Genomic DNA, 288,358 nt, shown 5'->3' on the forward strand with positions numbered 1-288,358 from the left:
CTTATAATTTGTTTTGATTAGTTTAATTGATAATTCAACAATCGATGTTGTCTCAAATTCAGGAATTGTGAAATAGTTATTAAAAAATTAGGTAAATTTTAGAAATTTTTCAAAAGTACTGGAAAAATATTACATTTGTCTAAATGCTTCAAAACTAAACATTTTTTTAAAATTCTTTTTGTAATTTAATTGTTGTAGTCGCCTGTGGATTTCAAAACAAAATTTTTGAACTGTTTTGTAAACTAAAAATTTTTTTTTAACTAAAAAGTTAGGTTTTTTTTTAGAAAATGTTAATACTGTCTTTTAAGAAAACAGTTGAAGTTTGGAAATTTTTGATAAAGAAATTGTCGTTTAATTGATATTTAATAAAATTATTTAGATTCTTTTGACTTTTTTTCATAACTTCCCCTGTAGAACGAATTTCGCGATTTCACGCATATTGTTGGAAAGATCAACTCAAATGGAATGTTTTTGCTAAACATTGTAAAAAAATTTGACCAAAAGATCATGGTCGCTAGAGTTGGACCACTGTAGGAAATCAATGAAATATTTAGCTAAATGATTAAAAATGACCTTCAAATGATAGAATGACACTTGGGAATGAGGAAAGGAACCATGAAATTAAAATAAAATCCCATATTATGCATTTTCATATAACTTTAGATAATTTATTCCTCATGAACGAAATCCAAAATTTAAAAAATGAAAAAAGGTTATCAAAAAATTTTTTTTTCTCTCTTTCCAATGGAAATGAAGTTTTTAACACCTCTTTAAGTGAAAAAATGAATTTCTGTTGCAAGTACGCTTCGTAATTGCAAAATTTTCCTCATGGCCCAACTCTGACTCACGCGTCGTTTTGCGTCATAGGCACACAGAACACAAACGCGTGACACAAAACCAAAATACTTTACACATTTTCACATATCATCCTAATGAACAATTTCTGTTAACTTATTTTGTCTTTGGCACATTTCTTCTACATTTAGTTGGATCTGGTCAAGTATAGGTTCGTATACTTAACTGCGACTCATATGAAAAGATGGCTGACACTTAGTAGCAAGAATTTACGTAAAAAGATAGATGGCGTTAATGCAATAAAACGAAATAAACAAGGCGGCTCAACCCTAAACCCTGCCCAACTCTGACAACTCTCCCCTATTGTTTTATTTTTTTTATAACTGATGCCCAAATTAGTTTCGAAATTTATATGATTCTTAAAAATAGACCTATTTTCAGTAGCTTATAACTTTGAAATTATTGAAAAAAGTTGTCAAAGAAAGAAAATTTTGGTTTTTCTTTAACTTTTAAGTAATTTAAAAAAAATTTTTGTCTAGGTAATATTTAATTAAAAAAATTTTTTTTTATAAACAAATTAATTTTTTTTAAATTTGAACATGATTAATTTTAATTTTTTCTTTATTTATTTATACTTAAAAATATACAGAAAATTTTTCTAAAAGTCCCGAGATGGGCCGATTGAGTTTAAGGAGTTTAAAAAATATCACTTGTTAATTTTTTTAAGGCTTATTTAAATGCTTTCTTTTAGAAATATAAGCAAAAACGTCGCTGCTCCAACGTAAGGGGCAAAGGCATTATTTTGCATTGATTTTAAATTTCATTAAGTAACGTTTTTATAATTATAATATTTATTAAATAACAACTATTACAATTTTTTGCTAATTAGTTTTAGAATCATGGAAAACAAAGACCGCATAAATTAATTGCTTACTTTCAAAAATATACATCGATAAAATGTAAACCTAGCGCCTTTGCTCCACTCTCCCCTACTAATAAATACTCATTTTTAATAATTTTTTTAATAAAATTTACTAATTAATAAGCAAAAAGTCAGTCACTAATTCCAATAAGTAAACATTTTTATTAATTCAAATTTAGAGAGTACTTATAAACAATTTTATAATTTCTACATACAACATAGTAATTCATAAATAACTTTAAAATACAATTTATTGATAAAGTATTAGAAATATAAAAAACATCGATTTAAGAAACATCTTAATGTAGTTAAAATTAAATAAAATTCAACTTTAAACATCAATGAAATAAATCTCATTTTTAAGAATTTTAACTTTTCAAGGTTTTGTTATAAAATTCAAGGTATTTTTAAGGATAAAAAAAATCAAGTACAGTTCAAGGTTTTTAAGGTCTTAAATTTACCCTGATGAATGTAAAACTTGACAAATTTTTAGTGTCAACTATAAGACAACACTCTGTTGTTTGTAGATTACTATTTATATATAGTGTAAAGTAAACGTAATTAGTTTTACACTCCAGGAATGTGTAGTACTTTATTTTATCTCTTTTATTAGATTTTTAAAAATAATCTTTTATTTGTATATAATTTATTTAAACAAATAAAAATATTTAACTTAGTTAAAAACAATTTTAAATCGCACAACATTTTTTATTTTTTAATGTAGTTTTTAACTTTTCAGTGATTAAAAGAGTTTCAGAATTCATTAAATCTTTTTAGTAATAATTCTTGAAAAACAATTTTTTTTCTTGAAAAGAAAAATAATTAAAATATTGAATATATTATTTAATTTAAAATTTGATTCAATAGAGTTTATTATTTTTTAACATCCACAGACATAAATAATAAATAAACCATATTCGTGGTTTTAACTTTTTACTTGGCGACGATTCTCTACCGTGAATCTTGATATAATTTTCCGAATTAGTTTTTATTATTTTTATAATTTTTTTACGTATGGAAATGAAAAAAGATTCATTTCTTTAATACAAATTGAGATTTATTTGAATCCAAAACTGCTTTGTTTTGATGCAAATAAATTTGGTATTTGTACTGAATAATTAATTATCTAACGCAATTCAAAGTATATTATAGTCTCAATTAAAATAATTAATTATGAAGATAAATTAAACGAAAACATTCGGACAATGAATAAATTTAATTTTTTTATTTGTCATTTATTTTAAGTATATGTATATGTTTCTTTCTTATTAATATTCATATTTTACCTATTTGATTGAATTTTATTACAAAACAATATGTTGTCAATTCTTATACATGACATATCATTAGCCTGTAAAATAGAAGGCAGGAGATGCCGTTGGTGGTGCTATTGGTTCTGCCGTTGGTGGTGCTGTTTCAGGGTCTCCAGTGTATCTTGCTTCTGATGTTGTTGATGTTCTATTAGGCACATTTTAAATTTTTACGGTTTATTCAAATATAACAGCACTAGATTTATTAATTAATAAACATAAAAACTAGTATTTCTATTAATTGACAGTTTTTAATACCAATATTATTTATACTTACATCTGTCTTCTGAATATTAATTTTTTATTTTCTTTGGATTCACCTGCAATTAAGTTACAGGCTTTAAAATAATATTCCTTCAAATTTCAATTGATGTGGAAAAATTAAAAATAACTAAATATTTACTTAAAAAATTACTTAAAAGTATAAATAATTTTATTTAAAATTCTAAAGAAATTAGATCTCTGAGAAATTTTATTTTAATTCTTTTAGAAACTTGTATTAAAGAATTATCAAATTAATGGAACTTTTATGAAATTGAATTGAAAACAATTAAATATGTTAAAAAATTGCATTAGCTTTTCAAAGTATTTTTATAACATTGTAAATTATACATACTAGAAAATATTGGATCAGCAAATTCCAGTTCGGAAGCATGATCAATTCCCTGAGTTGTTTGCAGATAAATAGTCAGGATTACTGCTAAAGTCGGTAGAATCATAAAACTTCTAATCGCAATCATATTGTTTCAGTTTAGACCCTTTTTTCTTAAGTTCAAAAAATGTTCCTTTTTCCAATTTTAAAATTTTTTTGCTTGTACTTTTATCAACGTGGATAATATTTAATTAACTATTAGAAGTGACTGCAAATTATTTTATAGACTGCTGATAAATATACTTTATATGCGCATGTAGGAGGAAGGCACTTGTGCAATTTACGTGTGGAGAATTCTATCAAAAATTCATTTTCAAGTGTCAACCGCGAAATTAACTTAAACTGAATCTTTAACTCGGATATAGATTATAAATCGTTAACGTGTATTGAGAAACGAATTGTTTATAACTAATTCCAAATTGAGAAAACATTCATTAGAAATTATCTGTATATAAATCGATTTAAATGTTAAATTACTTAAAAAATTTTTATGCTTATAAATTTGTTTTGATTAATTTATTTGAATATTTAACAATCAATGTTGTCTCAAATTCAGGAATTGCGAAATAATTATTAGAAAATTGGGTAAAGTTTAGAAATTTTTCAAAAGTACTGGAAAAATATTACATTTGTCTAAATGCTCCAAAACTAAAAATGTTTTTTGATTTATTTTTTAAATTTAATTGATTGAAGTCGCTATGTTACTAGATTTAGAAATATTTGAAATTCTGTAAGTTTTAAACTATTTACATAATTTACAGCAAAAAATCTCAGCTTTCCAAAAAAATGATAACAAAAATTTTAAAAAAGAGTTACTTTCTGTAATAATTGAAAAATATGGTTTATTTTTAAAAAACGAGGGGTTAAATAATTTTTCTTTGAAAAAGAATTTTGGAATTGAAAAGTACACAAAAAATTCTTTAAAATTTACTACATTATATAAAAAAATTGAAATCATCTAATTTTTCTAGAAGTTATGCCAATTTGAATATAACAATGTTAAGTATTTCTTTATTTTTGAGTTTTGCAAAAAAAAGTCATGTAATCTTTACTGTTTTAAAAATATTTCTAGCAACTAAGAAGTGTTTTTTTTGCAATATTTGCAACAAATTATTCAAAAATGACCGTTTAAAATTCTTTTATTGTCATATTTAGAACTACATTATACAAGTCGTATTGAAATACCACCATAACGATTGCGTTAAAACAACAATATCTGAAAAAAGTACGCAGGAAATTTAACATTTCTTTTACCAATTGTGTAATTTTGATGATACACTGAAAAAAATTGATATTGTCTGTATTTTATCCACCAATGCAATATGTTAGAATTAACCAATAATTATGTCAGTAACAGAAACACATTTTTTCAGTGTGATATATGTATGATGTCCTCTAACTGTTTGTCTCTTTTTTCTTGCTCTTTTTGGTTAAGTTGTTGAAATTGTTGTTCTAGCTGATCTAGTTTTTATATTAGTTCTGGATCTTGTTGTTCTTGTTGTTCTTGTTGTTCCTGTCGTCGTTCTCTATCAATTTTTGCTGGAAGAGAGACGCTTGATTCACTAAGAACAGTATAAATTTTTATACCGTTTATTCAAATATGACAGCAGTAGATTTATTTTTAAAAATAGAAACTAGTATTTTTAGGGTAGATATACCACTTTTGGCCACTGCTCCAGTTTTGGTTATTTTTGTAAAATTTTTATTTAATTATTTATTATAATTAATATTTCTCATATTAAGGATTAATTATAGATTAATATACTTAAGGATACTTAAGAATTTTAAGTATTTCCTTAAGTAAAATACTTAATTAAACTTAAATATAAATAATTGCAATGAATATTAACTAGTTGTCAAAACTGGTGCTTCTATCCTATTTGCATTTTTTCTCTACAAATTTAAATACTTACAACTGCCTTTTGATGAGTTGTTTTCCATTTTCGTTAGATTCATCTGTAATTAAATTATTTTAATTTGACTCGTCTGTCTTTGAACTAGTATTATCTGAATCAACATGATGTCTCAAATAATTTAAAATACTTTTAAGATATTGATATTTTTAAAATATACTTTAAAATTGAATTTCAAATTTTTTAAATCCAAATATTTTATTATTTATTTTATTTGATAAATTTTCAGAAAATTGTCAGCGCTGTGGGGGAAGGTGCAATTTTTTTTATTTTGAGGAATACAATTTTTTAATTATTTCTATTTCAATGAGAATTATACGTACTAGAAATTACTGAATTATCAGATGATATTTCGGAAGAATGAGGAAATCCTTGCGCTGTTTGCAAATAAGTAGTCAGCATTACTGCTAAAATCGATAGGATCAGGAAATTTCTAATCGAAATCATATTGTTTGAGTTTTGATACTTTTTTCTTGTATGAAAAATTTTCCTGTTTTTCAATTTCAAATATTTTCTTAAAATTTTTTTATTTGTACAGCTTTTATCAACTCAGACAATAGTGACTGCAAAGGTTTTTATAGACTGTTGATAAGGATTGTTTATATGGGTGTAGGTAGGAGGCACTTGTGCAATTTACGTGTGGAGAATTCTATCAAAAATTAATTTTCCTTTGTTAATCGCGAAATTAATTTAAAGTGAATCTTTAACAACGGTATAGATTATAAATCGTTAAAGTGTATTGAGAAACGAATTGTTTATAAATAATTCCAAATTGAAAAAACATTCATCAGAAATTATCTGTACCTATTTGAATCGATTTTAATTTTTGATGGATTAAAAAATAGTATGCCTATAGTTTATATTTTAATTAAATGAATTGAATATTAAACAATCAGGTTTGTCACAGATGACAAATATTTAAAATTCAGAAAAATGATGTTTTCTTGAAACATTTTAATTCAGATTTTTTGTTTTTAAAGATATTTCAATTTTTGAAAATATTTAATTGAAAAATATAAAATAGTCTAATAAATAATTGAAATTAAACTCCAGACAGTACATCATTGCTCGCTCATATGTAGAAGTACACAAGAAATGTTATGTTATGTAACACAAGAAACTTGCAGAATAAAAAGGATTCTAAAGTCGGCGAGAAATTAAGTCAAAATTTTTTAATCACATCTCGGATAAAATAAAATAAAGAAACCGCTGCCAAGTTGTACATTTTTATAAATTTGGTGTTCATTTCATGAACACTTTGCTTCCTCATAGAAATAATAATAATTGAAATATAAGAATTAATTTTTATAAAAGAGTTAAAAATCATTAAATCTTGGTCCAAAAAATATTTTTTTTATATATTCTATAAGATGGTTATAATAGTTTAATAATTACACATAAGTTAATAAACAAGAATGTTGAAAAAATGATATTTTCCACAATTTTTGATTTTTCAAATACCAATAATTTGATAATTTCTGACCGAATGAGGTTCAAAAATATGTCAATCGAAGCGTTTTTTAATGCTCTACAAGTTAGTAATGATACTTTTAAAGTTACTTTTATATTTTTCAACAAAATTTTCAAAAAAGTGTTATTTTCGAAAAATTTAGATTTTTAAAATTTTAATATCTCCGGCTAATATAGACGAAAAATGTTCAATGAAGGCTCAAAAGATGCGTCTGAAAAAACTACAAAACTAAGGAAAAACATTTATAGGTGTCCTAACATTTTTTTAAGTTATGGCCAAAAAACGTCTTTTTACAAAATGAAAAATGCAAAAAAAATATAGTTAAACTTTATGAATCGGGTTGAAAATACTCTCATTTTATGTCGCCCGGGGAGACCTACAATTTAAAAAAAATTGAGGCCTTTAGCTCTTTCTCGTTCTGAGATATTGAGGCAAATGTAATGTTAGTACACACACACACACACACACACACACATCGGGACAATTTTTTAAAATCCGTTTTTTGGACTTCTGAGATAAAATTACATAAAAATTTTTTTTTATTTATTTATAACATTTATACGGGCAATGCCCATTCGTGCATAAAGTACTAAGAGATTAGGTATAATGAAAAAAAATCTATAAATATGTCAAAAAATCACAATCGAAAATTTTGCTAATACAATCTATCCTCCATGAGGAAGCAAAATAACGAAATTGGAAGCAAATTAGAAACTGTTCCAATATTAAAGTAGTCAGTTTTTAATTTAGTTTGTAGTTAGTCAATCGTTAAATAAAATATCTACAAAATTTATTTTTCGTATTTATGTGATAAATTTTATGTTTTCTTGTTACTTTGAAATAATGTTGTAAAATGAAATTATCTTGGAAATAATTAAAATTTACTAGGGTAAAAATAAAAAAGCGATTTTTGTCTAAACTTTTATTGATAATTAAACATAGAACACTTAACTTTAACGTAACGAAGAATAAAATAAAATATTTTCATAGAAACAATCTTAAAATTTACATTTTTTTAAAAGTGCATTTGGCCATCTCTCCCGGAATGTCCGAGAGAGATGGCTAATACTTATATAATTTTTTACTTTTAGCTTAAATTTAATTTTTAATAGCTCAAATTACTTTTCTCTTAATCTGGTCACATTTTGTACATTTATCATGGGATTCAGTGCAGTTTTCATGTAGCCAAAAATTTCAAATCCAATCTTCAATCAATGTCGTTTAAATGTAACTTTCGACACAACCTACAAATATAGATCTCCATCTCTGCGTCAATTAGATTAATTATATTTTTCTCAGACGCATTTTTAATTTGTTTTTCTTTAATATTTCTTAAGTAACTAGCATTAACATAAAAAAATTTAAATAAAAGTCATTAATGGCCATCTCACATAATAATACATGACAAAAGTAAACATAAAAATATTAAATAAATAAAATAATTTTTCCATTCATTTTTTGTTTATATCGAAGCGTGAATTATGCACTACTCAATAAAACTTGAAATTAAAAAATCCATTAAAAAATAACAATATAGCAATAAGAAATCTGAAATACTCAAATTATTTTGGACCCATGCAAAAAGAAATGTAGAAGGATTACGCTTACATTTTCATTATTTTCCAACAATTTGTTGTTTACATTTATTAGTAGTCACAAAAGGTCGAAGAATAACCCATAAAAAGTGATATTTATTTACAAATTTTGTAAAATATTTGAACTAACCATCTCTCTCATATGGCCATCTCCCCCGGACTTACCCTACTTAGTAAAATAACACATTACATTATTAAATAGCCTTATTTATTTTATTCAAATACTGGAATCAATCGAGATCAATTCGTTACAATTTGATAGTTTTATGTTAACATTGTCTTGAAACAAATAGTATTTTATTAATTTAATTAAAGCTCTTCTTCTTGTTCAGGTCTTAACTATACTGGGAGTAAGTTTGTCATAAGCTCTGTCAAGAACTATGAAAATAGTACTTAGTAATCAAACTGATAATTGTTTTTATCTGATTCAAATTTAACCAGTTGTGCATTGGCAGCATCATCAACTGCTTTTGCCTCTCGTACCTGCTTACGATTACCTTCTACTGATTGTCGACGAAATCCTTCAAAAAGAACCATAAATGAAAAAAGAATACAATTTGAAAAGATAAAGCAAATATATAAAGAAAACATTAAGTAATCTCTTACTTATTTAAATTTAACAAGCAAATACTTTCTATTGCTATTTGGAAAACATTTTAAAAATTAAATTTCTTTGCTGAGAAGATGCAGCAATACTTATGGTATCCAATCTCAAGAGACAGAAAAAAAAATTTTATTTTATTCATCTAATGTTTGAAATATGAAAAAAAATTTAATGGACCATATAAAACAAATTTAATTCTTTGAGAAATTGAATTTATTGAAAATTTATTTACCGAGAGTTGACAGTAATAAAAATCATACGTACTAGCAGAAGATGACGACTCAGTGGAGTCTACTTCGGAAGAATGGGGAATTCCTCGTGCTGTTTGCAAATAAATAATTAGCATTACTGCTAAAATCGGTAATATCATGGACTTTCTAATCGCAATCATTATTGATTCAGTTTTGATATTTTTTATCTATAAAAATTTCCCCTCTTTTCTTTAATTTCAAAATTTTCCTCTCAATTCTATTTTGCTTTATCAACAATATTTAATGAAATATTACAGTGACCGCAAAGGTTTTTATAGGCTACATATAGAGTAAGGTGCATGTGGAGGGGGGAGGCGTTTGTGCAATTCACGTGTGGAGAAATCCATGAAAAATTCATTTCCATGTGTTAACCGCGAAATTAACTTGTCGTAAATTTTTAACACTGGTTTACATTATAAAACTTTTAAATGCTTCGAGAAATAAAATGATTTTGAATAATTGCAAATTGAAAAAATATTGATTATAAATTGTCAGTAAATGAATTGAATTGAATTTTTGAAGGTTATAAAAAATATTACTTATCATTTTTATTATTTGTTTCGATTTATACCGCTTTATTAATTAAATCAGTAAATTTTACGCGTGCCTGTGCACGAAATGCTGAATTCAGTTTTTTATTATTATTATAAATTAATATGCAAATTTCAAAATTTTTTAAAAGTAATTCTCTTTTTTCCGGTATAAAATTTTTTGGTTTTAAATATTAACTACAATTTCTGCATAATTTCATATTTTAAATTAATTAAAACTAGAAAAATATACTGTGATGTTTAAAATATATTATGAAACTTGGAAAATGATATCTTGTTTTTAACGGAAATGTAATTTCAATTAAAGTTAAAGAAAATCCTCTCAGTATAATTTAGACAAACAATTATTGAAGTTAAATATTTTTTTACATTTTGAATTTGTTTAAATAATTATTGTTCTACACGAAATTAAAATATTACGTTCAATTATTAAGCAATTGAATCAAAAGAAGAAATAAATTATTAAAAATGAGGTCGAAGTGGGAAACACCAAACTCAAAACACAACCAAATTATTATCATTTAGTTTACTTGTATTAATTGAAAACATACATACATTTTATTTATTCATGAAATATGCTAATGTAATTAATTAAAGTTTTTATTTTTTTTATTTTTTCTTGATTTATAACAGAAAATTCAATTAAATTTCAATTTGGGAATACTTTGAGAAATCCAAGTTGGGTTGACCGGAACGTCGCCCAAGGATACTAAACAAAAAAAATTGTTTGTCGCTTTTTTGTTTATTTGTCCAGCATATTATTTTTAAATAATAATGAAATTAATTAAATTTCTTTATTTCTTTATTTTTCAAACTTTGGAAAGCTAAGTTGGACCTAGATTGGCGCTTATCTCAGTTTGGTCGACTTTGTGGAAATTTTTACACGGGCAACTTCAAAGGATTCTAAACTCGGCGGGAAAAAATGTCAAAATTTTGTAGTTACACCTCTGATTGAATAAAATATAATTAAATTGAAGGCAAAATTAGAAACCGTTGTAATATTGAATTAGGCAGTTTTTAATTTAGTTTCTAATTAGTCAATCGTTAAATTTTCTATTGAGTTTTAATTGAAACGATCAACACTGTCTTGTTCACATTATAGTCAGTATGGGACTCAGCACTAGACTTGTTTTAGACTCATTCCGGGAGCGCCTATACGTATGTATAGTCTGAAGAATACACTTGTCCTTCCTGAACCAATGCTAGAATATCAGATGGACTGGGGTTCATTGCTACATATCCTTCGATACCTCCTTCATTAAGTTCTAATTTCGGTGGATCGTATTGAAATTCTTCTAATTTCTCACTTGGATAAGGTTGTCGTCGAAATCGTTCTGGACTAGTTACAAAATGAGTTTTCATTATTTATTTAAATATATAAAAACACTTGTTTTTTTAAATTAAATAAAAATATAAATTATCAACTTTATTTTTCTGTATCACGAATACTATACTATATAATTTTGTTTACACTTACACAAATCTTTTGACGTTTTGTTTTTTATTTTCATTAGATTCTTCTGTAACTGAACTACTTTCAGATGATTCTTTTGTTTCTGAACTAGAACTGTCTGAATCACCTGTAATTTTTACATAAAATTAAATCCATTTTAATAAATTAATATTTTTTTTAGTTTATCTCATTTTAAGAATGTCCATTTAAATTAATGAAGTCGTTAAAGAAAATTCAATTAATTTTTACAAAATTAAAATTTTGTTATTTGTTTTTCTAGAAAATATAATATTAATAATATTTAAATTATTTAAATATTAATCATCATTTTTCTAGTGGTCTCCGCCTTATCTTGGATTAATCACCTTAAACTAAAAAAATAGTTGGAAAATATAATATTATTTCGGACCTTTTTCATTGTAAAGTAAAGAGAAAATGATTTACAAAAAAGGAAATATTAAAAAATAAGGTAAATTTTGTTGAAATTAAAATTGTGAATGTTTATAAATTTTGTAAACTAGAAAATGAAGTATTTATGCGACCCACGAGGGAATTTAACAGACAGTCAACTCAAGTTAGTTTTAAATATCAAAATTTTTTTAAGTGACCAGAAAGAGAAATTTAATTCTTTGGGAAATTAAATTTATCAAAAGTTTATTTATCGAGAGTTGACTGTAATAGAAATCATACATACTAGAAGATGATGATGATGATGATGCAGATGACGATTCAGAAGAGTCTTCTTCGGAGGAACGAGAAATTCCTTGTGCTGTTTGCAAATAAATAATTAGCATTACTGCTAAAATCGGTAATATCATGGACTTTCTAATTGCAATCATATTGTTTCAGTTTTAATATTTTTTTTCTACAAAAAATTATCTTTTTTTCAATTTCAAAATTTTCCTGTTAATTTTATTTGGCTTTATCAACAATAATTAATCAAATATTACAAATATATTGTGACCGCAAAAGTTTTTATAGGCTACATAGAGGTGCATGTAGAGGGCAATCATTTGTGCAATTTACGTGTGGATAAATCCATGACAAATTCATTTCCATGTGTTAATCGCAAATAATTGGAAAACTAAAAAAATATTGATTATGAATTGTCAGTAAATTAATCGAATTTAATTTTATTATTTAAACCAGTAAATGTTACGCACGCCTTTGCGCGAAATTTTGAATTTAGTTTATTATTATTATTATTATTATTATTATTATTATTACGCAAATTACAAAAATTTTTTTGAACAATTCTTTTTTTTATACACCAAATTTTTTATTTATAAATATTAACCATAATTTCTCCATAATTTCAAGTTCAAAATTAATTACAACTAGAAAAATATACTGCAGTGCACAAAATTATAAAAATTAGAAAAATGAAGCATTCTTTTAAACAAAAATATTATTTTCTAATTAAAATTAAAGAATAATATAAATATAAAAAATATAAAATAAATAAACAAATAACATAATTATAAAAGAGTAATAAATAAAATAATATAATTGAAAGTATAAATGAATTAAATTAACTAAATAAATTTATTTAAATTTGGGGAACTTTAGTAACTTTTGAAAATAATTTTCAATATATTTGTGTAAAATTAATTTTTTATTTTTTTTGGCTTAATTTTTTTTTGTTATTCTTTTCCTTTCATTTGGAGTTTTTTTTATTTGGATGTAAGTTAGTTTACATGCGTGTGTATAGAGGAAAAGGGTTGAATGATTTTTTATTACTCTCAAAATGAACAATGAGTGACGGAGTTTAGAAGGTTTTATTTTTGTTTACTACTAGAACTTTGTTTCCATTGTTTCTGTATTATCCGAATAGACGTTTGTTTTTGCCTCTAATTTTCCAACTTCATCGTCGATAAATGGATTAATTGTCTTCTTATAATTAAAATTCGTACTTTCAAATTTTGTTGGAAGTATTTCGATTTTATTGATTTCTTTTGTTGTTAGTTCATTTGTTGTTTTGTAATACAATTGATTTGTGTTTTTTGGGTTAAGAAAGTCTGTCCTTTCTTTTTGTTTAGTCGTTAATTTTCCATCTTTATTAATATGTGTTTTAAAATCTTTTTCAATGCTATTTTCGTTGGAGTTTTCTTTTTTATTTCTCTTGAGAATTTCTACTTTGTTTATGATTTTTTCTATTTTCGGTAAATTTGCCTTTTCTGTAACTAAAAAGCAGAATTTTTTAATGTAACTTTAAGTTTTAATTGAACCAAATTTTAATTGAACTGAAATTTAATTAAAACTAATTTTAATTAAACCAAATTATATTTGACCCAAATTTTAATTGTACCAAAGTTTGACTAAACCAAACTTTGATTGCTCCAAATTTTAAATGAACCAAATTTTAATTGACCTAAATTTTAATAAAAACCAAATTAAACTAAACTTTAATTACATGGAACTTTAATTGTACCAAATTTTAATTGAACTAAATTATTATTGAAAAAGAATTTTAATTAAATGAAATTTTAATTGACCCAAATTTTAAGTAATCGAAACTTTAATTACTCCAAATTTTAATTGGCTCAAATTTTAACTAAACCAAACTTTAAATGAACAAAATATTGAAAAAGAAGAACTTTAATTGTACCAAATTTTATTTGGACAAAATTTTTATTGAAAAAGAATTTTAATTAAATGAAATTTTAATTGAACCAAATTTAAACTAATCCAAAATTTAATTGCTCCAAATTTTAATTAACTCAAATTTTAACTAAACCAAACTTTAAATGAACAAAATTTTAATTGATTCAAATTTTAATTGCACCAAATGTTAAATGAATCAAATTTAAATGAAATGAAATTTTAATTGTACTAAACTTTTATTGTATCAAATTTTAACTGAATCTAATTGAATTTTTCTTAATTTTTAACAGAATTTGCATGAAAGTGAATTTAAATTAAATTAGAATTTTTTTTAACTTATTCAATTTCACGAATACGTCGAAGGCAAGTTTCTTTTTTTTAAATATTAAAATCAGTGTTTAACTTGAAAATAATATCACTTTAAAATGAAATTATACCATTTCTGTAAATTTTCATAAAATTTTCCCTCATTTTATTAGAACTTTGGTAGGAATTCGTATAATATTTTTGAGTAGTTGAATATCGATATTTTTTAACTTCCGACTCTGAAATATTCCCTCTGTACACATAAGAAGGAGAATTATATGAATGTAAATCTCGATCGTTTTTATTTCCTCGTTTCTTTCGAGATTGCTGCTTTTCGTGTTTCAAATTCCGATATTCTTGAGTGGTACTATCGGCTAAATTATTATGCCTATACTTTTCACAATTTTGATGCTTGCCCCCACTTTTTCTAAGTATTTTGCGTTTCCTATGATTTTCTTCTTTCTCGAGTATTTTCTGATAATAATTGTGCTTTCTCTCTCTATTTAAAATATCCCGTTTTCTGAGATGCATCATCACTTGTTTCAGTTCTAAAGAATTTTTTTTTTTCTTTTAATCGTTGCCATTCATTGTTTTTTTTGTTTTGTTTTTTATTTCAATCTTTTATTGTGTATGAATTTTAGATCTTTATATTTCTTGAAATCATGAACGTTTAAATAGACATATAACTCTTATTATTGAAATTAAAAGGAGCAATTAAAAAAATAATATGGCAATTAAATACACTAAGAAAAAAATTTGCTATCAAATATTCGTTTGGCTCAATTAAAAATTTGCTTGAGATGACCAAATTCTTTCTTTGAACGCAAAAATTAAAAAAAAGAACGAAAAATTGAAGTGAACCAAATTTTTATTTAAATCAAACAAATATTACTCAAGTTTAACAAATTTTATTTATATTAGAATAATCTGAAAATAAAGTTTAAAGAACAAAATAGAGAATTTGAGTCAAACATAATTTTTTTCTGACTAATTTACTAATTAATTATTTACTAATACAATAATAATTATTTATTGTTTGCAAAAATTTTAGTAAAATTCTTCGCAAGAATTCAATTATTTTGAAAAATTTTGATTAAATTCTTTATAAGAAAAAAAATATTTGTTCAATAATAGAACGTTCAGAATTTCAATATTATAATTTGTTTTTATTTTTTCAAAATGTAAATTAATTACTGAATTTTGTGATTTCTGGTGATTTTTTTAATTCCCTCCAATTATTTTTAAATTGTCGTTCAAGATTTTCAGTTTCATTTTCATAATATTTCATTTGATTTACAAGGAAGTTTAATTGTTGAGTCTTAAAATGTAAGAAAAAATATTTATAAATTATAATTTAATAATTAAAAAAATTAAAAATAAATAAAGTAAATAATTTTATTATTAAAAAATAAAATAAATAATTATAAATAAATTTTATAATTATATAAAGTTATAATCAATTAGTAAGTGAATTAATTATAATTAATTAGGTATCAAAAGTAAATTAAAAAACTGTTTGGTATAGTTACCAACATGATGTGTTTATTTTGAAATTCTGACTTCTCGACGTTTGTTAATGCTTTATAATCGTTTAAAATTTTGTTTAGTAAACAAAGTATTTTATATAATCTTCCCAAATAATTTATTTGTTTATTATAATCAATCAGAAGTTTGTCCAGGATTCTAATACTAAACTCTACATTAGAATTTCCCTTTAAAATTATTTTTAATTGAGAATTTTTAAAAATAGTATTTTTTCACTTTTATTTTAGTCCTCAAAATTATGTTGATTACATTTTATAGCAAAATGGGGAAAAGATAAATTTTCATCAAAATAAGAGAAAATTAATATAAATTTAAATTATTATCATTATTATATTAAAAACTAGCTGTCGTACCCGTCTTCGACGGGTTTTAGTTTCTACCAATACATTTAACAGTGTGTCTACCAATTTGGAAAATAAGGAAATAGCTCAGGAATTTAATTTGACCGGAAAAAAATAATAATTAGTTAGGTACCATTATAGCTATTTCAGTAGGAAAATATTACTATTTGAATCAGTGATTGACTTTTTATTATCAAATTAGTTATTTTAACCAATTCAAATGCAGAGAACAATATTTGTCAATTTGTAGTACTTTAATTAATGCATTAAAAATTTATCAAATTTCCCACCCAGTTTTTGGAGTTATAGTAGAGTCTAATTGGAACTAATTGTATCGCAAAGGTTACGACTGCTAAAACCTAACATAAGACCTATATTTTAGACCGAAAGTAGGGCTTAAATTTTGACCCGGGTCTGTTTTCATAAATATTATACATCAATAAAAATTAAAGTAAAAAGCAATTTTTTAAAAGCGAATTAATATAATGAAACTTTTTCTTAATTTGATTGGAAAATTCCCAGCTTTTTCCAGTTTTCCCCGTTTGGTAGTTACCCTGTTAAATGTATTAGTAGAAACAAAAAACTGTCGTAGACGGGTACGACAGCTAGTAATATAATCTATATTTTATATGAACTTAAGAAAGAGTATTTTCATAAAAATAAGTAAATTTTTATAGCCATTTGTAGATTTATTTATGGATAAAATCAAGTAAATTTAAATTTAACAAAAAAAAGATAAACCGTGAAAAAGGACAAAGCAGGAAATTTTGTTAAATAAAATAGACACCGTGTTAACTTTTGTCTTTACATTGCTCAAAACATCTCTAAAAGTTAAATCTAGAGTTAAAATAAAAAAAACGTTTTAACATATAAGTTTTTGCCTAGTGGCATATAAGTAATATGCTTGTATTGTATCAGAGGTGACTTACAATTTCTTGACATCCTGCAATATCATTTTAATCATAAAAAATTTGCATTTTCAATATTTCTGAAATTCTTGAAAATATTAGATTAATTTGATAAATAATTCTCAATTACACTATTTTTACGTCAAAATAATAATCAGAGACTCCAAAAATACTACTGAATTAAACTTCATAGTAATTAGTATCGATTTTTTGATATTGAAAATATTTTTATATTTACTTATAGGATAGTATTTTTTGCAAAATTATGCTAAAATCTGACTAAATAACATATAATATTGAATTTTAGAAAGTTTAAAAGCTATCCATTAAAAATGTGAAATTTGGAAATTTTCCATTTTTTGAAGTTTTGAAAATATTTTTATATTTACATCTTAGTTATAGGATAGTATTTTTTGCAAAATTATTCTAAAATGTGACTGAATAACATGTAATACTCAAATATAGAAAGATTAAAAGCAATCCATGAAAAATGTAAAATTTTGAAATTTTTGATTTTTTGAAAACATTTGTATACTTACATATTAGTTATAGGACTTTATTTTTTGCAAAATTATGCTAAAATGTGACTAAATAACATGTGATACTCAAGTATAGATACTTTAAAAGCAATCCATTCAAAAATTAAAAATTTTGAAATTTTCGATTTTTTGAATTTTTTGAAGAAATTGAATATCTCCCGTTCTAATTAATATTTTTTAAATCTGTAAATTTATAAACCTTCCTTGGGTCAATACCTAATAACCTACCAAGTTGGACTTAAATCGATTTACATGTTTTTGTGTGATTGGGGTACAAAGTTTTTGTGACAGACATACGTACATACATACGTACATACATACGTACATACATTAAATTTTTTAAGAATATTTTTGGAATCCCTGATGTCCATAATAACTAATCATGTTAACATTTTGAAGTTTTAAGCAATGTACAGACAGACATCTGATTTTATTAATAAGGATTTAAATTTAATAAATTTAAAAACTATTGACAAAATAAATTCTATTGAATGATATAAAAAATATTCAATTAAATAATAATAAATACCTATAATAATAAATAATAAATGAATAATAAGTAATAATAATAAATAGTAGTTATTTAATAACAATTTGTACCTTGCTGTTAGAAATTTCCGTTGCTTCATTATTTTTAATTTCACAATTATTACTATTATTAGTATTTTTTATACTGGAATAGTTGTCACTACCTCTTCTTATTTTACGACTAAACTGATAGGTTTTGTTTAATCCGTTATCGAAATTCTTTAAAACGTTTCTCTTTATTCTCTTCTTCTTCTTCAAATTGTCTTTAAATTAAAAATCAATTATATCGAAATTATTAGAATTATTTCTCATATTTATCGAATTAGTGTTATTTTTAATGAATTGCAAATTTTTTAAATTTTGAATCGAATCATAAATTTTACTTTTTTCAGTGAAAATATTTGTCGAATTTATTTCCAGAAGGGAAGTATTTTCTGCAACAGAGATCAAAGAATCTATCGGAATTAATTGTAAATTGTAGGAATTATTCAAATTTTGATACTGTTTTATACAACTTTTATTTTTTTTTATTTTTTTTATAGAATTGTCGTTAGTATTTTTTTTCTCGTAATTTTGATCAAAATTACAATTACATATTTAATTCTTTACTATGTAGGTATTATTTTTTTCAACCAACTTTTCAAAGTTCTTCCTAATCTTATTTTTCTGTCATTATCAAAATCATTCATCCAATCTAATGAATCCACGTATGATTCTTGAATTAAATTTTCAGAATTTATTATTGATCGTTTTTCTTTATTTTTTTTCGCCTTGTGTTTTTTCAGTGATTTCTTGTCCTTTTTGCGCTAAATTGGTAAAAGGGGTAAAAAAGGACATTTAGTTTTTATTTACTGCTTTTTCCTTACTATATTAAAATATATAAAGTTTCTAAGAGAAAAATAGAAAGTTTATAATTTTCTAAAGAAATAGTTTATGAAAAAAAAAAAAAATAATAATGCTTAGTCCCCCTTTCGTTGTCCAACTAACTTTTGTTATTTTTTTGAGAAATTTTGACCCAACTTTAAGAATTGTTCACGAATCTTTTAGTTTTCAAAGGTCTTATAAACTTTGATTTTAGTTTGAAGAAAATTAATGCGATTTTACGCTAATCAGTTAGAATTTCTAAGTATGAAGTCCTGCGTACTTTAATAACTTTCCACTCAGCAGTTTTCTGCGAAGGATCTATCTCGTTTAATGGTTTTTCCTCTGTCATGTTGCTTTGTTCGACGCCCCCTTTAAACATATCATCCGTAATTTTAAGAGCTGAATAATTACTTCCTGAAAATGCATTATTGTCTTCATTATTATTATTATTCCTATTATTAATTGTATTATTATTACTGTTAGTTTTACTTTTATATAAATAAAAATAAAAATAATAATAATAATAATAAAAATAATCGTTATTCATAACAATAATTATTAGGTATTATTACAGCAGGATTGTTACAGGTCAGGGAATTCAGAGAAATTTAATTAAAAATTTTAAAAAACTTAGATTTTTGAAAAATTTTAATAATTAAAATCTTTTGAAATTAGTTAAATTTTGTTACAAATGATTGCAGAAATTTAATTATTTTCAAAAGTAATAAAATTCTTTGCAGAGATTGAATTATGTTCAAAAATTAAAAAAAATTCTGGTCAAAATTTCAATTATCTTTATAAATAATAAAATTCATTGCAAAATTACAATTATTTTCAAAAATTTTCCTCAATTCAATGATTTTTAATATTTACTGTTTTAATAAAATTTTCCAAAAGAATTCAAATATTAAAAAAGAATTATAATAAAATTGTACGCAAACATTTAATTCTTTGCATAAATAATAAAAACTAGAAACAATTCGCGTGCTAAAGTGCGCGGCTAACTTCTTACTGCTTTTTCTAAATAAAATTAGCAATTTTAAAAATAATAGACTTTAAAAATTTTTGTTAAAAACACTAAAAAAATTCAATTTTGGAGAAATTTCAATTATTTTCAAAAATTTTTCTAATTTCAATGATTTTTAATATCTAAGATTATAATAAAATTTACCAAAACGAATTCAATTATTTAAAAAAATTTAATAAAATTGTATGTAAACATTTAATTATTTTCATAAATAATAAATTTTTTTTAAGGAATATACAATTATTATTTAAAAAAAAAATAATTTAAAATTGTAGAAAATAATAATTGAATTAAAATGATAAAAATAATTTTGATGAAGTTACAGTAACAATATTCTTATATAATATAAAATAATGATTTTATTACTTGGTCATCTTTAATTATTATAAAACATGAAGAAATCGATCACTTTGAATCTTCGACTCGGAGCAATCGATATCTTCATGTTTTATAACAAATACTTTTATAAGTTAAATTGTTTAATTTAAAAATGGTTTAAATTTGAAATTTTTGAATGTCTTAATTCCTGTGGAAAATCCTGTTCCAAAATAAGATTAAAAATAGGAATTGTGCAAATATTTTTCTTTTTTTTCTAAAACAAAATAATAATTTTGTTTTAGAAAAATTGTGATTCATAAACAAAAATAATGCAAAATAAATAAATTTTCTATTTCTTAATCCCAGGAAATTTAACAATTTTCTAATTTTGTTTAGAAGTAAAGAACAAAAATCTGCATAATTTCAATTTGACAAAAAATAATATTCAACAAAATTTTAGTCTTTTAATGAAAAGAAGTGGAAAAAATTCTGATGATTTCTATTTGTCATTACAATTTTGAATTAATTATAAAATACAAATAATTATAACATAATAATATAATATACAATGTATCTAAAGATAACAAAAAACTAAAGTATAAACAAAAGACAACTTCAGAGTGTGAGGGACAGAAAAAGTGAATGAATAAAAGAAAATTCAAATTATTATAGTTAATTTTACAGGAATTCAATTATTTACAAATTTTTTATTTTCTTCGCAATAATTCAATTATTTTTCGTAAATAACAATATTCTTTTTAGAAGTTCAATTATTTTTATAAATAATAAAACTTAGAATTTCAATTATTTTTAATACAATTTTAATTGCATTTCGCGAAAAATGTAATTATTCTTAAAAATTTTATTAAAATTCGTTAAAAGAATTCAATAATTTAAAAATGAATTTCAGTTAAAATTTTAGATAATAGTTGAATATTAAAAGCATTATAACGTGAATTTTTAGAAATAATTGAATTTTGAAAGGTTTCAAATTAAAATCTTAGAAAATTATTATTATAAAATATAAATAATAAATATGTTTTATTATTATTTTTATTTCAGGTGAGTGAAACTCAGATTTTTGGACTACTTGCTGCAAAGAATTTGGTGAGTCACTAATATTATTGCATGCTAAACATTTTTTATTTCTCATTTTGTATGAGCATATCATTTATTAATTGTTAATTAAATAATTACATTTTTTTATTATTTCAAAATTAATTAAATACTTCATTTTTCAATTATGTTTTTGGAATAATTAAAATTTTATTGGCAATTATTTATCTATTTATATATATATAAATAAATTAACTTTCTCGGTACCTTTTGTTTCCGGAATTTCATTATCAATATTATAATTATTTTCATCGGTAATTTTATTTCTTTGCTTTTCACTCTGATTTTCCATCTCTATTTCTACACTGATGGATATTCAAAAAGTTAAATAATTAATTAAATTTTTTATCGATTAATTTTAGGATAATTGATAATTTTTTTTCTTTCTTTGTTTAAACAATATTAAAATTTATTGTAACGGATTTCTGAAAAGTAGGAGAAAAACATACTGTACCTTGGTGTTGAAAATTTTGCATTCTTTCGTCGATTGTCTTTAATGGAATATTTTCTCCTCTCATCCTTTAAATTGCAATTATTTTTAAAACTTCCATAAATATATTCCTTTCCATTTTTGTAATTCATTGTTAATTTTTGTCTGAAAATTAAAAATTCATTCGATGTAATAATTCATAATTATTTATTATAATTTATTATAATTATAATAATAATTATTATTATTATTATTATTAATATTATTTTTATTTTATTTATTTTTAATCTAGATTTGCAATATTTAATATTAATAATATTAAATAATTATTTATATTTTTTGAGCCTGACGGAAAAAATGTTTCACCTGAAACAGCGATACGTTTCACTGGAATAAGAAAATTTTTCTCTATTTTAGAGAAACATATCGCTATTCCAGTGAAACTTATGGCTGTTTTAGATAAAACTTTTTTTCCGCGGCTGTGGAAAAAAATTTTGCTCTCAAAATTCGAAAATTCTATTGATGCAATACACTGAAAGAAATTTATTTAATTCAAAATAATGGATTACTTGTCTTATCAAATATATATTTGATTGAATCAAATAATTTTTATTTAAATAAAATAAATTCTATTTGAACCAATATTGAAAATTGTCATAAAAATATTAAAAATTGAAAATTAATATTTAAGATTTTAAAAATTATTCGATATCTAATAAATATTTATTTGATTTAATAATAGATAAGTAATCGTTTATTTAAATCAAATATAATTTTTATTGATAATTTATATGAGCAAAAATGTCTGCCACGATTATATATAATATAAAAGAATAAAGTTTTAATCAAAGAAGATTTTCACAGACAATTAATAAAATTTCAAGTGCGAATTCAGTAATGTGCCTACTTTTGCGGTTTATAATCTTTCTTATTGTTTCGCGGGCTCAGCGAATCCTTATTATTCCGATGAGCAAACAGGTTATTTTCTAATGGCAGATCGTTACTTAAAAAGTCACTTATATCTTTGGTTTTAAACTTTCCCTGAATTTTAAAATTATACTCAATTGGCTCGTAGGATATGATTTTTCTCGAGTCCTCATTATCTTCATTTAAAACATTATTTTCTCTTTCAGACAATTTATCTGACCTGTTCGATGTTCTGTACTATCAATAAATACATTTTTTCCCCGTAAATAATAATTGAAGAAAAAATTTTTTTTTTAACTTAATTTTAATATAATTACACTGAAGAAAAAATTTATTTGATTCAAATAACCGTAATTACTTGAATTATTATCAATTTAATATTTACTTGAATGAAATAATTTTTATTTGAGTCAATTAAATGATTCAATTCATATTTACTCTAAATACTGAAAATGTTAGTTTAAATACCATTTAATTTATTTAGATAAAAATTATTTGATTCGAGTAAATATTTTATTGATAAATAAAATATCACCGAGTGATAGAATCATTATTATTATTTTTATTGATAATAGTCCAGTAATCGGTTATTTGAATAAAATAAATTTTTTCTTCAGTGCATAGTTTTTATTTATTTTCTCTAAATAAATTTTATAATAGTTTTTTCGCCAAATAAATTTTTCGGAGAAATTAAAAACTTTTTTTTGTATTTATTTACTATTGAACTTAATTTTTAAATAATAACAATTTTTATCATTTTTTCATCCCCGTAAATTTTGATGAAATTTTTTTTCTTTTTTGAAATACAGATTTAGAATTATTTTTATTTCAATTCTTTTTTTTTACTTTTTCACCCAGAGATTTTTTTTGTCGAATATTTTAATTTCTCTTTTACCATGATCTGTCCACATTTGATTTTTCGTAATTGCGAATATTTGTATTGTCCTCGTCCTCGTATCTTTTGTCACGATCTATTGCACCATTAATTGGCAAATTATTGGTTTTTAGAGAATTTTCACTTAGTGTTTCATTTAATGTTTGATTGTCGGAAATGTCCGGAATATTTAAGTTGCCAATGAATTCCTCACTCGGAATTTTATTCCCTGTTTTCTTTGCTTCCTGATCTTGCTTTTCGTCTTCAATTTTTTGTTTATTTTTTTTAATCGGGTAATCGTCATTTTTCGATTTCTTTTTGGATGTTGTATCTGAAAATATTTGGCCTCTTTATTACGAACTTCAATTCAATAAATTCAAAATTGATTTTCAATTTGACAATTCATATATTTTCTATTATATTTTATTTATCACTTATTTTGTTACTATAATTTTACCATATTTTTACTATATTTATCTACTATTTATTATTTTCTATATAAATTAATATAATATTCTATAATAATTTATAGTAATTTTTATTTTATTATTTATACAAATTATTTATTAATAATATAAATATTGTTAAATATCATTGATATTATTACAAAATATAGTTAATATCTCATTTTATATTTGGAGCCGCTCCGAAGGCAAAAATCGAAAACAAAATATTTTACAATTTACCAATAACATTTTTTTACCAATTTTATTTTACCAATAACAATTGGAAGAAGAAAATAATATTTTTAATAAAATATATAAAAATAAATAAAAAGGAGAAAATCTATAAAAGCATAATAAACATAATTTTTCTTTTTTTAAATGTATAAATCTGTTATTAATATTTTATTATGTTTTTATAGGTTTTCTCTTCTTTATTTATCATTAGCAAATGTTACGCGCGCTAGCGCGCGGAACGTGATATTGAATTTATTTTTGTTATGCAAATTACAACATTTTTTATTTTCAAATATAAATTTTTTTAATAATTTTATAATTAAAATTTAAAAAATTCACTTATTAAATACAAAATTAATTATTACTGTTCATATTTTTAAAAATTTTAATAAAATGTCACGAAAGAATTCAAATCTTTTCTAAAATTTTAATAAATCCTTCGAAAAAATTCAATTATTTTTATAAATAGTAAAATTCTTTGCAAGAATTTAATTAATTTATAAATAGTAAAATTCTTTGCAGGAATTCAATTATTTTTAAAACAATTTTAATTGAATTCCTCGGATGAATTCAAATATTTTAAAATATTTCCATAAATTTCAATTATTCCCTGAAATTTTAATAAATTCTTCGAAACAATTTAACTATTTTTATAAATACTAAAATTCTTTGCAGGAATTAAATTATATGTAATCAAATTTAAAAAAAATTATACAAAAGAATTTAATTATTTTCAAATATTTCCATAAAATTCAATTTCAACAAGAATTTTAAATTCTCTAAAAATAATTCAATTGTTCTCAAAATATTATTTTAAAAATTTTATATAAAAGAATTCAATTATTTTAAAAAAATAATAACATTCTTGTGATGAATTCAATTATTTTGAATATACTTAATTTTAATAAAATTTTTTAAAGAAATTCAATTATTTTTGAAACAACTTTAATTGAATTTCTCGAAAAAATTTCATTATTTTCAAATATTGAAATAAAATTCTTCATAACAATTTAATTATTTCTTAAAATTTTAATAAATTCTTCGAAACATTTCAATTATTTTTATAAATACTAAAATTCTACTCAATAATTCAATTATCTTTATAAATAGTAAAATCCTTCGCAAGACTTCAATTATTTTCAATTCAATTTTAAAAAAATTCTTCTTCATAAACTTGAATTGCTTTCAAAATTTTTAATTAAAATTATTAAAGAAACTCCATTAGTTTAAAAAAATTTTAAGAAATTCTTCAAAAGAATTTAATTAGGAGTTTTAAAAATTTTAATAAAATTCTTTGGGAAAATTCATTTGTTTTCCTAAATAATAAAATTCTTTGAAGGAATTCTATTATAATAAAATTTTTTGATAAAATTCTTTGCAACAATTCGATGATTTTTAATACATAGTTTAATACATAGTTTGTTTTCGATTTTTCTGGGAGCAATTTTTCTTCGGAGCGGCTCCAAAAATAAGGTGAAAAACTTTTTTCATATTTTATTATTTTTTGTACTATTATTTTAATATTTTATGTATTTTATGTATGGAAATTACCTTTTTTTATTATTTTCGACTGAGATTCATGAGACAACTCTTCTGACACTTTTGAATTTTCATTATAATCGAAATATTGAATTTCCTCTCGTCTTATTCTTGTATCTGTTTTTTTTTTTTTGAGGAAAAAAATATTTTTTATTTTTATATTAAATTTATGAAAACGGAAATAAATTAGTTTAATTTAATTCTTAATGCAATTAAAAAATTTCTTTTGGTTGAAATAACCAATTACTTGTTTATTATAAAGTAAATATTTACTTGAATCAAAAAATTTATATTTAAATCCAAATAAATAGTTAATAGTCAAGTAATCGTTTATTTGGATGAAACAAATTTTTTCTCAGTTTGAAATTACACCCAGAAAAAGTTACAATTTTGTTAAAAAATTAATAAAAAAAATTAAGTAGATTATTTAATTATTTATTTATTTACCTGGTTTTGAGAGTTTATCTTCATGATTATAATAATAATCATAATCTTGAGCAGCGTCTCTGTAATTATCATCTAAATTTTCATTTCGTTTTTTTGCAAATTTCTCGTATTTTAATCCATCGTCATCATTATTATCATTATCATCATAAATATTATCATTTGAATCGATTTTTTTACTTCGACATCGAACAATATTTTTCTTGTGAATAAGTAACTTTCTACTCTTTCTATGATACTGCATTTTTATATCATCATCTTTTTTTGTAACATCTTCTAGAGCTTTTATATGTTCTTTGATTTGTTTGCACCTTTCTGATACAATAGATTCAGTGTCAGTGTTTTCACATTCCATTTTATGACAAACAGAATCTTTTTCTTTGCCTAACGTTATTGAATTTTTTCGGTTACTGTACTCTTCCTTTATGTATAATAATTTTCTTTTCCCTCTACTTTGCCAACTGTGTTGTAAAAAATCATCTGAATTCAATTGAATTTGTTTATGATAAAATTCTGAAAGCGGAAAAACAAAAAATGGATTTTATTCCTTATTTTTATAGAAATATTTGTTTTTTTTTAATTTCAAGGGTCATAAAAAAGTACAAATTATCGAGGATTTTATTTATCGAATGTTTTAAGTATCAACAATTTTTTTTAAGGATCAAAAAAAGAAATTCAATTATTGAAAAAATTCGATTTATCGAAAATTTAATTATCGAGAGCTGACTGTATTTATATAGGGAAAAAAAATGATTTCACTGATTTGAAAGTTGAGAAATTTTGGAATACTTTATGTACACGAAATATTACTTTTATCATTTTTTCCATTGTGGGTTTCATTCAGCGTATTTGAATTCCTTGGTGACATCATCCTTTCATGTTCACTTTTCGTGTGACCTTCTTTTCTGTGAGTATCTTTCTCAAAGTTGCTTTCATATTCTTTGGCTCTAGAAATGTTCGTTACATCGACATTTCTATTTGTACCATTGTTGCTTTCAATGAGACTTTTGCTCGATTCCAGTCGAGTCTGTTTCGACGTTTCTAAAGACAGTGGAAACTCATCCACATTTACTCCTTTCATTGTCTCTGATTTTTCCGATGAAACAGTACCCATTATTTGACTCGATTCGTGTCGGATTAAAGAGTCATCTAGGTCTTTTACTCGACTATTGATTTTTCTTCTTTTATGCCGTCTATTTTTTGAATGGCCTATTTGTACGAATTTCTTTTTTAGTAGAATACTTTTTTTCTTTTCCCTTATTCTTTGTTTTTTAAATTAATTCAGGTTGCCATACAGGACAGGGGAAGTGGAGAATTTGGGAAAAAGTAAAATTGGTCCGGGAATTAGAAACTTTAAAACAAACCTTCATGCATAAAGAGTGATTGGTACGATTTTAATATAAATCTAATTTTTTGTATAAATAATACAAGTCTCGACGAATTTTAGTTCCAAATTTTAGAAAATAATTTTTTTGAAAAAGTTGCAGTTATTATTTTAGCAATAATTAATCTCAAATTGACTGATTTAAATTTTATTTTTACTACTTATAATTGAATTAAAGTCATTTATGAAATTGTCTGACTGAAATTTATTTCTACTACTGATAAAAAAATTAAAAAAATTTTAAACATTGTCTACTTTAAATTATTATGTGTTACTGCTAAAATAATTTAAATTGACTGACTAAAATGTTTTTGGACTACTGGTCAAAGAATTGAAACCAATCATGAAATTGTCTGACTGAAATTTGTTTGGACTACTGATACAAGTATTAAAATCATATAGAAAATTATACATATGACTAAAATTTATTTTTACTATTGCAAAAAACAATTAAAATCAAATTAAAGAATTGTCTGACTAAAATTCGTTTTTACTACTGACAATAGAATTAAAACTATTTAAGAAATAGAAATAAAAATAGAAAAACCACTAAAGAAAAATTAGAAACAATTATAGAAATTGTCTGTCTAAAATTTGCTTTTACTACTGATAATAAATTAAAAAAAAGGTAAAAAAATTGTCTGACTGAAATTCGTTTATACTACTGACAATAATGTTAAAAACAAGTTTCAAAGAAAATTTTTCTAAATTTTTCTTTAATACTGGTAATAGAATTAAAACTAAGATATTGGCTGACTTAAAATTTACTTCCACTACTGATGAAAAAATCAGAAACAAATAAATTGTCTGCCTAAAATATGTTTTTACTACTTTATAATAGAATTTTCTAAATTGTCTGACTAAAATTTATTTTGTACTACTGACATTAAAATTAAAGTCATTTATAAGTTTGGCTGACTGAACATGAAAAAAGATTTAAAAAAGACTGACTAACATTTGTTTCTACTACTGATAAAAGATTTAGAAGCATTCAAGAAATTGTCTGACTAAAATTTATTTTGTACTACTGATATTAGAATTAGATTCATTTATAAGTTTATCCATTCAATAAATTGTCTGACTGAAAATTATTTGAACTACTGATAAAAATTTAAAACCGCTAGAAATTGTCTGACCTACAATTATTTGTACTACTGACAATAAAATTATAGCCATTTATAGAAATTGGCTGACGAAAATTTGGTTCTACTACTTACAGTATTATTAAAACTACTAAAGAAACTGTCTGGCTTAAATCTGTTTGTACTACTGCAAAAAAAAATATTTGAGTAAATTGTCTTATTGAAATTTGTTTGCACCATTTCCAACAAAAGTAAAATTAATTAAATGTGAAAGAAATTAGCAATTAATTAATTATAAAATTAATTAAAATTTAATTTATATTAAGAAATTGTCTGACTAAAATTAGTTTGTACTACTGTCAATAAAATGAATAAGTTTTGTTGATTAAATATCAGAAAGATTCAAAGAAATCGTCTGACTAAAATTTGCTTGCACTACTGATAAAAGATTTAAAAGCATTCAAGAAATTATTTGCCTAAAAATTGTTTGTACTACTGGCCAATTTTTTTTTTAAATTCATAAAAATTTAGAATTTACTGACTGAAATTTGTTTGTACTACTGACAATCAAATTAAATTCTAATTAATTAAATTAAGAGAATAAATTGCTGTAATATTAATAAAGTAAGGCAGTTAATAAATTAATTATTAAAAATGAATTGTCAATATATCAATATTTAATTAATAAAATAAGGTATCATCCCGAGTCGAAATTTAGACCCTACTTAGCCTCTGAAAATGTAGGGCTTATTCAGGTTTAGCAGTCGTAAAGTAGGGTCTGATTTCAATACAATTTTTAAAAACTAGACCCTCCTTTGACTCCCAAAATAGGCTGAAATTTGCCAATCTTCCATTTGGAGAAGCAAAGGAGGGTCTACTTCTAAGAAACCTATACCGTACTTTTATACCTCGTAGACCCTACTTTCATACTCCTAGACCCTACAATTAGAAAAAGAAAAATTTGAAGATTTGCTCAGATTCAATTGAAGCACTTGGGATGAGTAAAAGTGGAATTTTATGTGTTTTATAGCGTCTATATACACGAAGTGTATATAGACGCTATAAAACACATCAGTATTTATGAATTTGGAGTACTTTTTGCATTTGCAGTGTTTCAAGTAATGCATTAAAAAATAATTCTAAATTTTCTTTTAGAATGTAGGGTCTAGGAGTATGAAAGTAGGGTCTACGAGGTTTAAAAGTACGGTACAGGTTTCTTAGAAGTAGACCCTCCTTTGCTTCTCCAAATGGAAGATTGGCAAATTTCCGCCTGTTTTGGGAGTCAAAGTAGGGTCTAATTGTATTAGAATTAGACCCTACTTTACTACTCCTAACACTCAATAGACACTGAAAATTCAGGGTGAAAGTAGGGCTTAAATTTCGACTCGGGATGGAATTTAATTTTACCACTAAAAATTAAATATTCAACAATTTTAAAACTTAAATCTTTTTAAATATATTAAAAAAAAAATTGTTAAACTGTGAAATATTTTTCCATATCGTATTAGCCACAAACCTGATTCTGAATGTGTAATATCGTTAAACAGTTTAAAATATTGGTTGCCAAGAAAATTCCTCGATACTTCCAATTTTCCGTTAATTGGTTTATCGATTGACCTGTATTTGTGGAAGGAAAAAAGAAAGTATATTGTTCAGAAAATGTTAAGATAAATCTAAAATGGAATAGCCGCTTCGCTAGAACTCTATACAATACACATTGCAACTGTTATCATCAGTGAAAGCATGATCAAGAAATTGATTGTTGCGCTTTGCTTTTACTTTGAATCGTAAACTGAAAATCTGTTATTTTTTTTTATTTATCGAAAATAACATTCTTGTTCAAGTTTCATAAAAGCAGAACTTTATTTAATTAAATTTTTCTGCTTTTACAAATTGCTTCGAGTTATAATTCGATTAAATACTATTTCTAGTGTAGGTATTATAGAAAATAGAAATGGAAAAACAAAATTAATTACTTCTCTATGGGATTTTTCTTCAAGTTCAATTCATACTGTATAGGATTCATCATCAATTTCGATTCATTTTTCTCTAATTGATTTTCGAAAAAAGTTTCTATTTTATAATTTCCTTCGGTAGTTTCTTGCAAAAGATATTCATCATTGTTGGCCGACTGTATTAAATGAAAAATTGTTACAGAGGATAAATTTTATCAATTATTTATTTTAAATGGAAAAATAGTAACAAATTAATGAAAATTATTTATAATTATAAATAAATAAACTAAATAATTGGAATTTTGTATCTTAGAAACGATCATTTTTTATGAGAAGGAAAAGTTCTGTAAAAAATTACACTAATTTTAAGTAGAACACAGTTTTTCTAAGGATATCAGATTGAGGCAAAAAACGAATCATAATGTTGCTTCGCAACATTTTTGTTTCATTTTTGTCTCAGCTTAATATCCTTAGAAAAACTGTGAATTTACATACTTTAAATATTGTTTCAAGTTTTAAATGTTAAAAATTATCAAATATAAGTAATATTAATATTTTGCCTGTTATGAAGCAAAAAAAATTCTATTGGCAACTTCACTAATCTAATAGAAATAAACTTATAACTGTTGTTATAAATTAATTACTCTTAGATTATTGAAAGAGTTAAAATTAAAAAAGTATAAGTAAAAATTAATATTTATATACATATAGGTATTGATAATACTTGACTCGAATTTTATATTGGAAAGTGAGAAGTAATATTTGAAATCTAGTATATATTTTGTACAAAAATAGAATCCGTAGCTAGAGGAACATGCGGCATTTTCAGTATCCCCATGTGACAAGAATGCCGCAAACCCTGATTGAGCCCTCTATCCTGCTTGACCCAAGAAGTTTCCTTATCAATTTATCATCCCTGAGCGAAGTTGCCGTGAAACTCAAAATGCTTTTCACAAAAAAGTCAAATATTCCGGTATTATGATAATAATTATAGTCAGTTATTGTTCTTTTTAGTTTTATTTCGAAAAATATAACTCATTTTATTATTACTAAATTATTCAACAATTAATAATAATTATTAAGATGATGAAAAAAATATAATAATAATATTAATTATTTAATTATTTAATCAAGAAATTGTCTGACTAAAATTTGTTTGTACTACTGTTAAAGACATGATAACCGTTCAAGATCTTGTCTGACTGAAATTTATTTCTACTACTGACAATAAAATTAAAATCAATTTAGAAATTGTATGACTTAAATTTGTTTGTACTACTGATAAAAAAATGTAAACCATTAAAAATAATTGTCTGACTGAAAGTTGTTTGAACTACTGAAAAAATTAAAACCATTCTATAAATAGTCAGACAGATATTTATTAGTAATTCTCATAAAAAAATTAAAAACTATTTCAATGTATTTGTTTGTACTAAAATTTATTTCTACTACTGACAAAATTTTTTTTTTTTTTTTTATTGTTTTATACTCCTGCCCTATTGGCCTTACGCACTTCGACAAGAGTCCCCGAGAAATACTTTTTTGGATTAAGTACTACTGATAAAAACATTAAAACTATTTAAGAAATTGTATGACTAAGATTTATTTTTACTACTGTTAACTGAATTAAAACCTTTTAATAAATTGTATGACTGAAACTTCTTTTTACTGCTAACTATAAAATTAAAATCATTACTTTTATTATTTATAAAAAATTGGAGAAAAATAAACAAATCGTCAGACTAAAATTGTTTTTTCCAACTGATACTAAAATTAGCAGAATTTAAAAAATTGTCTGACTAAAATTTATTTGTACTACTGACAATAGAATTAAAATCTTTTATAAGTTTGGCCATTCAAAAAATTTTCTTACTGAAATTTGTTTGTTCTACTGATAAAAATTGAAACGATTTAAAAAATTGTCTGACCGATATTAAAACAAATTTTCTTAGTGAAATTTGATTGTATTATTCCTAAAAAAATTAAAAACAGTTATTAAAATTGACTGACTAAAAATTATGTCTACTTTTGACCGTAATTTTAAACTATTAAAGAAACTTTTAGATTAAATCTGCTTATACCCAAGCAAAAATTTCTGTCAAATGCCAGTATTCACAACAGGCGCAGTATTGCACCAGTACTGGCATGCCAGCAGTTGGCTTGCCAGTACTGGTTAAGTACTGGCTTCAATAAAATTTCTGTACTACGCCAGTATTGCCCTTTAAGACTGGTATGCCAGTACTATGCCAGTACTGTGCCAGTATTGCGAAAACAACACTGGCAAACTAGTACTACGCCAGTACTGTGCCAGTATTGCTAACACGGTAAACTGACAATAGTCAGTTAGGAACTAATTAATGGAAATTTATGCAGTAATTTATAGAAATTTTTGCAATAATTTATAAAAATATGTTCCACATAAGTTACAATTAAAAATTTTTTCTGTAATTTATGGAAATTTATAGAAATTTTTGCAATAATTCGTAAATATATGTAAAGCAAAAATTATCATTAAAATTTTGGATTTCTGTCATTTATGGAAAATTTGCGGTAATTTATGAAAATTTATGCGGTAATCTATAAACATTTTGACGATAGTTTATAAAACTATGTAAAACACAAACGAGAACTAAAAAAATTAACATTGGAAATTTATGGTAATTTATGGAAATTTATGAGATAATTTATAAAAATTTTGACGATAGTTTACTAAAATATGTAAAACACAAATTAGACCTAAAAAATTGAATGTCGGTAATTTATGGAAATTTATTAGGTAATTTACTAATTTGATTTTTTTGAATTTAGTTCAATTAAATAATAATTTAACTAAATTACACAGTTAAACGCTCTTTATTAATTGTAAATGTAAAAGGTGTCAAAAATTAAAATTCATTCTCCTGTAGCTTCGATAGGGTAGTGGTTAGAGTGTTAGGCTAGAAGTCCGTAGATCGTGGGTTTGATTCCTCGCAGTGTCAAATTTTATTTCGTTATAGGTTTGCGTTTATTCTGTGTTGTAAACAATAATTTGATTAAAAGTTAAAAGTTGGGGATTATTACATGTTTATAAATATAAATTAATTTTTTTTTATTATATCAACATTGAATTTAAATAAATTTTCCACTAGATTGGAAAATAGACGGTCTGGTCTGATTCAGGCCAGCGCCAGAAGATTTTTCTACACGTGTACTAAACCAGTACTGAACTAGTACTGGCTGCCAGTACTGCGCCAGTAACATCAAACCAGTACTGAAAAGCGTTATCATTTCGGTCAAATGCCAGTACTGGTTCAACCATGGCGGCCAGTGCTCCGCCAGTACTGGGCAGTACTGGCGCAGTACTGCGCCAGTTGTCAATTTTTGCTTGGGTACTACTGACAAAGAAATTTAAAGAAATTGTCTGATTAAAATTTGTTGTACTACTGAGAATAAAATTAAAGTCATGTATAAGGTTGGCTGATGGAACATGAGAAAGAGTCAAAGAAATCGTCTGACTAAACTTTGCTTTCTCTACTGATAAAGGATTTAAAAGCATACAAAATATTGTCTGCCTGAAAATTGTTTGTACTACTTACAAAAAATTTAAAAACATATATTGAAATAGTCCGACTAAAAATTGATTTGTACTACTAACAATAAAATTTAGTTTATTTATAAGTTTGTTCTGCTGGTAAACGTTTTTAAACAATTTAAGAAATCGTCTGACTAAATTTGTTTTTTCTAGTGATACTAGAATTAACAGAATTTGATAAATTGTCTGACTAAAATTTATTTGTACTACTGACAATAGAATTAAAATCATTTATAAGTTTGATCATTCAAGAAATTGTCTGACAGAAATTTGTTTGTACTACTGATAAAGAAACTATAATATAACATTTAAAGAAAGCGATTTCTACATGTTTTGAAGCTTTATTTTGAAAAAAAAAACTTTCCTTATGAAATGAACACAAAAATTATAAAAATGTACAACTTGGCAGCGGTTTTTTACCCTATTCAACTCTAATGTAGATTTCCAAAAAAAATGAAGAAAAATTTGATTTACCTTCAGGTGCAATTAAAATGTAAAGATTTTGAAAAAAGAATAAAAGAAAGAATATTCCGAGTTTTTGCCATATAATTTTGCTTGAGAAGAGCTGCGTTATAATAATGGTTGGGACCGTTAAAGCGGTGCGCGTACAACGTTCTTGCGTGGAGACGTTGACAAGACAATGGGATCTCCATAGAGTCTAGAGTCGGTTGGTATGGCGGTGTTATTAAAAATTCACTCCCTCTAGCGAGTGAAGTGGCCTCTGGCAATCTGCATCTCATTCCCGGGTGAGTGTATATAGCTGGTGCGGTGGTTAGATGTGGTAGCCATATCGCAGGAAACCGACTGGAAATAGTGGAACCACGAAAGGCACAAAAAGGGGTGTTTCACACTGTCCACAGGACATGATCGCACTCAAGGAGAACAAGGAGGGGGGAATGGGAGAAAAAGAGGAAGAGAAAGAGAAAGAGAAAGAGAGTTGAAAACATGAGCAAAACGGTAAATGTTATACCCAATTACACACGGTATTCAACTAAATAAACTACTCCGTCCCTTTGCTTTTATTTCCAAACATGACGTTTTCTCTCTGCTTTCGTTTCTCTTTTCTCTTTTCTCTTTTCTCTTTACTGTTCCGCTTGTCATGCGCTTGCACTCGATTGTTGCCATTTTGAGGCCTCGAGCTCTCTATTTCTACTTGACGGGAATGCACACGTTAATTAATTTATTATGTGAATAGGGGAACTTTTGCATTTAGTTCAAATTAGGCTTAATGTCATTCACACATTCGTTTAAATAAGAATTTTCATTCAACTTACATTTTTATTAGATCAATGGTTTTTGTTTGTAAAAAGTTTATTTCACCGAATTTCGGATTTAAAATCTTTTATCAGCAGTAGAATAGTAAATTTCAATCAGACAATTTCTTTAACTGATTATAATTTTATTGTCACTAGTAAAAACAAATTCAAGGTAAACAATTTTAATAAATGTTTTTTATTTGTTTATCAGTAGAAAAAATAAATTTTAGTCAGACAAACTTATAAATAGACAGGGTGTCCAGCTACCTTGAAAACCTTGAAAACCTTGAAAAGTACTTGAAAAAAAAATTTTTTTACATTAATTCAATTATTTAAAATAGAATTTGCATAAATTTTTTCACATTTTTTCACAATTTGTCATTAAATTCTTTGCAGTAATTCAATTATTTTCAAAAATAATAAAATTCAATTACTTTCAGAAATTTTAATAATATTCATTTAATAAAATTTGTTTTAAAATTTCCCGTGTGGAAATAGCCCGAGTTAGCCATGACAAAGTTAAGTTTCTGGTCAGGGGCTAGCTTGAAGTGGGGCTCCCCAGACATAGCACGGCTAGCGCCCAGATTCAATTTCCACACGGGTTGGCATTAAATTTTTCGCAGTAATTCAATTATTTTCAAAAGTAATAAAATTCGATTATTTTCAAAAATTTTAATAAACTTCATTGCAAAATTTCAATTATTTTCAAAAATTTTTTTTAATTCAATAATTTGTATATCAATTATTTTTAATAGAAATTTCCAAAAGAATTCAATTATTTAAAAACAATTTTGATTGATGTTTCTTAAATCGATGTTCTTTATATTTCTAATATTTTATCAATAAATTGTATTTAAAGTTATTTATGAATAACTGTTGTATGTAGAAATGATAAAATTGTTTATAAGTACTCTCTAAATTTTAATTAGTAAAAATATTTACTAATTTGCATTAGTTACTGACTTTTTGCTTTTTAATTAGTAAATTTCATTAAAAAATTAATAGAAATGATTATTTATTAGTAAAATTTACTTATTCAAAGAAAAAAGTCAGTCACTAAATCAAATTAGTAATCATTTTTACTAATTTAAATTTAGAGAGTATGTAAAAATTTACTTGAAATAGACTTATTGAGGAAAACTAATAATAACAGAACTTACTTTATTACACTCGATTATAAATAACAAATATTTTGAAAGTAGTACCCTAAAAATGGACCTTGAAAAAAATGATTTTGGACCTTAAAAACCTTGAAAAGTCCTTGAATTTTTTTTTTAAAGAATCGCTGGACACCCTGATAGAATTTAATTTTATTTTCAGTAGCACAGACATATTACCGTTAGTAGTACAAACTAATTTCAGTCAGTCAATTTCTTGAATAGCCAAATTTATAAATGATTCTAACTCTAATTGATTTTATTTGACTCGAAAAGAATGACCTTTCTTCCTATATAATTTATTAACTAGTTTTAATTCTATTGCCAGTAGTAAAAGAAATTAGAAAATTTCTTTAAAACTGTTTTTAACTTTATTGTCACTAGTATAAACAAATTTCAGTTAAGCAATTTCTACAAATCTTTTTAATTAGTTTGTCAGTAGTAAAAATAACTTTTAGTCAGCCAAACTTATAAATAAATTTAAATTTATTGTCAGTAGTACAAACAGATTTTAATCAAACAATTTCTTTAAATGCTTTTTTTTAAATTACAGTCAGACAATTACTTGCATGGTTTTAATTTTTTATCAGTAGTACAAACAAATTTTAGTCAAACAATTTCTTTAAACGCTTTTAATTAGTTTATCAGTAATAAAAATAACTTGTAGTCAGCTAAACATATAAATGACTTCATTTTTATTGTCAGTAGTAGAAACAAATATCAGTCGGACAATTTTTTTAAATACATTTAATTTTACTGAATGTAGTACAAACAAAATTGAATCAGCCAATTTATTTCAATGTTTTTAATTATTTATCTGTAGTACCTATAAAGAAATTTAAGGCAGCCAATCTCTTTATTTCTGACTATTCATCAGTAGTAGAAACAAATTATAAGTCAGAGTATTTCTGAATTAGTTTCAATTTTATTGACAGTAGAAAAAAAATTACAGTCAGACAATTTCTTGAATGGCCAAACTTATAATTTATTTTAATTCTAATGCCAGTAGTATAAAAAGTATTCCAGTCAGACAATTTCTTAAATGGTCTTATTTTTGTATTAGTCGTAGAAATAAAATTTTATACTCGTACAACTTTATAAATAGAATAAATAGGTAAATAGAATATCAGACGGACTATTTATAGAATAGTTTTAATGTTCTCAGTAGTACAAACAAATTGTAGTCAGACAATTTTTAAAATGTTTATTTTTTTAATCAGTAGTACAAACAAATTTCATTGATGCAATTTCTAATTTGGTTTTAATTTTACTGTCAGTAGTACAAATAAATCTCAGTCAGACGAGATATTGAATGTTTTTCATGTCTTCATCAAGAGTTTAAACAAAATTTAAGGCAGACAATTTTTTGAAATAGTCTTTAAACGTTCTATCAGTGGAACAAACAAACTGCAGTCGGACAATTTCTTAAATGGTTTTAATTTTTTATTAGTAGTTCAAATAAATTTTAGTCAGACAATTTCTTAAAAGTTTTTTTTAACTGTTTTATTAGTAGAACAAGCAAATTAGTACTTTTAGCCTAATTATGTTGAAAGTGTGGTGAATTATTATTTAATATTAAAATAAATTTATACTTGGCAGAATTTTTTACTATTAATTTAAATTTATAAATAATATAAATTTTGACTAATAATATTTTGTCTTATGAAATTTCGATTCAAACTAATTTGGAGTTAATAAAACTAATTGTAAGAATAATAAATTTGAGTGTTGAGTCAGACAATATCTTCAATATTTTTCATTTTCTTTTTCAGTAGTACAAACTTTCAATAAGACAATTTCTTCAATGGTTTTAAATCTTTTATCGGTAGTAGAAATAAATTTCAGTCAGACAATTTCTTCAATTGTTTGTAGTTTTATTGTCAGTAGTATACATACAAATTTCAGTCAGAAAATTGTATAAACTATTTTTAAATCTTTATAAATTTTATAAATCTATTTTTAAACTATTTTTCAATTGTCTGACTCAACACTCAAAAAGTTTATCAGTGGTTACAAATAAATTTTAGTCAGACACTTTCTTGAATGTTTTTAATTGTAGTGACTATTATTTAAAGAATTTTGAAAATCAATTTTCTTGGGCAGTCATGCACCTAGTGGATATAAATGTACATAGATTTTCCAAGTGGCAGGGCGCCTCTTCACATGCACTCCTCACACCTACACATCTATCAATCGCATCGGCGAGAATGGCAAGAGCCAAAATTACAAGGAGTATAATCAATCAAGGGTCGTTTTCGGCGAGAGGTTTTTGGAAGGTGGCAGACAGTTCGCATAGTTCCGTAACGGAAACGGTAATATCGCTGGCCCCAGGCGACCACTCCTTTGTCATTTTGTCATCCGGTGTAAGAATCTAACGTTTCAACAGTGAAGAGATAAAGGGATGATGAGAAACAGTGAGTGAGTGAGTGAGAGAGAGAGAGTGAGATGTGCCCCGAGACACACAACGATTTCGCAAAGAACCAACTTTCTGAAATATTAAAATAACTCTCCAACTAATATTTTCACTTTTACCTTCACAGTCCTTTATCTCTTTTTTTTGCCGTTTATACTTCATTCCTTAACACACGGGAAAAATTCTATACTTTTTACTTTGATTTTGGGGGGTAAAAATTATCTGGGCGCATGAATATTGCCGAAATGTTATTTGAAATAATAGTTATTTTACATAAAATTTAGTTGACTTAAAATTCATTTGACATAAAATTTGTTTGACCTACAATTCATTTGACTTAAAAGTTATCTGACATAAAAGATATTTCACCTAAAATTCATTTGTCTTAAACTTTATTTGTCCTATAATTTATTTGACTTAAAGTTTATTTGACCTAAAATTCATTTGACATAACATTTATTTGACATAATATTTATTTGCGATATAAGTAACATTTGACATCAAATAAAATTTTGTACAATTCTCATTTGACATAAATTTCACTTGACATAAATTTCATTTGACTTAAAATTCATTTGACATTTTACATAATTCTTATTTGACATTAAATTCATTTGATATATATTTAACATAACTATTATTTGACAATAAATTCATTTGACATAAATTTCATCTGATGTTAAATGAAAAAGTTAAATGTTTAGTTGACACAAGTTTTATGTCAAATAACTATTACGTCAAATAAGATTTCGGAAATATTAATATGTCCGAAATTACTTGCAACAAATTTTGTTACTGAGTGAAAAAAATCTTGAAAAAAATTAGATTTACTTTATTTTTCCTCGTGTATTATTTAAATTTCACAAACAGTTGGCATTCTTTCTGTTCCTTCGTTCTCTTCGTGGAATTTGCAAAATTAGGTTAGCAAATAATATTGTTTTACAATGACAATAAATTTAAATCATAGGAATTTCGACTCACTGTATTTCCATGATGTAGTGGAGTTCTTGTTCGTTTTCTCTCCACTAATGATTCCTCAGGTTGCCTATTTATCTTCTGAATATCTTGTTTATATTTGCTCCCATTCGAGGCAGAAATAATGTAGAAGGCGAAAACCAGGAAGCAAACTCGTGCGTGAAAATGTGGCACATTTGATGTTGTTAAACCGATCGTCATAATCCAACTGTAAAAATAAAATAGCTCACATAAATTTCGGGTAGACTAAAATATATACAATATACTTTTTTTTATTTCATCTCATTTTTTTTGACGAATTTATAAGTAATTTAAATAATAATATTAATGTTTTAGAGTGTACAAACTAGTTTTTGCATTTTAAAAAATGTTTTTCACTACTATCTTTTGAATTAGTAAAAATGTTTACTAATTTGAAAACATTCAAGAAATTGTCTGATTGAAATTTGTTTTTACTACTGACAGTAATATTTAAACTATTAAAGAAATTGTGTGACTTTAATCTATTTGTACTTTTATTAAAAAAAATTAAAATCATTTTTAATCTACGCTGACTGAACATGAAAAAGATTTAAAAAATTTGACAAAAATTTGTTTGTACTACTGATACCAAAAAAAATGAAAATTATCCAAGCAATTGTCTGCCTGAAAATTGTTTGCACTACTGACAAAAAAATTAAAAATATTTATAGAAATGCTCTGACTGAAATTTTTTTCTACTACTTTTTACTTTTTGTACTGTCAATAAAGTTGAATTTATTTATAAGGTTGGCTGACTAAAATTTATTTTTACTACTGACAGGCTAATTAAAAACATTTAAAGAAATTGTCGGACTGAAATTTGTTTCTGCTACTGTCAATAAAATTAAATTTATTCATAACTAGCAAATGTTACGCGCGAAACGTGATATTCGATTTGTTATTGTCATGCAAATTACAAAATTTTTTATTTTCAAACATAAATTTTATAAATAATTTCATAATCAAAATTTAAAAAATTCACTTATTAAGTACAAAGTTAATTATTATTTTTGTTCATATTTTCAAAAATTTTAATAAAATTTCACGAAAGAATTCAATTATTTTCTAAAATTTTAATGAATCCTTCTAAACAATTCAATTATTTTTTTAAATAGTAAAATTCTTTGCAGGAATTCAATTATTTTCGAAACAATTATAATAGAATTCCTCGAAAGAATTCAATTTTTTTTATAAAATTTTAATAAATCCTTCGAAAAAATTCAATTATTTTTATAAATAGTAAAATTCTTCGCAAGAATTCAATTAATTTTATAAATAGTAAAATTCTTTGCAGGAATTCAATTATTTTCAAAACAATTTTAATAGAATTCCTCGGATGAATTCCAATATTTTTAAATATTTCCATAAATTTCAATTATTATTATTATTATTCTTCGAAACCATTCAATTATTTTTATAAATACTAAAATTTTTTGCAGGAATTAAATTATTTTTAATAAAATTGAAATAAAATTATACGAAAGAATTTAATTATTTTCAAAAATTTCCATAAAATTCAATTTCAACAAGAATTGAAAATTCTCTAAAAATAATTCAATTATTTTCAAAATATTTTTAAAAAATTGTATATAAAAATTAAATTATTTTCAATGCAATTTTTTTATTTATTAGGTATAATTATATTATAATTCGTCAAAAAATTGAAAGAATTTAATTGTTATCAAAAAAATAATAAAATTCTCGAAAAACTTACATTATTTTCAAATATTTCTATAATATTTTTCATAACAATTTAATTATTTCTTAAAATTTTAATAAATTCTTCGAAACATTTCAATTATTTTTATAAATATTAAAATCCTTTGCAGGAAATCAATTATTTTCAATTCAATTTTAATAAAATTCTTCTTCATAAAATTCAATTGCTTTCAAAAGTTTCAATTAAAATTATTAAAAAAACTCCATTGGTTTAAAAAAATTCAATGAAATTCTTCAAAAGAATTTCATTAGGATTTTTAAAAATTTTAATAAAATTCTTTGGGAGAATTCAGTTGTTTTCCTAAATAATAAAAATTCTTTGAAGGAATTCTATTATTGCCAAATTTTTTGATAAAATTCTTTGCAGCAATTCGATGATTTTCAGTACCTACATTAATTTTAAAATTGAAAATATTTGAAAAGAAAAATTATATAAAAGTTAAGAAACAAAAAAAGCAAACAACAACTAACTTCAAACTGCGAACTTACCGGAACATGTACTTTATTATTACTAATTTTGAAGGAGTAAAATTTATTTTTACTACTGATAAACAAATTTAAAGCATTTAAAGAAATTGTTTGACTAAAATTTGTTTATACTACTGACAATAAAGTTAAAAACAGTTTTAAAGAAATTGTCTAAATTTTTTATTTACTACTGACAATAGAATTAAAACTATTTAAGAAATTGCCTGACTTAATTTATTTCTACTACTGATTAAAAATCAGAAACAAAGAAATTGTCTGCACTAGTTTCTACTATAGTAACAAAAAATTATGGCCATTTATAGAAATCGTCTGACTAAAATTTGCTTCTACTACTGACAGTAATATTAAAACTATTAAGTAAATGTCTGACTTAAATTTGTTTTTACTACTAATAAAAAAAAATTGTAACTATAGTAAAAATTGTAAAACGTGACAATTGTCTAACTGAAAGCGTGTTAAATGAAAGTTTTCATTATATACACATACACATACACATGCGCACGTTGTAATGAAGAATTGGAAAATTTACTGCGCCAACCGAAAATTATAGGAAGACAAAAGCCTTTTAGAATTGACTGCTCCGATTCAATTCTCTCCCCACGAAAGACTTTCCTCTACTATAAATTTACTTGCGCGCAACTGTTACAGTCGAGCGTGTACGCAGGTATACCTACGTGTATACGTTTAAGTATCTAACGACCTATTAAGCTCCCAATGCTCAGAAAGGCATTAATTTCACAACGCGCATAACTTTTCTGTCACAATTTGCATCTCTTTCTCTCTCTCTCTCTCTCTCTCTCTCTATTTTCTTGAAACGCTACTGGGAAATTAAAAACGTCCGATCGTTAAATTTCAAAAGAGTTTGAAATATTACTAGATCCGCCTTTGGAATCATAATCGGCTGTTTTTTTTAATCTCTCCCCTCGGGGAAGAAAGCGATTGCTACATTTTTTATTCTCTTATTTTCAAATTAAGATTAGGATATTGTTTTCGTTTTTAAAGGACAATTTACAATGGAACGCTATTTATATAGGAGCGTTTTTGGCAGTTTTGGGGAATTTTTATGCATATTCAGAGCTCGGACTTTTTTCTACTTTTTTTACGTTTTTCGACTTTTCTAATGAAATGTGACTTTTTCGACTTTTTTGTGAAAAATGCGATAAATCGACTTTTTTGAGATTTTTTTTTTAGTGAAATGCGACTAATCGACTTTTTTCACATTCTTCAATTACATTTCGACTTCAATTTTAAATAGCAGAAATCTTTTTTTGTAAACAATATTGTTCACAAAATCATTCTTCTCTTTGGGAAAAGAAACATAAAATATTCCCGTTTCTTAATATTTTTGTAGGAAATTCTCAATTTTCATAAGGAAATAATTTGCTTAATTTCTATTTATTAATTACAATTGCTTTAATAACATTTAAAGTTTTTTAAAAATAAATGGAAAAAAAATGTTTATAAATTCTATTTGTCAATTAGAAATTTTAATTGAGAATGAAATTGGAACTTTTAAAATTTTTAGAAAATAAAGGAAAAAATTTTAGTCAAAAAAATTTTGTGTTACGTTTATTTAGAAATTTCTTTCAAATTTTTCGAAAACATCCAAAATTTCTTATTTAAATAAATATTTAATTATAATTATTTTTCCATAAGAATTAAGATTTTTAAAACATGCAAATTCAAACCTTTATGAAATTAAACAACAAAAATTGTTAAACAACATGAAGAAATCGATCACTCCGAGTCTTCGACTCGGAGCAATCGATGTCTTCATGTTTTATAATAATTAAAGATGACCGAGTGATAAAATCATTATTTTATATTATAAGACTTTAAAAAAAATGTGTTTAATTATTTTTTATGAAAATAATTGAATTATTGCGAAGAAATTTATAAAAAAATTAGTAAGTAATTAAATTCCTGTGAAATTTTCATTATTTATGAAAATAATTAAATGTTTGCGTACGATTTTATTAAATTTTTTGCAAATAATTGAATTTCAGAAAAGAAATGTATATTATTTATGAAGATAATTGAAATTCTGAACAGATTTTTAAAAAAATGTTTTACAGTAATTGAATTTTGCAGAAGAATTTTGATATTTATAAAGATAAATGAAATTTTGACAAGAAATTAAAAAAAAAAATTTGAAAATAATTGAATTTCTGCAATGAATTTTATTACTTTTGAAGATAATTGAATTTCCAGGATGAATTTTATTATTTATGAAAATAATTAAAATTTTGACAAGAATTTTATTTGAATTTTTTAAAATAATTGAATTTCGGAGAAGAATTTTATTATTTTTAAAAATAATTGAAATTTTAAAGAGAATTTTTAAAAAAATGTTAAAAATACATAATTAAAATTTTGCTAAGAATTTTATTAAAATTGTATTCCAGATTATATGAAATTAAAGTATGTATTGTCGAGGAATGTGATTTTTTTACAATTGAGCGTGTCAATGCAAGAACCGGTCGTACGCTCGGGATACACATGTGGCGTACGACCGGTTCTTGCATTGACACGCTCAATTTTTACAATTTTGTGTTTCTTTTTTGTCGTTTTTTCTAAAATTTCATGCGACTTTTTTCCGACTTTTTTGGAAATCTTATGCGACTTTTCGTGACTTTTGTTGTAAATTTATGCAACTAAAGGGACTTTTTTTGAGTCTTAAAGACGATCCGAGCCCTGCATATTTTGTTCTGAATGTTAGTACATCTAGAGAAAAAATTTATTTAAACAAAATATAATTTATTTGAGTTAAATAAAATTGTATATTTGTCTCAAAGCCAATTAGGTTATTTATTTGTTTTAAATAAAACTTATATTTAAGCCAAGTAAAATTTTATTTAAACCAAATAAAATTTATTTGAAACAAGTAAAAAGTCTAGTTGGCTCTGAGTCTAATATATATTTTTTCTTTGTGTAACTACTGCTCTGAAAGTAAAAATTTATTTTATTCCTTTTAGTCTTTTAGTCTTTTATATACGATCAACTTTTTATGAAATATCAATCACTTTATAACTTAAATTTGATTATAAAAGATAATTTTTAATTTATGCTACAATTGTAGATGTAAACAATTGTTCTTGTATTTCGATAGTGGAAACTGAATTTTCGAATAAGTTTTATTTTACACTAACAAAAATGTTTGCGAAAGTTAATTTAAAAATTGTTTTCTCTCTAAATCGAAAACATTGCGATGTTGATTCGTAACTAATGTTAAAAACTGAAACTTTACTAATTAAAAGAAAATTAGTAATAGAACCACTAGGTAAAATAGTAAAATTTTACCATTAAAGTAAAAATTCTTATAATTATTTTTTTTGTTAGTAAACGACTTGGCAATATTTTAGATTTCGAGATTTGAAAATTTTTAATACTAACAAGTAAGGAATATTTACTTGCATTTTAATTTTGTGACTCGTATATTCGAATACTGTGGGGCCAAGTTTTTAATGAGCCCGTAAATTTAAATTTCATTTACAGTTAATACATTGTAATTTACACACACTTGAAAATTAAATTTTATAGTTACGCATATAAACTTAAATTTGAATGAGATTTCAGGAATTTCTGTAATTAACAAAATTCTCGGAAACTCTAAAGAAATGTCAGTATCAATTAATTGTCTTCCCATTTTGTAATATATTCTTTTGGTCTATTATTTGAAAATTTTAAAAGTGATTTTCATTTACTTTTTTGTTAATTTTGGTAATTGTTTAGAAGCTTGGAAAATTTAGAATTACCTTAATTTCAATTTAAAAATGGGTAATTATTTACAAAAACGGCTTATCCCGTTCGTCTTAAGAATGAATAAATAATAAATAAATAATTACTAATAATCAAGATATGATAAAAAATAAATTTTTTTTAAAATAAATTAAGTGAAAAAAATGTTCTGTCTATTTTCTGGAAAAATTTTATTATTTCCAGAGCAATTTTAAAAACAATAAAACGTAAAAATTTTTAATTCAATTTTTTTTTATAAAAATACAATAAGAATTGGAATATATAATTTTAATATTATTATAACTATATAATAATCATTTATTTTTATATAGGGAATTCAGGACAAAGTCAGAAATTTTTATTAAAATTACTGAAAAAATTAAATTTTTAGAATTCATTAGAAAATTCTGAATTTTTGTTTCTTTGTTGTCTGACTCATAAACTATAAAATTACCACGTATTCTAATACGAAACCTTCAATTTTTTCAATATCTGATAAAAATTTCTTTTAAAATAACTTAAATCTTTTTTTTTTTTAATAAAAATTATGCATAAAATGTGTATATTTCTTACTTCTTAATCAAAATTTTTTAACAATTAACAATTTTCTAGTATTTTTTATAAATAAAAAGGAGAATAGTTTGCATAATAATTTAGATCAGTCAATCGAAATTTGTTAAAGAAAAAAGCATATAACAAACAAAATGGGTATATTTTTTATTTGTTAATCATAATTTTTGAAAAACTTTCTAATTTATAATATTATTTTATTATAAATCATGAAAAAATATCTGCATATTTTCGATTTGTCAAACAATAATTTTTATAGAAAACGAAAACAAAAGCATACACAGAAACTAACTTCAAACTGCGGACAGAATGAATGAAAGAATACGGAGATTAATAAAATTAATTAACTAATTAGTAATAATGATAATAAAAATAATAATAATTGTGGTAAAATAATATTAATTAATAATAATAATATTTTGCCTTATTGCGGAATAAAATAAAATGCATTAAAGTTCAATTCTTTTCAAACTGTATTTGCAAATACGGAAGATACGTAATAAGGAACCGCAACAAAAGAATAAATTTTTTGGAATATCTCGCGCAGTTTAGGATCCTTATATATAAATATATCTTTCAGTCTGCATTGCAATTGAATGGAAAAAGTACAAAAAAGCGGAAATTATCGTTCTCATTGGAAGCAATAACGCTCCTTTCTTATATATACATATATTTCTCAAGTGAATGTTTAGTGGTGAATGTGCGAGAAAATCGAAAGAAATTTTCAAGAGGGGGGTTTGCTTTCGCCAAAAAGGCTGGGGGTGCAAACAGAGAACAGAAATCAGTTGCAAACGTCTAACCTCCTCGAGGCAAATCTTTTTTTTTTCTTCTTCTTTTTTTTGAAGAAATAATTCTAGACTTTTAAGAGCACTTTCAAATTGTTCTCGAACAAAAATAAAAAAAAAATCAGGGATCATTCTTGCATACATGTCTTCTTATATTTTCATATATATAAAATTTCTTTTTCTTAAATTTTTTATACATGGTGAGTGTGTGAAACGAAGCCTGTATTTTTTTTAAGATTATAAAAAATTTTTTCTCTATCTTGATAAAAAAAATGTTTTTTTTTTTTGAGGAATAAAATTGTAAGTAGGTGGATGGAAGAAGGTTAGATATTTTCGTCATTTCGGTGTAGATTGCGAATAAAGGAATGAGCACAAGAGAGGAATGGGCATAATGTACCGCGTATAAGAGCCATTAGGTTATTAAAAACAGTACCGTTTCTAAATGCGATGGGGGGATGAAAGAGGGGGGGGGGAAGGGGACCACTGGTGCGGAAAAATTCTTGTTAGAACACGGACAGAGAGGAGGAAAATTAGCCTTTATGTTTTTTTCACATTCTTGTGTGTATATGTAATATGTAGGATGAAAAAAAGAAATAAGTGACCGTTTCATTTTACGAGAGTCATCGCACCAAAAATTTTATATTTTAATTTTTTTCTTTTTGAAAAAATGTTTTATTGTTTTTTTTCTTTGTTTTCCATTTATTAAATACTTGTTTGGCTTTAATATTAACTTTAGTCGTTTTACTATTTTTCTCTAATATTTATTCTTTTTTAAAACAAACATATTAAAATATTTTTAAATTATTATTGTTACTAAACTAGCAACAATTTGAGCGCTAAAGCGCGCGGCTAACTTTTTAGGATACAATTAGCAATTTTAAAAATAATAGAATTTAAGTAATTCAAATTTTTATTGCAAACACTAAAAAAATTCAATTTTGGAAAAATTACAAATAATTGTAAAAATTCAATTATTTTCAAGAGTTATAAAATTCTTTTCATAAAATTCAATTATCTTTCAAATTTAAAAAAAATTCTCGTCAAAATCCCAATTATCTTTATAAATAAAGAAATTCTTCCCCAAAGTTCAATTATTTTCAAATTCAATTTCAAATTCCCAAAAATAGTACGCAAATATTTAATTATTATCATAAATAATAAAAATTTCTCAGGAATTCAATTATTTACAAATTTTTTATAAATTTCTTCGCAATAATTCTATTATTTTTATAAATATAATAAAAATTTTTTTAAGGAATTGAATTATTTTCATAAAAAATTATTGAAAATTGTGGAAAATAATAAAAGATTTGAAATGATGAAAATAATTTTGAAAAAGTTACTGTAATAATATTCTTATAATATAAAACAATGATTTTATCACTCGGTCATCTTTAATTATTAAAAAACATTCTTATAAATTATTGAGTATTTTTTTGAGTAAATGACTTGATTATTCTAAACATGAATTTAAAAATTGAACTAATTAGAACAAAAATGATATTAAATTTTTAAAATTATTTTTTTAATTCTACATAGAACAAGACATTAAAATAAATAAAATTTAGTTTTTCTTCTATAAAATAAATAAAAGTTAACTGTATTTTGCATTAATAGAGAATAGTTTTCTACAATAATTTATAAGTAACTATTTTTGTGTTTTAGAATTTTAATTAAATTTACAAATTAAATTATGATTTTTAGTTCAAAACAATTTGATTTAGTTATATAGATAATTATTATTATTATTCTACTAAATTTATTAGGTTATGACAAATTATTTCTTTTAGAAAACACTTAATCAATCGGGTTAAAATTTTGATAACAATAAATAGCCTAATATTAATTAATAGCTTAATATTAACTAATTAATTAACTATTTAGTTAAAATTGTTAATTGTTATATTAATTAATTTAATTGAAATAAAAACGTAATTTAAAAGATTTTAAAAAATAAAAGAAAATAAAAATTATTATTTAAAATTAATTAACTGTTATTAATTAATTAATAATAAATTACCGAATAATAATTACTTAATAAGTCGGATAAATGAAAATAATTACTGACAACTTGTTTAATGGAAACAAATAATTGCAGTATAGTGGAAATATTTTTAAAAACAATACTTCCTTATTTTTTATTTGTGAACAAATTTTTTCCACTTTTCAAAGTTGAGAATTATTTTTAAAAACAATACTTCCTTATTTTTTATTTGTGAACAAATTTTTTCCACTTTTCAAAGTTGAGAATTTAAAGAAATAAATTTATTTTTATCAAACCTGACGTTTCCTGCTTTTAGATTTTCTAAATGTGGATCTCGTTTATTTTTTTTATCTATCCATTGGTAAATAAATGTTGTATATAAAATTCTCGGTAGACAGTAAAAAACTATTTGACATTTCATAACAATATTTACGATCGAGATATTTCTGCCATTTGTCATGTGGCTGAACTCTTTTGTTTTTTAAGAACGTAAATTTTTTCATTAATAATTCTTTGACGTTAAAGTAGAATGAGAACTAGAGCAAAAAATATTTTTTTCCAGGTTATAAAAATATGCCAATAACAGTAGATTTAAATAAACAAATTAATAGTTTTGTAATAATTAAGTAATTACAATATTCATAATAATAGTAATCATAATAATAATAATAATAATATTAATATTGTAATTTCATTGATATCTAAACTTTTATTTATTTATTTATTATTTTATTATAAATTTCAGAAATTATGTCAATTTTAATTCTTGTTTATTATTATTCAAAAATTTTAATAAAATTTTTTCCAAGAATTTAATTATTTTTATAAATAAAAATTTTTTTTTAGCGCAATTCAATTATTTTCAATACAATTTTAATAAAATTTCTCTAAATTCAATTATTTTCAAAAATTCAGATGAAATTCTTCGAAACAATTTAATTATTTTTATGAATTGTAAAATCCTCCGCAATAATTCAATTATTTTCATAAATATAAATAATACAATTTTTTTAAAATAAAATTATTTTAAAAAATTACATTATTTTTACTTAATTTAATGAAATTGTTTAAAAGAATTTAATTTTCTATGAATAATTTGAATGAAATTTAATAGGGAAATTTTTAATTTCAATTAATAATAAATACGATTATTTTAAAAACTTAAAAGAAAATCTTCATAAAATTCAATTACTCTCAAAATTTTCAGTAAAAATTATTTAAAAAAACTCCATTATTTTCAAGAAAATAGAAATTTTTGTATAGTATTAAAAAAGCAGCACCTACACAATTTTTTGCGTTATTGCACCCGTCGAAGACGGTTACGACAGCTAGTAAATAAATAAAATAAATAAATATATGGGAAATGGAACATTTTCCCCAAAAGTTACAAATTGCGAGCATAATATCTAAAATAGTCTTAAGGTGAATTTCCCAAATGGCCGAGGACTTCTTGATCTTTACTAAAGTGAAATGTAGCGAAAAGCTGGTGGTGGTGGTGGTAGTGTGGAGAACTATGAACGCAAATTTTGTTACGAGTTTAGCAGCCGTCGCTCGACATATTCAAAACTGCCTTCTATGAACACATGAAGTACATAAGTCGGTTCATAAACTTCTCTGTATATAGATATATATATATATATATATATATATATATATATATATATAATATTGCATTCGCTCTAAAGATATGAGTTGTGCATGTGTTTTTCCCTCCCCCTCACAGCCACACAAACACATACGCACGCACACATTCACAGTCGCAAGTGAAACAGGTTGGGATAAAGCTCGGGCAATTTACATTCCCACGTATTTCCTCTCGTTAATATTCAACGCACTCCGAATATGGGCTAATCGCCCTAAGACCCTTCTGCTCTCGAGTAATATTTAACGCCAATTCGTTATTTAATGCGATTTCTCATTTTCCATATAATTATGTACACACACTTTTCCTCCTAATCATTTTCACTAGTCTCCAATTTTCCATTCCCTTCTTGTGTTATTATTATTGTTATCAGGTATCATTTTTATAATAATTAATTATTAATTTACTTATCTTTATTTTATTTATATATGGGGCAAAATTCCTCAACTGCCCAGGTCAAAAAATGAATTTTCTCGAAACTTTGCTAAAATGTTACTATTATTAATAGAAGTATAAATATATATGGGTGATTAAAATTAAAATGTCATTTTCATGTCCTACCCAAAAATTTGGAATACTAGTTCATATATAAAAGTTTTGTAAGTCAATTAATTTTCTTAATCACTCCTTCTACTTAAATTAATAATTCTCAGTCGCTAGAAATTCTCTGAAAAAATTTGACAGAAGAATAAGAAGCAAAATGTCAGTGGTGTCCCTTGTCCGCACTTAAGAAATCAGAACTTTACCTAATAATAACAATTTTGATTCTCACATTTTTAGTACCAGAAAAATTATGTTGTACAGATAAGAGTCTATATTTTTATATAGTAATTATGCTAACAGAATAATTTTGATCCAGTGCTAGAAAAAAAATCAAAATCGCCTGTCCGTAAGTTTCATATTTTTAAGTAATTATCGCAAATTTTGAATATCATGTCTGATATTTAAATAACCTAGTGCAGATAATTGCCTTATTAAGCGTTAATAGTATTGGTGATATGTATAGCTTCTTTAAGAAAAAACATTACAACATTCTATCACATCTATAACTTGTACGGTTGGTGGCAGAAAACAAGTAACACTTTGTCGAGCACACCATGTCAGTGGTGTCCCCATCAAAAAATTGTTCATAATATTGATATTTTTTAAATATTATTGTATCTCGTTTTCAGTTATTACACGTACTTTAAAAACCACACCGACTTTAACTTAAAAATAGTCTTTCTTTTTCGAAAATGAGAAATGAAGCAAAATGTCAGTGGTGTCCCTTGTCAGTGGTGTCCCCTCGAAATTCTGTTTCTTGCATCTTATTATTTTATTTTTAATAAATTTGTGTTAAATTTACTCCTTATATGCAGTTAATGAAGATTTGATACTGGATTGTAATTTATAAGCTGATTTTATTCTCACTATTCAAAAAAAATTATCAGTGAAATCTTTCAAAAATGTCAGTGGTATCCCTCAATGTTCATATGTTTTTTTGGTCTTCAAAAGTATATAATTTATGGCAGAACTCATTACAAAAATTTTTTAAGTCATGTTGAAACATTCATTATTGTAATATGAAATATTTTAACATTTTAAAGTTGTAAGAATTTATTTCAGAGAAGAATAAACGAAAACAAAAAATTTCTTATCATTTCTGCCTATCGTTTTTCACCTGGTGAAAATTAAAATTTGCTTCCACCTGCTCGACCACTATTATTTTTGTCCATCATATAGGGTAACTGTACCAATTGTCGAGGGTTTTAGGCAACATGTGACTTTGACATTTTTTTTCTCGGAAGTAAATGCACTTTAAAATTTGATTTTTGTATATTTGGACGAAGGATCTAATAATGTTTAATATTCATATTTATTTTTTTAATATAAACTAAATTGTTAAGCAAAAAATATATTTAAAAGTCAATCGAGCAAAAGCACCATTTGTCGATGGTCTTGTGCTAATTTCTCGAGGGTCTGTTCCAATTGTCGAGGGTATGACATTTTTAAACATATAACCCAATATAACCTAACAATTAACCTGTACAGATATTAGAAAATCGAGTAGATATTTATTTTTTCGATAAAAATATTATAGAACATTACCAGAAAACAAATATATTTATTTAACTATAATTGAATAATTATAAAACATAAAAAAAAAACAAATAAATAAAAAAAAATAATAATAAAAAAAAAATAATAATAATAATAATAATAATAATATAAAACATTTTTATAGTAGATGATACAGGACAGAAAATTATTTAACTGTTTTTTAAACTTTTATAAATAAGTTAATTAAATTTAATCAATTTTGTTAATCAGACATTAATTGAAAAAATAAATTAATTTAAGTCACATTAAATTTGTAAACGAATAAAATAAACTTTTATTACGAACTGTTAATATAATGGTTAATTATAATTAAACTATAGTACAAGATTTTTTAGTTTTAAATAATGCATTTTTTTATTAATTTTTTTTCGGTCTTCCTCGTTTTTTTGGTTGATTATTTTCTGTTGGTTGTAAATTTTTGGAGCATTTTTTTTCTTTTTCTCTGTACCTATAAATGTTTGGCATTTATGTTTGACGTTTAGTAAATAAACACTTAACCATCGATAAATGGTGCATCAGCGAAAAAAGTGACTACACCAATTTTCGAGTCATTACCTCGAAAAATGGAACTGTAAAAAAAAAGGAACCAAATACCGATGATTTGCTTTTAAAAAATATTAAATATTTTTTTTAAACAAAAAAACATGCATACAAAATTAATTTAGTTCGTGTACAAAATTATAATAATAATTTTGTACACAAAAAGTCATTATAAATACGTTTAATTTGCATTTCTAAAAATCTGTTTTAATCAACCTGAAGTATTAAGAAAATGGAGATTCGTGTAAATTTCACAGCAGTGAATTATAATATTAATTAAATAATTATTTTAGTAGAATCGCTACGAAATTTGTATATATAAATATACAGTTGAAAATACAAAGATTATTTAGAAATTTTTTTTGTTCTTAAATATTATATATTATACTATTTATCTAAAAAAGAAAATTATTATCCTCGACAATTGGAGCACCCTCGGCAATTGGTGCAGTTACCCTATTCTAGTCAACCAAAATAGAGTATCGTTAAGTTCAAAATCCAACATCAAAAAATCAAAGTTAGTAGGATCAAAAATGACATTTTAATTTTAATCACCCATATACACGCAAAAAAAAGGTTGGATAATACATCCAATTTTTATTGGATAGAAGGAAATTAGCTACTGTTATATCTATGTAAAATCATATATGAACAAACGGCGTTGGTTCCAGTGACAATTTTAAATTTATACTTATGATTAGTCATTATATCTATTTAGTTGGATACGGTTTCGAACGAGTTGGATGTAGCAGCCAACTGAAATTTGTAAGCCCCGATTCCTATGATGCGCATGCGCTGTCAAGAAGTTGCGACTCGATTCCGACAATTTCGTGCGTGAACGTGAACTGTCAAGACAAAAATACTATAATGGACGAAAACACGATAAATTTTTTGAAAATAATTGCGCCAACAAACTGTGAACATTTAATAACATTGTTAAACGAAAGTGATTAAGTGAAAGTGAAAGGGTCAAGTAATAAAGTAGCCTAATTGAAATCAAAGTTTGTAAAATTCTGTCTTCGCTTTTACAGAGAATCTTATAGATTATAAAACACTATTATCTCTTAAAGAGAATATGATTTTGATAAATTGATTTATTTGTGATGAGGAACAACCGCTCCACGATGAGGAATACCTAACGCGGAAAACATTTTTAGGTTATGTTTGTTAATTTTAAAGTAAAAAAATCATAAAGAGAATTAATTTTTAGTGGTAACTAATGATATTTAAATCTTAATTATATCTAAAACATTCAATAAGAATTAAATTAGTAAAATTAAATAAACAAATAATTTTATTAATATTCATGTGTAAATTTAATTATAAATATGTAAAATATAAATGGTTATTTCACTATTAGAAAATAATTGCATTATCCAACTTGAAAGTAGTGATAACAAAAAAATAGACAGTTCACAAAATAAATTGGCTCCCCTATCCAACAGAATTGGATAGTACATCCAACATCTAAGAATCCAATTAAATTGGTTGTCCTGTCCAACTAAATAGATCGCGCTCCAGGCACTATCTAAAATAGCTGGGGTATCCAACACATAGTATACTGTATCCAACTATTTTTCTGCGTGTACTTGAAGTTAGTGACCGTTTATAATTTATGTATTATTGAGTAAAAGGCTTATCGGTCGTGTAAATATAATTTTTTTTTGAATTTGATAAAATAGTTTTTGAGTTATGGAGGTTCAAAATTTTGACTTTTTTGAAAATATCTTTTTTTCGATTTAATATATTGCTAAGTAAAATTAATCAAATTAAAATTATGAATAGTGATTTTTAAAGGGGTTTTCACGAGCTACAAGCTGGTGATGCAAAAAAAGTTGCTTTTTTTCAATTTGTCCTTGACATTCAAGGTCAAATATTTAATTTCAGTATATCTCAAAAATGGGTTTTTTTTAATTTTTTTCTAACCTATCCCAATGGAAAGCTTACCTTTTTTTCTATAAGCTATGTAAAAATCAGAGTGGGACCTTGAAAATTTTTGCAGAAAATAATAATTTTTAATTTTTTTTTATAGAAAATGATGATTTATAATTATTTTCTTCAAAAATTTACAAGGACCCACTATGATTTTTACATTGCTCATAGGAAAAAAGGTTAGGTACTAAAATATGAAAATCTAATGCACACTTACTGTAATTGTTTATTTATTATTTAATTTTTAAATGTTATAAACAATTTTCTTCTACTTCATTTACTATATTCATTGTTAGTCTCCATCTTTAATACAATTTCTTTAAGAAGAGAAATATTTTATGAATAATAACTATTTATTAATATTATTTACCATTTTGTTGTTAAATTATTTATAATTATTAATTTACGACTAATTAATAACAATACGGCATTTATTGCGGCAATATTCTCAGCCAGCACTGGCAGGCAGTACTTCGCCAGCGTTAGACAGCGTTATCATCCCAGAGTTATGCCAGTGCTGTCTGTCAGCGTAGCTGCCAGTACTGCCAGTGCTGGCTCAGTACTCCGCCAGTTGTAAATTTCTAGAGCTGTGCAAAATTCGAACCGAACCGAGTTTAGTGCGGTTTTGGGGCGCCGAAATGTCGAATGTCGAATATTCGACATCCGAACTGGGATAGTTCGAATGTCGGTTTTTCGACATTCGAACTAGGCGAAAAAATTCGAACAGTTCGGTTCGAATTATATTGCACAGCTCTATAAATTTCCTATTGGGGTTTTGCAATAAATATTCTGAAAGAGTATTTTTATTTCAAAAGGCAAAATTATTTGTCATTTTACATAAATAAGAATTGAATGGATGTCTTTTTTTTAATACCTTTTTGATACACATGTATAATATATGAATGGAAAAAACAAAAGGAAAAAAATATATTGTGACAATGCGTTATCAATATGCGGTAAATTGCATTTTACAAAAAGAAAAGTGACATTATCTCTTTCTCTATTCTTGGTCTAGTTTATCTTTTCTTTTTTATTTCTTTTTTTTATCCTTTTTTTATTCTTCCTTCTCTTTGCGACATCACATTTAACGCATGGTAGGACTCTTTCACTCAAGTAACGCAAATACAAGAGCAAAAAACAAATGGTGAATACAAATTTTGAGTGAAATGAACAATGCCCTGGGAGAGTTACTGGCTTCTAATTGAAACCCACCCATTCCCCTCTTTACTCTCCCCCTTCTCCTCGTCCTCATCCTCCTTTTTCAACAGCGATCCTGGCCATTTCTCGTTTTCTCTTTTCATCCCGTATTCCAGCATCGCCTAATCGACCCGCACAGATGCGTGCCGCAAGCTACCACCCTGTCCTCTCTCTCTCTCTCTCTCTCCCTCTCTTATTCACTTCCTCTTTTGTGTAATTAATTTAATTTACATTTTAAAACAATACAATTTTAACGCATTTTGCTTTATTTTTTAAAATGTCCTGGAAAGCAATTATATTTTTTGATTCACCGTTTTTCTTATGTTGAGAGATTTTTTTTTTTATTTTGTATAATGAAAAAAAAGGATAATTATAATTTAAAAAGAAAATTAAATTGTTTTTGCCACTTAAATGATATTTATTAGAGAAATTATTGAATTGGATAAAAGTTAATTGATTTAAATTGCAAAAATATTTGGTTCGAATAAAAAAATATTTGTACAAAAAAATTTTTTTCATAAAACAAAAAAATGTTTATTTAAAAAAATATTTATACAAAATAATGTTTACACAGAAAAATATTCGTACTATAAAATATTTTTACAAAAAAAAAGTTTTAACCGAGTTTTAACCATAAAATATAGAAAAGAAATGTTTATAAAAAAATTATTTACTTTTACAATAAAATATTTTATTGCTTTCCTTACAAATAATTAAAATTTTTGTATTTATTTCAAATACAGAAATTATTTTGACTGAAATACAATTTTTTCACCTGATTTAAATCTTTGCGATTCAAATTTATAATAATTGACATATAATTAGTACCTACTTATTAATGATTAAATAATAAATAATTAATAACAATTTGTTGAGTAACGAATTATTTGAGCAAAATCATTTTTTTGGTGATATTGGCAGATGTAAAATTTTAATTACATTAAAAATGCAAAACATTTTCTCCTTTTCTTCAACCTTATTTCGAATTATTTTTTCTTTTCGAAAATAAAAATTACACATAAAAATGTACCCCTTCGATAAATTTCCTTTGAAATCCATTTAATTGCATGATAAAATATGTTCCCTTATCACAGCCAGCAATAAATAACAGCACCTTCCTTTTAAATCTGACTCACTTCCATTTAAATTTTCCAAGAAAAACTTATACTAAAATTAAATTTCACATTTTAACGATGAGATTTAGTTTTCAATCATGGTAATTTTTTCCGTTTTTTCTTTTTTTTTTGTTTTCTTGTTATTTTGATAGAAGTATCCGGACTTGTACTTGCACATTGAGAGAAAAAAGGGAAAGATAAAATCTTTTATAGAAAAAGTTTCGTTTCACTTGACGGTGAGGTGGATATTCGTATATAGAGAGTGAGAGAGAGAGAGAGAGCATATATATAGATGGTTGCGGTAATTTTATAAATAATTCTGCGGTATAAGAGTTTTAGTCGGGAGAGTTTCATCCAGGGTAAGGTGGTTTACAGTGGATATTACCCAGGGCTTGCCTGGAAGGTGAAAAGGGCAGTAAACAATTCGAGGCATTTTAATGTAGTCCCTAGTGGCCCGTAAGAAGGACTCAAAGTAATGCCTGCCTTACGACCCTCGTGCACAGCCTGCGACATCAGTGTCTTCACTGTCATTCAATTTCTATTAAATCCGACTACAATTTCTTATATTTATATAATATTTTTGAATTTTCATCATTTCTCGCGCATACAAATAAATAAACGGATGATATTTGTTTCAGTGACTATACTAAATCTATTTATTTTATTCAAAGAACGATTTTTTTTACACAAAATTGCATGTTTTTGGAGTAAATAATATTTTTGATGTTGGGTAAAAATTCCTGAAGTGGGCCCCTACTTTTTTTTTGGGTCGGTGAATTTTTTTCTTTTTATATGTTTCGATAGCCTATGATGGTATAATAAAAACCAGTAAATAATATTTTTTTGTCGTAAATAACATTTTTTTATCGTAAGAAATATTTCTAACCTCTGAAATAAATTTTTGTAGATTTGAAACATTGTCTGAATGAATATTTATGTTTCTACTAAGAACCGAATTACAAGAAATTTAAACATTTTTGACTGCCTGGAACTTCTTTTTATTATTAATATAGGTACGAAATTAAGAATAGAATTGGAAAGATTGTCTGACTAAACACAGTTCTTACTACTATGAACCGAATTACAAAAAATTGTTTATTATGCCTGCCGGGAACTTGATTTTACTACTGATACAAAAATTAAAAAGAATTGAAACGACTGTCTAACGAAATATATTTTTTCCTACCGGATGTGAAATTTCATGAAATTTAATCAATTTTTAGTCTGACTGAAACTTATTTTTATCACTGATGCGAACCACAGTTCCAATTTATTTAACCGTCTGATTAAAAATATCTTGTTCTACTAGAGTTATATTACAGGGTTGACACAAGTCAGGGAAATTAGAATTGGTCAGAGAAGTCAAGGAAAAGTCAGGGATTATTTTTATTAAAAGTACTGAAAAAAATTAAATTTTTAGAATTTATAAGAAAATTCTTAATTTTGATGTCTTTTTCGTTTGCCTTATAAACTATGAAATTGACAAGAATTCTAATACAAACCCTTCAATTTTTTCAATTTCTGATAATAATTTCTTTTTAAATAACTTAATTTTTGAAGAACTATCATAAAATTATTAGGGGAGACTGGGGCGAAAAGTTAAATTTTGCATAAATGATTTTTTTTTGGCAATATAAGCTGCTTAGATGCAAATATTTGTATATCAATATTGTAGGGCAACTTGTCCCCTACAACTTTCAATAAAAAAGTTTCTAATATTTTCGCATAAAATACATGTTTTGTCCTTTTTTGAAAATTTTGTTTTTTTTTAACTTTTCGCCCCACCCTGGGGCGAAAAGTTAAATGGCTGGGGTGAAAAGTTAAACTCTATTTTTAGCCTACTAAAACTATTTTCTGATAGGTGATAAGTAGTAGATGAGTTAAAGTATACGTAAACAAGTAATTTAGTAAATAAAAGATCTTTGTTTATTTGACAAAAGCTTTAGAATATTTGTAAAGTTAAAAAATTGAAATTTCAAAAAAAAAAAATTTTTTTTGGTTTATTTCACGTTAACCGGCTTATTTTTTGATAGAGTACTTGCCCAATGTCAAATAAATAATGTTTAAACAAATAAACCCAAAAAAACAAAAAATAAAAAAAAAATTTTAACAACATGTAAAAATACATTTAACTTTTCGCCCCACCCATTATTTAACTTTTCGCCCCAGGGTGCGTTTTTGGCTTTAACAATAAATATAAAAAATCTGACTAAAGATATTTGGCAAATACCTTTAGCTATCTCTTCAGGGGACCCAAATAATGAAGTAAAAAAATCGCGATGAGAATAAATTCAAAAAATATACTTAAAAGTTGATATTTTCTTTTTCGAAAAAATTTTCAAAAGTAGGTTGAAAAAAAATTTTCAATATCGACACCACAAAAATAAACAGAATTGCACACAACTCCGGACATTTATTTAGGGTGATAACACCCTTCTATAATTAAAATTGAAATGCTCTAACTATTTTCGTTTGAAAGATAATGAATTTTAACGGTTTTGGCAGTTTAACTTTTCGCCCCAATCTCCCCTACTTATAAATTATTTAATAAATAATTTTACTTAAAAATTTCAAAATTAATTGGAGTTCAAAAGAGTTGCATTTACAATCTTCATAAATAGATGAACTCAAAGGTTTTAATTTGAAATTTTAGAAAATATCAATTTTTAATGAATTTAAATAGAAATTCAATTATTTTCAAAAGAGATGAACTTCTTCGCATAAATTCAATTATGTTTAACAATTTTTTTAAATTCTTGTTAGAATTTCAATTATCTTTATAAATATAATATAAAATATTCTTTTCCGAAATTCAATTATTTTGAAAATTTTTAATAAAATTCTTGTCAAAATTTCAATTATTCTCAAAAATTTTCCTCATTTCAATTATTTTTAATATCTACTATTTTAATAAAACTTTCCAAAAGAAATTTTATTTAAACAAAATTTTAATAAAAATTTAACAGGAATTCAATTACTTACCAATTTTTTTTTATAAAGTTCTTCGAACCAATTCAATTATTTAAAATTTTTTAATGAAGTTTCTACAAAGAATTCTAATATATTCAGAGAATTGAAAAAAACAGTTCTGAGAAATTCAATTATTTCGAAAAATTTAAATAAAATTATTTAAAAAAACTATTTTTATATGAATATAATTTTTAATGAAGTTTCTACAAAGAATTCAAATATATTCAGAGAATTGTAAAAAATAGTTCTGAGAAATTCAATTATTTCGAAAAATTTAAATAAAATTAGTTTAAAAGTTGTATTATTTTAAAAAATTTTGACAAAACTCTTTACAAGATTTAGTTAATAAAATTGCAATTTTAATAAAATTTTCCTAGGTACAATTCAATTATTTTTAATATAAATCTTTTTATGAATTCAATTATTTTCACAGATAATACATTTTTTTATGGGAATTCAATTATTTAAAAAAATTTAAATAAAATTCTTCGCTAGAAATCAATTATTTTCATAAATAATAAAATTTTTCTTATCAAAATTCAATTCTTTTCACAAATAAAATTCTTCACAAGAATTCAATTCTTTAAAAAATTTTTTAATAAAATTCGTTGCAAGAATTCAATTATTTTGATAAATAACAAAACTTATCGCAGAATTTCAATTATTTTTTATACAATTTTAAATAAAATGATAGAAAATTGTATTTTTTTTACAATTTTTTTTAAATCCGTCGAAAGAATTCAATTATTATTAAAAATTTTGATAAAATTCTTCATAAAAATTCAATTTAAAGAAATATGCAATTATTGAATGCTCGGGAAATTTTCTAATAAAAATTAATCAAAAAATGAATTTCACTTAAAATTTTAAATTATAATTGAATATTAGAAGCATTATAGTGTGAAATTTTTAGAAATAATTGAATTTTGAAAAGGGTTAAAATTAAAATCTTTGAAAATTTGAATTTATAGTTACAATATTCTTATAATATAAAATAATGATTTTATCACTCTGTCATCTTAAATTTATTATAAAACATGACCCGTGTAGAAATTAAAATGTGGGCCTGATAGGGTACTGGACAGTTTTCCCGATCTCTGGTGTGGCTCTGGGTAGAGAAACTGACCAGTGCCCGACTAGTGTGTGACGCTGTTCCCGACCAATGCCCTACTTAGGGAAAAACTGGTCAGGGCCTCGTCAGTTTTTCTTAAAATTGCCCTATTTTGTGAGGCTAATTTTATTCAAAAGAAATTACAATAAAATTACTGTAATTAAAAATATTATTATATTAGAAACATAATGAACACAACATATTTATTATACATAACATAATGAGGTATTATAGTCATTTTGACTAATAATTTAAAAGTGAAAATGATAAAAATAATATAATTTCAAGAATAGAAAAACTTAAAAATTTTTGAAAAATATAATTTTTGGTTTTATGATTAATTCATTTTTCTTTTGGAGGTTGTCGCTCCTTTCTGCCTCCTTAATTTTATACCTAATATTAATAAAGGTTATAATTTTTGTTTTCAAATGTATAAGTAATAATTAATATTTATTTAATAAATATTTTATTCTATTCAAATTTATTAATTATGTTTAAAAAATAGTTATTAAATATTGAAGGTGTTAAATTTAACAATCTCTCCGAATCATTTTCTCACTTAAAGCTAATGTAATATATAAAATAATTATTATTATTAAAATAATATAATATATATATACAAACCAAATGATAAATTCATCCTATAAATTAATAATTATTAAAATTCATTAAGTATAATTTATTAATAATTGTTTATTAATTATTATTTTTTAAATTCAAAATTTTTATTTTTAAATAAATGTATAATAATTAATTATTTAATAACTATTATTATTCGTTATTTATAATTTATTTGTTATTATTAATAAATAAACTTTATTATAATATTGTACTTGAAGAAAAAAAATTATATGTATTTTCGTTTTTTTAATATATTACCATAATTATTTTATAAAGTGTTTTAAAAGAACACGCTTTTTTAACTTAAATAACTGTTTTAAAAAAGTTAATTTTAAAAAATTAAATTTATTTACATGCTTTTAAAATGAGGAAAACTGTCGAGGTCCTGATCAGAGCCCTATTTAATATCTAGTGAACACATCACTTGGGGTTTCGGCCAGAAATTCTGGTCAAACCCACAAAATAAAAAAATTATTAAAACGATAGTATAATTACTCCCTTTAATTATATTCTTCAATTGTTCATTATTTTTTATTAAAAGTAATTTTAGAGATTTAATTTTTTACACTTTATTTAAACAAGGAAAACTGTCGAGGCCCTGATCAGTACCCTATCTAAAATCTAATGAACACCCTACCTGGGGTTCTGGCTAGGAATTCTAGTCAAACCCCTAAAATAAAAAAATTATTAAATAACTAAAATAATGATTGCCTTTTATTGTTAATAGCTTCTACAACAAAAAGGAATTCTAAAAAATTTATTAAAAAAAAAAAAAATTAATAGGGAAAACTGTCCAGGCCCCGACCAGAACCCTGTTTTAAATAGGGCAAAGTGGGGCATTTTCTGCACGGGGAGAAAATCGATCACTCCGAGTCTTCGACTCGGAGTATGCTTGATTTCATCATATGCTTTATAATAATATTCTCATAAGTTATTGAATTTGAGAATCTTAATTCCTATAGAAAAATAATAATGATAAAATATTTATTTAAAAAAGAAGTTATTGATGTTCTTCAGGGTCAGGTACTAACAACAATAATTATAATAATAGTAATAATAAAAATAATGATAAATAATAAATATTTTATTAATTAAATAAGGTAGCAAGAAAAGAAGCTAAATGAATAGAATACATCGTGAAGGTTTGTAAATAATAAAGTTTGAGGCAAAGCCAGTCTGACATGACGTTGTCCTGATCTACTTCGGAACAAAGTTAAGCCGGATGAGGAGATCAGCAGTTGTAATGCGGCTGCTGCTGTTTTAACTTTACTTTCAAATCGATTTTGTTCAAATGAGTTTAATATTTCATTAAAAATGTTTTACAATGTAAGCACGAGACAAAAAGAATTTTTAATTTACAAGCATGTGACAATTATTTTAAAAATTTTATTTTTTATAGTAAAAGATGAATGAATAAATAAGATATCTTCTCTGATTGTTTTTTTTTTTGTTTAAGAAAATATACCTTTGATAATAAAAAACAATCTATTTCTCTTGATATAAATAATTTTGAAACGAAAATCAAAATTTCTTGAAAAACCGAATTAATAACCTAGTCAAAAAGTAATGACTAAAGAACCAAATAAACAGAAAATTAGAAAAAATTGTTAAAAAAACATTTAGACAAAAAGAAATTGAATTATTTTCTTAAAGGAGAAAATAGTAAATAGGAGTTAAAGATAGAAGAAACAGAGATATGTGAGGAGAAAACAGATTTGAAAATAATCAAAGTATTCTTTTTTCAATAGTCGTACAAAGGGTTTCGAGGATAAGAGCGCATTTGGTTCTTTTCCGATATATTGTATATAAGGACTGTCTCCTCGCGGTGACAGTTTTCATTCACAGTCCATTTCACAATAAAGTATATATCGTTTTTTTCGACGAAAATTATATATTAATTTCTTTCGTCTTTCGGAGTTTTTCAACATTTCTTGTTAAAAACCTGACTTTTTGAAACCAGGAGAATGTGAAAAAAAATTTTTAATTTCTGTCTAAGTAGTAAAATTGGTTTTAGTCAGACATAAAGTAGAAAAACTTTTTGTAATTCAGTTTCTAGTAGTAAAAAATGTATTTAGTCAGACAACGAGTCTGTACATTTAATGTTATTTAATTTAATATACATTTACTGTACACTGAGAAAACATTATACTTAAATGAAACACAAAAATAATGTTAGACGATTTTGTTTAATTGAAATTAGTTTGCAAGTTTAATCTCAATATATAGAAAATATTTACTGCATTGATTCAAAAGTATTATTTGTTTGAATAATTATATTTAATTCAAACATATTTTCTGTTACGGTTTAAACAAAAATTATGTTTAAAAATTTTATGTTTGAATCAAACCTAAAAGTTGACTATAGATAATTTAAAATTAATCACAATTTATATTTGATTTCAATATAGAATCTCTTAAACTGAACCAGAAAATATGTTTGAATTAAACTTAAATATGTTTGACTGTATGGCAAAGATATTTTAAGTTTGATTTAAACAAAATTTGTTTGAATCAAATAATTTCTTTTCTCAGTGCATGATTCCGGAAAAATAAGATATTTGCAATTTTAATTTTTAATTTTGGTTCGCATTAGTAGAAAAAACGTGTTTCAGTCAGACTAAAATTATTTAAATTTCTTGTATAGTTTTGCCTTTCAGTAGCGATAAAATGTTAAATTTTTTGTAATTCGATTTCTAGTAGTAAGAAGAGAGTGTTTGGTCAGACAACGTTTAAAAAATTCTTTATCATCTTTTTTTTAAACAAATATGAAGAGGAAAGTTTGAATTTCACTTAAATTTTGGTCCTGAGTAGTAAAATCAGTTTTAGTCAGACAAAATGTAGTTATAATTTTTGTAGTTCGGTTTGTAGTAGTGAAAAATTTGTTTAGTCAGACAGTGTTTAAATTTTATTCTTTTCTTTTTTATAACAATTAAAATAAATATTTTTAATTTGTTTTCTAATTTTTGGCTGATTACACAGTAAAATCGGTTTTAGTAAAACAATAAATGTTGTCAAACTTCTTGTAACTCGTATTTTAGTGATAAAAAATGTGTTTAGTCAGACAACGATTATATGCATTTGTTTTTTAATTTAATTTAATATTTATTTTACATAATACTCTCTAAATTTGAATCAGTTAAAAATAACTAATTTAGAAGCAAAAAGTCAGTCACTAATTCAAATAGTACTATTTCTACTGACAATTAGTTAAAAATAACTGATTGTCAGTTAAAAGTAACTGATGTTTCAGTAAATTTTATTTTGACTGATTCAATTAGCCAAGTTTAACTAATTTTTCAGTTATTTTTTACTAAAACTCAGTTCTTTTTTCACTGAAAATCAGTTATTTTTAACTGATTCAGAAGCAAAAAGTCAGTCACTAATTGTCAGTTAAAACCATGATTTTTAACTGATTCAAATTAAGAGAGTATATTTAGACTTAAATATTTATATTTAACATAGAATTGTTAAAATTCTCGAAAAGAATTCTAGTAGAACAAGATGTTTTCAATCAGACGGTTAAATAAATTTTAACTGTGGTTCACATTAGAGGTAAAAATAAGTTTCAGTCCCACTAAAAATAGATTCATTTTCTTACTATTTCACATCCAGTAGTAAAAAGTACATTTAGTCAGACAGTCTTTTCACTTCCTTTCAATTTAGCATCAGTAGTAAAAACAAGTTCCACCCAGGCAAACTATAAAATTTCTTGTAATTCCATTTTCAGTAGTAGAATAAATATTCAGTCAGACAACGTTTAAATTCTCTTAATTTTCTATAAGGAGGAAAATAAATGAAATTTTCTATATTATCCGAGGCAAGTAGTCATTTGATTTTGCTTGGCATTAGAGTTTAAAAGGGTTACACACTGGATGGAGAAATAAATTGATATAGAAAGTGTTGGCGGATATAACGTATAAAATATCAGATCGTTGTTTTTGATGCAAACGACAAAATGTTCAGTGTGACTAAACGTTTATGGGCACTTAGAGTAACTTTTCTTCGTGTAACGCTGCATGAATAACTGATGGAAATGATGTGGAGGGAGAGGAGTTGGAAGACGAGGTCTGCTGTATAAATTCCAGTAGCTTGTCCTGCCCCGTTATTCCCAGGGGGTTTCCCACACCCCAAACAGAAGCATAAGGGTTATGTTTGATAGATACACAACCCAGATATAGTTTGTGCTTATCGTATTTCAAAAATACTATTTTTACCTGTAAATATTGGTATAGAAGAAATGTATTTCTCTTTTGATTTTCCTCATCTTTCATCAATATTCGTTTCTTTTTTATCAGAAATTATTTTAAGTATTTTCGGTTAATCACTCTTCTTCATTTTTCCAAGAATATCAAATTGAGATAAAAGACGAATCAACACTTTTGATTCGTTTTTTGTCTCAATTTGATATCCTTAAAAAAAACTATGTTATTATAATTATTTTTACTATTATTTCTTACTGTTATATTTCTTACTATTAGTTTTGGCATTATTATTATTATTATTTACTTTCTCTAACAAAAAATACGGGACTAGTATTATTATCACAGTCGATTATTATTTATATTATTTATTATTGTTAGCATCATATTATTGTTATTAGTTATTACTATTATAGTTTATTTTTATTTATCATTATCATTTGCAATATGTTTTTAAATTATTAACAAATGTTATCTTCTCGATCAATATCTTCTTTGTCAATTATATTTTAATTTTAATTTTAATTTAGGAAATTTTTTGGAGTTACAAATCGGTTTTTTAAACTTGTTTTTGTATCCTTATTGTTAATTTTTCTTAAAATTCCTACAAACTTTGACCTTTTTCTTACAAATGTCACAAATCAATATATAAAAATCACATTTGAATTGAATTCCTTTTTTCTGCTTCAAAAAGCAAAGAAATTTATGGATCGTCTGTGTATTTTATAATCTGGGCTTTAAAAAGAAATGCATAAAGTGGAATTTTATATAAATAGACTAATATATAACTCTGTAAAGTATTTATATTGTCAACAAATGTCAATTGAAATTTTAATTCACAATAAACGTCACAGCGTGAGACCTGCTCGTAAACTATTTTTATCTCAGGGAGTAACCTTCTTCCTCTTCCTCTTCCTCTTCTTCTTCTTCTTTTTTTGTGTCTTTTTCCTCTTTCTTGAAGGAAAGTCAAATTTTTCTAAAAACTACGTTCAATTTTCCAATGTTAAAATATTTCTACCTTATGAGTTTAAATTCTTCTCCCTTGCTTAACATTTTTTTTTAATACAAATACAAATATTTGAAGAAATTTATATAAAATAATAATTAAATTAATTTCAAAAATTTTATCAACATTTTTTTCCATAATTGAATTGTTTCGAAAAAAAATGTAATTAAAATTGTATTGAATCAATTCAATTCTTGTCAAAATTTGTATTAAAATTCTTTAAATTAATTGGATTGTTTTGAAGAATTTATTTCAATATTCTTGAAAATAATCGCGTTTTTTTAATAATTTTTACTGAAAATTTCAAAGTAATTGAATTTTATGAGGAATTCAATTATTTGCCATAATTGTAATAAAATTCTTTGCAAAAAGTCAATTTATAAATAATACAAATTTTCGTAAATCCCCTAATTGCACGTAAACCCTCAATTTAAATTGGTTTCTTCAAAAATTTCAATTATTTTTTAAAATCTTGTGAAAATTCTTCGAAAAAATTCAATTTTTGAATTTAATTTTTTCCAGGAGTACAATTATTTTAAATACAATTTTCACAAAATTCTTCTCAAAAATTCAATTATTGTTTTTAATTTTGCAAAAATTCAATTATTTGCAGAAATAATACATTTTTTCGCAAAGATTCAATTATTTTAAAAAGATTTAAGAAAATTCTATTCAAGAATTGAATTATTTTCAGAAATAATTAAATTTTTGATGCAATGAAAATCATTGAATTCTTGTAATGAATTTATAAAAAAAAATTAAATATAATTGAATTCATTTCAAGAATTTTATGAACATTTTTTTCAAATAATTAAATTCTTTCGAGAAAATGTAATTAAAATTGTATTAAAAATAATTTAATTGTTGGAAATATTTTTATTAAAATTCTTTAATGTACTGAAATTTTTTTTGATAATTGTTACTGAAAGTTTTAAAAATAATTGAATTTTATGAATTGTTTAGAAAAATGTTATTACAATTTTGAAAAATTTGAACCTGTTAAAGAAATCGTATTAAATTTTTTGAAAAAAATTGAATTTAAATAATATTTTTAAAAATAATTGCATTCTTTCGAGAAATTTTATTCAAATTGTATTGAAAATAATTGAATTCCTTCGAAACCAAATATATTACAGTGACATTTGGAACTAAGGCCCTCTATACACTATACGCAATACCCTAAAATGCTTGATGGAAATGAATTAATGTACACTACCGTCGGGAATTATCGGTACGGCTGCACACGCACGGCCCAAAAACATACCAATCTTTAAATCACGATTTTTTTGTAAATACAAATGTCAGAAAATTAACAAATATACCATTCAAAAGATTATTAAATTCTACGATTAATGATATATAACTGAAAAGTTTAATAATTTATACATAGATTGCAGCAATCCACAAATTTGACAAAAAAATTTTAAAAATACAATTTATTTGGAAATTTTTTCAACCCCTGCACATTTTTTAAAAATTGCAGAAAAAATTTGAAACTTATATAGGTGTGATTATTCAAGTCTCATCTTTAATTTAAGACCAAAAGAATTCAAAAATCTTATTCGGTTCGTGAGATATCATTATAAACGTCCGAGCATGTTTTTTGACAAATGCATTGAATTAGTCGATTTTGAACGGTTTTTGGCTGAAAATGCTCGTCCGTTTATAATGATATCTCACGAACCGAATAAGATTTTTGAATTCTTTTGGTCTTAAATTAAAGATGAGACTTGAATAATCACACCTATATAAGTTTCAAATTTTTTCTACAATTTTTAAAAAATGTGCAGGGGTTGAAAAAATTTCCAAAAAAATTGTATTTTTAAAATTTTTTTGTCAAATTTGTGGATTGCTGCAATCTATGTATAAATTATTAAACTTTTCAGTTATATATCATTAATCGTAGAATTTAATAATCTTTTGAATGGTATATTTGTTAATTTTCTGACATTTGTATTTACAAAAAATCGTGATTTAAAGATTGGTATGTTTTTGGGCCGTGCGTGTGCAGCCGTACCGATAATTCCCGACGGTAGTGTACTTTCACTGGACTGAGTCCTGTTTTTTCAATATTGACTCCCAGTTTTTCAAACTCCATTTTTCTCCGTGAAGTGCTAAATTTTTACTATGGAAATTGATAATAATTATTAGAGAGTAGATTTTGTAAAATGAATCGAGACATCAAAAATGGCAGTTTCAGAAGAATCACCCAAATAATAATAATAAAATATTCAATGCTAATTAATTTTGAATATTAATAAAATATTTATTCCTTTTTTTATTGAGAAAAACAATATAAAGTTGGGGTAATATCTCTAGTATACGATATTTTTTTCTTTTTCCTCTTTTTTTTGGTCATCTGACCCTTGGGAATGGGAACTGCAAATTATTTTTCCAGTCGTTTGCCAATGTTTTTACGTATTTTAGGTATAACGGGTGATCCGGAAATTCCCAAAGGAAACGAAAGAGTACCACCGGCTTTCAATATGGTCTCACGAAATATCCCACCTTATGGTGATCCCATGCCACATGTACTCCGACAGAAGTACATCCCATAACTCGTTCCTCGCACTTTAGCTTGTACATATACCATCTGATGGTATTGGATATCAGGACTCGACATCACCAAATAGTCGTCCTTTCATTTAACATCGTCAAGAATACTTTCTTTCTTCCTCTCTCACTCTCTCTCTCTCTTCTTCTCGTGCTTTAAAGCCTCATTATTTTCCACTATATCCGCGTCTATATACTAAAGTTAAGTCCCCCCTCATAAAAGTGAAAAACACTTTTATATCCCTTTCCCAGTAATATAGCATTTCTTTATATTGATTTTACTTTTTGGAATTTGTCTTCTGGAAAATTTCTACAAACATCACGGAATTGTTCATGCAAATTTATTGAAATTTTTCAGAAGGGATTTTCGGTAATTATTTTCGAAATCCTTATTTTCTGTTTATATATAATTTTTTCTTTACTAATTTCGAAGGCAAATTTTTAAAAATACATTAGAATTTTTTTTAAAATGGGGTCGTTCATAAACTACGTCACACTCCTAGGGGTGGGGGGGGGGGTGTCAAGCTGTGTGTGACGAAGTGTGGAAAATTTTTTTTTTTTATGTAAAAAATGTGACGAAGGGGGGGAGGGGGTAAAAATCAGTCCGAAAAAGCGTGACGTAGTTTGTGAACGACCCCAATGAGTATAATTATAATACTTTTTGGAAATATTTTTGATATGAAACGAGTCCGATTAATGATGGCAAAAATATCTATTGTACAATTTTTCTATGCGTTCTTTAGAATATGCTGGACGGTTCTGCAAAATTTTAGCGACTTAAAAAATTTTAAGATAATTTAAAGCCAATTTTATTTTACAGAACTGTTCAACACATTTTTTGAAAGTAGTAATGCTAAAAATTAATGAATTTCTGTTTACGTGAATATTTATAATATAAATTTCAATATTTAATTTTTTTATACTATTCTGAACAGTTCTGAAATTTAGAGTAAGTTAAATTTTTTATAATTGTTTTAGGGTTACCACAGGTTAGGGAATTCAAGGATTTTATTAAAAGTACTGGATAAAATTAAATTTTTAGAATTCATAAGAAAATTCTAAATTTTAAAATGATCTTTACAAAGTTTCAATTTGAAATTTTAGAAATAATTTTTAAATTTTAAATTAATTAATTTAATTAATTTTAATTTTTTAATATATAATTAATTATTCATTAAAAATAATGGATTTATAGAAGAATTTTAGTGAAAAACACTAAAAAAATTGAATTTTAGCCAAGTTACAAATAATTGCTGAAATTCAATTATTTTCAAAAGTAATAATATTCTTTAAAGAAAATCAATTATATTCAAAAATTTAGAAAAATCCTTGTAAAGAATTCAAAAAAATTTTCCCAATTAATTCAATTACTTACCTAAACAAAATTTTGATAAAATTCTATGCAAAACATTTAATTATTTTAATAAATAATAAAAATTTCACATGAATTCAATTATTAACAATATTTGAACAAATTTTTTCGCAATAATTCCACTATTTTTATAAGTAATAAATTTTTTAGGGAGATACAATTATTTTCATAAATAATAAAATTCTTCGCAAAAAAATGTAATTATTCTCGATTCAATTTTAATAAAAATTCTCTAAAGATTTCAATTACTTTCAAATGTTTAAATAAAATTCTTTACAACAATTCAAAATTCAATTATTTAAAAACATTTTTATTTATGGAATCCAATTAAAATTGTAGGTATTGAAAATTATTTAATTCTTATTAAGAATTGTATAAAAATTCTTAGGAATAACTAAATTCTTTCAAAGAATTTCATTAAAATTTTAAAAATAATTGAATATTACAGAGTAATTTCATTAAAATTTTAATAAAAATAACTGAATTCCTACGAAAAGGATTTACTTACCAAAACTTTCGAAAATATTTGAATTTCTGCGAAGATTGTTATTATTTAACGAAAGTATTTAAATTCTTGCGAAAAATTTTATTAAAATTTTCGAAAGTAATTGAAGATCTGCAAAGAATTATGTTATTTTTCAGATATGCCAAGAATTTTATTAAAATTTTTGAAAGTAATTGAATTTTTGCGAATTTACCACAGGAATTCAATTATTTTTGGAAATTTTTAAAAAAATTTTCTCAATAATTCAATTATTATCATAAAGAATAAAACTTATAGCAAGATTTCAATTATTATTAATATCCAATTTTAATCGAATTCCTCGAAAAGTGTAATTACTCTTTTTTTATTTTTTTATAATAATTTTTTTGTGTCTTAAAAATTTTATTAAAATTCGTTAAAAGAATTTAATTATTTAAAAATTAGTTGATAAAATTCTTTATGAGAATTCAATTTTAAGAAAAATTGAATTATCTATTCAATAAATTATTTATTTTTGTATTTAAATAAATGAATTCCAGTAGAATTTTCTAATAAAAATAGAAAATAATTATTTTATCATTCGGTTATCTTTATAATAATATATTCTTAAATATTATTTTTCAAATGATTTGAATTTGATATTTTTGAAAATCTCAATTCCTATCGAAAAATAATAATGATTTAATATTTCACTAGAAAAAAGGTTTTCAATTTCAGATGATTCCTCTTCTTTTGTATCATTTTTTCCTCTTACATATGGACACTAAAGTTTTCCTTTCTAATTGAGAGGATTTTTCTCTTTTATATTTTTTATGAAATGTCACTTCTTAAACGGTTTGAAGCTGTGTTCAGAAAAACAAAAAACAACTTAAAAATCTTTCTAGTATAAATTTGTTTCAATTTTAGAGGAATAATTTCAAACCGAGAAAAAAAATTAAAATTCATCTTTTAGTTAAAAAACTTTCAAATATAAACAAAAATTCCTCTTTTTTGTAGATAAATATTTATTTATTTTATTTATTTAATGAGATCAAGTTCCTAGAATATTCGTATATGGAAAATAAAATGTAATGTTTCCTTCTCACTTTGAGATTTTATTTTTTTCGGTGTTATTTTCAGGAAAAATGTCAAAATTTTTTCTGGAAATCAGGGAAAAGTTAGGGAAAAACAAAATCTAATGTTTGTGGCAACCCTGTGTTTCCATTTAGTCCTTTAATTATTTAGGGAGAAGTACAAATTTTTGAATAGCAAAATAGTAAAAATAGCAAAAAATAGTAATAGTTTTTTTTAAAAACCAAATAGTATATTCTCAATAATCTACAGAATGGTGATTAAATGCTATTTTGCTCTTTGTTGCGCTTTCACACTTTTGGAGATAGGATAAGTATCGAGATATCGAAACATCTGTTTAATATGAAAAGGGGTTGAGGTTGGTTAGGAAGCTATAGGAGGCAGATTTTAATCCTTGTTCGAAAATGATGGGAGCGATTCTGAAGTGACTTGAAGTCTCTTCAGGCGAGATGCTTAATTCCACCCCGTTTTGCCCCAATCTTCTCTCTCTCTCTCTCTCTCTCTCTCTCTTTATAAGGGACCCTTCCTTTTCACTCCCTCCACCTCGAGGAATAATCCTCCATTCTTTAATTCTCTTCTGACAATGAGAATAGATATTGAAAATAGCAGTAGATCGAAAAATATTCTCTTGGATTTTCTCGCACTTGTACCTTCAACGTTTTTAATGAATAACATAAACCGATGAATTAATTAGGACGTATTATGCCACCTCTGTTCGCGTCAGGTAAAATTAGCTATTTTTTGAGTTCTTTATGTTCCTATAAAATAGATCGATCTAACACTTTTTGGGTACAATAAAGTGGTCACTTTTGATTCCTCATTGTTCCCTATTTAATAACTTTAAAAATTATTTTCAAATCTGCTTCAAATTTTTGAACAATTAATCTTCATTATGTTTTTTTACTTTTTATTAACATCAAAATCAAAAAAAAATTTATTTTTTAAAAAAAAGTTATGATTTAATTCAGGGTTGCCTCAGGTCAGGGAAGTTGGGAAATTCAGGGAAAAGTCAGGAAAAGTAGAATTAGTCAGGCAAAAGTCAGGGATTTCTTTATCAAAACACTGTGATAAATTAAAGTTTTAAAATTCATAAGTAAATTCTAATACAATGCCTTCAATTTTTTCTATTACTGACAATAATTTCTATTTAAATAACTTAATTCTTGAAGAACTATATCACAATATTATTTCTTATAAATTATTTAAAATTAAAATGAATGAATTTTAAATTTTATAAAATTTCAATTTTGAATGAATATCATTAGTAATTTTAAAGAATTTAGATTTTTAAAAAAATTTTATATTTAAAATTTCTTCTGAAGTTAATTAAATTTTTTAATATGTATTTAATTAATTATTAAAAATAATAAATTTATAGAAGAATTTTAGTGAAAAACACTAAAAAAATTGAATTTTAGCCAAATTACAAATAATTGCTCTAATTCAATTATTTTCAAAAGTAATAATATTCTTTAAAGAAAATCAATTATATTCGAAAATTTAGAAAAATCCTTGTAAAAAATTCAATTATCTTTATAAATAATAAAATTCTTCTCCAAAATTTATTTAACAATTTGTTAATAAAATTCATTAAAAGAATTCAATTTTAAGAAATATTCAATTATTAAATAAATTATTTATTTTTATATTTATAAATAATAATTGAATTCTCGTGGAATTTTCTAATAAAAATATATTTAAAAATGAAGTTCAGTTAAAATTTTAGATAATAATTAAATATTAAAAGCATTACAGCATGAATTCTTAAAAATAATTGAATTTTGAAAAGGTTTTAAATTAATATCTTGTATACTTTTAATTACTTAAAAATTCTTTAGAATTAATTTTTTTGAAAAAGTTTAATTGAATTTTTTTTTAATTATTTGAAGTTTTTATTTTTTAATATTATAATTAATTAAAGAATTTTCAAATAATCAAAATTTCGTAAGCAGGAATTGTAAGCAAATTAATTTGAAAAGACAAAAAAATCTTTTTAAAAAATTATTAAAAATAATTTATTTAAAGACGAATTTTAGTTTAAAATTCTGGAAAATAAAAATTAAATTGAAATGATAAAAATAATTTTGAAGGGATTAAATTATTATCATAAATAATAAAATTCATTTTAGGAATTCAATTTTATGAAACATTCAATTGCTCAATGGGTTATTTATTTTTATATTTAAATAATTCAATTCTTATAGAATTTTCAAATAAAAATATATTTAAAAATAAATTTTAGTTAAAATTTCAGACAATAATTGAATATTAAAAGCATTATACCCTGAATTTTTAGAACTAATTGAACTTTAAAAAGATTTCAAATTAAAATCTTTGAAAATATGAATTTTTCATATTTCTATCTAACAATTCTGTAGTATTAATTGTTTTAAAAATAGTTTAATTGGATTTTTTAAAAATTATTTAAAGTTTTTATTTTCTAATATGGCTAGGATATTTAATTGAAGAATTCCCGAATAATCGAAATTTCGTAAAATTAAATTGTAAAAATATGGATTTGAAAATTCTCAAAGAACTTTTTCAAAAAATATTAAAAATAATTGATTCAAAGAAGAATTTTTGTTTAAAATTCTGGAAAATAATAATTGAATTGAAATTATAATACACCTAATAATTTTAAACTTTAAAGAAGTTACACTAACAATAATCTTATAATATAAAATAATTATTTTATTACTTGGTCAGCGTTAATTATTATAAAACATGAAGAAATCGAGCACACCGAGTCGAAGACTCGGAGTGATCCATTTCTTAATATTTTATAAAAATATTTTTATAAGTTATTCAATTTCAAAAGGTTTGAATTTTAAATTTTTAAAAATCTTAATATAATAATTTTACAATTAAAGAAATTCGTAAATAAATCTAATAAAATATTTATTTGAGTAATAATTTTTAGAGGGTATCAGGAACAGGAGATTCAAATTGTAAAACCGAAACATTCCAATAGGTAATTTGTCTCAAATTGACAATTGTCACAAATATTATTATCGCCTAACGATGGTCATAAATTTTAATTATGACAAGTGTTATTATCTACAGTAGGGTAAAAGTAAAAAACATGTTAGGGTAGTTTTTAAATATTTGACAAAGTGATTATAAATATGGGAAAATTGAAAAAAGCAAGAGAGAGAAAGAGAGAGGAAGGGGTTGTGGAAATAATAGTGGAAGTGAAACACAAACTACAAAGAAAAAATTTTTTCCTTTTTTTAATTTACATATCACGGGATTTTGCACATAACGCTGATGGCGCACTATTTGTCAAAAAAAGGGGAGAAAAAAAAAGTTTTGCGATTATCGGGGTATTCAGTGTGTCGTCTTTTTCTCTTTTTCGGTTTTCTCTTTAGATTTTAACATTTTTTTTTTGTTGTACTATACCTGGGACTAGGAAATGTATGTGTCCTCGAGCATACTGCGCCTTTCATCTCTCATCTCTGCAGGCGGAGCACTTATACACTCTGCTCTTCCACTTTCACCCTCCTTTAAATTCTCCATCTCTTTTTGGCCTCTTTTAAGTCTACCCTCTTCTATCTTGTCTCTTTTCCTTTTTGCATCATCTCTCTCTACTTTAAAATCTACTCTCTCTCTCTCTCTCTCTCTATCTCCTCTTTTGGACATTCTCCTCACTCTCACATTTGCACTAGTGCATATCTTGGTTTCTCTTCCTCACTTCGATGTCGATTTTCCTCAACGAGAGAGAATGATACTCCATATCAACGGACTAAAATGCAACGTGATTTTAATACTTTTAACTCCTTCATAATCCGTTCTCTATACTTATCCGAATGTGAAACACTCTAATGCACTTGGTTCCCTCCTTTCTAAATGCAGTTGGATTTTACAATATTCTTTGATTTTAACCCCCTTTTCTCCTGTATGACCTGAACGGGCTTGCCACAGCTTGGAAATAAATAGAAAAGGCAGAGAATATTATCAAAGTGTTCTGGAAAAACATCAAATTAGAAATGCTACCAATCTGCATTTTTTGGTATTCCTCAAAAGTCTTGAAAACCTCAGGGCTCGAACATGTTCCGTAAATTCCGTAAACGTCCGTAAATTTGCTTCAAGTTGGTGAAAGTCAGTTTTTTTGCAAAAAGGTCCGTAAAGTCCGTAATTTGATTGAGAAAGGACGAAAAATTAGAGTAAATTGTACGATATAATTTGGAGAATTTTAGAGAAATTAGAAATGATTGCAGAAATTCAATTATTTTTAAAAGTTATAAAATTCTTCACAAAATTTCAATTATGTTCAAAATTTTTTTTAAATTTTCGTCAAAATTTCAATTTTTTTAGAAATATTTAAATTCTTCTCAGAAATTCAATTATTTTCAAAAATTTGAATAAAATTCTTAACAAAATTTAAATCATTTTTTAAATTTTTCCTCAATTCAATGAATTTTAATATCTATTATTTTAATAAAATTTTATAAAAGAGTTCAATTAATTAGAAAAAAATTTAATAAAATTCTAAGCAAACCTTTAATTATTTCCATAAAATAATAAAAATTTCACAGAAATTCAATTATTTATAAATTTTTTTTAAATTTATTCACATTCATTCAATTATTTTCATAAACAATAAAACTCATAGCAGAATTTAAATTATTTTTAATACAATTTTAATCGAATTTCTCGAAAAATGTAATTATTCTTCAAAATTTTATTAAAATTCGTCAAAAGAATGCAATTATTTATAAGTTTGTTGATAAAATTCTTCAAAAGAATTAAATTTTAAGAAACATTTAATTATTCAATAAATTATTTATATTTGTTTAAAAAAATTAAATTACAGTAGGATTTTCTAATAAAAATTGATTTAAAAATTAATTTCAGTTAAAAATTTAGATAATAATTGAATATTGAAAGCATTACAGCGTGAATTTTTAGAAATAGGGTAAGAATTCCTGAAGTGGGCCCCTATTTTTTTTGTATCGGTGAATTTTTTTCATTCTTATATATGTTTCGATAGCCTACGATGGTATAATAAAAACCTGTAAATAGTTTTTATGTATATATCTACTTGTTAATCTGTAATTTTTTTGATTTTTTCATTTGTTTTGTTTTAAATTTCTTTTACTTTTCAAAAAATTTTTGTAACTAAAAATATTATAATTATTTTCTAAAGTAATAGAGAATCCCACTTTTTTATTATTCAAATGTAATCTTAAAAGTCTTCTCTATTTTATTATTAAAATGAAATAAAAGAAAAGATGGAGCACACATTTTATTTTAACCCCAAAAATTAAAAAGTTAATTTATGTAAACAAATTATATTTTTTAATTAAAATTTTGATCATTTATCGAAAGTACAATTCCTCAGGTAAACTCTCCACAAATTTTTATTAAAATTGGTTCATCCAATCGAGAGTAATTAGCTATTTACTAAAACGCTACAAATATCTTTGACCTTTAATAACTTTTGCAAATAATCGAATTTCGGAAAACTATTTACAGCTTTTTATTATACCATCGTAGGCTATCGAAACATATAAGAATGAGAAAAATTCACCGACCTAAAAAAAAATAGGGGCCCACTTCAGGAATTCTTACCCAATATTTAAATTTTGAAAACGTTTTTAATTAAAATCTTTGAAAATTTGAATTTTTCATATTTTAAACTAACAATTCTGTGGAATTCATTTTTTTAAAAAAGTTTAATTGTGGATTTTTTTAAAAATTATTTGAAGTTTTTATTTTCTTATATTATTTAATTGAAGAATTTACGAATAATTGAAATTTTGTAAAATTGAATTGTAAACAAATGAATTTTAAAATTCTCAAAGAACTTTTTCAAAAATTATTAAAAATTATGCATTTATAAAAGAATTTTAGTTAAAAACACGAAAAAAAATTTAATTTTGAAAATGTTACAAATTATTACAGAAATTTAATTATTTTCAAGAATAATAATTTTCTTCGAAAAAATTAAATATTGTTAAAAAATAATAGAATTCTTTTTAGGGATTCAATTATTTTCACAATTAATAAAACTCATTGCGGAATTTCAATTATTTTTAATACAATATTAATCGAATTTCTCGAAAAATGTAATTTTTCTTAAAAATTTTATTAAAATTCGTCAAAAAAATTCAATTATTTAAAAATTTGTTGATATAATTCTTTATGGAAATGGAATTTTAAGAAACATTCAATTATTCAATAAATTATTTATTTTTGTATTTAAATAATTAAATTCCAGTATATTTAATTGAAGAATTTACAAATAATTGAATTTTCGTAAAATTGAATATTGTGAACAAATGGATTTGAAAATTGTCAAAGAACTTTTTCGAAAATTATTAAAACTATTCGTCTTAAAGAAGAATTTTAGTTAAAAATTGTTGAAAATAATAATTGAATTGATAATGATTTGATCACTCGGTAAAATGTTCTTTTATTTGACTCGGACTAGTTATATTTTTGTCAGTAATTGGTCCGTAATTTTTCATTTTTGGTCGGTAAAGTCCGTATTTTTATATAAATACTTTCACTGGTTCGAGCCCTGAAACCTTCAATTCTTCTTAAACTTGTTTCGCTTTTGAATTATTTTAAAATGAAGAATAGTAATAGTAAGAAATAACTAATTCTTATGTAAGAAAACGTGATAGAAATTGCGTAACGCTTTTCGGTTGAATGATGTAGTGTGCAAATAAGTTAAATGAGATAATGATTGTCGGAGAAAGAAGGAAGCAGCTGCTGGAATTTCTGGATTTAAGTTAACCGCGGAAACATAATGTTATTTTGCAAGGGTGCGTCTTTGAATTTATCCCATAGCTTTGTAATGCCATAAACAGATACCAGGGATTAAGGCAACCCCTTTACTGTATAGGATGTCTTCTCGCAATCTTTACTTAAGCGCTTCCTTGTACGACAGGCTAACTAACACCCCCTTTAAAGACCAAAAGACCACTCAAGCCGATACGAGGATTTACTTCGGTCTTTCGAATGCACTTACATCTCGAAACACGTGCTTCCCCTAAAATCTTGAATCACTTAAAATTCACGTTTCGAAATTGCAAGACAAAATTTTAATTCTTCGAGTACATTTTTCATTTTCAACATATTTTGTATGAAACGTTGTAAAGCAGAGAAGTATTCGTGAAAAAATGTCTGCGTCTTCAGTGCTGTTTTCTGATCCATTTTTGCTTCTCTTCCCTGCCTGATGTAATTACAACACAGTTTTTCTAAGAATATCAAATTGAGACAAAACAAAAATCAAAACGTTGCTTCGCAACACTTTTGATTTTTTTTTTCATTATTGTGTAAAAATCGTTAAGAGTAGAAAAGAAAAAGAATAAAAATTTTCTTAATTTTCTTTCGAAACGCTTATAAAATTATGAAAAAAATGACACCTAATAGAAGAGATTACGTCAAGTTTTTTGGTAGATATCTACAACTGGAGCTATTTTGTGCACGCGAGGTTTTAATTAATAAAATCTTTAATATAAATTATTTTAATTTGCCATTTTTGTAAAACATTGTTCGATTACAGGACAATAGTGGGCACTAAATTGTTATTATTTAATTCTTTGTCAGTTAACAAAAAAGGAATTCGTAAAAAACGGAAAAAACATATATCAGTACTTTATTTTCTTTTCTTTTTTTTTAAATTTAAATTTTAATAAATCGTTGAGTCAAAAATAGCTATATTTAGAGCACAAAATTTAAAAACCTGATTTTTTGAAACCAGGAGAATGTGAAAAAAAATTTTTAATTTCTGTCTAAGTAGTAGAATTGGTTTTAGTCAGACAAAAAGTAGAAAAACTGTTTGTAATTCAGTTTCTAGTAGTAAAAAATGTATTTAGTCAGACAACGAGTCTGTACATTTAATACAATTTAATTTAATATTTATTTTATAAATTTATTAATATTTATTTTATAAATTTATTAATATTTATTTTATAAATTTATTAATATTTATTTTATAAATTTATTAATATTAATACATATATACATGATTTTAAATCGGTTAGATTTTAGTGTCAGTAATACAAACTGTTTGATTCTGATAAAATAGTTGCAATTCTCGTAAGCATGATCGCAATAGAAACAAAATACTTCAAATTAGTGGTAAAAACAAGTTCGAGTCAGACTGAAAATTGATTAAATATTTCTTGTAATTTTGCGTCCAGTAGTAAAAATTACATACTGTCAGGCAGCCTATTCAATTCTTTTCAATTTGGCATCAGTAGTATAAGAAAGTTTCATTTAGGCAAAATTATCAAGTTTCTTGTAATTCTATTTCTAGTAGTAAAATAAATATTTAGTCAGACAACGTTTAAATTTTTTTTCTTTTATACTTTTAAAAAGAATTTGAATAGAAATTTTAATGTCTCTCTTCAAATTTTGGTGGCAGTAGTAAGATTGGTTTTAGTCAGTCAAAAAATAATGGGATTTTTTTTAATTCGGTTTCTAGTGGTGGAAAATTTGTTTAGTCAGACAAAGATATCGTAAATTTATTTTTTATATAATTTAATATTTTTTTGTACATTTATTTATATTTATATTTTTATTTTTATTATTTAAAATATTTAATTTAATTTCAGTGAATAACATTTTTCAAGTCAAACAAAATATTTGAAATTCTCAACAGCATGATTCCGGAAAAATATTTAAAAAATATTTGCAGTTTTCTCTTTTAATTTTGATTCGCATCAGTAGAAAAGGCAAGTTTCAGTCAGACTAAGAATGAATTAAATTTCTTGTAGTTTTTCCTCCAGTAGTAAAAAGTGTATTTAGTCAGACAGTTTTTTCAATTCTTTTCATTTTGGTATCAGTAGTAAGAACAAGTTTCAGGTAGGGAAAATTATCAAATTTCTTCTAATTCTGATTTCAGTAGTAAAATAAATATTCAGTCACACAAAGATTAGATTTTCTTTCTGTTTTTTTTAAAAGAGTTTGGATAGAAATTTTAATATCACTCTTCAAATTTAGGTCGCAGTAGTAAGATTGGTTTTAGTCAGTCAAAAAATAGTCATACTTTTTTAATTTTGTTTTTATTTCGGCAGAATATTTATATTTAGTCCGATAGTCGTTTTAATTATTTTCAATTTTTGTTTAAGTAGTAAAATTATGTTTGAGACAGGAAAAATTGTCAAATTTCTTGTAATTACGCTTCTAGTAGAAAGAAATGAGTTTGGTTAGACAACGTTTAATTTCTTTTTCTTTTTTTTTAAGGAATATGAAGAGGAAGTGTTGAGTTTCATTTTAAATTTCGAACTAAGTAGTAAATGTGAATTTAGTCAGACAAAATGTAGTTAAACTTTTTGTAGTACGGTTTTCAGTAGTAAAAAATGCTTTTAGTCAGACATTGTTTGAATTTTCTTCTTTCCTCTTTTATAACAATTAGAATAAATATTTTTAAATTTGTTTTTAAAGTTTTGTCTGACTACACAGTAAAATCAGTTTTAGTGAGACAAAATATAGTCAAACTTCTTGCAATTCGGATTATAGTGATAAAAATTGTTTTGCCAGACAACGATCATATATATTTTATTTTAATTTAATATTTATTTTACATATTTTTACTTATAATTATGTTTTTTATTAAATTTAATGCTAATCTCAGTGGTAAAAAAATGTTTAGTCGGACCATTAATTAAATTGTTTTAAATATTGCAATTGTGGCGAGAATTATTTGCAATTATACAACAAAACTTTGAAATCAGTTTGAGGCAGTTGTAATTTTGTATCCAGTTGTAAAATATTTACTTCGAGTGGTAAAAAATGTATTTGGTCAGACAAGTATTATGCTCACATTTTTAATTTAATTTAATATTTATTTTCTTATTGGTCTACATTTATTTTATTTACACAATTTATTTTATATCTCGGGGGTAAGAAAATGTTTTAGACAGATATAGAAATAGTTGAAATTTTCATAAACATAATTCGAGTAGAACAAGATATTTTTAATCAGTCGGTCCAATAAATTTTAACTGATGCGGTTCGCATCAGTGGGAAAATATGTTTCAATGAGACTAACAATTGATTAAATTTCTTGCAATTTCGCATCAAGTAGTAAAAAGTATATTTAGTCAGACAGTCGGTTCAATTCTTTTTAATTTTTGTATCAGTAGTAAAAACAAGTTCCCGGCAGGCATAATGGATAATTTTATGTAATTATGTTTCTAGTAGTAAGAACTGTGTTTAGTTATTAATTTCTTGTAATTATGTTTCTATGATCATTTTCATGAAATTATGATTACACTGTCTGACTGAATATTTATTTTATAAAATAAATATTCAGTCAGACAGTGTAATCATAATTTCATGAAAATGATCATAGTGTTAATCACTGCTGTTGTTGATTTTAAGACTTGATTTAATATTCGTCTTTAGTTGTTAAGATCGTTCTTTGTAAATATTTTGTAAGAATACAAGGCAGTATTTTATTACGAAATAATTATTTTGATGAATGTTTGTCATGCGGAAATACATGGAACATGAGCGTAAATCTGTTAGCTTTCACCTAAAATTTTGCTTTCTGGCATAGTCGATGCAGATGCGATTTGAAAATTAGAAAATAGCTCGAGTTTGGCGTAGTATATATGGAGAATATATAAGATGATAGTGCTGGGAGAAATAATGATGTAACAGAAGAAAGACTGCTTGGTTGCGAAAGAGAGAAAGAGGACAAGAGAGGTAAAACAATGAAACGACGGAGTTATCTGTAATGGAATAAGTTGGCAACAATAGTACATTGTTTGGGTATGATGCTCGCTTCACCATGTTGACGGACATTATCGCCGGAGGTTGTGCTTCCGCCGTGACATCCTCTCTGTGTCAAAAGACGTCAGTTCCATGATTCACGAATGTATGCCACGCAAGCTCGCAAATGGGCATCCATTCTAATTCGAAACCGTCTATCGAACTATTCAAAGCACGTATATATGAATACAGTGAAGTAAAGCTACTATTGGCTCTCTGTAATGGCACATAGGCATATCGAGAGAGAGAGAGAGAAAGAGAGGGACTCCGCTTTGGGTCGGAGTATTGATAAAATTTCTCAATTCAACGTTCTAATGAGGGAGGAAACGAAAGTCGGCTGTTGATTAAACTTGGATTTAGGTCAAGGCGGATAAACACAAAACAAAAACAGCCTCCTCGTTAAATTAAAATGGGACTTTATGCACAAATACCCCGAAACGAGTTTTTTTTTTTAATTCTTTAACAAAGTCAATCGGGAAAAATTTTTACAGGACTTCTCTCTATCAATTGATATTCCAGTTGTAGGTCACGTTCTCCAATAGGTAATTAGTCTTATTGGAATTCGAAACCTTTGTTTACAGGGCAATTAGCCATTTCATTCACATATCCCTTTTCAGCGTGAATAAATATTTATCAATATGAAAAAAGGAGAAAAAAAGAATCTGAATGACAAAATACTATACACATGTGCATTGAATTTTTAAGAAATAGATTTACGTGATAAAGAAAAGCTGACACAATTGAAAAATAGAAGAAAAGAAATGCAACTCAATGGATATTTAGATTCGAAAAGTTGGGAAAGAATGCGGCACGAGCCTAAAAAATAATGCTCTCGGTGTAATGCAGGATTGATATGCATCTCGGTGCCTGACAGGGGCAGAAGAGCCACAGGCTTATTAATATTAAACAGCGCCACTTTCCCTACTAGCAGGCGGTTTGAAGAGATGTCGGTCGTTTGCGATTTCCCCTGTTCAACCACTACGCACCTATAATTTCTCATGTCCGCGAACACTTTTAAATAGCGGAACAAGCAATCCAGAAACTGAAGGGATTGTACCCTATAATCTATCTGGATACTTGAATGCTCACCGCAATGTGCGCGCACGCAACCCTTCAAATTCCACAAGAATCAAGAGTTCCTCCTCAATGAGGAGGAGAAAAAAAAGTTATTCGCGTCTTAATTTTTTTTTTTATTTTCTCTCCTTAACTTTTTGCCACTTTTAAGAAATTTTTTCTCCCGTCGTTAAAAACTTTTATTTTCTAAATTATTTTTAATTAAAAATACAAAACATTGATTTGAACGATCACTTGACTTGAAGTGATCGTTCAACTTAATGTTTTATATTTTAATTAACAAGAGTAATGAATTCAAATATATATTTTTAATTTAGTTTGATTTCGATTTTTTTGTGTGTAATAAAAAATATTTTTTGATTAATAATAGTAACACTTAATATCAATTATTATTATTTAATAAAATTTATAATTTAACTATTTAAATAAATTTTATCAAATGCGCTCGAATTTTATGTTTGGAAATATTTTATTCCAGAAGTTATTTTTACTTAGATATTTAATTTTTTCTTCTCCTCAATTTGAATTTCGCGCCATTTTGACTCCCTACATTTCCGTCCAGATGGTATGAAAAATCTTTCACAGATAAGAGTAAAGGTCCGTAAAGTACTGGAAAAAATTAAATTTTTAGAATTCATAAGAAAATTCTGAATTTTGGTGTCTTTTTTGTTTGCCTCATAAACTATGAAATTACTACGAATTCTCGTACAAAACCTTCAATTTTTTCAATTTCTGACAATAATTTATTTTTCAATAACTTAATTCTTGAAGAACTATAATAAAATTATTACTTAGAAATTATTTAATGAATAATTTTACTTATTACTTTAAATATTTTATAAAATTTCAATATTTTGAATGAATTTAATTAGAAATTTTAAAGAACTTGATGGTTTTTTAAAAAGTTTTAATAATTCAAATTCTTCTGAAATTAGTTATATTTTTTAAAATATATTTAATTACCTAATTATTAAAAATAATGGATGTATAATGGAATTTTAGTTAGAAACACTAAAGAAATTGAATTTTGGAAAAGTTACAAATGATTGCAAAAATTCAATTATTATCAAAAGTAATAAAATTCTTCACAGAAATTCAATTATGTTATAAAATCTAAAAAAATTCTTGTGTAAATTTCAATTATCATTAAAAATAATAATCTTCTTCTACGAAATTCAATTATTTTCAACAATTTTAATAAAATTCTTGACCAAAATTTCAATTATTTTCAAAAATTTTTCTCAATTTAATGATTTTTAATATAAACTATTTGAATGAAAATTTCCAAAAGGATTCAATTATTTAAAAAAAGTTTCGATAAAGTTCTACGCAAACATTGAATTATTTTCGTAAACAATAAAAATTTCACAGGAATTAAATTATTTACAAATTTTTTATATAAATTGTTTCGTAATAATTCAATTTAAAAAAAAAAAAAAATTTTTTAAGAGATTCAATTGCTTCCATAAATAATAAAATTTATTTAAGAAATTCAATTATTTTTCCAAAATAATTCAATGATTAAAAAGAATTTTAATTATTTAAAACATTTAATTATTTCAAAAAAAAAAAAATAGTTCACAGAAATTCAATTATTTACAAATTTTTAATAAATTTCTTCACAATAATCCAATTATTTGCATAAATAATAAATTTTTCTACAACAATTGTTCTTTTCTTTACTTCCACTGTCTTCAATTAACTATAATAATCTTCGTATTTCATTCTTTCATTCTGTCAGTCCACACTTTGAAGATAGTTTTTGTGTATGCTTTTGTTTTTGTTGTTTTTTTTCTTAAAAAAAATATTGTTTGACAAATCGAAAAAATGCAGGTATTTTTTTATGATTTATAATAAAATAATATTTTAAATAAGAAAATTAGAAAATTTTTTAAAAATTATAATTAAGAAATAAATTTTGTTTATTATATATTTTTTTCTATAACAAATTTTGTTTGACTGATTTAAATTATGCAAATTTTTCTCCTTTTTATTTATAAAATATAGAAAATTGTTAAATGTTAAAAAATTATGGTTAAAAAAAAGAAAATATATATCCATTTTATGCCTAATTTTTATTTCTCGAGCATAATTTCTATTTCTCAATTAGGGGAGACCGGGGCGTAATGGCTAACTTTTCACTCTTTGTTGTTTTACTCGGACATTTTTGTTCTAATTGAATGTTTATCATCCAGAAAAGTTACTCTGGTATCTCAGCTTTCTTTTAAGACTACAAACGTCCCGATATGACTCTTACTTTTTATTCTACAACAGTTTTTCTGGAGCAATGCAGAGCTCCAAAATACGGCCCGAGTCGGGGCGTAATGGATAACTTCCGGGGCGTAATGAATAATGATTGCTAATTATTATCTACAGTTTCCAATCTTATTGCATATTGTAAATTAAGGTTCCTGGGTATTCCGTGAATGCTATTTTTATTCAGCAATACTTCAACTATCGCTTTTTCAATAATATTCTGTGATATTGGCACTCTCTCAATTTTTTTTGTAATTTCTCATTAAAATCGTAGCTTGAAATCTACTATTTGTAAATTTTAGACCAAAGCTTTAAAATTTTGTTAAAAATACCTAAACATACTTAAACTAAGTGACAAGCAATCGCGAAAACAAACCTACACTTCGCCGATATGGTAGGTTGCTTTTTATACATAGCGTATTGCATTAGCCAACACGCCCCGGGAAAAACTAGCCATTACGCCCCGGGGGTACTCGGCAAATATTTGGCTTTTTTTTAACAATACCGGAAGTGTGAATCAAAAATCTCGAATTGTCCCTTAAAAACAAACGTGTCAAGATCGAAACCTCATTTCAGTTTTTTTTTTAAAGCTATTTTTGAAAAAAATAGAACGAAAAAACGAAAATTTTGAAAAGTTACTTTCGTATGTCAAAAATAGTTTTTCTACTATATTTCTTACAATAATGAATAAATATTAATGAAACTTCCGACAAACTTGCAGTATACCAAGTACAATAACTTGTCTATTGTGCGAAATTATTCCAATTTACGGTTTTTAAACAAATTACAATTATTCATTACGCCCCTTAGCCATTACGCCCCGGTCTCCCCTACAATTGCTTTAATAAAATTCAAAGTTTTTTAAAAATAAAAGAAAAAAATGTTTATAAATTCTATTTGTCAATTGCAAATTCTCCATCCTGTCAAATTTTTATTATTTATGAAAATAATTAAATGTTTGCGTACAATTTTATTAAATTTTTTTTTAAATAATTGAATTCTTGTTGGGAAATTTTATTAAAACAGTAAATATTGAAAATCATTGAAATGAGAAAAATTTTTGAAAATAATTGAATTTAGGACAAGAATTTTATTGAAATTTTTTAAAATAATAAAGATAATTGGGATTTCAACTCAAATAGGGTAAATGCACTAGTAGTCGGACACTTAAGGATACAATCTTAAATTATGCTTTTTTTCTTGAAATAGCAAATATCTACTGTGTTTATAAGCACATTATTAATTAAAGAAGTTCTTCAGGATTAAAAGTCATATAAATTTGTTACAAATAGTTGAGTATTTAATAAAATATAAACATTTTAATAAAAAATTACGAATGCTTTAGTAGTCGGACACTTTTTCCCCTTGTTTCTATAGTCGGACATCTTTTAGATATGTTGAATTTATAAAGTGAAAAATATAATTTTTTAATTGCTATCGGCTGGAAAATGGAATTAAACCATACTAGAAGTTATTAATATAATATTTAAATCGTATAAGTTTTAAAATTTATGATTAATTATCAGCAAAACTTTGTGCCACTCATCGCGCTACTCGAAAATGGCTGTATCTATAGTCGGACACCATGATTTTTAAAACATTAAATAAAATATTTCTTGTTTAATTATTTTCGAAAATAACACTATTTTAATAAAATATAAACTTCACACATTCGTCTAGTATACTTTTTAAAGCAATTATCACAATGCATTATTATTTATTTGTCAAAAAACACGAAAGTGTCCGACTACTAGTACTGTCCGACTATACCCGCACTTACCCTATATGAGAAAATTGTTAATTGTTAAAAAATTATAATTAAGAAATAGGGAAATATACCCATTTTATGCATAATTTATATTTCTCAATAACAATTTGTTCAGAAACTCATTCTTGTCTTTTGAAAAAGAAACATTACACATTCTATTCTATTTGTTAATTACAAATTTTAATTTAAAATGAAATTGAAACTTTTTAAATTTTTAAAAAATAAAGGAAAAAATTTTACTCAAAAAAATATTCTGTTAGATTTATTTACAAATTTCAAAAATTTATTTTATGAATTTCAAAAATTTCAAATTCAAATCTTTTTAAATTCAATAACTTATAAGAAGCGAGTGATAAAATCATTGTTTTATATATTATAATAATATTATTACAGTAACTTTTTCAAAATTATTTTCATTTGTAATCAATTATTATTTTCTACAATTTTTAATTATTTTTTGTGAAAATAATTGAATTCTTTAAAAAAAATTTGATTATTTATATAAATAATTGAATTATTGCGAAGGAATTTATAAAAAATTTGTAAATAATTGGAATCCTAAGAAATTTTTATTACCTATTTATAAAAATAATTAAATGTTTGAGTACTATTTTTGGCAATTTGAAATTCATTTAAAAATGATTAAACTTTGGGGAAGAATTTTGTTATCTATAAAGATAATTGGGATTTCGACGAGAATTTTTTTTTAAATTTGAAAGATAATAATTGAATTTTATGAGAAGAATTTCATCACTCTTGCAAACAATTGAATTTCTGCAATTATTTGTAATTTTTCCAATATTGGATTTTTTAAAGTGTTTTGAACAAAGATTTGAATTACAAATTTTTAAATTCTATTATTTTTAAATAATTGCTAATCTTATCCTAAAAAGTTGTAGCTGTAGCCCGCAAATTGTTGCTATTGCGATAATAATAATTTGGTAATTTGAAAAAAATAATGATTAATATGAAAATAAGTGAAATATAATTAATAAGTTTTAACATATATATAATTATAATTTACCTTATCGATAAATGTCGAAGGAAAAAATTAATGAAACATTGCATTTATTTCTGATGATGAGTTGATGATCATTCGCAGTTTTTATGTGAAATGGCATTTTGAACGGGTCCATAAAGGACCACGAAACGTGCCTCGTATAATATATGGCAGACGATTGTAACATGTATGCACTTGGTATATACACACGAAGCACACGAGGCAGCGTGTAAAGCATTCTCAACGTGAATGTCACATGCGGGCTCCATTTGAAAATTTTCCTTTTACCTCTCGCCATTTACGCGCGCAGCACACAAAGCTCATTTTATATTCCAGCTCATTCCCAGAATTAAAGGCACAAAATCGTATGATCTACTCTTCTTCGGACCAAAGATAATCACCAGCTTTCTCTGTTTTCACGCTTTTTATCTTGCGCACATTTCCCTCTTTTTTTTCACTTTCGTCACTTTTTTATTTTTCGAGGGAGAGAAAAAAAGACGTCTTCCATTAACACACGCAACGTTAAGTCCAAAATTAACACATTATTTAACAGATTTTATTTATTTATTTAAACGTTTTTATTCTGTTGAAAAATAAAGAATCAGAAAAAATTAAAATAAAAAAATTTTCATCGGAAATTTTTAGAATATTTTTCCATTGTCACAAAAGTTAAATTGGAAACGTATTTATTTTTCAGATACAAGACAAGATGAAATTCAAGTATCGACTGCAAGTCTACAAGGTAAGATTTTATTTTTTAAAAACAAATTTTAATATCGCATTATGCAATAACAATTTTTTAGAAGATAGTAGAAGAGAAATTAAAGAGCACTTTCTTTTTTCCTTCCCTTGAAGATCGATGAATTATGATACAAGAAAATAATGAATCCACTGGCATAAAATTAATAAAACTTTAAACTTTTAAATTATAACTTGTCCATTAAATTTTTTATCGACAATAAGAGAGAGAAAGAAAGCCCAGACGCAATTACTTCGAAATTCCTGAGGATTAAATTGTCCAGGAGAATGAAATTTATTAAGAATTAGTAAAGAACATTTTTATACACGTATAATTGAAGATGCATAATAATTTATCGATTATTAACCATTTGGATTTTTAGTATAAAATTCAGAAAATTTTTTTGTCAATAAAAAAAAAAGAAAATGTCGTTGAAAATCACAAATGAAAATTTTTAATATTAAAAAATTTCAAGAATAAAATGAAAACTATTTCTCATTAAATATTTGCGGTATTTTAAATTCACTGGTTTATGACGAAAATTCGAGTAATATTTAGTGAATATTTGGGGAAAAAATGTTAATTAATTATAATAAAATGAAGTATATGATTTTTGTTGAAATATTCGTTTTTTTCGGTTCCTTTTTTTTCACATTGTATCTAGTCTGCAAGCGACAGAGAAAAAAGCTTGTCATAATTTTACAATTCCATTGGAAAATGGGTTGCTCTTCTGTATATTAGCTACTTCTATTAAGATTCAATTTTCGATAGACGAAAACTCTAGTGTCAAGGGCGATTCAATGCAAGAACGTGCCTTATTGATCCTTACTTTATCGTGAATCTTAAAGCTCTTAAAAATACGATCTCTGAAAGGTCATGAGTCTCTCTAATAATATCCCTTTCAATTATTATAAAACATTTTCCTTTTTCCTCTCTTTTCTTTTTTAAAATGAAATTAAAAAAAAAAATTTTTTAAGGTAATTTTTATTTTACGTTAATAAATTTGTAAAGTAAGAAAATTAGTTCTGATTTAAATAAAATTAGTCAAACTAAAAAAAATTTTCTTAAAATTCATAATTTAAATACAATTATTGAAAGTTATTTCCGTACTTATATATTAAAAAAATAAAAATATTTTGTATCTTAAGTATATTTTTTATTTATTTTACAAAAATAGGAAGAGCCCTAACGTATCTTCCAGGAATGGTCTTAACCTAATATTTATTTCTAAATAAATTGCAAATTGTAAATCAAATTATTAACTCACTTAAAAGGTAGGTTAGCCTACCTACTACTAGTTATCTCAAAAATTATAATCAAATTCTTTAAAACAATTTAATTATTGTCATAAATACTAAAATTTGCACAGGAATTCAATTAATTTAGAATAGCATTTTAAAACGAATTTCGAAAAAATCAATTATTTAACAAAATTTGTATACAATTCTTTACAATAATTCAATTACTTTCACTAATAATAACATTTTCCATGGAAAATAAATTAAAAAAAAAAGTTTTAATCGAGAATTCAATTATTTTCATGAATAATAAAACTTATCGAAGAATTTCAATTATGTTTAATACTATTCTAAATCAATTAATCGAAAAATTCAATTATTTTCACAAATAAAATTTTCCACAATAACTAAATTATTAAAAATAAAATTTTCATAATATTTATTATATTTCAAAAAAATTAATTACCTATTTAAAATAAATTTTTGCTAAAATTCTTACAAAGAATTCAATTATTTTCAAAAATATTAAAATTTTTGACAGAAATTCAATTATTCTTTTTAAACATTTTAATAAAATTTTTCGCAATAATTTAATTACTTTCATAAATAAAAAAATTCTTCCCAGGAATTCAATTATTTTAAGAAATTTAATTTCAATTCCTCGAAAAAACCAATTATTTAAAAAAAATTTTTTTTTTAATTTTTTGGAAGAATCCAATTATTTACAAAAATATTAAAATTTTTTACAGGAATTCAATTATTTTCAAAAAAATTTAATAACATATGACACACATTCAAAAATTTGAATAGAATTCTTTGTAAAATTTAATTATTTTTAAAAACTTTTCGCAATTCAATGATTTTCAATATCTACTATTTTCATAAAATTTCCAAACAGAATTCAATTATTTAAAAATTTCTATAAAATTCTTTGCAATAATTAAATTATTTTTATAAATATTTAAATTCTTTCATGAATAATAAAATTCGTTGCAGGAATTCAAATTATTAGCAGGATAAAAAAGAAGTAAATATTTTTAATGAAAATTAGGAAAAAGTCAGGAAAATAAAATATACAATGGAATTTTTGTCAGTTTTGTGAAGTGTCTAAAACGAGTTTTTTTGTTCGTCAAGTTTAATTTTTCGATAGCTACTTTTTTACTACTTTTCTAAGTTTGAAAGCTACTTTTTTAAAATTAATTATCGAGTGCGAAGTCTGTTTTTATTTTCATAAAAAAACATGTTAACATAAATGTCATTTGCTTCTTTACTAAGCCTATTAATTAATGAGTGCAAAATTAGTTTTGTGTAACTCTGCTGCGAACAAACAACATTCTTCCGACCGTGGAAAATTTTCTTTCAAGGTATATTTGTTGTATTTGTGTTAGGTATTAATTAAATGTAAATACATATGTAAAATAACAATTATTTAATGATTTAAATAAAAAATATAAATGTTAATTAATTAAATAATAAAAATATGTTTGACCTAAGAATTAGAAGTGAAGGGAAGGGGGTAAGGGCGGGATAATTTAAGTAAATATTTACTTGAATTGAGAAAATATTTTTATGATTGAAATTTATAAATTTTCTCAAATTAAGAAAATATTTTCTTCATTTGATATATAAATGATCTTGACTAAATATATTCTATATTTCTTACATGTTGATTAATTTCTTGATAGAATTCCATATATTCTTGGATCAAGAACATGTACTCTCCTACCAAGTATTATATGCCAAGAATATCATTTTCTTGATGCAAAACCATAATGGATAACCATTCTTGATTCAATTCCATTTTTTACAGTGCATAAAAATATATACAAATATATTTTTAATTCCAAATTTTTTTCCCTCTAAAGTAAAAAAAATCAGATTCAGAAAATACGTGTGGTTTTGAGTTTCGTTTTTCCAGTGGAAAAAAGTATTTACCAGTTTATCCGCGACTAGCAGTTACTCGGGTGCCATTCCCCATTCCGGCATAAAATTTGCAACGTTTCGGAGAGATGCACGATACGATTATATGTGTAAAACCGCATGTGCCTACGTATATATACAGGGAGAGTCGTAACACCTGACTAGTGGAACCTAGAGCCGAGTTCTTCTATCACTTTCATCCCTTTCGACTTTAACCCGCCTCAAGGAGTATACGCTCAAGGAAATACGGAGCTACGTGCTTCCATACCCCTAGAACCTACGTGGAATACTCATTGCGTCCGCCTGCAGACAGCGTCTTGACCTTAGATCTTTGACTTTTGAACTCCTCGCACCTGCACTGCAGGTAGTTTCACGTTTTTACTAAATAAACTTTTATAAACATTTCACTTTTCGTGTGGCAAAAAAATTGTGTCCATCGAAGATTAAAAAAATCCGATGGCTAACAGAAAAAAATTAATTTACATCTAAATATATATATAGATATAGTAGTGACAAGTCAAAGGGTCGTAAAAATCGGCGAGCGCTCTGGAGTCCACAAAAATGGTCTAAAACATAAAATCGTAGAAGTTTTGGAAAAAACCGCCTCTATTTGACCAGATACCCCCCTTAAATTTTCAACGATTTTACTGAAAGTAATTCATCATTTTGTGAATCCGCGACAAAAATTAATTTTCCTTTCGCCGAAAGTTCAATGCTTTCATATTCAGTGAAAAAAGCAATAAGAGAAAAATGTCTAGACACTCTAAAACCCTAATACAGAATAGTCAGAATACAGTCTCGAAGAAGTAAAGAAGGAACGGAACAAGGAAATAAATAACAGGACAAAATACAAGAACGGCTATACACAGTATAGGAAGAAGAAGAGACAATAAAAAGAGATCAAACTCGAAACGAGAGGTATAATATTGACATCCGAAAAGATCCTCTGGCTTGTGTCTCGGAAAAGGATTGCGAACCTGAACCAAAAAATGCGATGGGCAAAAAAGAGAGAAAAAAGAAGGGGAATGTCGATAGGTGGCGAAGGAAGAATTGAAAGAAAGATGGTAGAATGAAGATGCATTTTAAAAGTTGAACGTCACCGCCAGCAACGACGACAAGAACAAACCAAGTAGACGGGGGTTGTTCCTTTTTTTACTTCCTTAAATGTGCAAGTTTCGGGGTCTTCCTTCGACTCGGTAAGAAACGAGAAAAGCGCATGCAACCGCGAGTCGCTAGCTATATAACAAGTAAAATAATAAAATACAACGTGAACAGTGTGGCGAGTCGATATGGCGGGGAACCAATGGAAACGTGGAATAGCGCGTGGTATCGTTGGACGCCTGACGTCGTGAGGAGGATCGTAGGTGGAGTCCAACGAAGCGACGCCCAACGTCGGACAGGTGGAAAAATACAGGTGAATCGAAGAAGAAGAAGAAGAAGAAGAAGAAGAAGAATTCTTAGGAATTTGTATTCTGTGAAATTTTTCTGAAAATCATACTTTTGTCCCCGATTTTTTTTTTTATCGAAATCACTCACCAATTTCAATTGTGTTTCAATGACACTCTGATATCTAGAGCAATTCATTGGAAAATGGGGTCTCCTTTTCAAATCAAGTGTCACTAAATCGAAAACTGGAGCAATACTTGAGAGAGAGAGGCATTCTGGAATGTTTGACATCAAACTTTTAGTTCGTTCATTCTCTTCCTTTTTGTAAAAGGGAAGAAATTAAAAAACCGAAAATTTGAAAAATCAAAAACTTCCTTTTGCTGCTTTTTGAGCAAAAACTGAAATCATTTCATCTTATTTATTTATTATTCATATTTAATTCGATTAAAATTTTATTTAATTACTTAAAAAATTTTTTTCGGACTGTAGGTCCCTTTTAACTGTCCCTGTCACATATATTTAATTAATTATTAAAAATAATGGATTTATAGAAAAATTTTAGTTAAAAAACACTACAAAAAAATTGAATTTGGAGAAGTTACAAATGAATGAAGAAATTCAATTATTTTAAAAGTAATAAAATTCTTAACAGAAATTCAATTATGTTAAAAACTTTTGAAGAATTCTGGTCAAGATTTCAATTATATCTTTAAAAATTTTAATAAAATTCTTCTTCAAAATTCAATTATTTTCAAAAATTTTAATAAATTTCTGGTAGAAATTTCAATTTACAAAATTTTTTAAACAATTCTGGTCAAATTTTGAATTATCTTTGTAAATAATAAAATTATTCTCAGAAATTCAATTATTTTCAAAAATTCTAATAAAATTATAGTCAAAATTTCAATTATTTTCAAAAATATTAATAGAATTATGATCAAAATTTCAATTATTTTCAAAAATTATTAAACAATAAAATTGTGGTCAAAATTTTAATTATCTTTGTAAATAATAAAATTTGTCTCAGAAATTCAATTATTTTTAAATAATTATTCTAATCAAAATTTCAATTATTTTCAAAAATTTTAATAAAATTCTGGTCAAAATTTCCATTATTTTCAAAAATTTTCCTGAATGCAATGATTTTCAATAATAATAAAGAAGAATTTTAGTTAAAAATTGTAGAAAATAATAATTGAATTGAAATGATGAAAATAATTTTGAAGAAGTTACAGTAACAGTATCCTTTTTTATAAAATAATGATATTATTACTCGGTCATCTTTAATTACTATAAAACAAGAAGAAGAATAAGAATATAAGAATTTATAATAATATTCTTAAGTTGTTGAATTTCAAAAAGGTTTGAATTTGAAATTTTTGAAAATCTTAATTCCTATAGAAAAATAAAAATGATTAAATATTTATTTAAAAATGAAGTTATTGAAGTTTTTCAATAATTTATAATTAAAGAAATTCCGAAATAAATGTAATAGAATATTTTTTTTGAGGTTGTAATAATTTTTAGAGTGAAGCAGAATATTCTTTAGTGTCAGGGCAAAAGTCAAAATTTTGTCTGAAAATCAGGGAAAAACAAAGTTAAATTTTTATGGCAACTCTATTTTGACTTTAAAAGTAGTGATAGTATTTTATAGTCAAATTAAAGAACTTAAATGCCAGAAAAATATTTGACGGACAAAATCTTTGCCGTGTTGTTTAAGGAATTAAATAAAAAATATAATTTTTGTTTAAAACCCACATTACATATATTATTTACAATTGATGAATATTATTGTAAATTTTTTTATTTTAAATTCTTTTTCATTATTCAATTATAATTAGAAGAAAAATACATAGTTGCATTAAAGTTTAATTTTATAAGTATTCTTGTATGGGGTAAGTTGTCGCAGATGCATTTTTTTAAATGAGTAATCAACCCTCTCAATTAATTTCAAGATTATAAATAAATTAGTTCGAGCGTTGATCGAATTAATGATTTCTACATTTTTCAGCAGTGATAAGATAATTACTTTTTTATATAAAATTAAAGAATTAACATTATGCCGCTTTAAACAAAAATTACAATCAATTAAATTTTAAGGGTACACGCCCAAACGCCCGAATCCATACACCCGAATGGATATTTACCCGAATTTTTTTGCCCGAATCCATTTGCCCGAAAAAATTTTAAAAATTTTAATTTAATTAAAAAAAATATTAACAATTAGTACGTACACGAAGTATATATGCCAAATATATGAAACAAAAGAGTGTTGCTCATTTGTTTATTCGTGAGTAAATTGTCAAAATTGTTGGTATTCAAATTATCAGTCAAATTGAAGATTCTAAATTATCTGTGAAAATGGAAGAAACAGTGGAAGTGGGAGAAATTGTCGCACAATATATTTAGGTATATCATTTGTAGTATTGGAATTATTTGTAAATTTATATGTATCATCTCCGATATCAATCTCCCACCTCGCACTTTTTCCACTTTTATAATTTTCGTTATAATTTGAAAATCGTATGTGTGCGTAAAGAAATAAAGTTTCAGGGCACGTTCGCCAATCCTTAAAAATCATTTTGCTAGAATCCGATGAAGACGAATGATTCCCTGGGTCACGTTTATAAATATAGAAACGTTCTCAATCCGTCTAGACATTATTCCGTCTCGCTTAGTTTCATGGTGGGTTGGATACTTTTATCTGAAAAAAAAGAGAAAAAGAGAAAAAGAAAAAACCCTTGGAACCAAAAGGGAGAAAAACGAACTGCCACGGTGGTTACCACCTTCTTGTATTTCGCAGTGTAAGACACGAACCCAAGACATATCTAAGCCAGGGGTTAACCGGACACCTGGTGCACATTCCCAACAGACTCTGTTTACTATTCGTCCTGCGCACTATCTTACCACTTTTCGTCTTATTACATCTAGTTTCTTCTCTTCTATACTTTCTCCCCGCTTGCTGATTATTGTCTTTTTCACTGTATCCGGCAAAACCGGAGACACCTGCTCGGGCGGGAATAGGAAACTTGGCGAATTTATGGCCCGACCCCTCCCACAACCACCCCTTGGGAGTAAAACAATATCGTAAGAGACTTTTCTCAAGTATTAATTATTTAGAAAATGAATAATTCATCATTTTGTATTTATACTATTTATACTATTTTGGGAAATTTGTATTTTAGTTTTATTTCATTTTTAATGTAGTTGAAGATATTCGTTCGGTTGGATTTAAATTAAAAAGTTATTTCACTTTCCCCCACTATACATTTTTAATAATAATTGATCTAGCGATTAAAAATAAGTATCAGTCAAAGTTAGTGGAACACTATTTGCGTCCATTCACTGGTGCAGTGACCCTACTTTTCAAATGGAATTTTTTATGTGAAAGTTTTATTTTTATAGTCCTGTCAATAAAATTGTATACTATTGAAGCTTTTTGGAAAAATGAGCGTTTTGATTCATAGTTTGAAATACGTCAAGAAAATGTAGGTTTTTTTATCACAGTCGATTATTAATTACAATTTTCCTTTGAAGGAAGAAAAAACTATGTGGAGGAATTGAGTTACTAATGTAAGGAATTAATTATATAATAAATATTATATTTAATATAATATTTTATAATATAATAATTAATAATACTATTTAATAATATTTAACATAATAAATATTATAATTAAAGTCAAATCTATAGCCATTATCCCAACAATATTTGGAAAGACCAGTGTTAAGTTCAGCAACTTCACAGATACGTTTGTAATCATAAATCCCAGATCTTAATTTGCTTCCAGTTTTACAAATAGGGTAATGCTTTCTGAAGTGTACCGATGGTTTTTTAAGCCTGTTTTTAATGAGATAATTAAATTTTCTTTATAGCATTTTATTCTAGGTAGAATTTGAAAGTATTACCAAAAAAAAATTTTAGGGCTTGCATTTTATTTACAAATTACAGCTATTTTTATTACGCGCTGTATAACAAAGACATGGCGCTTACAGTTTCGCGGGCGGTCGCGCTGTTGCGTTATATGCGTTAAATTGGTTTCAATTTGTTAGTTCGGGGTTATTTATATTGCATTTGATACATAATTTCGAAAATTTTAATTAAAATTAAATTCAAAATGGCGGATCCAATATGGCGAATAATACGGTAATAGTTCCACATTTTACGTAGAATAAAATGCTGTAAAGAAAATTGAATTATCTCATTAAGAACATGCTTAAATTTTCATTTGTTTATAAAATTTTTTTATTATTCAATCAAATTACATGATAATTTAAAACTGGAATTGCATTTTTAGAAAGAAAGATTTTTTAAATAAGTGGTTAAAATTTTATCGAATTCTGTCGATTAGTTTTCGAGTAATTCATTTTTTTCGAAAAAGGTGTTAAAAAATTAAATTGTTAATAACTTTTTAAAAAACAATTTTTTTAAAAAACTATTTTCAAGTGTTGTTTTTATCATTATTTACTTTTAAAATATATGGTGTTTGAAAGAAATTAAAATACCCTTCGAAAATCATGAGTACACTTCAGAAAGCCTTTCCCAATATGTAAATTTTATTGCAGTCGAAATAATTAATCTGATAAACTACTTCTGAAATATTTTCTTTTGTTTCGGAATCTTTTCTTCTATTGATGACAAACAAAATTTAAAGCTTTTATTTTTATATCTCTTAGATATGTTTTACAAGATTGCTACAGGTCAGGAAAAAATCAGGGATTTTTACTAACTGGAAAAAATTGAATTTTGAAGAAGTTACAAATAATTGCAGAAATTCAAATATTTTCAAAAGTAATAAAATTCTTTGTAAAAGTTCAATTAAGTTCAAATATTAAAAAAAAATTCTCGTACAAAAATGTCAATTATCTTTAAAAATAATAAAATATTATTCTCCAAAATAAAATTATTTTTCAAAATTTTAATAAAACTATTCTCCAAAATTAAATTATTTTCAAAAATTTTAATAAAATTCTTGTCATAATTTTAATTATTTTCAAAATTTTTAATAGAATTCTTGTCAAAATTTCAATTATTTTCAAAAATTTTCCTCAATTAAATGATTTTTAATAGGTCTCTACTATTTTAATAACATTTTTCAAAAGAATTCATTTATTTAAAAAAAATGTTAATAAAATTCTAAGTAAACATTAATTCAATTATTTTTTTATAAATAATAAAATTTTGTAGAGAGATTTAATTATTTTCATGAATAATAAAACTCATAAAAGAATTTCAATTATTTTTAATACAATTTTAATCAAATTCCTCTAAAAAGTGTAATTATTCTTGAAAATTTTATTAAAATTCGTCGAAAAAATTTAATTTTATTGATCAAATTAATTATGAGAATTTAATTTTGAGAAACATTCATTTATTCAATAAATTATTTATTTCTGTATTCAAATAATTGAATTCTCGTGGAATTTTATAATAAAAATTGATTGAAAAATGAATTTCAGTTAAAATTTTAGATAATAATTGAATATTAAAAAGCATAATAGCATGAATTTTTAAAAATAAGTAATAATTGAATTCTTTCAAAGAATTTTAATAAAATTTTTAGAAAAATTACATTTTTTGAAGAATTTACTTAAAAATTGAATTAAAAATAATTGAAATCCTGTGAAGAAATTTATTGATTATGAAAATAATTGAATTCTTGCAACGAATTTTATCAAATTTTGTTTAAATAATTGAAATTCTGTAAAGTATTTTATTAATTATAAGAATAATTGAATTCCTGCAACGAATTTTATTACATTTTTTTAGATAATTGAATTCTTTTGAGAACTTTTATAAAAATAGATTTAATTTAATTGTTGCAAAAAATTTTTGATAATATTTACATTTTTCGAGTAATTTATTTAAAATTATATTAAAAATAATTGACTTTTATTCAATTATTTTGAATATTATCATATTAATTAATATTATTATGATAAATTGAATATCATCATATTAAATATGAAGAATTTAATTATTTACGAAAATAATTAGATGCTTGCAACGAATTTTATTATTTATGAAAATAATTGAATTCTTACAACGAATTTTATTAAATTTTTTAAAATAATTGAATCAGAATATTTTTTAGGGTCAGGGAAGAAGTCTAAATTTTGTCTGGAAATCAGGGAAAAACAAAATTAATTTTTTTGTGTCAACCCTGTTTTAAATCCAAACTATTTAAAGCAATATTTTTTAAATGCTCCTTTACGAATTTCATTTTCAAAATTATTACTACGAACAAATCAATAAATTTTGATTTATTTCTATACCTACTCTTCAAAGTGAAAAGTATATTTTTTGCTGTTTGTCCTTTGTCTTTCCTCTCTGCAATAACTCCAAATTAATTTATCCCTTTTAATTTTAATTATCCTCTAAAATTGAATTTTAATGTTAATTTTTTTTCACGCCACGCAAAACTGACTTTTTGGGGATAGGATTTTTCTTTGGTGAATTTTATTCGAAACTGAGTGATTGTACTTTTTTTCGTTTGTCCCTCAAACGAGTTCAGTTTGTATTGGTTATATAAAAAAATCCAATAAGACGCGTGATGCAGTCTGGCCCAGCCGTAAAACAAGACAAACAAATTTCATTCTTTAACCTATGATGTCTCTATACTGAGCGATTTCATCAATAACATGGAAGACGAAATAAAATACCGCGTGCTCCACGACAAATTAGGCCTGATTCCGACTATATGAAGGGGAAAAAAAATTTTATTGGAAGAAAATCAGTAATTTTTTACTCAGAGTATATTTTTTTGTATTATTTTATTGACTCTTTTTCCTACTATAAAAAACAAAATGAAAAAAAAATTTATACTCTTTTACTTCTTCTAAAAATTTATCAGACATAAGAGCAACGTGTGGATATTTTCTTGTAATTAATAATCTCCTATTTAAATCAGGAACAATCTTCATAATTGTGAATAAGAAATACAGTGTCTAACAAGTTGAATTGCCTTTAATATTTCAGACCTAATCAGGCCAAGACGCTATTACAGAAACTATTTCAGTTTAATACAGTTAGGGACAGTCGTCAATAATTTTCCATGTTAACTCCAAGGGAATATTGAATTTTGTATCTTATTATTTAATTATTATTCTGTAGCCCTATGGTAGAGGTCGTTAAATTTCTTTCAAAGAATTGTTAATTTTTAATTGCAAGTTATTTCAAAAACTACAATTTTTCTCTTTTTAATTTAAAAAAAAAACTGCATAATATTTTGAAAAAAAGAGAAAAATTTATATTGTAGTTTCTTGAATGTTGTTCCTGGTATAGGGAGAAGTTTTCTGTACAACTTTTCATATTCACAACACTTTGGGGGAGAAAATTTTCGCAACGACCTTGAAGTATATCGGCAGAAATTCTCGATACCTCTTTTGAAGATGGACGATAATTGTCATTTCGGCAGTAGAAGCACTCAGGCTTTCTGGTAAATGTATGCAGAAACCCAATGCACTTTCCATAAAATCTCGTTGTATACGACATCACTTAGGAAAGCTCGCCTAACGAGCTTTCCAGCTTACCACTGGGTTGAGCTTGCTAAATTTTCAAAAACCAAAAAAAATGTCCATATTTGTATATTTTGTTCAATTTATTTTTTTTTCGCTTCTAAAGTGCGAAGGGATTTTTCACCAAAAACCTCTTTTAGAAAAAATTGTATATATTTAACTAGAATCGAACACTTTTTGGTTTTACTTTCTAAAACAAAAACTAACTATAATAATTTGAATTATGTTCTTTCATTCATTCACTTTTTCTGTCCCTCACACTCTGAAGTTGTCTTTTGTTTATCCTTTTGTTTTTTGTTAACTTTAGATAAATTGTATATTATATTATTACTAGCAAATGTTACTCTCGAAACGTGATATTGAATTTATTATCGTTATGCAAATTACAACATTTTTTATTTTCAAATATTAATTTTTTAAATAATTTCATAATCAAAATTTTTTAAATTTACTTATTAAGAACAAAATTAATTATTACTGTTTCCTTCTAAGCAAATCAATTATTTTTTTAAATAGTAAAATCTGTACAAAAATTCAATGATTTTCAAAACAATTTTAATTGAATTCCTCGGATAAATTCAAATATTTTTAAATATTTCCATAAATTTCAATTATTTTCTAAAATTTTAATAAATTCTTCGAAACAATTCAACTATTTTTATAAATACGAAAATTTTTTGCAGGAATTAAATTATTTTTAATCAAATTTAAATAAAATTACATGAAAGAATTAAATTATTTTCAAAAATTTCCATAAAATGCAATTTCAACAAGAATTTAAAATTCTCTAAAAATAATTCAATTATTCTCAAAATATTTTTAAAAAAATCTATATAAAAATTAAATTACTTTCAATGCAATTTTAAATATATTCGTCAAAAAAATTAAAAGAATTGAATTATTTTCAAAAATAATAAAATTCTTGTAATGAATTTAATTATTTTGAATATACTTAATTTTAATAAAATTCTTAAAAGAAATTCCATTATTTTTGAAACAACTTTAATTGAATTCCTCGAAAAAATTTCATGTTATTTTCAAATATTTCTATAAAATTCGTCATAACAATTCAATTATTTCTTAATAATAAATTCTTCGAAACATTTTAATTATTTTTATAAATAGTAAAATCCTTTGAAAATCTTTTGAAAAATTCAATTATTTTCAAAACAATTTTAATTGAATTCTGCGGATGAATTCAAATATTTTTAAATATTTTCATACATTAAATTTCAATTATTTCCTAAAATTTTGATAAATTCTTCGAAACAATTCAACTATTTTCATAAAAAGTAAAATTCTTCGCAGGAATTCAATTATTTTTAATTCTCTTTTAATAAAATTCTTCTTCATAAAATTCAATTGCTTTTAAAATTTTCAATTAAAATTATTAAAAAAACTCCATTAGTTTAAAAAAATTCAAAGAAATTCTTCACAAGAATTTAATTAGGATTTTTAGAAATTTTAATAAAATTCTTTGCGAAAATTCAGTCATTTTCCTAAATAATAAAATTCCTTGAAGGAATATTATTCTTATTTTTTTCACTTCTTTTCACTAAAAGACTAAAATTTTGTTAATGTTTTGTCAAATTGAAATAATGCAGATTTTTGTTATTATTACTTCTAAGCGAAATTAGAAAATTGTTAAACTTCCTGGGATTTTGAAATAGAACATTTATTTATTCCGCATTATTTTTGTTTATGAATCAAAATTTTTTTAACAAAATTATTATTTTGTTTTAGAAAGAAAAGAAAAATATTTGCACAATTCCTATTTTTAATCTTATTTTTGGAACAGGATTTTCCACAGGAATTAAGACATTCAAAAATTTCAAATTCAAACCTTTTTTAAATTAAATAACTTATAAAAGTATTTGTTATAAAACATGAAGATATCGATTGCTCCGAGTAAAAAATCATTATTTTGTATTATAAGAATATTGTTACTGTAACTTCATCAAAATTATTTTCATTATTTTAATTTAATTATTATTTTCTAGAATTATAAATTATTTTTTATGAAAATAATAATTAAATTCCTTACACCCAGAGAAAAATATTATTTAAACCAAATATATTTTATTTGAGTTAAATAAACGTATATTATTTGTCTCAGAACCAACTAGACTTTTTATTTCTTTTAAATAAAAATTTTATTCGACACAAATAAAACATATATTTGAGATAAATAAAATTTTATTTAAACCAAATAAAATTTATTTCAAACAAATAAAAAGTCTAGTTGGTTCTGAGACAAATATACCATTTCTCTGGGTGTAAAAAAAATTTATTATTTATGAAAATAATTAAATGTTTGCATACAATTTTATTAAAATTTTTTTTAAATAATTGAATTCTTTCTGGGAAATTTTATTAAAATAGTAGATATTAAAAATCATTGAAATTAGAAAATTTTTTGAAAATAATTGAAATTAGGACAAGAATTTTTTTGACATTTATAAAAATAATTGAACTTTGGAGAAGAATTTTGTTATTTATAAAGATAATTGGGATTTTCACGAAATTTTTTTATAAATTTTGAACATAGTTGAATTTTAAGAAGAATTTTATTTTTTTTAAATAATTGAATTCCTGCAATTATTTGTAACTAGCTGTCGTACCCGTCTTCGACGGGTTTTAGTTTCTACTGATATATTTGAAGAGGTGTCTACCAATCGGGAATTTAATTTGAATAAGAAAAACTAATAATTAGTTACCATTATCTATTTCATTAGGAAAATATTACTATTTGAATCAGTAAAATGACTTTTTCTATCAAATACTATTTTTAACTAATTCAGATTTACAGAACAGTATTTGTCAATTTGTAGTACTTTATACGTTTGTAGTATTTCAATTAATGTATTAATAATTAATACTAATTTTCCACCAGCTTTTGGAGTTATGTAGAGTCTAATTCGAACTAATTGTATCGCAAGTAGGCCCCACGTTACGACTGCTAAAATCTAAAATAAGACCTATATTGTAGGCTGAAAGTAGGTCTTAAATTTTGACAAATAAAAATATTACATCAATAGAAATTAAAGCAAAGAGCAATTTGTTAAAAACAAATTAATATAATAAAACTTTTTTTAATTAAATAAGAAAATTCCCGATTTTTCCTGGTCGAATTAAATTCCCGGGTATTTCTCAGGTTTCCTTCGCAGTTAATAGACACTCTGTTAAATGTATTAGTAGAAACTATTACACTTTTTCGATTCCCACATGGGAATCTACATGAGATCCACTTTCATAAAGGAAACCATACGGATTCCCATGTAAAACCGTATGGTATAATTTTTCCATATCCCTATTGAAAATTTCCACATGGGATTTTACATTTTACCCGTTTCTGCGTAATGCCCGGATAGAATTTTGGAAAGTAACAACATACCCCAAACATTTCTAAAATTTAAGAAGAAAAATTTTAATTCATAAATAGGAATTTGTTATTTATTTTTGAAGTCATTTCTAGAATTCAAAAATAAGAAAATTTTGATTCATAAATCCCAATTTGCCCAAATGGCGCCTTCAGGACTTTCTATGTCCCAGTGCCCGCTGAAGTAAAATTTCAGTTTTATTGGTACTTTTACTGCACCCTTTATATTGAACATATACACTGGGGTCAAAAAGTTTCAGTACATTTGTACTGATTAAGCTTTAAAATGCTCGCTTCACTTAAAATTCAAATATTTCTGTAAAAATAGATGTAAGAGCTATCAAAGTAGGATCATTTTAAAGTTCAATAAATTTAGAGTCAAATAGGCTAAGATATAACCAATTTAATAGTGTAAATATTAAAAATATAATTCTTTAAAGTTAGAGATTTTTTGTGAAAATTGCGATTTTGAAATCTGGAATTCAAGCGTACGCCAATTGAAGAAATTTTTTTTTAAGATTGACAGTTGCACAATATCAAGTATAAATTCTATTCTTCAATTCTAGACCAAAATAATTCACAAATATTAAGTATTTTTTTCAAATTATATAAAAATAACTTCCCTTGCTTTCGAAATTTTTCAAAGAATATTAATTGCAAATTCGTCGTTTCCGTTCACTTGTTTTATCAATTAACCACACTTTTGAAAAATATGCACCTTTTTGTTATTGTAAAATAAAAAAATAGTCACCTAGAAAGAAAATAAGGAATAATTATAGAGTTAAAATTTGTAAAACTATAAGAAAAGGGATAAATTTCATGTAAATATCTCAAATTTTCTAAGATGAAGAGGTTCTATATTTTTCAAAAGTGTGGTTATTTGATAGAACAAGTGAATGAAAACGACGAATTTGCAATTTATATTCTTTGAAAAATTTAGAGCAAGAGATATTATTTTTATAGAATTTGAAGAAAATACTAAATATATGTGAATTATTTTGGTCTAGAATTAAAGAATGAAATTTGTACTTTTTATTGTGCAACTATCAAAACTTAAAAAAAATTTTTCTTCAATTGGCGTACGCTTGAATTCCAGATTTCAAAGTCGCAATTTTCACAAAAAATATCTACACGGAAAGAAAAAGTCCGTCAATCATTAATAGACTAGTATATTACTTTGAGACGGGACACAAAATCATTGAATGGATAACATACTTTGAGTCACAATCAGTGACGAGTTGCTTGCTAAAATTTAGAAAACTGTCATCAATATATAAAACTCGTTCACTAAAATTTAGAAAACTGTCTATTAAATTTTCTATGACTGTCAAAAGCATTCAAAAAATTCAACTTCTTTCAGAATAATTATCCCTAATTTTAGACACTGTTTGGTACAGAATGAACACATTTTTTTCGTTGCACAGTTCCGATATTTTATTTACACTCTTAGACGCTTTAGACCAACACATTTTCGCACTTATAATAACTACACGTAGAAACGCACACTTATAACACTTTAAGTTTAGAAGCGAACTGTTCTTATATACCAAATAACAAAATTTTTCACAACTTGTGAGAAATGATTTTGCACTAATAACTACTTTTTAATTAGCGAGAAATATAAAAGAAAATATATTTTCATCGAGGTCAATTTCTAGACGCAATTCAACTGCAAATTATTAGTTAAGTTAAATATTCACATTACACATAATAGTATATAGGGATATGTATAGCAGACAGCAAAAACACATGGACTATAGAGAAACCGGAAGAAATGCGCATCGGTACACTGCGCAACAATGCGCTAGTGAAGAGCGCCGATTTAGAATACGAGTCAACTAACGTTTCACAAACTTTCACTAATGATTCGTAAACATTCAAACAGCCATTGATAACAATTCAGCATTAAATCTAAAACAATTGGTCACATACTGGCATTCTAATCAATCCATGACTCGTTTTCAATCGTTAAGTAAAGTTAAGTAACCATCAACGGAAAAAGAGTCCCGTCTCAAAGTAATATACTAATCCATTAATGGTTGACGGACTTTTTCTTTCCGTGTAACTTTAAAGAATTATATTTTTAATATTTACACTATTAAATTGGTTATATCTTATCCTATTTGACTCTAAATTTATTGAACTTTAAAATGATCCTACTTTGATAGCTCTTACATCTATTTTTACAGAAATATTTGAATTTTAAGTGAAGTGAGCACTTAACAGTAATCAGTACAAATGTACTAAAACTTTTTGACCCCAGTGTATATTTTATTTTTTACGTTAAATATGATAATACATACTATGAAATTTTCAAACTTAAAACCTGAAAATATCAATATAAAAATTGTTTGCAAACTCACGTTCATTGATTTTAAAAAATTTGTAATAGACATCAAATTCATGACTCTAAACTTGTTAATAAAATAAATGTAATAAATGTAATTTAAAATTTAAAAACAGCAACCGATATCAATACCAATTTCATAAAAAATTAAACAATATTCAACAAAAAAAAATTAATTAAAAATTTTGTCGAAAATCAAAATATGATTTTGGCTTAAAAATTCGGATTAATTATTTATATTTCATTTTTATAGTGAAAATTAGTTGTATTTATATTAAAAAGTAGCTACAGAAAGTGTCACATCAATTTGACAAAAAATTAAAAAATTTGCATTTTTTTGATTTTTTGAATTTTGTGAAAAAAGCTATAACTTTCGTTCAGCTTAATATTTTTCAATCGGATATGGCTATAAATTTAAGTTAGACTAAGACCAAACAGACTGTAAAGTTTCGTTTTAATCGGTTAAGTAGTCTTTATGTTTATCCCGGACAAAATATTGCGGACAGACATACATACATACATAATTTTTTTTATTGTCATTTTTGGAATTCTTACTACTCGAATAGAAAAACTAAACATGAATTTTCAAATTCTATGCAATGTACAGACAAAAGTCTGATCTTATTTAGAAAGATTTCTCCAAAATTAAATTTTTTTGGGTTTTCAACAAAAATTTAAATTAGAAAATTTTCAAATTCTATTATTTTTAAAATTGCTAATTTTATTTTAAAAAGGTAGTAAGAAGCGAATTGTTGCTTTTTAGAAATATTATAGAAATGTAAACTTTTTGAAATTTTGTCACTATTTTCGAATTATTATTATTTTTTGTTAGTAGAAAAAAATAACAGTGAAAGAAATGTTATATTTATTTTCTATTTGACAATGGAATTTTGTTTTCCGAAAATTAAATTTACGTTCAGTGCGTTATAAAAAAGTTAGATGCTTTTAGTGTGACTTTTCGATATCCATTAAATGTTATAATAACGAAATTGTTGACAAGTTTCACTTAAACGTTGCATATACAATACCCGCGGGTATTTACTAGAATCTGTTTGTATGTGTCAGCCAGATAGGGGAGTCGAATGACCACTTTATTAACGGCTCAGTAGATGGCGGTTAATTTAACAGCTTGGTCGTTAAATGATCGATTTGCCAGTGTCACGCACCGCGAACAAATGTTTGTGGTCAAGACAATTCTTACCATACGAGTCATACGTTAAGTGCTCACTGCGTATTTTATCATTTTCTTTAATTAAATCTCAATTTTTATGATTTAACATTTCTCTGCAATTGTTTATCGACAAAATTATTTTTTAATATAATATACAATCGTAATCGTACCTATATTTACTCATGGAAACGGACAAAAAATTGTCTTTTTATTTTTTCGTGCCTCTAGTACATAAATGTACCACTTACAATATTTGAAATTATACTTAAGTTTTAAACCAATTAACAATTAATATAGAGCTTGTTTTTATCACCTACGTAACTATTATATGTAAAAGTAGGAAATTACATAGTACGATTATAATTATTATAAACAATAGGTAGAATAGTGATAAATGAAATATCTGCCATATTGGATCCACCATTTTGGATTTTTAAAATCTGACTTCAGATTCATAATCAGCAACCCTGAAAACCCATGAGAAACTCCAGCCATTTAAGAAATTATAAAGTATAATTATTTATTTATATAATTATACAGGCTTCTCACTCATCTACTATTACCTACTATTTACTACTCTTTTTACGTTCTGCTACTATTTGGATACTTTTTTTTAGATTTCAGCCACTAAAATTCAATTATTTTCATAAATAATATTTTTCCAAGAATTCTATTAATTTAGAATTTTCAAAAAAATTTCGAAAAAATTAATTATTTAACAAAATTTTTATACAATTCTTCACAATAATTCAATTACTTTCACAAATAATAACAATTTTTATGAAAATTAAATTTTTTGATAAAATTCTAAGCAAGAATTCAATTATTTTCATAAATAACAATTAAAACTCATCGAAGAATTTTAATTATTTTTAATAGTCTTTAAATATTAATTATTCGAAAAATTCAATTATTTTTACAAGAAAATTTAATCCACAATTTCACAAGAATTTAATTATTATTTAAAATAACAATTTCCATAATATTTATTATGTTTCGAGATTAATTATTTAAAACAATGTTTATAAAATTCTTATGAAGAATTCAATTATTTTTAAAAAAATCAAAATTTTTAACAGAAATTCAATTCTTTTTAAACATTTAAATAAAAATTTTCAAAATGATTTTTTTTTTCCATAAAAAATAAAATTTTTTTCAGGAATTCAATTATTTTTGAAAATTTTAATAAAATTCTTTGGAACTATTCAATTATTTTCATAAATAATAAAATTCATTGCAGGATTTCAATTATTTTTAATACATTTTTACAGGAATTATTCAAAAAATGTAATTATTCTTAAAAATTTAATTTCAATTTCTCGAAAAAATCAATTATTTAAAAAATGTGTCTTTCAAATTCTTTGGAAGAATTGATCATTATTATTTACAAAAATATTAAAATTTTCCACATGAATTCAATTATTCTCAAATATTTTAATAAAATTGTTCGAAATAATAATTTATTTTTATAAATAAAATTCTTTTCAAACATTTAATTATTTACATTATTAATTTTTCAAAAGAATTCAATTATGTCGATAAATAACAAAATTATTCCAGAAAATTCAATTATTTTGAGGCATTTTAATGAAATTCAATTATTTTCATAAATAACCGTATTCATCACAAGAATTCAATTATTTTTTAAAGTAATAAATTTCTTCTTGGAAATTCAATTATTTAAAAAAATTCTAATAAAATCGTTCGCAAGAATCCAATTATTTTAATAAATAATATAATGCTTTTTAGGAATTCAGTTATTTTCACAAAAATTTAATGAAATGCCACAAGGAGATGAAATTATTCTAAAAAATTTTAATAGAATTCTTTGTAAAATTGAATTATTTTTTAAATACTTTTCGCAATTCAATGATTTTCAATTTCTACTATTTTCATAAAATTTCCAAACAGAATTCAATTATTTAAAAAAATTTTTGTTAAAATCTTTGTAAGAATTCAATTATTTTCATGAATAATAAAATTTGTTGCAGGAATTCAATTTATTATCAGGATAATAAAGAAGTAAATATTTTTTACACGGAGAAAATTTATTCCTGAAATTTTACTGAATTTAGTTCGGTAAAACTGGGATGAAGTGTCAAAACAGTAATTTTTCAAGAACTAGACTGTAAAAGAAATTGCATTGAAAAATAATGTAAAAATCATAAAGCTCACGATACATGTATTAGCGCTTCACTTACAGTTCGGTAAAACGTAAGCCAAGTGCTCGCTACATTCATATTTATTGAATAGTTCGGTAAAACGTAAGATAAAGTCTTCGGTAAAACTGACGAGTTGCAATTTATTGAATAGTTCGGTAAAACGTAAGTTAAAGTCTTCGGTAAAACTGACGAGTTGCAATTTACTGAAAGTTCGGTAAAACTTGAAGAACAAAAATTAAAAATAATGTTACTTCAGTAGATCTATATTAATACTGCCGTAACTCTCAATTTACCTACTTTAATCACTACCTAAACCCCCTACAATTGTTTACGAACAAATACTAATTGATACACCTGCCTACAGTACATTCTAAACGCATACACTAATACACACATCGCACGCTTTACATTAATGCTTCAGAAAGTTTCAACTGTCCTTATATATTAATCTCAATTTTATTTCACCGCTTGTGAGAAAGATTCAAATTAATAAACTATCGTTGTACAAAATTAAAAATTATTTATATTAATGAATCATTTCTAACTATATTCAAGGTCAATTTATGAAATATTTTTAAATTATGTTTTTATTATTATAAAGAAAAATGTTTAAATTTGTATTTAATGGAATAAAACAATAATTTATGAAAATCCTTATTATTCTCAAATTTTTGTGTTTAAAATTAAAAATATACATATTAAAAGTGCAAGTTGGAAATTATTAAATTAATTAATAGAAAATTAATCTTTCTGAAGTATTAAATAATAATTGTGAGGTATTAAAAAGCGAAAAGGAAATAAGCAAGTAAGCTAATAAGGAATAAAGTAAGCAAGAAGGAAATAAGCAAGTAAGAAAGTAAGCAAATCAAAAAGTAAGTAATCAATAAGGAAATGAGCAAGTAAGCAAAGTAAGCAAGGAGGAAATAAGCAAGTAAGCAAAGTAAGCAAGAAGGAAATAAGAAAGTAAGCAAGCATATAAGGAAGTAAGTAAGCAAAAAGGAAGCAAGCAAGTAAGCAAGAAGGAAATAAGCAAGTAAGAAAGTAAGCAAATAAGAAAGTAAGTAATCAAGAAGGAAATAAGCAAGTAAGAAAAGTAAGCAAGGAGGAAATAAGCAAGTAAGCAAAGTAAGTAAGAAGGAAATAAGAAAGTAAGCAAGTAAGCATATAAGGAAGTAAGTAAGCAGAAAGGAAACAAGCAAGTAAGCAAGAAGGAAATTAGGAAGTAAGCAAATAAGTAGGTAAGCAAGTAAGCAAAGTAAGCAATTAAGAAATAAGCAAGTAAGTATGCAAATAAGAAAGTAAGCTAGTAAGCAAGCAAGTTATTTCCTTTTTGCTTACTTACTTATGTTTATTTGCTTACTTACTTACTATTATTCATATTTAATTAAAATGAATAAATTATATGTTAAAAAAATAAGTATGTTATTGCCATTTTATATTTTCTTTTTACTTGATTTAAAAGCATTTATTACATATTTGGCAATTAATAAGTGTTTAAAATAATTAATTAATTGAATTTTAATTTAAATAATAATAAAATGATTATTAATTAAGTCTAAATAAGTTGGAAAAATCAACTATTAGTGTGAAAGTCTTTCATTTGACTGCGGGACACTTGAAATAAAGTATTTCAATCCAGAAAACTAAAACTTTAGGCAAGTCAAGGAAGTTTTACCGAACTATTCCTGAAAACTAACACTTTAGGCAAGTCAAGAAAGTTTTACCGAACTATTCCTGAAACGTTAGTGCCCATCAAGGAGGTATTTATTTAATTTACATTAAACGTTCAGTTTCAATTTTTTTTCAACTTTTACAGTACTAGTTCTTAAGGAATAAAGATATCACATTAGATTTTAAATATTGTTACCGAAAAAATAATATAAAGATTATTAAAAATTACGATTATGCTACTATATCCCAAGTTTATTGAAAAATTCGGTAAAATGTAAGGAACAAATTTTCTCCGTGTATGAAAATTTGAGAAAAAGTCAGGAAAATAAAATATAGATTGGAATTTTTTTCAGTTTTGTGAAGTGTCGAAAACGAGTTTTTTTGGTCGTCAAGTTCAATTTTTCGATAGCTACTTTTTATTACTTGTTTTAGTTTGAAAGCTACTTTTTGATATTTTTTTAAAATTAATTATCGAGTGCAAAGTCTGTTTTACATTTATATTTATAGAATTTTTTTCATATAATTATAAATTATATAAATTATTATAATTATAAAGAAAATTATATTTAATTTAACTTGAAGAACATATAAGAATTCGCATTTTCGCGCCACTTTGTTATTCTATGACAGATAGCAGGACATGTCTTTTCTCATAAACAAAAATTAGTGGAGGGGATACAAAAATAAGGGGCTCGTCGAGATACTTTATTTCATAAATCAATTTCGCTATTTATTTGCAGTAAAAATAAAAAATAATTTTTTTCTTGCAAATAAATAAATTAATAGGTATGATTAAAAAAAATTAATTTTTATATAAAAATTAATTAAAAATAATTTTAATGTACATCAAATATAAAGATATTTCTAGTCAAGATAAAAATTGACGCTAAAATTTATTAAGTCAATAAAAATTTACATTATTCCTTTATAATTTTAAAAAACTTTTGTGAAATTTTGTGAAAAAAAATGATTGAAAATTATGAAACAAAGGAAAGATGAGAATCTTTTTTTCTTTTTGTTTATATAAATATGTACAGTAGTTGACAGTATTAATTCGGCAGGACCATTGAGAGGAAGCTTTGTTCCCATGAGAACCATTCGCCAACCTTTCTGAGATATCAATTGGCGTGTGATAGTGAGACGTATTGTCCTTTGTTTCCAGAAGCAACGTGGTCAAATCCTTAATATTGAATAAGACCATCCTGAATTCGCCTGGAATGTGAGGAAAATATTACCCACTGCAGTACGTAAATTCTACGACTTGAAAGGAATTGGGGTTTTCCTGGAAGGGATCAAGAAAATAAGGTAGGAGATTTTCTTACCATTTAAATTCCGCATTTTAAATAATTAATCTTGGTGTAATTTAACAATTTTTTTCTTTGCTTGTTTGCTTGTTTTTATTTCGAAATTTTAAATTGCAAGTTAAGACGAAAAAAATTAATATATAGATTTTTTGTTCACTTCCCTTTAGTTCAGTATATATTTATCTACATTTTTAATTTTTGTTTAATTATATTTAATTTCGTTATCAAAATTTATTTTACTTTCAAAATTTACGTAAATCTTAAATTAGCTCTTTTAAAAATTTTTATATAGTTTAAATATTATCGTAAGTATAAAAATTAGTTTCAAACTTTAAATAATTTTTAATTGAACTATTTTCAAAATTTATCTTATTTGGAAAATTTTATTTATTTATTAATATTTATTGTTTATTATTTATATTCTCTTAGATATAAAATTTTGTTCATAGTTTAAAGAAAGGAAAATTTTAAAAATGAAAATATTTTGAATTGTTAATTTTTCAAACAATTTAAGATTTTTCGTTCTGTTGTGTGTCCATTAGAGAATTATGTTTTCCATGTCAGAAAATATGGTTGAAAACGTGAAACCAAAACGACTCACTCATAAATCATAATCAATAACACTTGCTTTGCGAATGCTTTGCTTTTGACAGTCTTGTTCTATATATCGTTTCCCTCGGAACTTTGATGATTTGATTCTTTTTTCATCGCGCTCAAATGCATTCAGGACCCTCTCAAAAATAAAGGAAACTAGAAAATAAATGCTCCCTGTATTTTTCATAAATATGAAGATTTATTATAATATAACTATATAATTATTAGGATATCTCTTCAGTCTTTTTATATTGTGAAAATTTATTATTTATTTACTCATTTTAGTTGTACTTGAACATTTAAATTATTATTTATTTAAACAACATTAATAAAAAATTTTACCAAAGTTTCTAGTAATTTTTTTATTAAAACTTATGTAGAAAAATAATTAGAATTTTTATAAATTAAAATAGTAAACTTCTGCATGAAAGAAGTGAGTGAAGTGGTTTTTACTATACCTTCATAGTAAAATTTAAACTGTCAGGAATTTCTGCTCATTTTTACTATTTCCGGAACTAATTTTACTACACAGAAAAAAAAGTCTGACTCCGTTTACATCTTAAATTCAGCCTCAAAAAGAGGCTGAAAGTAAAACTTTTTTTTTAGTGTGTACTTTTGAAATAGATTCCAGAAAAAATTGGGGTAATTGTTTACATAAATAAACAATTACCAAAATTGGTAAAATGTACTTTGAACTTTGCAAAATTTAATCAAAAAATAGTAAAAATTAATAGAAATGCGTAGAAATTCCAAAAAGTTTTGGTTTTACTATGTAAATAGTAAAAGACAGGTACTTTATATTTTTTTGTGGCTAAAAAATAAATTAATTGTAAAAAGTGGGGTAAAATAACCTCATTTTATACCTTTTTCTTTTACTAGTTTATAATTTTTTTGTACTTATTAGAGTCCAAAAATTCAAATCATTAAAATATCCAGAGAAATTATAATTACCAATATTTTTATTAATTGTAACAATATAATATTATTTATCGTATAATTTAAACTAAATCTCAATTAGTCATCTAACGAACAATTGTATAGAAGCCTTTAACACAAAATTCAAATTAATCGAAACAGTGAAAGAACAAAAGAAACTCGTTTCATACAGATCCGACACTTATATATTTTGAATGGCCTTAAATTATGTTTGAAAATTATAAATCAAATATTAATTTATATTAGTTTTGATGGAAAATTATGAAACAAATTCGATTAAATTGTCATATTGTTTTTAAATAAAATGACAATGGTGAAAATTTATGATTTAGCATTATCAGTGATGACACAAGGTGTATGCCACACGCCCTTAATTTCATCCTGTACACTTCATTTCATATGGTATAACGTTTATTAGCATTGAGTTTGAATTTATAATGGAAACAAGCGAAAACACGTTTCGTATCATCTCATTCATAATGTAAAATAGTGTGTTTATATACATACAAATACATACATACAATATATACATATACATTGATACAGGTCACTAAATGGTAGGAAAAAAAACAAAACATTATTTTTCGTTCCCGCATAGTCTTGGCCGAGCCAATGTTACTATCCTACTCTCTAAATCTGAATCAGCGAAATTTCACTGATTCTCAGCGATAAGTATGCCACTATTTTAAAACAGCGTATATGCGCTAATTAATCAGTGAAGTTTCACTGATTATTTAGTGAAATTTCACTAATTCACAGTGCATATACGCTAATTGAAATAGTGGCATACTTATCGCTGATTCAGATTTAGAGAGTAAAGGAAAATTGTAATACCATTTTTAGTTTACTTTTTAGACTTTCTTTTAGACATTCTTTCGCGGCAAATTGTTTAAACAAAGTGTTTTTCGAAGCAATACTAGTAAATAACATTCATTAACAATTTTATTATTTTATTTTAACGGTGTTCGATCAAGAAAGGTATTTAAAAATGGCGGTCAGAAGTTATACTTTTTTTGATACGAATGTTTAACGCAATTGACACATTGATAGTAATTTAAAAAGAATCAGCCGGAATTTTGAAAATTTTTGCTTTAATTTGAGTCTAAGAAATTAAAGATTTTTTAACATATGCAACAATAGGAAGTAAACTATGAGATTTCTATGTACCCGGTGGGTGCTGCCCTCTGAAAATATTTTTTAATAGCACTAATTTGTTTATATTTCGCTTGTGTGGTTCTAGTTTACTTCCTATCATTCTATTTATGTATAAATATTCAATTTATTGGAAGAAAATGAAAGTACAACCATTCAAGATTCCGGCTGATTTTTTAAAAATTGAGATAAATGTCTCAATTGTGATAATAATCCATTACAGATGAAGCATAAGTTCTGACAGCCATTTTTAAAGGTTTTTCTTGTTCGAACACCCTTAAGAGAATTCTTTGAGATATAGGAAAAACTCGCGAGAAGACGCGCGAATCTACCTCTGGTCCAAGCGATACGCGTGAACCGTACGCGCATCGTTTTGAGTCAGAGATAGGAAGCGCAGACGCGAGCTTGCCCTCTCTCTTAGAGAAGTTCTCCCACTGTACCTTTTGGGAAGTTGCGATCGAGGGAGCTCGATGCACTGGACCAAAACGTTAGTTCTCCCCAGAGCTCACTAAGAGGTTGGTCTTCCTCCTCCTCTCCTTAGCCTTGCCTACTGCTAACACTACTGCCCAATGGGAAATGCCAGTGTAGTGCCGATGTTCACCACTTGCTTAGTACTCAGACGATTGTTCGGCGTAGTCTAGCCGAGCCTCGACAATTAGTGCTGGCGCAGTACAGAATTTTTGTTTCGCCAAAGCTTGGACAAGCCACGGCGGCAAGTGCTGGCTGAGTATAGAAAAATTGTTCACAACGCTCTTTGCCAACATTGCTTTTTTGACATAAACTTGAAAAAAATTATAAAAAAAGTTTATGAATGTTTATAAATATAAATTTATTGAAAAAAATTAATATTTTACTTTTCAGTTGTTCATTTTTTATTCTTATTAAATTTAATAATAACAATTTAACACAATTCTCTAATTTTGTAAATAATAAATTATTTAAACAAATTAAAATTATAAACAAACTTTAAACTTTAATCTCAATAATAATTTGGTTCCTATTAAAATACTATTATACTTCTTCCTATGAATAAAAAATTATTAAAAAATTACCACGTAATCTAAGAATTACGTAAAATGTTAAATGCAATAAGTAAAGTAATTTAATTTAATTATTAAAAATTTAGTTTAATTTATTTTATTTCAATTTATTATTTCTAACGTATCCCTATTTTTTTCTCATCTTTGACTGAATAATTGTTTGTCTGAATGATACTGAGATATTAATACTTTACTGTACACATGTGTCGTTAGCATAGTGGTTAGAGCGTTAGTCTGTTAGACCATAGGTCGTAGGTTCGATTCCCCTCGTCAGCAATTTTGTTTATTTTCATAGGTTTGCGATATTTCTAGATTCCAATCGTTAGGTACTAAAATATGAAAATCTAATGCACACTTACTGTAATTGTTTATTATTTAATTTTTAAATGTTATAAACAATTTTTTTCTACTTCATTTACTATATCCATTGTTAGTCTCCATCTTTAATACAATTTCTTTAAGAAGAGAAATATTTTATGAATAATAACTATTTATTAATATTATTTACCATTTTGTTGTTAAATTATTTATAATAAGAATTTACGACTAATTAATAACAATACGGCATTTATTGCGGCAATATTCTCAGACAGCACTGGTCCAGTGCTGCGCCAGCGCTGTCTGGCAGCACTGACAGACAGTACTTCGGCAGCGCCAGACGGCGTTATCATCCCAGTGCCATGCCAGTGCTGGCTCTCAGCCTTGCCGCCAGTGCTGCCAGTGCTGGCGCAGTACTACGCCAGTTGTAAATTTCCCATTGGGTGTGGGACTTAAATTATTTTCCACTTTTGAGACTTAGAATCTTTTCACCCAATTTTGAACTTAGAATATTTTCGTCCAACTTCGGACTCAGAATATTTTCGTTCAACTTTGAACTTAGAATATTTTCGTCCAACTTCGGACTTAGAATATTTTCGTTCAACTTTAGACTCAGAATATTTTTTGTCCTTCGGAACTTATAATATTTTCCCGAGCTCCGATACTTAAACTTTTTCATCGACTTGTACTTTTAAAATAAACTGTCTTTGAAACTTTACATGCTTTTGACTCGATTAAATTCATTTATTTGCATGGCCCCCCGCCGTCTTTAAACATAGCATAGTATTGAGTTGGTTATCCTCTCAATACTAGTACACTATATTACATTGAGTTGGTTATCCTCTCTATATTAGAGTAACACTGAGCTGGTTTCCTCTCGGCACTCTAATCATCAGAACACAGTAAAAAGTAAATCTTAATTTAAGAGCTGCCTTAAATTCAACACTGTCTGCTATAATGTTAAAGGATACGAAAAACGTGCGTAAATTCAACATTGACTGTCTTAAAAATGTTGCATCTTAATTTAAGGCAGCTTTCGTGCCTTAAAATAAGATTTTATTTTTACTGTGAAAGTATCGAGCTGGTTATCCTCTCGATAACTTTTACACCTCTATTACTTCAAGCTGGATTCCTCTCGAACACATGCACACACACACAACGTGAATACCGAACCGCGCCGTTATGGTTATTCAATTCGAGCCTTTTACTCTTTATTTAATTTTTCTGAATTCGAATTTTATTTAAAGAATTAAACTGGCCTTTGATCCAGTTACTCCCCTCTACAGTGACCGGTATCAACATATATATAATTTAAAATCATTTCGCCATCGTTTATTTAGAAAATTCTGAGGGCAAACATAACCTCAAAATTAGGTCCATATATAGTTAAACTGTAGGTCACAGGTCAGTAGACGAACATAACCTCAAAATTATATCTATATTTAGTTATATAGCCTCAAAACCGCTGCCAAGTTGTACATTTTTATAATTTTAGTGTTCATTTCATGAACACTTTGCTTCCTCATAGAAATAATAATAATTGAAATATAAGAATTACTTTTCATAAAAGGGTTAAAAAAACGTGTTTTTATATATTCTATAAAATGGTAATAATAGTTTAATAATTACACATAAGTTAATAAACAAGAATGTTGAAAAAATGATATTTTCCACAATTTTTGATTTTTCAAATACCAATAATTTCATAATTTCTGCCCGAATCAGGTTAAAAAACAGGTCAATCGAAGCGTTTTTTAATGCTCTTCAAGTTGGTAATAATTTTTTGAAGTTACTTTTACATAATTTAAAAAAATTTTTATAAAAATCTTATTTTTCAAAATTTTACATTTTTAAAAGTTTAATATCTCCGGTTAATATGGACGAAAAATGTTCAATTAGGGCTCAAAAGATGCGTGTGAAAAAACTTTACAAAACTAAAGAAAAAGATTTATAAGTGTCCTAACATTTTTTTATGTTATGTCCAAAAAACGTTTTTTTACAAAATGAAAAATGCAAAAAAAAAATAGTTAAACTTCATGAATCGGGCTGAAAATACTCTTATTTTATGTCCCCCGGGGAGACCTACAATTTAAAAAAAATTGAGGCCTTTAGCTTTTTCCCGTTCTGAGATATTGAGGTAAATGTAATGTTAGTACACACGCGCACACACACACACATCCGGACAATTTTTTAAAATCCGTTTTTTGGACTTCGGAGGTCAAAATACGTCGAATTTTTTTTTTATTTATTTAGAACATTTATACAGGGTGTTCCTGTGCATATATAAAGTACTAAAGTATTAGGCATAATAAAAAAAAATTTATAAATATGTCAAAAAATGACAATCCAAAATTTTTCTAATACAAAGCTTCCTTTATGAGGAAGCAAAATAGTAATATTATGTATAACTGTAGGTCAAAAGGCAAACATAGCCTCAAAAGCAAGTCAAAGGTCACAGGGCAATCATAGCCTTAAGATTAGGTCACAGGTAAGAGGGCAAACATTACCTTAAAATTATGTCAATCTTTAGTTTAACAGTTGACCATAGGGCAAACATAACCTTAAAATTAGATACATATTTAGTTTGACCGTAGATCAGAGGTCTAGGGTTTCCACAAGAATTTAATTTTGTTTTTCCCTGATTTCCAGCCAAAATTTTGACTTTTTCCCTGACCCTGAAGAAAATTCTGATTCACTCTAAAAATTATTAGATAATCAAAAATATGTTCTATTACATTTATTTACGAATTTCTTTAATTGTAAAATTATTCGAAAACATCAATAACTTATTTTTTAAATAAATATTTAATCATTCTTATTTTTCTAAAAAGGAATTAAGATTTTCAAATTCAAACCTTCTGAAATTTAAGATGCCAGAGTGATAAAATCATTATTTTATGTATATCATAAGAATTTAACACTATAATGCTTTTAATATTCAATTATAATTTAAATTGAAGGTTACTTGTTGTGGCCTTTGGTCAAAAAATGAGAAAATGAATATATTATGTCAGAAAATTTAATTCAATTTAATTATCTAATAAAAAAAAAAATAAATAATAAAAAAATAAATAAATAAATAAAAAAAAAATAATAATAATAATAAATTATCTTACTCAGGGGTTTTCGGGGTCGCTGATTACGAATCCAATATCAGATTTTGAAAATTCAAAATGGTGGATACAATATGGCAGACACCATTTTTTAAAATTCATCAGATTCACTTGAAACTTTTTACTCGGGGGTTTTCAGGGTCGCTGATTACCAATCCGATTTCAGATTTTGAAAATTCATATTAGCGGATCCAATATGGCGAATGAAGTTTTCTAAAATTCATCGTTTTCATTTGAAACTCGTTACTAGAGGGTTTTCGCTGATTACGAAAAACTTTTGAAACGATGATAAATACAAAATTTTGCCCCGCAGTCAGTTGTTAAATATACTACTTTACTTACGACCCCAGAGTTTACCATGTGGAGGTATGCGGTCGGATTTTACACTTTTTCATTTATTTTGTTTTTTTAATATTTTTTTTGTTTGTTCTTATATTGGATTCGCCATTTTTAAAACCGATATTACATTTTTAATCTACTACATCAATAAATCCCAAGTAACAACTTTTAAGTAAATCTGATAAATTTTTTAAAATGGCGCCAGCCATATTCGAACCGCCACATTGTATTTTCAAAATCTGATATCATATTTGTAATCAGCCACCCCGAAAACTCCTGAGTAACGAGTTTCAAGTGAATTCGATGAATTTTTGAAAATGTCCGCCATATTGGATCCGCCATTTTGAATTTTTAAAATCTGATATCGGATTCGTAATCAGCGACCCCGAAAACTCCTGAGTAACAAGTTTTAAGTGAATCCGATGAATTTTTGAAAATGTCGTCCGCCATATTGGATCCGCCATTTTGAATTTTTAAAATCTGAAAACGGATTCGTAATCAGCGACCCCGAAAACCCCCGAGTATCAATTTGTGGACAAATCTGTGTGTTTTTGTAGACAAAAATCTGCTTGCGTCTATACACGTCATCGACAGTTTGAGCCCACCTGCACCATGACGTGTATACACGTCATCGACTGCCAAGGGGTTAAATAATTGAATTTCTCAGAATGCATTAAAACTTTTTGAAAATAATTAAATTCCATCGAAAAATTTCATTAAAAAATAGAAAATAATTGAAATCTGACGAAGAATGTTATTAATTTTTTTTTAAATCATTGTATTTTTGAAAAGAATTGAATTCTTGGGAAGAATTTTCTTAAAATTTCTTAAATAATTGAATTCCTAAGATTTTATTATTTATGAAAATTATTGATTTCTTTGCGAAGAATTTTATTCAAATATTTTTAAATTTTAATTTAATTGAACTCATAAAAAAAATTTGCTATTTGTGAAAATAATTGAATTCTCAAGAAGAATTGTATTGAAAGTAATTGAATTATATTGGAAAATTTTATTAAAATTGCAATTTTATTAACTAAATCTTGTAAATAATGTTGTCAAGATTTTTTTAAATAATAGAATTTTTTAAAGAATTTTATTTAAATTTTTCAAAATAATTGAATTTCTCAGAACTTTTTTCTTGAATTTTCTGAATATAATTGAATTTTTTTAATAAACTTTATTAAAAAATAAACAATAATTTAAATGGTGCGAAGAAATTTATAAATAATTTGTAAGTAATTGAATTCCTGTGTAATTTTTATTAAAATTTTTTTAAAATAATTGAATTCTTTTGTAAAATTTTATTAAAATAGTAGATATAAAAAATCACTGAAGTGAGGAACATTTTTGAAAATAATTGAAATTTTTCGAAGTATTTTATTCAAGTTTTTGAAAATAATTACATTTCGGAGAAGAATTTTATAATTTATAAAAATAATTGAAATTTTGACTCGAATTTTTTGAACATAATTGAATTTCTGTAATCATTTGTAACTTCTCCAAAATTTAAATTTTTAATTCTTTTTAACTGAAATTCATCTATAAATCCATTATTTTTAATAATTAATTAAGTGTATACATTAAAAAATTTAACAAATTTAAGAAGACTTTTATTTTATTTGACTCGAAAAGAATTACCTTTCTTCCCATTTAAATTTAAGAAGAATTTGAATTATTAAAATTTTTAAACCCTAAGTTCTTTAAAATTTCTAATTCAATTTACAAAAAAGACACAAAAATTCAGAATTTTTCTTATGAATTCAAAAATTGAATTTTTCCAGTTCTTTTAATAAAAATCCCTCACTTTTCCCTGAATTTCCTGATTGCCTTGACCTGTGTCAAGCCTGGAAGTAATAGGTCAGAGGGCAAACATAACAACAAAATCAGATCTGTTTTCCAAAAAGAAAAGTCTATTTTTACAATGAAGTGACAAATATTATGTATTAAAAACAATATGTGCCCTGACACGGTGAAAGGGACCTTACGCTCAAAAAATTAATTTTGTGTTATTAGTGCCATTTTATCGATTGAAAGAATGTAGATAGAATGTCATCAATAACTAAAATTAATTTTTTTTGACGTAAGGTCCCTTTCACTGCGTCAGGACACACATTTTTAAAATTGAAATCAAAATAGAACTAATAGGTAAATAAAATTAAGTAATTAAAAAACGGGGAGTTGGCGCACTGTATAACTAAATTAAAAGTTTGTCTTGATTATTGTTGTTATATATATGCGTTTATAAACGCTAGTATGTAAGTTCATTTATCGTTTGGCATGAGAACAATGGCATTTTCCATTTCCCTCATTCCGCTTGACTTTCCCCACTATTATATATATACATACACTGAGTTTACTCCAACTTTTGAGCAAATGTTTGTTTCTGATTTCGGTCAACGGTGTCGAACTGTCAGAGGATATTTTGTAACGCGCGCGGAGTCTCTGAGAATATATCTCTGACCGAGTTGGTATGTTTCACTTTGCTATATACGGAAATGTCGAACGAGATAGCCACTCGGCACGGACAATGCGGGATTTTTCGTTTAAAGTCTCGAATCTATATATATATATAGGTATATGTATATACTTCTCTCCCAATTCCACGCTTTTACATCTCCATCTCATATTCATCTCATATTTCTCCTTTTGTCGAATTACTATATACAACATATCGTATCGTCACTTCTACCAAGTGAACAACTTCCGTTTTCCTTTCTGTTGCACGACAATGTGGACAAATTTGCAAGTGACTCTCGGAGAAATGCATTGTCGTTGAATTTTCCTCTTTTTTATTCATTGTTCGACATCTTTCAGGAGTACAATATGTTTCAAACTTAACGTAATTTTTTATTTATTTTTTTTTATTTTGGTAATATAATGGAATTTATTGTATTTTTTTAAGGTTATTTTTAGTTAAGGTTTAACAATTTAAATATAACTATTCAGAGAGCATGTAACCTTGCAGCAACATTGCATTTCGTATATTTTATTTATTGCTTTCTAATATATCAATCTCAAGCTTTGCACTCAACTAATAAAACCTACTACTTACTACTTTTTTATGTTATGCTACTATTTTGGTACTTTTTTTTAGATTTCAGCCACTAAAAGCTACTATTTCTAATTTTTTGAGAATTTCCACTACTTTAAATTCGCTACTACTAGAAATCAAAAAACTATTTGTCAAAAATTATAATCAAATTCTTTAAAACGATTCAATTATTTTCAAAAAACTTTGAAAATTCAATTATTCCCCTGAAAAATAAAATTTCCACAGGAATTCAATTAATTAAAATAGCATTTTCGAAAAAAATTTCGAAGAAATCAATTATTTAACAAAATTTTTATACAATTCTTCAGAATAATCCCGTGTGGAAATAGCCCGAGTTAGCCATGACAAAGTTAAGTTTCTGGTCAGGGGCTAGCTTGAAGTGGGGCTTCCCAGACATAGCACGGCTAGCGCCCAGATTCAATTTCCACACGGGAATCCATTACTTTCACTAATAATAACACTTTTCATGGAAATTAAATTTTTTAAAAAAATTTTTGATAAGATTCTAAGCAAGAATTTAATTATTTTCAAAAATAATAAAACTTATCGAAGAATTTCAATTATTTTTAATACTATTTCAAATCAATTAAGCGAAAAATTCAATTATTTTCACAAATAAAATTTTCCACAAGAATTCAATTATTTAAAATAAAATATTTATTATATTTCGAAAAAATAAATTATTTAAAACAATGTTTATAAAATTGTTATAAAGAATTAAATTATTTTCAAACATAACAAAATTTCTCACAGAAATTAAATTATTTTGAAATATTTTAATAAAATTTTTCACAATAATTCAATTCTTTTCATAAATAATAAAATTCTTCTCAAAAATTCAATTATTTTTTAAAATAAAATTCTTTGAAAAAAATGTTTTTTTAAAATTCTTTGGAAGAGTTCAATTATTTACAAAAACATTAGAATTTTTCACAGGAATTCAATTATTTTTAAATATTTTTAGAAAATTGTTCGAAAGAAATGAATTATTTTAAATACAATTTTAATTAAGTTTTTTTGAAATAATTCAGATAATTTTTCAGAATTTAATAAAATTTTATGCAAGAATTCAATTATTTACATAAATAATTCTTCGAAAAAATTCAATTATGTCGATAAATAACAAAATGATTCCAGAAAAGTCAATTATTTTGAGGAATTTTAATAAAATTCTGTGCAAAATTCAATTATTTTCATAAATAACTAACCGTATTCATCACAAGAATTCAATTATTTTTAAAAGTAATAAATTTCTTCTTGGAAATGCAATTATTTTAAAAAATTCTAATAAAATCGTTCTCAAGAATCCAATTATTTTCATAAATAATAAAATGCTTTTTAGGAATTCAATTATTTTCACAAAAATTTAATGAATTGCCACAAAGACATTCAATTATTCTCAAAAATTTTAGTAGAATTCTTTGTAAAATTGAATTATTTCTTAAATAATAATAAAAATCTCTCAGGGATTCAATTATTTAATAAATTTTATAAAATTCTTCGCAAGAGTTAAATTATTTTTATAAATATTTAAATGCTTTCATGAATAATAAAATTTGTTGCAGGAATTCAATTTATTATCAGGATAAGAAAGAAGTAAGTATTTTTTATAAAAATTAGGAAAAAGTCAGGAAAATAAAATGTAGAATGTAATTTTTGTCAGTTTTGTGAAGTGTCTAAAACGAGTTTTTTTGGTCGTCAAGTTTAATTTTTCGATAGCTACTATTTTAATACTTTTTTTAGTTTGAAAGCTACTTTTTTAAAATTAATTATCGAGTGCGAAGTCTGCAATCACCGTATGGGGATTTAGTAGAAAAAGATTTTTAAAATTTTTTTGTTTTAGTTAGAATAACATTTAGTAGAAAAAGATTTAAAAAATTTTTTTGTTTTAGTAGGAATAACAGTTTTGGTCAAGCAAAACTCTAATTCTGGAAAATTGAAACCGAGCAGAAAAAGTAATAACTTTGTATGCTTTTTTTTCAAAAATGAAAATTAATAAAAAATTAATGTATTAAATTCGATGGAAATTTTTTCTAAGAACCTTAGAAGGTATGGCGTGTGGTGAAAAATAGTCAAGATTAAGGCGATAAGACACTTTGATCTCTCACATAAGTTCTCGTGAAACACCGCAAAAAAAGTAAGCCCGCCTTTTCATCAAGACAAATTTCTATATCCCTCGAAATATTTTATTCGCTTGAAGGAATTAATAATGCACATTTTAGTTCTTTGACTTTTCTTTATCGACTTGTTTATTGCAGTGATCGAGAAACATTAAAAATTTGATAGAAAATTGTTGAACTTTGTTGATGCAGAATAGCGAGTAATTTATTATTTATGTTGTGACGTGATTTATTGTTTTGATAAATGTGTCGTTAGATTGGATTAAGTTAGTGGGAGTAGCCGATGAAGGGTATAATTGTTGGGGTCGTTACCGTATCCTTGGTAATTAAGGAGCTCAATGCCTGCCCAGGATGGTCAGTTTCGATGGGCCCAGATAGGCGTGGTTGCAGTAAACGTCATTCCCAGGATACTAGACGTCATGAACAACACAAGTATCACGCACGTGTCACATTTGCATCATCCCTTATATACATATTGCGCACTAAATATACCGGCAACATGTTTCAATGCAACGTGTAACAATTCTCTCGTTTGAGTGTTGCCACTCCAAGTCCTGATGACCCAACCATTTTTATTATTTAATCACAAAATTTGTTAAATAGCATTGAAGGGATATTATGAAAAAATTAAGTTACGTTCTTCCCATTAGCAGATTTTCTTTGACGAGAAGTTTTTTCAAAAACGAGATTATGTGTATCAGGGTTGCCACACGAATTTAATTTTGTTTTTCCCTGATTTCCAAACAACATTTTGACTTTCTCCCTGACACTAAAGAATATTCAGACTCACTCTAAAAATGATTAGATTACTCAAAACAAATTTCTATTAGTCTTCATTTTTAAATAAATATTTAATCATTATTATTTTTTCCAAAAGAATTAAGATTTTCCAAAATTTCAAATTCAAATCTGTTTGAAATTCAACAACTAATAAAATATTATTATAAAACATAAAAAAAACGATCACTCCGAGTCTTCGACTCGAAGTGATTGATTTCTTTATGTTTTATGATAATTAAAGATAGCCGATTGATAAAATTATTATTTTATATTCTAAGAATAATGTTACAGTAACTTCTTCACAATTATTTTCATCATTTCACTTCAATTATTATTTTTTTCTAAAAGTTTTAACTTAAATTCTTCTTTAATTATTATTAAATTATTTTTAATAATTTTTGAAAAAGTTCTTTGAGAATATTCAAATCCATTTGTTTACAATTTATTAAATTTTACAAAATTTCGATTATTCAGAAATTTTTCAATTTATATTAGAAAATAAAAACTTGAAATAATTTCAAAAAAAAAATTCAATTAAACTTTTTAGAAAAAATTAGTTCCTTTTAATTTAAGTAGGGAATATTCTTGGCGCCTATTTAAATAGATGTTCTTAAATTTAGAATGTAATTTTTTCAGTGTGAAAATATGAAAAAATTCAGATGTTCAAATATTTTCATTTGAAAAACTTTTTAAAATTCAATTATTTCTAAAAAATTCATGCTAGCATGCTTTTAATATTTAATTATTATCTAAAATTTTAACTGAAATTTATTTTTAAATCAATTTTTATTAAAAAATTCTACGAGAATTCAATTAGATATTTAAATACAAAACCAAATAATTGATTGAATAATTGAATGTTTCTTAAAATTGAATTCTCATAAAGGATTTCATTAACAAATTTTAAAATAATTGAATTCTTTTGCCGAATTTTAATAAAATTTGTAATAATTACATTTTTTTAATAATATTCTATTAAAATTATATTAAAAATAATTCAAATTCTGCAAAGAGTTTTATTATTTACGAAAATAATTGAATCCCTGTAAAAAATTTTATTATTTATGAAAGTAATTTAATTATTGAGAAGAAATTTATAAAAAAATTTGTAAAGTAATTGAATTCCGGTGAAATTTTTATTATTTATTAAAATAATTAAATGTTTGAATAGAATTTTATCAACAAATTTTCAAATAATTAAATTTGTTTGACGAATTTTAACAAAATCTTTAATAATTACATTACATTCGTTGCAAAAATTAAATTATTTCCATAAATAATAAAATGTAATTATTTTTAAAAAATTTAGTAAAATTCTTCGAAAGAATTCAATTATTAATTATTTTTAAAAATTCTTGCTATAATACTTTTAATATTCAATTATTATCTGAAATTTTTACTGAAATTCTTTTTTAAATCAACTTTTATTAAAAAATTGTACGAGAATTCAATTACTTAAATACAAAAATAAATAATTTATTTATTTTGGAAAATTTTATTAAAATAGTAAATATTGAAAATCATTGAATTATGGAAAATTTTTGAAAATAGGTAATTGAAATTTTGCCAAAAAATTTATTACAACGTTTTGAAAATAATTGAATTTCGGAGAAGAATTTTATTACTTTTGAAAATAATTTAAACTTTTAGAAGAATTTTAAACAATAATTTTTCAACATAATTGAATTTCTATGAAGAATTTTATTACATTAAAAATAATTGAATTTCTGCAATTTATTTTAACGTCTCCAAAATTCAAGTTTTTATTGTTTTTAAATACATTTTTTCTATAAATTCATTATTTTTAATAATTAATTAAATACGTAATTAAAAAATTTAACTAATTTCAGAAAAATTTGAATTGTCAAAATTTTTTAAAAATCTATGTTCTTTAAAATTTCTAATAAAATTCATTCAAATTGGAAACTTTCAAAAATTTCAAATTATCATAATTTATTAATAATAATTATATTTAATCATGTCTGACTAAAGGGATGTTTACTACTGCTGGAAAGTTTACAAATAAAATTGTATTTTTGAATAAAACATTTTTTTATTGCAGATGAAAAATTTAAAAAAATGGACGTCTGACTAAAAAGGACTGTTACTACTGATTAAAAAGTTAAAAGATAACTAACTATACATCTGACTGAAACTGATTTTACTACTGCTGGATAATTTACAAAAAAATTTAGATTTAAATAAAAGTGACTTTTAATACTTGCAAAAAAAATACATCTGACTAAAATTATTATTACTACTATCAGAAATTTTATGCACTTGTAGTAAAAACGCCCAATAGTCAGACAGAAATTTTGAATAGGCAGTAAACTTCCATAGTAAGTAGTAAACGATAATTTTAGTCAGACTTACTCAATTTCTTTAAGTAAATTCTACTTTTAGACAAAATATTTTTAATATTTATTTATTTATTTATTTTATTTTATTTTTTTTATTTTTAAAAATTTTTTTTTATTTTATTTTATTTTTTAATTTTTATTTTTAAATATTTTTAATATTTTTAATATTTTTTTTTTTAATATTTTTAATCAGTAGTAATAGTAATAGCAGTCAGACAAAATGGTTCAATTAAATATAAACTGTTTGTTATTAGTAAAACAATATTACAGTCCAAATTTTTACAATCAGGTTACATTTCCATCAATAGTGTAAACAGTAAAACTTCAAAAATCATTGAATTTGAAACAAGTATAGTAAAGGTCATTTTAAGTCAGACCATATTTAAAATTAAATTTTTCAAATTAGTAATAAAAGAGTATTATTCCCAAAACTAAAATGTTTATTAAATCAGAATTTTTCCAAGTCTTTAATCAATTTTTTTCCATCACCAGTAGTAAAAGTCAATTACAGTCAGACATTTTTATTTCCCGCATAATCCGCTCAAAAAGAATTATTATTAAAACAAAAAATTCTCCTTTTTTATTGAAAATAAAAATGCAAGAATTAAATAAAGAATAATTTGATAATGATTTTTATTGAAAATAATTCTCATAAAATTTAGTGAGTAAGGATTATATGCTTGAATAACGTGAATCAAGTAGCATTATATAAAATTGCAAACGGAACGAATGGAAGTATTTCAATATCGTATGCAATAACGATAATCCGAACCACTATATACATGTATTCGGTACATTATTTACGAACTTCTCTGAAACTAGAATTCATCAGATTTCACTTCGTGAAGTATTCAGAATCTCATCGTATTAATTCTGGCCAGGCACCATCGTTCTGATAGCTATTAGCGAAACTCTATCAGATTGATTTTGACAATAATTCCCCAACATACACACACACACACAGACTAACGTATGTCCATATCAGTGTCATCAATGAACAACACATTTTTATTCAAACCTATTAAAAGATTTCTCCAATTCGCACAATTTTTAATCTACCTACACTCGCAATTATCGGTATTATATAATTTATTAGAGGAAAAGAGGTAACTTTATTCTTAGCGTTGGAAAAAAAGGGATTTAGCATTGTAAAAATTTTCTGAAATTTTTCCTTTTCAATCAGACCTTTTTATTCAAATTTTTCTGATAAATAATTATAGATAATTTTTTTTTTTTTAAAGACTCATTTATATTTTTCAAAATTTTGAATAAAAATAAATTGAAAAAAACTTTTTTTTTCTTTGAAAGTTTTTTTCAATTAATTTTGTGCGAGGTGCTTCACATTAAATTATACCATTCTGTCTGACTATAAACTGACTTTTACTACTAGCGAAAATTTGTTGGATTAAAAATATCTGGTCTAGAATTTACTTTAAAAACTTTAGTAAGTCTGACTAAAATTATTCGTCACTACTTACTATGGATATTACATTTGAAACTTTCTGCCTGACTATTAAGAGTATTTACTACTGATACTGCCAATAAAAAACTAATAATAATTATATATTTACTACTGAGGTACGTTCACGTAACTTTCACTTTCACTCAAAAAATGTTCACATTTACACAAAAAATTTTACCTTCTCTAAAAAATTCTGGATAAATTTGACCACCTTAGGAAATCTTTGTATTGTAATTCATTTGTTAATAGGACTTTTCACGATTATGAACGACTTTCTACTCAAATTAAGGTAAAAATACAAATTTCGTTACTAGTTTTTCTCGACATGTTGGTATTTAAACTACAATATCTCAAAATTAATTAAAGTCTCCAAGATAAATTTTTTTTTAAATTAAAGATGAAATGATGGAGATTATTATAAAAAAATTAAAAATAATGGGTCAAAAGTTTAATTACATGAAAATAGAGAGCACTAAATGTTATTATTTATATTCTTTGTCAATTAAGAGAAAAAATTTCTAAAAACGGAAAATTTGTGTCAAAAATTTTGAAAGTTCGGAAACTCATTGCATAATTTCAATTATTTTTAATGCAATTTTAATCAAATTCCTCGAAAAATGTAATTATTCTTAAAAATTTTATTAAAATTTGTCCAAAGAATTTAATGATTTAAAAAATTTGTTGATAACATTTTTTATGAGAATTTAATTTCAAGAAACATTTAGTTATTCAATAAATTATTTATATTTGTATTTAAATAATTGAATTCCAGTAGAATTTTCTAATAAAAATTGATTTAAAAATGAATTCAGTTAAAAATTTAGATTATAATTAAATATTAAAAGCAATATAACGTGGATTTTTAGAAATAATTAAATTTTGAAAAAGTTTCAAACTAAAATCATTGAAACAAGTTGTTCATTTTATGACCATTTAGCTTCCTCAATATATAAAAATTGCGGTTTTGCAAACTTTTGAAAAACTATGTACGAAAGGGTTCGTCTAGAAGATTTGTTAAAAATAAAATTATATAAATCATTTATAAGTTATTGTATAAATATTTGGTGGAATTTACACTTTCATTTCCCAATTGCTTCTATTTTATGGTAGAATAATCATTTCAAAATATTAATATTAATATTAAATTAATTATGAAAAAAATACAAAATTTGAATTTTTTGTAAAAAAGAAAAATATTTATTAATTTTATAAATTTTGATAAAATATATACTTAGTATACATCAATCGATTCGTTTTCTTGTCAGGAATGTAATTTTGAGAATAATTAATAAAAATATTAACAAATAAAAAAAATTATTTCAAAAAATACAAAAAAAAAATTTTTTCTGAATTTTAAAAAAATTGTATAAAAAAAAATTTTGTAGATATTTTTGAAAATCCTTGTTTCAGATTTTAGGTATTAATGACTGCAATAAACCTGCAAAATTTCAGGACAATCCATCAAAATTTGTCTGAGATAATTTGTACACAATTTTTGTGACACACACACACACACACACACACACACACACACACATACACACACATACATCTGGACATTTGCTCATAATTGAATATACATATGTTCTAGATGAAAATGAGTCCATATAACCTTCTTTTGAAAAATTGAAAATCGTCACCAATGCAAAGCTTCCTCATCAGGAAGCAATTCTTAATTTTTCATATTTTTAACAAAAATTTCTGTAGAATTAATTCTTTTTAAAAGTTTAATAGGATTTTTATTGAAATTATTTCAAGTTTTTATTTTTCAATATATATTTAAGTGCAGAATTTCCGAATAATTGAAATTTTGTAAAATTGAATTTTAAACGAATGAATTTAAAAATTCTCAAAGAACTTTTTTAAAAATTATTAAAAATAATGGATTTATTGAAGAATTTTAGTTAAAAACACTAGAAAAAAAATTTAATTTTAGAGAAGTTACAAATTCAATTATTTTCAAGAGTAATAAAATTCTTCTTAAGGATACAATTATTTTTACTAATAATAAAACTCATCGTAGCGTTTCAATTATTTTTCATACAATTATAATTCAATTCCTTGAAAAAAGTAATTATGTTCATGCAAGTTTTAATAAAATTCGACAAAAGAATTCAATTATTTAAAAATTTTTTTAATAAAATTCTTTATGAGAATTGAATTTTGAGAAACATTCAATTATTCAATAAATTATTTACTTTTGCATTTAAATATAATTAAAGTCTTGTAGAATTTTCTAATAAAAATTTATTTTCATTTCATAAAAATGAATTTCAGTTAAAATTTTAAATTATAAAAGCTAATTATCACGCTGTATTAAAAGCAATATAGCGTGAATTTTTAGAAATAATTGAATTTTGAAATTAATTTTTTTGAAAAAGTTTAATTGAATTTTTCTTTGAAATTATTTAAAGTTTTTATTTTCTAATATCCATTTAATTAAAGAATTTAGGAATAATTGAAATTTCGTGAAATTGAATATTGTAACACATGGATTTGAAAATTGCCAAAGAACTTTTTCGAAAATTATTAAAAATAATTGATATAGATAAAGTAAAATTGTAGTTTTCAATTTTGGAAAATAATAATTGAATTGAAATAATGAAAATAATTTTGAAAAAGTATAATATTCTTATAATATAAAATAATGATTTTATTACTTGGTCATCTTTAATTATTATAAAATATGAAGAATGAGTCTTCGACTCGGAGTTATCGATATCTTCATGTTTTATAGTTATAAAAAAATTTAATGAACTAAAATATCATTGATTGTAAAAAATAACACCAAAATTGATTATTTTAATCTTTTTGGTGTTAACTTAATGTGCAACACTTTTTAATACCTCACGATTTACTGTGAAGCTATTATATTTAAATTATAATTTCTCCAAGTTTCGTCAAATTTTAAGAACCACTTGCAGATTCCCAAGTAGAAATGTAATACTGGCATAGTACTGATCTTGTACTGACTGCCAGTATTGCAGTACTGACTCCAGTACTAAGTCAGTACTGGGAAAACCCTGGCTGGTAACGCTGTCCAGTACTGATTTTTACCGGCAGTCAGTATAAGCTCCTTATATAATTATTAAAGCATGGGGAGTAATTTATTGAATACTAATAATTATTATTAGTATTAATTATTATTAATTAATTATTAGAATTCCTTTTATTAAAATAAGTTTTAAAAAAATATTTTTCTTATTTTTTCATTATTTATTTAAATCTTATTTATTTAAATGAATGACTAAATTATTATTATTACTGCTTATTAATTATTTAAACTTATACTTTAAGTAACACTGTTAAGAATTATACACAAAACACTTAAAACTAAGACGGAAAAATATCGCACGCACGGGGGACCGAACCCTAGACCTCGAGGACGCAAGTCGAATACACATACCGCATAGCCACTCAAGCTCGGGAGTTATCTCGCATAAACTTCCTTTTGAATTGTGGGACCGATATATACAGTGCTTTAATAATAAATCCACTGCATATTATATTTATTTCAAGAAAAATTATTATACATATATCTTTATATACATTTTATCAAGTCATTATGTAGTAATTAATAGATACATCATAATAATATGGTAAAAATTATTAATATAATTATTTATTTATTATTTATAATCTAATTATTTATTAAAATAATAATAAAAAAAAATTTATTTAAGAAAAATTTTTGTTAAATAAATAAATAAAAATATATATACAGCTTTAAAAAATAAAATTTTTTTTATTATTAATAATACGTAATAATTCTAAAAATAATTAATTAATAATAATTTATTATTATATTATTAAAATATATCTATTAGTTAATAATAAATTAATAAAATGTTTGATATTATTGTTGATGAATAATGTTTTTACAAATCTTTGCAAATATTTTAATTGTTAATAAATCAAACGATGTTTAATGTTTAATTACATTATAACAAATTTTGATTGTTTTTTTAACTCCTTCGCAGTACTGATTTAGTGTTAAGCCAGTTTTCTGCCAGTACTGATTTTAGAACTTTTCTAACTCCGACATAGTACTGATTCGGTTTTGGAGTCAGTATACTCCCAGTACTGATCGGGTTCCGAAAGTCAGTACCGACGGTCAGTACTGAGTCAGTACCATGTCGGTGTTTAACTCCGTCCTAACTCCGGACATTTCTACTTGGGTTGAGAGATATTTCTGACGTGGAGTTACCTAAATTGCAGTAACCTTGCAGGATATTTTTATCATTCCTTTAGCAAACTTTAGCAACAAGCTTGCAAAAAAACTTTCACTGTAAGCTTACAACAGCTCTTGTTCTATCTGGAAATAAATAAATTAAATATTGGCTTACCAGGTAATATTGCAGCAAGCTTACACGGCAAGCTTTCTATGGTTGGGATATTTTAAGCTTGCAGCAATCTTACAGCAAGATTCTGTGCTATCTGAGATAAGGAAAGATGGAAAAATATTAGACAAAAGTGAATTTTTTGTTTTTCTAATATAAATAGAGGAAAGTTAGTGTTAATATATAAGCTTTTGAGAAGCAGATTACGTTTCATAAAGTTAGATGTGCCATTTGTATTTGAGTAACAGCGGCGGCGGTAGCAGGGTTGGGAAGGCGTGGGAGTAGATAGAGCGATGGGAAGAGTCTGTGCGGTCGAGAGGAACGGACGGTGGTGGGGCTGTATCTCTAACTCGAGCGCCTGTAACATCCATATCTATATCCCATGTACCGGGTGCCCAATAAATCTATTACCGGGTCCCATGGGGATGAAGGCAGCGGGTCTTGCGCTTACATGAGGGATCGGCTAAAACCGTCTATTTCGGTTATGACTTCTAGCCAGAGGCACGCGTCACGCACCTAAGTAAAGTGTGTGATTCCGTATGCGTATGTGTATTAGCGCAATATAAACTATACGTACATACATACAAGAGAGCAGGCATTATATTATTCGATTTTCTTTTTTTTTTTTTCTTTTTTCTTACCTCGGAGAATTCTTACGGGACTCGATTGCTCTCTCTTTCTCTCTTTCTATTCATTCGTTTGCGGGGGAGAAAAAATAAACCACGAGCGTAGCCTTTTTCCTTATCTCTCATAGATCTTTGTCTACGTATCTTTTTTTGCATTTTTTTTCTGGTTTTGTTATTGAATACGTCATGCGGGCAAATACTAAGAAGCAGTCGCATTTTCTGAATTATATACTTGCATTTCTTGAGGTATCGCTTCTAATGAGGTGTAGTAGAGAGTGGTGTCCCAGAAAAAGTATATTATTTGTTAAGCAAAATAATTGCTGTGAGGTGAATTATATTTTTTTTTCCTACTCTTTTTGCACATTGTGCACGCTTTTAAGCCATTAAAGTTTCTGGAAGCAAAATAAGATGTCTTTTGGAGGAAAAAATGTATTTTGAATCTAGTAATTATTTATTCTTATATTGTGAAATAAATATTTACTTACAAACAGAAAACATAAATTTTCAGTAATTTTTCCTTTAAGGGGTTACGCCACCCTGAACGCATTTAAATTGGACTGTTTTTAAGAATTTTTTTTGACGAAAATATTTAGGATATGACATTCTTATTTTTATTGTTTCTTAATAAATATTGTAACACAGGAAAAAAAAAGTCTGACTCCGTTTACACCTTAAATTCAGCCCATGTATTTCACATAAGTCTGTCCTTGTTTAACGGGGCTGACTCCGTTTACATCATAAATTCAGCCTCAAAAAGAGGCTGAAAGTAAAACTTTTTTTTTAGTGTGAAGCTTTACTTGTTTCAGATCAAAATTATGTAACCCCTTAAAATATTGTACTGTTAATAAAATTAATTTTATTAAGTTTTTAATGTAAAAATTCGTTTTAAAACTTAAAAATAGTTAGAAAAATATATTTTATAAATTTAAATTTGTTAGAAATTTTTTTTAGAAAAGTAGTTTCACTAGAAAAGTTTTTTTAAAAGGATTGACACAGGTCAGGGAAATCAGGGAATTCAGGGAAAGTAGAATAAATTGGTCAGGGAAATCAAGAATTTAATTATTTTCAAAATTACTAAAATTCTTTGCATAAATTCAATTATTTTCAAAAAATTTAAAAAAAAATTGTCGTCAACACTTCAATTATCTCTATAAACGAATGGCAAAATTTAATTATTTTTAGGAATTTTAATAAAATTCATTGCAAAATGTAATTAATTTCATAAATAATAATAGGTATTCATCACAAGAATTTAATTATTTTTAAAAGTAATAAAATTCAATTATTTTCAAAAATTTCAATTCAATGATTTTCAATATTCTACTATTTAAGAAAAATTTCCCAAAAGAATTCTATTACAAAAATTTTGATAAAATTTTACACGAACATTCAATTATTTTTCGAAAAAATAAAATTTTCACAGGAATTCAATTATTTAGAGTAGAATTTGTATAAATTTTTTCAAAAAAATGAAATGTTTTAAAATTTTGCATTAGATTCTTCGCAGTAATTGAATTATTTTCATAAATTTTGAAATTCTTTTCAGAGATTTAATTGTTTTCATAAATAATAAAATCATTTACAGAAAGTCAATTATTTTCAAAAATAATAATATTCATCACAAGAATCCAATTATTTTCAAAAGTAATAAAATTGATTGCAAAATGTCAATTATTTTCAAAAATATATCAATTGTTTGAAACTTTTTTATAAAATTCTTCAAAATAATTCAATTATTATTTTCATAAATAATAAAACTCATTGCAAAATTCCAAATATTTTAATACAATTTTAATCGAATTCCTCGAAAAATGTAATTAAGGAGCTGGATGCTATAACGTGTTACGCGTCATGTTAAGTATATGGCGTGTAATACCTTATAGCATCCAGGCCCTCAATTATTCTTAAGAACTTTATTAAAATTCATCGAAAGAATACAATTATTTAAAAATTTGTTGATAAAATTTATATATAAAAATTCAATTTTAAGAAACATTCAATTATTGAATAAATTATCTACGTTTGTATTTAAATAATTGAATTCTCGCACACAGAATTTTTTAATAAAAATTGATTTAAAAATTAATTTCGGTTAAATTTTTAGATAATAATTTGAATTTTTGAGAAGTTACTAATAATTGTAATTTTTCGAAATAATTGAATTTTGTAAAGGTTTCAAATTAAAATCTTTGAAAATCTGAATTTTTCATAGTTTTAATTAAAAATTCTATGGAACTAATTTTTTTTCAAAAAGCTTAATCGAAATTTTTTAAAATTATTTCAAGTTTTTATTTTCTAATGTACATTTAATTGAAAAATTTCCGAATAATCGAAATTTTGTAAAATTGAATTGTAAATAAATGGATTTGAAAATTCTCAATATAACTTTTACAAAAATTCTTAAAAGTAATCGTTTTAAAAAAGAATTATAGTTAAAAATTCTAGAAAATAATCATAGAATTGAAATTATGAAAATAAGTTTGAAGCAGTTATAGTAACAATATTATAAGATAATGATTTTATCACTTGGTCATGTTTTATAATACATATTTTGTTATTGAATTTCAAATGAAAAAATTTGAAATTTTGAAAATTTTAGTTCATATGAAAAAATAATAATGAATTAATATTTATTTAAAAATGAAGTTATTGGTGTTTTTGAATAATTTTACAGTTAAGGAAATTTGTAAATAAATGTAATAGAACATTTTTTCAGTATCTAATCATTTTTAGAGTGAATCAAAATATTCTTTAGGGTCAGGAGAGAAACTCAAAATTTTTTCTGGAAATCAGGGAAAAATAAAATAAAATTTTTGTGGCAACCCTGTTTCTTGATATAGTTAAAAATGTATAGCCAAACCCTCCACTTAAAAAATTGTTAAAAAGTATCAATTATTGAGATAAATTTTATTCAATTGAAATAAATTATTCCTCTGGGTGCTTGAAATCGCTCATTGTCAGAAACATTTCCATCGAACGAATGTAATTTTATTTTTTTCCTGCAAACATCAGCATGATCGTTATTAAAATTCACCTAAAGAACAGCTTGAAATCACCACTTATGCATTTGGTGTGCGTGAATGGGCTTTTCCTGGCATTGAGAATCATAAGGATATAGTAGAGATGAGTGAATGGATAGGTGGTTAAAATGAGAGAGTTAAAAACTGAGAGTGCGGGGTGAAGCTACTTTTCAGGCAATTGTCATGGACAAAAACGACGAGATCGTCGAAACGACAAAAACGATAACTGCAATGACACTGACGGACCGTGGTATATACGGACAACATCAGTATAATAACAAGCAGCAGATTACAAGAGGAAGTTGCAGCAGTAGGCCCCTCAGATAAACGGGTATAAGTGAGAGGATGCTGCGAGGATACAAGGCCGTTAATACGGCAGACGGAAACTGGGAACGAGAGAAAGAGAGTACCTACACACAGGAGAATAAAACCAGAAAAATTGTCATTGTGCTCAAGAGATCCGGGAATAACAATGACAACGGGCTGACGCAGCATCCCAACTACAGATCATCCTGGGATATTAAAAAGTCGTATTCTCTCTTTCTCTCTCTCTTCTTTTTTTTATTTCCTTCTTTTCTTTTTTTTTTTATCTATCTACGATTCCTTTCTATCGCAATGTTGTACTCACTATAGTTTCTCTCATTTTACCCCTGTTTTGCCCTCATCCATTCTTTACCGCGCTCTCATCTCACTGACATCTTCACCAACACTTCTATCGATATTCGCGGGATGTTCCCGAAGAAAAAAGAGAATAATAAAAAGAAAAACAATGGGGGGCACTTGCACGATTTTGCACCATCGACTTTTGAGCTTGCTTTTGAGTAATCAAACACTCGTTTGACGATGATTTTTCTGCTCGTAGAAAACTTATATTTATTCATACGATTATTATACGCATGCAGAGATGAGACAAAAAATTTCATTTTGTTTTCACCTCATTTCCAGACAGAATTTTCATTTTTTCTCTGATCTTAATGAACTAAACTTCAGGGAGTCTTCAAATTATAAAAAATAACAGGCTTCGCACTCATCTACTAAAACCTACTATTTACTACTTTTTTTTAAGTTATGCTACTATTTTGGTACTTTTTTTTAAATTTCAGCCACTAAATACTAGTATTTCTGATTTTTTTAGAATTTCCACTACTTTAAATTTGCTGATACTAGAAATCAAAAAAACTATTCTCTAAAATTATAATCAAATTCCTTTAAAACGATTTAAATATTTTCATAAATAATAAAATTTAATTATTTAAAATATCATTTTCATAATATTTATTATATTTCGAAAAAGTTAACTATTTGAAACAATGTTTATAATAAAACAATGTTTATAAAATTCTTATGAAGAATTAAACTATTTTAAAAATAACAAAATTTTTCATAGAAATTTAAATCTTTTTAAACATTTTAATAAAATTTTTTGCAATAATTTAATTATTTTCATAAATAATAAAATTCTTCTCAGGAATTCAATTATTTTTGAAAATTTTTATAAAATTCTTTGCAACTATTTAATTATTTACATAAATAAAAAAAAATTCATCACCGGATTTCAGTTATTTTTAATGCAATTTTACAGGAATTGCTCAAAAAATGTAATCATTCTTAAAATTTTAATTTCAATTCCTCGAAAAAATCAATTATTTAAAAAAATATTTTTTTTTAAATTCTTTGGAAGAACTCAATTATTTACAAAAATATTAGAATGTTTCACAGGAATTCAATTATTTTCAAATATTTTAAGAAAATTGTTCAAAAGAAATCAATTATTTTTAATACAATTTTAATTACATTTTTTTGAAATAATTCAGTTATTTTTTCAGAATTTAATAAAATTCTTCCCAAAAATTCAATTGTGTCGATAAATAACAAAATTATTCCCAAAAATTAAATTATTTTGAAGCATTTTAATAAAATTCTTTGCAAAATTCAATTGTTTTCATAAATATCAATATTCATCACAAGAATTCAATTATTTTTAAAAGTAATAAATTTCTTCTTTGTAATTCAATTATTTTAAAAAATTTTAGTAAATTCGTTCGCAAGAATTCAATTATATTCATAAATAATAAATAATAAAAATTCATAAATAATAAAAAATTTTTCGCAATTCAATGATTTTTAATATCTGTACTATTTTCATAAAATTTCCAAACAGAATTCACTTATATAAAAATTTTTTTGTTAAAATCTTCGTAATATTTCAATTCTTTTCATGAATCATAAAAATTTCTCAGAAATTCAATTATTTAAATTAGAATTTGCATAAAATTAGTCGAAAGAAATCAATTATTTAAAATTTTTTATAAAATTCTTCGCAGGAATTACATTATTTTTATAAAAATTTAAATACTTTCATGCATAATAAAATTCGTTGCAGGAATTCAATTTATGAGCAGGATGAGAAGTAAGTAAATATTTTTGATGAAAATTAGGAAAAAGTCAAGAAAATAAAATATAGAATGGAATCTTGTCTGTTTTGTATAGTGTCTAATTCGAGTTTTTTTGGTTGTCAAGTTTAATTTTTCGATAACTACTTTTTACTACTTTTTTTTAGTTTGAAAGCTACCCACTTTTTGCTACTTTTTTATAATTAATTATCGAGTGCAAAGTCTGAAATAAGATGATTTTTAGAAATAAAAATTTGTATTAAAATTTTAAATTTAAAATTTACAGAATACTAGTCATTTTTTGAGGAATGGGCTTTTTGGCTTTATGATCTTTTCAAGGTTTTCAGGGAACAAAAATAAGTTTTTTAAATTTTTTAAAAATTAAGTATTAAAAATTTAGATTCAAAAGAATTGAGAGTTACTTAACTCTTAAATTTTTGTGCCGCAAAATATTCTCCGTTATTATATAAAGTAAGTGTTTAGTTATTAATTAAGTAATTATCGCCGTTCATTAATTAAAATTAGGATATCTTTAAAATATTGATAAATAATTTATGAAAAATATTACTTCTATAACTTAAAAAAAATTTTGATCTACTTTAAGAAGGACTAGATATACAAAAAAATTAGACCGCAAAATTCAATTATTTATAAAAAATGAAGTAAAATTAATTTTATTTTTGGTAAAAGAGAAATTGTAAGTTCACAGTTTTTCTAAGGATATCAAATTGAGATAAAAGAAGAAAAAATGCAATTCGTTCTAAAGCAAAAACGATAAATGAAAAAAATTCGCCATATTGGATCCGCCATTTTGAATTTCCGACATAAAATAAAAAATTACCGACCTTTCTACTAATACAGTTGCAAAGTGGTAATAATTGATTGAAAATTGTAAATCAATATTACACAGGCACACAAAAAAAAAAAGTTGTCTGTTCATTGAACCAGACCTACATGTCTTATAGTATTTTGGCCCCCTGAATACGAATATGAAGTCAGAATTGCTCCATCACCCACTGTTTTTTTTTAAATCGAAAAAACTACCCTTAAGTCTAAAATTCAAGAACTAAATTTAAAAAAATGAAATAACCTCGGTTTTCTTCTGATTAGAAGAATATATTTATGCGTATTCTTCTTTCAACAACTTAGAAATAATGTCAAAATTGCTCCATCACCCTCTGTTTTTTTTTAAATCGAAAAAACTACCCTTAAGTCTAAAATTCAAGAACTAAATTTAAAAAAATGAAATAACCGCGGTTTTCTTCTGAGTAGAACAATATATTTATGCGTATTCTTCTTTCAACAACTTAGAAATAATGTCAAAATTGCTCCATCACCCCCTGTTTTTTTAAATCGGAAAAACTACCCTTAAATCTAAAATTCAAGAACTAAATTTAAAAAAAATGAAATAACATTATTTCTGAGTTGTTGAAAGAAGAAAACGCATAAATATATTTTTCTACTCCGAAGGAAACCGCTGTTATTTCATTTTTTTTAATTTAGTTCTTGAATTTTTGATTTAAGGGTAGTTTCTTCGATTTAAAAAAAAACAGGGGGTGATGGAGCAATTTTGACATTATTTCTGAGTTGTTGAAAGAAGAAAACGCATAAATATATTTTTCTACTCCGAAGGAAACCGCGGTTATTTCATTTTTTTTAATTTAGTTCTTGAATTTTAGACTTAAGGGTAGTTATCTCGATTTAAAAAAAAACAGAGGGTGATGGAGCAATTCTGACTTCATATTCGTATTCAGGGGGCCAAAATACTGTAAGACATGTAGGTCTGGTTCAATGAACAGACAACTTTTTTTTTTTTGTGTGCCTGTGTTATATATACAAGGCACTTTAAGTAATACTTTGGGCATACATTAAATGAATATGAAATTAATAAGTGTCAATTTGAAATGAATATATCGCGAATACATTTTATACATTTATTTATATATATACATGCATTTATTTGGAATATTGAAAATTTAATAGCCATAACGAAATTGCAAAACGAGAATTCCACAGTAACGTTTCGCATGAAACTTTTTGGAATTACTGTTTAAAATTATGAGAATTTCATTTCATTGGAGGTTTTCGACAGACGATATGCAACTGTTTCCGCAGAATGATCCACATACATGACCGTTAGTCGATATTAATTAAGCGTTCCTATCTCGGTCGTTGAGTACATGGGTATACGAGATAAAATTGCATTGTTAGTAGATATTTTATGGTCCATTTCGTGTCAGTTTTAGATTCTATTGCGTCGTTTGTTGTTAAATCCATTCTCATTCTATACATGTACATATTGCATCTGAAGAACCGTCGCAAAGGATTTTTATTAATCGAATTACTTTGTACTTGGTAAAAGTAGAGTCTTTTATTATTATATATACTTTTTATTAATTTCAACGAAAATTATCTTATGATGATAGTCTGTACTAGGAATTTATAATTTTTTCATAATATTGACTCTGGAAAAAATAATCTTCTTTTATATGAACAAATGTTCTATTCTTAAGGGGTTACGCCACCATGAACGCATTTAAATTGGACGGTTTTTTAAGAATTTTTTTTGACAAAAATATTTAAGATAAGACATTTTTATTTTTATTGTATATTGTAAGCTATGTAAATACAAAATAGTTTTTTTAAAAAATTAAAAATGACGGAGATACATGCATTCCAGTGCATCAGTAAATTTTTTTATGGTGGGCATGATAGGCATTTCAATTTTGATCTGAAACAAGTAAAAAAACATTTTTTCAAAAAAGGGGTAAATTTTGAACAGAGTGACGTAGCCGTTTTGAAAAAAATTTTGTTTACGTAAATGGCAGCACTTTAAAGTTAGATTTTACTTTTTAAAAAAATTTAATCTAACTTTAAAGTGCTCCCATTTACGTAAAAATTTTTATTTTCAAAACGGCAACGTTTAATTTAAATGCGCTCAGGGTCATATAACCCCTTAATGTCTTCTCAATTTTATCCTATATTTTAATGCAAAAAATAGCAAAAGAAAAAAAAACAATTCCATACAGGAAAATTAAGGAAAAGTCAGGGATTTTTATTAAAACTACTGAAAAAAATTAAATTTTTAAAATTCATAAAAAGATTCTGAATTTTGGCGCTTTTATTGTTTGTCTCATAAACTATTAATTAGATTTTAAAAGAGTTGCGTTTACAATTTTCGTAAATAAATGAAGTTCAAAAAGTTTCAATTTGAAATTTTATAAAATTTCAATTTTCCATGAATTTAATTAGAAATTTTAAAGAACTTAGACTTGGATTTTTTAAAAATTTTATTAAGGGCTCAGCCCGTGTAAGAATCTTAAATAAAATTTTAATAATTCAAATTCTTCTGAAATCAGTTAAATTTTTTAATATAAAAAATTTTTAATATATTTAATTAATTATTAAAATGAATGGATTAATAGAAGAATTTGAGTTAAAAACTCTATAAAAAATTGAATTTTGGAGAAGTTACAAATATAATTGCAGAATTTCAATAATTTTATTTTTCCAATTATATGTTCAAAAATTTTTTAAAAATTCTTTTCAAAATTTCAATTATCTTTATAAATAATAAAATTCTTCTCCAAAATTCAATTATTTCCCAAAATTTTAATAAAATTCTTAGAAAAATTTTAATTAATTACAAAAATGTTCCTCAATTCATTGATTTTAAATATCCACTATTTTAAAAAAGTTTTCCATAAGAATTCAATTAAAAAAATTTTAATAAAATTCTACGCAGGAATGAATTTATTTTCATAAATAATAAAAAAATTTTCATGAATTCAATTATTTACTCATTTCTTTATAAAATTCTTCGCGCAATAATTTAATTATTTTTATAAATAATTAAATTTTATACAGGGATTCAATTATTTTCAAAAATAATAAAACTTCTTACAGGAATTCAATTATTTTATTTTAATATTATACCCAGGTGCGAATTTTGGTCGGCCGCCAGAGTTGGCAGGTCGGGCCCAGGTCGGCCCATCTATGGCTGCCAATAGGTCGGCAGCCAAAGTCGGGCCGACTTTGGTTACTGTTTCCACCCAAGTTTGGGCCGACTATGGGTGCCAAAGTTTAGAGAACCTAATTTTAGTTGGTCGGGCCGACTCTGGCCTGAGTCGGGCCGACGGTCGGTAAAACTATGGCAGCCAGAGTGCAAAAAACCTAATTTCACTTGGTCGGGCCGACTCTGTCCTGAGTCGGGCCGACGGTCGGTAAAACTATGGCAGCCAGAGTTTAAAAAGGTTAATTTCTGTTGGTCGGGCCGACTTTGGCCTGAGTCGGGCCGATGGTGGGTTAAACTATGGCAGCCAGAGTTTAAAAAACCTAATTTCAATTGGTCGGGCCGACTCTGGCCTGAGTCGGGCCGACGGTCGGTAAAACTATGGCAGCCAGAGTGCAAAAAACCTAATTTCACTTGGTCGGGCCGACTCTGGCCTGAGTCGGGCCGATGGTCGGCTAAAGTATGGCAGCCAGAGTTTAAAAAGGTTAATTTCTGTTGGTCGGGCCGACTTTGGCCTGAGTCGGGCCGATGGTCGGTAAAACTATGGCAACCAGAGTTTAGAGAACCTAATTTTAGTTGGTCGGGCCGACTCTGGCCTGAGTCGGGCCGATGGTCGGCTAAAGTATGGCAGCCAGAGTTTAAAAAGGTTAATTTCTGTTGGTCGGGCCGACTTTGGCCTGAGTCGGGCCGATGGTGGGTTAAACTATGGCAGCCAGAGTTTAAAAAACCTAATTTCAATTGGTCGGGCCGACTCTGGCCTGAGTCGGGCCGACGGTCGGTAAAACTATGGCAGCCAGAGTGCAAAAAACCTAATTTCACTTGGTCGGGCCGACTCTGGCCTGAGTCGGGCCGACGGTCGGTAAAACTATGGCAGCCAGAGTTTAGAGAACCTAATTTTAGTTGGTCGGGCCGACTCTGGCCTGAGTCGGGCCGATGGTGGGTTAAACTATGGCAGCCAGAGTTTAAAAAACCTAATTTCAATTGGTCGGGCCGACTCTGGCCTGAGTCGGGCCGACGGTCGGTAAAACTATGGCAGCCAGAGTGCAAAAAACCTAATTTCACTTGGTCGGGCCGACTTTGGCCAGAGTCGGGCCGATGGTCAGTTTGAAGTTGCAGCTTATAAAATCATTTTTGTTCTTAGGCTTTCATGTAAGCGTAGCGTAATGGTTAGCGTGTTAGACTTCGGTGCGTTAGGTTGCGAGTTCGATTCCTGCGAGCGTTAGAAATTTTAATTTGTATTTATGTGTAAGATTGCGTTTAGTGTTAAGATGTATACAATAAACAAATAAATAATGAATAATAATAATTAATAATAATAATAAATAATTAATAATTTTTTGCAATCGGTCGGCCGACTTTTGGCTGCCAAGGTCGGCACGACCAAGGTTGCCAAAGTGAATCCGACCTTCTTTCTCATGGTCGGCAAAGCTTTGGCACCCCTGGTCGGCCCGACTTTGGCAACCATAGTCGGCACGACCATGTCAGCCACTGGACGGCAGGTGTTACAATTCGCTAGTTCGGCCGACCTTTGGCTGCCAAGGTCGGCACGACCATGGTTGCCAAAGTCAAGCCGACATTCTTTCACATGGTTGGCAAAACTTTGGCACCCCTGGTCGGTCCGACTTTGGCAGCCATAGTCGGCCCGACCATGTCAGCCACTGGACGGCGGGTGTTACAATTCGCTAGTTCGGCCGACCTTTGGTTGCCAAGGTCGGCACGACTATCCACTTGGTCGGCGCGACCATGGCCCGACCAACTTTTCGCACCTGGGTATTTTCAGAAATAATAAAATTCCTATTGGGAATTCAATTACTTTTATAAATAATAATATATCCATCGCCGAATTTCAATTATATTTTATAGAATTTTAATTAAATTCCTCGAAAAATAAAATTATTCTTAAAAATTTTATTAAAGTTCGTCGAATGAATTAAATTAAAAAAAATATTCAATTATTCAATAAATTATTTATATTTGTAGTTGAATAATTGAATTCTCGTAGAAAATTTAGAATAAAAATTAATTTCAGTTAAAATTTTATATAATAATTGAATATTAAAAGCACTAGGGTAAACGAACCAATTGTCGAGGATGGTTCCAGTTGTCGAGTAAACAAACTTTGTATTTTATTTAAAAATTGTATCACATTGTAAATGCAAATTGTGATAAATATTAATTTTCTTATGCGTTATAAATGTGAAAAAAATATATTAAAATATTATATCCACAAACAAATGAGACATTTTAGACAATATTTTTTAGTTATTACCATCTAAATTTTGCATACTTTTATCTAACAAGTCTGTTTTTTGAGTTAACACCAAAAACAACGATAAAAATTATTTAAAAAATTATTTGTTTGTTAATTCGTCCATAATCCATACGTAAATTCAGCATTGACTGCCGTAAAAATGTTGCAACTTAATTTGAAATTACCTTGCTGCTTTAAAATAAGTATTTTTTTACTATGTTTTTGTCACCGTGTCCCAAATTTTTTTTACATTGCTGTTAACTGATTTAAATAACCAGTTTAAAAAATATTAATATTTAAGAAATTTACAATGATTTTTGTAAACTTTAACAGTTGCTTTCTCGAATACTTGTTTTCGCATACATAAGGTCCTTTTTCGTATACCATGTCACAAATTTCGTTTAGAAGCTAATTTTCCAAAAAGAGCCACACTTCATTACCAAGTTGACGCGCACTTTGACCTTTAACTCGAGCTATTATCAAATGTTTTTTAATCAAATTTGAAATGGAGAGAAGAAGTGGCTCACTTGAGGAAGTACATACATGATAAGATTTTGATAAACTTTCACATATATAGCTCAAGGAAGATTCGCTGTATGAGTCTAGACATAATGTGTATACTTGTAGACACAGAGAGAAGAGGAGAGAAGCCTAACTATACGTATGTAGTGTTTCGTTGAAAGGGGTGGTTTTGATTAGCTCTGTAGACAATACCCTCTCTCACTCTCTCTCGCAAGCCCCTTTAGCCCCGTCCCCTCCCCCCACCACCAAAACCACCTGCCCCGGCTTGCGCCTAATATATATATATATATATATATATATATATATACCCGAAGCGAACGCAATACAGCCACTTTGTACGCGACTGGGCTGTTTTGTGTCCGTCAAACAATGAATTCTCCACCACTGATATTATACCATCCCAAGTTTCACAAATACAGAGAGAAACCATATTCCCAAGTCACCTATATCTATAGTCTAATATCCCATTTTGACGACACTGTCGCCATCTCTAAACTGCCACGTGATTTACTTTCAAATTTAGCATTTACCTCGGCATTTACTTCTGGTAAGCGTGAATATAGTTGTGTGTGTATATATATTGAGAACTAATAACTTTTCCAGCAGCTTGCTCGATGTGTATCTTTCGTGGAAACATTGCGGTTTCCTTCCGGAGTCCCAGAATAGTGAGCGTGCGAAGCCCCCCAACTCTCTCTCTTTCAAGAACAATTGACTAGTGGTGTGTATACAACTAACTTGTTATGAATTTTCGGCTGTATCACTGACACTGTCATTGTCACTATCATAGGCAATACTGCCAGTGGGGGATGCGGTATTATTGTGTATTTCTCTTCAATGAGATGTTGTTCTTCCATATTAGATGATGAGATATACATTGTGTTAATATTAGTGGAAAGAAAATAATTCCCGCTGTAAGAAAAATTCTTGGGAAAAGTTTTTTTTTACTGAAAATAAATTAATTGGTATAAAAAATAATTTCTTAAACGCCTGCTTTGAAAGTAGTACTTTTCATAGTAAAAAAGCGTGGAGAAAGTACAACATTTCTCAACTCCTCTGAATTGAGTGGCGAACCTTAAGCGTGGTTACTTAATTTTTTCTCGATCTTTAACCGAGATATATTTTATGTTACTTTCGCCACGCAAAAATTTACTTTCGTCATGCCAAAATTTACATTCGATACGCCAATTTACTTTCGTCATGATAAAATTCACTTTCATTTCTACTTACACTTAGATAGAATTTCACTTTTACTTTGAGAGAATTTTATTTTTTCTTTACATGCGTTTACGGTCTTTTTACTTTGCAGTATTTCATTTTCACATTCACTCTAATAGAATATTAGTTTCATTCTCTTTTTCATTTTGTTACCTATAGATATTTTTAATTTCACTCTTTTTTTCACTAAAATATAATTTTATTGTTACTTTCATTTTCACTTCGACAGATTTTGATTTTCTTGTATTAAAGTGAAAGTGAAAGTAAAGAGAAAAAAGTGAAAATAAAATTTTATCAAAATGAAAATTAAAGTGAAAATATAAATCTATCAAAAATGAAAATAAAAATCTGTAATTATTAAAACTTTTGCACATCACTGCCCTTTTTTATTACATTTTAGACTTTTTGACAAAATTTCAGCTCAATTTATTAACTATTTAAAGAGAAAAGTGGTTGAAAAAATTACCATTGATTTTCTAACAGACACATGCTGTTAAAGTACTGGAAAAAAATGAATTTTTAAGAAGTCACAAATAATTGTAAAAATTTATTTTTAAAAACAATAAAATTCTTCTCCAAAATTAAATTATTTTCAAAAATTTTCCCCAATTCAATGATTTTAAATAACTACTATTTTAATAAAATTTTTCAAAAGAATTCAATTATTTAAAAAAATTGCAAATAAAATTCTAAGCAAACATTAAATTATTTTTATAAATAATAAAAATTTCACAGGAATTCAACTATTTAAAATTTTTTTTATAAATTTCTTCGCAATAATTCAATTATTTTAATAAATAATAAAATTTTTTATACAGAGATTCAATTATTTTCATGAATAATAAAACTCATCATCGAATTTAAATTATTTTTAATACAATTTTAATCGAATTCCTCAAAAAATGTAATTTTAATTTTATTAAAATTTGTTGAAAAAATGTAATTACGTTGATAAAATCCTTTATGAGAATTCAGTTTTGAGAAATTCGTTTATTCAATAAATTATTAATTTCTCTTTTTAAATAATTGAATTCTCGTGGAATTTTATAATAAAAATTAATTGAAAAATGAATTTCAGTTAAAATTTTAGATAATAATTGAAGATTAAAAGCATTATAGCATGAATTTTTAAAATTAGTTGATATTTGAATTCTTTCGAAGAATTTGAATAAAATTTTTTAAAAAATTACATTTTTTGAAGAATTTTGCTAAAATTGAATTAAAAATAATTGAAATTCAGTAAAGAATTTTATTAATTTATGAAAGTACTTAAATATTTGCAACAAATTTTATCAAATTTTTTTTAAATAATTGAAATAATATATCAAGGATCTTATTATTTATAAAAATAATTGAATTTCTGCAACAAATTTTATTAGATTTTTTTAATTAATTGAATTCTTTTGAGAACTTTTATTAAAATAGTAGATTTTGAAAATATTTTAATTCCAGCGAAGAATTTAATTATTTGTAAAATGCAATTTAATTCTTGCAAAAATTTTTTGAAAATAATTACATTTTTCGAGGAATTTATTTAAAGTTGTATTAAAAATAATTGAAATCCTGTGAAGAATTTTATTATTTATGCAAATAATTGAATTCTTGCAACCAATTTTATTAAATTTATTGTGAAAAATTGTATTACTTGCAAAAATAATTAAATTCCTTTTTTCTTGATAAATTTTATGGAAATTAAAAATTTTATAAAACAAGAATATATCAATCACTCCGATTCGAAGACTAATTAATTCATTATTTTTAATTGACTAATTATTATTAAAATTAGATAATTATCATTTGGCTAATAATTATCACCAGTTAGTTATTTCCTAATAGGTAATCAGTATAAATCCACCTTAAAAATAGTCAGAAATTTTAAACCAACAATTAATTTAGACAAATTTTAGCATAAAATTAAATTAAACAAAATAAATAAACATGAATTTGAGACTAAAAAAACAGTGTTAGGAGTGTAGCGAGTGATTATTTTTTCTCCTCCTGACATCGATCTTGTGTTTCTCATTACTGCAAAGGATCAATAAGAAAAACACAAGAGCATCAAAAACAAAAAGAAAAAAAAACTGCATGCCCTCGCTAAAGCACCAACGAGTTATAACAAACCAGCCACCCCAGACTCTGTGACTTCAATGTGTGAAAGGAGTGAAAGAAACTAATTTTCAATTGAAAAGTGCCGCGCGAAAATTTTTGCGTAAATATATACGTATATACATTTTTTTTCACTTTTATATTGCTTTGGCACATTGATTTGAAATATACGGAACTCGGGTGTTTCATGTATATATAGATATAAATACAAATATATATTTATATTATGTGTATACGCATACAAGCAAAGTTCCTCATTACAAAAATCCCTTTAACGTAATTAGCGTGAATTTGAGGTACTTTCCATAATTATACGTGTTTAATTTCGTTTAATTAATTTCCATGTCCAATAAACTACACAAGAGTTTTTGAATATTATACATAGACATCATTATGTTGATTTATTTTCATAACGCGTTCATTGATTATCTAAGTTTTCGATTCATGTTCATTTTCAGAGATGGTGATTAAAAAATTAAAAAATTCCTACAAACTACAGAGAAATATGTACTTCGACTACGAGGCAATGTTTACTAACGAAATTCTTTTAAACTTTTATCAGCAGCGTTTATTTTCTTTTTCTTTCTCTTATCTCTTTCTTTTTTCTATTGTATTATTACCTTGTATACACTAATTATTAATATGTAACTCAATTCTGATACCCATTTATGGTCCATATGGATCGCGGGGAATGTATAAATAAAGAAATAAATAAAAATTATTTTTTTTATAATTATTATTGCAATACTGATATATTTTTTTTTATTATTTAATGTTTTATTTATATTTATTTTATTATTTCAATTTATTTCATTTTCATTAACTTTATTTTGATTCATCATATTTTTGTAGTTTACATTTATTTATTTAACATTTTTATTTATATTTTATTTATTAATGTTACTTTAAGTTATTTGATTTATATTTATTTTTAAAATAGAATATTTTTAAAGTTCCGAACTCTTTTACTCGAACGAAATAATTACCAGGAAATATAAATCATTGTGAAATATGAATCATTGTGGCGCGAAATCATTGTGGTTTTATAACACTTTGAATTTATTTTGGATTTAACCGAAAAAAAACGAATTGCTTTAAACTATTTTCTGTTTCATTTGATACACAATTCGGATTTATTAAAAATTTATAGTAAAAAATTTTAATTCTCAGTTAACATGACGCACACGTGATATATTTTACATTTTACTCCTGTTAACAAGTTTTATTTAATGCAAAGTCGATTTTCATAAAACCAGTTTTCAAAAAAAAAAAAAAAAAAATATGACCAACATTGAAAATCCTATCCAGCTACAAATTCCTCGGTTAATTTCCTTGATGATCCGTCTACATTGTCGAGATATATTGCCTAAATAGAGATGAAAAATCCCAACGGCTGGAGAGTGAGCGAGCGTTAAATTAAAAATTGTATTATCGCACTTGTAATGAACTTGGCTGGAGTTTTTGCGAAAGGCACGCCAAATAAAACAGAAGAATCTCCTTTCTAACACACATATATGCAGCTGACACACACATATACATATATACTGACCATATTCTAACAACCATAATACACAGCATTTTTTCATAGTTGCTTCATTTTAATTCTAATTTTTAAAACACACTCGATAAATTTTTCTACTTTTTGTGTAATGAAAGAAATTAACCAAAATAAGCTTCGAGAATTTTGAAAAAAAGGAATACTTGGCAAAATTTCAATTATTTTGAAAAATCTCCCTCATTTCAATTATTTTTAATATCTACTATTTTAATAAATTTTTCCAAAAGAATTCAATCATTTCAACAAAATTTTTATAAAAATTTCACAGGAATTCAATTACTTCTCAATTTGTTATAAATTTCTTCGCACCAATTCAATTATTTTTTAATGAAGTTTCTCGAAAGAATTCAAATATATTCAGAGAATTGAAAAAAATAGTTCTGAGAAATTCAATTATTTCGAAAAATTAAACTAAAATTCTTTTAAAAATTATATGATTTAAAAAAATTTTGGCAAAATTCTTGAAAAGATTTAGTCAATAAAATTGCAATTTTAATAAAATTTTGCTATACAATTCAATTATTTTCAATACAATTCTTCTTAAGAATTCAATTATTTTCACAAATAATACATTTTTTTAATAGGAATTCAATTATATTTAAAAAAATTTGAATAAAATTCTTCGCAAGAAATCAATTTATTATTATAAAAAATTTTCATAAAATGCTGTATAAATTTGAAAAATTATAATAAAATGGATAATAGAATATAATTATTTTCGTAAAATATAACATTCTTCCTAAGAATACAAAATTATTGTCAAAAATGTTTGTAAAAATCTTCGAAACAATTCAATTATTTTCGTAAAAATAAAATTCTTCGAAGCAATTCAATTATTTAAAAAATTTTATTAAAATTCTTTCCAAGAATTCAATTCTTTTCATAAATAACAAAACTTATCGCGGAATTTCAATAATTTTTTAAACAATTTTAAATAACAGGATAGAAAGTTGCAATCATTCTTAAATTTTTTTTTAAATTCACCGAAAGAATTCGATTATTTTTCAAAATTTTGATAAAATTTTTCATAAAAATTCAATTTTAAGAAATATTCAATTATTTAATAAATTATTTATTTTTGTATTTAAATAATTCAATTCTCGAAAAATTTTCTACTAAAAATTGATTAAAAAATGAATTTCACTTAAATTTTTAAATTATAATAATTGAATTCCTATAGAAAAATAATAATGATTTAATATTTATTTAAAAAAGAAGTTATTGATGTTTTCAAATGATTTTAGAATTAAGGAAATTCGTAAATAAATGTAATAGAGCATTTTTTTGAGTATCTATCTAATAATTTTTTGAGTGCAATATGCAAGGTCAGGGGAAAAATGAAAATTTTGTCTGGAAGTCAGGGAAAAACAAAATTTAATTTTTGTGGCAACCCTGTAATAGAAATATATGAATAATTTTTTATAAATATGGTAAAAATAAATAAATTTTGGATAAATCAATGTATTTTTAAATACTCTAAAGGATAGTTATAATAATATTCCTCTATGAGGAAGCAATATAATAGAAAAATTTAAACATAATTAAAATTAGAATGAATAGTAGATTGTGCAACGAGTGGAGAACAAGGGCGATTTCTCGCGAGCTCGAAGTTTGCTGCGCAAGCGTGGCGCGCGCAGCAATCGAGCGAGCGAAAATCGCTGTTCTCCACAAGTTGCACATACTATTTTGTCTAACAACTGCAAAAAATTTTTTTTATGAATAATAAATTTAAACTATTAATTTTTCAAAATTTTAAGTTGAATTTATTCTTTATTTATCGAAATCAAAATATTACAATGATGTTATAGCAATAACTGAGAGTGAAACAAAATCTAATTTTAAAAAAAATTTTGAAAAAAAATCTGAAAATTGAAAAAAAAAATTTGGAAAAAAATTTTTTTAAAATGAATGTCTTGAAAGTGTCCCCAAAGAACCTCAGAGTGTCCTCAAAATTCTGTTCCTAAAATGTTCTAATTCTAATATAAAATAAAAAATCGATTAATCAATTTCTCATTCCACCACCAGTGAGGAAATGACTTCATTTCTCCACTAGCCAAACCACCAGTGGGGAAATGACTTCATTTCTCCACTGGCCAAACCACCAGTGGGGAAATGTACTACATTCCTTCATTGGTGCTTAGCGTACAATATATGTAGTTCTATTTCCACGAAGGCGTTGGACAAAATAAATTCTATTCGAACGTATTAATTTATGTACATTTGAAGCAAATACAATGTAATTCATTTGAATAAAAAAATAATTCGATGCAACTATTATAAAATAAGTGTTTTATAATAGCTTCTGGATAATTATTGGAATCAAGTAAATTTTTATTTTCAATATTTACCTGAAAGAATTCCTTACAAAAAAAAAAAACGGAAATTATTGTGGGTGGAAAAAGTGATAAACTATCGACTCGAAGTAAAATCAATTTGCTTCTAATATTATTTCTGGCTTTTTAACACATATTTCTGGCAACTAGCTGATGTGCATATTTAAAACATTGTTTCAAATATATATTAAAAAAATTTTTTCTTTCCTTTTTAATGTCGTACGTAATATATGAGTTCGAAACAACAAATTCAATACCACATCCGGAAAAAAAAGTTGCTGCAAGCCTGTTGGAAAGAGTATATTGAATTTGCATGTACCGATATTTTATGTGATAAAGAGAAAATCTGATTCCACGTGGAATTTTTTAATTATAGAGAAAGATTCGATTAAACCATGCGCCAATACGTCAATCTCTCTCTTTCTCTCTATCTCTCTTAATAATTAGATACAGATATTTGAGAACTTTACATCGTTTTCAAAAATTTTAATTTTTTAGAATATTTACCCTATTTTAATAATATATTTAATGTTAGCTTAAATTGTATAAAGTAATTGAGTTTTGTTCTCTTTAAATTATTTTTATTTCAAGTATATTAAAGTTATTAACGAAACAAATTATAACATTAATTATGCAAAACATTAAGGGGATAGTACAACCTACAGAACGAAATTTTTTAAATGTAATTTTTTTAAGAATAAAAAGAGATATCTAAATTCGTATTAAAAAAATTGTATTTAAAATTTTTTTTGTTGGGTGTGCTGTCCTCTTAAAAGAAATTGTTATTGAATATTTTATTGTAATATCACGAGTATAAATTCAAGTTCACAAATTATTATTCGTATGAATTGAAATTACTTTTTTTAAGTTTACTATTATGTGTATTTATTATATTTATTTTTTTAAATTGGCGAAATTTTTTTTATCGTAACTGAAAAAATGCTTTTTAGACACTTTGAGCTTTTTCTCAATTTAGTGAAATAATTTTTATAAAGAGAAAACTTTTGTAGCGTTACTCTCTATTTCACGGTTAACTTAGTTTAACGTTTATAAGTGAATAGACTTGATCCAGTTATATAATTTCATTTTTACTTTTTCTTTAATTTTCACTTTCACTTTCATATGTAGGGGAAGAGGTTCGGTTGTGGGCATAGTTTCGTTTTTGACTCATAATTTGTGTCCTTGTAGATATTAAGCAAACATGTGTATATGTATTTAAAGCTAGGGACCTTAGCTAACTACTGATGAAGAAACTAAATTGATTCCATTGACTAGAAAAATTTTATTAAAAATTCAATAAAGTGAGCATTTTTCTAACAAAGAAAATTTTGGTTCGGTTGTGGGCACTCTTGAAAAATCAAATAAAAATGCAAAAAAATTAACTAAGTAACCATTCATTAACTACGTAAGGATGATTTTATCTAATTTTGACATTACTTCCTCCCCATGTAAGGACATATAAGATTTCTAACACTGAACCTCAGCAGCACAGTTACTAGCTACGAACGACGCATAAAAATCAAAGTCTTGTCATATTAATTTCCGTGCTAAACTACGAAACTTTTAAAATTCATAAAACACTATTAAATGTTGTAAGGAATTACTTCCCAATGGGAAGTAAACGATTGGTTCAATAATGGGCCATGCTTGGTGCCCAATGGTTTTTTCTTGGCAAAACAATTGGCAACCATCATTGGACCACCAATGGTTTAAACTTGGGATGATCACGCTACTGCCAATGATCGGTAGCCAAGCATCGGGCCAATATTAGTTGCCAAGGAATTGCCAAGGAAACAAAATCGATTTTCAAAAGCTTGATTTTTTATTAGTAGCCAACAAAAAACCAAGGTTTTAAAAATTGGTTTTTTTTAATTATTAATTAAAATTTATTTTTAAAAAATATATTTTTCAAAATTTTATTTTTTAAAAATATATATTTTTTTAAATTAATAGAACATATTAATTTAATTTGTCACCTCTGGTAAAACAAAGATGAAAGACTGATAAATTCCCTCACTTTATATCTTACAGTGGAGGGATAACTGTGAATGTCTTTGCGAGAGAGGAGCAGGTACTTATATAGAGCCAGTGAAACAGGTCACAAGCGAGAAAAAATCACTAGCATGCACTCTGGCGGCGCTTGTCGGAAGTGGCGCAACGTTGGTTGCCAAGCGCTGTGTCGATAACGTCAGGATATGCATGCGCGCCAGAAAACAGTTCCGACAAGCGCCGCCAGAGTGCATGCTAGTGATTTCTTCTCGCTTGTGACCTGTTTCACTGGCTCTATATAAGTACCTGCTCCTCTCTCGCAAAGACATTCACAGTTATCCCTCCACTGTAAGATATAAAGTGAGGGAATTTATCAGTCTTTCATCTTTGTTTTACCAGAGGTGAAAAATTAAATTAATATGTTCTATCAATTTAAAAAAAAATATATATTTTTGAAAAATATTTTTTTTTTTAAATAAATTTTTGAAAAATATTTTTTAATTAATAATTTAAAAAAATCAATTTTCAAAACCTTGGTTTTTTGTTGGCTGCCAATAAAAAATCAAGCTTTTGAAAATCGATTTTGTTTCCTTGGCAATTCCTTGGCAACTAATATTGGCCCGATGCTTGGCTACCGATCATTGGCAGTAGCGTGATCATCCCAAGTTTAAACCATTGGTGGTCCAATGATGGTTGCCAATTGTTTTGCCAAGAAAAAACCATTGGGTACCAAGCATGGCCCATTATTGAACCAATCGTTAACATTGGCAACTTCCCGTTGGGTTATGATTATATCGACTACGATATTTCACGATTTGTCAAGAACAAGAGTGGTGTCCACAACCGAATCAATTTAGGTGCCCACAACCAAACTTTACCATCATTTTGAAACATCATGAAAAAAAATTTGCTTGTGAACATGGTTGTGATACTTTGTATTGGAGCACAAAATATAACATATTTACTGTGTAAATGCGCATTGAACTTATCATTTTAATTAATTCACTTCGATTTGTTGAATATTTAACAATGTTTAAAAATACATTTTTGTTATATTCAACGTGTCGAAAAATTAATTTATATATAGTAAAAAGCACAGTTGTCTAATCACTTTTGTATTCGCATCGATTACTACGTTTGGTTAAAACACACACGTGACATTTGTTAGATTAGAAAAATCTCATTTCTGTCAAAAGTTCTGCGGGGGTGTCCACAACCGAACCTTTTCCCCTATATTTTTATTTTCATTTACATTTTCACTATCACTAATAGTTTTTTTATTGTTACTTTCACTTTAATTTTCATTTTCAACTTGATAAATTTTTATCTTTACTTCGGCATTCACTTTCACTTTCATTTTTATTTTGTCTTTCATATTCAATTTCATATTTACTTTCGCTCTCACTGCGATACAAAGTTAAAATTATTTAATAAAATAAAATAAAATTAGAATAAAAATCTGGCAAAGTGAACATGCAGAGTGGAAAAAAGTAAAAAAATCTATCAAAGTGAAAATTAAAGTGTAAAGAAAAATTTATATAAGTAAAAGTGAAAAGGGAAATAATAAATAATACTGTAATTCAGTTTCATTTGTATTATTCAGTTAATAAAAAAAATATTTTTTGTCATACGAAATTGTGAAGAAAACTTCAATTATAATATTTAGCGTTAAAAATTTGTCATAGCTCTAAAGTGAAAATCATATATTTGAATAATATTTTTATTTTAATATTAATATTTAAATATTAATAAACATTATTTAAACAGTTTTCTTCGGTACATATCTGGATATATACCTATATCGTGGTAAAAGGTGCATGTCAGGGGATTGTGAATCAAATAAAGTTCGCGTGACCCAGAGACGTCTCAAACGGTCGAGTAATTGTTTCCTACCAAAAGGGTCAGTATTATACTTTGGGAAAATATTGGAGAGGATCCACCACCTATTACATTTCAAATTAACCAAACAGTAAAGTTCAGTAACTTCTTTTTCTTCAAAAAAGAAAAGAAAAGAAAAGAAAAAACAGATAATACTTTTTTTTAGTGTGAACAACTCATAAAAATTTAAAAAAAATTATTTGCTCTTTTTGGAATTATTGTGCAGAGTTTTTTTTGGGGAGGGGAAGAACTAATTTACCTAGTAAAATTTACTATTTTACGAACTAAGAAATTTAGCGAAACCCAAGTGCGAAAACCAACGCGGCCCAACACTGGCCCAGTATTGGCAAAGCTGGCATCGAGACTTGGCAGACAATATTGGCCCGACTTTGCGCCGACTCTTGTGGTGTTAACCGCGGTTGGACGTCGGCAGCCAGATCTCGGCAGACATTACTGTCCCAATATTGGCACCAAATCTCGGCAGACATTAATGGCCCATTATTGGCAGCCAGATCTCAGCAGACATTAATGGCCCAATATTGGCTGCCATTACTCCCCCAGTGTTGACAAAATTAGAAAAAAATAAAAATAATTTTTTTTTATTCAATTAACTAATTAATTTATAACATTTATACGGCTTATTTCCCTAATTTAAACGCAAACTTACAAATATTTGAAAAATTCTTACCTCTCGCGGGGATCGATACCTGAACCTGACGCTCCACAGCCTAACACTCTGACCACTCTGCTACTCTGACTTGAAGTCGAGGAAGCAAAAGGGTTCTTATAAGCTACACTACACTGGCCAATACTGTGCCATTATTCGGCCGAGCTACGTCCCAATATTGGCAATTATAATTTGCCATCATAGATACAAAATGATAGACATTAATGTCCCAGGCGCGAAAGACCAATGCTGACGATGGATTGAAGATTTATTGAGCCTTGAACGCCCAGCCTGGGTAACCCAGTGTTGAAGCAGTCTTTATACCACTGTCACTCAATGTTGATTCAGCATTGGACACCACTGTTCGTTCCATGCTCGATTCAAGACTCGGTCAATCTTTGTGAGTGAAGCTCGAACATCTGATCTTAATTCAAGCCTAAATCAATCTTGACAGTTTATTTATTGACGTGTGCACTTAAAAATATTAAATATAAATATTTATAAATTAATTAATATTAAAATATTTTTTATGATAATTTTGTATACTATTTAAAAATTATTATTAATTATTATTATTAAGATATCAATTGGTAAATAAATATTAATATTTATCTAGTGTATAATATTTATATTAATTATTAATTTATTAATAATAATAATAATAATAATAATAATAATAATAATAATAATAATAATAATAATAATAATAATAATAATAATAATAATAATTATTATTATTATTATTATAAAAAATATTAAATTAAAAATAAATATTAAATATTATTTTTTTTTATAATAATAATAATAATTATTATTATTATTATTAATTATATAAAATTTATATAAATAAAGTTAAATTATACATTATTATTTTTTTCTTGCAGTGTCAAATAATTGTTTTCAAAGTTCAAGAGTTTCGTTTGTCTGAAAAATTTTTAGTGTTAAAAAAATGTTCATTAGGGTGTAATAAATATTTATGCCTAGTAGTTTTACACTAGGATTAACTGTTTAGTAAATATGTATTATCAAAAAACTATTTTTTGTCAAACGCGTGCGATTAAACACAAATAACCTTGAGACTTTAGCATTGCCAACTTAAGAGTTTAACGTATGTGTTGAGTTGGTAATGCTGGAGTTTCAAGGTTATTTGTGTTTAGTCGCGCGCGTTTGACAAAAAATAGTTTTTTGATAATATTTACTAAATAGTAAAATTAGTAGTATTAGTAAAATAGTAGTCCTAGTGTAAAATTACTAAGCATATATATTTATCACTACCTAATGAACATTTTTTTTACTAATAATTTTTCAGATAAACGAAACTCTTAAACTTTGAAAATAATAATTTGACACTGTATACAAGAAAAACAATAATATATATAATTTAACTTATAAAATTATCATAAAAAATATTTTAATAATAAATAATTTATAAATATTGATATTTAATATTGTTCAGTGCACACGGTAATAAAGAAAGTGAATATTGTATCAAGATTGACCGAGTCTTGAATCGAGCATGGGACGAACATTGGTGTCCCATGCTGAACAAATATTGAGTGACGCGCCGTATATACAGAATATACGGCGCTGGCATTGAAATAGTAGATTAGGCGAGGTGCCTTCCAGCCTTCTGTGGCCGAGCGGTTTAAATGCGTGCGTTTAGGACTTCCGGGTATGCGTTAGGGGCGGGGTGCGTGAGTTCGATCCCACATGCGAGCGAATATTTTTCATTCTTTGTTTTAAGCGTTATATATAATAATAAAATTGTGTGTTGTGTTGTGAATAAAAAAATGTGAATATGTTTGTAAATAATATTAAAAAGTCTGCTGAAAAATCGAGAAAAAAATGTACCGATTAACAGAAAAATTGGTTTCTTTTACTAAAATTATTTTTTTAATATTACTATTTCAAATGAAATTTATTGTTAGTAATATATTATTTATATGAAAATAATATAATTATTATAATAATAACTTATTTCCAAACAAACGCATATAACATGAATAAAAATAATATCAATAATATTCATTACTATTATAATAATAATAATAATAATTATTATTATTATTAATATTATTATTAATATTATTATATACAATTCATATATATTCATATTATATTGAATAAGCGCGAGAGACGCGTAAATTTGGGAACAGTGGAAGCAGCCTTATTTCAGTCCTGCATTATAGGGTTCCGCAGCATTGATTGAACATTAAACGCCAATCTACAACAAAGACTGGAGCGTCAGTCTTAAATAAGTGTTACATTATAGCTAGAAGCAACCTTCGTTCCGCCGTCCCACCAAGGCTTGATCAATGTTGACCAAGCCTCAACGAAGGTTCCGTAAAGCCTGAATCCAGCGTCAGTTCTCGCCTGGGGTGCCATTCTTGGGCCAAGCTACATCCCAATTCTGGCAATTATATTTTGCCATCAAAGATACAAAATGTTTGCCATTAAAGTGCCAACAATGAGCCATTAATGGACCGATCTTCGTCACATCACTGGCAATTGAATTTTGCCATTAAAGATTGATCAACTTTGCCGTGAATGTGCCGTTATTGGGACAAGCTACGCCCCAATACTGTCAATTATAATTTGCCATGAAAGATACAAATTTTTTGCCATTAAAGTGCCAATAATGAGCCGATCTTCGTCACAACACTGGCAGTTGTCTTTTACCATTAAAGATTGATCAACTTTGTCGTGAATGTGTCATTATTGGGCCAAGCAACGCCCCAATTCTGGCAATTATAATTTGCCATGAAAGATACAAATTTTTTGCCATTAAAGTGCCAATAATGAGCCGATCTTCGTCACAACACTGGCAGTTGTCTTTTACCATTAAAGATTGATCAACTTTGTCGTGAATGTGCCATTATTGGGCCAAGCAACGCCCCAATTCTGGCAATTATATTTTGCCATTAAAGATACAAAATTTTTGCCATTAAAGTGCCATTAATGTGCCTTTAATGGGCCAATCTTTGTCACATCATTGGCGATTGAATTTAAAAAAATTTTAATATCATAATTCATGGTATATTTTTAATATTTAATTATTATCTGAAAATTTGACTAGAATCCATTTTGAAATCAATTTTTACTACAAAATTCTACGAGAATTTAATTATTTAAATGCAAAAATAAATAATTTATTGAATAACTAAATGTTTCTTAAAATTGAATTATGAGAATTAAATTTTAAAAAACATTCATTTATTCAATAAATTTTCTTAAGGAAATAATTTGCATCATTTCTATTTCTTAATTACAATTGCTTTAAGAAAAATTCAAAGATTTTTAAAAAATGAAGGAAAAAAATGTTTATAAATTCTATTTGTCAATTGCAAATATTAATTGAAAGTGAAATTGAAAATTTCTTAATTTTTAGATAATAAAGGAAAAATTTTACTCAAAAAAAGGTTTCTGTAACATTTATTTACGAATTTCTTTAATTGTAAAATTATATGAAAACATTAATAACTTCTTTTTTAAGTTAATACTTAATTAAACTTTTTCAAAAAAATTAATTCTTTAAAATTGACAGTTAAAAATATAGAAAATTCAAAGTTTCAAATATTTTAATTTGAATCCTTTTCAAGCTTATTCAATTATTTAAATACAAAATAAATAATTTATTGAATACCTGAATGTTTCTTAAATTTCAATTCTTATAAAAAATTATACCAAATTAAAATGGCATTAATGTGCCTTTAATGGGCCGATCTTCGTCACATCACTGGCAATTGAATTTTCCTATTAAAGATTGATCAACTTTGACAATAACGTGCCGTTATTGGGCCAAGCTACGCCCCAATACTGGCAATTATAATTTGCCATCAAAGATACAAAATGTTTGCCATTAAAGTGCCACTAATGTGCCATTAATGGGCCGATCTTCGTGACATCACTGGCAATTGAATTTTGCCATTAAAGATTGATCAACTTTGCCAATATTATGCCGTTACTGAGCCAAGCTACTCCCCAATACTGGTAATTATAATTTGCCATGAACGATACAAATTTTTTGCCATTAAAGTGCCAATAATGAGCCATTACTGGGCCGATGGTCGGCACATCACTGGCAATTGTCTTTTGACATTAAACATTGATAAACTTTGCCATGAATGTGCCGTTATTGGGCCGAGAGCTGGCCCAGTCTTAAAAAATTTGAAATTCTGACCATCGGCACCATCATTGGCCCAGTAATGGGACGTTTTGGTTACCAATAATGGCCCAGTAACTACTGCCAATTCTCGGCAGACATTACTGCACCAATGATGGGCCGTTTTTGCAGTCTTGGCATTTCGCACTTGGGAAACTTTTGTTACGAACGATATGGAAAATTTGATTCGTTTTTTATCGCGTTTTAAAAGAGTCTAAAGTATTTGTCACGCTTGACTTGAAAAATAGTAATTTTTTGAATTTTAAATACTTTGAAAGATTCATTACAAATTTTCTTTTTTTTCTCTCTCTTAATGTACAAAAATCCATATGCAATGTCCATTACGACGTGGAGCGCAATCCTGTTAATAGGGTTGGAATATAAAGTTAAAAATAAAAAGTCTCTTATCTGCGCATTATGACGACCAACATCGTGATAAAGGTTAAATGGTTATAGTACTCTCTTTCTCTCTTTTTTTTCTCTCACTGTGAGTTGTTCCAACTTACTGCTTATTTTCCTTCATTAAAATCACGAAACTCCTGGCGCATCTAAACGACATCGCGTTACAAAATTCAGGATTATCCCTCTCCTTTCTTGGTGAGGAAAAAATTTCATTACCCACTTTGAAATAATAAGACCATGAGCGGGTGAATGGAGAAAACGTTTAGTAACACCGAATCATATAATAAAAGCTAGAAGTGTTTTGAAAGATCCATTATGAAAGGGTGGGGGAGGGAAGAGGAAATGCTGGCGAGTATGTTTGAATAAAAGCGCCTTCTAATTGACCACAAAGGCAAACAATTTTTGGGGTTTATGACGTGGCAATTAACATGATATCTTCAGTCATAAAATGTTAGTAGATTAATAAATGTTAAAAGTGCATTAGTTATGTATTACATTTCCTCAATGTTCTCAACATTGAATTAAGTAAGGAAATATTTATTTTTCTCTCTTTAAATTTCAATTAATTAAAAAATAATTAATTCGTTAGGGAAAAATAAGTTAGTTACTGATTTAAATAGTAAATATTTATACTATATCGTTTTTGTTGCCTTTTTTATTTATTCTATTGTTTTTTAATTTTTTCTATTGCCTTTTTGTTTGTTGTATTGCCTTTTTTTGTTTGTTCTATTGTTTTTTAATTTTTTCTATTAATATTTGTCAGTTCAATTTATGTTTAGGTTAAAGTTTGGATTTCTTTAGGTTAACCTAAATTTTTAGTTTTAACATAATTGAAATTTCCAGTCACTAATTCCAATTGACAAAATTTTACTATTTTTTTGCAAATATCTGCATTTATTAACAAATATTTTTTTAATTTAATTTTTTTTTACTAAAAATTAAATATTTTTTTAATATTTAATTTTTACTTATTACTAAAGGTAGAAGTTAGCTGAAATTTTATTAATATTTAGTTATTATTAATTAATTTAGTTAGTTATTCAGTTATTTTTTTTTCTTTTTTTGTTGTAAAAGTTAATTATTTTTATTGAAGATTAACCATGTTTTACTGAAAATTAATTATTTGCTATTAATTATTTGCCACTAAAAATGTTTTATTTTTCTTTTACTAACTTCCAATGCGATGAAATTTATAATGAATTTTACTAACATTTATTTATATTTAACTAATTTAAATTTAACCATTTTTTTTAGTTTTTTCTATCAAGAAATTATTTTTTTCTAAGATCAATTATCTAATATTAATTAAGAAAAAGTTAGCAGAGATTTTACTATTAATTAATCATTTTTATCTAAGTTAAGTTTGTCTATAGGTATTTTAGTCTTTTTTTTAATCAAAGTTAATTATTTTTGACTAAAGATTAACAATTTTTTTTTATTAAACAGTAATAAGTTTTTTCTAAAGAATAATAATTTTTTACTAATAAAATACTTATTTACTATAATTAATAATAAAAAATTATGATATTACTAATAATAAATATCCTCCTGTTAACTAAAAATTTTATTTTTTTGCAGAAACGATATTCGAAGGAGAATCTAAACTTTCCAGAATGACAACGAATCGTGAGTAATTCTTTATTCTCTATATTTAATCTTTACGCTTTGATTATAATTATTAATTTAAGACAAAAGGGTATTTAATAATATTTTTAATTAGAAATGTAACGGAAAATATATTTTTTGTTTAAAATCAGACGTATAATAATTATATTATTAAAAAAAAGAAAAAAAATCCCTTCCAGTTGTCTGGATTAAAAATATTAATTTAAACATAAATATTGCATTGTCTCCGTAAATCTATTTTAATCTAAAAAATATTAGAGTAGACAATAAAACTAGTTTAAATTTTGTCATTTAATATATTATACCTACGTAAATAATTAACGAATCTAGAAAAAAAGAAGAAAAAAAACATTACATATTACTCTTTATTAATTTAACCTTCCGTTGACATACTTATTTTTTGTCATAGGTATTTTTAATAGAATGAAGAGAGAAATTATTATTTTTAATTAAAAAAACTTTTTTAATGAATAATAAAAATTTAATTTTAAAATTTTGTTCTCTATCAAATCTAAACTAAATTCTTAATCCTAGGGATCAATTATGTAATTTTATTTCCACTTTGACTTTCATTTTCACTTTCAAAGATTTTTATTTACACTTCTATTTTGAGAGATTCTTATTTTGACATTCATTTTTATATTTGCAAATTCATATTTTTACTTTCACTATTATAAGTTTTATTTTCACTTTGACAAATTATTTTTCTCTCCTTCATTACACTTTCACTTTGATAGATTTTTATTTCCACTTTTCATTAAAGTGTAGGTGAAAATAGAAATATGAAAGTAAAAGTAAAAATCTCTTAAAATGACAGTGAAAATGAAGATGAAAAAATTTATCAAAGTGAAAGTAAAGAATGAAAGTGAGAATAAAAGTCTATCAAAGTGAATGTAGAAATGAAAGTGAAAATAAAAATCTATCAAAACAAATGTCAAAGTAAAAATAAAAATCTACCAACAAAATGAAAGTCAAATTAAAAATTTTTTAAATATTTTAGGAATACCTATTAAATATATCCGATATTTAGAATGTTCCTTTGGAATAATGTAGAAATATTCCATCAAAATATTATGGAAATTTTCCATTGGAAATTCCTATTGTATTCCATTGGAAAATTCTATTATATTCCTTTGAAATATATTCCTATAATATTCCAATTAGAATATTTTCATGAAATATTCTTACATTCTTTCAAAGGAACATTCCAGAAGTCGAAAATTTCAATATTCATAATATTTTGTTGGAATATTCCAGGAATGTGAATGAAATAATTTTGAATATGTATTTAAAAATGAAAAAAATTGAAAATTAGTTTATTGACCGCATATATTTGAAGCATAATAGACACTTATTTTACTTCACAACATTAAATTATATTTCTATAAAAATTTATACTAGGTACTAAATATTTTTGAATTCACTTTTTCTGTATCAACTTCCTCGGGGCAATAAAAGAAAGGGAAATGGGACATGGATGGGGGAGAGGGGAGGAGTGATGCAGAAATGCCATACATCTTAGCTTTCAATAAATCCTGTTTTTTTTCCTCCCCATTTGAAATTTAGAGCGGCACACCGGGTCAAAGACCTGAAACCGTATGGAATATTAATGTGTCAAGCATATCAGCAAAAGTCGAAATTGCGTTCGATTTTTGCGAGTTCAAGTCGCACTGCCTTTTGATGTTAGGTGGGTAGTGGAAAGGCGGGGGAGAGTACGAATTGAAATTATATGGAAATAGGAAAATGCGAATTTGTCCATGCGGCATTCAGTTTATATAAATTTATAATGGGTACAATATTTCTATTTATTTATTTTTAATTTCTTTTAATTTTCTTTTTTAACTTATATTTATTGCAAATAATTTTTTATCTTTTTCCGTTTTGTTTTTATTTTACGTAATCACTTTGTTGCTTTTGTTTATTTTTAAAAATAATTTATTAATTCTCTAATTTATAAGAATTGAAAATTAAAACTCTCAAAAAATTGGGGACTTACTTTTTATTTTATATACTCATTTTAAATTATTTTAAAGTATTCTGAGAATATTCCATTGGAATTTTGTAAAAATATAGTTTTATTTTTATTAGTTTTATATTGATGATATACTATAATAAATTTTCGCTTAATTTAAAAAATATGTCAATTTATTTTGAACTAAAAACATGAATATTTAGAAAGTAATATTTCTATGGAATATTTCTATAATATTCCAATTACAATATTTCTATGGAATATTCAAACATTATTCGAAATGTCGAATTTATTGATATTCCCAAAATGTGGATTAGATATTTCAAAGGAATATTCCAAATATTACAATTGAATATTCCAGGAATATTATACTAAGAAATTAGTCGAAAAATTACTATTTATTACTAACTTCCACTATGAAATTAGTAGGAATTACTATTCATAAGTAAAATTTACTAATTCAATAGCAAAATGTCAGTTAATAATTTAAATTAGTAAACATTTTTACAGACTTAAATTTAGGGAGTTGGTCCAAAGGTGTGACTTTTGAATATTTCAAAAATGTGTACGGAATATACCTTCGAAATATTCCTAATGTTTTTAAGAATTGCAAATTGATGAAATATTTCAGGAATGTGGATAGAATATCCATTGCTATTGTATAATATTTTTACTCGTCTGTGCTCTGAAATATTTGCAAATATTCCAATTGAATATTCCAGCAATATTCCTATGGCACATTCTTATAATTTGAAATATAGAAAGAAAAGGAAGGAAAAAAAAGTTTCCAAAATTAAAAAATACTTTAATATTCTTCCCTTGAAATATTCCAAATGCTCCGAAGAAATATTCCAAGAATATCGCAATGGAATATTTTCTTCTTTCCAAAGGGGAAGTGTTACCCAATTTTCCTTTATTCGATAAATTTATTTGCAATTTTGCGTTATTTTTTGTTACTTTGATTTTGTTATGATATTGTTACTTTTTTATTTTTTTTTTTAGGAGGGGGGAGGGGGTAAAAAAAATAAAAAAATGAGACGCATCGTGTCTGCATCGCAACTGATATCGGGTATCCTCTGACGTGTCGCGAATCATTCACGCCTGCATAAGAGCGCATAAGCACGTAAGTCCACACTTGGACGCATGCCTTCGTATAAATACCAAGTCCATAATGCGTGCGGTGTATACGCGACCGTCGGTGGAGGTGAGAGGGGGGGGATTTGTATTCACCCCTTCTATACCCGTGGCAATACACAGTCGTGGTCCATGGGGCGCAGCGATCAATGCCACCGTCGGCCTTCCAACAGTTCATCCCCACTCGTCACACGTATCCATGACGACAGAATCCCTCGATCCCCTCTTAGTTTGGATCGTGTTACATGGTGGGGAGGGAGGGAGAGCACAATCACCCCAAAAGAGGGGAAATTTAAGTCCAGGAAGGAATTCCTCGAGTATATGGCAAGTTTTGACCGTTTTGTGGGTAGGAGAGAGAGCGAGAGAGAGAGTAAGGGGAGAGGTGGGGAATGTTCTTTTTTTAGAAATAATAAGCAAGTGGTATTGATAATAAACACGTATTACAATCGGACGTATTAAATGAGGCGTGTTGACTGATGTTATTTTTGAATCCTTTTTTTCAGGACGTTCAACCTTTGATTTTCCTATATTACTTACACTTTTCGCCTCGTAGGGATGGTTATTTTTTGTTACTCTTTACGGTCTCTGTGACTGTAATACATATTTAGTGGGAGAGTGCAGTTGTAGTCAGACTGAATTTAAATTTTTTTTTTTTGTGCTAGAAGTAAGAGAGAGTTTTAGTCAGACTAGTTGAAATTTTTGTCAGAAGAAAATATTAATTTTTAGGGTTGCTAAAATTTTAATTTCTATAGTATTAGTACTTCTAGCAATAGTAAAACAATGTTAGAGTAGAAAAAGTACATTTTGGTCAGACTTTGTTTCTTAAAAATATTTTCTAGCAATTTTATTTTGTAGGCTTTTACAATACAGTAGAGAAAGGACAATTCTATTCTTCTGTATATGAAAATTCTTGTAAATTTTGAAATTAGTGGTAAAAGCCCCAAAGTGTCAGACTTATAAAATATTTTGTAAATTTTTCAGTATTAGTAAAAATAAGTAATAATAAGATTTATAATAAAATAAAACTAGGTCCGTAAATTCCGTAGAGGTCCATAAATTTGATTCAAGTCCGTAAAAGTTCGTAAATTTTACGATATTATTTGTACGAGATAATTTGTAAAATTCAATTATTTTCAAAAGTAATAAAATTCTTAGCAAAAATTCAATTCTGTTAAAAATTTTTTTTTAATTCTTGTCAAAATTTCAATTATCTTTATAAATAATAAAATTCTTCTCCAAATTCAATTATTCTCAAAAATTTTAATAAAATTCTTGTCAAAATTTTAATTATTTTCCAAAATTTTCCTCAATTTAATGATTTTCAATATCTATTATTTTCATAAAATAATAAAAATTTCACAGAAATTCAATTATTTACAAATTTTTTTATAAATTTCTTCGCAATATAATTCAATTATTTTTCTAAATAATAAAATTCTTTTTAGGAATTTAATTATTTTCATAAACAGTAAAACTAATAGCAGAATTGCAATTAGTTTTAATAAAATTTTAATCGAATTCCTTGAAATTAAAACTATTCTAGAAAATTTTATTAACAATCGTCGAAAGAATTCAATTATTTCAATATTTGTTGATAAAATTCTGTATGAGAATTCAATTTTAAGAAACATTTAAATATACTATAAATTATTTTTTTTTTATTTAAATTATTGAATATACAATTTTATATTAAAAATTTATTTAAAAATGAATTTCAGTTAAAAATGAAATGAATTTGAAAATTCTCAAAAACTATTTCAAAAATTAATAAAAATAATGGATTTATAGAAAAATTTTAGTTAACACTAAAAAAATTCAATTATTTTCATAAATAATAAAACTCAATGCAGAATTTCAATGATTTTTAATACAATTTTAATCGACTTTCTCGGAAAATGTAATTGTTCTTAAAAATTTTATTAAAAATCGTCGAAAGAATTCAATTCTTTAAAAATTTGTTGATAAAATTCTGTATAAATTTAAATTGATTTAAAAATGGATTTTAGTTAAAATTTTAGATAATAATTGAATATTAAAAGCAATATAGCGTGAATTTTTAGAAATAATCTAATTTTAAAATTAATTTTTTTAATAAAGTGTAATTGAATTTTTTTTATATTATTTGAAGCTTTTATTTTCTAATATATATTTAATTGAAGAATATAGGAATAATTGAAATTTTGTAAAATTGAACATTGTAAATAAATGGATTTTGAAAATTGTAGAAGAACTGTTTTGAAAATTAATTGATTTAAAGAAATATTTTAGTGAGAAATTCTTAAAAATAATAATTGAATTAAAATGATAAAAATAATTTTAAATTAATTTAAACAATATTCTTATAAACCAAAATAATGATTTTATCAATTTAACATTTTTAAATTTTAATTATTATAAAACATGAAGAAATCGATCACTCCGTGTCGAAGACTTAGAGTTATTGATTTCTTCATGTTTTATAGTTATGAAAAATTTATTTTGTAGTTTTAAGTAAAATGTTCTCTTATTAGACTCGGACTGGTTATATTTTTGTCAGTAATTACCAGTTTTAGTCCGACGTATAATTCTCTTGTAATTTTTAATCTGATATAGTAAAAAACAGTTTTGGTCAGGCGTACAATGTTTTATAAATTTTCTGCCAGTAGTGAAAATCAGGTTTAGTCAGATACATAATTTTTTTGTAAATTTTTAATTTTCTAACAGTAGTAAAAGTTGGTTTTCGTCAGACTTTCAATTTTTTTTTGGTATATTTTCTAACAGTTGGAAAAATTAGTTTTGAAACAAATATATGATTTTTTTTATTTATTTTTGCTTCAGTAGTGAAAGGCCGTTTTAGTCAAACTAACAATTTTTTGGAAATTAATTTCTACTATTAGGTAAAGATAATTTCAGACAGACATTTTTTTTCCATTTCGTAGGTATATAATTGGAAAAGTAGTAGTAATAGTAATTTTTAGTCAGACAAAAAGGCAGAACAGTTACAGACCTTAAGTACTTTTGATCTTCGCATTTCTGTAGTAAAAAAAAATTTTAAATCAGTAGTAAAAGTCGATATAACTTAGACTCTACGGAAATAATAAAATTGACATTTCAGAAATGTGAAAAAATCCAAGTTAGTCTATTTTTTTTATTCAAGTATGAAACTGTAAGAAATATTGAAGAGAAATTACCTCATAATTTCTTTCAAGTGTCGTAATTAATTGAAGAAATAAGAATGAAGAAATCCGTGATTGCTAATCTTTGAAATGAGCGCAAAAGAAATCTCTGCCTTTTGCCAAGATTTTATGTATATATATACTCGCTCTAGGGCCGGCCACAAACGTCCCCTTTCCAAACGACAATCGAGTTACTCGCTCAGTTAGGGATAACGATATTTATCCGCGTCAAGTGTGTATGAAGACTATATATAGCTCAAGCCTAATTTACATTATGCATGGACTAATAGTGACAAACGGGGGGGAAAAACTTCTTCAAATCTATATCTAATTATGGTGAGTTTACAATCAAAAGCTTTTACACCGCTTCGCTTGTATTTAATAGTTTTGTCATTTACAAATATTGACTGCCTTTTAGCTTTAAAAATTAATTTTTCTCACTGATTTTTCTACTATTATTCTGTATTATTAAAATTCTAATTCGTAATTTAAAAAATCATGAAAGAATTGTATGTCTGATAGAAATTGATTTTTACTACTGATAAAAAGATCTCAAAAAAATTGTACACCTTGCAAAAGCGACCTTATACTACTTATTAAGAAAAGCAACAAAATTATTCGCGGCCAACTTCTTACTACTTTTTTTTAAATACAATTAGCAATTTTAATAATAATAGAATTTAGAAATTTTCTAATTTAAATTTTTGTTGAAAACACTAAAAAAATTTAATTTTGTAGAAATTACAAATAATTGCAGAAATTCAATTATTTAAAAAAAAATTCTTATAAAATTCAACTATGTTCAAAATTTGAAAAAAATTCTCGTAAAAACCACAATTATCTTTATAAATAACAAAATTCTTCTCCAAAGTTCAATTATTTTCAAAAATGTCAAAAAAATTCTTGTTCTAATTTCAATTATTTTCAAAAAATTTTCTAATTTCAATGATTTTCAATAATCTACTATTTTAATAAAATTTCCCAAAAAGAATTCAATTATTTAAAAAAAAATTTAATAAAATTATAAGCAAACATTTAATTATTTTCATAAATAATAATTTAAAATTCTAGAAAATAATAATTGAATTAAAATGATAAAAATAATTTTGATGAAGTTGCAGTAACAATATTCTTATAATATAAAATAATGATTTTATCTCCCGGTCATCTTTATAAGTTGTTTAATTTCAAAAAGGTTTGAATTTGAAATTTTTGAATGTCTTAATTCCTGTGGAAAATCGTGTTCTAAAAATAAGATTAAAAATAGAAATTGTGCAAATATTTTTCTTCCTTTTCTAAAACAAAATAATAATTTTGTTAAAAAAATTTTGATTCATAAACAAAAATAATGTAAAATAAATAAATTTTCTATTTTTTAATCACAGTTGTTTAACAATTTTCTAATTTTCTTTAGAAGTAAAGAACAAAAATCTGCATAATTTCAATTTGACAAAACATAATATTTAACAAAATTTTAGTCTTTTAATGAAAAGAAGTGAAAAAAATTCTGATGATTTCTATTTGTCATTACAATTTTGAATAAATTATGAAATAAAAATAATTATAACATAATAATATAATATACAATCTATCTAAAGATAACAGAAAACAAAATTATAAACAAAAGACTAAAAACTAAAACGGCCTTCTACTGTTGATTCAAAAATTACGACAGAAAACCATACATCTGACTAAAGTGATTTTTACTACTGCTGGAAGGTTTACAAGAAAAAAATCATACGAATTTATGACGAAAACTGGTAGCTAAAAAAGTAATCAGGTCTGACCAAAACTGACTTTCTCTACTCATCTACTATTTTAACTACTACTACTGTAAACTTAAATTTTAATAAGCTTAAATATGGATTTCTTGTCCTTAGAAAAATATCGAACAGTCTGATTAAAACTCACTCTTACTACTGCTACAAATAATTTATAATTCTGTCTGACTGCAACTGCATTTTACTACTAAATATGTATCACAATCACCGTAAAATCTCTGAAGTAAAATTTACTACTGCTAGAAAATTTAAAAAAAACTGTACGTCTGAATAAAAACGTTTTTACCTACTTATAGAAAACGACGAGTCTGACTAAAGTGGTCTATTACTACTGATTTAAGACTTACAAGAAAATTTAACGTCTGACTGAAACTGGTTTTACTACTGGTAGAGATATTAAAAAATTGTATTTATATTACTTATTTTAGCTTAATAATACAAAATTTACAAAATAGTTGATAAGTCTGACAAATAATTGTTTATTAGTAAAATTTATTAATTCAAAACCAAAAAGTCAGTCACTAATTCAAATTAGTATAAACATTTTTACTAATTCAAATTTAGAAAATAAAAATTAATTATTTTTTCCTTAAATAACTACAAAAACAGAGAGTGGAAATTGTAATAAAATATTAATTATATAATGAACTTAATTTAAAATTTAAATAGATTGAAAATAAAATTTATTAATTAATCTTTAAAGATGTTTTATTTATAATTACAATATTTTCTTCATACAATTATTTCAAATTTAGAATTTCCAATTTCCAATGATTGACAGTTTCCAAATGAAAAGTCGTTAAACTCGAAATTTATTATAGAAACTGTTAATCAATATCGTTTGTTTCTTATGACAAATAATCTATTTTGAACCACTTTTGAATGAAAATTCGCTTTAACTTCGCATACTATAATAATAATTATATGTTCTTAATGGAAGAAATAATTATAATTTTCATTTTAATTGTGAATATTTAAAAATAAAATTCAAAAATAAAATCTTAAATGAATAAGCAATAAATATAATATATGAAATACGTGAGAAACATGTTTGGTGCTTTTTGTTATAAAAATACTAGAAAAACAGTTTTAATAAAAAAAGAAAGTATAAAATTAGTTATTTTATTATTATAGTATTAAAAAGGGAATTAGAATATGAGTAAGTAAAATGAAAAATATATGCTCGAGAGCTTCTTGAAATTTTGTGGGCAACAAAATTCTATAACGAAATTTAATTTGACCAAAAGAGCAGCATCGTTTTTCAATTATATATCTATATCTATATATGCAAATAGAGAGAAATTAATGTTGAACTACATAACGTAGTTTACAGGTTCTATCAGATATATAATCTAGCAATAGCTTTGTGGGAATTAAATGTGTAATATAGAGGGACCTTTCATTTCACTTTACACATGCAGAAATTACATTATTGTGCATTTAAATCTAACAGTGAAATACGGTAATGATAATAACAACCAAAATGAAGGAGATTCAAATTTCAAAATTATGTTTCAAATTACAATTACAAAATTCCTCCTCATAAAATAGTCTAATATCGTTTAACGTATTTTCAAATTTATCTTTCACTATACGAATACAAATATATATATAAATATATATATAAATTTTCAATCTCAATATTCTTCTGTATTTTTGCAATTATTTATATTGTCACGTAATAGCTTATACTAGCAGTTTTATAAATACATTTTTTTGGTACATTTCTTCTGTCAAAATTCAAACTATATCATTTTTTAGACATTTTTGATTTTCAAGAATTTCAAATTCAAACCTTTTTAAAATTCAACAACTAATAAGTTTGCATTATAATTCATGCTCTTAATGCTTTTAATATTCAATTATTATCTAAAATTTTAACCAAAATTCATTTTTAAATCAATTTTGATTAGAAAATTCTACCAGAATTGGATTTTTTAAGTTCAAAGATAATTAATTGATTGAATGATTAAATGTTTTTTTAAAACTGAATTCTCATAAAGAATTTTATCAAACAAATTTTTGAATAATTAAATTCTTTCGAATAATTACATTTTTTGAAGAATAAGATTAAAATTTTGATTACAGGACAAAAAATACATTCCAAAAAATCCAGACCGAAAAATCCAAGAAAAAAAGTCCAAGTACAAAAAATCTAAAACAAAAATATCCAAAGTCATTGGATTTTTAATTCCTTTGGACTTTTCAACCAGAACAAAAAATCCAAAATATAAGTCCAAAGTGAAACTATTTTTTTTACTTTTTTAGTTTTCTTTTACTTTGGATTTTTTGGTTGGGACTTTTGGTTTTGGACTTCTTGACCGGATTCCTAAAATTTTATTAAAAATACTTAATTAAAATTCTGCGATGAGTTTTATTATTTATGAAAATAATAATTGAATTCCGAAAAAGAATTTTATTATTCATGAAAGTAATTGAATCCTTGTAAAAAATTTTATTATTTATGCGAATAATTGAATTATTACGACAAAATTTATAAAATCGTTGAATTATTTTGGAAAATTTTTTTTAAGTATTAGATATTGAAAATTATTGAATTCAGAAAAATTTTGGAAAATAATTGAATTTCGGAGAGGAATTTTATTACTTTTGAAAATTAAAAAATTTAACTGCTTTGAGAAGAATTTGAATTACCTATTAAAATTTTCAAAAATCTAAGTTCTTCGAAATTTCTAATTAAATTCATTTGAAATGGAAATTTTATATAATTTCAAATTAAAATCTTTTGAAGTTCATCTATTTATGAAAATTGCAAACGCAACGCTTTTAACATTTTGTTTTATACTCGCAACGACAAAGGAAATTTGGAGTTTTGGAAATTTTTAATATTTTGAAAATAAGCATTGAAACTAATAAAAAATTTATTAAATAATGTAAGTCTCGTAAAGAATTTTATCAACAAATTTTTAAATAATTGAATTCTTTTGACGAATTTTAATAAAATGTTTAAGAATAATTACATTTTTTGTGGAAATAATGGAATTATTGCAAAGAAATTTATAAAAACATTTGTAAATAATTGAATTCCTGTGAAATTTTTATTATTTATGAAAATAATTAAATGTTTGCGTAGAATTGTATTAAAATTTTTTTAAATTATTGAATTCTTTTAGAAAATTTTATTAAAATAGTAGATATTAAAAATCATTGTTTTTCACTAAAATTCTTCTATAAATCCATTATTTTTAATAATAAATTAAATGTACATTAAAAAATTTAACTAATTTCCGAAGAATTTTAATTTTAAAATTTTTCAATAATCTAAGTTCTTTAAAATTTCTAATTAAATTTATTCAAAATTAATGTTTTATATAATTTCAAATTAAAACCTTATTTCAAGTACATCTTTTTATCAAATTTGTGAACGCAACTCTTTTAAAATTCAATTAATTTTGAAAACAAAAAAGACACAAAAATTCAAATGTTTCTTATGAATTCTAAAAATTTAATTTTTTCCATTACTTTGAATGAAAACCCCTGATTTTTTCCTGGGTAATTCTACTTTCCCTGACATCCCTGACCTGTGGCAACCCAGTACAGTGTAGTATAAATTATATTTGATAAAGATATTAACAATTTGAAAAATAAGATTATTATTATTAATAATGATGATGATGATGATGATATTAGTAAAATTTGTGCTAATAAATCCAAGTTAGTGAATTTTCATGAGATTATGTTTAAGTCAAGAATAATTAACTCCTCGAACGATCTGTTCCCCCCTCTCTTTCTCTCTGCAGCACGCTGAACTCAATAGCTACCTTAGGATGGTATTTTGAGTAAACCACAAGATAACGATCACCCTAATATACATAACATTTATCCCCTTCACATTAACTACGTCCTTTGCTCTACTTTCATCCAAAGTTCACTCTCTTTAACGATGCCCAATTACAATAATTAAACGAAATTGATTCTCTCTTGCAGTAGTAGCAGCATCCCTGCGCGAGTTAAAAGCCACCACCACCATCACCACAAACCTATAGGATAGTATAAAGAAGCTTTCCTAACAACTTTCATCATGTTTTACAACCTCTTAATCTTCACGATATCAAACATTTGTGATTTTCATCTCTAAGTCACTTTATCTCTCTCACCCCCTATCGGCCCCCCTCCCCCTTCCAAAATGGGTTAATCTGGATAATCTATCGGCCAATCTACCTGTTTCCCCGTTTTGACCCTGAGGGATATTCCGAACACCGCGGTATGTACTACTAACATATTCGCTGGTCTAACTGTGGGAATATGCGGAGGAAGGGGAGGGAGGGTACGATAGTGGAGGAGGAGGAAAGGGTTCGAGGTTAGAACACAAAGTTTTCACATTGTCATTTGGGACACGGCCTAGGTCCTTGGTGGACCACTACGATCCATCCCCACTCAAGCGGCATCGCCACGTAGGGGATCGAGGCGGAGTGGGGATTTCGAGGGGAAATGAATAGGGGTGGGGGTGCTATATAAGGCAGGCGCAAGGGGGGGAGAGCTCAGTTCATCCAAGAGGAGCGTGTCGTAAACGTTGTTTTCTAAAATGTCAAAATTATTTCCCTCACGTCTCGCATATTGCCACGGGAGTAAAAGTATTTTTCAGACAAGTAATACTCTAAAGCACAATACTCAAACACAATATTCAAATAGTACTCAAATAGTACTCAAATAATACTTAAATACTACTCAAATAGTACTCAACACTCAGAAAAGAGAATCTTTCTCATGTTTCTTCTTCCTTTTCTCATTTCTTTTTTGGAGCGTGATTTTTTTTTGAGCCGGGAGTCTTTGCTGATTGGTGCCATGTTGAGAGAGAGGGAGAAAAAGATGAATACAATTGTGAGTAGTATTTTACTGTACTTAATGAAAAGAGATTTGTAGCATTTTTTTCTGTTTTGAAATTCTATTATTATTTGCGAAAGTCAATGTCAAATTTTTGTGTGTGTATGATCACCCTTCCTACGCAGCATCCTCATTTCTGCCTCGGCTGTTCGGCCTCTCTGAGGAAATCCATACTCTGCGGCCTCCACACCCGGCCTCCTGCATATTTCATCTCCCACGTCCACTGAATTACCTTCAGCTCCGCACCATCCTTGATTACTAATTAGTGTACTATTCATGGCGAAATTTAGTTTATGATTAGCTCTGTTGCCAGATTCACTTTGTATGGTTGGCTTATTTTCCTATCATCTTGAAATCAAAAATCATCTTGTGCGAAAAAGTTACTCTAACTATTCACTAAAAATATTGACTGTACTATTATTATTGTTATTATTGTTATTTTTGCAAAAAATACAATTTTTGTTGTTGTTAATTACTGCTGAGTTGGAAAATTAACATTTTCACTATTATTGTCACTGTAAATGCAAAAATACCACTTGACCTTTTTCGATTGAGTGTGAAATCACTTTTGCTTTATTTTATTGCTTTTAGTGAAGACTAAGAAAACCATTTATTTGATTCGGAGAAATTTTGTTTAAATCAAACTGAAAATATCTTTGCTATTCAGTCAAAAATATTTAAGTTTCATTGAGACATCACTGAGGGAAAATTTTTTTACTCCAAAAATATGTAGTGAACCAAAAAAATTTCGCTAAGAAAAAGTCCTTTTTAATTAAAAAATAGATAGCCAACCAAAAAAATATGTTTTAATTGAACATATTTTATAACTGAATTAAACGTAATTTTTATTGAATCAAACTTATTATGTATTGGATCCAAATTATTATGTTTAATTCAAAAATAATTTTCGGTTGACTGTACTACAAAGATAATTATGTTTAATTAAAATATATTGTTATCTCAGTGATATTTGAGTTAAACCTATTTTATAATTGAAATTGAATTAATTGAAATTAAATTAATTGAATTAAACGTAATTTTTATGGTAATTAAACTTATTATGTATTGAATCAAAATTATTATGTGTAATTTAAAAATAATTTTCGGTTGACTGTATAACAAAAATGAATTGTTTCCTCAGTGATATTTTTTAGTTTATTTAAAGAAATAATATATTTAATTCAAACTTAAGTTATAGTTGATTTTAAATTATTTATAATCAACTTTTAAGTTTAAATCAAACATAACATTTATAAACATATTTTTTTTTACTCAAAACAGAAAATATGTTTGAGTTAAACACACTGTTGACTTAAAGTTATCGAATTGCAACGAATTGATAGCAAAAATGTGGATCAAATCAAAAATTGATCCACATTTTTGGCATCAATTTCATCCACTTTGATACTTTCAAGAAAACTGTGGCATAATTATACAAAGAAAAAATATTTTTGAATCAAAGTAGTAGATATTTTCTATATATTAGAATTAATCTTAATAAACTGATTTTAATTAAACAAAATTACTTAAAGTTATTTTTGTAATGTTTTCTCAGTGCAGGAAAAAAAATGCTTTCTTGTTGAAAAAAATTCTTAACATGTTTGAATACTTTTATAAGTTTATGTTTAAAAAAAATATTTAAATTGGGAAACTGTATCTCGCCTCTTCGTTTATTAACTTTGCTTTGTATGATTACTGTCACAATTATTATGAAAAATAACGTTTTAAGTATATTTCTATGTCAGTTTAATACTTTAATCTTTCTCTTTGAAATCCACGTAATTAACTGTATTTTATATTCTCTCTTTTCTTCATTACGACATATTTTTTTTACTAGTTTTATTATTATTATAATTATTATTATTATTGCTTTTCTATATTTATAAGTTTTTTTATTTTTATATATTATTTAAACATTTATGATTCTTTTAGACTGCAGGAAAAGTTGTAATAATAAATAAATTGCAGCGAACTGTGATATCATAAATATGGATCAAGTCGTAATTTGATCCACATTTTTGGTATCAATTTTAGAACCAACTTGGTATCAATTTTGATAGCTTCAAGAAAACTGTAAATAAAGTGACTTTTACTACTTTCACAGTAAAATCTAAACTGTCAGTAACTTTTGCGGATTTTTACAGTGGAAAAAGATTTATTTGATTCAAATAAACCAATAAATTGTCTATTATTAAATAAATGTTTACTTAAATCAAGTGGTTTATATTTAAATCCATTAAATTGTATTTGCTTCAAATATATCAAAATTATTGTTGGCTCAAATAGAGTTTATTTTATTTAAATATAAAAATTATTTGATTCAAGTAAATATTTATTTGATAATAGACAAGTAATCTTTGAATCTAGTAAATTTTTTTTCAAGAATTCTTCTTAAAATTATTGTAATTTTTAAGAATATTTATTTTAAAGTACATTAAATGAAATTAAAAAGAAAATAATATTTTGTAAATATATAATAATAATAAAATAATAATGATATTTAAATATAGATAATCCAACTTTTACTTTGATATTATTATATATTTAATAATTTTACTGTTTTATTATTTATGTTTTGTTTCCAGTCGAGAATATTTTATTATTTTCTTGTTAATCCGCTATTATTTTGTAATAAAATTTTTCTCTTTCGTCTACACTGATGAAAATTTATTCAATTTAAATACTCGTTTAATTAAATAATTTTTATTTAAATCAACTATAAATATAACTGATCAACTAATATTATTATTATAGTTAAATTATTCATTTAAATTCAAGTTTTTAAAAAAACCTTTATTTAAAAACGTATTTAAAAAATAGCAATATATAATAAAAATAATGATAATAAATACAATAAACATAAAATAATAATAATAATAAATAATAATAATAATAATAATAATAATAATAATAATAATAATAATAATAATAATAATAATAATAATAATAATAATAATAATAATAATAATAATAATAATAATAATAATAATAATAATAATAATAATAATAATAATAATAATAATAATAATAATAATAATAATAATAATAATAATAATAATAATAATAATAATAATAATAATAATAATAGATGTTCACATTCTGTGTGAGATAAAATGATAAGTATTACCATAAACAAAAGAATGTAGAATCACTCTTTTCTTTTTCTTTTTTCGTAATTATCACTCAAGTACTTTACTCTAGAAAAAATATAAAGAAGTGAAAAAAAAATCTCCTATTGTTGTTAGAAAAAACTTCTGTATTCTCCTAAATTTATATTTTAACTCTTTTGTCTCGTTGGTTTTTTTAATAATCCCTTTCTTTTAATTCAAGAAAAAAGAATTATTTCCAAGTTGAACATAAATTTTCACCCTTCATAATTTTATTTCTTAAATATTGAAAATTACTTTCTTCATTTACTATTCTTAACATTTTTATTATTATTATTATTATTATTATTATTATTATTATTATTATTATTATTATTATTATTATTATTATTATTATTATTATTATTATTATTATTATTATTATTATTATTATTATTATTATTATTAACAACTCAGTATTTTCAATAATTTTAAACAGTCGAATTTTTTTCAAAATTTTTTATTGAATGTTTTTCTTCGTAAACTATGAAAAATATTCACTAATAGAAATAATACCTCTTCTATAAAATTAAATTTTTCCAGAAATTTTACTCTGAAAAATACAGTTTTCAAATTCTATAAACAATATTATTTTTTTAATTACATTGTACTCTTAGATTTATTCTTTCAATTTGTTAGTAATTTTTATTCTATTCTGAGTGATAATTTTTTTCTTATCATTAAGTAAATATTGTTTTATTTAAATTATTTTCAATTTAGCCAGATTAAAAAGAAACATTTTGTTTATTATATTTACCAAAATAGAGAAAATAGAAGAATAGAAGAAATAAAAAAAATTGAAAATAGTATAAAAGAGGACAAAAATAAAAAATTGGACTATATAGGACAAAAATAAGACAGAATAGAACAAAAATAAAAGAAAAAAGAAAAAGTTTGTAAATTTTGAAAGTGAATTTATGTTTACTGGAATCAATAGTCAATGCACCAATGTGACTCTTAAATATGTGAAAGCTTTTGAACTGGCGAGTGAAAGCGTCTCACTTGGTCTCACTGTTCGATTACGAGGTTAGGGGTTGTGTCTTCTAATCGAGTTAAGAGACCACGTACATACGTGACGCCCTAGGTTATCGCATTCTCTTGTTAAAAGCACAGGCACTCTATATTCTTGAATTTCCTCAATTTTTTTATCGACAAGGAAATTATTTTATAATAAAAAAATTTTTTTCTTGTTTTCAATAGAAAAAATTGTTTAACAATCAATATTGCTGCATTGTGTGAGTAAACAATAAACTGTATAGCTAAATTTTATCACATCCCTTTCTCTCTTTCTCTTTCGCTCCGAAAACCATCATTATCACCATCATCATAATTATTAATCGGAAATTAGTGAAATGTTTCCTCGATAATGAAATGCATAATTCTACTACGTAGATATTACAATATTTTGGAATGCTGAATTACAGTTGCAGTAAATTGGAAATTTAGTTATTCGATAAATTCAATGTTCACGTGAAAGGAAAAATTTACAGTTTGTCAAAAAACTTATTTTTTTTTTATTCTTTCACAAAATATTTTATTGATTCGTTGTAGTTATACATTTATTTTATTAATAAATTTTGTTGTTTTTAGATATATAAATTTAATTTTTTATTATCTAATTAAATTTTATATATAAACTTGTATAAAATATAAATAAATTTCATTTTCGTTGATTACACACTAAAAAAAAAGTTTTACTTTCAGCCTCTTTTTGAGGCTGAATTTAAGGTGTAAACGGAGTCAGACTTTTTTTTCCTGTGTAAAATATTTTAATAATTAAAAACTGAAAATTGAAGCAAAAACTAATTAAATCAGAGAGGAAAATTTTTGATAATATTTCTATTTATTATCTGGAATAAAATAACTACAATATGACGAAGAAAAGAATATAATAAAGCTCACAGGCAATATATAAAAATTCATATAATAAAATAAATAAATATTTCACCGCGGTAAATATTTGGATCAACTTTTCACATATTTTCAATACAAAATTATTAATATCCGTTCGTTCAGTGTGTGATGAAAATGTTATATATTTTCAAACAAAATAAAATTCTTTAGCAATTAAAAAATAACAAACAAAAAAAATTTGAAACAAATATTTTTAAAGCTTGTTTGCTTTATTTCTGAAATTAAAAATAAAATAATTTGTTTTTAGTTAATAATGTGAATTTTATTTTTTAAGCAAATTTAGTAGTAAAAATGTTCTTCTCGATTGAAGTCACGTTATTTGTAATTGATATTTCTTTAATTGTTCAGAATTATGCATAAGGAACTGAATAATTTCAAAGGTCTATTATTATTCCATTTTCAAAGCCGAAAGGCATGAAATTTGTATAATTCATATGTTACTGTTCTATTATTGTTATTATAATATTATTATTAAGTATTATTATTACTATAATTATTATTATCATCATCACTACTAATAACAGTTCAAATATTTCAAAGTGCAGTATTTTTAAAAATAGTTTAAATGGATTTTAAAGTGGATTATACTATACAGTTTTCAAATTATTAAATTTTATTAGAAAAAAATGTTTTGAACTTTATTGAGAACTTAAATTGAGTATAATAGAAATTTTTATTTATAATAAAATAAAAATTTGACAGATTGAACTTTATTAATAAAAAAAAATTTTTCTTATAAGGAAAAATATTTAGAATTTAAATTTTATTAGGTACAAAGTTTTTGTAGAAATTGAAGTTTAGTAGACAAAAAATTTTTGTAAATTTAATTTTTTTAGAAACAAAACTTTATATTCATGTTTTATAATAATAAAAATTATTAAATTATTAAATTGTTTTAATTTGAAACCTATTGAAAATTCAATTATTTATAAAAATTCACTCTATAATGCTTTTAATAATCAATTATTATCTAAAATTCTACGAGAATTCAATTATTTAAATACAAAAATACATAATTTATTGAATAATTTGATGTTTCTTTAAATTGAATTCTCATAAAGAACTTTGTAAACAAATTTTTAAATAATTAAATCTTTTGACGAATTTAATAAAATTTCTGAGAATAATTACCTTTTTCGAAGGAATTCGATTCAAATTAAGTATTAAAATTAAAAATAATTGAAATTCTGCGATGAGTTTTATTATTTATGAAAATAATTGAATTCCCAAAAAGAATTTTATTATTTTTGAAAATAATGAAATGTTTGCGTAGAATTTTATAAAAATGTTTTAAAATAATAATTCTTTTTAAAAATTTTATTAAATAATAGATATTAAAGTCATTGATTTAAGGGCATTTGAACCTTGATGACGTCACACATGCTTTGCACAAACTGTAACGTCATCAAGGTTCAAATGCCCTTAAGGAAAGTTTTTGAAAATAATTGAAATTTTGCCAAGAATTTTATTAAATTTTTTGGAAATAATTTAATTTCGGAGAAGAATTCTATTATTTATAAAGATAATTGACATTCTCCAAAATTCAATTTTTATAGTGAAGTAATTAATTAAATAGGAAAATACATATTAAAAAATTTAACTAATTTAAAAAGAATTTGAATTATTTAAAATTTCAAAACTCTAAATTCTTAGTTAAAAGTATAAAAAATTCTGATTTTCAAAGATTTTATGTTGAAAACCTTTACAAAATTCAATTATTTTTAAAAATTAACGCTATAATGTTTTTAATATCCAATTATTTTCTAAATTTCTACAAGAATTCAATTATTTAAATACAAAAGTAAATAATTTATTGAATAATTGAATGTTTCTCAACATTGAATTCTCATAAAGAATTTTATCAACACATTTTTAAATAATTAAATTCTTTTTACGAATTTTAATAAAATTTTTAAAAATCATTACATTTTTCGAGAACTTTGGATTAAAATTGTAAAATTTTTGAAAGTAATTGAAATTTTGCCAAGAGTTTTATTAAATTTTTTGGAAATAATTAAATTTTGGAAAATAATTTCATTATTTATTTTGATAATTGACATTTTGACGAGAATTTTTTTTTCTTTGAATATAATTGAATTTCTGCAAAGATTTTTTTTACATTTGAAAATAATTGAATTTCTGCAATTATTTGTAACTTCTCAAAAATTGAATAACTTTTTTTTAAGTTTTTAAATAAAATTTTTCTATTCGACGAATTTTAATAAAATTTTTAAGAATAATTAGATTTTTCATGTAATTTGATTAAAATTGTATAAAAAATAATTGATATTCTGCAATGAGTTTTATTATTAATGAAAAGAATTGTATCACTGTAACAAATTTTATTATTTATGAAAATAAGTGAATTATTGCGATGAAATTTATAAAAAATTTGGAAATAATTGAATTCCTGTGAAATTTTGAAAAAATATTCATTAAAGAATTTAGAAGGAATAATTTTATGATAGTTCTTCAAAAATTAAGTTATTTGAAAAGGAATTATTGTCAGAAATAGAAAAATTGAAGGTTTTGTATTAGAACTCGTGGTAATTTCATAGTTTATGGGTCAAACAAAAAAGGCACAAAAATTCAGAATTTTCTTATTCTAAAGATTAAATTTTTCTTGCATTAATTTTTAATAAAATTCCCCGACTTTTCTCGGATTTTTTTCGATCGCCTTAACGAGATGACAATTTACAAGAAAAGAAATTTAAAGAGAGGGATTCTTGAGAATAGAAAAAAAATGGCCAATGCTTAAATATCTGCCAGACATGGAGAAATTATCGTACATTTTAGAATAGTGAATGTTTACAGTATTTGAATAAGCATATATATATATATATATATATATATATATATATATATATTCCGTGAGTTTAGGTTAACCCAACTCATCGGTCTCGTGGTAAACCTCACAATATGCGAGTGTACGCGATTCGATAATAAATGACAATCCTCGATCGATCGCGTCCCACACGCGTTGCTCTCTGGGATTGAACTTCTGCCACTGCATGATGCTGGTGTTGCTGCTGCCAGGCCGCTATACCGCCACTGAATATCCATCCTACCTTGTAATTCCATTGCAGTTCGTCTCCCGTTCAACGTATGAAACTGTCGATTTTCATTATCGTAACTAATTGTTACAGTTATGGCCTCACGAGAATGCTGTTGGGAAAATTGTCATCAAGGTACCTATAAACCCTCGCACATTGTACAAGACATTCAAAATTCAAACACCACATTAGTCAGCTAAATCCATATGGGAATTGTTCATACACTGTAATAATTTTATCAAAACTCAAAGTTTTAGTTACACGAGAGTTTCAAAAATATTCCGCAGAAAAATATTATATTCCCATATCTCTAGTTTTCGTAAATAGTCATTTTATTTTTAATTGCATTTTTTCATTTATTTATTAAATTTACATATTATATTTACAGATTATTTTACCGTAGGTCGTTACGCAACTATTCCTAAACAACAAACGCAAATTATTGTTCTCGACAGTCGGGAAATTTTATAGAAAATAGAGAAAATTTATTTATTTATTTATAAAAAAAAAAATAAAAAAATAAATTATTAATTTATTTATTTATTTATTTAATAGAGAAAAATATATTTCCATGTCTGACCAAAATTGATCTATTCTACTTGCTGTGTATTTCCTCTTCTAATTTTATAAATAATATTATAATTGTTGTTTGATTAAATTATCTAGTTAACTTTTTACATAATTAATAAAACAGTGCCTGATAAGGATTAGAATAATTTATTGAACGTCTGACCTAATTTGATTTACTCTACTTAAAACTGCCTTCCATCATTTTTTCCCATTTTCCTCCTCATTAGTTTCCCTTTTTTATTATCTTGAACAATAATTATAAAATATTAATTTATTATAAATAATAAGCGAAAAATAAATATTTAACAAATATTAATAACTAGCAACAACTTTTTATCCAATTCCAAATCCAATTTTGAAAAAATGACAAATAATTGCAGAAATTCAATTATTTTCAAGAGTTATAAAATTCTTCTCATAAAATTCATTTATCTTTCAAGTTTAAAAAAAATTCTCGTCAAAATCCCAATTATCTTAATAAATAACAAAATTCTTCCCCAAAGTTCAATTATTTTCAAATCAATTTCAAATTCCCAAAAATAGTACGCAAACATTTAATTATTTTCATAAATAATAAAAATTTCTCAGGAATTCAATAATTTACAAATTTTTTATAAATTCCTTCGCAATAATTCAATTTTTTTTTTTTAATAATAACATTTTTTTTTAAGAAATTCAATGATTTTCATAAAAAATAAAATAAATAAAATAAAAAAAAATAAAATAATAAAATAATAAAATAAAATAAAATAAAAATAATATTTTAATAAAATAAAATAAATAAAATAAAATTGTAGAAAATAATAATTGACTTGAAATGATTAAAATAATTTTGAAAAATTTACTGTAATAATATTCTTATAATATAAAACAATGATTTTATCAGTCGGTCATTGTTAATTATTATTATAAAACATGAAGAAATCGATCATTCCGAGTCTTCGACTCGAAGCAATCGCTATCTTCATGTTTTATAAAAATATTCTTATAAGTTATTGAATTTAAAAAGATTTGAATTTGAAATTCTTATTTCCTATGGACAAATAATATTGATTAAATATTTATTTAAAAAAAAGTTATTGAAGTTTTCGAATAACTTTACAATTAAAGAAATTCGTAAATAAATTCGTAACAGAACATTTTTTTGAGTAAAATTTTTTCCTTTATTTTCTAAAAATTTAAAAAGTTTCAATTTCATTTTTAATTAAAATTTGTAATTGGCAAATAGAATAGAATATGTAATGTTTCTTTTCCAAAAGAAAAGAATGAGTTTCCGAACAATATTGTTATTGAGAAATATAAATTATTAATAAAATGGGTATATTTCGTATTTCTTAATTATAATTTTTTAACCATTAACAATTTTCTCATATTTTTTATTAATAACAAGGAGAAAAATTTGCATACTTTAGATCAGTCAAACGAAATTTGTTATTGAAAAAAGCATATAAAATAAACAAAATTTATTTGTTAATCATAATTTTTTTTTATTTTCTTATTTCAAATATTGTTTTATTCTAAATCATGAAAAATACCTCCATTTTTTCGATCTGCCAAACAACATTTTTTAAAGAAAAAAAAACAAAACAAAAGCATACACAAAAACTAACTTCAAAGTTTGGACAGACAGAATGAAAAAATGAAATACGAAGATTATTATAGTTAATTCTGATGATACAGTTTTTCTAAAACTCATTTTCTAATTTTTCATTTTCTAAAACTTTTTTTTCTAATAAGGGTGAATTTCTAAAAAACTGTTTTCTAATGAAAATGATTTTCTAATTTTCTTTTTTCTAATAAAGGTCATTTTCTAAAAATTTCTTTTTCTAATAAAGGTAATTTTCAAAAAAAAAATTTTCTAACAATATTCAATTTTTTTAATGACGATCAAATAGGTATATGATTCACAATTAAAATTTATGAAAATTGTTTAATTCTTTAAAAAAAATACTTGAGATTTCATTAAAAAACTATAATAAAAAATAAAAATTTTGCAATTTTTTTAACAAAATTTTAAAATAATCTTGTTAAAAATCGTAATTAACAAATAGAAATTATAGAGATTTTTTTCCTAATGATATTTAAAATTTTCTATAAAAATCTTTTATATACCTACATATATATTAATTTTTAAAATTTTGGTATAAAAATTATGCAAACTATTATTTCTTATTTTCAAAGAAGAACAGAATTTTGTTTAAAAATTGTGATTAGAAATAGAAATTTTGCAATATTTTCTCTTCTTTTTAAAAAAGAAACTCATAATTTTGTGAACAGAAATGTGATTGAAAAACAGAAAATATGCAAAATAGTTTCTATTTCCAAAACTTAATTTTTTAACCAATTTTCTAACTTTTAATCAAAATTATAGAATTTCACAAATTTCAGGAAATTAAATATTAGAAATCATAACTTTTTAGAAAAACTTTTTCTAGAAATCAAAACTTATTAAAAAATCTTTTTTTAGAAAACAGATTATTATATATTATTATTAAATAATTATTATTATTCTTCTTGTTATTATTAGCAAATTGTTGCAGAAAATAATTTTCTCGAAATAATTTATTATTGATATTAAATTATTATATCTTACTTATAGACTAATATTTTTATATATTATTATTTATTACATAAATAGAGTAGAAATAGAACCAAACTTGTTTTTCTGATGATTGAAATTTAAAAGAAAAAATTCGAATGTTATTACTGTTAAATTTTTTTAAATACACTACTGTTTGTTGACAACTCGAAAGAATTTTGAAAGCAAGAAGAAAAAAAAATGACTTCCCAGAATGAAGACTACACAAATTTTTTTTTTTCTTCTTTTTCCATTCGCAAACGAATGAGAATGTGCGCACACGCAAGAATTTCAAGAATCCACAGACACCGGAAAAGTAGCGAGTTTAATAATAATAAAAAGAGAAAAAAAAAACCCGAGAGAGAAAAGAAGAAAAAAGATGCGTCGTTTAATTAAAATTTTAATAAAATTTTTATGCGTCTGGTGCATTGGGCGAGCTATGTGAAGCAACGGATTGAGAATGTTCATTTTCCCCTCCATTTTCGCCATAATTCAATTCGCGCTCTTTTACACGATGCACAGCTGGATTGGAGGGATGGGAGTAAATGTCTCTAACAAATATTTGAAAATGTTTTTCACCTGTTATCCCTTGCACTATCTATGAGGTTCAACTTACCGCTCGATGAGAGTGAGAGAGAGAGAGAGAGGAGGAGAGTGTCGAAAGTTGAAAGCAATTGCGAGAGTTAAATTTATTTAATACGTCATTTGCATTCGTTTACTCGGTGTTTGGAATTAATTAATTTACACTTTGACTTAATTTTTTTTCTCCAAATTATGTATACAAATCGAAAAATTAATTATGATTTTTATCAAGTTTGTTTTACCCCATAAATAGGAATTAATTAATTAATAGACTTCACGCTAGTTTCTTTCTTTTTGATCAAAATTTGAAAATTTTCGGTAATAAAATTAAACTAGAATAAACATTCCATTGTAGAATTGATGAAAATTTCCTGTTCTTTCATAATAGAAATTTTTTAATTTCTCCATAATAAACATTTCTGCGAATATTTTGTAATAAATATTAGACAAATTTTTATAATAAATTTTCTAAGATTTTTCTTATAATAAATTTTTTTTTTAAATAAATCAAATAGTTTTGTTTCGGTTTCATTATAATAAGAAATATATTTTTATTTTTAAATTATTAATAATTATAATTTAAATTATTAATATTCAGTAACACTAATTTTATTATGTAGTTATTTTTTTATTTATTTTTAAAAATTTTATTTTTTCACTTCTAAATTTGCTTTTACTTTAATTTACTTTTATTATTATCATCTATTTATTGAATGTCTGACCTAAATTGTTTTACTCTACTTAAAACTACCTTCCATTATTTTTCCCCATTTTCCTTCCTCCCTATTATTATTTTCTGTTTTTTATTCTTGTGCAATAATTTTATTAATTTCCTAACCAGTAAGAGTATTATGTATTAATCAATTTTAATTATAATATGTTAATTTATTATAAGTAATAAACGGAAAATATTAAAACAAATATTTAATAATTAAAATATTAAAAACAAATATTTATAATTCTTATGATGATAATAATAATAGTAATGTTAAATATTAAGTTTATTATTAAATTTTTCATCATCTATTTCTTTAATTTCTTTACTTTATTTATTTAGTTTCTCTCTTTATTTTCAATTGAAAAATTAAATAAATTCGAATTTTAATAAATTTTTTAATTCAAAATTTAATAGATTCATAATTTATAAAATCTTTACTTTTATTTTTTAATTTACATTTTTTATTTTAAAAAAAGAAGAAATTATTCAAATCCCATATTTTTTTAATTTTCCCCAACTGCGAATTTATCATTCGTGTTGTAATGGGTTAAAATAAAATTTCTACAATAATTTCTCTTTGAAATAACATTTCAAAGGTTTATTTACAGAAATAATATGTGGAGAGTTAAAATCCAAGCTTTGTGATTTAAAGATGAGCATCTGTAGAGAAAGCCAAAGTCTTTTAGGGCTCACTAAACTGAAATATCTACTTTTCTGGGCCACCCGTTCAGCCTACTTTAATCCTCTTAACCTATTAACGCTCAAAGGCTTTTGTACCGAGAGCAAACATTCCTTAAACTAGATCCTTGATGGTTCTTTCAGACTTTCAATCTCTATTATGTAACAGTAGCTTTTTGTTTTCTATACATTTTAATATTTTTTTGATGTTCCATGTATAAATCTACATACTTTTTTACAATCTACTCGTTTCTTCTTCTTCTTCTTCTTCTTCTTCTTCTTCCTTTTCCTCAATCATCCATTAAACTTTATTTTTTAAAAATGAGCTTATTTTTCACGGAACACTGTTTTTTAATAAAAAAAATACGAATAAATAAATAAATAAAAATTCATTTTTCATTAAAAATTCATTTTAAAGGTTATTTATTTATTTGATTAATTATTTATCTATTTATTTATCTACTACTTTAAATATCAATCTATTTATATATTTAACAATTTGTTTTTTATTTCATTATTTTTTTTTATATATTTCTTTATTTACTTTTTATATTTTTTATTTATTTATTTAGTTTTTATTTCTTTTATTTATTTATCTACAATACTTAAATTTTATTTATTCTTTATTTATTGACTATTTAGTTTGTATTTATTTATAAATTTAGTTTTTATTTATCTATTTAATTTTATTTACAAATTTATTTATATAGCAATAAAGATAGCTACGAAAAAAAGTTTCTTTTTTGTACAAAGCATATTTACTTATTTTTTATTTTTTTTATATTTATGTTTTATTTATTGTTTCCTCGTGGAGGAAGTATTTTTCTATTTATATATAAATTAAGTTTTTATTTTATATTTATCTATTTATTTATTAATTTATTTATAAGAAAAAACTACCTACAAAAAAATTTATTTTTGTTCAAAACTTATTGAAATTATTTATTATTACGAAAATAAAAATATTAATAATGTAAATAAATAAATGATGTAAATAGTACATTTATTTATTGATAAAAAATTCCCACGTTAAAGGATTCTACAAAAACTTCTCTACGGAAATTCCGTACAGAATTCCGTAAAAAATTCCTCAAAATTTCCAAAAATATTCCACATTGTCTATTTTTACGGAATTTCCGTGGAACGGTTTTCGTAAAATTTTTTCACGTGAGTGAAGAAAAATATTTAGAAAACATAAATAATTATTTATTTTATTATTTTTTTTCCCATAATAAACCATTTTCTTTAAATTTTAATGAAAAATAACACTTTTTTTTAAACAAAAAATTCAAAATCTTTCCCACTTTTAATTATATTCTCAGTAATGTTTTCCATTATATAATATAAAATTATTACAACTCCTATATGTGTTTAAAACACCGTAAGCTTTTTTTTTATTAAGAGAAATATAATAATGTGCTATTTATGAAAATGTATTTTCTTTCAGTAGCACGAAAAAAGTAGGTTAATTAAGTCGACATACAGTTTTCACTACTAATTTTGTATAAGCTTCCTTCGCGGTTATAAAGATTAAATCTTGGGAAATTTGTTTCATTATGCGCATGTATTTTATATATATATATATATATAACCATTCTTTTGGGAATAATTTGTCCCGCAAGTTTTTCATTGTGCCTGCAATATGATAATGAGAACTTTTCACATTGAATATACTTTATCATTAAAATTTATAATTAAAATATAAAAATCGTTTCAATTAAAATCTCGCTCTTAAAAGAAAGAACAGGTAAATTTTTTTTCTCCCCTTTTTGTCTACATTATTCTCATAGATTCTTGAAAGTTGTTATTATTATACTTTCTGTATTCAGCAAAAAAAAAAAAAAAAAGAAAAAAAAAGTTTTGTTAATTAATAATTTCAGAAAAAATTTTACTCTATTAATTTTTCATACGCATGTAATGTAAATAATATTTTGACATATAACAATTATTTATTTTTATTTATTTAACAAATTTTAAGAAATTGAAGAGAGAAAGCCTATTTCAATCGTATTTTTTATTTATTCCATTCGAAAGTTCATCACCAAAACTAGGTTTTGTCAAAAGTTACCACTTTGTGGAGAATCACCCATATAACAATTGTTTATTTAATAAATTGTAAAAAATGAAAGAGAGAAAGAAATATTAAAATAATATAATATAAATATAAAACACAAATAAAAATATAAATTAAAGTAACAAATAAAAAGTCTCAAAGCTTAATTTTTATTTTTTATCTATTTGTATTTTTTTTATTATTTATATATTTTTTGTTTATTATATTATTATTTATTGTGAATGATTAAATTGCTTTACAACTTCTATTAACTTCTACTCAAAAAAGCCAAATGCTCGTTTACTTGTGAATAAATAAATAAAATAGATATTTTTTCAACCAATAAAATATTAAATTTGGTATATAGAAAATATAATATATGAGAGAAAGGAAAGAAGGAAGGGTTGTGGTAGCTAAAGGGGGGGAGAATGAAATATTTCCCTCTGAAAGCTTATATATTTCAAAAAAAAAAGAAAAAAAAGAAGAAGAAAAAACCAAGTAACTGTTGCAGTCGACAGTATAACCAGTTTTCTCCCCCCTTTTGAAAAGGAGTTCTATTCTTTTCTTGGAGTATTTATTATTATCCTCGGTAAGAAGACATCAGGAAAAGTCGAGACGTGATTCGAGTCACGATTAAGGTCACGTGTTTGCGTCACTGAAGGACCGAGCTTATTATTGAATAAACTCTAGAGTAAAATCGCTCCGCCGGCGTATAACCTTCGGCAAAAATTCTATTATTTATGAATATTCTCGTTATTTCGAGTGTATCATAATAATGATATTTTTATTTTCCAATTCCCTTTTTTTCTCCCTTTCATTCATTTTAATCTTTTGATATAATATTTTGAGAACGAGAAGAGAGGAGAAAATAAAATTGTTGTATCGTCGACGATTTGTAATTTGAAAGGAAGAAATTAGATTTTTTTTCCGAAGTATTTTCTAATATTTATAATAAGTACACTGAAAAGGAAATTGATTACTTGATTCAAATAAATATTTTTGAATTCATACAAATTTTTTGTTTAGCATTAGGATTCAAACAAACTTTTGCTTCGAATTTTTATTCAAACAAATATTTTACTCGAATCAAATAATTTTCATTTAAGTCAATTAAATGGTAATTGCTTTCAAATACTGAAATAATTGTTGGTTCTGATAAAATTTCTTTGATTAAAAAAATATATTCAATTCAAATAAATATTTATTTAATAATAGACAAATAATTGGTTATTTGAATGACACACAAATTTCTTTTTTTTAAGGTAGCACTGAAACGTACGGTTGGAAATTGAATTTGCAATTTGTTTTAATCAGTAGATGATAAATTTTCAATTTTGATGAGATTTTGATTAAGGGAAATATAAAGAGAGGAGGTAGAAAAAAAAATTGTCTCTCGCGTTTCGTTCATTTCTCTTGAGAGTTTCTTTTTGCCACGAGTGAATTAAAAAATAACAGTTTGGAGGGGGGATTGGTTTTTTTTTCTTTCATTCACTTCGTCAGTGTGGAAAGATGACGATGATTTGTTTTATTCGATGGTGTGAATGCGCCTCAGCACCCAATCAGAGTGAAGGCAGTGTTGGCATGATACAATGGTTCAGAGTACTGACAATGGCGTCGTTAGCGATAGCCTTCGGGCTTCCAGCAAACGTGAAATGGAAACGACACATCCAAACCTAACGCCGGCGCTACCTTAAGCTACTGTAGACACATACACACACTCTCTCTCTCTCTCTCTCTCTCTCTCTCTCTCTCTCTCTCTCTCTCTCTCTCTCTCTCTCTCTCTCTCTCTCTCTCTCTCTCTCTCTCTCTCTCTTCCTTTTTCCTTCAATTTTTTTCTTTTTTGTCTGTCCCTGTCTCTCTTTCTTTTTTTCTGACTCTCTTTCTATTTTTTTCTGTCTCAGCGATCGTAATGATCTTTCCATGACGTTCAGGATAAATTTTCCCAAAAATAAGGGAGTAGTGGTTACCACTCCCTTATTTTTGGAAAAATCCCCCTTCCCTCTCCTACAAATATTCTCTTTTTTATTTCCTTCTATAATTTTTCTACTGTTATCTTTTCAGCACCCTTTTCTCCAATTTGACTAATTTTGTCTCTCTTCTCATCTCCTCATATCTTATCTCTATTCTACTCTTTTTCACCTCCCTTCTCTAATATGTTCTTCTAACCTCCCTTTTAATTCTTCCCTTCTCTAATTTTCTCAACTGCTTTCTATTTCTTGTACATTTTCATAAAATGAGAAAGTATTATTTCTTTTCTCTTTTCCCTTCTTTCTAAAATGTATAACCCTCCATTCCCTTATTTTCTCCTTTTATTTTTCCCTATTATATTTTTGAGCCCTTCGCTCCCCTACTTTCTTTACTCTGTCCTTCCCTTCACCTTTCATCCTCACCCTTTTAAAATTAAATTTATGAATCCCTTCCCTACTTGTCATCTTTTTCACCCTTTTTGTCAGTTCTTTCCCTTATTTTCAATGTTTGTCTTTAAATTAATAAGAATATGGGAATAAACTATTTTCTTTCTTAAACCAATCCCCGTTCTTTCTCTCTCCACCTCCCTCCACTACATTTTTTAATTTTCTTTTTCTTTTACTCCATCCTTCTTTCTCTTCCTCTCTTCTTCAATCTCTCTCTGTTTCTCTAAATTTTCCTCTATCTTCCTGAAAATTTTATTAAGTTCACCTTCTTATCCATATTGTTTACCTCTTCTTTTCTTTCTTTTATTCTTTTCTTTTTTCTACCTTCCATACCTTGTACAAGTATAAAATAGAAAGAGTATAAAATAGAAAAAAGAGTATAAAATAAAAAAAGAGTTAAAAATAGAGAAAGAATACAAAATAGAAAAATGAGTAAAAATACAAAAATAGTAGAAAATAAGAGAAAGAGTAAAAAAGAGTAGAGAAAGAGTAGGAAATAAGTGAAGAGTAAAGAATAAGGAAAGAGTAGAAAATAGAGAAATAGTAAAAAATAGAGAAAGATTATAGAAAAGAAAAAGAGTAGAAAATAGAGAAAGAGTACAGAAAAGAGAAAGAGTAGAAAATAGAGAAAGAGTATAGAATAAAGAAAAAGTACAAAATAGAAAAATTTATGAAATAAAGGAAGAGTAAAAGAAAGAGGGAGAGAGAGAGAGAGAAAAAAGTATAAGAAACTCTTAGACAGTGTTGAAAGGCGCTCCTCTCTATCAGTTTCCAAACACACATTCAGCACACACTTGCGCTTAAATTCTCCAACTCGAGAGGAAAATTCAGACGCTTAAAAGCCATTAAGCTTTTGGTTTGACGCGACGCGATGTGCCGAATTTCTGTGCGCTTTTAAACGACAAACAATGGTGCTGTTGCACAGGGCCGACTGCACTCAATCACCCCCTACCTATAAGCCACACTGTCATCTCGTTAAATCTACGTTAATTTTGGGGAAAAGCTGTCAGTGAGCATCTGGCCGTTTGTAGGGGTTAATTGAACTCACGATGAAAGATCCCAAGCGCTATATAAACAAACAAATGATGGTCATTCACAGATGACGATGGCTCGTATATCTCCAAAAACCAGAGAAAATATTTCATTAATATGCCATAGGATATGCTTTATTTTCGAATATTCCCCTCCAGCGTTAATTCAAATATTCCTCATTTTTCTTTTTTGGGAATATCAAATTTATTCAATTGTTGTTCCTCTTTAATTCTTCATTGCAATATTTAGAGAAAATACAGTTAAAATATTTATGAATATGCATAGTCAACAATTATTTTACTAATCATTTTTTTCTGAAATTTCACATTTTTTCTAATGATATCAAATTGAGATAGAAAACGTATTAAAACGTTGCTTCGCAACAATTTTGATGCATTTTCTGTCCCAAGTTGATATCCTTAGAAACAAGGTGGTAGCTTTCGGAATATTTGTAAACAAAATTAATTTCTTTCTATTTTGGAGTATTTTAGAGGAATTTTATTAAAACGGTCACAAAACTGGCCCTAGTAGCACGGAATATCATATTTACGTTCCAGGAATATTCCGCATTAGATCATTAAGAATATTCCTCATCTGCAAGATTTCATCCAAATTTAAGGAATATTAGAATTACGGAAATTTGGAATGTTCCTTTGGAATAATGTAGTAATATTACATTAGAATTTTATAAAAATATATTTTTTATTAACATTGATGTTGATATATTAATCAATTTTCGATCGATTTAAATAAATTCATCAATTTACTTCAAACTAAAAAAGTTGAAAATTTAAAAACTTTCTATAATATTGCAAAGAAATTTTCCTACTATATACCAATTACAATACTTGAATAAAATATTCCGCCAGGTGGTCACTTTTTCTAAAGAATATTTTCAAATCCTTTTTTGTCCAAAATTCAATTATTTTCAAAAATTTTAATAAAATTCTTAGAAAAAATTTCAATTATTCAAAAAAAGTGTTGATAAATTTTAAAGCAAACCTTAAATTATTTTCATGAATAATAAAACTCATAATTGAATTTCAATTATTTTTAATAGAATTTTTAACAAATTTCTCGAAAAATATAATTATTTTTGAAAATTTTATTAAAATTCGTCGAAAAAATTTAATTATTTAAAAATTTTTTTCTAAAATTCTTTATGAGGATTCAATTTTAAAAAGCATTCGTTTATTCAATAAATTATTTATTTTTGTATTTAAATACTTGAATTCTCGTAGAATTTTCTAATAATAGTTGATTTAAAACTTAATTTCAGTTAAAATTTTAAACAAAAATTGAATATTAAATGCATTAAAGCATGAATTTTAAAAAATAATTAATTTTTGAATATTTTTGAAAATAATTACATTTTTCGAAAAATTTACTTAAAATTGTATTAAAAATAATTGAAATCCTGTGAAGAATTTCATTAATTTTGAAAATATTTGAATTTTAGCAACGAATTTTTATTAAATTTTTTGTTAAATAATTGGAATTCTGCAATGAATTGTATTATTTATGAAAATAATTTAATTCTTGCAACGCGTTTTATTACATTTTCTCTTTTAATTTCAATTCATTTAAAAAATTTTATTAAAATTGTAGATTTTTAAAATATTTGAATTTTAGCGAAGAATTTCATTATTTGTGAAATGTAGGGGAGAGTCTCCAGTTGTGAGACAGGTTTTATTTTTGACCCGTAAATTGTAAACGGGTAAACGAAATTGTAAATAAAATACACCGTTCGAAAGGTAACAGAAATACGCAACTTTTATAAAAAGAAAGTATAGTGTTTCGATGAACTCAAAAAATTTTACGATACATTTTCCGAGCACATCGCTTTTTTCAAAAAAAAAAAAATGTCTCCAGTTGTGAGACACTCATTAAAAATTGCTAAAATTTAATAAGTTTGACCTAAAACGTTATGTTTAGTAGAAATAATTAAATATATTAATAATATATATTATTGTATACTAAATAATAATATTTATTCGCCAAAATATGACTATCAAATAAACACAATTTAATAGCTTCAACAAGAGCATTAAAATTGATTTCTTCTGAATCAATTGACTTTTTTCCACTTGACATGCCCAAAAATACTAGAAAAAAAATCAAAACAACATTTAAATAGTATGCCTGCAAAGTCGTATTTTTTATGCTGCCCAGATGGGTGTTGACACCGTCTCACAACTGGTGATATGCTGTGTCTCACACCCATTGGCGCTATTTTGAAAAAGGAAAATTAAATTATTTTCAACCGTAGATTGGAACAATGCAATATTGCATCACAAAATATAAGGAAAACACTAACAGAAAATGCATTACATTTACCTTTTCCAATTAATTAACTTGGAAAAAAAGTACTTTGCATTTATTGAAAAAACGCTTTTTAGTCGATTATCACACACAGTGTTGGTATTTAACAAAAACAGTTTATATATCCGCTTCGGCGTACACGAAAAAGTTGGCTCATGTAAAAAGAAATGTTTTTATATAAACCAATCGGCTTTTTAATATTGCATGTTAAAAAAAATTGACTGTCTCACAACTGGAGGTGTCTCACAACTGGAGACTCTCCCCTAATTGAATTCTTGCAAAAAATTTTTTAAAATAATTACATTTTTTGAGAAATTTATTTAAAATTGTATTAAAAATAATTGAAATCCTATGGAAAATTTTATTATTTATGAAAATAATTGAATTCTTAGAAAGAATTTTATTACTTGTAAAAATAATTGAATTCATGTGAAAAATTTTATTACTTGTAAAAATAATTAAATTCTTGGAAAGGATTTTATTAAAATTTTTGTAAATAATTTTATGGAAATTTAAATTATTACAAAACATGAAGATATCAATAACTCCGAGTCGAAGACTCGGAGTTATCGATATCTTCATGTTTTATAATAATATTCTTATAGGTTGTTGAATTTTATAAAGGTTTGAGTTTGAAATTTTTTGAAAATCTTAATTCCTATAGAAAAATAATAATGATTAAATATTTATTTGAAAAAGAAGTTATTGATGTTTTCAAATAATTTTACAATATTGAGAAAATTCGTAAATAAATGTAATAGAACAGTTTTTTTGAGTATCTAATCATTTTTAGAGTGAATCAGAATATATTCTTTAAGGTTTAAGATCAGGAAAAAATTGAAAATTTTGTCCGGAAATTAGGGAAAAGTCAAGGGAATTCTGTAAGTTTTTTATTTTAACCTTTAAACTGAAATGCCGGTTTGACAAACCGCTACAAAAATTTTCTTTGCTTATAATTTTTTTGAAAGTAGAATAAGTACTTGAGTTTTTCAGTAGCTTTATAGTTTATAAAAATCTGTTAGTTGACAACTTTTTCAAAAAATTTTTTTTTTCAAAATCGTTAAATTTTGTATTGTAACATATGTAAAAATAAAAAAAATTGAATCAAAATAATATAAAAATGGCTTTTTTATGTTAAAAAGTAATAAATATTTACAATAGTTGTCTTTAGAAAATTATGAATTACCAAAAAATCGTAAAAAAGGGAATAGCGGTCTGACAGACCGGGGGTAGCACTGAGCGTGATTTTTCAGCACGTAGCAGTTTAAAAGTTAATAAAATTTTAACATTTGTATTATGATTAAAATCTAATAAGAAGCTTTGTTGCAATTTTTTTTTAAAATGCGTATTTTATTTAAGTTTTGCAAATAAATTGCAACAAAACTTATTATTAGACTCTAATCATAATGGAAATGTTAAAATAATATTAAAAACCGCTGCCAAGTTGTATATTTTTTTTTTATAATTTTGGTGCTCATTTCATGAACACTTTACTTACTCATGAAGATAAAAATAATAGAAATATATGAATAACTTTTTATAAATATAGTAAAAGTGATTGAATTTAGAGTCAATCAATGTATTTTTAAAAACCCTACAAAATAGTTACAATAATTTAATAATTAAATAAAAATTTTCAAACAAAAAAGTTGAGAAAATGTCATTTTTCACAATTTTTGGTTTTTAAAATACCAATAATTTCGAAATTTATTATCGAATTAGGTTCAAAAATAGGTCAATCAAAGCGTTTTTTAATGCTCTACAAGTTGGTAACGATAATTATAAAGTTACTTCTACATTTTTCAACAAAATTTTCAAAAAAGTCTTTTTTTTCCAAAATTAATGATTTTTAAAAGTTTAATATCTCCGTTTAATATGGACAAAAAATGTTCAATTAGGGCTCAAAAGATGCGTATAAAAAACTCTACAAAATTACGAGTCCTAACATTTTTTTAAAGTTATATGCAAAAAACGTTCTTTTGAAAAATTAAAAATTCAAAAAAAATTTAGTTTAACTTTATTAATCTATCTCAAAGTACTCTCATTTTATGTCCGCAGGTGATATCTACAATTTAAAAAAAAATTTAACCCAAAAGGTTTTCATTATTTTAAGATATTTATGAAAATGTGATGTTTACACACACACACACACACACATACGGAATGACATTTTTTAAAAATGTCATTTTTGAACTCCTGAGGTCAAATAACATAAAGATATGTCAAAAAATCGAACTCGAAAAATTTTGGTATTACAATACTTCCTCTATGAGGAAGTAATATAATAAACTTGCAGTGTTTCCAGGGGGTAACTTCCATGGAATATTTCGACGTGGAATTCCTATAAAATGTGGATGGAATATTTTCAATGTTCCAATGAAATATTCCAGAAATGTGAGTGGAATATTTCTAATGCTCAAATATAATATTCTAGGAAAGTGAATGGAATATTCCGTGCTATTGTGGTATTTATTCAAGTATATATCTATATATAGTTATGTATTTATATATATATATATATATATATATATATATATATATATATATATATATATAAATTGAAAGTACATGTGAATTGCGCGATATGTGCTGCTCGCACTTGTGATTCTCGAGCTTGTACACGAATCTCGTAATGTCGTGTCGACTTGCACACACAAATATGCATTATTCTGTGTATGAATAAGCGGAAGTACGTGAGTACATGTGGCATGTACAAGCGCTCTTCCGAAACAAATGCTTGATGCACCTCTACACGAGAGAGTGAGAGAGAGAGAGAGAGAGAAAACAGGGACAGAAAGCGAAGTGGTAAAGTGCTGCCATGGTTCTTGAATATTTTTACTTTTATCGTCAAGTGATGTCCTTGTTCAGAAAAAAAAATTCTACACTTTTATGTGTATATACTTTTAAAGAGGGGTTTTGTATTAAGGAAACATATTTTTCAAAAATGTTGTTTCATCCTTACGTTATATTATAGTGTGCGTGTGTGTATGTACTCACATATTACACTTGTAAGGATTCATTCTGTTTACTCCACAAATTCTAATATACAAGAAACGAATTCAAAATGCGCTTTATTTTTTTGTATTCTTTTATATACAAAATACGTTATTTACTTAGCGCGAGGAAAAATTTTCAGTCATATTGGGGCTTAAAAATTGAAATTTATTAATGTATTTATTCCAGTAGAAAAAAATTCCATAAAAAAAAGTCAAAATGAAACAAACCACAATAGATAAACTTCAAAACAATATTGCAAAATGTTATCCTCATTTCCTCCCTAATGTCGCTCATAAAAGTAAAAACCATTTTGTTGAAAGAGGCAAAAAAGAAAAGAAAAGAAAAATTGTCACGAAGAAGAGCTTGAAAGGAGAAGAAAAGTCATAAAAAGAATTATGAAAAACTTGAGAGACAATAATGGGTGAGAAAGATTTGGAGAAAAATCTCTCTTGATACGTAGCAAGTAGTAAAGCTGAATTAAGTACAAATTCCAAGTCAAGTGGGTTATATAACCAGAGAGTAAGTTTTCGAGCGATTTCATTCTGTAGAAAAAAAGAGAGAGAGAGAGAGAGAGGGAGGGAGAGAGCTATATATACATATGCTCTAGTTTGACCCAGTCATATAATACGGATATCATGTAGGTTAGTAGCTGTATTTATCGTCTCTTGAGCTTTTTTACTATCGCGATGAAAGATCGAGTGTGAGAGAAGAAGGAGAGTGAGATGGAAAAAAAAGAGAATGTAAGTGAGTCGAGAGGAAATCTCTGTCAATAATCGCGCTTGGAAATGGGAAATTGCGTCTTTCTTAAACAGTCACCTATTGTGTGTGTCCGATCACGGCAAACACAATCCGGAAAAAATCGACTACCCCGAAGATACTAGTTTCTCACAGAAGTTGGTTTCTATCGCGCCCACAATTCTTGTTTAAAGCTCCAACTTTTTTCTTTCTCCCTCTTTCTCACACTCTTTCTTATTTTTTTCTTTCTTTTTCCTCTTTTTTTCTTTATTTTTCTTTTTTACTTTTTTTCTCTCTTTTTCTGGTTATTCTCTTTTTTCTCGATTTTTTTCTCTCGTCTCTTTCCTTTTTTCCTCTTTTTTTATTTTCCTCTCTTCTCCACTAGCACGAAATATTTCATTGAAATTCTTGGAATATTCCATTAGAACATTGAGAATTTTCCTTGGAAATATTCCATCAATATTTTAGAAATATTATAATGTCCAAATTTTGGAATATTTTTTAGAATAACATAGAAATATTCCATCAGAATATTGAGGGAATATTTCCTTGGAATTTTGTAAAAATATTGTTTATTTTTATTAGCTTTACTGATGATATACTACCTAATCAATTTTCACGACATTTTTATAAATTTATAAATTTCTTTTTAACTGAAAAAATTTTAAATTTCAAAATCAATTTTCCTATGAATCATTCATGCCATATTCCAATGAAATATTCCTACTACATTCCAATATAGTATTCCTACATTATTCCAGAAGAACTTTGTACTTTGTGTTTAAAATGCGCAAAGATGAGGACGAGCTACTTCATTTGCAAAAACTGCAATTCTGAATAACTCATAATATAATTGATCATCTTATTAATATTTTTGTTTAATTTTATTAATATTTCAGTGCAAATTTTTTTTTTATTTATATTTATTTTTTTATATTGTTTATTTTTATTATTTTGTTATTTCATTAAGGTACAAACTGTAAACAATAAAGAATCAATTTTCCGTAACTCCAAACATATTATTTTAGTTTTTAACGATTAATGCCCTTTGAATTTTAAACATGGCCGACCTTGACTGTAAGGACCAACCTGGACTACAAATTTTTTTTTTTTAATCTTTATAACTTTTTCATTTTAAAACCAATCAATTTATTTTGTACAGAAAAGATGTTTATATTAAACAGGACTCTCCAACCATATACTTCAATTGTCCAAATTCATTTTTAAAAAAAAGTCATAAACAAAAGTCAAAAAGTGGGTTGACCTCGACTATGTTCCCCTACTTATTTTTTATTTATTTTCTAATATATCAGAAAAAAAATTTGTTCGAAACAACAAAATTTTGGTTGAATCAACCAAATAAATGCATTGCTATACAGTCAACCAAACGTTTGTTTGATTCAACCAAATAATTTCTTCCAATACGTTTGTTTGTATTAACCAAATGGTTATTAGACTCAACCAAAAAATTTTATTTAATATAACTAAAAAATTTGTTCATTTTAAGAGAAAAGATTTGTTTGATTCAAATAAATAGTTTTAGTAAACGCATTTGGTTCCTTTAAATAAATATTTTTGTTTACTTAATTTTGTTATTTATTTTCCTCTAATAATATTTGAATTTCCTAATTTAATTATTTCTCGTACATATTATTGGTTAATTTATAATTTATTATATATAATTATTGATATTTTAAAATTTTACATATAATAAATCATAAATTAACCAATAATATGTATACTAGAAAATATTAAATTAGGAAACTCAAACATTATTAGAGGAAAATAAATAACAATTAAGTAAAATATTGCATATTTCTTCATATAAACAAAATAAACTAACTAACCGACACTTATAATTTTTTGTTTCTTTGATTTACCGATTTAACTAATAAATTTGGCGCGAACGCGGACTGTAGACAAGTGAGATCGCCATTTTTAAATTCACATATGTACTTTTTTAGACAAGCAAATATTTTTGTTTGACTCAAATAAAATGATTTGGTTGAATCAAACAAATTTGTGTGTTGTGTCGAACAAATTGTATTTAACTAAACAATATTCTGTATTCAAAACACAAATTTGGTTAAATGAAACAAACAACTTCAAATAAAAAATTTCTTTCCAATAACCAAACAAATTTTACGTATTTATTAAAATGAACCAAATTTTTTTTGTCATTCATTCATTCATTCATTCCTCTGAAATATTTCATCCACATTTTAGGAATATTAAAAAGTCCAACCTTTGGAATGTTCCTTGGAATAAATGTATAGAAATATTCCATTAAATGAGAATATTGTAAATGGAATATAGTAGGAATATATTTTTGGATTTTTATAGAAATATTCCATTAGATCATTATATAGGAATGTTTTAATAGAACATTGGGAACATTCCTCTAGAATACTTCATCCAAATTTTAGGAATATTAAAATGTCCGACCTTTGGAATGCTCCTTTGAAATGATGTAGAAATATTCCATTGAAATGTTGTATTTGGTATATAGTAGGATTATTTCTTTGGAATATTACAGAAATTTTTTACATAGGAATATTTTATAGAAATATTAGTTTTTAAATTAAAAATTTTTTCAGTTAAAAATAAATTGATGAATTTATGAAAATAATGTTTAAATTGAATTAGTATTTGACTATTGGATTTTGAATTAGTAAATTTTACTGATAAATAGTTATTTCTACTAATTTATCAGTAAAATTTACTAATTTAAAAGCAAAAAGTCAGTCACTTTATACTAGTAAAATTTAATTATTCGAAAGAAAAAAGTTAGCCACTATTCTACTGATAAATAGTAGTTTTTACTAATTTATTAGTAAACTTTACAAATTCAAAAGCAAAAAGTCAGTCACAAATTGAAAGTAGTAAACATTTTTATTAATTCAAATTTAGAGAGCAGATGAATATTCCCAATGTTGTTGACAAACGAGAATAATCGAACGGATTATGAATATTTATTGGTTCGATATGCAAAATGACTCTTTTTATTTTTTTCTTACGTTCTTTCTTTTTCTCGAATTCTATCGCCTTTCCGCACATATAAAGTGTAAACCCCTTTCCTTCTTTATTTCTTAGCTCGATTCTTTTTACGTTTCCGGTAGTTCTTCTTCATCGACTACTTGTCACATTATTGTCGATCGTATACACGAGACGATCTTTTGCCGTTGTGTTCGTAAAACAGCCACTTTACCCGCAGTAGCACCCGAGCACTCTCGAGAATTCATTGTTCGATCAAAAGCCACACTTTGCCTCCTTCCAAGTTTTCCCCCTTTTTCTCTCCTTCTCTCTCTCTCTCTCTCTCTCTTCTTTTTCCCTTTCTTTCTCGTTTCATCGGTCCGAATGTTCTCATCGACTATAAGGTTAAAGTGTAAATTTCACACTTCTTTCTCTATTACATCACTTATACTCTATTTGTAATATAGGATTTTTCTTTTCGCGTGTGCGGTAGAGAGAAAACATTATTTTTTGAAGTAGTTTTTATGTAAAGATAAAAACAGAAGATATATTGAGAGTAGGTATATATAGAGAGAAAATTTCCATTATAATCGATCTTCAATAAAGAGGAAAAAAAAGGTACAAATATCATCATCACAATTGAAGAGGAGAGAATACTTTAAATCATGTGAGATAAACTTTTCTCATTTGAATAAGTTTTCTCTTTAGTGTGTATTAAAATGATGATTTATACCCGTTTCTTATGCATCAGAAAATTTCAATTTCTCCGCTCTTTTTCATTTTATTTCCCTGCGATAGGAACATTATAATTGACAGACAATAAGAAATCATAAAATTTAAAAATTACTGCTCCAATTTTTTTTTAAAACTAATATATCACCTCGATAGTAGAGAATATTCCATTCAAATCTTTGAAATGTTCACAATATTGTAATGAAATTTTTTTTACGCTGTTCCAAAAGAACATTCCAAAGACCGGACATTTTAATATTTCTACAATATACATGGAATATTCCAGAGAAATATTCCTCTGTTCGAATGGAATATTGCAGAAACGTGAACGGAATATTTCGTGCTATTACAGTATATTTTCTAGAAATTACTATATTAATTATTTATTATATTTTATAAATCCTCATAAAAATATATAAAAATATTAATATAATTATGTACAGTACAAAATATTTTTATTCTCAAATTCCAAGAATATTTTATTCAAATTACAAACATTTGACTATAAAATATTTCAGCGATATTCCAGGAATATTAAAATAAAATACCTCTGAAATGTTTGTTTCAATTTTCTTGACAATATTCTATAAAAATATTTTTTTGAAATTTAAAAAAGAACTACTTGTATACTATAATTCTTTCGTAACCATTTTTTTTTAAAAATTAATTACATTTTTCTCTGGCTGTAAATACAGCAATAGCACAAAATATTTCATTAACATGCTTGGAGTATTCCTTTGAAATATTGTGAATATTCCATTCACATAATAGTAATATTAAAATGTCTGATGTTTGGAATTTTCAATTGGAATAATGTAGGAATACTCCATTGGGAATATTGTAACTAGAATATAAAAGAGATATTCCATTGGAACGGTACTCTTTAAATTAAAAGTTTTTCAATTCAAAATAAATTGATGAATTTATTTAAATATAAAGAAAATTTATTAGTATGTGGTCAATAATAAACTTATTAAAAATAAATGAAATTCTTAATAAAATTAAGAAATATTTTTATAAAATTCCAATAAAATATTTCCACAATATTTTTACAAAATTCCAATAGAATATTCCCACAATATTTTCATGCAATATTCCTACAATATTCAAAAGAAACAGGTCAGACATTTCAATATTCCTAGAATGTAGATGGAATATTCCAGAGGAATATGCCAAGTGTTTCAACGAAATATTCCAGGAATATAAATAAAATATTCTATGCTATTTGAGAAGTAATATTCCATGTAGTTGATTCTCCAATAGCAGAGAATATTCAATTTATATTTCAGAAATATGCCATTAGAATATGCATTAGAATATGCTTTTTAAATTAAAAATTTTTTCAGTTAAAAATAAATTGATGAATTTCTTTAAATGACAAGGAAATTAATTAGTTTATCATCAGTAATGATAATAAAAAAAAAATAAAATATTTTTAAAAAATCCAAATAGAATATTCTCACAATATTTTGATGGAATAGGTATACCATTTTGTTATTATTATTATTATTATTATATTATTATTATTTATTATTATATTATTGAATATTATTAAATATTACTGTTTTTAATAATAAAATAATGCAGTATATAATAAAAAAAATTAATATTGTAAAGTAATATTCAAAAGGAATGTTGAAATAAAAGAATATTACTACATTATTTGAAAGGAACATTCCAATAGTCGGACATTTTAATATTCCTAAATATTAAAATGATGAAATATTCCCAATATTTTAATAACAAAAAAAAATCTTAATTTTTGTTTATTATATAAAATAGAATTTCATTTATTTATAAAAATTACTTTATTAAATAAATGAAATATTTTTTATTTCTAAATTTTTCTTATTCAAAAATTTATTTACAGTAACAAAAATTCGATTTTTTACAAAAATAAAAATTGTTTATTAAAATTTATTAAAAAAACGCAAATATTGAGTAAAATTAGAATTTTAAAAAGTAGAATTTTTAATTCAGTATTTTAATTAATTAAATAATAAAAGATAATATAAAATAAAAAATGTTATAGTTTTTTAAAAAATTATTTAATTGATAATCGATTAGGTAATTCAATTTACTCAATAGCACAGGATAATCCAATGGAACATTAAGAACATTCCTTTGGAATATTTCATATACTTTTTAGAAATTTTAAAATGTCCGACATTTGAAATATTTCTTTTTAATATTGTGGGAATATTCTTTCAAAATATTGTTAGAATATTCCATCGGAATACAGTAGGAATATTTTACTGTAATATTATAAGAATGTTTCACTAAAATATAGAAATATTCCAATGAAATATTACTTTTTAAATTTACAATTTTGTTAGTTAAAAATAAATTTATTTATTTATTTATTTATTTAACAAGTATACGGGATAAGCCCTTTCGTACATAGTACTCTTACAATCTAAAAGTTGCAACCGCAACTTATATTATACAATATTAACTGTGTAATCAACGCTAGGTAGTTTTAACTCAAAAGTCGAAAATAAACCTACGCAATGAAGAGGTGAATCTTAAGAAGTTACTATAAAAAAAGTCAACAATATTTGACATCGAATTAGCCTCTCTACTTAATCTTGTTACAAAAGAGTGATATCCGTAGTTTATTCGATGAAAGGACTCCAAAAACAGTGTATAACTTCTAGTTGCCCTTATAGGGACAGACATATTAAATAATGATAATAAATTTGAACAATTATTTATACCATTTATAATCTTATAAAAAAGAGTCAAGTCATTGAAAAGAAATCTGGATGCAATTAGTGGAGTATTAAATGATAATCTCAATGTTAATAACTTTTTATAAATGATAAAAATTGTTTAGTGTATTATCAATATACGAACAATAAAGAAAAATTTTTACACAATTTTCCAATGGACTATTTCCAAAATATTTTATTAGAATATTTCTATATTATTCTAAAGGACCATTTTAAACGTCGGACATTTTAATATTCCTAAAATATACTAACAATGAAGAAATATGTTTACACAAGTCCCATAGAATATTTCTAAAATATTCTGTAGGAATATTCCTATATTATTCTAAAGGAACACTCCAAACGTCGAACATTTTAATATTCCTAAAATGTGAAATAAATATTCCACAAAGAATATTCCCATAAATATTACCATAAAATGAATGCGTGTAGTGTCATAAATGTTTAGAAGTACAAAATGTGAACACACAGAGTTATGGTTTTGCAAGCGCAGTTCCAGTAGATGAGTAAAGCATTGCTGCGTCACATACGCGCGACAGATTGCGTGAGGCATCGATTTTTTTAAGCGAGTCTCATCACACACACACACACACCCACTGAAATATTCCATGTGGAATGAGTGAATCTACTACGTACACCTTACGCGTTTCGTATATATTCATATTTTCCTACATTTATACACAAATGTCTGTCCCTCTCTCTCTCTCTCTCTCTCTGTGTGTGTGTTTGTGAATTTATACATGTCTTTGTTTGACACCAAAATATGGATGAGTACTGTCTCGATGAATTCATCAATGTACCGAATGTTTGTATATACACTTGAAGAGAAAAAATTGGGGTGAGTCTGCGAAAAAAAAGCAGAAAAAAAGCCGAAATGATAACGATACTCGAAATATGCTTTCTAGAAACAAGAAAAATTAAAAATCGAATATAGAGAAAGTTATTTTTAATGTTAATTTTATATTGTTTGTTAATTTTTGTATTTTTTTAAGGGGGAGGGGAAATTTAGAAATGAAAATTGCAATAACACGGAATACTCCATTTACATTGCAGGAATATCTAATTGAACTATTGGGAATATTACATCTATATTTTAGGAATATTAAAATGTCCGACCTTTGGAATGTTCTTTTAGAATAATGAATGAATATTCCATCAAAATATTGTAAGTGGAATATTATAGGATATTTCAATAGAATATTGCTTTTTAAATTTAAAACTTTTTTTTAATGATATTAAAAAAATTCCAATAGAACATTCCAAAAGTCTGGAATTTTCCAGAAGAATATTCTCAATCTTGCAGTGGAATATTCGAGGAATATTTATTGAAATATTCCAAAAATCGATTTTCAGATGGAAAGAAAAATCAGCAGCACTAGGAATCGAACCCCGGTTTCTATTGTTCTTGCAAGTTCAGTAGCGAAACCACTAAGCCATCGTACTTTAAAATGACAACAAGTAAAACATTTGTATTCTAAATTTGTTAATTAATTTTTGTAGTCTTTTACAAATGTTTAGAATAAAAATATTCTGTACCAAAATATACGGCATGATGTCTGGAATCAAAATGGTCAGATATAGAAAAAACTATTAAAAAAAAATTTTTTTTCTGAAGTGAAATAATAAAGATTTAAAGATGAAAAGGGATGATGATATTTTTAATTTCTCTTTAAAAATGTATTTACATAGATATATATTACAGTATATGAGAGGAGAATTTATTATTGTTTACATTACCTTAGCCATTAGCCAAATGAGGGATTATTGTATTTTGATTACTGCGACAATAAGAGTTTCACCTTGAGGTATTGTTTTGAAAATAGGAGAAATTATCTTGAAATAGGCGCATGCTCCGACAGGTATAATAAAAGTTCAGTAGTGCTAAAGATTTCGTGGTGACTAGATCTTTTATTTTTATTTATTTTTTTTTTGTAAGTGACAATTCAAGAGAGCAATTTATTGGTTTTTCTCTATAATAGAACAATATTCTACGGAAAATTATCTTTGTGACGAATTCATTAAAATCATTGGATTTCAACAAACGAGAAAAATTCTTCTCTATCAGGTTTGAATTTTTAAATTATTAATATTTGTTAATTATTATAATATAGAAATTTCTAAAATATTTTCACAAAATATTCGAATATATTTTTTTTTTTTTTGAGAAATTATTGGTATTAAATGTTAAATATCTAAATATTTATTATTATTACCTAGTACTAAACAGATAATAATTAATTTTCGATTCATTAAAATAAATTGATTAATTTTTTAATTCAAATCCATTTGAACTGACAAAATTCTAAATTTAAAAAGCAACGCTTCATTGAAATATTTCTATAATATTCCAATAAAATATTCTTACTACATTCCAAATACAATATTCCAATGGAATATTCCTACATTAGTATATTGTAAAAAAATTACCTAGAATGTAAATAGAATATTCGTTTGGTATATTCCCAAAAATCCAATGGCATATTCCTGAAATATGAATGGAATATTCTCTGGAATTGAGAAATCAAACACATGGAATATTACTTCTCAAATAGCACAGAATTTCTTTAAAATTTTTATTTATTTATTTATTAAATTATTGATTTAATTTTTATTAATTAATTTTAAATTAATTTTATTTTTTAATTTTTATTTCTTTAAAACACTGGACATATTCCTCTGGAATATTTTATCAATATTTTAGGAATATTGAAATGTCTGACCTTTGGAATGTTTCTTTAAAATAATGTAAGAATATTCCATCAAAATATTGTGGGAATATTCTATTGGAATTTTGTAAAAATATTTCTTAATATTATTAAGAATTTCATTTATTTTTATAAATAAGTTTATTATTGAGATGACATACTAATCAATTTTCTCGCCAATTTAAATAAATTAACCATTTTGTCTTGAACTGGAAAGTTGTAAATTTAAAGAGTATTGTTCCGATGGAATATTTCTACAATATTCCAATGAAATAATCTTGCTATATTCCAGTTACAATATTCCCAATGAAATATTCCGATGTTATTCTAAAGAGTATTCCAAGGTTTGGACATTTGAATATTCCTAAAATGTAGTTGGAATATTCCAGAGGAATGTGACCAATGTTTCAAAAAAATATTCCAGAAATGTGAATGGGATATTCCGCGTGCTATGGAGTTTTTTAATTTAAGACTGAAAAAAACCATTTATTTTGAAGATTCAATTGAAAATGCAGTAATTCTGTAATTGTGAATATTTAAGAAAAAATATAAAATGATTCTATGATAAATAATAATAAAAATTGTACGGTAATATATTTAATTGTAATTGCAAAATTTAAGAGATAAATGTTGCATAATATTTATACAAAAGTAAAAAAAAGTATATAATCGTTCTCAGTTTTGGGATTTATTTCTCTAGTATTTTATTGGGTGGGATAACCATTTCTATTATATCCAATGCCGCAATTTAATGAGCACTTTAAGTAATGAAATTGTTATCCCCACTAATAAAGGAACACCCGGCACGTATATATATATATACACACAATATATACAGATATACATTCCAAGTATTTTCAGCCAACTGCCCTTATTATTTTCACTGCCAAGCCATTTTAAATTTTCCAAACATTATTTTATGAATTATTATCATTATTTCAAAGTCCTTTTCATTTTAATCATATTATAATTTATTATTATCACCACTCTTTAATTATTATTTATGTATATAAAAATAAACTCAACTATATCTTCTAAGATATATTTTAATCTTAATTATGGAAATAAAAACCAGAATTATTATTGTTTAATGCAAGTTTCGAAAAATAAGTTCTTAAAAAATTTTACCCTTTGGAATATTTTATCCTCATTTTAGAAATATTAAATTGTCTGACCTTTGGAATATTTCTTAGAATATTTTTATGTAACAGTCTAACCTTGGATATATTTAAATTTAATATTCCATTGACATTTTAATAATAAAAAAATGTCCGCCATTTGGTACATTCCTTTGAAATAATACAGGAATATTCAGTTACAATTTTCCTTTAGAATATTCTTGCATTATTTTATAATTAAAAACAGCAATATTTAATAATATATTGCTTATAATATAATATAAGAAAATAATATATAATACTCCAAAAACACGGAAAATTTCATTCACATTCTTTGAATATTCCTTTGGAACATAAGGAATATTCTTCTGAAATATTGCATTAACATTTTAGAAATATTAAAATATCAGAATTTTTTAATATTCGCTTAAAATAATGTAGGAATATTCCATTCGAATTTTGTAGAAATATTTTTTATTTCTATTAGCATTACTGATGATGATGTACTAACAAATTTTCGCATCATTTAAATAAATTCATAAATTTATTTTGAATTGAATAAATTTTTAATTTAAAAAGCAATTTTCCTATGGAATATTCCTGTAATATTTCGATAAAATATTCCTACATGATTCCAAAGGAATGAATATTAAAAAAACACCAAAGTTTTAATGGAATATTTTGTAAACGTTGATGGAATATTGTGTGACATTGCGGAGGTAAAATTTCACACAGTAATGTTTAAATATTCCATAGAAATATTCCTGCATAATGAGTTTTTAAACGTTAACCATATATGAAAATTCCATCCACAATTTAGAAATATGAAAATGTCCGATCTTTGTGATATTTCTTTGGAATAATGCAAGAATATTCTGTTGGAATATTGTAATTAGAATACAGTAGGAAAATTTCATTGAAAATATTACTTTTATTTACATTTTTTTCAAAAGTCGGACATTTTAATTTTCCGAAAGTGTGGATGAAATATTCCAGAGGAATATTCCATGCTATTGAGTTAGGAAAAAATAAAAGAACATTATTTTGTAATATTTTCAAAGTGTTACTTAACAAATATTTTGAGAACCTTGTTCCAAACAGGAAAATATAAGATTTCATATGTTTGTAAAAATGGACGATTCGATATTGAAAGAGCATTGACTCCAGGCAAATATTTTGTCAGATTCTCTCTCCTCTCCTCTCTCACTCTCAATATCACTTCTTATTTTCTCTTTCATCTACTGCATCTCCTGAGCGTTCGGCGCGCAATGTACACGGAATAGAGGCGCAGCTTTTCTGCTTTTCAACCCCAATCTCTCCCTCTCTCTTCTCGCCCTTATTTTACTTTTTTCTAGATGAAGAGGAGACCGCACTCTGCTATAATCGCTCTTCCTTTTGCGTCTTTTTTTTCTTCTCTTTTTTTTAAAAAACCATCTCTGTCGAGTGAGGAAAATGACCAAGCTTTCATTTCAAGCGATTCACTGATTTTTTTTTGTCTTTTCCTCTCCTATTTTTTTCACCTTCTTTCTTTTCCTTTTTTCTATTTTTCTTTAAAAAGAAAAATTCAATGATGAAGATTCATCCAATATTGTTATTCATCACTGACAATGGACTGTGTATAAGTGAATAATTATATAAAAAGAGCATGAAAATAATGGATATGAATGACTCTTATAGAAAATCGATTATAAAATGATTGTCAATCTTTCAATTTTTTTTTTCCACTTTTTTTTGTGCGGAGTAAAAAGAAATGATTTATTGAGTTTTTCAGGTAAAGTGTCAATCAGAAGTAACTTGATTTCATTTTTTTTCCATGCTATTTGAATTGAATTGAAATTGGGAAACATTGAATATTAAAATTATTTCATTTATATTCTGTTGAAACTATATATCGAATAAATATTTAATGGAAATATTTTGAATATTTTATAAACAATTTTCATGTGGAATATTTGAGAAAATTTGCGAAGAAAAGGAATATTTTTATAAAAAGCAGTAAAAATAATTTTATCAAATAATTTTTGAAGTATTTATGTTAATAATTATAACAATATTTTTGTAAATAAATTGAATATTTTTATAAAAAAAAGTTAAAATAATTTTCTAGAAAATGCTTGGAGTACATATGTACAAAATAATAAAAATATTCCTGTAGAAAGAAGGAATATTTTAACAAAAGAATACTGAATAAGTAATTTTGTAGAAAAATATTAGAATATTTCTGTAGAAAATATTAAAAATATTTTAACCGATAAATGGAATGTTTGTGAAAAACAGTAATAATAATTTCCCCAATAGTACAGAATATTCTATTTACTTTCCTGGAATATTTCATTGGAACATTGGGAATATTCTTCTCGTATATTCTATCCACATTTTTGGAATATTAATTATATAATAAGAAAGTAAATGGAATAATCCATTTACATCCGTGGAATATTTCATTGGAACATTAAGAATATTCTTCTGACATATTCCATACACATTTTTGGAATATTAATATACACGGGAATTGCCTGAGTATATTAGTATAAATAAATAAATAGATATTAAAATCTCCGATCTTTGGAATGTTTCTTTGGAATAATGAAGGAATGTTCTATCAAAATATTGTAATTGAAATAAAGTAGGTAGGATTATTCCATTGGAATATTATAGAAATATTCCAAAGAATATTATTTTTAAAATTTTCAACTTTTCTAGGTAAAAATAAAATAATTTCATTTAAGTGACCTAAAAATTGATTATTATATCATTAAAAATACTTTTAACAAAAGGAAATTTTTTTTACAAAATTCGAACGAAATATTTCCACAATATTTTTTATGAAATATTTCTACCTTATTTTAAAGGAACATTCCAAAGGTTGGACATTATAATATTCCAAAAATGTGAATGAAATATTCCAGAGGAATAAATAAATTGAGAATATTTCTTTGGAATAATGTAGGAATATTCATCATAATATTGTGAGAATATTCAATTGAAATTTTGTAGCAATATTTTTTATTAGTATTATTGATGATGTACGAATCATTTTTTGCGCCATTTAAACAAAATCGTCAATTTATTTGAACTGTAATTATGTTGAACATTTAAAAATTAATATTCCGATTGAATATTCTTATAATGTTCCAATGAAATATTCCTACTATATTCCAATGGAATATTACAAAGGTCGAATATTTTAAAATTCCTAAAAGGCAGATAGAATATTCTACAGGAATATTCTCAATGTTCCAGTGGAATATTCCACTAATGTGAAAGGAAGAATCCTTGCTATTGGGGAGATAAATGAAATATTTGTACAAAAAATAGTAATATACTAATTTTGTAGAAAAATGTTATAGTATGTTTGTTAAAAATTTTATGAACTATTAACTATTATAGATAAATGGAATATTTCTAAAAAAATAGTAAAAATATTTCTGCTGAAAAATGGAATTCTTTTGTCAAAAAAAAAATTTGAATGGAATATTTTTCAGAAATGAAACAATTTTTACTAAAAAAGTATTTGAAAGATAAAAAAAATTGAAGAGAGAATATTTAAAGTATTTTCGAAATTCAAATAAAATATTATCAAAATTTTGCTGTAATATTCCATGAGGAATATAAAAAAATATAAATTTCTTTTATTCAAAATATGTACTCTATAATGTTACGTTCGCGTGAATCAAACATTTTTCACTGCGTAAGGTTTCTATAAATCGATTCAGGATTTAATATGGCGTTTCGAGGGTCATCCACCGAGAGTCATTTGATTTCCAAATACAAAATTTCTCCATGCTTACACATCAATTTTCGCAATTCATATATATATAGATGTATATAAAAGAAACGAACAACACCAGTTGGCATTTAATGACGCCATCTGTTCGTTTTTTATTGTTTGAAAATTTGCAGAGGAAAAAAAAGGAGAGAATTTCTCTATTCTTTTTTTCATAAACATTTAAAATTATCAAACATAATAGATCAAATTCTAAATATATATTTTTTTCTGAAATTTTTTCAAACATTTTCCCTCTTGGAATATGAGAAGGTGAGAACAAAAGAAATGTATAATACATGCAACATTAAACCGGATGAACGATGACCCGACCGACGTCGACGACGACGACGCTTAACGTCATGCGGTGTATGTCACATGCTCCGTCATCTCGATGATGTATGAAGATATCATAAGCTTACGTTTTCATTCTAAAACATTTGTGTATTTGTTGTCTTATCACGCCAAGGATTAACACTAAATAATTGAGATGAATTTCTCAAGTTTATAGTACAAAACAAGAAGATTTAATTTCTAACATTATTGTTCTTGTTTTAGGTAAAAAAAAAGAACCCTAATAGCATGGAATTTTCCATCCACATTCCGGGAATATTCAATTGGGAATATTCCTTTGCTAACTTCCATCTTCATTTTAGGAATTTATTTCAAATAAATTAAATATTAAAATGTCCGGCCTTCGAAATTATGTAGGAATATTCCATTGGAATATCGTAATTTTATGTTTTGCCAACAACAAAAAATAAAGAAAAATAAAAACAAACAGAAATAAAAAATAAAAAAATAAACAAAAATTTACAAAAAAAAAAAATTAAATTAAATATATAATGATACAAATTTTTCTTGTAATACAGGGAAGAAATTTAAAAAAAAAAAAATGCAGCAACACTCTCAAATGTCTATATATATATGTATCTATATAATCGAGAAATCAGCCAAGTGCGAATTTACGGATGCGAAAAATGTAATCAATTTGCGATCGTTGTCTGAGTAAACTTTAATCAAAACGTCCAAATATTAGAGACTCTACGCCGTTTTGTGCTTGGCAATTAATTACATTCCATGGGGAATGTTCGACATCTCGTAATCAGCAAATGATATCAAATAAATTTGCAAAAGAAATTCAATTTGATTTCGAGTAAATTAAAACATAAATAAAAAAAAAAGAAGATAGAATTTTCCCACACACAAAAAAAATCAATTTCAGTTCATTCACAGTTGAAAATAATTGTTCGTGATTTATTTTTGCCTATATATAAATATAAACAAACGCAAAAAATGTATACATATATAACGAAATTTCATTGACTGGGATATTCAATTCACTGTAAAATCATCATTGCATGATTTCATGAATCTTGCTTTCAAATGATCAATTAATCAAATTTTTCTGTCGAGCGAGCAAGTTAATTTTCTGCTTCTACACATTTAACTTTTTTTGAACCAGGTGATAAATTTTTTATTTTTGTTTATCGGAAATAATTATTATTTCATTCTCTTTTTATTATTCAGTTGCTATATTAATTAATTGTGACATTAATTTCCATTGGAACATTGGGAATATTCCTAAATATTCTATTACAACAATGGGAATATTCTTCTAGAATATTCTATTCGCATTTTAGGAATATAAAAAGGTTCAACATTTGGAATGTTGCTTTGGAATAATGTCAAAATATTCCATCTAAATATTGTGAGAATATTCGATTCAAATTTAAAAAAAAATATTTGTTGTTAGTATTATTGATGATATTCTAATCAATTTTAAGGCTATTTGATTTAATTAATCAATCTATTAAGAATTGAAAAAAAATAAAAATTTAAAAATTAATCCTATTGCAATGAAATTACAAATATTTTCAATGGAAAGATCTATCATTTTATCAAAGGAATATTACGAATATCGGATATTTTAATATTTCTAAATATTAAAATAATGGAATATCCCAAAGAAATATTTTCAATATTGTAATTACAAAAAAATATTAATTTTTGTTTGTCATATAAAATAGAATTTCATTTATTTATAAAAATTGCTTCACTAAATAAATGAAATAATTTTTATTTCTAAATTTTTGTTATTCAAAAATTTATTTACAGTAACGAAAATTCGATTTTTTACAAAAATAAAAATTGGTTATTAAAATTGACTAAAACAACGCGAATATTGAGTAAAATTAAAATTTTTAAAAATAGAACTTTTAATTCATTATTTTAAATTTATTTTAATTAATTAAATAATAAAAAATAATATAAAATAAAACATGTTATATTTTTTTTTAAATTATTTAATTAATAATCGATTAGGTAGTTCAATTTAGATACTCAATAGCACAGGATAATCCAATGGAACATTGAGAACATTCCTTTGGAATATTTCATCTACTTTTTAGAAATATAAAAATATCTGACATTTGAAATATTTCTTTGAAATAATGTGGGAATATTCCTTCAAAATTTTGTTAGAATATTTCATCGGAATGAAGTAGGAATATTTCAGTGGAATATGAAAGGAATATTTTTCTGAAATATTATAAGAATGTTGCACTAAAATATAGAAATATTCCAATGAAATATTACTTTTTAAATTTACAACTTTTTTAGTTAAACATAAATTAATAATTTTTTATAAATTATAAAAATTGTTTAGTGTATTATCAATATACGAACAATAAAGAAATATTTTTACACAATTCCAATGGACTATTTCCAGAATATTTTATTGGAATATTTCTATATTATTCTAAAGGACCATTTCAAACGTCGAACATTTTAATATTCCTAAAATGTGAATGGAATTTTTACAGAGAAATATTACCATTCTCCCAGTGAAATATTCCAAAAATCGGAAATTTAAATATTTCTAAAATGCGAAGAGAATATTCCGATGGAATATTCCCAATGTTTCAATGGAATATTCCGTGCTAGTGGAGTTATTGAACGAAAAAAAATAATTTTTTTGCTGTTTAAAAATAAAAAAAAACGAATGAAATTATTCATATGGCTTATAAAAATTATTGACTTCTTTTCAAGTGTTTGCACTTCCGGTGTTAAAGCCGTTGATCATTTCGTTGCATTGCATTTGCTTTTAAAGCCGAATATCCAATGAATGTAACTCCGCGGATTAATTAGCATTTTTAGAATGGGACGATTTCGCCCATCAAAAGTATTCGATTCTCCCCTAGAGAGAAAAGAGAGAGAGGGAGAGAGGGAAGTTATTTTTGTCGAGCGTGGATTAAATCACGGCCAAACCTTCGCAGTATGTGCAGTCACGTTCCACGTATTACAGGGGCGTGGATGTATCTTATTATTTATTCGGCCATCATGCTTTCAATGACCAAAACGCTGGGAAAATGCTGACCCGAATGTCAAATTTATATCAAAACACTATTTTCATTGTTCCATAACAAATTATATTTCTACTCTATTATGTTCACACCTACTGCTCGCTATTCGTGATAACAAAAAAAAAATTTTTTTCTTTATTCTAAATTCGCTGTTAGGATTAACAAAAAAAAAATAAAAATATATACGTTTTCTTTTATTTTGGAAAATTAATTTTAATCAACTATTAGTCGATTATAGTTGGAATATTTCTTTTCCAATTAGTTACAAATATTAACAGTAAAAATTTTTCCTAATATTATAATTGGATATTAATATCGCCAAATATAATAGAATACTCCATTTACATTATACCTTTGGAATTATTTAGAAATGTTCCTTTTGGATTATTGGAAATATTAATTGAATATTAATATTATTATTATTCATTAAAATAACGTAGGAATTTCCATTAAGAATATTGTAACTGGAATATAGTAGGAATATGTCATTGGAATATTCCTCTTATTAAAAATAAATGAAATTCTTAATAAAATTAAGAAATATTTTTATAAAATTTCAATAGAATATTTCCACAACATTTTTATGGCATATTCCTACAATATTCAAAAGAAACAGGTCAGACATTTCAATATTCCTAAAATGTAGTTGGAATATTCCAGAGGAATTTACCCTATGTTTCCTTGAAATATTCCAAGAATGTGAATAAAATATTCTTTGCTATTTGGCAAGTAATATTCCATGTGGTTGATTCCTCAATAAAAGAGAATATTCCATTCATATTTCAGGAATATGCCATTGGAGCTTTTGGGAATATTCCAAAACAATATTCTAATTTGTCAACAAAATTATTTTAAATATTTTTTGTAGAAGTTTTTTATTAATAAAAATCCAATAGCATGGAATATTCCATTCAAATTCCTGGAATATTTCATTGACATATTGGAAATATTTCTCGGAAATATTCCATGAATATTTAAAAATTTTAAAATAGCTAATCTTTGGAATGTTTCTTTGGAATAATGTAGTAACTATTCCATCACAATATTATAGGAATATTTTGTGGAATTTCGTAAAAATATCTCCTGTCTTTGTATTATTGTTGATATAATAATCAATTTTTTTGCGTTATTTAAATAAATTCCTGAATTTATTTTGAACTCAGAAATTTGGAAATTTTTAAGGTAATATTTGTGTAATATCCCAATGAAATATTTCAAAGGTAGGACATGTGAATATTCATAAAATGTGAATGGAATAATTCTTTTTTAATGTTTTAACAAAATATTCCAAGAACGTGAATAGAATATTGCCTATGAAAAAAAATATTTTTTTTCAAATTAACAATTTTAAAAATAATAGAATTTAAAAATTTGTAATTCAAATTTTTCTTAAAAACACTAAAAAAATCAAATTTTGGAAAAATTACAAATAATTGCAGAAATTCAATTATTTTCAAGAGTGATGAAATTGTTCTCATAAAATTCAATTATCTTTCAAATTTAAAAAAAATTCTTGTCAAAATCCCAATTATCTTTATAAATAACAAAATTCTTCCCCAAACTTAAATTATTTTGAAATCAATTTCAAATTCCCAAAAATAGTACACAAACATTTAATTATTTTCATAAATAATAAAAATTTCTCAGGAATTCAATTATTTACAAATTTTTTATAAATTCCTTCGCAATAATTCAATTATTTTCATAAATAATAAAATTTTTTTTATGGGATTCAATTATTTTCATAAAAAATAATTAAAAATTGTAGAAAATAATAATTTATTTGAAATGATGAAAATAATTTTGAAAAATTTATTGTAATAATATTCTTATAAGTTATAATATAAAACAATGATTTTATCACTCGGTCATCTTTAATTATTATAAAACATGAAGAAATCGATCACTCCGAGTCTTCGACTCGGAACAATCGCTGTCTTCATGTTTTATAAAAATATTCTTATAAGTTATTGAATTTAAAAAGATTTGAATTTGAAATTCTTATTTCCTATGGAAAAATAATATTGATTAAATATTTTTTTTAAAAAAAGTTATTGATGTTTTCGAATAGTTTTACAATTAAAGAAATTCGTAAATAAATGTAACAGAACATTTTTTTGAGTAAAATTTTTTCCTTTATTTTCTAAAAATTTAAAAAGTTTCAATTTCATTTTCAATTAAAATTTGTAATTGACAAATAGAATAGAATATGTAATGTTTCTCTTCCAAAAGAAAAGAATGAGTTTCCGAACAATATTGTTATTGAGAAATATAAATTATGCATAAAATGGGTATATTTCCTATTTCATAATTATAATTTTTTAACACACTGAGAGAAATGGATAGTCAGATTTTGATGTTAAAAAGATGATGTTACACGATACTATCATTATGCTACTGCCAACCATCACAGATGCTAAAAAAATATAGTTATGCTACCCCGTACTACCAAGATGTTACTCCTGATGATATTGATGGTAACGGTGACTATCTAGATAGCTGTCCGTATTTGTAGCATTAAAGATGGTCACCCTAACCACAATTATGTTACCCACTACTATAAATTTCTCTCCGTGCAATTAACAATTTTCTCATACACTGAAAAAAAAAAATTTATTTGATTCAAATAAACGGTTAATTGACTATTATCAATTAAATATTTAATTGAATCAAATAATATTTATTGGAGTCAATTAAATGGTATTTGCTTCAAATACTGAAATTGTTGGTTCAAATACCATTTAATTGACTCCAGTAAATATTATTTGATTCAATTAAATATTTAATTGATAATAGTCAATTAACCGGTTATTTGAATCAACTAATTTTTTTTCAGTGTATTTTTTATAAATAAAAAGGAGAAAAGTTTGCATTATTTAGATCAGTCAAACGAAATTTGTTATAGAAAAAAGCATAAAATAAACAAAATTTATTTGTTAATCATAATTTTTTTTATATTTTCTAATTTCAAATATTGTTTTATTCTAAATCATGAAAAATACCTCCATTTTTTCGATCTGTCAAACAATATATTTTAAACAAAAAAAAAAAACAAAAAATCAAAAGCATACACAAAAACTAACTTTAAAGTGTGGATAGACATAATGAAAGAATGAAATACGAAGATTATTATAGTTAATTTTCCATTTAGTGTAAGAAATATTTAAAATATTTTATACAGAACTATTATAAAATTTTGCTATATATATATATATATATTCTAATAAATATTTCTGCAAATATTCTTCTGAAATATTCCATTTAAATAGTGATAAATATTCCACTTTTATATCATATTTATGAATGGAATAATTGAAATATTTCCACTATTTTCCCAAGTTATTAATAAAATTAAAAAGAAATATTGAATTTTCCAAGATTAAAAATTGGTAAAATTTCTCTTATGAAAAGAGGAAGTGCACCAAAAAAAATGAGATGAGAAGTAAAAAGGAACAAAAAAGAAAAAAAAAGAAAAAGAAATATATTAAATTGTATTTGAAAAGTTGAAATTCGAGTGCATTGGACATTGATGAATGAGGCAGTTCTTGATAGTCGTGTTATATAATCGAAAGAGTTGAATTTTTTTTCTCCTTCTTCTCGTTGAAAGGATAAGGATTGAAAAGTGAAGCGAATTGCACACTCTGTGTAGTGGGTGCTCGTAACTTAAATCCAGAAGTGATAATTTTAATAGGGTTGAATTAATTTCTCGCGAGAATGCGGTGGACGGAGAGGAGTAGCAGCTCAGCAAGTAAAGGGGCTTCGAGAAGGCAAAGAGGAGCATAGATTATGAGGTGGGTGACATTCTCTGACATTTTAGTAATGTCGGCACACCCCCAAGCCCCCTTTATACGCTTGGTGGTATTTGGTTCCTACCCATGGGGCATCCGGGCATAGTTCGTCAGGGCGGTTTCGATTCGCTCGACAAGTGTTACCTAATTGCTTCAATGTTCTGACATTTTCAATTAAATTTTTCAATATTTACTCACTTCTCTTTCAATTTTTCTTGTCTCTTCTTCTTCTTCTCTCACTCTCTTCTTTTTCTTTCTTTTCATTTTTCCTATTATTTTTCTTATTAATTTTATTATTATTATTACTCTAATTTTTTCTTCTTCTTTTTTTCCTTTCTCTTATTTTCTTTTTTTTTCTTATAAAACAACACTTCTTCGTTAATTTTTTAAAATAGATTTTCATTTTTTTCTAAAAACTTGTTCCATTAATTAAATAAATGGAGTCTAAATATATAAAAGAAATTTATTTAATTATTAAAAATTATTAAAAATAATTTATTATTTTTATTTCATATGAAAAGACGAACAAGTTTTTGTATTGTGAAAAATTTTAAAATGTTTTCATTGGATAAAAATAAAATGTTTTTATTTTCTAAAAAAGTGTACATGTTTTCCATTTTAAAATAAAAATTGAAATTTTTTATTTCTTGGAACAATGGAAATATTTACATATTTTGTAAGAAAAAAAGTGTTTTTACTTGGTGGAAAAAATGAGAAAACATTTTTGTTCTTCTCTTCTTTTTTGGAGTGAAAAAAAAAATGTTAAATTGAATATAATATGTAATTTGGGTAAAACAGTGAATAAATAATGATAATGTAAAAAGGGAGGAGAAATGTGGCTTGAGCATTAAGCTTGTTGTGCACGTCGGCAATTTTGAATTTAGAAATTGAAGTAGCACTGGAGCGTGCAGTTGCTTCATAAGGTAAATATTTAAAGTGGAATAAATACAAAATTAATAATATATGCGGAACCGCGAATTCTTGTCTCTAAAACGTAGTTGTCGTTCAAATTTGAAAAAGGAACTCTTGTTTGAGAACGCGTTTCTTTTTTCTTTTTTTTTTATCTCGCTCTTTCTCTCTGCCACTAACGAGTTTACTCTTATTCTACATTTTTTTAACCCTCTTTCTATTTCTTTTCTCTCTTGTTTTTTTTTTGCCTCCCTTCACCGCAGTAAAACCAGTAACTACACATGTATCTACACGTATAAGCAAGTTTAATTTTGCACGTTTCCTGCTCGTTACGTTTTGCTTCTATTTAGCGTAATTTGCATGAGTCATCATAAGGAATAAGTGAGTCCGTTTTAGAGACGAGTGGTAAAGTGAGATTTTGGTCAGACGCAATGCTTTTCTGCTATAAGTTTTGCTGTTTACACGTGTATATTTCAGTTATTCGTTAATTTTCAAAGGGGAAAAGAAAATCTTTAAAATATTTTTTTAACGTTTCCAATATTATATAATATTTTTTGTTATTTTTTCTACTTCTAATATTTTTCAATATTTTGTAATCCTTCTAATATTTTTATTAAATTATTTATTTAATAATTTAATATTTAAACAGGAGTAACTATTTTTAAAACATTCAATATTAAAAATTGTTAATATTTGTATTATTTAACATTCTTTACTCTTTAATGTATTTTAACCATTTTCTTAAATAATTATTTTAAATTTGCTTAAATTAAAATTAGACATGGATTCTTAATATTTTAAACATTCCCAATAGCAAGAAATATTCTTCATGTTTTATAATAATTAAAGAGTTTATTATTATTATTATTATTATTATTATTATTATTATTATTATTTATTATTTTCATTATTTTGTATTATAAGAATATTGTTACTGTAACTTCTTAAAAATTATTTTCATATTCTATTATTATCTAAAATTTAAATTTTATTTAAAAAAATTTATTGAATAATTGAATGTTCCTTAAATTTTAATTCCTATAAAGAATTTTATTAACAAATTTTTAAATAATTAAATTCTTTTAACGAATTTTAATAAAAATTTTTAGAATAGTTACAGTTTTCAAGGAATTCGATATTTAAAATTGTATTCAAAATGATTAAAATTCGACAACGCTCTAATACTTTCAATTTTCAATTAATATTAAAAATTTTAAATAAAATCAAGTTTTACTAGAAAATTCTATAAGAATTCAATTATTTAAATACACAAATAAATAATTTATTGAACAATTTATTGAATGTTTCTTAAAATTAAGAATATTATTATTTATGAAAATAATGGAATTTCAGTAAAATTTTTATTATTTATGAAAAAAATTAAATGTTTGCGTACAATTTTATTAACGTTGTTTTTAAATAATCGAATTCTTTTGGGTATTTTTATTAAAATAGTAGATACTCATTGAAATGAGGAAAATTTTTGAAAATAATCGAATTTTGAAGAAGAATTTTTTAATTTATAAAGATAATAAAATTGGTATTTTGTCAAAATATTTTTGTAAATTTTGAATATAATTGAATTTTGTGTTAAGAATTTTATTACTTTTGAAAATAATTAAATTTCTGCAATCATTTGTAACTTCTTTAAAATTCAAATTTCGTATTGTTTATAACTAAAATTCTTCTATAAATTATTTATTAAAAATAATTAATTAAATATGTATTGACAAATTTAACTAATTTTAGAAGATTGTGAATTATTAAATTTTTTCAAAAATCTAAGTTCATTAAAATTTCTAATTAAATTCATTTAACATTGAAATTTTATAAAATTTCAAATTGAAATCTTTGAAGTTCATTTATTTATAAAAATTGTAAAGTCAACTCTTTTAAAATTGAATTAATTTTAAAATATTTATGTAAAATTATTCATTAAATAATTTTTGTCAGAAATTGATAAAATTGAAGGTTTTGTACTAGAATTCGTGGTAACTTTATAGTTTATGAGTCAAACAAAAAAGACACAATAATTCAGAATTTTCTTATTAATTCTAAAAATTTAATTTTTTTCAGTATTTTTAACAAAAATTCTTGACTTTTCCCTGAATTCTATATGTCAGAATATATTATTAAATTATAATTGTAATAATATTAAAACTATATAAATTCCAATTCGTATTTTATTTTTATAAAAAAAATTTGAATTAAACATTATTACGTTCTATTGTTTTTAAAATTGCTAATTTTATTTAAAAAAGTGACGGAGAAATCAGTTGCGCGCGAATTGTTGCTAGTATTTTAATAAATTTTCAAATATTGTTAAAAATATTCAAAACAAATTTTATTTTTGGAATATTAATAAAATATTCCGTTTTGTAATAGAAAATAAACATTTTCTTCTTTCACAATAATTATTATCCCCATCGTCAAATGAAATTCCATGACGAAAATAATTATTTCCGGAGCTAAGGTAAATTTTCCCGATTATCTTGACAATTTCCCGTGTCGAGATGTGTAAAAACTGTGTTTTTTTTTCTTATTGCTTTCATTTCCATCTACACATATAGATGTTTGTAGAAACATATAGAATATAGTGGACGTATTACTTTTTCTCAAAAGTGGAAATATGTGATTTAGAAGTGAGTGAAGAGGGTGGGAGGGAGGGGGGCAAACGAGTAGGTATATATATAGGAGTGCTAGACGAGCTGTGAGAAGAAAATGAGGAGAAAAAGTAGGAGAGGTATAAAAAGTGTATAGACGAGAAAAAGAGAGCAAATATAGTACAGTGAAGCTGGAGGACGAGACGAGAAGTGTGTGAGGGTTGAGAGATGCTACCCAGGGGGGAGGGGAGGGGAAATGAGACGGAACTCTGTATTGAAAGATGGAAAGAGAGAGAGAGGGTTGCTGGAACGAAGGGTTGGAATGGGGGTGGGCGGATTGCTTGTAGAAAGTGGGGAGAGAAGAAAAGTGGGGGGAGGGGTTTTGCTGGATGAAAGGAATATAAGCGTAATATCGGAACTCAAAACGGTAATCGATATTACATACATATATATGTATCACTCTCTCTCTCTCTTTGGACAACTATTCGACTAACTTCCACCCTTGCATTTAAAAAAAAAAAGAATCCCTTTAAAATAGCCAACAGTTAATTGGGAAATATTTACCTACAATTTGCTTTTATTTTTTAAAATTACAAAAAAATTTTCTTTTGTATTCCTTTTCTGAATTCCAGTGGAAAAATTCTATATACGTATGAAATTTTTCAAGAAATAAATATTCCAACAATCTGATGAGAATAATATTTTATAAGCAGGACATGACTAATAATAATAAAAATAAAAAAAACTAACCTAATATTACTAATAATCATTATAACCTCAATTGCATGGAAATTGGAATATTCCATTCACATTCCTGGAATATTTCATTAGAACATAGAGAATATTTCTTTGGAATAATGTAGGAATATTACATTTAAAAATTGTAGTTTGATTATATAATAGGAATACTCCAATGGAATATTATAATAATATTCCATCAGAATATTTCTATCTAAATTTATAACTTTTTCAATTTAAAATAAATTTCTTAATAGCATTAAAAATATTCCATTCCCATTCACATCCCTGAAATATTCTGTTGCTCAATTGGGAATATTTCTTTAGAATTTTCCATCTACATTTTAGAAATATTGCAATGCCCAACCTTTGGAATATTGTAATTGGAATATAGTAGGAATATTTTATTGAAATATAAGAATATTCTATTGCAATAATACTTTTAAATTTACAACTTTTCCAATTCAAAATATACTGATAATTTATTTTAAATGAGCGAAAATTTATTAGTATGTCATCAATGAAACTGATAATAATATAAAAATATTTTTACAATATTTCTATTCAATATTTCCACAATATTTTTATGGAATATTTCTGCATTATTCCAAAGGAACATTCCAGAGGTCGCAAATTTTAATAATCCTAAACTAGGAATGGAATATTCCAAGAAGGTGAATGGAATATTTCGTGGTTTTAGAGTCAATGAATTATTAAATAAAGATTATTTCAATCAAATCAACTTTTTTTCAATATATTGACATTAATAATAATTTTTTTACTCTATTAATAAATTACCCATTTTGGAATATTCAGGAATATTTCAGTAATATTCTAAAAAAATATTCTTTAATAGCTCGGACTATTTAATTCACGTTCCTAGAATGGAATGTTACATTCTTATTTTAGGAATGTTAAAATGTCCAAAATTTTGAATACTTTACTGGAATAATGTAGGAATATTCCATTGGAATGTAGTAAAAATATTTCACTGGAATAGAGTAAAAAATTTTTACTGGAATATTCTAGGAATATTGTAGTATATTTTTTAAATTTGTAACTTTTTCAATTCGAAATAAATTGATGAATTTATTGAAATAGCTCAAAAATTGATTAAGTATATTATCACAAATATCAATAAAAAGTTATTTGGAGAGGAATACGGAATATTTTTACAATATTTTTATGTAATATTGCTACATCATTCCATTGGAGTATTTCTAAGGCCGGGAATATTCCATTGGAACATGGGGTATTTTTTTCTGAAATATTGCATTAACATTTTAGAAATATTAAAATGTCCGAATATAGGAATATTCTCTTAAAATAATGTGGAAATATTCCATAAAAATATAGAGGGAATATTTCTATTGGAATGTTGTAAAAATATTTTTTATTTTTATTAGTATTACTGATGATATACTAATCAATTTTCGCGTCATTTAAATAAATTCATAAATTTATTTTTAACTAAAAAAAATTTTAATTTAAAAAGCAATTTTCCGAAGGAATATTCCTGTAATTTTCCAATGAAATATTCCTACTATATTCCAATTAAAATATTCGAATATAATATTCCTACATAATTCCAAATGTCAGATATTTTAATTTTCCTAAAATTTGGATGGAATACATATTACAGAGAAATACTTGAAATATTTCAATGGAATATTGCAGGAATGTAAATGGGATATTCCGAGCTATTCGGAAATAATTATTTTTTTCCAATTGTTTGTCATTTGAATATTCCTCGAATATGGATGGAATATTCCAAACAAACACTCCCAATATTCCAATGAATTTTTTAAATAATCTAAATAGATGAATATTATTAAGCTACACTATTATTTATAATAATAATCGATATCGGTAAAAATAAAAATAACTCTAGAGAAAAAAAATGGAAATTTGTCGTTTAAAAAATGTGTAATAATATCCATTTGGTCTTGTTAAGAACAGATAATACTCAAGTTTTATTTTTATCGTCGCGGAATATCCCAATGTACTGCAAACTGTCGTACGCGGATGTAGTATGGTTGAAGCCTTATGTGAGTCGAACATTGATTTTAAACGTGTGTGTATATAGTATAAGAAGCGCGCACAAAAAAAAAAAAAAAAATGGGACTTGCAATTCGGCCAACGCCAAATGCGAGTATACGTATCTCTCTCTCTCTCTCTCTCTTACTCTCTTTTTTTCAACGACGATGTGGACATGGGGTGCAGATAGAAAAGAAATCACGTCGGTCGCCAATTTCTGGCTCTCTGCGGATCGAAAGTCTCTATATTTGCACGTTCACTCGTATAAGCGCTCGCGTTTATGTGCATGTAAGCAAAAAAGGAACACGACTACTGTGAGAATTTATAGAAGAAAATAAATTTTACTACATGTATACGTTTTATAGACAAAGAAAAATTTCACGCTTTTCGAGAAATATTCTTCATGCTTTTTATTGTGTAGTTCAAAAAAAAATGACAAATGTTTTGGTTGAGAAATAAAGGAGAAGCATTTTCGTGTATAGAATATCAATATTTTTAATTAATATTACCTAATAACCTAATATTATTATTATTATCATTATTATTATTATTATTACTATTATTATTATTTCATTATTAACATTAATATCTTATTAGTAATATTAATATTTTTGAGTAATTAGAATAATAATCCATTTCTCAAGAGAACAGAATATTCCATTCACATTACTGAAATATTCCATTGTAACATTAATAATGTTCCTTTGGAATATTCCGTCCACATTTTACGAATTTTTAACTATCCGACCTTTGGACTATTTTTTGACATAGTGTAGGAATATTCCAATGGAATATTGGCATTAGATTACAGTAGGAATATTTCATTGGAATATTATGGGAATATTACTTTTTAAGTTTACTACTCTTTTAGTTCGAAATAATTGATAATTTATTAAAACTCTAATAGCGCAGAATGTTACATTCACAATGGAATATTCCAGAATTCTGGAATATTCCATTGAAACATTGGGAATATTCCATCTACATTTTAGGAATAGATTAAAATGTCCATTCTTTGAAATTTTCCTTTGGAATAAAGTGGAAATATTTCATCAAAATATTGTGGGGATATTCCATTGGAATTTTGAAAAATATTTCCTTTTGTTAGAAGAATTTAAATAAAATTTCGCAACATTTAATTAAAATAATTTTATTTTAGAACAGAAAAGTTAAATATATAATATATAAAAAGTAATATTCTTTGGACTATTACTGAAATTTCATCAGTTTTTCATCAACATAGTAGTAAAAAAATATTTTTACAAAATTCTAATGGAATATTTCTACAAACATTTTGACGGAATATTTCAATATTATTCCATAGGAACATTCCAAAAGTTTAATATTCCTAAAAGGTGGATGGAATGTTCCAATGAAATATTTCAAGAATGTGAACGGAATGTTCCGCGCTATATGTGTAAAAAATAAAATATAGAAATTACATTGTTAAATTATATTAATTATAAATTATAGTCATAATAATAATATAGTCATAATTATAGTCAAAATAATTTGTATTTCTTTTAATATCCTAAATGTAATTACTACAAATTTGTAAATAATAAAATACTCAATAAGAAAATAGTAAATAAAAAAATAGTAAATACTACAAATTATGGTTAAATTTGTAAATTAAAGTAATATTCATAAATTACATTATTACAATTAAAAGACAATATTAAAATTTTAAAAATAAATTAAACATTAAAAATTCTATACAGTTAAAAATAAAAAAAATTCTATCACTGAAGTTAAAATGAGTATTACTACTTCCTCGAAGTTTATATGTCCGTAAAACTATAGAGGAAATACACTTTTCTAATTTTAAATTAGTTTGGATTAAAATCTCTCGAGGTTTTAGCGTTTCGAAACTTTAGTTTGAACCGCAAGAGCGGTAAAAATGCTCATTAATTTTGCTGTTATTCATAATTGAAAACAGAAGAAGGCAATTTTGCAGAATTTATATACTTTTATAAAATTGATGGAATCATTTCTCGACCTATATGGGAAATTGCATAATTGCTAATATCTTATTTATTAAATGAATTTACCATAATTTTACAAATTTTGCTTTAAATATATGTTTATTAAAAATAAGAAAATTATTATTAACTTATTATTAATTATTATTACTGTTAACTTAATATTCATTTAAATTAAACGTTTATTTATAAAATTGAGTATCTCTAATTAATTCCTATTTAAAAGCAAATAATAAAATTAATTAAAAAAAAATGTTTGTATAAAATTTATAGATGTTTGAATGTAAAATATTAATGACTCTCTCTGATCGTTACTGATATATTCACGGAACATTACTTTTGGGAATAGAAGTACCGAATTTGGCGATATAATTAGGTCAAAAGGTAATTTAATTAATTTGTTCCCTAATTAATTGCACAGGGCTTTGATAACACTGTAAAATGTATCGTTATATTTACATAAATATTTATAAACAAAAATTTGAAAACACTCCAATTAATTTCTCCCCAATTATTAATTTAATTTGTTTAACAAAAGTATTAAATTACAAAAAATGATAATTATATTTTGATAATAATAATAATAATTTTTCTTTCTTAAAAAGAAACGTGTAAATGAGGGAAAGAAAATAATCCATACAACTTTTCGTGTTTCAGATTAAAGACTAAAAAGAGCATTTCCTTCCAATGTCCGCTTACGTTACGAAGAGAGTTTATTTTACTTGAAGAGCACAAGAAGATAACAAATGAGTTTCCTGATCGACGAAATTTGGCGTTACGAAGTGTCGAGGAGTGTGGGTAAGTTGCTTCAATTTTACTCTCGACTGAAAAAAAATTGCTAATTTATCAAAAATCGTTTCCCATTACTTCTTCATTTTCACCCATGAAATTCCAATTTTAAAAAACTACAGGCATTCCAAAGTATTTCAATTATTTTATTTTAAAAATAAAATATTTAATTGATATTTTGATATAAAATTTTTCATTCTTTTAACAAAATTTTTTAATAGAATTTTTTAATAAAAAATTGTAATAATATTTCTACGAAATATTGCAACAATATTTTAATAAATATTTCATTAATTTTTAAGAAAATATTCCAGTATTTTCTAGCAAAATATTCCAGCAATTTTAAAGAAAATATTTAGGGGAATGTAAGGTATCGTGGCGTGTAAGGTATGGTGGCGGTCTTGTCAAATCTTGCATGTAACGTCACATCTGAAGCGCCTTATCACTATGGTAGATGTCTTTTATCGTGATGACATTTTATATGCAGTAGTATTAATGATCAAACGCGTGCTTTGTACTCTAAGTGATTTTGAATAAAAAAGTAGTGAAAAATAAATAAAAAGTTTTATTGGATATGTGTGTTAACAGTGCCAGAGTGAAGATTTTTTGAAAATTAAGTAGGGTAAATGTATGGAACGTATTGTTTAGACCTTGGACAACAGTTTTTTGTATTTTACATTTTTCTCAATTCGCGCTGTATGAAAGTAACACCATCATATTTTCATCAATAGCTTGTAAGGTATGATGGCGCAATTTTTGCAACGTACAGTGGCGGATCATTTTTTACACGAGTTTCAATTGTCTTTGCATTTTTTGTGTACTAATGCCTCTTGTGCTCCAACGCAACAATTCTCGAATATGTGACACTTGCGGTCTTCTCTTATTCTAGTTGCGTTAAAACAGCCACCAGCTACTTCACATGTCCAAATTGTAACCATAACTGAAGTGAAACTTTTTTTCTATAGTGTAAAATCATCAGTTTTTTCTCTTTTTGTTATTTTTCATCATTTCTAGTAGTTTTAATAAATGATTTTAACATCTACATAATATTTTAGTTGAATACACCAAATCCGCCACCATACCTTACAACTTTCAAAAATGAAAAAAATCAGTTTTTTGCGCCAAGAGCTGTAAAATTTAACTGCATTTAAATTTTAACAGCCGCTTCTGACAGAAATATGCTTAATAGATGTCAGCAACTGCTTGCTTTTGAAATTTTGAAAAATATTGTTTTTTGAGAGAGAGAGACGCAAAAAAAGTGTCCGCCACCATACCTTACACTCTCCTAAAATAATTGATGATAAAATATTTTTAAAAGAATATTGTAAAAAACTTTTAATAGAATATTTCAATCATTTTTAACAAAATATTTAAATAATTTTTATAGAAATATTTAATTAATTTTTATTGAAATATCCTTATTAATAAAATCAGACTTTTGTCTGTACATTGCATAGAATTCAAAATTTCTATTATATTCCTTCTTTTTACACTCTAAGGAATGCGAAAATACTATTAAGAAAATTATGTGTGTATGTGTATATGTGTGTATGTGTGTATGTGTGTATGTGTGTATGTGTGTATGTATGTCCGCAAATTTTCGACCGCGTATCACGGAAAAACGGTTCGATCGTTTGAAGTGAAACTTGGCAGTCTTTTAGGCATTAGCCTAACTTAAAATCCTAGCGATAGTAGATTAAAAAATATTAATATGGACGAAAGTTATGCCATTTTTTCAAAAATTCGAAAATTCGAAATTTTTAGTTTTTTCATATACTTTAGTGAATTGTACTTAAACTTGGTAAAGGGTTAATTTTAGTGTTTTTTATGAAGATTTAATCGTCAGAATAATAAAATTTTGAATAACAAATAAAAAGTGTTAGATTTAAATATTGAAAAATTAAAAAGTTTAAAAATTGAAATTTTTTTGTAATTAATTTTTATACGGTTGTATTTCTTAGGTCAACAATAAAAATTTGTTGTTGAAATCATAAGTTTACTTTCTTAAAAAAATTCTATTAGGTCAGAATATTAACAATATCCATATAATTAATATGAGACTTTTGTCAGTATGTTGCACAGAATTCAAAATTGCTATTATATTTTATTAATTAATGATCAAAAAATGAAAAACTCAAATTTCATTCTGATGACTAAATTGTAATAAAAAATACTAAAATTAACCCTGTATAAAATTTAAGTAAAATTAATGACAATAATTATTTCAAAAGATAAATTTTGAATTTTAAAAATTTTGAAAATATATAGCACTAGCTGTCATGTCGTACCCGTCTTCGACGGGTTTTAGTTTCTACCAATACATTTAACAATGTTTCTACCAATCTGCGGAAAATCAAAAATACCCGGGATAAATTAATTAATAATTAATAATTAATAATTAATAATTAGTTAATTAATAATAATTAATAATTAGTTAATAATTAATTAATTAATAATTATTTCTTAAAATTTAACATTTTTTTCTTCTCTTTTATATCATTAAGCTTTATTATTTTTGTGCTCTTAAAAAATACTTTACTTATTCAATAGTCTCCACCCTTCGGTAAAAAATCTAAAATTATGGAAAATTATCAAAAATTCAAAAAACCGAATTTCTTAAAATTCAACATTTTTCCTTCTTTTTTATAGCATTTAGCTTTATTATTTTTGTGCTCTTAAAAAATACTTTACCTAATTTGTTATCTCCACCCTTCGGTAAAAAATCTAAAATTATGGAAAATTAGCAAAAATTCAAAAAACCGAATTTCTTAAAATTCAACATTTTTCCTTCTTTTTTATGGCATTTAGCTAATTATTTTTGTTTAATGTAGCAAATTTTTTACTTTACATACTGATCTTTAAATAAAAAACTTTAATAACTTTTCCTGAAAAGCTTGCTTAAAGATTAAAAATCACTATTTTCTTAGAAAAAAGTTGATCTAAAAAAACGAAAAAAAATTTCAAAATACATCTTTTTTAAAAATTTTATCGTAGAAATGGGTTGTATTTATCTGAAAAAGTTAGCTAAGGATAGTTTTTTCATTCATTTTACAAAAGATAAAAAATTTGCATTTTTTTGTTTTTTTGAATTTTTTGGAAAAATGTAATAACTTTTGTTCAAGTTAATATTTTTTAATCGGATAAGGCTATGATTGTAAGTTACTTTAATACCTAATAGACTGCCAAATTTCACTTTAATTGGTTGAACCGTTTTCAATTGATGCGCGAACAAAGTTTTGCATACAGACAGAGACAGACAGACAGAAATTTTTTTTACATTTTTAGAATTCTAATGTCTCAAAACGAAAAAATATATAAAAATTTTCAAGTTTGGAGCAATGTACAGATAGTAATCTGATTTTATTAATATAGATAATGTTCGTTCACATTAATAACTTTTAGTTTACTATAGCTACACTAAAAAAAGTTATATGATTCAAGTAATTATAATTATTTGAAAAATAATATCTTATTTAAAAAGTTTTTATTTCGATCTAATAAGAATTTATTTCGTTTAAATAATTTTATTTAGTTGAATCAAATAAATCTTAATTGGATTAATTAAATAAATACTTGACTCTAATAAATAAATTTATTTAACACAAATCATTTCTAAATTTTATATTTTTTCATGGATTGCTTCTAAACTTTCTATAGTTGAGTATTACATGTTATTTAGTCACATTTTAGCATAATTTTTCAAAAATACTTTCTTATAACGAAGATGTAAGTATAAAAATGTTTTGAATATCAAAAAATTGAAAAAATTATAATTGATACCAATTGCTATGAAGCTTAATTCAATAGTATTTGTGGGCTCTCTGATTTAACTTTTAGAGATATCTTGATCAATGTAAAGACAAAAGTTAAACACGGTGTTTATTTTGGTTTAAAACAATTTCCGGCTTTGTCCAAATTTTTCCTGGTTTACTGGACGGGTTTTTTTTAATAATACATTTAACAGGGTGCTTACCAACCAGAAAAGACGTAAAATATCAGGGAATTTAATGTAACCAAGAAAAACTGGATCTACTTGCTATACAATTAGTTCGAATTAGACTGTACTATAACTCAAAAAACTGGAGGAAATTTTAGATTTATTTTAATACATTATATTGATTGCAGTACTACAAATTGAGAAATATTGTTTTCTGCATTTGAATTAGTTAAAAATAACTAATTTGATAATAAAAAGTCGGTCACTGTTTCAAATGGTATTATTTTCCTAATGAAATAGACAATAGTAACTAATTATTATTTTTTCCCTGTCAAATCAAATTCCCGGCTATTTTCCGGTTTTCTAGGTTGGTAGATACACTGTTAAGTGCATTATCAGAAACTACAACCCGTCGAAGACGGGTACGACAGCTAGTTACAAATATTTTTTAATAAAATATTCAAATAATTTTTTATAAAAGAATATTCTTATAATTTTTAATAAAATATTTTAACAATTTTTTTTAACAAATATTCTAATAGTTTTAACAAAACATTCCAAACAATTTTTATTTTCTAGCAAAAAAATTTCAAATAATTTTTAACAGCATATTCTAAAATTGATAATAGAATAATTCAATAAATTTTAAATAAATATTACAATTTTAATAAAATATTCAAGTAATTTTTTATAAAAAAAATTTCTAATTATTTTTAATACAATATTTAAACTACATTTTTAATAAATATGCCAGTACCTATTTTTTAACAAAATATTTCAATAATTTTTATCGAAATCAACGACTTTTAACAAAATATTCCAAACAATTTTTATTTTTAAGAAAAAAAATTCCAAGTAATTTTTAAAATAATATTCAAAAAAATGTAGTGTAGAATAATTCAAAAAATTTTATATAAATATTCTGACAATTTTCAATAAAATATTTGAAGAACTTTTTATAATGAATACTCCAATTATTTTTATTAAAATATTCCAACAATTAAAAAAAAAATATTTCATTATTTTTAATAAAACTTTAGAAATGATTTTTATTAGGTATTAAATTCCAAAAGTTTTTTTTAAATAAAATATTACAATAATTTTGAATAAAATATTCCAACAATTTTTAATAAAATATTCTGAAGTATGTGCTAATAGGAAAACATGGAAAAAATAACCATTGCCACAGATTTTGAAAATATTATTTTCTTCACCCGAATCTGTAATAAAATAGAAGATTTTTTCACTTTCTTTCTCTTTGGATTGGACTTTAGACTTTTACAAATTTTTTTCCTTTTCCTAACACGATTTTTCCTTATCTCTCCTTCTGCTCTCACAACTTCTTCACTTTCAAACCTCTCTATACCACAAACAGACACACACACACATACCCACAAATCGTCTTGTTTCTTCTCCCAAGAGTTTTCCAAGCTTTCTCGTGTTGGTCTTGCTCAAGGCACTCCGATCAAGTGGAAATACCCGAAACGGAAATCCAAAGGAACGAAAATAAAATTTTCCCTTTGTGGTCTCGATATTTTATAACAAATTGAAATCACGTCGAATAGTTTATATACAATTTTTCTTTTTTTTACTTTTCATTCCTCATTTTACAATTTATTTTTTTATCTTTTCGCTAATTATCGTTCATTAATTTCTCATGAAAAATAAACGAATAAGAAATTGGCAAAAATGCAAAGAATATTCTGCTCACATTCCTAGAATATTCAATTGGAAATTTGTAAATATTCCTTTGGAATATTTCAACCAAATTTTAGGAACACATTAGAATATTTCTACCATATTCTAATTAAAGCATGGTAGGAATATTCCATCTATATCAAAGGAACATTCCAGACGTCTAACATTTTAAAATTCTAGGAATAGTGATGTAATATTATTTACATAAATTATCAATTTATTTTAAACTAAAAATTACAGTTAGAATATTCTAATGGATTATTCCTACGAATTATTCCAAAGTTAAATTATTTTAATATTCTTAAAATATGAATGGAATATTGCTTTTGACTATCCCAGAAATGTAAATGGAATATTTCGCATTATTGAAGTTAATTGTTGTAGCTTAGTGGTTAAAAAAACTTTTTTCGTTAAGTTATATTTGCTTTTCTGTTATAATAAACATTAATTACAGAAATCTATTAAAAAGAATAATTAACCTATAAATAGTAAAATTATTCCTCAACTATAAATACTCTCAGAATATATATTCGATTACAAGAATTTTTATTGATATTACACTACAATCTAGAATATTCCAATATTACGAGATTTAGTCATTATATTCCCGTATTGTGGAATATTGCAGTACTCCAATGGAATATAACTTTTTAAATTTACAACTTTTTCAGTTTCGAATAAAATATTGATATTTTATTAAAATGGCGTGAAAATATTTCAATATTCAAAAATTTTAATATTCCTAAAATTTTAGTGAAATTCTCCTTGGAATATTCCCAACGTTGCAAAAAAGTGTTCCAGGAATGTGAATGAAATATTCCATGCTATATTGGCGAGTAATATTTTAATATTTAGAATAGAAATATTTTACTAAAATATTCCAGAATGGAAAATGGAAGTAATTCTAATGGAAGTAGGAAAATATTCCAAGTATATTCCAATAAAATATTGTAGGAATGATGACTTATTGGGAATATTTTTCAAACAAATTTCATGAATATAAAAATATCTGACCTTTGTACTATTTTTTCAGAATAAAGTCCGAATATTTCATAAAAATATTATAGTATTGTTCCATTGGAATATTTCTACCATGTTACAATTAGAATGAAGAAGAATATTCCTACTATATTCTAATCGAAGCATTGGAATATTCCTACCTTATACCAAAGGAACATTCCAAATGTCGATCATTTTAATATTCCGAAAATATGCATGGAATATTATTTAGAAACATTCCTAATTTTTCAAAGGAATGTGTAAAGATTATAAATGGAATATTCCATGCCATTCGAGAATTTATTTGGCACATGCTTCCTAGATGTTCTTTATTCAGTAAAAACAAAACAAAAAAGAAATGAAACGAGTTAAGAAGATAAAGATGTCAGTAAAAAAGAGATAAGGGAAGTGTTAAGGATATACTTTGATACAAATTGAATAGAGGTTCGATACAGGTGCATCAGAGTAAAAATCAAGAGGAATACTGCATCAGTCGATAGAGTTTTGTACTTTTGTCGTTCTATTGATATGAAAACGAGCAATAAAAATTTTTATGGAATATTTTTTTATTCGTTGATTTTTATTTATACCTACCTTTTATCCAACTCTTTGTTTTAAAATTTGTAAAATTATTTAAAAAGAATATAAAAGTTGGAAATAAAATGTAAGAGCATATATATAGGTAATTCAATTTACGCCGCAGTATAGCACGGAATATTCCATTCACATTCTTGAAATATTCCATAAAAATGTCACATATTTAAGAATGTTAATATTAATACTTCAGTATAATATTTGAATAATATTTCATAATAAAATTTTAATAATATTTCAATAAGTAATACTATTAAAAAAAATGTCAGACTAGAAATTTTTCTATGCAATATTGTAGGAATATTTCATTGGAATGTTGTGCAAATATTCCCTTGGAATTAATTTAAAATATTTGTTTTATTATTATTAGTGTATACTTTGAATAGGTATTTAATTTTCCTCTGCAATTATGAAGGAATATTCCATTGTAATATTGTGCGAATATTCCCTAGGAATTTATTTAAAACATTTTTTTTTATTATTAGTGTATATTTTTAATAAGTAGTGAAAAATTTTGAAATTAAACAAAAGAAGTAATCACAAAAAATTAAATAGAATTTTTTCATTGTATAAAATTTCTAGATTATATATAGTTTTTTTGGCAGGACTGGAAAATGACCTCTGCAAAAAGAAAAATTAATATTAATTTAAAATTTGCTAGTCTTTACTTTAGCAGAATTTTAAATTCGTACTAATTTCTATTTGTCAAATACTCTGGTGAAAATTTTCTCTATTACTATTGTTATTATGGTCATTATCCCATTGGCTTTTTTCTCCCCACACAATATTTGCAAAAAAGAAAACTTCCGCAAGGTGTATTTACTATATAACTTTTAATTTTCTTTGATATTGAAATAACGATTTTTGATAAAATTGGTAAAAGTTTTAGGTTGCATTTTTTTTCTTATTTCTATACAATAAATTGTCTATAAAATGAAAACGAAACTTTTTTTTCTATTATTTATTTATTATTATTTTTTTTTCTCCATATTGTCCTTTCTTCACCTCTTAATTATTATCAGAACGAACCAAAAAGTTGTCATACAAAAGAAACGAGTCCAGCGGCCAATCGTGAACTGAGACTTTTGCGTCACCGAATGCCATTGTTCCATTTTTTTTTTCCTACCCCCTTATACAGTATATATCTCGAGGGCTTCTTCTTCTACTTCCGGCTAACACTGGACTTAACAACTGATGCAAATATTTTTTTTTCCTCCTCGTTAGAAAAGAAATCTTTCGATGATGAGTCCCACCTTTTGTATTCAAAAAAGAAGAAAAAAAACTTGCCAAGAACGAAATTGGCCATCTTTTCGAACTTTTCTTTATATACCTTTTCAAGAGAGATTCATTTCTAAAGGGAACTTTTTTTCCACAATGGTCACTAAAAGTTTTTGATGAAGTCGCAACTTTTCTCGTTATGATTAACCGGGCAGGAGAATAAATTCTCGAGTCATATATATATAGACATCTATTTTGTACATGCTACCGCAATTATTAATGATTTATGCTGTGATAATCACTTTTCGGTTGATAATATTTGAAAAATTTTTCTACAATACAATTTGTTATAGCATTGGGCAAATATTTCTCTTTCCAATAGCAAGAAATATTATAAATCAAAATTTTCCGGAAGAAATACCATTTACTTTTTTTTTTAATTAAAAAAGAACTTTGGGGAAGTAAAAGTATTCCTAATAAATAACGGATACTTTTGAAAATAAATTCTTTTTACAAATTTAGGACATAATTCAACATTTGACAAGAATATTACTAACGATTTTTTATTCTCTTTAATGCCATGGAATATTTCACTATAGAATATTAGAAACTTTTTAAAGGAATATTCTACTGGAATACTATTTAATATTTATTTTAATATTTCAAAATTAATTGAATTTTAAAAGAGTTGTGTTTACAATTTTCATAAATAGATGAACTTCGAAAGGTTTTAATTTGAAATTTTAGAAAATTATTTCAATTTTCAATGAATTTAATTAGAAATTTTAAAGAGCTTAGATTATTGAAAAATTTTAATAATTCAAATTTTTCTTAGTTAAATTTTTTAATATGTATTTAATTAATTATTAAAAATAATGGATTTATAAAAGAATTTTAGTTAAAAACACTAAAAAAAATTGAAATTTGGAGAAGTGATTGTAGAAATTCAATTATCTTCAAACATTTAAAAAAATTCTTATAAAAATTTCAATTATTTTCAAAAGTAGTAAAGTTATGCACCAAAATTAAAATGCAAAATTTCAATTATTTTCAAAAATTTTCCTCATTTCAATGTTTTTCAATATCTACTATTTTAATAAAGTTTTTTGGAAGAATTCAATTATTTAAAAATAATTTTAAATAAAATTCTACGCAGACATTTAAAAATTGTTTTCATAAATAATAAAAATTTCACAGAGGTTTAAGTACTATCATAAATATAATAAAACTCATCGCAGAATTGCAATTATTTTTAATACAATTATAATCAAATTCCTCAAAAAATGAAATTATTCCTAAAAAATTTATTAAAATTTCTTCGAAGCAATTAAATTATTGAAAAATTTGTTGATAAATTCTTTAAGAGAATTCATTTTTATGAAGCATACAATTATTTTAATAAATTATTTACTTTTGTATTTAAATGATTAAATTCTCGTAACATTTTCTAATAAAAATTGATTTATAAAAGAATGTCGGTTAAAATTTTAGATAATAATTGAATATTAAAAGCATCATATGATGAAAATAATTTTCAATTGTGTTCAACATTTTTTTTAAATTCTCGTAAAAATTCCAATTATTTTCTAAAGTAATAAAATTTTTCCAAAATTCAATTATTTTCAAAAATTTTAATAAAATTCTTGTAAAAATTTCAATTATTTTCAAAAGTTGTCCTGAATTTAATGATTTTCAATAATTTCGAATAATTGTAATCGAAAAATTAACTATAATAATCTTCGTATTTCATTCTGTCTGTCCACACTTCAAACTTAGTTTTTATGTCTGCTTTTGTTTTTGTTTTTTTTTTTTTCTTTAAAAAATATTGTTTGACAAATTGAATGCAGGTATTTTTTCATGATTTATAATAAAATAATATTTAAAATAAGAAAATTAGAAAATTTTTTAAAAATTATAATTAAGAAATAAATGTTGTTTAGTTATTATATCCTTTTTTCTATAACAAATTTTATTTGACTGATCTAAATTATGCAAATTTTTCTCCTTTTTATTTATAAAAAATAGAAAATTATAAATTGTTAAAAAACTATGATTAAGAAAAAGGAAATATATTCATTTTATGCCTAATTTTCATTTCTCAAGCATAATTTCTATTTCTTAATTACAATTGTTTTAATAAAATTCAAAGTTTTATAAAAATAAAATAAAAAAATGTTTATAAATTCTATTTGTCAATTACAAATTCTCATTGAAAATGAAATTGAACATTTTTTTATTTTTAGAAAATAAAGGAAAAAGTTTTACTCAAAGCAATGTTCTCTTACATTTATTTACGATTTTCTTTAATTGTAAAATTATTCAAAAACATCAAAAACTACTTTTCTAAAATAAATATTTAATTATTATTATTTTTCCACATGAATTAAAATATTAAAAATTTCAAATTCAAACCTTTTTTAAATATTGTTAACTGTAACTTCTTCAAAATTGTTTTCATCATTTCAATTTAATTATTATTTTCTAGAAGTTTGAATTATTTTTATGAAAATAATTTAATTTCTTAAAAAAAATTTTATTATTTATGAAAATAATTGAATTATTGCAAAGAAATTTATAAAAAAATTTGTAAATAATAGAATTCCTGGCAAATTTGTATCATTTATAAAAATAATTAAATGTTTGCATACAATTTTATTAAATTTTGTTTAAATAATTGAATTCTTTTTGGAAAATTTTATTAAAATAGTAGATATTGAAAATCATTGAAATGAGAAAATTTTTTGAAAATATAATTGAATTTAGGACAAGAATTTTATTGACATTTTTTAAAATAATTGAACTTTGGGGGAAGAATTTTGTTATTTATAAAGATAATTGTGATTTTCACAAGAATTTTTTTAAAATTTTGAACACAATTGAATTTTATTACTCTTGAAAATAATTGAATTTCTGCAATTATTTATAATTTCTGCAAAATTTAATTTTTTTAGTGTTTTTAACAGAAAGTTGACTTAAAAAATTTTTTAAGTTGCTAATTTTATTTAAAAAAGTAAGTAAGAAGTTAGCTGTGCGTTTTGGCGCGCGAATTGTTGCTGGTGTACCTAATTAATAAAAATTTTATTAAAATTTCTTCGAAACAATTTAATTATTGAAAAATTTGTTGATAAAATTCTTTATGAGAATTTTTATTTATTATTTATTTTTGTATGTATATAATTGAATTCTTGTAAATTTTTCTAATAAAAATTGATTTAAAAATGAATTTCAGTTAAAATTTTTAATTATTATAAGTTGTTGAATTTCAAGAAAGTTTGAATTTGAAATTTATGAAAATCTTAATTCCCATGTGAAACTAATAATGCATGATTAAATATTGATTTTAAAAAAGAAATTAATGATGTTTTCTAATAATTTTACAATATTAAAGAAATTTGTAAATAAATATTTTGTCTGAAAATCAGGAGAAAAGTCAGAAAAACAAAATTAAATTTTTGTGGCAATTCTGTAAGTAATATATTTTGATTTGCAGCAACAATTCTTTAATGTAACAAAAAAAAAATAAAATTCCAATTATCTCAAAAATCTGAAAACAAGTAAAAGAATAGACCTGTGAATTTAAATTCATCATTAAAATTTTCCTTAAAAACAAATTTCTGCTACTCGGGTCCAAAACTTTGTATTCCTGATGTGTAATACAAGAGATGAAGGAGAGAAACGGAGCACAAGAGAGAAACACATTAATAAGACAATTATCGTTCTTATAGAGAAACGAAAGCGCATAAATATTTTCCATCAACATACCATAGTGAATGCACAGGGCAAAACTTTAAACGTTGGCTTCCTCATTAAAACGCCAAACATTCACGCCTGATATTACTCGGTCAACTTCCTATACATATGTGTATAAGCTTATACCTAATTTGGCATTTCCGTGACTTCTACACAGACACAGAATATTTCTAACACGCAATGCACGCATCTTTATGTTTCTTCTGCATACGCGCAGAACCCTCTTGGAAAATACACTTGCACTAAAAGGCATAATCGCTCTCAATGCGCAATGGTTCGAGTTAAATACATGATTGCAATGTTCAACCAGTTAGGAACCCTTTTCTGAACAAGTAAATTTTATAGAATCGCGTTCATCAGACATTGCACGCAAACGAGATGATCCTCAACTTTTTAACGCGCGGTCACTATTTACATTAATGGACATGCGTGTGTACGATTTTAATCTTTACACTATTCACGTACGTATATCTTCTTTGAATAGTATATTTTCTTCTATCTTAAACGGAAAATTTGTCACTTGAAACTTTTTCCAAAAAGCCATTACTTTCTTTGACAAAGAATCAACAAAAATACATTTCGAAAAAAAAACGAAAATGCATTTCTTCCGCAGGATGTATGCAGTGATAAATTTCAACTGTCATCAGTTTTCTCCAGCTTTTCTGCGAGTATAATAAAATTGACTGAAGAGAATAGTGTTCGACATCTGTGACTATAAATTTACTGGAATTGGTACGAATTCCTATGGCGTTCCTATATGCGTAGCGTACATATATATATGGAAGTGCAAATGTTGGTTGGTTACGAAGCAATTTCAAGAACCGCAATTTACGTGAGACAGCTGATTAATTCGAGAGGTTTCACTTGGTGATAACAATTAGAGAAAGCTCGATGAGTTTTTGGACTCATAAGTCAGTCCTTGTACGATTATGTCCCCGCAGGAAAATGCATCAGGAATGTGTCAGCCACCGGTGTGATTATATGTTATGCATCTTGAGAGACGCAAGAGAGAGAAAGAGAGAGAGAGAGAGAGAGAGAGAGAGAGAGAGAGAGAGAGAGAGAGAGAGAGAGAGAGGTTATGAGACTTCATTAGAACGTGTTGAAACTTTGTGTGTGAATTTTAAACAGGTCACACACCACATGTAATTTTCCCAACACTTGCCACGTGACATATCCGAGCTTTATACCATTTCATGAATTCATGAAAACCAACTTGTTCCATTACTTGCAAAACTTTGCTTAGTAGTTCCTTCGTATTATAATTCTCGATTAATTAGTTATCACTTAAATCAAAGTTAATGTGAATTTGCATATTAGGTATAAATACGAATTTTAAAATTCAACTCACTTGACGTAAGTTCCATTTGGGGTAAATCGTATTTGGCGTTAATTCTATTTGTCGTAAAGCCTATTTTACGTAAGTCCCACTTGGCATGAATCGCACTTGGTATAAATCTCATTTTTCATAAATCACATTTGACATAAATACTTGAAATAAATGATACAATCACTTGAAGTTAATTTCACTTAACATACTCACTTAAATAAATCTTATTTGAAATAAGTTTCATTTAGATATTGGCAAGTGAGTTTTATGGCAAATAAGGTTTATGTTATGTGAAATTTATGCTAAATTTAATTAATTTATTAATTTGCCTTAATTTATAAAGGATCTCGGACGTTAAAGATTATTTCATTATTCAACTAATTAATATATTAATTATTTAATTATTTTAATAATAAAGTGACAGTAAAATAACAATAAAATTAGTAATATTACAGTAACAGGGTTGCCACAAAAATTTAATTTTGTTTCTCTCCGACTTTTCCCTGATTTTCAGACAAAATTTTGTCCTTTTCGCTGACATTAAAGAATATTCCGATTCACTCTAAAAATTATTAGATACTCAAAAAAAAGTTCTATTACATTTATTTATGAATTCCTTTAATTGTAAAGTTATTCGAAAATATCAATATTTTTTTTAAATTATATTATATTATATATTATATAAATTTTATATAATCATTATTATTTTTCCTTTTTTAAAAATGGTGGGGAATTGTGGGCCACTGCCTAAATTAAGTTCGAAATAAAAAATAACTTTGAAATATATTTATTAACTGGTTAGAAATATTAAAAATGTTTAATTATTAGTTTAAAATTAGAAAAGAAAAAGTAAGAAAATGAAATTAATCGGAATCACAATTTGGACAGGTAAATTAGGGGCCCCATTAATGACACATTTTAAATGAACAGCTCTATCGCATGAATCACAATGAATAGAATTTTTTTTGTTAAATTACTATAACTATGAGTGATTTTAATATTTGCAATTAAATCGCAAAAAAAGCAATAAATACTTCCCCAAAAAAGTGGCCCACAATTCCCCAAGTCCTTCATTTCACAAAATGCTTTGTATTATTTATTGATTTTAATTTGATGCAAAATTTTTTTTTTTTGATTAAATTAAAATTAAATTAAAATTCTTCAATTAAATATATATTAGAAAATAAAAACTTCAAATAATTTTAAAACAAAATTCCATTAAACTTTAAAAAAAAAAATTAATTCTACAGAATTGTTAGTTAAAAGTATGGAAAATTCAAATTTTCAAAGATTTTAATTTGAAACCTTTTCAAAGTTCAACTATTTCTAAAAATGCATACCATAATTCTTTAAATATTTAATTATTATCCAAAATTTTAACTGACATTCAATTTTGAATCAATTATTATCAAAAAATTCGACGAAAATTCAATTATTTAAATACAAATGTAAATAATTTATTGAATAATTGAATGTTTTTTTAAATTGAATTCTCATAAAGAGTTTTATCAAAAAAATTTCAAATAATTCAATTCTTTCAACAAGAATTGAATTGAATTGAAATTCTGCGATGACTTTCCTTGTCTGCGAAAATATTTAAATTCCTAAAAGGAATTTTATTATTTATGAAAACAATTGAATCCCTATAAAAAATTGTATTATTTATGAAAATAATTAAATTATTGCGAAGAAATTTATAACAAAATTACTATGATTTTTCATATAAATAATTAGAAAATTTAACTAATTTCAGAAGAATTTGAATTATGAAAATTTTTCAAAAATCTAAGTTCTTTAAAATTTCTAATGAAATTCATTTAAAATTGAAATTTTGTAAAGTTTCAAATTAAAACCTTTTGAAGTTCATCTATTTATGAAAAGTTTAAACGCTACTGATTGTCAAATTAAAAAATATTTCTAGTACCTAATAATAATAAATTAATAATACTAATTTCTCAATCAAATTTCACTGATCTGCAGTGGATTTTTACTGATTTAGATTTAGAGAGTAAATTATTGTCAGAAATAGACAAAAAATAAACGCTTTTTTAGAATTTATGATAATTTTATATTTTATGAGGCAAACAAAAAAGTCACAAAAATTCAGAATATTTTTATGAATTCTAAAAATTAAATTTTTTCCAGTATTTTTAATAAAATTCTATGACTTTTCCCTGACTTCCCTGACCTGTGTCAACCCTGAGTTAGAAAAAAAGTCATAATCTACTCTAAATGTTTTCCGTATTGATGATTACGAATCCGATGTTTATTTTTAAAAATTCAAAATGGCGGATCCAACATGGCGGCTGAAAAAAATAAATAATTCTAAATTAAATAAATAAATTCTAAACTAAATAATTTCACTTCGATTTGCTTTGAAATTTGGAGGGGTACAGAGTAAAAATGACTTGAGTAACCCTACTAGAATAAAGGGTAAAAATAACAAAAAGTAAACACTGAGAAAATAATTTATTTGATTGAAACATATTTAAGTTTAATTGAAACATATTTTTTGGTTCATTTAAAGAAATGATATATTTAATTCAAACCTAAGTTATGGTTGATTCTAAATTATTTATAATCAACTTTTAAGTTTGAATCAAACATAATTATTCAAACAAATAATATTTTTAAATCAAAGCAGTAGATATTTTCTATATATTAGAATTAAGCTTACAAACAAATTTCAATTAAACAAAATTACTTAAAATTATTTTTCTATTTGAATTAAGTATGTTTTCTTAGTGAAAAGAACATACAGGGATGTAACTTAATTCAAAACAAAATTATAGTAATATTACAGTAAAATCGCAGTAATACGGTAGTAAATCAGTTGTAATACAGTAATATGACATTAAAATTTCAGTAAAATCAGTAATATTCCAGTAAAAATACAGTACCCAATATTACAGTAAAATTTCGTGCCACTTGAGTGGCCCGGTACTCTCCATAACAATAAAATTAGAATATCTTTATCATTAGTATTCATAAATTTAATAAGCCATTGTTTCCAGGGTGGAATGTGTGTGTACTCCTCTGAGTGTGTGCAAATGTAAACCATATTGCATATTAGTAAACACACATGTGTGTATGTATCACTTGTGTAAGTCGATGCAATTTGTCCGCGCATTTGAATTAGTATTGACGTTTATGCATTAAGTAGGTGTACGTCGAGATGTTCCTATCTTTATTGGTGTAGGTTTCGCCATTGGTATGTGTAACTTGGATTACCATGTGTACTTGTATTAATACGTGTACACTTGGATTAGTGTACATATGTGCATATGCATTTGTAAATGTGGGCGACACGCCTCGTGTCAACTCCATCAGGGGTTCAGGACGCATCTAAATTCCACAAAATTTACAATAATGTGCGCGCAAATATGAAATATTTTCCTAAATGCTACGTATATATAGTTTAGCCAATTTTGTCCTATTATTCTCTTCATTCTTTTTCATTTTCTTCATACTCATTCTTGTTGCATTCGAGAATCTCTCTTTTCATAAAGGAAGAAATAAGACAGAACTTGTGGTATTCATTTGTTTTACATTTATTTTTGACGAATTTTGCTCGAATGCAACACTAAATAACAGACCCACAATGGTACGGAATATTCCATTTACATTCTTGGAATATTTCATTGGAACTTTGGAAACATTCTCTACATATTTAGGTGATATCAAATGTCCTTATTGTTGAATGTTACAGTGGAATATGCCATTTGAATATCGATAAATATTTCAAAGCACAAAAGAACAAAACTTTTGTAACAATAATTATAAATTTTATAACATTACTACTTTTTTTTATTATTTATACTGCTGAGGTTTAAATTTTGTTTTTGAGTGTGCAGGGCTCGAACTAGGTTCGTTCGAAAAAAATTTTAATAAAATTCTTGTCGAAATTTCAATTATTATCAAAAATTTTCCTCAATTCAATTATTTAAAAAAAATTTTGATAAAATTCTACGCAAACATGTAATTATTACAGTGATTCAATTATTTTCGTAAATAATAAAATTCTTTTTAGGAATTTAATTATTTTCAAACACAATTTTCATAAAATTTCTCCAAAAAAATCAATAATAAAGTTCTTCGTAAGAATTCATTTATTTCTGAAAATTGTAATAAAATTCGTTGCAAGAATTCAATTATTTTAAAATTTTTGAATTAAATTTTTCGAATCAATTCAATTATTTAAAAAAACTTTGATAAAATTCTCGTCAAAACTTCAATTATTTTCAAAAATTTTCCTGAATTTAATGAGTTTCAATATTTTATTATTTACAAATTGTTTGTAAATTTCTTCGCAATAATTTCATAAATAATAACATTTTTTACAAAGATTCAATTATTTTCGTAAATAGTAAAACTCATAGCAGAATTTTAATACAATTTTAATCGAATATTCCTCGAAAAATTTAATTATTCATAAAAATTTTATTACAATTCGTCAAAAAAAATTTAATTATTTAAAAATTTGTTTACAAAATTCTTTATGAGACTTCAATTTTAAGAAACATTCAATTATTTTAATTTATTATTTATTTTTGTATGTAAATAATTGAATTATTAAAAATAATTGATTTGAAGAAGAATTTTAGTTAAAAAATCTAGAAAATATTTTTGTCAGTAATTGATACTTAAATAGTCCGTAATTTTTCATTTTTGGTCTGTAAAGTCAGTATTTTTAAATACTTTCACTGATTCGAACCCTGAGTGTGGAAAATAAGTAATCCATTTGATTATCAAATAAATCTTTTTCAGTTTGTCAAATATTCAAGGAACAATAAACAATTATTTATATTGATATTCTAAAATTACCAAAACCAAATCTAATTTAACAAAACCACTGCTACATATATAGTTTTACATTCGAAATTCAATGTTTTATTGCAAAGGAAATTCTTTATCCTCATAAACATTCTTGATTGAGACCAACTTGTGAATAGGCTACTAGAATGCTTTACGAGAATTCAAAACAATCTGAAACTTGTTAGAACAATGTGTTCCACAGATTCTCGTGGTTCTATCGCCGTTATATGTTATTATGAGTTTGAAAATTCAACTGAAAAGTCAACAGTTCTCTAAAAAAGGAGATGGTAAATTTTATCAATATAGAAAAGTAATTAGTTTTAAAAAATTTTTAAATTACATAACTTTATAGAGAGTCACGATTCAAAAAAAAATCGCTTATCGCACTGAGAAAACGATTTATTTGTTGCAAAACAAATTTTGCTTACAAGAAACTTAAAATATCTTTGCTATATAGTCAAACTTATTTAATTGAAACATATTTTTTGGTTCATTTAAAGAACTGATATATTTAATTCAAAACTTAAATCATGATTGATTTTAAATTATTTATAATCAACTTTTAAGATTGAATCAGGCACAAAATTTTTAAACGTATATTTTTTGTAACCAAAACAAAATAAATGTTTAAGTTAAACTTAATTATTCAAACAAATAATATGACTTAAAAAATTTTTTGAGAAAAATTACCAAAAAGTCTGTTGACGCAAAAGGCACTATATAATTTTTGTTAAAATTCCCCACAAGTTTAAGGAAAAAATTAACGATTTTCTTCAAAAATTCGAAAAATTTTTCAACAGAATTTGAGATTTATTTCTTAACTTTTCGATAAAAAATCATTATATTAGGAAATTTTTCCAAGTTTATAAAATAAATTCCAATCTTTTTGGAAATAATGATTTTCTCAAAACATTTGAAAATATTTTTAACAGAATTCAGAATTTATTTCCTAAATTTTCTTTAAAAAATGTTTAATTTATTATTTATTGGGAAATTATTACTGTAGTTAACTTTATAGCAATACTTCTGAAATATCAGAAGTTTTTTTTTTCAAAACAGTTTTTTTTCAATAGGAATAATATAAAATTAATTAAATATCACATAAAGTAAATTTAGTGTATTTTTTTTTAATTTTATGGAAATTTTATTAATTTTTGGGAGTGATATTCATCTATTTTGTGAGAAAAATTATATTCATTACAATTTTGGGGAATTTTCCCTAACCTTTCAAATAATATTCACTAATTTTTTGGGGAAAACATATTCATTAGATTTTATAGAAATTTTCCCTAACTTTTTAAATGATATCCACTAACTTTTTGGAAAAAATATATTCATTAGAATCTTAGGGAATTTTCATTTCATTTTTTCGTGATTTTCACCAGCCTTTTAATGAAAAGCATTTTCCCGAGAAATTGTAGAAGATTCACCACAAATAATTGGTGAAAATTCCTAAAATTTTTCACAGTGTATTTTTGAATCAATTAGAATAGATATTTTCTATATTAGAATTAAGCTTACAAAGTAATTTCGAATTAAACAAAATCACTTAAAATTATTTTTGTATTTGAATTAACTATATGTTTTCTCAGTGAATGTTAAGAGCTTAAAACATTAATTTCTTTGTCAATATGATTGAATTACAGTTGCATCAACTACTTTTAGTATAATTCCTTTTGCTCCAAATTAATTAATTAACTAGAAGCATTTGAGTGACAAGCGTGTAATGTAAATTGTGTCAACTATTCTCAATATTTCTTCTCTCGTTTTTTCTTTTATTCTCTTTAGAGTAGAATCTTTTTTTTCAACTATATTTTTTCCGTTTCCTTTAAATAATAGCGAAGAACTAGGGAAATAATAATAACAATAATTTCCCGTCAATTACAATAATGAAATATTTCTTTATTTAATTTGACCGGGTATATTTTCAATTTCAACCAATCCGATATAACTCGCAGCTTCTTAAGTATATAATACAATAATCCAGCGATAATAGGCTATTTCTATGAGAGAAGTGGCATGGCACATAGTTAATTCGTTATTTCCGCTATATACATACATATATTTAAGTTCAACTCCTGATGTTGAACAACTCTTCATTCTTTCGTCATTTCTTTAATCAATCATGAAAAAAAAGAAGAAAAAAACATTTTTTTTTCAAGCACACACACTCTTTTATTCATTTTAGACTTCATTATTCCTCCACTATATTCATACAATTAAATTCAATTAATTTTTCTCGCTTCTAATACGCGGTCTAATTACTTCACAATTGTTCACCAAATATAATTAATTCACTTCTTTTCAACCGCAATTGCTGTTTTTTTTAACCCCAAAAGCGTTGAATATTTTATTCATATTCTTGGATTATTTGAATAAGAACATTTATAATGTACCATTAGATGCTGCAGGAATATTGAAGTATTCGACAATTGAAATATTCTTTTGAAATATTCCACTGGAATATTCTTTGAGGATTTTTTTAAAAATAATATATACACAGTTTTTCTAAGGATATATCAAATTGAGACAAAAAAGGTATCAAAACGTTGCTTCGCAACTATTTTTATATATTTTTTGTCTCCATTTGATTTCATCCTTCGAAAAACTGTGTACGGAAAGAGATACTATTGGAATATTTAATCTAATTTTAATATTCCATAAAATATTCCATTGAAATATTAATGCCTGAATAAAACGGTACATTAAAATGTCCAACATTTGGAATGTTCCTTTAGAATAATATAGGAATATTCCAATTTTTACGAAATTCCAATAGAATATTCCTACAATATTTTAATGGAATATCCCTACATTATTTTAAAGGAACATTCCAAGGGTCGGACAATTTAATATTCCATTTAATACTCATAAATTTCACATTTCTGGAATATTACGTTGGAACATTATGAATATTCCTTTAGAATTTTTCATCCACATTTTAGGAAAATTAAATGACCGACCTTTAGAATGTTCCTTGGAAATAATGTAGAAAATATTCCATCAAAATATTGTGAGAATATTCCAATGGAATTGTGTAAAAATATATTTTTTTGTTATTAATATTATTGATGATATAATTATTAATTTTTGTGACATTTAAATAAATTCATCAATTTACTTTGAACTAAAAAAGTTCTAAATTTAAAAAGTAATATTCCTATAAAATTCCAATGAAATATTCCTATATACTATATATTTAAATATAAATATTCAAAAGGAATATTCGTATATTATTCCGAAGGAATACTCCAAAGGTCATACATTTTAACATTCCTAAAATTGAGTAAAATATTCAGTAGGAATATTCTCGATGTTCCAATGGAATATTCCAAAATTATTTCAAATGAATATTGCAAAAGCTCGAATGCTTTAATACTCCTGGAATGCTAATCTTATTAATATTGCACTGTTTTATTGTAGATAATTTAGAATATTTCATAGAATTTTCACGTACAGCACGGAAAATCCATTAAAATTCCTAGAATATTTCAATGGAACATTGGGACAATTCCTTGGGTATTATTCCATCCACATTTTAGGAATATTAAAATGTCCGCGCTTTGGAATGTTCTTTTGGAATAATGTAGAAATATTCCAACAAAATATTCTGGGAATTTTCCACTGGAATTTTTTTAAATTATTTTTCTATTTTATTTATTATTGATAATATACCTATTAATCAATTTTTGAGGTTATTTCAATAAATATATTAATAATTTATTTTGAACTGAAGAAAGCTGTAAATTGAAAAGTAATATTCCCATAATATTACAACGAATTATTTCTACTACATATATTCCAATTGCAATACTCTAATGGAATATTCCTACATTATTTGAAAGGAATATTCCAAGGGTCTGACATTTTAATATTCCTAAAATGTGGATAGAAGATTTTCAAGAATACCAATGTTCCAATGGAATATTCCAGGAATATCAATGCAATATTCCGTGCTATTGTGTAATTTAAATGTAATTGGAAATTTTTTTGGTAAATTTGAACAATTTTCTAATTTTTTAAAATTTTCTATGAAAGTGAAAATTCTACAATTATTAATCCCAAAGGCACGAAATTTCCAATTTAAATTTAAATTTCCAATTATTGTAATTGGAAAATAGTATAGGAGTATTTAATTTGAATATTATAAAAATATTCCAATGGAATGTTTGCTTTTTAAGTGAATAACTTTTTCAATTCGAGAAAAATTCATAATTTATTCAAATAGCGCAAAAAATATTAGTATATTGTCAATAATCCTAATAATAAACAAAATATTTTTTCACATTCCAACGAAATATTCCGAAAATATTTTCATGCAATATTCCAACATTATTCTAAATGAACATTCCAAAGCAAATCGGAATAATATAGGAATATTCCATTGGAGTATTGTAAGTGAAATGTAGTAGAAATAATTCATTGGAATATTATAGGAATATTCCATCAGAAAATTACTATATAAATTTATGATTTTTTCGTTCAAAATAAATTGATGAATTTATTTAAATGACGGAAAAATTGATTAATAGGATATCATCGACAATACTATAATAAAAAAATATTTTTACAAATTTCTAATAAAATATTCCCGCAATATTTTGACAGAATCTCGGATGGAATATTCCTACATTATTCGAAAGGAACATTCAAAAGGTCGGACATTTTAATATTTCTAAAATATAAATGGAAATTATTTTGAAACTTTCCTAAAATGTGAATGGAACATTCTTTTGTAATATTTCTAATGTTCCAATAGAATATTCCAGGAATGTCAATGGAATATTCCCTGTTATTAAAGAATTTAAATTTAACTAAAATTTTTTTCGGCAAATGTACAAAATACGAAATTTTATGGAAATATCATGCAATTTACAATATTGAAAATTTTTATTAAAATTCTCGTGAACACTTTAATGGGAAATTTTTCTATATAATATATACACTTGGGATTTTGTAGAATATTTTCAAATTTCGTTATTTTAGGAGAATATGTATTTTTTTATTTATTGTACTATTATTGTTATCGCTATGGAGAAAACTTAGTTAATCGAATATGTATGCCATCAGTTCTCTTCGACATAAATCAAAAGTCCCTCGGCTAAATCGCTTTGGATCCATTAATATAACCCACTTTTCAAACTTGGTTGTTGAATATATATATATATATATATATATATATATATATATATATATATATATATATATATATATATATATATATATATATTGGTTATACATATACGTATAGTTAATTGTACAGTCACGTTTGGGACATAAAACGCATTTTATATACATGTTATATAAAATATATATATGTATGTTGAAAAAACTAGATGAGAGTTTGAGGGAAATCCCCTTGATACGAATAGACAATAGAGAGAAATAAAAATGGTGCAAGCGAGAGAGAGAGAGAGAGAGAAATATAATCTGCGTTAGACCTCTTTTTTATTTCCAATGTTTCGAAACTTTTCGGGAAAATTTCATTTCCAATATATTTTTGCTACTTTTGGCCTTTTTTCTGGATAACTGTCGCTGACAGAACTATTGCACACTAAAAAAAAAATAGAATGATATCACACTGATCATACCTGAAGCTTATCTATATATGCAGAACTGGGGCAAAAAAAAAATTATATCTGTCAATACCGGATGAACGAAAGAAACTTTTGTATGAAGACAGACAACTGAAATGTTGAATATGGTCACAAAAAAAATAAAATATGACCATTTTTTTAAAATACTTCAAAACAGTCATAAATTTCCATCATTTTGCTCGCACTGAATCAAAAAACAGAAAGGCAAAAAAAAACATAAAAAGAAAGAAAAAATAAATTGAACAAAAATTAAACATTCACTTTAATTAAAATTGAAAATTAATACTTTATCCATATATGAGAAATTGTAATTAAAATGAAATGTCAATTTTAAATATGAAAGATTTTAATATCATTTGTTTTCAATATTATTTTGATTTAATTGATTTTAAATTTTTAATAAAAGAAATTGTTTTATATTTTTTTTTTATTTCAAAAAAAGTCGTGCCAGCGCTTAACTATTTTTATTACAGTTCACGTTTCAATCATTCTAATTATAAATAGATTATTATTTTATTAACCATATTTATTATTAATTAATAATATTATTAATAGGTGGAATATTATTAATAATTAATAATTATATAATCATCATTATATTATATTATCCAATATTTTTGGAAGCCATAAATACACTTTGTCATTTTCAGTAATATAATATATTTACTTTTTTCAATTTCAAAACATTTTTAACTATAAAATAATATAAAATAATAAATAAATAATCAAAATTTACTGTAAACGTTTTTTATAAATTAATCTTCATTTTTCTTATATTTATAAAGTATTTTAAATACAAGCTTAAGAATTATATACTATTTAAACAAATTGTAAAATAAATATTATTTGATAAATAAATAAAAATAAATTTCTTTTTTAATAATAAATTATTATTAATTGGTTTTGATATATATATATATATATATATATATATATATATATATATATATATATATATATATATATATATATATATATATAAACGAGCAAAGAAAACTTTTAAATAACACAAAAAACCGAGAAGTAAAAACACTCTAAAATAGTAAATTTGAAAAAATAATTAATTATTCAACTCTTGATTATTCTTAAATATTTAAAAAGTCAATTGTCGTTTCGCTCTCTTCTTCAATTCAATTAAATGAAATATTGTACGAAATGAAACTTTAATGATTCTATTATTTTTATCCCGCTTTATATATACTATATATACGGTAGGAAAAAATCGATAATTTAAAGTGTCATTGCTTTATATAAAAGTAAAATTAAAACGTGAACTGTGTTAACCATACGACTTTTTCTGTGATAAAAAAATATAAAACATTTTTTCTATTAAAAACCTATTAATTATAATACATTATAAAATAAGAAAGTAGCTCGGAAGGTATAGTAAAACTATTTTTGAATAATTATTATTTCTTGAATAAACAAATAATAGTTATTATTAATTATTATCCATTATTATTTATTATTAATATTAATTATATTATGTTATTAAAAATAAAAATATTAATAAATAAATTATAAAAAATAGAATATTATATTTTATATAAAAAATAAATGACAAAAAACTAATATTCTGCGTAACTTTGTTGTCCTACTTCTTTAGAATTTATTATTAATTTTCGGGTTGTTTTAAGCAAATAAATTCTTTTGTAATTGATATTTACAAATATTAAACGGAAAGGAAAGTGAACCTTTAGTATATATATATATGATGTAGGAAATTAAAAAAATATTTTCCTAGAAAAATCGGAAAATATAAAATTGAAATAGTAAAAGATTTTATCCCAGCAACGTTTTCAATTTACTCCAAGTAAACATGACTTTTATATGTACAATGTACATCTATACATTAAATATTTTCACTGATAAATGTAAATTATTCTAGAACGTCGACAAAAATGTAAATAGAGGGCGAAATAAAAAATTTAAATCAACATCATTACGTTATGATAAATATATTAAAAAATTTATATACATCTTTGACTTACGGATTATCATGATAAAAATTATAATTTAAATTTACATTATTTTCAATTTCATTTAAATTTATAATTTCATTCTATTACAATATTAAATCTAATCGCACTACGAAGAAAGTAAAAAGAGAATTAAACATGAAGTGAGAATGTAATACAAAACAAATAACAGTTTAATCTTCAAATTAAATAGAATTAAATGTCTTTTTGTATTTGATTAATAATAATTAATTAAAGTGTAAAGATTCAATTCATTAAAAAAATTTACTCACGATTCGATGTCCCGCTGGAAAGTTTAAAAATTTGATCCTCCTTCGAATATATCGTTTCTGTAACAAAATAAAATTTTCAGATAATAGGAGGATATTTATTTATTATTAATAGTATTTTATAATAATTTTTTATTAGAGTAGAGTGTGGTAAAGAAGTACTTTCAATACCAGTTGGAAATTAGAAAAAGAATTTTTAAATTCTGATTTTGTATACTGTAAAAAGTAAAAAAGGGACTTTTTTACCCCACAGTATACTCTGTTATTTACGCTTTGGAATATTTCATTACAATTTTTGAAACATTAAAATATCCAACATTTGGAATGTTCCTTTTAGAATAATATACGAATATTTCAATTTTTACGAAATTCCAGTAGAATATTCATACAATATTTTAATGGAATATCCCTACATTATTTTAAAGGAACATTCCAAACGACAATTTAATATTCCATTTAATACTCATAAATTCCATATTTCTGGAATATTACGTTGGAACATTATGAATATTCCTTTAGAATTTTACATCCACATTTTAGGACACATATTTTTCCAAAATTCCAAAAGAATATTCCCACATTTTTTTCATGGAATATCCCTGCATTATTTCAAAGGAACATTCCAAATGTCAGACGCTTTAATATTCTTAATTTTTGAATGAAATATTCCAGGAATGTGAATGGAATATTCCTTGTTTGCTATTGGGTGTTTCACCTGGTAGAAATTAAAAGTTGCTTTCATCTGCTCGACATTGATTAATTTTATATGCATCATATATTTTAGTCAAACAAGAAAAAAACTATCGATAAGTTTAAACTCCAACATTTGAAAATCAGGAGCAAACATTTTATTTTAATTTTAAACTCGTTTAATTAATTTGAATAAATGTGTTTCAGTTTAATAAATTTTGTGTTTAAAAAAAGAATTATCGTTTGTTTGAAACAAATTTTTTTTCAAAGTGTGGAATACTCTGAATTATTGGGATAATTATTATATTGTTATATAAAAAGAAAAAGTTGAATACAAAAAGGGAAATATTTGCCAACGAGGAAAAAAGTACAAAACACGGAAGATATAAATATATATGATTCAGAATAATGATAAACGTGCAGCGACAGGTCGCATTTGAAAAATTGAAGAAAAGATTTTGCAGCCCCAAAACAGTAGTATGTATTTTTGCTCGCTTATATAATATTATTCGTGTATAGGTGTATATATATATATATATATGTGAGTCTCGGTACATTTTTTAGGGGAGTAGTTCGCAGTGCAATAATATAACGGGGGTCAGAAAAAGAAGCGTTAGGGCAATTCGATGGCAGCTGTTCCACATTTTGAAGGATGGATTCTTCAGGCTTTGTCGTTGCGACAAAAGACCTTCTTTTATACAAAAGAGAGTAAAAGACCGACCCAGCGAGTCTTTCACTGTCTCTCTTAAGAGAAGCCTGAACACATAAGCATTCAAGCTAGTTTTGTACTTCTTGATGGTGTAACGACGCTTACTTTCCGTACCGCACTTTTTAACCTCCCTTAAAATTTCGTTGATTTTCAATAAAATTCGTCAACAAAATCTTCTCTTTGTTTCTTCCAACAATTTTTTTTTAACTTATCTTATGAATTATCTTATGAATGAATTTACTTTATCTTATGAAAATTTTTAAAATTATTGATTATCTTGCATAGTAAAAATTAAACATTTACTTAATATTTAACTCTTTGAGAATGCACCTATTTTTTCAATCACGAGAAAAAAATGTTATATTTTCAAAATAGGCCAATTTGACCCCACAAGAACTTTAATCGTCTGCCATTTGAAAACAAATTGTCCGATCTTGAGAAAATTATCAAAATTTCTTAAAATGTAAACAAATTAATTAGCACTAAGAAAAAGTATTGAAAAAATTAAAAAAAATTTTTTAAATTTATTAAAATACCTTTTTTAAGCAAAAAATGATGTTTTACAAAAAAAACCTGGGGTCAGACTGTGTTCACGGAGGGTTTGAATGAAGAGATTTATACAATTTTATTTAACTGAATTCATATACAGTCAGGTCTCGCTAAGTGTCGTCACTGGGAATTTTTTGAGACCGTCTGTCTCAGTAAGTGTCAGTGGCCTAAGCCACGCCCCTTTAATAAAAGTGGCCATTTCATTGGTTTATGTTGCAAACCGGTTTGGGGAAGTCCATTTTTAGCATTGGAGAGGGTAAAAAAAAGTGGGAAAAGTGACACTTGTTGGGTCTTGAACGATGACACTTTGTGAGTCATGACACTTACTGAAAACGACACTTGGCGAGACCTGACTGTAATAGCTAAAATAATCTCAAAAGCCTTTTTGACATGTCTCTGAAAGGACTTCTATTACTAATTATACAGTTAATCTGAGAATATCAAAAACATTGCAGATAAAATTAATTCGGAAACGAAAATTAAAATGATGCAAAATTTGTATCATATAACTGTGATGTTAACTGAATTTTATTAATTAACTGAATATACAAGTAAATTTATTTTGGAATATATAAATAATAATCTTAATATCACGGAATATTCCACTCACATTTCTGAAATATTCCATTGGAACATTAGGAATATTTCTCTGAAATATACCATCCACATTTTTGAAATATTAAAATGTCCGACCTTCCAAATATTCCAAATATTGTAATTAGAATATTCCAGGAATATTTAATTGGAATATTTCATATAGGAATATTTTATTTATTTATCCATTGGAACAATTAGAATATTTCTTTGGAAAATTTAATCCAAATTTTAGGAATATTAAAAAGTCGGACTTTAGGAATGTTCCTCTCTGAAATAATGTAGGAATATTACATCAAAAATATTGCGATTGAAGTATTATTTGAATATTTAATTGAAATATTCCATAGGAATATTACTTTTAAATTCTCAATTTTTCTAACTCAAAATAAATTAATGAATTTATTTAAATGTCAGGAAAATTTATTAATATATCATCAATAATTGTAAAAAAAAAAAATATCTTAACAAAATTCCTGTGGAATATTCTCACAATATTTTGATGAAATATTTCTTTATTATTCAAAAATAATATTCCAAATGTCGGGCATTTTAATATTTCCAAAATGTGGATGGAATAATCCAAAGGAATATTTCAAATGTTACAATAGAATATTCCAGGAATGTGAAAGAAATATTCCGTGCTACTGGGTTTTAGTCTTGCAACTGATTTCTTTACTAAATAAATTGATATTTAAAATCTCTGTTAAAAAATAATATTATTAGTGGTTTTTTTAGCAAAATAAGTGTCATTCCCTAACAGCATGGAATATTTAATTTATATTCCTGGAATATTGCATTGGAATATTGGAAATAGGCTTTTATTTCATTCAAATTTTCTTTATAGGAATATTAAAATGTCTGACCTTTGCAATCTTCCTCGGGAACAATATAGGAATATTTCATTGGAACATTACAAAAAGGTCGAACATTGTAATATTCCTAAAATGTGAATGTAATACTCCTAATGCTCCAATAGAATATCCCAATAGAATATACCTATATTATTCTAAAGAAACATTCCAAAGGTGAATATGCATTTCAATATTCCTAAAATCGAATATTCTAAAGGAATATTTCCAATGTTCCAATAGAATATTCCAGGAATGTGAATGGAATATTTCATGCTTTTGGAGATCTTTAACTTATTTTTGAAAATAATAGTTTTCAAAAATAAGTTAAAAATCTCTAAATAAATAATAAAGAAATAAATAAAAATAAAAAGTGGTATGAGTTGAAAAAAGTGTCAAAAAGTGAAGTCAATTGTCAAGTGAATCCGTGACGTGCAAGAAGAGTACTTTTTTGTTAATACTTTTAACTCTCGCTCTAAAAATACTCTGAGAATAATTATTAATTTTACAATATTCTAATATTAAAAAATAAAATAAAGTCCTAAAATATTCTCGCGCCTTTTTTTAAATAAAATTGTTAAAAACTAATATTTTATTTTTTTTAAAACTTAAATATTAAAAACCAATTACATTCATTGGTTTTTAATAAATAAATAAATTGTTCCATTTACATAAACAAATTGCAAAGTTGAACTAGTTTTATATATATATACATCCCTATGTGAAACTCAATTTCACGTAATTGAATTTTCAGTAAATAAATTGAAAGTTTTTGAAATTACTTGGAGTTTCATTTACGTTATTTTCGACACTTCTGAAGCAAAGTACAACTTCCGGTCATTCCAAACGGACGTAAATGAGATAGCCTGTTTAACTTTAACGTGTATAGCAAGCAATACCAGTCTGACTTTGCTGACTAATGTGTCTATTACCGAGTTCTTAGGTCGACCTCTTCTGACCCCGTAATTGCAAAGTGCCAAGTCATCTGTCAAAAACCTCCGTACAAATATTTACATTTCTTTTTAATCATTTACAAATACACCCAATTTTGTTTACGTTTAAAAAAAGAAAACGAGAAAGATTTTCACACAAATTATTTCCTCTTGCTCTTAAATTATTTCTCCGCAGTTCCGTTTTTTGTATAATTTTCTGTTTCCTCGAAATCAGTTGCATTTTAATAAAAATTTTCATTATTGTGTCAACAATATTTTAATTAACAGTTATTTATATTTATTTAAGTAATTGAAAAAAATTGGAAAAAACCCAATAAATAATTAATAGTTATCAATCAATAGTTTTATTAATTAACATGTTTATTAATTATTATAACTATAATTAAAAGTAGGAATACTAATTAATAAAAATAATTGATATTTTATTTAGTTTTCTTACTTATAATATATTATTTAATAATATATTATATTAATAATAGCATTTTTTTCATCAGTATTTTTTATTCATTTATTTATAACAATTCAAACAAATTTTATAATTGAAACACATGAAAATAATAATTATTAGACAAATGGAATAATTGTCCTCTCTACTATTTTATATAAAACAGTAATTTTTATCTGTTTCAGGGTCACTTGCGATGATTGTACAACTAAAAAGGGCGCAATGGTGAGTTCTATTAATTATTTTTCCACTAAATTTTCCAAAAATATTCCTCTATTTACAAATTATTTTTTATAATTACCTTTTTTAATTAATTTTAGTTATACATTATTTGTTTTATTTATCAATTTCTGTTATTTATTTTCTTAATATAACTGACAGATAAATAAATAAAAGAGTTTTTGAATATAGACCTCAAGGGATAAATGCGGTTTTAGTAAAAGAATAAATTATAAACTATAAATTTAAAATTATAATTCCTTTTCTCTATTTAGATTTTTAATAATTCCCCTGTGAATTTCAATAAACATAAAAAAAAAGTAAATAAATCCCTTCATATAAAAAGTAAAAACCTTTAAAACAAATAACTTAAATTAAACATTTTAAATAATTAAATAAAAGTGCGAAATTTTCACTCAATCAAAATTTTGCAAGAGTTATAAGCTAAAGTAATTAAATTGAATTAATTGAGCAAATGAAACTTTTGTTACCATGAAAATATAATACAAATTCAAATATCACAATAATTTTACGAACGCAACTTGAAATTGTCGTCTTTATATTCAGTTGCAATTCTCGTGCATTTAAATTATTAAAACCTCATTTATCCTCTTGGTCTATTCAAAAACTAATGACAATTTACAAGAGACAACAAAATTTTACTAAAATTAACTCAAAGTAAATTATAAATTTTATCACCTAGTCATATGTATGCAAACGAGTTGCACGTGTATTTATGAACTTAATCATAACATTTATCACCACGTACTCGATTTTTTTCTCATATTTGAAAATTAAATTTTATCACTATTAATTACAATTAATTACCTTTGATGTTAATAATTACTATTATACAATTATTTACTGTTACTTTTAACTGCTATTACCTACAGTTATAGTACTTACTATTACTATTAATTACTATTATCTACTGTTCTATTACTTACTATTATACTATTAACTATATCATACTTTTAATTATTATGACTATTAATTACTATTATTTACTATTTCTAATAACTACTTTTGCTAGTATTTACTATTACTATTAATTACTATTACTACCACTATTATTTACTTTTACTATTATTTTATATTACTATTAGCTATATACTAATACTTTCAATTAGTACTACTATTAATTACTATCATTATTATTCATTATTACTAATAAATACTGTTACTAGTATCTACTATCACTATTAACTACTATCAGTATTATTTTTTATAACTATTATCTATTACTTACTATTGTTATTAACTATTGTTGGTAGTATTTTATATTACTATTAATTACTATCACTATTAACAAATATTGGTAGTATTTACTATTGCTATTAACTACTAATAATAGTTGAAGCTTTTTTCTGTGTAGCATTTACTATCACTGTTACTATTACTATTGCTATTACTATTACTATTATTCTTACTCTTAACTACTACTTATTAGACAGTTCAACGAGAATTCAATTATTTAAATACAAATGTAAATAATTTATTAAATAATTGAATGTTTCTTAAAATTGAATTCTCATAAAGAATTTTGTCTACAAATTTTTTAATTATTGAATTCTTTCGACTAATTTTAATAAAATTTTTAAGAATAATTACATTTTTCGAGGAATTCTATTAAGAATTATATTAAAAATAATTGAAATTCATCAATGAGTTTTTTACTTATGAAAATAATTGAATTCCTGAAAAGAATTTTGTTATTTATGACGATAATATTGAATCCTGGTAAAAAATATTATTATTTATGAAAATATTTAAATTATTTTCATAAATGCGAAGAAATTTATAAAAAAAATTTGTAAATATTTGAATTCCTGGGAATTTTTATTCTTTATGAAAATAATTAGGTAAACGTTTAGGTAGAATTTTAATAAAAAATTTTTTAAATTATTGAATTCGTTTGTAAATTTTTATTATAAAAAGTAGATTTTGAAAATCATTAAATTGAGAACAATTTTTGAAAATAATGGAAGTTTTGCCAAAAATTTTTTTATTAAAAGTTTTGAAAATAATTGAATTTCGGAGAAGAATTTTTTTGTATTTTTAAAGATAATTAAAATTTTGATGAGAATTTTTTTAAATTTCTGAACATAATTGAATTTCTGCGAAGAATTTTATTACTTTTGAAAATAATTAAATTTTTGCAAATCATTTGTAACTTCTCAAAAATTCAATTTTTTAAAAATGTTTTCAACTAAAATTCTTCTATAACTTTATTATTTTTAATAATTAATTAAATATATATTAAAGAAAAATGAAACTAATTTCAGACAAATTTGAATTCTTAAAAGTTTTCAAAAATCTAAGTTCTTTAAAATTTTTAATAAAATTTCTATGTTGATTAGAGTTTGAATCTCGGTCGATAAAATTTTTTCGTAAATAAATAAATTAAATTAATTAAAATAGATGAAAATAAACAGATAAAAATATAGATAAGCAGAAATAAAATAATGGAAAAATAGAAATAAATAGAAATAATTTTTTATCTCCTTGAAGATAATTTACAAAGAGTGAATTTTTTTTCTCTTCCTCGTGAAACGAATGCGAGTGCTTAAAAAGTAAAGTCGAAGAAATGAAATGAAATGAAGTGTAGGAAAAAAGCATTTAGAAGGTCCATTTCCATAGAGTTTTTCTGTGGAATGCTCCGGTTCCCATAAACTATTCACCACGTGGTAAGCCCTCCGATATCTCCTCGTCTGCCTCGTTCGTATATTCTTCCATGTGTTTCAAAGATTGAACGAAGCGATGACCTAACCAGACTGTCAATTAAAGTGCCACCATATGCCACTTAAACCGCTCTAAATTTCAAGCATCGCACTCTTCCCCTTTGCCATCTTTTTCACGATATATGTATATATGCGTATCTATACTCTACGTATTGTAGTCATACATTATTGTCATACATATATATTTACACACCATACAGGCATTATAGTCGGATTAGAGCTTGCAAGATTTGTACGAAATAAAAACGTCTGCAGTTTTATTCAGCGATCGCAGCAAAATTTTATTTACGACGTGAGGAGAATTTTTGTTTTCGAGTACCATACATTTTTCATATTTCAATGACTTAACATCAATTCATGGTAAACAATTTTTTTCTTTATCTTTTTTTTTGAGGGGGGAAAGAGGAAAATAACATTTTTTGGTTCAGTCGAAACTTCCATGTTGGCAAAAAATATTTCTTTGTGCAAAATAAATTTTTTAGTATTTGGTTTAATAAAAGTTTTCTTTAATGGATAATTGAAAAATAACGTTTCTTGGTTTATTTTTTTTTAGAGGAAAATAACATCTTTCTTTTAGCAGTCGACACTTTTATGGGAAAATAACATTTCTTGGATAGAAATAAATTTCTTTAGAAGAAAATAACAATCTTTGGTTTTATAGAAATTTTCTTAGCGAGAAATAATATTTCTTGGTACAAAACAAATTTTCTTAGTAGAAAATAACATTCTTCGGTTAAGGGGCCGTACACATAATACGTCACGCGATTTTTGACCATTTTTAACCCCTCCCTCCCCCTATGTCACACTTCGTCACAAATCTTGACCCCCCCCCTCCCCCTACGTCACGTCACACACGTAAATTTCACTGTAAATTTTATACATTGGACATTATATATTATATCCTATACACTCTAAATTATTGAATCAGTTAAAAATAACTGATTTAAAAGCAAAAAATCAGACACTAATTCAAATAGTAATATTTTTTCTGACAATTAGTTAAAAATAATTGATGTTTCAATACAATTTTTTTTTATTAATTCAAATTAGTCACGTTTAACTACCTACATAGCACCGAAACTGTTCTAACAATTTATTAAAGATTTACTCGCAAGCTTCGAAATATTTAAATGCAAAGTTTAGTGAAGATTGTGTAAAGATTTAAATATCCCACTTCAATAAGTGTTTAGTGCGAAACTTTCCTGAAAATTTAACTTAAATTTTCAGGAAAATTTTCACGAAAGTATAATAGTCGAAAATGTAATTCAAATGTTCAGTAAACTTTCAAGCTATATTTTTAAGAAAATTTGACGATAGACATTTATTGGAGTGAGAAATTTAAATCTTTAGGGTCAATTAGGGTAAATGTAAACGGAATATGTATCTTTCACCAAAAAACTTAGTTTTTTTTGTTAGGTAAAACGGACGAATTTCTTTTGCATGAACTTGTTGCTAGTGTTACCTAGAAAAATTTTATGAGGTACAAAAAAATATTGATGCACCTGAATCGCCTAAAACTGACTGTTTACATTCACCCCGAGATTTTGAAATTTTCCTAAAATTCGGGGTAAATGTAAACACCACTGTAGTTAAGCGAGGTTTAAGAAACAAGTTATTTCAAGTATACTACTGTTTTAAGGGATGGAAAAACTGGAAAAAAATTCTTCGTAGATGTATAGTAAATCAACCAGTTGACTGATAATGTATCATATAAATAAACAATCAACCATTACAAAATTAGTAATGTAAAAACTTGAATAACTTGAACAAATTTTAATAGATTTTCATTCAACTTGGTAAAAAGAAGTTTTCAAGGTTGCTGAATAAGAATCTGAAATCGAATTTTTAAATTTCAAAATGGTGGATCCAATATGGCGGATGAACTTAAAAATAATATTTTTAAAAATTGATCAAATTTGCTTGAATCTGGCTACTCGGGGGTTTTTGAGGTCGCTGAATACGAATTTGAAGTCAAATTTTAAATTTTCAAAATGGCGAATGAACCTAAAAATATTTTTAAAAATTGATCAAATTTTTTTTTTTTTTTAATTTTTTTTTTCAAAGAGGACCTAATTTCCTTTTCTATGTAATATTTACATTGCCAAATTAATGAAATTATGAAATAGAAGCAAATTTATTCAATTATTTTCTTTTAAAATGTAGTTAAAGTTCTGTTTACATTTACCCCGAGTTTTCGAATTCTCGGGGTAAATGTAAACACTTAATTATTTATTAACTAAATTGACGAAAATCAAAAATCAAAGTCAATTTTTGTTAGGGCATTAATAAGGAAGAATTACATATTTTTGTTTGATTTTTAAATTTATTTTTATGAAAATGCGAGACAAAATACTGAAACAGTAAAATTTTGATTTTCAATCATTTTTGCATTAAAAAATAACTTACACTATGGCATTGCCAATTGTCAAAATAAAATATTGGCAATACTCAGAACATCTTGTAGGTGAGCTGAGGTAAAAATATTGACGTCGTACTTATTTTTAAATTTGTAAATTTAGCTGAAACATCTACTGTTTACATTTACCCCTTGTTTACATTTACCCCCAATTGACCCTACACAATTTTAAAATAAACTTTGCAAGTAAATTTTTCGAAGTATGCAAGCAAATCTTTAATATACATATTTAGAAAAATTTCGGTGTTTTGTGGATAATTTTTCAGTTATTTTTAACTGATTCAGAAGCAAAAAGTCAGTCACTGCTGATTGTCAGTAAAAACCATGATTTTTAACTGATTCAAATTAAGAGAATATATTATTTATCATATTATAAATAATATACCAATAGATGTTAAACAGGTACGTGATAGATATTAAATAGTTTACAGCATTTTTAACTTGTTTTATATAGAAAAAGTGACATTGTCACATATAATTTCTTATAATCTTTGAATTTAAAAGATTGTGACGTAACACATGAGTTCACCCCCCCCCTCCCCCATGTCACACTTAGTCACAATTCTTAGACCCCCTCCCTCCCCCTAGCCGCGTGACGTATTATGTGTACGGCCCCTAAATATAAATTATTTTTTGCGGAAAAAAGCATTTTTTGGTTGAATATTTATTTAATTGTACAAAAAAGTAGTAACAAATTTTATATCTGGAGAATAATATTTCTTAGTAGAATATTAATTATCTTAGTAAAAAATAACAATCTTTGGCTGACCATAAATTTTCTTTTCCGGAAAATAATATTTCTTTGTTCAAAATAAATTTCTTTAGATGATAATAACATTATTTGGTCACAAAAAAAAATTTTTGTGAAAAAATAACATTTCTTGGCTCAAAATATATTTTTTCAAAAAAATAACAATTTTTGGTTTAATAAAAATTTTCATTTGCAAAAAATAACTTGATGTAAAATAAATTTTCTTAGTAGAAAATAACATTCTTTGGCTGGATATAAATTATTTTTTTTGCAAAAAATAAAATTTTTTGATTCACAATAAATTTTTTTTGTCTTAATAAGTTTTTTTTTCATTGAAAAAATAACTTTTCTTGGTTCAAAATAAATGAGAAAAAGAAGAAGGAAAATAGCATTCTTTTATTTATTATTAGAAATTTTTTTAGAAAAATAACATACTTTGCTTGAAAAATAAATTTTTTTAATAGTAATTTTTTTAATATTTTTGTTCAAAAAAAATTTTCTTTTGCGGAAAATAATATTTTTTAGCTAAAAAAAATGTCTCCTTTCAAGAATAAAATTGTTCGGTTTTTTAAAATCTTTCTTTTGCCAGAATATTACATTATTTGGCTCAAAGTAAAATTTTTTGCTTGAAAATAACATTTTAAATAGTTGTTATTAGCAAAAACAATTTCCTGTGGTTCAGGAATAAATTTTTCTTATAGTAAAAAATAACATATTTCTTGGTTCAAAGTTAATTACTTTTTTAAAAATAACAATCTTTGATTAATTATAAATTTTCTTTTCCAGAAAATAATATTTCTTGGTTCAAAATAAATTTCTATAGATGATAATCACGTTAATAATAACATTATTTGGTCAAGTAAAAAAATTTTTGTGAAAAAAATAATATTTCTTGGTTCAAAATATATTTTTTCAAAAGAAAATAATATTTTTGATTTAATAAAAAATTTCTTTTGCAAAAAAAACATTTCTTGGTGCAAAATAAATTTTCTTACTAGAGAAAATATTCTTTAATTGAATATAAATTATTTTTTGCGAAGAGTAACATTTCTTGGCACAAAATTAATTACCTTTCCAAAAAATAAAAATCTTTGGTATATTATAAATTTACTTTTATGGAAAATAGCATTTTTTGATGCAAAATAAATTTCTTTAGAAGAGAATAACATTATTTGGTTGAAAAGAAATTATTTTTTGCAAAAAATAACATTTCTTTATGTAAAATAAATTTCTTTAAAGGGAAATAACATTCTTTGTTTAAGAGTAGAAATTTTTTTCCTGAAAAATAATATTTCTTGTTTCAAAATAAACTTTAGATGAAAATAACATTCTTTTGTTGAGTAATAGAAAATCTTTTTTCGGGAATATTAAGTATTAACATTTCTTGGTTCAAAATACATTTTCCCAATGAACAGTAAAATTTTTTTCTTCAACAGGCATTCGCTTTTTCGAAAAATAATGTTTGAAAAAATAATTAGAAAAGTACGAAAAAACAGATTTTTTGGGTTTTAATATTTTCTTTGGTCAAAAATAGAATATATATAATAAATGTCCTTATTAAAAATTATTTTTATTATAATTATTTTTCTTCAAAAGCAAAATTTTAGAAGCAAAATCTTTTAAATTCCACAAAAGTTCTTCTGATGCAGAAAATAACATTTCCTATTGTTCAAAATAAATGTCCTTAGTGAAAAATAAAATTTCTCTTTAAAAGCAAAATTTCTTCCCTGAAAATAACATTTCTTTCCTTGAAAATAAATTTCCCTAATTTTAAAACAAAGTTCCATCTGAATAATATTTATAAACTCAATGGTGCCAAAAAATAAAAAATTCACTACCGTACATTATTTGGAGACTTATTCATTCTCGTAAATTACTCTCTCTCTCTCTCTCTACATGTATGTATGTATAATGTTCGAATAAATCGGAATGAAATATTACAGACACATTTATATTTTTCTTTTAAAAAATCGAATATTAAACACACACATATGTAAAAAGAAAGAACTCACGAGAATTGGAGCATATAATTAAAAATACTTTATCATCAAGTGAGAAAGAAATTGCAAGCACCTCTTGTCACGAGGTGTTCAATATTTTTTCTATATCTGAGAAAGTGAAAAAAAAAATTGCCCGAACGAGAGAAATAATAATTGTGTCAGCACTTGAAGAGGTTATCGCGACAAAGGCCAGAGCCAAAAATATATTTATTACTCTCATTTACAGTTGCCCTCGAAATTTACGCCTTCGTATTTTTTCCTTTGTCATACGAATATTTTTTATTTACCTCTTTTTTTTAACTTCTTTTTAGTAAAAAAGAAGCGTGAGAGGGAAGGGGGGAAAGAGAGAAAAAGTGAAACTAAGGGTTGAGGAAAAAAAAAGTTTTTAAATTTACTGACGTCTGCGACTTACATTAAAAGAAAACATATTACTGGTGATGTATATATAGGGACGTAGTCATTAGTAAATGAGCCCCGGGGCAATCGAAGGCGGGTACCCAGGTGCCATCGCGAATCGGTACGGGATGAATCCAGCATCCAGCCATCCTTACATAAACGAAACGAAATGCCGTCCCTGTCCGAAGGGTGTAGGTTTATAATTTATATAATACCTTTTGTTAATTATTACCGCAGCCACACTTAGGGGGCTTAAAATTCGCTATAAATAATCGTCGAGACAATACCTGCTGCGCTTCAGAACTAACCCCCGATCAACGTTTTCTATTCTCCTCAAAAGCAACTCTTCTCCCCTATCACTTTGGAAAAAAAATTATTTCCTTTTCTTTCCTCTCGATTATACGTCTTCAACTTTATCTCCGATTTCAAAATTATGGAAAATTTAATATTTTATTCCTATTCCAGGTCTCGAACCAGTTAAATTATTTAAAAATACGGACTTTACGGACCAAAAATAAAAAATTACTGATCAATTACTGACAAAATTATAACCAGTCCGAGTTAAATAAGAGAACATTTTACTTAAAACTACAAATAAAATTTTTCATAACTATAAAACATGAAGAAATCGATTTTTTAATGTTGTTTAATAATTAGAGATAACTGAGGATAAAATTTTTATTGTGTATTATAAAAATATTTTTACTGTAACTTATTTAAAATTATTTTCATCATTTCAATTCAATTATTAATTTCTAGAATTTTTAACTACAATATTTTCCTTTAAATAAATTATTTTTAATAATTATTAAAAAAGTTCTTTGAGAATTTTCAAATTCATTTGTTTACAATTCAATTTTACAAAAATATGATTATTCGAAAATTTTCCAATTAAAACTTAAAATAATTTAATTTGTAATTTCTTCAAGTTCTATTAATTAGTGGAAAAAGTAAATCATGACCAGACTTAACAAATTTTGTTAACTTTTTAGTAGTGCTAAAAGTCTGTTATATTTAAATATATATACTTATCCGAGTCAAATAAGAAAACATTTTACTTAAAACATACAAATTAAATTTTTTATTACTATAAAACACGAAGATATCGATAACTCCGAGTCTTCGACTCGGAATGATCGATTTTTTCATGTTTTATAATAATTAAAGATGACCGAGTGATAAAATCATTATCAATTCAATTATTATTTTCAAGAATTTTTAACTAAAATTCTTCTTTAAATCGGTTATTTTGAATGATTTACGAAAAAGTGCTTTGACAATTATTTTCAAATCCATTTATTTATAAAATTCATTTTTACGAAATTTCAATTATTCGTAAATTCTTCAATTATAAATGAATATTAGAAAATAAAAACTTAAAATAATATAAAAAAAATGAATTAAACTTTTCCAAAAAAATTAATTTCAAAATTCAATTATTTCTAAAAATTGATGCTATATTGCTTTTAATATTTAATTATTATTATCTAAAATTATAACTGAAATTAATTTTTAAATCAATTTTTATTAGAAAATTCTACTAGAATTCAATTATTTAAATACAAAAACAAATAATTTATTGAATATTTAAATGTTTCTTAAAATTTAATTCCCATAAAGAATTTTATTAACAAATTTTTAAACAATTAAATTCTATCGACGAGTTTTAATAAAATTTTTAAGACCTAATTACATTTTTCGGAAAATTCGATTAAAATAAATTGTATTAAAAATAATTGAAATTCTGCGATGAGTTTCATTATTTTTAAAAATAATTGAATCCCTTAGAAGAATTTTATTATTTTTAAACAATACTTAATTATTTTTAATAATTTTTGAAAAGATTCTTTAAGAATTTTCAAATTCATTTGTTTATAGTTCAATAAATTTTACAAAATTTGAATTCTTCGTAAATTCTTCAATTATTAAATAGATATTAGAAAATAGGAACTTCAAATAATTTAAAAAAAAAAACGCAATTAAACATTTTCAAAAAAATGAATTCCACAGAATTGTTAGTTAAAAATATGAAAAATTCAAATTTTCAAAGTTTCAATCTGAAACCTTTTCAAAATTCAATTATTTCTAAAAAATCACGTTCTAATGCTTTTAATATTCAATTATAATCAAAAATTTAAACTAAATAATTAATTTTTAAATCAATTTGTATTAAAAAATTCTTCGAGAATTCAATTATTTAAATACAAACATGGATAATTTATTGAACAATATTGAATGTTTTTTAAAATTGAATTCTCATAAAGAATTTTATCAAAAAATTTTTAAATAATTGAATTCTTTTGACGAATTTTAATAAAATTTTTAAGAATAATTACATTTTTCGAGGAATTCGATTAAAATTGTTTTAAAAATAATTGAAATTCTGCAACGAGTTTTATTATTTATGAAAATAATTGAATTATTGCGAAGAAGTTTAGAAAAAAATTGTTAATAATGGAATTTCTGTGAAATTTTTATTATTTTATGAAAATAATTAAAGGTTTGTGTAGAATTTTATTAAATTTTTTTAAAATAATTTAATTCTTTTGGAAAATTTTATTAAAATAGTAGATATTAAAAATTATTGAATTGAAGAAAATTTATGAAAATAATTGAAAATTTGACAAGAATTTTATTAAAATTTTTTAAATTAATTGAATTTGAGAAAAGAATTCAATTATTTCTAAAAATAATTGAAATCTTGACTAGAATTTTTAAAAATATTTGAGCATAATTGAATTTTTGGGAAGAAGTTTATTACTTTTGAAAATAATTGAATTTCTGCAATTATTATTGACCTTTTTTTAGTGTAAAATTTATAAATAAAAGTAACTACACAAAAGTAATAAAAATTAAATTCAGTATTTAAAAGAAATATTGAAAATAATTTACGAAAAAAATTGTAAATAACAAAAATATTTTGAAGAAATAAAAAAAGGATATTTAGAAAAAAATTAATTTAAAAATAATATTAAAATATTAATATTGATATAATATAAATAAATGAAATAGATGATATTCCTTATCAGTCGAACAATGAAACTATAAATTTATTTTCTCACGGGAAAACAAGCATTTGGTTCAAATATTGGTTATGGACTATTGTATACGTGTATATAACTATATAATATGCATGCGGGAGATATAAGTCTCTTTTATTCGTTCCACTATTAGTGCTATTGAAACCTTTATCAAATGGTTAAATGGTACAATGTTGAAGTAATTATCGAGCAATGCCGATTGAGTGGAATCGCCCTGGGTTAAGACACCACAAGAGAATTGCACTTGCGCGAGGGGGGAGGTGTATTTGAAACTCTACAAAAGATTCTTAATTGTACTCCAATTAAAACTGTCAAGCTCTCTCTCTCTCTCTCTCTTTCTCTCTCCCTCGTTCAAATATATCCTATACAGACAGATCAATACTTTCCTTTTCGATAGAAAAACAAAATAAATAAATCTCCCCAAATTAATTATAAAATTAATTTAAAAAAAATAAATTCGTAAATTAAGAATTAATACTTATTTTATTAATTAATTGATTAATAATAGGTACATAATTATAATTTTTTTTACTGAAATATTTTTCCGTAAAAAAAATAATAATATTTTTAAACAAGTTTAATAAGTTTTTTTTTTAATCATTGTCTAATTTTTTCTTACTCTCTTTATTTATAATTTTTGAGAGATGTTAACTGTATTGAATGAAATTTTTTCATGTTTGGAAAAAAGGGATTTTTACTCTCTCGAGGTGCGGGATTCGAACGCAATGCCATTTCACTATCGCGCGTCGTCTTTACCACTGAGCTAATCCACTTTAACCGCGTGTATCAAATAGTTTACTTTTAAATACATATTTTTTACTTTTCTAGAAATATGTACAATTATTATATTTATCTACTTATATTAATTGAATCTGATTTCTTTCTACAATTTTCGTCCCTTTTCCAAATTTCGAGAAATGATAAATAATTGTATTTGTTTTAAATTACTTATTAGGGGAGACTGGGGCGAAAAGTTAAATTGTGAAAACAGTTAAAATTCATTATCTTTCGAACGGAAATAGTTAGAGCATTGCAATTTTAATTATAGAAGGGTGTTATCATCCTAAATAAATGTCCGGAGTTATGTGACATTCTGTTAATTTTTGTGGTGTCCATATTTAAATTTTTTTTCCCCCTACTTTTGAAAATTTTTTCGTAAAAGAAAATATCAACTTTTAAGTATATTTTTTGCATTTATTCTCACCGCGATTTTTTTACTTCATTATTTGGGTCCCCTGAAGAGATACCTGAAGGTATTTGCTAAATATCTTTAGTCAGATTTTTTATATTTGTTGTTAAAGCCAAAAACGCACCCTGGGGCGAAAAGTTAAATAATGGGTTGGGCGAAAAGTTAAATGTATTTTTACATGTTGTTAAAAATTTTTTTTTTATTTTTCGTTTTTTTGGGTTTATTTGTTTAAAAATGATTTATTTGACATTAGGCAAGTACTCTGTCAAAAAACAACACCGTTCACGTAAAATAAACCAATTTTTTTTTTTTGAAATTTTATTTTTTTAACTTTATAACTATTCTAAAGCTTTTATTAAGTAAACAAAGATCTTTTATTAACTAAATTACTTGTTTACGTATACTTTAACTTATCTAATACTTAACACCTATCAAAAAAAAGTTTTAGTAGACTAAAAATAGAATTTAACATTTTGCCCCAGTTATTTAACTTTTCTCCCCAGCATGGGGCAAAAAGTTAAAAAAAAACAAAATTTTCAAAAAGGGACAAAACATGTATTTTATGCGAAAATATTAGAAACTTTTTTATTGAAAGTTGTAGGGGACAAGTTGCCCTACAATATTGATATATAAATATTTGCACCTAAGCGGGTTATATTGTCTAAAAAAAATCATTTATGCAAAATTTAACTTTTCGCCCCAGTCTCCCCTACATTATCAAGTGAATGTCTACTATCAACTTATTTACATAAATTTAATTCATTTATAGTTTTAAAATATAAAAAATAATTTTTAATAAAAGAAAAATAGATAAATAGTTGAGAATAATTTTTAATTAAACATTATCACAGAAAAAAAAAAATTTTTTAAACTTATTTTTAACGTGAAGCAATAATTATTACGAAACAAAAATTATTTGATAGAAAATATATATATTTTTTCTCTGACGATTCTCAAGTAATTCATTATTTGAATCAATTACTTTTGTTTTATATACATTAATACTTCTATATACACCAATTAATTTAATTAAATTTTATACAGCACTTTGGTTTATATATCTACTTCAGAACCAATTTTTTTTCGTTTGTAACAATGCGAGTTTGTAATTGTCGAGAGTTTTCATCTTTTTGTCGCTTTTTACAATTTTCATTTTCGAAACAAATTAACAATTTTGTAATTAAAACAATATTTTCACGAAATATGAATTTATACATTCAATTCAAAACATTTTTATTAACGCATTAGTATTTTAATATTAAATTCTACCTATAAAAAAAGGAAACAATTTTGAAAAATAGAATTTTTTTCTTTATTTCCCGAATGGACTTTGAAATTACAAAAAAATTCCTGCATGAATACTTTAAAGTAATAATTTTTCAAAATATTCTAAACCATTTGACAAATATTCTTTAAATGTTCCAAAAGGCATTTTGTTAAAATAATAATAGAATATTTAAATGGAATTTAAAATTCAAAATATCAAAATACTTTAAAAATTCGTCTATAAAAAATAAAAAATTTAAAAATTTGTAATATTTTTGAGGAATCAATTTCTTAGAATTCAAGCGAATCCGATCAATTTTGAAAATTTTTCCGACATATTGGATTCGACATTTTGAAAAACTAATGTCAGATACGTAATCAGTGGCTCCAACGAAAAACTTAGTTTAACTGTTTTAAAAATCCATTAAAAACTGTTACAACTCACGTTTTTTTTTTTTTTTTTTTTCTTTAAAAAATATTGTTTGACAAATCGAAAATGTACAGGTATATTTTTTCATGATTTATAATAAAATAATATTACAAATTAGAAAATATTAAAAGAATTATAATTAACAAATCCCGTGTGGAAAATGAAAATTGGTCCTAGCCAGGTCCTACCTATTTTGCCCTGTTAATAGCTTGGTCCTAGGTTGGCAGTGTAGGTTGGACCAACAATGGGTGGTGATGCGATTCTAGCCTGGTCCTAACTTGGGAGCCTAGTTAGGACCAGTTTATGGGTCCATTTTAGGACCTAGAAAGGACCATCTCAGACAGTATTTTCTATTTCATTATAATTTTAATTAGTTAATAATATTTGTTAAAGAAATAACCTAAATTATTAATAATAAGTATTAGTTTTAATTAATTATAATTTTTTTCAATTAAGTGATGACCAAAAGCGAATTCATAAATAATGTTAGTATATGTAGAGATTAATATATATTCCTCTAATATATACATTAAAAATTATAAAAAAATTAGAAATTTGTTAATTAAATTATTTTACAGTATATATAATCATTAAATTGCATACTTATACGAATACAATGCAGAAAAATCGGAATAAACGCAAACCTAAGAAGTAAATAAAATCTAACGCACGCGGGAATCGAACCTACGACCTACGGACTACGAGACTAACGCCCTAACCACTATGCTAATGAAACTAGTTGAGATAAAAATTTTTATAGTCAGTGACTTGTTGACTTGCTTTTGATGATTCAATATAGTATTTATTGACACCAATACACGATAATAAATAAAAAAAAATAGTTTAACAACAACAATAATAATAAAATAATATTCAAATATAAAAATTCAAAAATTAATATTTTTATATTATATCAAGAAAAAAAATATCTATACATTTTCGTTAAAAACAGGTTTTTCATTGTTCTCAATCATTTTTAACATTAATTTCTTGGTCTAAAAAAAATATTCGTCTTTTGGACTTGGAAATTTTTTCTAATTAATTAAGCGGGTGATCCACTTTTTAAAAAAATGTCAAAAAAATTTATGTTAAAAACACGTTTTTCATTATTCTAAATCATTTTAAGCATTAATTTTTTGTTGCAAAAATTTTTTTAGACTTGGACTTAGAAATTTTTGCTAATGAAACTAGGAAGCCCAGGTAGGTCCTGGGTTGGACCTGGGTGGGTCAGCCCACATTCGAATTGCAATATCTCTTAGTGTTTAGCACCAACTTAAACGAAACTTAAAATCAGCGAACGAAATTAGAAATATATTTTACTAATGATAATTATATTGCAGTCTGTATCTGTTTAAATAAATAAATAAATTTTGCTGTTATATTAACTTTTGTAACAAATTACTTAAAAATTTGCAGTTTTTATCTAACTTCGCGATTATTACACTTGAGTAGTGAAATATGAAGATAATTTATAATTTTAACAATTCAGCATTTGTTTAAACAAAAAATTGTTGTTATTTATTAATTCTTAAGACAATAAAGCGTCTAGACACTTGTAGTCTTTTAAAATTTTGCAATTAACTAATCTGAGTATTTACTTATTGCAAAATTAGAAAAAACTGCTAGTTTCTAGGTTGATTGTGTAAAAAGTTAGTAAATAACAATTATTTGTTTAAACAATTGCTGAATTAATAAATTAATAAATTAACTTTATTTTATAGTATTTGTATAATTTTCTGATTTATGTCAAACAATAAATTGTTTAAACAAATATGATTATCAATTAATTTTATAAATATTAATTGAGAATATTTATCAATTTTTACATGTTTTTCATGTATCAATTTTGACACTTTATTTTCCTAAAAATTTTTCTAAGTCATAACTGGATCTCCTAGCTAGTACCAAGTTAGGACCAGCCTAGGATATATAAAAAGGGGTTGCCAAGTTAGGTCCAAGCTAGGGCCAATAATCATTTTAGGCATAGCATGGTGATTTCTACACGGGATACAAAATATACCTATTTTGTTTGTTATATGTTTTTTTCTATAACAAATTTCGTTTGACTGATCTAAATTATTATGCAAATCATTCTCCTTTTTATTTATAAAAAAATACTGGAAAATTGCTAATTGTTAAAAAATTTTGATTAAGAAGTAGGAAATATACCCATTTTATGCATCATTTTTATTTCTCAATAATAATATTGTTTACAAACCCCTTTTTTTTCTTTTAGGAAGAAAAACATTAGATATTCCCGTCTCTTAATATTTTTGTAGAAAATTCTCAATTTTCATAAGGAAATAATTTGCATCAATTCTATTTCCTTATTTCAATTTTTTTTAATAAAATTCAAAGTTTCTTAAAAACAAAGGAAAATAATGTTTATAAATTATATTTGTCAATTAGAAAATTTAATTGAAAATGAAACTGAAAATTTTTAAATTCATTTTCAAATCAATTTTTATTAGAAAATTCTACGAGAATTCAATTGTTTAAATACAAAAGTAAATTATTTATTGACGAATTGAATGTTTCTTAAAATTTAATTCTTAAAAAGAATAGTGCAGTTCTGAACAGTGCAGTCATTAGTGAGTTGAGTAGACAAGGGGTTTCGGGGAGTAAAGGGAAAGGGAATCTGTGACGTCAAATACAGTGTCGTCGCTCATTTGATTATTTAGTATAATTTAGTGGTGCCCGGTATTTAGTAGTGGGGGACCCTTAATTTTCTTGACACGGACCTGAATGTTTTAGTTTTTGCACGCTTCGAACAGTGCACAATATTCCCGACGACTGCACTATTGAAAGATCCTATACTTTAGTTGCATTTTTCAAGGATTTTGATTAAAATTGTATTAAAAATAATTGAAATTCTGCGATGAGTTTTATTACTTCTGAAAATAATTGAATTATTGAGAAGAAACTTATAAAAAAAATTTAAATATTTGAATTGCTGTGGAATTTTTATTATTTATGAAAATAATTAAATGTTTGCATACAATTTTATTAAAATTGTTTTTAAATAATTGAATTCTTTTGGGTAATTTTATTAAAATAGTAGATATTGAAAATAATTGAAATTTTGCCAAGAATTTTATTAAAAGTTTTGAAAATAATTGAATTTTGAAGAATTGTTTTATTTATAAAGATAATAATATTGGGATTTCGTTGAGATTTTCTTGTAAATTTTGAACATCTAGGTAATTGAATTTTGTGATAAGAATATTTTTCAGTACCTACTTTTAATAAAAATTCCTGACTTTTTCCTGAATTATATTTATTTATATAATTATAATTATAATAATATTAAAAATATATATTCCAATTGATATTTTATTTTTATAAAAAAAATTTGAATTAAAAATTTTTACGTTCTATTATTTGTAAACTTGCTAATTTTATTTTTAAGAAAAGTGAGTGAGAAGTGAGCTGCGCGCGAATTGTTGGTAGTATATATATTATAATGAATTATTTTTATCAAAAAAAGAAACTTTTTCCAAATTTTAAACGAAAAATGAAATTTTCCCTGTGTTGACTTTTGTGACAATGTAATAATATACGTGTAAGTACATAACGAGTGTTTAAAGCAAAGTGCACGGTGTTTCCTTATAAATAGACTTGTGTGAAACAAATTTCGAGCTAACGCTTTTTGTATTTACTACGTTAAGGTACACAAAAATATATATAGATATACGGGGACATAGAGCTTGACGGCATTGCGGTATCATTGTGAAAGCTCTTACCAATTGAATTTACGATATTTCAACAGATCGTGGAAAATTAGATTCCCGTAGGGTATAAAGATACATAGACATAGAAAACGCGTGTCAGTGGTGGATATGTACTTAGTCGCGACTTTCTGCACATTGCACATACCCAGGGGTACCGTCCGAATAGAAAACTTCACTGCAGTGCGAGACGACCTTCTCATGTACCTTTACATTACCTTTACCTTCAAAAAAGAGAGGAAAAAAAAAAAAATATATATATATATATATGTTACTCCCCTGTCGCCAGCGCAACTCCTCTCTGCCTCGAGTTCAGATATATATACGTGAATATACACAGCCTTTTTTACTTTCAATAAATCTCCACTCGAACATCTACCTTGAAAAATCAATATATCGTGCCTCTAAACTAATTTAAAACACGAGGAAAAAACATTCTTTTTTTAAATTAAATTTCCATTTTTTTTAAATATTATTTACATCACTTCAGGCTTTTTTCTGGTTGGACAAAAGTTGACTAATATAATAGTGCTAATATTGTCTGGCGTTATTTCCACGCAATTTTGAGAGAACATTGCATCACAGTAAACTATGAGGTACAGGGTTGACAAAAAATTGCATTTTTTTTCCTGATTTCCAAACAAAATTTTGACTTATTCCCTAACTCTAAAGAATATTCTGATTCACTATAAAAATTACTACGTCACTATTTATAATTACGATTTTCAAAAATTTCAAATTTAAACCTTTTTGTAATTCAACAACTTATAAGAATTAACGAAGACCAAATGATAAAATCATTATTTTATATTATAAGAATATTGTTACTCTAATTTCTTCAAAATTATTTTCATCATTTTATTTCAATTATTATTTTCTTGAATTTTTAACTAAAATTCTTCTTATTAAATCAATTATTTTTAATAATTTTTGAAAAAGTTCTTTGAGAATTTTCAAATCCATTTGTTTACAATTCAATTTTACGAAATTTCGATTATTCGGAAGTTCTTTAATAAAAACTTAAAATAATATTAAAAAAATTCAATTAAACTTTTTCAAAATAACTAATTTCAAAAATCACGCTCTATAATGCTTTTAATATTCAATTATAATGAAAAATTTAAACTGGCATTAATTTTTAAATCAATTTTTATTAGAAAATTCTTCGAGAATTTAATTATTTAAGTACAAACACCCAATGGGAAATGCCAGTGTAGTGCCGATGTTCACCACTGGCTTAGTACTCAGACGATTGCTCGGCGTAGTCTAGCCGAGCCTCGACAATTAGTGCTGGCGCAGTACAGAATTTTTGTTTCGCCAAAGCTTGGACAAGCCACGGCGGCAAGTGCTGGCTGAGTATAGAAAAATTGTTCACAACGCTCTTTGCCAACATTGCTTTTTTGACATAAACTTGAAAAAAATTATAAAAAAGTTTTTAAATGTTTATAAATATAAATTTATTGAAAAAAATTAATATTTTACTTTTCAGTTGTTCATTTTTTATTCTTATTAAATTTAATAATAACAATTTAACCCAATTGTCTAATTTTGTAAATAATAAATTATTTAAACAAATTAAAATTATAAACAAAATTTAAACTTTAATCTCAATAATAATTTGGTTCTTATTAAAATACTATTATACTTCTTACTATGAATAAAAGATTATTAAAAAATTATCACTAAATTTGAGAATTACGTAAAATGTTAAATGCAATAAGTAAAGTAATTTAATTTAATTATTAAAAATTAAGTTTAATTTATTTTATTTCAATTTATTATTTCTAACGTATCCCTATTTTTTTCTCATCTTTGACTCAATAATTGTATGTCTGAATGATACTGGGATATTAATACTTTACTGTACACATGTGTCGTTAGCATAGTGGTTAGAGCGTTAGTCTGTTAGTCCGTAGGTCGTAGGTTCGATTCCCTTCGTCAGCAATTTTGTTTATTTTCATAGGTTTGCGATATTTTAAGATTCCAATCGTTAGGTACTAAAATATGAAAATATAATGCACACTTACTGTAATTGTTTATTATTTAATTTTTAAATGTTATAAACAATTTTTTTCTACTTCATTTACTATATCCATTGTTAGTCTCCATCTTTAATACAATTTCTTTAAGAAGAGAAATATTTTATGAATAATAACTATTTATTAATATTATTTACCATTTTGTTGTTAAATTATTTATAATTATGAATTTACGACTAATTAATAACAATACGGCATTTATTGCGGCAATATTCTCAGCCAGCACTGGTCCAGTGCTGCGCCAGCGCTGTCTGGCAGCACTGACAGACAGTACTTCGGCAGCGCCAGACGGCGTTATCATCCCAGTGCCATGCCAGTGCTGGCTCTCAGCCTTGCCGCCAGTGCTGCCAGTGCTGGCGCAGTACTACGCCAGTTGTAAATTTCCCATTGGGCATGGATAATTTATTGAATAATTAAATGATTCTTAAAATTGAATTCTCATAAAGAATATTATCAATAAATTTTAAAATAATTGAATTCTTTTGACGAATTTTAATAAAATTTTTAAGATCTAATTACATTTTTCGAGAAATTCGATTAAAATTGTATTTAGATCATCAACTATTTTAATTCGAAACCTTTGAAAAATTCAATTATTTCTAAAAATTCACTTTACAATATTTTTAATATTCAATTATTATCTAAAATTTTGATAGAAATTAATTTTGGAATCAATTTTTATTAGAAAATTCGAAAAGAATTCAATTATTTAAACACAAATATAAATTGTTCATTGAATAATTTAATTTTTAAATTATTTTACCTATAAAAAAAATTCTTATTACCTACAATTTTTCAAAAGACTAATTTTTTTATAATTTCCAAATTAAATTACATTCAAAACTTGAATAATAATTTTTATTAAATAACTATTTAAATACTTACTTATTTTTTTACATGAATTAAAAGATTTTGAATGAAATTTAACTATATTTCTAAAAATTACAACTGTAATCCTTTCTAAATTCAATCAATTCTTTCTTGATATTTTTAAATAAAATTCTTCAAAACAAATCATTTTTTAGAAAAATAATAAATTAATATATTTTCAAACTAAAAATTTAATTATTACAATTTTACAATTAAAATTTTCAAATATTTTAATTTAAAACATTTTAAAGCTTAATTATTTCCAAATATTAATAATTTTAAGAAAGAATTTTATAAAAATTTTATGAAAATTGTGAATAATTGAATTATTTAAAGGAATTCTTTTAAAATTGTAAATACAAATAATTGAAATCCAGCGATCATTTTTATTATTTGTGAAAATAATTTAATTCCAGAAAAGAATTTAATTAGTCATGAAAATAATTGCATTTTCGCAAAGAATTTTATTAATATTTTGGAAAAAATTGAATTATTTAGTGATTTATTGATAGTATTTAAAATTATTTTAAAAATAATGGAAATTCTACGATGAGTTTTATTTTTTAAGAAAATAATATAATTCCTAAAAAGAATTTTATTATTTATGAATTCTTTTGACGAATTTCAATAACATTTTTAAGAATAATTATATTTTGCGAGGAATTCGATTAAAATTGTATTAATTAAAAATAACTGAAATTCTGCAATGAGTTTTATTATTTATAAAAATAATTAAACTCCTGTGAAGTTTTTATTATTTATGAAAACAATTAAGTGTTTGCGTATAGAATTTTATCAAAATTATTTTTAAATAATTAAGTTCTTTTGGA

At 24.8% G+C, this 288,358-nt stretch overlaps 2 protein-coding genes across 9 annotated transcripts; both read right to left on the bottom strand.

Annotated features, from left to right (window-relative positions):
* Window positions 1–10,598: 10,598 nt before the first annotated feature.
* LOC122503711 lies at window positions 10,599–12,505 on the bottom strand. The gene is made up of 3 exons (XM_043614371.1): window positions 12,212–12,505; window positions 11,542–11,644; window positions 10,599–11,403 (listed from the first exon to the last, which is right to left on the bottom strand). The coding sequence occupies exons 1-3, from the start codon at window positions 12,354–12,356 to the stop codon at window positions 11,217–11,219; spliced, it is 435 nt and encodes a 144-aa protein (XP_043470306.1). The 5' UTR covers window positions 12,357–12,505; the 3' UTR covers window positions 10,599–11,216.
* Window positions 12,506–19,431: 6,926 nt separating this feature from the next.
* Window positions 19,432–208,370, bottom strand: LOC122503709 (suppressor of Mek1-like). 8 transcript variants are annotated; one of them, XM_043614364.1, is made up of 9 exons: window positions 179,777–179,813; window positions 128,163–128,404; window positions 40,307–40,508; window positions 27,318–27,716; window positions 26,511–27,020; window positions 26,076–26,180; window positions 23,866–24,175; window positions 22,068–22,208; window positions 19,432–19,566 (listed from the first exon to the last, which is right to left on the bottom strand). In XM_043614364.1, coding segments are annotated over exons 4-8 (1,230 nt in total). In that variant the 5' UTR covers window positions 27,622–27,716; window positions 40,307–40,508; window positions 128,163–128,404; window positions 179,777–179,813; the 3' UTR covers window positions 19,432–19,566; window positions 22,068–22,207. The 8 variants fall into 8 exon arrangements, with proteins under 8 accessions (XP_043470299.1, XP_043470301.1, XP_043470304.1 ...); XM_043614366.1 differs by lacking the exon at window positions 128,163–128,404 and adding an exon at window positions 136,799–136,889 and having other exon boundaries at window positions 179,777–179,811; XM_043614369.1 differs by lacking the exons at window positions 128,163–128,404; window positions 179,777–179,813 and adding an exon at window positions 208,249–208,370.
* Window positions 208,371–288,358: the final 79,988 nt, after the last annotated feature.

Source organism: Leptopilina heterotoma, unplaced genomic scaffold (assembly GCF_015476425.1).
Source record: "Leptopilina heterotoma isolate Lh14 unplaced genomic scaffold, ASM1547642v1 Lhet_27, whole genome shotgun sequence".
NCBI classification, from domain to species: Eukaryota; Metazoa; Arthropoda; class Insecta; order Hymenoptera; family Figitidae; genus Leptopilina; species Leptopilina heterotoma.

Bases quoted from the DNA above. Each gene is read 5' to 3' on its own strand.
- LOC122503709 (XM_043614369.1), bottom strand. From the start codon at position 27,621: ATGGGTACTGTTTCATCGGAAAAATCAGAGACAATGAAAGGAGTAAAT. The intron at 26,181-26,510 runs GTAAATAAATAA...AAAAAAAAACAG, and splicing joins AGATAAACTCTCAAAACCAG to ATACAAGAATAAGACGAGAG. The intron at 24,176-26,075 runs GTAATTTCCATA...AAATATTTTCAG, and splicing joins GTCGAAAATAATAAAAAAAG to ATACAACATCCAAAAAGAAA.
- LOC122503711 (XM_043614371.1), bottom strand. From the start codon at position 12,356: ATGATTGCAATTAGAAAGTCCATGATATTACCGATTTTAGCAGTAATG. The intron at 11,645-12,211 runs GTATGTATGATT...TAAAAATTACAG, and splicing joins ATCATCATCATCATCTTCTA to GTGATTCAGACAGTTCTAGT. The intron at 11,404-11,541 runs GTAAGTGTAAAC...TTTTGTAACTAG, and splicing joins CAAAACGTCAAAAGATTTGT to TCCAGAACGATTTCGACGAC.